The 288,358-nt window shown below is 43.2% G+C and overlaps 3 long non-coding RNA genes across 3 annotated transcripts; 1 reads left to right on the top strand and 2 right to left on the bottom strand.

The window, feature by feature from the left end:
* Window positions 1-48,099: 48,099 nt before the first annotated feature.
* Window positions 48,100-262,305, bottom strand: LOC309367750. Its single transcript, XR_014167318.1, has 3 exons — window positions 262,215-262,305; window positions 256,077-256,117; window positions 48,100-48,465 (listed from the first exon to the last, which is right to left on the bottom strand). It is a non-coding gene; the product is annotated as an uncharacterized lncRNA (long non-coding RNA).
* Window positions 131,874-132,439, bottom strand: LOC309368231. Its single transcript, XR_014167657.1, has 2 exons — window positions 132,109-132,439; window positions 131,874-131,950 (listed from the first exon to the last, which is right to left on the bottom strand). It is a non-coding gene; the product is annotated as an uncharacterized lncRNA (long non-coding RNA).
* LOC309367757 lies at window positions 217,431-221,963 on the top strand. Its single transcript, XR_014167326.1, has 2 exons — window positions 217,431-217,639; window positions 220,944-221,963. It is a non-coding gene; the product is annotated as an uncharacterized lncRNA (long non-coding RNA).
* Window positions 262,306-288,358: the final 26,053 nt, after the last annotated feature.

Here is a 288,358-nt window from a genome sequence, read left to right as displayed (position 1 = left end):
ATGCAAGAAAGCAAAGTGGCTGTCCAATGAGGCCTTACAAATAGCGGGGGAGAGAAGGCAAGCAAAATGCGAGGGAGATGGTGAAAGATACAGGAAATTGAATGCAGATTTCCAAAGAATAGCAAGGAGAGACAAGAAGACCTTCTTAAACGAGCAATGCAAAGAAATAGAGGAAAGCAATAGAATGGGAAGAACCAGAGATCTGTTCAAGAAAATTGGAGATATGAAAGGAACATTTCGTACAAAGATTTCCATAATAAAGGACAAAAGTGGAAAGGACCTAACAGAAGCAGAAGACATCAAGAAGAGGTGGCAAGAATACACAGAGGAATTATACCAGAAAGAAATGGATGTCTCATATACCCCAGGTAGTGTGGTTGCTGACCTTGAGCCAGACATCCTGGAAAGTGAAGTCAAATGGGCCTTAAAAAGCACTGCAAATAACAAGGCCAGTGGAAGTGATGGTATTCCAGCTGAACTATTTAAAATTTTAAAAGATGATGCTGTTAAGGTGCTACACTCAATATGCCAGCAAGTTTGGAAAACTCAGCAGTGGCCAGAAGATTGGAGAAGATCAGTCTACATCCCAATCCCAAAGAAGGGCAGTGCCAAAGAATGCTCCAACTACCGCACAATTGCACTCATTTCACACGCTAGCAAGGTTATGCTTAAAATTCTACAAGGAAGGCTCAAGCAGTATGTGGACCGAGAACTCCCAGAAGTGCAAGCTGGATTTAGAAGAGGCAGAGGAACCAGAGACCAAATTGCAAACATGCGCTGGATTATGGAGAAAGCTAGAGAGTTCCAGAAAGACATCTACTTCTGCTTCATTGACTATGCAAAAGCCTTTGACTGTGTCGACCACGGCAAACTATGGCAAGTTCTTAAAGAAATGGGAGTGCCAGATCACCTCATCTGTCTCCTGAGAAATCTCTATGTGGGACAAGAAGCTACAGTTAGAACTGGATATGGAACAACTGATTGGTTCAAAATTGGGAAAGGAGTACGACAAGGCTGTATTTTGTCTCCCTGCTTATTTAACTTATATGCAGAATTCATCATGCGAAAGGCTGGGCTGGATGAATCCCTAGTCGGAATTAAGATTGCCGGAAGAAATATCAACAACCTCAGATATGCAGATGACACAACCTTGATGGCAGAAAGTGAGGAGGAATTAAAGGACCTTTTAATGAGGGTGAAAGAGGAGAGCGCAAAATATGGTCTGAAGCTCAACATCAAAAAAACGAAGATCATGGCCACTGGTCCCATCACCTCCTGGCAAATAGAAGGGGAAGAAATGGAGGTAGTGAGAGATTTTACTTTCTTGGGCTCAATGATCACTGCAGATGGTGACAGCAGCCACGAAATTAAAAGACGCCTGCTTCTTGGGAGAAGGGCAATGACAGGCCTAGAGACATCACCTTGCCAACAAAGGTTCGTATAGTTAAAGCTATGGTTTTCCCAGTAGTGATGTATGGAAGTGAGAGCTGGACCATAAAGAAGGCTGATCGCCGAAGAATTGATGCTTTTGAATTATGGTGCTGGAGGAGACTCTTGAGAGTCCCATGGACTGCAAGAAGATCAAACCTCTCCATACTGAAGGAAATCAACCCTGAGTGCTCACTGGAAGGACAGATTGTGAAGCTGAGGCTCCAGTACTTTGGCCACCTCATGAGAAGAGAAGACTCCCTGGAAAAGACCCTGATGTTGGGAAAGATGGAGGGCAGAAGGAGAAGGGGACGGCAGAGGACGAGATGGTTGGATAGTGTTTTCGAGGTTACCAGCATGAGTTTGACCAAACTGCGGGAGGCAGTGGAGGACAGAGGTGCCTGGCGTTCTCTGGTCCATGGGGTCACGAAGAGTCGGACACGACTAAACGACTAAACAACAACAATCCTGTTTCTGTCACCTAGTTTGTTCTTCTGCTTCTTCTCCGCAGCATGATTTGTCTCATCTTGCAGAGGCAGGGAGATGCATGATGATTTAGGGGTACATTTTGCTTTTTAAGGAAGTGTGTGTGTGGGGGGGGTGATTTTGGAAGCATGTAATTCAGTTCTAAGAGGTGACAAATGTATGCCTGGCATTACTGTATCTTCACTGTGCGTTGATCTGATCTGAGCTAAATATTGCAAATATTAAAAATAATCTAATGTTCCTTCCTATTTTAAAAGATACAAAATTGAATGCAAGACAAAACTAAGATCACCAACAACTGTGCAACATCTGTTCTGCTATATGAGCAAAGATGTGACCCACATTTGGTGTTATGGTTTTGTTTTAAATTAATTATGACTTTTTAATTCTTCAGCAATAGAATCTGTACCCATCAGTGCCAGGCAATGTACTATAATTGATTTAATTGTCTACTACCATAATGCAAGCATTATTAATTATTATTGGTATTGTTTTTTACAAGAATTACGGGCTCTAGGAAATTTGACAGATCTCGGGAAAACTATTTGTTTCCAGATTGGATCTGAAGTGGTTGGGGAATATTAATATTTCATTCTTACATCGTACTGCAGTATTAGATTACAGAAGTAAATTCTGATAAATTTTCCATCCGATGGTCTCATAACAATAAGTTAGCTGCAAAGCTCGGTTCAGATATGTTAGTTATATCTGGGTTACAGATAAACAAGACAGAAGGACAAAAATAATAAAATATATTCCTCAAAACTGTACAGAAGATTAATGAATTTTTACAATGCTGAAAGCTGTGAAGGAAACTCATGGGCCAGGGGCCACTAGGAGTGCATCAGAAGATGGCTGACAATAACATCTCTCCGACCCACACGAGGTAATTTGGAGGCTGTGATGGGAGCAAATAGCCTCCCTACCCCACCCCCCCAGGATTGGGGGGGTGGGACTGCCCTTGCCTGCTGTGCCCTATACCACCCCTAAATTTGTGGGGATGGGGGCACTAGGCACAATGCCCTCCTGTGCACATATTTCAAGGAAGAAGGGGGAGTAAGGACTGCTAACAGAAGAGATCTCTGATAAAACAAGAAGAGTCAAAGGAGCAAGTATAACTCACGAGAAGATACGCCAAGACTCGGTATGGCAAAGGGACTGATGGGGGAGGGGGAAAAAACCTTCCTTTCTTTCTTTTATGTGATTAAACAAGACCCCCCCCCAAGTCAGAAATGTCATTTTAAGGACTTAAGCTGTGGATTTAAGGCTGTGTGGAGATAAACTTTCGAACCAAAGCATGTTTTGAGAAGAGCGTGGAATGTATAAGGGCTTTGGAATGACGCAGTTAAAAGTGCCGTCGCCATATTGGGAAGTTCTGTTGGAGGACTTAAGTCTGGGAGGAGAAATAGAGAAATAGAGCTGTTTTTATATTGTGGGTGAAACTCCTCAGAGGGACTTAAGAACGACAGTTCTGTAATTAAAGATGGAAAAAGTGATGTTATCTATGAAGGCGATGATATATGGAAACCATCTCGATTTGAGGATTGGAAGAACGGAAAAATTCACACAGGATTATTATTGGTGTTTATAGGTTTAAGGAGACTATCAGAAGAGATCATAAAGAAAAAAGAGAAAATATATGAACAAGAGGTATGTGGAAACAGCAAGATAAGACTGGATAGAATTATGAACTTTGTTTGGACTGATTTGGACATTAACGCAGTAGCAAGAAGATGATCAGAATCCCCCTTTGGATCTTGAAATATGGGTCCCCTCAACAAAATTTAAAATTCGGCTTTGTAATTCAGAATTTATGTGATTTGATTTGATTTGATTGGCTGGTTAATAAAAATTGTTTTGTTTTTTTAAAAGAAATTCATAGGCCACAGGATGGAGCCAAGAGCGGCACCAAAAAAGCAGAAACTTGTACAATCATTTTTTTCTTCAAATTGTACACTAAAACAGGAATGGTGTGGAACAGATATATAGGTAGGGATATCAGCACATTCCAAGGAAAATGGGAGTGGAGGTTGCCAGTGTTCACTTATTTGTCTGTCTGGAATGGAAATCAATCCAGCAAATCTGATCAGGTTTTGCTGTTCTTGCTGCTGTTTTCAGTCCACAAATGATAAGTAATTGATGACACCCCTGCTGCACTTTGCATTGAAATGCAGTTCCAGACTTTGGGCTTTCAAATTTGAGTGATGACCTGTGCGATGCCAAAATTCAGTGCCCAGCCTGCCTCTTGCTGTGGCACCACCTGCAGCGCTCTCTCGGTTTGGCAGCCAGCGCGGACGAACCAGTTGCGCTCCCCTAAATCCACCTCTGTTGAAATGAATGGTGTGTAATAACGTAACAACCGTGTAATTAGTTACATAGTTCATTATGTAAAATTTCCAGCAGGACAAATAACTTTAGCAGAACAGAAGAAGCACCACATGTGACAAACATGGAATGGAATTGATGCCTTCTTACTGTGGAGGTTTGTACCTTACGCCAATCAGGTGGAGCTTAGAACTCGCAGCGGCTACCTCCCACATTGTTTCTGCCACATTTGCGTGTCGAGGTCCCCAAGCCACCCCCTAAATAAATCACAATTCACACAGAAATATTTGTTTAATGTTTTTGGCATAATTTTGGCCACAACTTTATTAAAATACACAATGTGAGTGGTTGCTTAGGCATTGGTTATGACTATCTGTCCCCACACCCAGGGACAGAACTGACTTCCGGATTCCAGCAAAAGCCAATATTGGGGAGAGAATGGGGCTGGGCACCATACCGTCACCTTGAAATAACTTCTCGAGAGAAATATACAACAGTTTAAGATTTATACGTTGTTCTTGTATGGCATTGAGTTATGCTTGTTATTTTTTAAAGTAGGCATCTTTGTTCTTTCTTTCCATACAATGGCATTTTAAACAACAGATTGAGATCAGAATCTATGATTAAGATGTGTTTGCTTTTTCTTGGACTGAGAAGGGAAAACAAATAAATAGAACATTTCTGGAAGCTTCTTTGTTACTTTTTTTGTAGAAGATGAGGCAAAGGAGGATGACTACTTAGGGAGTAAGGCTGCAATCCTAACTCCACATACCTCCCCACAGAATTCAGCAGGACTTACTTCTGAGTTGACATAGTTGGAACTGCATTGGAAAAGTACAATTAATTCTGTTAAAATGATGCATAAAATGAATGAATGTGGTTTATATAAAGGCAGGTGAATAATTCCTGCTCCATTAACAAAGGGAGGTCCATAGAGCATATCACGTGTTTTAAGACCTTATTATTCAGCTATCATAGTCCCCCCCCAAAAAAATACTTATTTACATCACATTTTCCCTCCCCCATATTTTATGCCGACCAACAACCCTGTGAGGTAGGTTAGGCGGAGAGATCACCCCGTGAGCTTCATAGCTGAGTGGCTTCCCAAGTTCTAGTCCTTCTTTTGTAACAACTTTGCTGCCACCTCAACAACTTTCATGGGTGGCAGATTTTAGGGTGCTTTCACATTAGCCTACAAAAGGCATGGGCACCCTGTACAGGAATGCTGTAGGAATGTGATCTTTGCAAAATCTAGTTCAAACTGTTTTGATAAACCTCTCTCAGACTAATGTGCACATTGGATTGAAGCAATAATTGGATTTCAGACTTCTCCAAATGTTGCAACATACTTTTGGCTTTAAAATATATATTTAAAATAAATGTTTTTACAGAAAATACATTTAAATATGTGGATTTTCAGAGAAATGCATTTACCAATGTGAATATTAATATACTTTTAAATGCAAGTTTTTGCACAGTTTTTCTAAACTGAAGATTAATGCAGAAGGGAGCGAAAACAGTTATGTGTGAACATGATCTGGACTAGAAGAAGGAGCTCTCTCCATGCCTCACTTGCAGGAAGGCATCTCTTCTTATGTAACAAGGCACCAAATTACATTCCCCCAGCGCTCTCCACCCTTTGTTCTGTTTAACATATTTATCTGTTCTGTTAGGGTATTTACCTGCAGCTGTAAACAAATAATTGGGTGGGCCTGAAAATAAAACAAGAATGATCTTTTTTGTTCCTGCCTTGAGCCACTTTGTGAGTTAAGAGGTAAGAGGTAAGAGGTTGGATTTGGAGCACATAGCTTGGAAAGAAACTCTTTAAGAAGTCTCTTTCCTCTTACAAACTGCAATGGGTAAACCAATGCCAAGTCTCAACATGCAGAGTTAATGCCATTTTGAAATCAGCAGGCACTATCTGTATATAAATTCTCTTCCTCTGCTCATACCTATTTGCATATTTAGAAATACCAACTACTGTTGATATAAAAACCCATCAACTGACATTTCCACAGGACATTTCCTGAGTTTTGCATCCATTCCTTCCTAATCCTGATCTGCACTCCCTGCTTCAATGTCTGCCATAATCTCCTCTGGCTCTACCACATGCAGCCTTTAGAGTCAGACCCACTGGCACCTCTTGGAAGACTGCCCAGCCATTTATTTTTAGAGTCTACATCTTCCAGGTGCCATCTGTCCTCAACTATTAAAATGTCTATAGCACATTTTAGGATTAAAAAAAACCCTCACTTTACACTTTAAATGCCATTTTCCCTCACAACACTTGCTGTCACATCTTTTAGCTCCAATCAGTTGGTTTCTCTTCCAAAAAATAATAATCTGGAATCAAATGCAAAACTTGCATTTATGGTTACTGTCATTCTTTAACTGGTTTCCTTCAGTGATAAAATACAAAGCAATAGGGAAATCCAATGTATTCACTGGAGAGTAAGCAAGTTTCTCAGGTATGCACACAACTAAAGCTCTGGACTTGTGAGGTGTAGCTAATGCCACAGAAGACAAAATATGGATTCAAGATGACCTTGACAGATTGGAGAACTAGGCCAAAACTAACAGAATGAATTTCAATAGGGGAAAATGTAAGGTTCTGCACTTAGGAATAACCAGATGCACATATACAGTGTCAGTGGCGGAGCTTCATGCTCCGGCACCGGGGGGCGGAGAGCAGGCAGGCGTGCATCCTGAGGGTGTGGTGTGCGTCCTGGGGGTGTGGCGCCCCACATGCGGAGGCCAGCCGCGATGGCACCCCACTGGGATTATGCTGCTGGGGGCGGGGCACTCTCCACCCGTCCCCCTCTTCCTCTGCCAATGTACAGTGGTACCTTGGGTTACAAACACTTCAGGTTACAGTCTCTGCTAACACAGAAGTAGTACCTCGGGTTAAGAACATTGCCCCAGGATGAGAACAGAAATTGGGTGGTGGCAGCAATGGGAGGCCCCATTAGCTAAAGTGGTACCTCAGGTTAAGAACAGACCTCCAGAATGAATTAAATTCTTAACCAGCGGTACCACTGTATAAGATGAGGCTTGCTAAGTGTAAATGTGAAAAGGATCCAGGGGTCTCAGTAGATCACAAGCTGAACATGAGTCAACAGTGTGATGTAGCAGCAAAAATAAATAAATAATCAAATGCTCTTCTAGGCTGCCTCAACAGAAGTATAGTGTCCAGATCAAGGGCACTAATAGTTTATTCTATTCTGCCTTGGTTGGACCACACCTGGAGTCCTGTGTCCAGTTTTGGGCACCACAATTTAAGAAGGATGTTGACAGGCTGGAAGGTGTGTAGAGGAGAGAGACCAAGATGATCAAAGGTCTGCAAAACAAGCCTTGTGAGGAGCACTTGAAGGAGCTGGGTATGTTTAGCCTGGAAAAGAGGAGACTGAGTGGAGAGATGATCTCAAAGGCTGTCACATGAAAGATGGAACAAGTTTGTTTTCTCCTGTTCTGGAGGCTAGGACCCGAAGCAATGAATTCAAGTTACAAGAAAACCCTCTGACAGTAATTATCCTAAAGCAGTCTTCCTCTCAAGACATTTTGGAAAAATTGTCCGTTAGCAAAAGAGAAGTGGGTGTGTGGTGCTCTGCTTGAGATCTTACAGTCTGCAGTTTGCTGGATGTAAGAATTAGGGTCCTGTGTGTGAGTGCACGTACCATGATGAATTTTTGTTTTGTTTTTATATATGCTCCCTACACTCTCCCCTCTCTAGATAACAGTAATGCCCTTAACTGATTGGCATACTACACAGTGGGACCTTCATTTAAGGAGAATGCAAAAGACAAAATTAAAAGTCATTTACAGGAGAACTCCACTTAGAGGGCGGTGCCACCCTGCCTCACTGCCAGCCTCCATTTGTATTTAACTATTTGTTACTTACTCATTTGAGAGTGGCCTACATGCCTCACCCATCTTATCATCAAGATAGATTAGGTTTAGTGACTGAGAGGTGCTGCTTCACACTGTGAGCCACGTGCCAAGCACGGATTTGAGCCGTGGGCTTCTCCTCATTCTCGAATAGCAGCAAAAGCTGCCTCATGCCAGCCACGTAGCAACTTTGCTTGTAGAATAATGATGTAAGAATCACCCCTTATTGGAAATACAGTGTGTATTCCAGAATGTAGACCTTTTTCATTTACATGCTGGGAAACCTAAATGATTTCTTTCTGTCTCTCTGCCGGCCTCTTTATTAGCTGAATTGCTTGACAAATTAGTCAGGTTCTCTTCTGCTTTGGACTACAGCAACCCAATAAAATCACAGGTTTGAAATCATCAGACTAATAAGATTGGGTTGCACTGGCACTATTTCTTTCTTCTTTTTTAAGAATTTGTGTCGGGCTGATTTATGTTGTGCTGCTTTCTGCTCTCATTAAAATCTTTGTCACAAAATGAGTTATCGGAATTTTTTTTTTAATGGCTAGGGACATTCTGTTCAAATGGGGTGCTATGTTAAGGTGTTGTGTTACTGTGGCCATTCTGAATGTTAATTAGTTGGCCATTTCTTTTTCTCTCCAACAGTTAGAGCAGATTGCCATCAGAAAGTGTCAAGCTAATGAAAATGCAAGATGCCAACAAGGTCAGTCCGCACTGGTTTCAAGCCCACTCAAGTAGCATTAACATAATATATACAAACAAGGAAATCACAATATTGGGTTCAAGAGACAAAGCTTTTAATGAGAACCGATAACTGCCATATTATTTTCCTTTCAGCAGAAGGTCAAATTAACAGATAACAACAACAAGGTCTACAACTAATAGTATAATAGCAAGTCACAAACACTGTTCCTTGCTTATTGTTAGGAATGTAGTCAGGTGGTCTGCAGGAATGGGAATGCTAATGATCACCCCCTCCTGTGTCCCACCCCAACTGCATATTTGGCATCTGCAGCTTATATCAAAAGGCACTTGTCTGCACTGCAGGAAATACAGGGCACAGTGGGAATGATGCCTGTTAACCAGTTTCGAGAACTACTATGATGTTATAAATAGTTATCATATAGTTATTTGATCTCTGTAAACATACAGTCTTTAAAAAATCACACTGCCAATCTCATACTATGTTTACTTGGAAGGAACTCCTATTCATCTGAATTGAATTTACATCCCAATAAGTGCACCTTTTAGCCATTTCACACGACAACAAATATCATTCACTGATAGGTATGCCTATGATATACATTTACAAATGCATCTCTGTCATTTAAACACTGCTTTCTTAAGAATACAGTTAGAACACTTCATTTAAATAAAATGTGTAGATTGGCCCTAAGGCTGCAAGTTTTACTATTCAAAGTTTGCTACTTCTATAGACCACAAGGTGTTCTTACATGTATTGATGCTTATGTGCAGTTTCAAGACACTGACTCCTAAGAAGGGAGAGCAGGGCCTGCTGGGTCACGAATTTGAGCCCCACACTGGAAAAAAGATTCCTACATTGTAGGGGGTTGGACTAGATGATCCTCACAGTCCCTTCCAACTCCATGATTCATGAGAATTCAAGCTGCTCACGAACAGTACCTGCACAACTCTTCCAGCCTGATGTTCAGGCTTTGCAGCTGGAGCTGCTGGAACCCACCCAGAGTCCAGCTGGCTGCCATTAGCTGTTGTCAAAGAGAAGTCTCCTCAGAGGAGGGTCTCATTCATGAGGATATCTTGACTCCCAAGCAGCCCTTCCCTTATAGCTGGCTCTTCTCCTTGTGGAGCAAGTTTCTGTCTGACATTGAAGGCACAGGGCAAATTCCGACCTTTCTTTTTCTTTTTAAGTAGCTGGGCAGCGACAGAGTCAAGGTCACAGCCCTAGCCTAGCATAGCTGGTTACAAGAACAAAAGAAGAATATTATGGAGGAAACCAGTGGGTATTTGGGTTGTTGTTGTTTTTGTTTTTGCAAGAGTGACCTGAAAGTCCTTAAACAGCCCAATACTGTTCTGCTTCTAAATCTGGAAGTTTTAATTTAATTATATTAGATAGTAATAATTTAAAAGCCTATATTCCACAAATTTGTTTTATCTCCTCTTACCATCAGCAAAGCTAGTGGCCCTCCCAAACTATGTGAAGGAAGGAGTGCTTTCTTTCGTCTTTCTTGAATTTGCACATCTGATTCATGTTCTCAGGTGGCTCCAAGTTCTAGATGAGAACCTAGAATTATCAGGGGGGGACAAACCCCTTCCACATTGTGACCTTGTGATTGAAAGTGAGTGTGACAGAAACTGTTAATTTGGCATCTCCAGTGGAGACAGACATGCCAACACACTGCTATTAGCTTCCTGTGTTGAAACGGATTGCCTGCCCTATGTATTAATGCAGGCAAAATCTATTCCTGTGCAAACATTCCCTTATAGCATGCAGCTGTATTGCTCTTTGCTGTGCTGAAAGCGTCATGCTGCTTTTTTGACTTTGGGAAGGTTGGTTGGGGGACCCATTAGAGAGAGTGTGAGCACACAGCATGATTAAAAAGCATTGTTTTGATGCACATTAGATTCCTTTTATCTTATTCCTGTATGTTTCTCAGGGTTCTCTCCCCCCCCTTCAATTTCTTCATGCTGTGATGATAGCTCTGAATACTAATGTGGAAATATTTGCCTTATATAAGGCTGTCATTTTGGGTGACATTTTTGTTTATAAAGTATCTAATGTGTACTTTGCTATATTTTAGATTCCAAGTTATTGAGGTTTTTCAAAAACATCAGAGCTAACTTTCAAATGGCAGAAGAAGAATTTTGGTTAACTCTCAGTAGATCTCTATCAAATGAGTGGGGGGAGCAGGTTTCAGCTGACGTGTTGAATCGAGAACTGCCATGGGTTTAAATGGCATTAATTCTTCTGTGCTTAGGGCCCTATAAATGACTACAAAGTGCTATAGAATTTTGTAAAACGTTATCCATCCTCCAAACGGTGCCCCATACAGTCTCTTCCTACCAGAAAAGAGAGCCATCCCTTCCATTAAGTATGCAGAGATGTTTTAATTTGAGGACTTTATTAAAGTTGCATTGGGGACTGATAGAACAGAATTTTGGAGTAGTGGAAAAATCAGCCATCCAAATGGCTTAGCTTAAAACACTTATATGATCTGGGGGGCAGGGGGAGTTTGCTGAGAAACTGAAAGTAGTTTGGCCATTACTTCATCCGTGGGGAAGTTCATCTTGTTTTGACTGTGATCTTAAGGTGGAAATGTTAAGAGACTAATTTGTTAATAACATCCAAAATGTCCAGTATGGCAAATGTAGCTTTGGATCTCCCAGTGCCTGTTGGTAATGTTCAACAGCTGATGACTGAACAATTAAAAACAATCATTTGATGAAAGGTGGAAAGAAAATGAATAAGGGCGGATCTACACACAAGAAAAAATGCTATAAATAAGTCAGAAATTAAATTGTTATAACAAAAGAAAGAAAACACTCTGGAAAATTGCAATTTATTTATTTTTGCTCTTCAGCACCATCTGGTGTTGCATGTTTATAACGCATTCAAAACACTTTTTCTTTACTAATGTAGCTGAGTCCTAAGAGAAAATGAAAAACAGAACTGGAGATGAGATAGAAACTTCAGATGAAAAGCTGGCAGGACTGGATGGTGAAACAGCAAAATTGGACAAAGCAGATGGTGAGATGGAAATGCCTTACATGCAAGACCTTGTAGGAGAAGGGGGAGATAAAACCAGAAATGGAGAGATGCAGAGTCATTTTGATTTAGCATTGATGGTGCTGAGGATAAAAAGAAAAAACTTCCGCCCTGGCTCTTCTTCAGTTCTAGCAGAGAGAAAGCATTCTGCATATGATCTGGAGTGAATTCAGAGAACAGTGTCACCAAATTTATAGTACTCTTTCTGGAAAAAGATTGGAAGAAACTTAAGTGGAAGCGTCACTTTTAGAGGAGATTGGAATGCTATGGTAAACAAAACAGGAAATGGAAATACAGCAAGAAATAGAAGTTGAATATACTGAACTGGATGTAAATTAATGGAGACATAACCAGAAAAGATTTATGGAATATTTTTTTTTCAATATGTGATCATAGTGAAGAGTCATTAACACAGACATGGATGGAAGAATTTACTGATATTCAAAATGGAGGCATGCTTCTAGGAATTACTGAAGGCAAAGTTGATTTTAAAGAGAAAACATGGTTGCCTCTTTTCAAGTCCCAGAGTCCATCCGATTCACTTTGTTCCATCCATTCTCACCTTGGGATCCATTTCTTAATGTGAGCCCTGAGTGCAAATGAAACCCTGGAGATTGTTCTTCTTGTTGTTGTTTATAGGGGGCGTGTTGTAGCACCTCTATATAATGAGAAGGCAGAAAGGTCTTCATTTATAAAATGAATGAAGCAAAATACAACCTGAGCAAATGGGAATTAGGGGGAAATGAAAACTAGACAGGGAACAAATTGGGGAGGGAAAGTGAAAGGAAGAGAGAACAAGCCAACGTGGGGAGGTGATGGGGAAATGGAAGCAATAGCGAGGCAGAAAATCCATTTTGTTAGCAAATCAATACAGCAAAAGATGAGCGAGGAGTTTAATAAATAGGACTGACTTAGCAATTGGGGGGCATTAATTAGATTTAGAACTGTTTAACTGAGGAGAATGTAAGCCTAGGCTCTTAGATGCTGAGACAAGAAAACACTGAAACATCAGCTGCACTGGCTTTGATTAAAAAGAGAGATTCCTGAGATGAGGGGGCTGTTCTCTCAGAGAGGAGCAAGAGCGGGCAGGAAATAAAAAGAAGCAACAAGAACAACAGGGGCTATTTGGAAAACTGTAATTGTCTCAGCCTCCTATTCTTTCATGGCTTAAAGTGTATGGCGATGATTAGGCTGTTTACATAATACACCTTTAGAGCACATTTCCCGCTCTTGAAGAATTCTGGGCACTGTAGTTTACTACTACTACTGCTACTACTACTACTAATAATAATTTATTATTTATACCCCGCCCATCTGGCTGGGTTTCCCCAGCCACTCTGGGCGGCTTCCAACCGAATATTAAAAACAATACAGAATGCTTTGAGGGAATGTGTGCTTCATATGTACCTTAAAGGTTGAGTGTTTATGTAGAGCTTGTGGTTCTCCAAGCAGAAGGTATTGAAAGGGGAGACTGGTTCTGTCATTGGACTACATAGGATATAAAACCTGTATCCTATCCAGTCCAATGGCTTGTTCTTGCTTTTATTAGGACTATGTATTTTGTGTTTTTATATTGTGTTTTATTTTGTGAACCGCCCTGAGACCTATAGGGAAGTATACAAAGTCAATAAATAAATAAATGTAATATTTCCACTGACTAGCAAAACCACCATTTCATGAAACAATTGAAACAAATTAATGCCCAAATTTAGCAGACATGAGCATCACTGTATGCCAAATGAATCTACATGGAAAGCCTGGGCTGGATTTTCCTATCCCTCTCCCTCTGTCTCCTCTTCCCAGTTGCTGTTCTATGACAATTGTGGACTTTTTTTTTAACCAATAAAAATTAGTTACATGACAAATGCATACAAATCTGTTGAACAAGGCAGTTTCAGAATTGTAATTTGTCTTCTTAAGGTGACTGTCCCTTTACAGTAAACATAAATATGCATGCTAAAATTAGATCTTAACAGTTTTGAGTTTTTCATGTCCCACCTTAAAATTTAAGTAATGCTGTCCTATCTTTTTTTCAAAAATGCAAATGTTACAATGAAATACAGTTGTACCTCAGGTTAAGTACTTAATTCGTTCTGGAGGTCCGTTCTTAACCTGAAACCGTATCTTAACCTGAAGCACCACTTTAGCTAATGGGGCCTCCTGCTGCCGCTGCGCCGCCAGAGCACGATTTCTGTTCTCATCCTGAAGCAAAGTTCTTAACCTGAGGTAATATTTCTGGGTTAGTGGAGTCTGTAACCTGAAGTGTATGTAACCTGAAGCGTATGTAACCTGAAGCGTATGTAACCCAAGGTACCACTGTAAAGTAATTCCCACACAAGGCTTTGAATTTATCTGAATAAAACATTTAAACAATTTTAAAAAGAGCAATCCTATGGCAGTTTGGAGGGGATGGGGGGGGAGAAAGGGGAGAATCCACTGCAGAGGAGCCACCCCTGCAAAGCTCCCTGGGGCTTCTATTAGCCAAGGCAGAAGGTGAGCACCCACACCTTTTGGGGGGGCTTTCTGGTGTTCCAGCAAGGCAACCTCCAGTGATAGACCTCTTTCTTTGCCAATGGGCATCCATCTCTGCAGCCCCCAAGCTGGCCTGAGCTGCCAATGGACCTTCAGCAGACCTGCCCCAGTCAATTAGGATTGCTCTGAAAACACACCTTATTAATTTTCTTTCTCTTCATCAAGTACTGCACGTCAAATACGTTTAGTTATTGGAAATGTGACAGGCTTTTCAAATAATTTAGTTTACGAAGTAGAAGCCAAACATTCTAAATCACACCAGAGTCACCCAGAATGGAGTTGGTGGTTTTTTAAAAATTAAACATCCCAGGGGTGGGGGTGGGGTGAATGGAATAATCTCCCAAACAGCCCAAAAAGGACTGGGCATAATCATTGGATCCGTTTGGAGAGGAAAAACAGAAAGGAGCAGGAACTGAATCAATGGCTGGAGCCCTGAAGAGGAGCACTTCACATTGCAACAGGTGGTTGCAGGTCCTGCTTTTGTTACTGCAAACTGGATGCGCCTCCGAAATAGCAGGTTTGTTGTTGTTTTTTTCATTTGAAACCAGGATAGTTTTCCTTTACTGAAATGCTGACTCTGAACTTAGGAAAGCAAAACCACACTAAATAGAAAAAATATATATACAGGACTGTCAGAAGGTAGGTAACATTTTGGTGATGAATAAATTAACTCTCTTCCCCTTTTTAGCAGTTTCCTAAAATTGATAGTTTGGTATTTAGTCAACACATTTTAATGTTATAAATGCTTGTGTAGCAGTGACATTTTTGGTCACTAGTTGAAGCGATACAAGAAAGCAATATTTCATGAAATGAAGTTCACATTTAAATGTGGGCGTTTGAAGATCAGAGTCATTGGTCTTGCTGTCAAGGGGGGCTTGCTTCTTTGGTGTCTCAGGAACTTCTCAAGGACATGGACAAAGTGCTAAAGATTCTTTATTAAAACCTAGGTAGCAAAGTTGGGAGAAGAGAAGGGTCAAATTCTCAAAAGCACACCCACTTTTGATTATCCCTTCTCTGAGTTCTTGCTGGCTCATTTTTCAGGCCTTCCCATGTTTTTGTATTAATCTAAATTTAGCGACTTCTGGTTTTTTATCTTTTAAACTATTAAGTAGCTTTTATTCTCCACTTCCCAATACCAATGCAAGGCTTGCCAGTTTAAAAAGTGCTCTTACCAGTTGCAGCCACTCAAGATGATGGCAATAGCTTTCGGTTGGTCTGATTCCAGAGAGACAGTAATAATAATAATAATAATAATAATAATAATAATAATATCTGGGTGGCTTCCAACAATGTATTAAAATACAGTGGTCTGTGAAATATTAAAAGCTTCCCTAAACAGGGCTGCCTTCAGATGTCTTCTAAAAGTCTGTTAGTTGTTCTTCTCTTTGACATCTGGTGGGAGGGCGTTCCACAGGGCAGGTGCCACTACCAAGAAGGCCCTCTGTCTGGTTCCCTGTAACTTGGTTTCTCACAGTGAGGGAACCGCCAGAAGGCCCTCAGCGCTGGACCTCAGTGTCAGGCAGAACGATGGGGGTGGAGACACTCCTTCAGGTATACTGGACCAAGGCTGTTTAGGGCTTTAAAGGTCAGCGCCAACACTTTGAATTGTGCTCGGAAGCCAATGTAGATCTTTCAAGACTGGTGTTATGTGGTCTCGGTGGCCGCTCCCAGTCACCAGTCTAGCTGCCGCATTCTGGATTAGTTGTAGTTTCTGGGTCACCTTCAAAGAGCGCATAGAGTGCATTGCAGTAATCCAAGCAAGAGATAACTAGAGCATGCACCACTCTGGCGAGACAGTCTGCAGGCAGATAGGGTCTCATCCTGCGTACCAGATGGAGCTGGTAAACAGCTGTCCTGGACACAGAATTGACCTGCACCTCCATGGACAGCTGTGAGTCCAAAATGACTCCCAGGCTGCGCACCTGGTCCACCACTTTCTGAACACAGCCCAGGAGGAAGGAGTGGAACCGCTGTATAACAGTGCCCCGAGCTCCCAGCCCCTCAAGACGGTCCAGAAGGATGTTATGGTCTATGGTATCAAAAGTTGCTGAGAGATCCAGCAGAACTAGAAAACAGCTCTCACCTTTGTCCCTAGCCCGCCGGAGATCATCAACCAGCACAACCAAGTCAGTTTCAGACTTACGATGTGGCCTGAATCCCAATTGGAAGGGATCCAAATGGTCTGCTTCTTCCAGGCGTGCCTGGAGTTGTTCAGCAACCACTTGCTGGAGTTGTTCAGCAGCCACAGTAACACCAGATTCTTGGCAAACAGCTGCTTTGGGGGAAAGTGGGGGCCTGGTGTCCACCTATGTGCCTTTCCCCAAGGCAGTTGCCTCCACTCCCCACTTGCCATGGGCAACTGCTGTCAGTGGCTGGATCAGATGCCAGAGACTGCTCTGACTCTGAAGATGAAGGAATGCAGACACAGACAGAGCAGCCTCTGACAGAAGGGGAGAGTTCCCCCCATCACCACTTCCTTTAACTTTCCCAGCAGCCGATTCAGAGACGGCACAGTTGGGGGAAGAGCTAGATAACTCTGAGTCAGAAGCTAGGCAACCAGGAGGGAGCCACCACTTGGGAGACTCTTCCTTCGAGAGTGGCAGGGACCTCCCTCCCTCCACTTGTACTAGGAGGTCTGAAATGGTGAAGGCTCAACAGAAGCACTGGGGCAGGAGAGCAGGGCGGTGGCATGCTTCTTGCTGTGGAAGGGGTGGGGATTCAGCGTGAGCAACTGAGATCCTGAAGGAGGGTGGCTCCATGCCGCTCTCTCTGTGTTGCTGTAAATAAAATGGACTATAAACCTGTCAGAGGCTTGTTAATTATTATCAGAAGCTCCCAGAGAGAAGGGGAAACTCCCGTGCTGCCAGTGTGTCTCACAGCTGCACAGAATAGGGTAGATTGCACAATAATCTGGTCTTTGAGATATAGCCTAGGCCCAGCACATTGGCAACCAGTCAGCAGCAGCAAGATAGTGAGCAAGATATGCAAAAATAATAACCAGCAGCCTTCCAACATGCATAAGAACAAGACATTCAGAACGTCAAATGGGGAGGAATGCAGACCTGTGCAATCATGTGAACCAAAATGTAAAATTACATTTCAGAAATTCCAGTCTTGTGATTTGTGATCTGCATTTGTCACTTATAGTAAAGCAAAAACAACTGCAGAGTTTATTTTGAACTACAGTGGTGCCTCGGGTTAAGTACTTAATTCGTTCTGGAGATCTGTTCTTAACCTGAAGCACCACTTTAGCTAATGGGGCCTCCTGCTGCCGCTGCGCCGCCGGAGCCCAATTTCTGTTCTTATCCTGAAGCAAAGTTCTTATCCTGAAGCACTATTTCTGGGTTATCGGAGTGTGTAACCTGAAGCGTATGTAACTTGAAGCGTATGTAACCTGAGGTACCACTGTATTTATACACCCTCGTTTGTTACTGACTTGATATTATCTCTGTCAATGGTGATCACTTGCAAATTCATTCCAAGGTTTAAGGAATGTCCTTTGTCCTTAATACTGCTGTTCTCAAACAAAAATGTTTACAATAGTCTAAATAGGAGGACATTTGGGGAGAGGCTCAAAAGATTCACAACATTTTCATTCTTCCTTTTGCCATTCACTTGTCTCCTGTTTGCAGGGCTCAATGACAGATCTGCTTGGAACCATTTTATTATTATTTTGCAGTGAACACTTTCCAAAGCAAGAATACACACATTTCCTGTGTTTGTGTTCCCCTGCAGATACAACAGATGCACTGTGAATTCCTCATGTTACTGCCTCTTTAGGAAGGCTGATTATCAGATGCCTTTTTCACTTAAGAGAAAGAAGGAAAGTAGCTACTGTACATCTGCATTTTAGAAGTTGCCTACAGTCGGTCCCTACCACAAGTAAGGAGACTATAGAGATCATTAGCAGGGAGCAAATTTCTAATATGTTTGCAGGTTCCAGCTACAAGTTGATGTAAAAAGGTAAAGGTAAAGGTACCCCTGCCCGTACGGGCCAGTCTTGACAGACTCTGGGGTTGTGCGCCCATCTCACTCAAGAGGCCAGGGGCCAGCGCTGTCCGGAGACACTTCCGGGTCACGTGGCCAGCGTGACATCGCTGCTCTGGCGAGCCAGAGCCGCACACGGAAACGCCGTTTACCTTCCCGCTGGTAAGCGGTCCCTATTTATCTACTTGCACCCGGGGGTGCTTTCGAACTGCTAGGTTGGCAGGTGCTGGGACCGAGCAGCGGGAGCGCACCCCGCTGCAGGGATTCGAACCGCCGACCTTTCGATCAGCAAGTCCTAGGCGCTGAGGCTTTAACCCACAGCGCCACCTGCGTCCCCTACAAGTTGATGTACCCAGGGCCAAAAAGAAAGAAAGAGAAGGATCCATGCTTCTGAGGGAAGATGAGGATTTATAAGGTGGCTCAGGATTTGCTCTGTTACTTCATTAGACTACATATTTCTCAGCTGGATTGTCTTTGTGCCAGGTGCCCTCATTGGAAAGGAACTGAAAAAACGAAACTTTTCAGGCTGCCATGGTCCTAGCAGTATGCAGGATCTTTCTATGCTATATTTCTCTAAGGGAAAATGTTGCCAAATGGCAGATCTCATGGCTGCTCATAGGCAGGTGGTGCAGCCAGGCAAGTGAGCAGGGAGGGGGCAAGGGGGAGGCAAAGGGAGGCCAGCCGGCCAGTGTATTGGAGAGGGACGGGCTTTGCAACTTTTCACGCACTCTGTCTGTCACTGCTGCTGGTTGGTTTGGGAGATGACACCTGAGTCAGTAGGCCAACGGAGTGAGTGGAGCAGATGGGGGCCATGGCAGGCCTTCCACCCCCCTGCACCCTCCTCCTCATCTGTTGCCACCAACAGTGTGCATTTTAAAATGCATCCATCCTTTCTCCTCTTCATTCGCCTCCCCATCGCCCGTAGTGGCAGTGACAGGGGGATATTGGGATCAGGGTGAGGGGATGGGGCCTTTGAGCAAACTGTAGGGGGGGGAGGACTTGTGGGCCATCTGCAGGGGTGGGGCATTGAAGGAACTGTGACGTTTAGGGTGTTTGGTGAGGTGTACAGGGAAGCAGGGCTGGCGAGCAGTGCAGTTTATGATTTTTGAGTAGCAATCATTTACCCCTACAATTATGTCAAAGCACACCAGGTTTGAACATCTCTTGCAGGGGTGGCCCAAGTAACCTCCTCTGGGTTTAGTAGGGCTCTAACTCCCATCAGCCCCAGCCATGGTTCAGAAATGATGAGAGTTGCAGTACAATTATCTGGAGGGCTGCTGCTGCTGATAGATTGTCTCCTTGAGTTTGTTGGAGTGACTTGATTGCTCACTGTAGCTTACAAAAGGAAAGGTAGGTAGCCGTGTTGGTCTGACACAGTAGAAATATATATATATAATTAAAAAATTGTCCCGTAGCAGTTGGTCTCTAAGGTGCTACTGAACAATTTTTTATATATTTTTAAAATATTTTTACAAAAGAAAAGGTAAGACTGCCATCTGACATGAACCCACCCCATCCCTCTAGCCTAGTTGGGAGGGCAGAGTGCGGGTGCCACTGGTACACGGTTGCATTACGCTGAATGGGCATGGTGCAGATATAGGAAGCTCAGCTCACTTGTGCTTCAGTATTTGTGCATGTTATGGTCACTCAAGGCTGCTCTCAACCTTCTTCAGATAGTTTAAAAGTTCCTTCCAGCTTGAATCTGTGTCTACCAACATCCAATATTCTTGTGCTATTACGGTAATTCTGGGATCCTTATAGGATTGGCTATGACAGTGATAGGTGTTGTAGAGGCCCAGATACAACACTATGAAGTGTTGTAGAGGCCCAGATCGATTAGTTCATGATAACAAGCTGGAAAATATTGCCAATTAATGACATAGTTAAATCCTCCAACAGCCTCTGGAATATTGAGTATTCTCAAACTCAGACTGCAGAAAAAATCATTGTAAACTAAAATCAAGCAAAAATAGTTTTACTATTTTACTAGCCAGTTTCATTATATGACTAGTCATATACAGCAATCTTTAGCAAACTGTCTCGGGTACCACTGAGTACATTTGCAGTGATTTTTTCTATTGAGGCAGTGAGTTTTATTCAGTGTTAATCTAGCACGGCATGGCTTAAATCTCTTCTAGCTGTGTTTACCTCTTTGCCAAAGCCTTTGATTCAAATCCAAACACTCAGGCTGTATTCTTCAAACTACTTGTTCTAAATCTGAAGACTTCTTGTGAAATGGAGAAAAGCAAAATTTCCCAGACAATTCCCCACCCCCGCCTCAGGCATCTGACCAATTTCTGCCTGGAGATGCTGCTGACAAATGCAGTACAGTGGGTTGCGAATGTGTTCCATGCGGGATGCACGTTCACAACCCACAGCGTTCGCAACCCTCATCTGCGCACATGAGGGTTGTGATTTGGCACTTCTGCACATGCACAGAGCACGATTTAGCACTTCAGCGCATGCACAACCACCGAAACCCAGAAGTAACCCGTTCCGGTACTTCTGGGTTTCGGCAGTCCCCAAAAATGCAACCTGAAGCGTCTGTAACCCGAGGTATGACTGTATTCTGAATATGTCCAGGAAGTTCCAGACGTATGGCAACCCCACCTCAGAGCCTGTTTTGGCATAACTGTTGATACAAAAACCTTACAGGCAGACATTCCCAACCCACACAAGCGAGTCTTCCCTCTTTTGGTAGAATTGTTGGTTTTAAACCAGTCAGAGAAGTGTTATATTTTGGTGGACAATCAAGCATATATATTGTCACGGCCACCCAGGACGGGTCCCAGCTCACAAGAGACCTCACTCCGTTGCAGTTTATTTACAGGAAAAGTTTATTGAAGATTTCTGCTTCTCGTACAGTTCAGCATCGTGGCCGTACGTCTGTCACGTTAGACCGCTGAAGTCCCCTCTGACTCCTCCCCTCTTCCACACCAACTTAATAGCCTGGCTCTAGACCACCTCTTCCTCTCCTTTCTTTTCCGCAGGGTCTTCCTGCCCCCCTGGGTTCCCTCTCTCCGTGACTCGCCTGAGGCTGAATCCTCTGCCGCCTCTTCCCCCCTCCTTCTGGCTTTAGGGCCGGGCTCCTCCCCTGAGCTCTCTCCACTTCCGCGCGCCTCTACGTTTGAACTTGGCGCGCGTACGTTGCTGCTGACCTTTCTTTCGACCGCTACACCACCCCTTGTTCTGCTCTCCACCCTTTCCGGCTGAACACCTTGCTCCAACCCCCTTTCTCTGTTCTCTCCTAATCCTGCTCCCTCCGAGAGGCTGACGACTCCACCCCCTTTACTCCGTTCCGGCTGAGACGCCTCTTGCTGCGTCTGTCTTCCACTGGGCTCCTCTCCGCTTCTCCCTTCTCCTCCCTTTTGCTTGATTAAGGTAACCCCCTTTTGAGAATCCTCTGACTCGCTGCTCAGACTCGTGGATTCCCTCAGAATTCCGTCATCTTCTTCCTCATCCTTCTGCCCCTCCTCCCACTCGCTCTCCGTCTCCTCTGTCATCTCCTCCTCTCTCCCAGAAACCCTGACATCCAGCCCCCCCTCGAAGCCCCCCCTTCCCCCCTCCCGCTCGCCGGGTGCAGGTTGAGGAAAACGTGGTTCTTCCGGGGTCGGTTCAGGATACAAGTTGTCCACTTCAACGTTCTCCTCTGTCATCTCCGTATATGTGTGTTCGAACTCGGGTTCCCCACCCACAGACCTCACAGTCTCTTCCTCCATCACTGCTTCTCCTGGCGCTGCCTGCCAAGGACCTACCATCCATCTCTGACTCCATGCCTCCCTTGGCTGATCCACCCACCAACAAGGGCCTGTCTCCTCCCCCCCCAGTCTCGGATCCCTGGTCGGGCTTGTTTCGGGCGTATGGCCCTCGGGTGAGGAGAAACCCTCGAACGTGCTGTCTGACAAAGTGGGCGTGAAAAGCCAATCATCAAAATACTCCTCGGGCATGGGCTTGTGCGGAAAAAGTGCATGGAACTCCTCCTTCAACAGGGGTTCGTCCAACGCGTAACCCGGCACCCAGCTATTGGCAGAGGCCGGAGTGCCTTCCCTGGCTAGAAAATATTCAACTCCCTCCTCCCCCCATCTCGAGTCCAGTATCTCTGTGACCTCGTTAAGAGGTTCTGGTCTTGGCGATTCCCCCCCCTCAGGCGCCCTCCTACGTGGCTCTGGGAGTGCTCCTGACTCTTGAAACCTGTGTGGGGTTTTGTAGGGAGTGAGCACCGACCTATGAAAGACCGGGTGCACCCTGGAACCCTCCGGAAGGGCTAGACGAAAAGCCACCGGATTGATCTTAGCCTCAACTTGATATGGCCCTAGCTGCCTGTGTCCTAACTTCTTCTTGGCCAATGACCTGGCCGGCATCGCGTGGGCTGCTAACCACACCCAGTCCCCAATCTGGATGTCCTCTCCCGCCCTCCTGTGCTTATCGGCCTGCACCTTATACGCCTGTTTTGCCAGCTCCAAATGTCTCCGCAGCTCCTCGTGCACCTCTTGCAACTCCGCTGCAAACTGGTCGGCATCTTGAGGCCCCCCCCCTCCTGGTGCCGCAAATCTCGGGAAGGTTCTGGGATGACGGCCATTGTTCGCGAAGAAAGGCGTCACCCCGGTGGATGCGTGTTTCGTGTTGTTGTAGGCGAATTCAGCCATCGGCAGATAGTCCACCCACGCCGCAGGTCGCTGGTTGGCGTAGCACCGCAGGTACTGCTGCATGATCGCGTTGACCCTCTCCGCTTGACCGTTGGTTTGTGGATGTCTCGCCGATGTCAAGTTGATTTTGACGTGCAAGATGCCCAGAAGCTTTCGCCAGAAAGTGGAAACAAACTGGCGCCCCCTGTCGGACAAGACGGACTGCGGAAGTCCATGCACTCTGAAGACGTGATCGATGAAGAGCTTTGCGGTCTGTTCTGCCGTCGCCACCTTGGCACAAGGGATGAAATGCGCCATCTTGGTGAACAAGTCCACCACCACTAACACCGCCGTCTTACCTCTGGAGCTGGGCAGGTCCGTAACAAAGTCCAACGCTACCCTCTCCCACGGTTGCTGCGGTGTCTCCAGCGGTTCTAGCAATCCCGCCTGCTTCTGGTGCACTGGTTTGGACCTCTGGCAGATATCACACCTGGCGACGTAGTCCGCCACCTCTCCTCTCATCTGGGGCCACCAAAAGTCTCTAGCCACCAACTCCATCGTCTTCTCTTTGCCGAAATGGCCTGCACTAGGGGCGTCATGCAATTGTTGCAGAACCTTGGCTCGAAGATCGTCGGTGGGCACGTAAAGGGCACCCTTACGAGTCAAAAGTCCATCTTGCAATTGGAACTCATCGTCGTCTCGCGACCCTCCGCGTAGCTCCTCCATCTTGGACTGTGCAAACTGATCCCTTTGCAACGCGCGTCGCACCGCGTCCAGGTCGACTGCGATGGTAGCGCACGTCCACGCCTGCGGTGCGAAAATGTGCTTTGCTGCGATTGGAGCTGCTTCCTCCAAGTATTGCGGCTTTCGGGACAGCGCGTCTGCAATAACATTGGAGTCTCCTGGGATGTATTCTATTTTGAAGTCGAAATCCGCAAAGAACTCCGCCCAGCGCATGTGTCGCTGGGTCTGTAACTTAGCCGTCCGCCAATACTCTAAGTTCTTGTGATCCGTGCGGACTTGCACCGTGTGCTTGGCTCCTATTAAGAAGTGTCGCCACGCTTTGAAAGCTGCATGAATGGCCAACAACTCCCTGTCCCATATGGTATAATTGCGCTCCGTCTTGCTGAGCTTCCGGGAGTAGAACGCACCCGGTCTCCAGTTGCCTTGTGAATCCTCTTGCAAAAGAACGGCCCCAACCGCTCTGTCTGACGCATCGGTCTCTACCCGCATGGGTCTGCCGGGATTCACGTGGAGCAGCTGCTCTTCGGAGGCGAAAAGACCTTTAAGCGTCCGGAAGGACCGCTCCGCTTGTTCGGTCCAGACGAACTTCTTCTTCTTGGAACTGAGGGTGTCAGTGATAGCCGCCGTCGCGTTCGCAAAACCTTTAATAAACTTGCGGTAAAAATTGGCAAAGCCGATGAACCTCTGGACCTCTTTCCGATTTCGAGGGCTTTTCCAGTCCAACAGCGCTTGAACCTTAGCCCTGTCCATGGCCAGTCCCTCGTCGGACAACTTGTAGCCAAGGAAATCAACCTCTCTGACATCAAACTGGCATTTTTCCAACTTGGCGTACAGCCTGTGGTCCTTCAGCCTCTGCAGGACCTCCCTCACGTCCTTATCGTGATCCTCCGGCGATTCCGAGAAAATCAGGATATCGTCGAGAAAGCAGACACACTTCTTGTAGAGGAGACCTGCTAGCACGTGGTGCATAAATGCTTGAAAAACGTGGCTGCCATTTTGGAGACCGAAAGGCATGACTCTGTATTCGTATGTGCCCAGAGGGGTGAACATGGCGGTCTTCCACTCATCTCCTTTCCGGATGCGGATGAGATTGTAAGCTCCACGTAGGTCCAGCTTGGTGAAAATCTTGCCCCTCCTGACGGTCGCTAAAAGGTCGTCAATCTTGGGCATGGGGAAAGCTTTGGGCTTAGTCAAGCTGTTTATGAACCTGTAATCCACTATAAGCCTTTTTTGGGGCGTGTTTTTCTTCTTCACAAAGAACACAGGGCTGCCACCCGCTGCTTTAGATTCCTGGATGAAACCTCGCTTGAGGTTATGGTCTATGAACTCCCGAAGCTCTTGCATCTCGTCTTCCGACATGGAGTACAGCTTGGCAGCAGGCAGTTGCGCCCCTGGCACTAAATCGATCGCGCAGTCGTAAGGTCTGTGAGGCGGCAACTTGTCAGCTTCCTTCTCACAGAAAACCTCCAAGAAGTCCTGGTACTTGTGAGGCACTGTTTGCACCATACCCAGATGCAACTGCTGCTCGGCTTCTCCTCCCTGATCGGTCTGAAAGCAATGCTGAGCACAATACGATGAACAAAAGGTGATCTGCCGCTGGTACCACGCAACCGCGGGACTGTGCCTCTCCAGCCAACTCATGCCTAACACGATGGGTGTGTCCGATAAGTGGGTGACATTGAAACTAATAAGTTCTCGATGGTTGCCAATCTGCATCATCATGGGAGGGGTTTGCTGCACCACTTGCCCCCCCAGCAACTTCCTGCCGTCTACCGTGACCACGTTTAGAGGCGTCGTTGCAGGCAGGAGCGCCATGTTGTGCTGCTTAACGAACTGCAGTCCCACGAAGTCGGCGTTGCTTCCCGAATCGATCGTTATTGGAACCTCGAGGAGTCTCCCATCAGGCAACTGGAGTGTTGCTGTGAGCAGAACTGCCGGTCTGGGAGGCAAAGGGTCCACGCTCTGCAGTGATGCTGGGGGCTTGTCTACAGATCCGCCTGGCTGAGCCCCAGTAGCTCTGCTTCCAGCCAGGCACTGTCGTTTCCCTGAAGCTGCTCCCCTGGTTGCACCTCTGCTGTTACAGTTGCCAGTGCTGCAGTGTGCTTCTGGAGCCTCTGGGGGCACTCTTTCGCCATATGGTGCGCACTGTCACAGATGTAACACTTCCTGGTTCCTCTAGGAGGCTTCGCTTTGGCTGCACCAGGGACAGGGCTCTGGGATGGCTTCTGAGCCCTAGCACCACCAATCTCCATTGGCTCCTCGCTGTCCTTCCCCATTGGCGAGGGGTGCGCACGGCTGAAATCCCTGTGCACAAAAGGGAGAGTCCTCGCTTGCGCACGCGCTTGGGGCCCGTCCTCCTCGTGCCACGGACGTCCCTCATGTCGAATTCCAATAGCTAAAGCCCGTTGCACCACGTCTTCTAGGGTCTGGGGTCTGTCCCCCCTAGCGATCTCATCCTTGATGGGGGGGCTCAATCCCTCCCAAAAAAGATCTCTGACCGGCTTACTGTCCTTTGGCCAATCTAAGGCGGTGAGCAATGCAAAAAATTTAGAGTGGTATTGGCGCACAGTCGCTTTCCCCTGCCTCAGCCCGTGCATTTGACGGCGCGCAATGTCCACATCCACAGAGGATTGAAAACAAGAATCCATCGCTTTGATGAACGCAGTTGAATTGCGACGGGCCGGTCCATCTTCGCGCCACAGATTGCGTAGCCAAGCCCTGGCCTCCCCATGCAGGTGCGAAACAATGAACCCCACTTTCTCCTCCTCATCTTTAAAATCGTGACGGAGTAAATGCAGTGCATATACGACGTCCGCTCTGAAATTGGGATAGTCTTGCAAGTTGCCATTAAAATGCGGAACCAGGGCACCCCCCCTCCGTCCAAGCGCAATGCCCTCCGCTCTGGAACCTGGGGCCCCCGCCCTGTCCGCGTGTTCCCACCTTGCCTGCAAATCGTGGCACGTCTTCTCCAAGTCGTCATTCTTCTTCTGCGAAGCAATGACTGCCGATGTGAGAGCGGTAACCTGATCCCGCAGTGCAACCAGCTGCTCCTCAGCGCTCATGGCTGCTCCCGTTCGTGAGCTTCGCAAAAAAAAATTTTTTGCTTTCTGAGAGGGGACTTACTGTCACGGCCACCCAGGACGGGTCCCAGCTCACAAGAGACCTCACTCCGTTGCAGTTTATTTACAGGAAAAGTTTATTGAAGATTTCTGCTTCTCGTACAGTTCAGCATCGTGGCCGTACGTCTGTCACGTTAGACCGCTGAAGTCCCCTCTGACTCCTCCCCTCTTCCACACCAACTTAATAGCCTGGCTCTAGACCACCTCTTCCTCTCCTTTCTTTTCCGCAGGGTCTTCCTGCCCCCCTGGGTTCCCTCTCTCCGTGACTCGCCTGAGGCTGAATCCTCTGCCGCCTCTTCCCCCCTCCTTCTGGCTTTAGGGCCGGGCTCCTCCCCTGAGCTCTCTCCACTTCCGCGCGCCTCTACGTTTGAACTTGGCGCGCGTACGTTGCTGCTGACCTTTCTTTCGACCGCTACACCACCCCTTGTTCTGCTCTCCACCCTTTCCGGCTGAACACCTTGCTCCAACCCCCTTTCTCTGTTCTCTCCTAATCCTGCTCCCTCCGAGAGGCTGACGACTCCACCCCCTTTACTCCGTTCCGGCTGAGACGCCTCTTGCTGCGTCTGTCTTCCACTGGGCTCCTCTCCGCTTCTCCCTTCTCCTCCCTTTTGCTTGATTAAGGTAACCCCCTTTTGAGAATCCTCTGACTCGCTGCTCAGACTCGTGGATTCCCTCAGAATTCCGTCATCTTCTTCCTCATCCTTCTGCCCCTCCTCCCACTCGCTCTCCGTCTCCTCTGTCATCTCCTCCTCTCTCCCAGAAACCCTGACATATATGTTTTAAAATAGCTAAATATAATTATGGTGACATAAATCTCTTTTCCTGGAAAGATATTTACAGCATGCGAAATGTGTTTTTCTTATTATTGGCTATTAAGGAGGTATTGTAATTGCTTTAAGAAGGAATGGGTGAAACGTGTTGGTCGAGAAATCTTTGATCAAGAGTGGCATAAAAATTATAATTGGGGATAATAAAATCATTATAAACTGCTTTATCAGTGGTATATGACACCACACAGATAGAGTGAAATATATACTAGATATTCTAATAAATTTTGCAGGTGTGGATCCCAAAGGTGGAGAAGTGATTATGAAATAGCCCATTATGCTATATCTTTGGAACCTTTATTTAAGTGATAGAATCAAGCATAAAGATTCTTGTTAAGTGTATAAATCTTTCCTTCTTTGAAAGATACTGAAAACTGTGGGCCAAACGTTGTGACATTTACCGTAAATGGAATGTGTCCTACAAATCTCCGGATAAACATGGTTAAATGAGATAAAACTGAGATTCATGCCATGAAATCTGACAAATGTGAACTTTACTTGAATATATTCTTCAGTTGCATAAAAAATGAAGTACTATTAAGCCCAAAACAAGTAATGTTTGCTGTTGGAAGTCAACAGAACCAGCTTCTTCAGCCCAATCCACACCAGCCCTAGGAGGAGGGTAGGAGGACTTGGATTTTAGCCACATGCTTCACACAGTCTAATCATTTACACATTTTCAGAAACTCTCCAAGCTAAGGAAGAAATCTTTATGACAAATTATGCCAAAGCAGATTTATGTGCTGTCAAACTGTTCATGTAGAAAATTTAACGTTCATGATAGTCAAGTAACAAAATTATTGAGGATTAAATTGCATAAAGACTTCTTCACTTTACAATTGCATATAATCCATACCTGATGTAGAGAAATGATATTCCCCCCCCCTTATTGACATGACTTATTTTTCAGAAATCCATGCTGACTATTGGTGATCACAGCATTCCTTTCTAGGTGCTCACAGACTGTTTGCTTAATGATCTGCTCCAGAATCTTCCCTGGTATTGATGTCAGACTGACTGGGCGGTAATTATTTGGGTCCTCTCTTTTCCCCTTTTTGAAAATAGGGACAACATTTGCCCTCCTCCAGTCTGCCGGGACTTTGCCTGTTCTCCAGGAATTCTCAAAGATGACAGCCAGTGGTTCTGAGATCACATCTGCCAGTTCTTTTAATACTCTTGGATGCAGTTCATCTGGCCCTGGATACTTGAATACATCTAAACTAGCCAAGTATTCTTGTACTATATCCTTAGTTATTCTGGGCTGTGTTTCCTCTGCTGAATCATTTGCTCCAAATTCTTCAGGTCGGGCATTGTTTTCTTTATCGGAGAAGACTGAGGCAAAGAAGGCATTGAGGAGTTCAGCCGTTTCTGTGTCCCCTGTTTGCATTTCACCATCTAATTTGTGTCTATCTATATTAACTAAGGGACGCAGGTGGCGCTGTGGGTTAAACCACAGAGCCTAGGGCTTGCCAATCAGAAGTTCAGCGGTTCGAATCCCGGTGATGGGGTGAGCTCCCGTTGCTCGGTCCCTGCTCCTGCCAACCTAGCAGTTCGAAAGCGTGTCAAAGTGCAAGGAGATAAATAGGTACTGTTCCAGTGGGAAGCTAAATGGTGTTTCCATGCACTGCTCTGGTTTGCCATGCTGGCCACATGACCCAGAAGCTGTACGCCAGCTTCCTCAGCCAATGAAGTGAGATGAGTGCCACAACCCCAGAGTCGGTTACAACTGGACCTAATGGTCAGGGGTCCCCGTTACCCTTTTTATATTAACTATTTGCAGATAATAAATTGCAAAAATCAGAAAAGATGGAACAATCTTGATTCAGTTAGTGTCCTTTTCACATATGTTGGTTACCCTGAGGCTAATGAAAAACAAATTATTTGTTGTTCTGTAAATACAATATAAAAATCTATGTATATGAGGTTCCTGTGTAACATGAAAGTTCCATTAGGCCAGTGGTGTCCAAAACTTTTTCAAAGAGGGCCAGATTTGATGAAGTGAACATACGTGAGGGCCGATCATTTTGTCTGACATTTTTAGAACCATTAAAATTTAATGCAAATTAATGATTTTATGCAAAGTTTATTGCAAATGGCATACTTTACATTTCATTGCATGGATGACAAATCTATACAGGTGTTAAATCACTCCGCCTTTCATATCAGAAGGCCAGATGAAAAATAATTCCAGAAAGCTGAAATATATGTCAGGAACATTGTAAGGTACATTACACAGTAATAGAGGTTGTCTGTCAACTTTTAAGTTCACAACATATGATCAGGAACATAACACCACATATACTTGTTGTGTCCAAATATATTTATACCTGATTTAGACCAACTGACATTAACTGAGATTTCACAATGTATTCATCGCAATTGGAAAAAAAAAGCCTGCAAAGGGTGAAACTGAGATCTTCTGGACTGCAGCATATAGGCTAGGTCTGGTTCAAAGGCAGTGGTTTTGATTCGCAAAATGTCACACACGTGAGAGTCAGTTAGTCTTGTCCTTGTGCAGTTCTTGTTAAAGTTCATTACAGAGAACTCACAAGTTTGCAAGCAATGCAAATGTAGGCTTTCAGAAATGCATGGGGCTTCATGTTCAGGAAGATGGGGTTATGAAGCAAAGTCTGTTATCACAGCATTATCCATCCACCCATGTTTCCATTTTTGTCCCACCTGTCTCTAAGGAGTTGAAGGCAATCTATGTATGTAGTTCTTCTCCTCTGCCCTCACTTTAACTCTCACAACAGCCCTGTGAGATGGGTTAGGCTGGGGAAAAGTGACTTCTGGCCACAGCAGTGAGTTTTAAGTAATGGTGGCAGTTTGAAGCTGGTTGTCCCCCAGGCCTCTAACCACTACATCACAATGGCTTTCAAACTTCTGAAAGGAAGGAAGATATGAGTACAGGGTGGGAAAGAACATTTGAATACTATATGTACACGATTTGGCATTTCACAGCATAAAAACACAAAACACATAATGCAAATAGAAACAAAAAAAGAGCAACCCAATCATCTCCCGCCCCCCTCTTCTGCCACACATTTTAAAAGCACCCACTGCCGTGAGCCATGGAAGGGAGGGGGAGGAAGGGAGAACGTGATGCTGTCGCAAGCCATGGAAGGAAGGGAGACGGGTCCCGGGGCCAGGGGGGCTGCAACGAATGTCGCTCCCAGCGTGCGATCTTCCACCCACCAGCTGTTCCCTCCACCATGCACACATACCCACTCCCAGGAGCGTCCAGTGAGGGCTGATGCTGGAGAGCTGCAGCTCTCCGTTGATGCTAGAAAGAAAGCCGGCAGAAAGGGGCAAGTTCCCGCGGGCTCTGCTTAAATGGGGTTAGGCCATGTCCCCGGCTGACCAGATTTGTCCACCCAAGGAGTGATGCAGGGGAGAGCTCCGTGACGAGCCCACAACACCATTTCCCTGGTGAAGAGAAAAGGCTTTGGAGGAGCGTTGGCTCCTGGGCAGAACAAGCTGAGCAGCAAGTGCTCAGGGGCCGCAACAGATTCATTTCTCAGAATTGCTTGGGGGGCCTGATTTGGCCCCCAGGCCGGACTTTGGACATGCCTGCATTAGGCATTAATAAAGAGATATTATGGCTTCAAACATAGTGATATACCAATTAGGAATGATGGTCCTGGATATCGGATCCTCTTCAAGGGGGGTATGCCCCCAGGCATCTCCTACCTCCTGGTGTGGGCAGGACTATGCCCTGCACCACTCTGGTTGGACCTTTTGCGGTCACTTGGTCCCTAAAGCTAATGGCTTGGCTTGGGAGGTGGCCGTGAAACATTATTTAATCCTTGCATGATGTTTGCTGGACCTCTTTGCCATCGCGCAGCGGATCAGGACCTGTCTAGGGCTTCCTTCATCGGCTGAACGATCGTCTCTTAAACTGGTGGTTTTCTTCTGGTTATTATTATTATTCCCTTTGGCCAATTTTAACTTAATTCCTGTAATCCCCCCCCCCCCATTCCCTCAACCCTCCTACCATTAGCTTTCCACTTCCAATCCCTGCCCTTCCCCTGGGGCCCCCTCCCTCCTTGGTTAAACGTCCTTCAGTGTTTATGTTAGGAGTTCTTCTGTCCTCTAGGTCCTGTTTCGCTCAGCCTTAAGCTCTGTATTTCCTGCCTGTTTTTTGCCGCCCTTCATCTGGGTTTCGTTCAGGCATAGGTTAGTTTGATTCTTTACTCCCTCACAGTTTTCTGCAGGGGGGGGGGGAGTGCCTTACCAGGCTGTCACATCGCTAGACCTCTGAGCTGTGTTTGGTGACATTTATTGCCCCTTTTGGGGGCAAGGGCTGCTTTATTGTTTTTTCCTCTCCATTGCTGGTTGTGAGCCAAGCTTCCTTCCTTTCTCTTTTAGATGGGAACCGCATTTTAGAGCTCCTTCCCCATTTTGCGTGGGAATCCGCCATTTTCTGCCGCCATTTTAGAGGGAGCCACCATTTTAGATACCTTCTTCTCCGCTTTTGGGTGGGAACACCATTTTGTGGTGCCATTTCTCTTGGCTTTTAGGCTGTGGTCCACAGTTTTTTGAGCTTCCTTAACTGTTTTCTGGGTCCGAGACCCCAGTGGGAAGTTTTCCTGCCTCGTTGCTATTAGGGCTTGGGTTTCATGACCCCCTTCATCCTGATCTGGGTGGAACCCACCATTTTGTCCTTCTTCTTCCTCATTTGAACATGAGATACTATTTTGTCAGGCAAATTGTTATTCACCTATCCCCCCTTTTCCACAACTGAGAGCTATTTAGTAAAGAGGCTTCCAGGCAGGGATGGCTCCCAAGAATAGGCTGGCTGCCTCGGCCCCAGTGGTCACTTCCAAGTGGATTGTGAAAGGGCCTTCCCAAGCATTCTGCTCTAACCAGGGTACCGTGCTGTCCGGCCAGGCAGTGGGCCATTTGGAGTCAGTAATGACTGGCCTGGCTGGCAACCCACAGGCCTTGTCTTGCTTTTCTTCTGAATTTGATAGCCTTCTACAGTGCTTCGGCTCACAACGAAGGGCTGAGGCAGAATCAGCCTCATCATCCCCAAATATTATACCTGAAATTGGGGTCAGGATTTATAGTACTTCTGATTCTAGTGATGAGGCTTATGAGATTCCACCTTCTGGGGCCCTTTTAAAGGAATCACAATTGTCTAAAGGTAGTGAGGCTCTATCCGACCGAGGGCATCCTGGGAAAGGAGAGGTTAGTTCTCGCTGTAGAATATGTCTCAGCCTTCTTCTGTGGCAGTGAGTGTATCTAGGCTTTCTGAGCAGCGTGCTGCCTCTTTACATGATCAGCGGCATGATGAATGGTGAAGCTCATCAAATGTTTCTAGTTTTTTCCAGATGGCTGAAAGTGTCGTGTGACAAAGACAGATGAGAGCAGAAGCAGCAAAGCAGGCTGGGAAGTGCTGGGACTGCACAGTCATTTGGGCCTACTAAAGTTATTCAGGCCTAACTGCTAACTGTTGAGTCATTCTGACATGTGACTGAGCAGCCAGTTTCTCTTTGTGCTCTCTGTAAGATTTCAAAACAAAAAAAATTCCTTCCAGTAGCACCTTAAAGACCAACTAAATTAGTTCTTGGTATGAGCTTTCGTGTGCATGCACACTTCTTCAGATACCTTTAAGGTGCTACTGGAAGGAATATTTTTTTGTTTTGACTATGGCAGACCAACACGGCTACCTATCTGTAACTGTAAGATTTCAGTCAGAGTCTGTCTGCTTCAGTTGTGAGTCAGTATGTAATCTCAGTCAAACTGCTTGGAACCATGTTGTTTATGAAGAAGTTTATTTTAATTCAGTAAAGCTTTTGTTCTTTAAAACTCTTGCATTATTAATTTACACTGTGTGTCAGAAAGTTCCCTGGTGTATGGTACTGGGCCAGTGTCTTCAGGAGAATAAGAGATGCCCCTCCCCAGGGCAGTCCCTTCCCAAAAAAAGAAGCACCAGAGGAGGCGTTCCAAAAAGGCAAAGAAGGGCAGGAGAGACGATACTACTTCTGCTTCAGGTTCGTCCTCTTCTAGCTCCAGTGGGGATAGTGATGTGTCCGTTGTGCTCTGTTGGGGTCATGGTGAGGCTGTTCTGGGCCTTCCCAAGTGGGCATGGGACAGGAGAGCCAATTCCCGCAGGAAAAAATACGGTGCCAATCTTGAATGCAAGGATAGAGTATTGGTGGAGGATGTTAAAGTTTCCACAAACTCCACTAGGGACATTATACCAGGCAGTCATCCGTCTTCTAAAATTTGATCCAGGATCCAAAATGGGCACTATGTGAATATCTTTAACCTGATTCCACCCAACAAATGTCCAGGAAAACTTGGTAGGTCTGGTGTTTCAGGTAAAGGAAAACATACCCCCATAGTGGTAAAGACTTTTGAAAATTGGGTGGATGGATTCCAGATATTTTCTGGTGAGATCGCTGCTCCGTATCCCAAGAGGGGCGTGCAGCAAAAACGATTTAGATTCATTCTGCTGCAATTTCCTTCTTTAGTAAATCACTATTTGCACGTGACCCATGCGAGGCATTTGTTGTAAGGAAAACTCTGGAGGGATGGAACAGACTCCAGATGCCCGGTAGTCTGTGCTGAAGGCCAATTAGCTTCAATTTGCTTTGCAAAATATGTAGCAAATCGAGATCTGTGTGCTGGTCTAAATTCGAGGCATGTTTGTTCTAGGCAGCATATTCCATTGCATTTTTTGGCACCCTAATAGTTGGTGAAGTGGTTTATGAGCCAACTCCAAGACATGGTTCATGGGGGCTGCTCCTACAGGATATATTCCTGTCTAAAACAGAGCTAGTTATTATGTTTAGGAGTTCAAAAATGGATCAATTTGGCAGGGGTGCTATGGTGCGGTTGCCCGCTATGGGCAAGAAAGGGCCTTGCCCAGTTAAGGATCCCAGGCATTACATTTCACTCAGGCCTCCGGGCACTGGTTCTCTGCTGATTCATGAAAATGGATCCCCCTTAGCTAGACATCAGTTTACCAGGGTGATGTGGAAAGCTATTGCTGCCTGCAGTTTCCTAGCGTCTGAATACATGGCTCATTCTTTCCGGATAGGCGCAGCTACAACTGCAGCACATTGGGGGTCTGTCGGTGGAGAGAATTGAAATTTTGGAACGCTGGAAGTCTGATGCTTACATGGGTTACATCAGAAAGTGTTGGTGAGAAGGCAGTATTGTATTGACCCCTGTTGTTGTTTAATTTTCTTAGGACCCCCTGCAGTACATATTTGGATCATGGTCCACAGCATTGTTCATTGGGCCAAGTGACGGGCTGCGGTGTCTGGCTTGGTTAAGGCAGCTTAGCTTTCCTGGTGATGTCAAAGTTTCCTGGATGTCCAGACGCCGGATGAGCTGGCACGAGCTACTTCCAAGGGTGAAGTCCGAGGGGGCATTGCAGGGTCCACTGTTGGCACTGGTTGTGCAGCTGAGTGAGAATGACCTGCCCCTGAGTAAAGGCATGCATTTGAAGGTATGCATCATGAAGGACATGGCTGAGTTGGTATTATTTTGGTGCAACTCTTGGAAAGGCGTGCATGGCATGGCAGCCATTGCCCAGCTGCAACTAACAAGGCCAGGAAATGCATCGATGGTACTGTGGCCAAGATGGTGCTGTGTCGAGGTGGCAGAGTTATACATCACCCAGGCATTACATTTTGCCAGGAAGCCCTATATAGGGCAGATGGAGTACATCTTTCCGACAGCAGAAATGATGTCTGGTTGGCCGGAATTGTGGGTGGTCTGCGAGCCTGGCTGCAGGTGTGAGGGTATTGGTGGCGAGTTCGGTGGTTAGACATTGGACCAGCAATGCATGGGGAGGGCAGGTGCAGCCATCACCTGCTCCTCCAAGCTCAAGGGTATTCCATTAAAGGAATCAGGTGTTGGCCTGGATCTTTTCCAAAACCCTAGGGCCTAGGGCCATACCAGGACCCCAAGGGGGCACAGGGGGTGAGCTTGAGTCGGTTAGCATTGGTGGGGCTCCCTCTGGCAGTGTTTCACCCTTTTATCAGATTCCCAGCGATGCAGGTGGGAGTCTGATATAGTTTTGAGGATTCCAATGCCTAAGCCAATACCACTCACATTCTGTATTCAATAAAGTTGTGGCCTAAATTTTGCCCAATAACTTAAACTAAAATTCCATGTCACTGTGTCTTCATTTTTTGGGGGTGGTTGGGGGTCTCAAAGCACAATTATTTATTTTAAAAAATGTACCAGTGAAGTGTTTGCTAGTTACTTTATTTCCTCTTCTTTTTAAATTTTTATTCCCTCTGTATTGTTAAAGAGATATGTTGCTGTAAGGAGTGTTCGCTGCCAAGCTAGTAAACATAATGCTCCAGGCTCCCAGCTATTTTTGTCTTGTTGATTTATTACTAAAAGTTCAAAAGCAGTTACAAGAGTTCAAACAAACGCATCCATGCTTAACTCAATCAGATGCCTCCACTGAATCTTTGTGACGTCTTTTTCCCCAGCATGCCCATCGGTGGAGGGCACGCCTCCTATTTCCTTTGTTCTCTGAGTAGCTAGTTCCGGGGACTGGTTGCCCCTCCCTATTTCCCCCTCCGAGTCGGATGACAGACTGCTAATGAGCTCTTTGGGCTCTCTATAATTGCTTCTCTCCCCCCTCATCTCTCTAGCTGTCTCCCTTTCCCTGACAGTTGCTGAATACAGTGGTACCTCGCAAGACGAATGCCTCGCAAGACGAAAGAGTTTTTCGGTTTTTTGAGTTGCTTCGCAAGACGAATTTCCCTATGGGCTTGCTTCACAAGACGAAAACGTGTTGCGAGTTTGTTTCCTTTTTCTTAAAACCATTAATACCAGGGTGCATCCGTGCTTCGCAAGATGAAAAATTTGCAAGACGAAAAAACTCGCAGAACGAATTAATTTCGTCTTGCGAGGTACCACTGTACTTCATAATATCTGCACTGATTCAAAACTAATGAAACTCAGAAGTGGAGAGAAAGAGATGGTGTAGGAAAACAAGTCTCCCTTTTAGACTGAAGTAGCTATTATTTACTATATGGGAGCTCCCCATTTGTGCAGGGCTTGCATTCTGAGGCACATAAGTCACTCTGCCCCTGTCCTACCCCCTTCTGTGGTCAAAAACGGCACACGTCAGAAGTTGTGCGTATCGTGAATGTGCACAAAATGGGAGTTCCCTGTACAGTTAAAAAATTGGGGGGGGGGATGATATTTATGTTTCTGTGCTTCAGCTTCTCTTTCTTTGTAGCAACACTCGTCAATACACAGAAGAGGTATTTTCTGGAACCAAAACTCAGATACTTTTGCACGTTTTAAAGCATATTTCTCTCTCCCCCCCCCCTTGATTTTATTGTTTTACCTTTTTGTAAACCACTTTGTGGGTTTTTACAATCAAGAAGTGCAGAAATTGTACGTAATAAATAAATAACAACAACAAGTATTTATAATGGCAATTTAGCAGTAGCAGTGCTAAAATGAAACAGAATTTCTAACAGGAAATCAAATAGAGAACACTATTGGGAATGTTGCATTAAAACAAAATAAAAGGCATTTAACTCCAATTCAAACCCTGGCATTTTGTGGTAGGAAAACATTATATTCACCTGGCATAGAAGAAGCCCTTCTTGTGTTGATACAAGACTCAAGTAATTCATCAGCTTTGAGTGGGTGAGCCAGGTGCCAGTCACTCAGCTGCTTGGCCAGTCATCTTGCAAGCTTTCCAAATGCATGGCAGTTTCTAAAAGGAGAAATACTGGAGGCCCAAATGCAGACAAAACCAACAAGAAAGAAAAGTGGAAGGCATCTAAGGAAACCGGTGTGGCTGCATAAGGATGAGCTGGGATGTAAGAAGGGCATGTGTAAGAAATGGAAGAAAGGGGAAATCACAAAGGAAGAATAGACACAAGTAGTCAACAGATGCAGGGGGGGAGTCAAGCTGGCTAAAGCACAGAATGAGCTCAGGATTGCAAAAGAAGTTAAAATAATGTCTATGTATGAAGCAAGAAGAAAAACAAGCAAATGGTAGGTCCTCTGTGTGGGGAACACAGAGAAATGCTATAGGGTGCAGAGAAAAGGCGGATCTCCTCAACACCTACTTTGCATCTGTCTTCACCCAAAAGGAAACTGGTGCCCAGCCTGGTGATAACAGAATAAATGATGTAAGGAGGGAGCTGCAGCCCAAGATAAGAAAAGAGGCGGTAAGGGAACACCAGGCTACTTTAAATGAATTAAGTCTCCAGGGTCTGATGAGCTGCATCCAAGGGTACTAAAGGAGCTTGCGGGTGTAATCTCAGAGCCTTTGTCTATGATCTTGGACAACAGAATTCTTGGACAACAGGAGAGCAAACACCCTCTAAATCTCTTGAAACCCTTGAAAACCCCCTTTACAAACAGCAGCGCTTACCAGATGCCAGACCTTGTCAAACTCCACCACAATCGCTCCCTCCAAACCTCCCTCCACAGGTCTCAACAGTCAGTGCAAGGCTTCTGGGATTGCAGTTGCAAAGGCTTGTGCGGTTGCTAGACACTGTTTTTGAACCTTTCTGGGCTCTTCTAGGGCCCTATTTATAGTCACTTCCAAGTTTGGTGTGATGTTCAAGTGCACAGTTGCAGACCCTCCAAGTGTCCCTGTTTTCCAGGGTCAGTCCTGAATTTACAGAAACCATCCTGGTTTCTGATTTGTTCCCAGAATGTCCTGGTTTTCCTTAGGACGTCCCTATTTTCATCAGAGAAATGTTGGAGGGTATGGAATAGGCATCTCTCTGGTGGGCGCCATTGCCATTCTGAGAGAACAAGGATGAGTTCATGGTGAGTTCCAGCACCTCTTTTTCTAAAAAAAATAGCACTGGATGTCCCTATTTTCATCGGAGAAATGTTGGAGGGTATGTGGTTGCACATCAGTTGTATGTGCATAAATTGGTTATTGCCTGTAATGCAACACTATATTATTTCTGGTGGTATTTAATATCAACAGGAAGGTGTTGGGATAAGTCACTGGGAATTCTGGAGCAAGTTGTCATCAGTATATTAATGATACACAACTCTGTTTCTGTGAAATGTCTGAATCAGGAATGTCTGAGATGGGCCTGGACCAAAGTCTGAACAAAGTTGTGCTGGCAAGATGGAGGCTCTTTGGGCGAAATGAAATAAACAATAAAAGAGAAAGACTGGCTGTTCCATACTGACAATTACATAATGAGGCTTTCCACATTAGAAACCCAGGCCTCCTGGAAGAAAAAATAAAATTTGGATAACTGTGGAACAATCAGGATAATCTCTGAAATACCCACAGGGTCGTATTTGTGTGTGTGTGTGTGTGTGTGTGATCACTAACCCCTTTTAAAATAATCTTTTTTAAAAAGCGAGTGAAAAAAGAAAACCTATCATCTTTCTCACCCCAATTTCTCTCCTTAACTACCCTTCCTTTTATCAGAGATGTTTTATTATTGTTGTTGTTGAAAGGCTAGGCAGTGAATGAATTAATATCACTTTTAAATGGGCATTATACCAATGCCAAGAGACGAATTTAACATCAACTAGATAATTGTGGGCATAACTGGCTCCCGATATTTCAAGTGCAGCATTTTATCGCAAATTCTGACATCATAAATAGAGCAACATGGCCACTTAAAACAATAGAAGTTCTGATTAGCCCAACTACATACATGCATACATATATAGAACAACATGGTATATCACACTGACCTCACCAGCAATAGGAAGTACCATGCAGGCAATGGTAATATCATTCCTAGTTTAGGCATTTAGTCAGACCTAATTTCTCATGGCCTCCCTCATGTGTTCTACAGAATCATGTTCTGTAGTAACATGATTGTGAAAATAGATGGAGATGAAAAAGGGAAAAAAGAAATAACTAATGGAAAACAGTATTTATATATCTCAGTTAAGAAGCAGTACCTTGAGAAATCCAACTGTTCTTTCTCCTTTTCTGCCCCATCTCTCTCTCTCTCTCTCTCTCTCTCTCTCTCTCTCTCTCTCTCTCTCTCTCTCTCTCTCTCTCTTTCTCATATGTGTTTGTGTTCCAACAACAAGCTAGACATTAATAGCTTGCTTGATAAATGCCATCATTTTGTCATCTTTAATTCAGATTTAGATTTGTCTAGATATCAGTATCCAAAACCAAATCAAAACCAATATTTTGTTTCTAGCAGGATCCGAGGACTAATTGTAGCTGATTCCAAAAGCTTTGCTGAAAATTTTGCATGCCAGTCTTTATCATGGAATAAAGAGCTGGCTCTTTTTCATCTAAGGCAGGTACCCTAGCCTGTTGCTCAATTTCAATTGCTTTAAATTGATACAGATTGTACTTGAAATAAAATTAAAGAAGGCTGTTGCTCTCCTTTCTTGCTTGTCTCCCACTTTCACTTGTACAATGTGCCAATAATGAGAACCTAGCATTCTTTCTGCTTCGGGCAATAGAAACCTGTTGCTTAATTTGGAATTTGATTGCATGTCATTAATTCAGTTTGAATGCGACATTAATCCTGGGTGGGATGTTGGTGGAGGCTAGATGCATCTTTCTTTTCACTCAGATTTTTTATTTCTCCTTGCTGCCCCCCTCACCTTTTGCCAAAATCTGTCAGAGTGTGTTATGTGCTCAGAACAGGATATGAGCTACATTTTCTGACATCACAATAAAATAAAAGTAGCTGAAGGGTAAAAAAAGAGAAATATCTAGGATAGGCACTGGATTAGAGGTAGCAGTCTGCATGACTGAGGTGACACTTAAAGGTCCCTCTGGGAAGGTGCTCACTGAGCTGCAATAACGCTGCCTTTGTTGGCGAAGTCCCAGTGCAACAGGAGCTTGACACTAGCCAACAGCAAAGGCAATGAAGGGGATGGGAAACGGCTGGAGGAGACCCACAATATAATTGTAACTTGTTTGTAGAGAAAGGGCAAAAAGAGGGAGGGGGAGTGTGAGGGAGATGCAGAGAGATGTCAGCTGCCGTGTGTCAGAACAAGAACATTGCAGCAACATGGGGCTGCCATTAAAGATGGCGGTTGTGTTCAGCCTCTTCTCCCCCCTCCACTACCAGATGTGTTGTTGTTTTGAGTGAACCCATGGTCACACAACCAGCTTCGGCGGCTAACATGAGCTGGCAGAGCTTAGCGCCCAAAACCTTCATCCGCTTGGAACATTTCTGCACACAGGGACGTGTTCTCCGGCTTCCTGAGTGGGCATAGTCCTCCGGTTCTCAAGGAACAACACTGGCCATTCCACATTCAGGGTCTTGTTACCAACATATAAAATCCTGAACAACTTAGGACCAGGTTATCTGGATCAACTGGATCAACCTGTAAGATCACTTAGATAATCTTACCAATGGCACCACATGCTACAGAATATCACAGGGCAGAGCGACCCAAAGAGGCACTTTCTGCTTTTATTCCCACTTTGGGATGCCCTGTGCTCTGCAACGTGTGAGGCATTCTCATTTTGTTTTGCTTCCGACATCTTGTAATGGTGCATTTATTTTTACAGAGGCTTTTTGTGACCCTGTAGCACTGGATTTCTGTATGCATGTCTGTTTTTAAGCATACTGTATTATGTTGATTTTTTAGTCTGTATGTTGTTTAGATTTTTTTAAAAAAATAAATTAAGCAGATATCATCATCATCATCATAATCTATAACACTCCTTTTTACCTGACAGGGACTCAAAACACCATACAGATAAAATAGGAACAGCTAAAAATTTGTCGGAGATCAAGCCTATCTAGGGAGTAACTGGCAACACTCCCAGGCACCCGGCTTGGTCTCCCGTTGACCTCCCTGACTGCATTCCCCAGCAAGATCCAGGCTAGGTCGCGATAGGCGATTCTTCTCAGCGTGAGAAGAACACACCCCCTCCGTCCTGCTCTCCTGGCAGGGAAAAGGAGATAGACTCTAACCCATTTTGAACAAACTGTCCTAAATCAAGGACATGGAAGTAGAGACCTCATATCAGCTATTTACAATGATGACTGTTTGGATATTACAACAGGCTGTTTATCAGGTTTAAAATCCTTTCGGGAAAGGGATTTAAGTATTTATATAGCAGACATGGACTGGAAAGCATTTTGAAGTTATAAGTCATACAAATCAGCACCTGCACATTTGAGAGAATCTTCCTTAAAAATGATATATCAATGGCATCATACATCTGTTCAGTTAACTGTTAACACATATCACTTCCAACACACTCCCCACCAAACTGTGGGAATAAAGGAACTTTTTCCATCTCTGGTGGAAATGCCCAAGGGTATAATAATCTTATGGTATAAAAATCTCCAGAATTTAGTTTTGTGGGGGGGACGGGACCTAACTTATAAGTTACAGGTCTGTAAGCAAAAGGAAGACACAGATCATTTCTATTTGGTATTGTGAAGGCTTATTTCATATATTGTAGTTTAGTTTCAAATTTGCAGGTATCTCTCCCCATGCCATCTAGAGAAATATGGTCATGATTTTAGATTAGGTGTTATTATGTAATATGCTTAGGTTTTGTATGCCCTGCCTTTAGTTGGATATATTATTAATTTATTGTTGTTGTCTCTGTGGTCCCATAAGAATCTGAAAATTAATAAAAAATATTTTTAAAAAGCAAAGAAATACTTTTACATAAATAAATGCTCTGTACTGGTCCTACCCACTGAAGCTGGCCTTGGGGTTCTATCCAGACAAGAACAAATGTTTCAATAAATATGGAACAAGGTAAAGGCTGCGAGGCAAATCTTTTTGGAGGATATGAGAAGGAAAACTTTCCTCTTGCAATACTGGTTTGTGGCATCGCTGTAGCAAAAGTCTATCTTGGGGTTGGTGTCAAACTAACTTACTTCAACCCAGGCCTTTTTTGTTATCAATGAGATGTTAGTCAAGACTCAAGTTCTATCGATTTCATTTGGAAATAAGTTCAGCCAGCTTATTCTGGATCCAACCTTGGTGTGTATAGCTTCTAGATTATGGCTTCCCTCTCCACCCTATTTACTGAAAAAGTAGGAGTATCTGATTCTGGAAGAGTTACATTAATTTAAATGGTGTTATCTTGCAGTTCTGCCTCTGCACTCCTTTTTCTCTTTTCCAGACACTGTTGTTCATTTTTCCATGAGTATGCCATTGTCCTTTCACTAACATTCTTCTTTTCTTTTTTCCACCCATTTCTGAATGAACCTATGTTTCCTTTGCTGCCATTTTTGCATCTTTAACCCATCGCACCAGTTTTATGGTTCTGTCAGTAGCAAAGGGATATGGAAGGTTATAATTTACTTTTTTCTACAGTGAGACAAACTCATCCCCCCTGTACTTATCCTGTCATTGTCCCCATAGCTCATATATTTCCCTGTAGTGCCTTAATATCACTCTCTCCCACAAAAATGGGGAAAAAAATTACATATTAATTATATCTTGTCTGGTAAAAATGAAACAGACACCTGTAATTATGCAGAGGCACCACACACTTTCACAGTGCTAAATCAGTGATGAATGGGAAAGAGAGCTCATTAAAATGAATAACAAATTTGCTGCATAATACATCTAGAGTTACTGAACATGCTAATTCAATGTGGTTGAAACATGTGACATTAAGAAGCATGTGTGAAGAAGCCTTCTAGGGTAAAATTTAAATAATGGTGTCATCTCAGGGCTCTTCAGTCATTTTCATAATTTTCTCTTACTAAATAATTAAAATAGATATAAAAGGAATGGGGGGAACTATTTCAGTTTGTTGCTTGCTCTGTTATTGAGTGATAAACATTCATGTCCTCAAGAAAGATGGTATTATATTAATATAAATGGTACCACCACTGATGAAGCTTATGGCAACAACTTAATGGACAGCTGTGATTTCACGGAATGTTTATGAAAATTCCAGCTGCCACAGAAATGAAGCAGCATGTGCACAAACAGACCGTTCTGCAGGAGAACCAAAAGTACAAATTGCACGCATGCCCTGTGGACAAAATGAGTTCTGAGGCTGTCATAGCAGGAAATTGAGGGAAGCAGAGGCAGAGAACAACTGAGGAAAAGAAAACAGTAGCCTGTACGTTGAGAAAGAAGAAAACAATGAAAACTAACTTTTGAGAAGAATAACACTCTGCAGAGCTTAAGAACAGAAAGGAATTTGCATTATTGGTAGAAAAGAGTGGGTGGTCTTTGAAGGTTTAAAATTGTGCTAAAAGGTGTAAAAGTTTTGGGGGGCATAGACTTCCTAGGTCCAGCTCTTGTACCTTGTTTCATAGGGGCACCATTTTCCTTCTTTTTTTACATATAATAACAAGTGGTATTACTTATGATAAACGGAAATTTCTGTTGGTTTTGATCAGAATGGTCACAGTATTACCAGTATTACTGGTCACAGTAATACGCTGTTTTCTCTAAAAATCAGAATCTAGCTTGCATCTTTTTCACCCATTTCTGAAATTTGGATTGCTATCACACACTAACATCTCTGGAAGAACAATGTGTTCTGCATGCTTTACTCAAACCCTGCTCCCAAATCTTTAATGTCAGCTGTTAATGCTCAATGAAACTTGCATTGACTACTGAGAACAATGTTAACTTCCAAAATGAATATGTAATTTAGAAAGCAATACCATGTTTCATGAACACGTGAAATAGAGGAACTCAAGAACCATCATGTTGCTGCATCTATATTGACTGCCATATAGATTATGCCCATGTTACCTAACTTGAATTCCTAGGCATCTGGGGGTAAATTCTTAAAGTGGGGAAAGGGCAGGAGCATGCATGCAATCAGGTTTGATGCAAGTGTTAACAATATTTAGTAGAACAATTTTCTTCAGTTGAGAGGAAATAACGAACCAACCAGCAACTTATTGGACTGGACCATTACAGTTGTGCAACTCATTTTGATGTCAGATGTGTTGTGCTTCTTCAATGTTAGATGTGTCTTCCCTTGAACTCTGCTTAATTGAGGTGATGACAGTAGCCATTAACATTCACAGTTAGTTTTGCAATCCTGTCTCCTACCCTGCATAGCAGGGAGGGAAAGTAGTAATGGAACTAACTGGGCAGTTCATTCTTTTCAACAAAAGTCACTCACACTCACACAAACACAAGTAGACAGACACAGTTTACCAAGCAGCACAAGATGCCATTGACCTGGCACTGCCACTGCTTTTGCTAACAGCAGATAGTGAAAAGGTTGCCATTTATGTACTGTTATAAGAATTCTAAGAATATAAACCACGTGTCTGAAATAAAACGTACAGGAAAGCAACCCTGAAGCCATTTTGATTCTCCCAAATTGACCTCAAATATTTCTCTGCAAGGAGGAAGGAAATGGGAAAGCCTCTCCATTGTCTTTTGCTTACCTGTCTAAAGGTGTATTGGCGTATGAATAGGGTGAGCCTGTGACCTCGATTCCGGAACTAAAGTATTTACCATCACTAAAGAGTGGCCAGGCTGCCCAGGTAAAGCAATCAGTGACCATTAATAGGTATCCTGACAAACAGGATTTCTGCGGGAGACCACCTCCTTCTGTGATGTATGTATGATGCTTTGGGGGATGGTCCTGAGCTACAGGGTGGGCAATTTCAAAAGTCTATATAAGGGCTTGCACACCATTGTTCTGGGTTCCTCCCCCCTCCTGCATGTGGTGAGTGAGGACCCTATTGCAACATAAAGATCAAGCTTACTAACCGCTTTGCTTCTCAATATTCTCTAGTTGGCCTCTGTTATTTTCTCCTACTGAAAGGGAACCCACTAAGGACTCTATACGGGCTCTTGGATACCCCATAAGGGAAAAGAAGCATTTTTTTTTTCTTATAATAGGACAAATCCAGTCTACTCAGCAGTAGGTCCCATTTAAATCAATGGTACTTGCTTTTAGGTAAATCAAGTTAGGATTTCACCCTAACCGTGCATTTTTTAAAAAACTACCATTAAGTAAGCATCACAGGAAAATGCAGCCACCTCTGCTTTCCAATCATAGAATCATAGAGTTGGAAAAGACCACAAGGGCCATCGAGTCCAACCCCCTGCCAAGCAGGAAACACCATCAGAGCACTCCTGACATGTGGTTGTCAAGCCTCTGTTTAAAGACCTTCAAAGAGGGAGACTCCACCACACTCCTTGGCAGCAAATTCCACTGTCAAACAGCTCTTACTGTCAGGAAGTTCTTCTGAATGTTTAGGTGGAATCTTCTTTCTTGTAGTTTGGATCCATTGCTCCATGTCCGCTTCTCTGGAGCAGCAGAAAACAACCTTTCTCCTCCTCTATGTGACATCCTTTTATATATTTGAACATGGCTATCATATCACCCCTTAACCTCCTCTTCTCCAGGCTAAACATGCCCAGCTCCCTTAGCCGTTCCTCATAAGGCATCGTTTCCAGGCCTTTGACCATTTTGGTTGCCCTCCTCTGGACACGTTCCAGTTTGTCAGTGTCCTTCTTGAACTGTGGTGCCCAGAACTGGACACAGTACTCCAGGTGAGGTCTGACCAGAGCAGAATACAGTGGCACTATTACTTCCCTTGATCTAGATGCTATACTCCTATTGATGCAGCCCAGAATTGCATTGGCTTTTTTAGTTGCCGCGTCACACTGTTGGCTAATGTCAAGTTTGTGGTCAACCAAGACTCCTAGAACCTTTTCACATGTACTGCTCTCAAGCCTGTTAAAATCCATCTTGTTTGTTTTGGCCCAGTTCTCTAATCTGTCAAGGTCGTTTTAAAGTGTGATCCTGTCCTCTGGGGTGTTAGCCACCCCTCCCAGTTTGGTGTCATCTGCAAATTTGATCAGGATGCCCTTGAGTCCATCATCCAAGTCGTTGATAAAGATGTTGAATAAGACCGGGCCCAAGACAGAACCCTGTGGCACCCCACTAGTCATTCTTCTCCAGGATGAAGAGGAACCATTGATGAGCACCCTTTGGGTTCAGTCAGTCAGCCAGTTACAAATCCACTGAGTGGTAACATAGTCAAGACTTTGTGTTTTACCAGCTTCTTTACAAGAATATCATGGGGCACCTTGTCAAATGCCTTGTTGAAATCAAGGTAGGCTACATCCATCGCGTTCCCTTCATCTACCAGGGTTGTAATTCTGTCAAAAAACGAGATCAGGTTAGTCTGACATGACTTAATTTTCAGAAATCCATGCTGACTATTGGTGATCACAGCATTCCTTTCTAGGTGCTCACAGACTGTTTGCTTAATGATCTGCTCCAGAATCTTCCCTGTTATTGATGTCAGACTGACTGGGCGGTAATTATTTGGGTCCTCTCTTTTCCCCTTTTTGAAAATAGGGACAACATTTGCCCTCCTCCAGTCTGCCGGCACTTCGCCTGTTCTCCAGGAATTCTCAAAGATGACTGCCAGTGGTTCTGAGATCACATCTGCCAGTTCTTTTAATACTCTTGGATGCAGTTCATCTGGCCCTGGAGACTTGAATACATCTAAACTAGCCAAGTATTCTTGTACTATCTCCTTAGTTATTCTGGGCTGTGTTTCCTCTGCTGAATCATTTGCTCCAAATTCTTCAGGTCGGGCATTGTTTTCTTTATCGGAGAAGACTGAGGCAAAGAAGGCATTGAGGAGTTCAGCCCTTTCTGTGTCCCCTGTTTGCATTTCACCATCTTCTCCTCTGAGTGACCCCACTGTTTCTTTGTTCTTCCTTTTGCTACGAACATACCCATAAAAGCCTTTTTTGTTGCTTTTAACCTCTCTAGCAAGCCTGAGTTCATTCTGTGCTTTAGCTTTACTGACTTTATGTCTACACGTGCTGGCTATTTGTTTGAATTCCTCTTTGGTGGTTTCCCCCCTTTTCCATTTTTTGTACACATCCTTTTTTAATCTTAACTCAGTTAAAAGTTCTTTAGATAGCCACCCTGGCTTCTTTAGGCACCTTCCAAATCAATCATCTTTATTTAATTGCTTGCATGAAGACCAAATTAAGAAAAAATACATTTGTGGGTGTGATTTATAAGCGGAGGGGCTATTGTCCTGTTGGTATTGCATGAAGACAAGAACAAACACACCACCAGACAAACAAATTACAATCCCCCTGGGGACATGCAAATGGAAACTAGCAATGATTAACAGGAGCAGAACTGCAAATGACGAAATCTATTGTGCAAGGAGTTCTCACAACACAACCTGGAGAACTGAAGTAAATTAAGTCATTTTTGTAAAATGTGAGAGTGGGCTGAGCTGACATGCATTTTATGAGCTGTGGACCAAAACAAAACCAGTTTACACTGTGAGAAAAAAATAAACAGGTACATGACTGCAAACCCCATCCCTAGTCTAGAGAAATATCTAGTTCTATTAATTAGGATCCATGTCTGCTTCTGTGACCCGAGGACGTGGACAAGTTGCTTGAAGGTTTGTGGCCAACTTTATGCCACATGGCTTATGATACGGAGGGGGGGGCATGTCTTCTTCACCTTCTTCTTCGCCACAATATATCAATTTATTTCCAATTGTCAATGTCAAAAGGGACTAAAATCTATAAAATCCATAGAAAATCAACGTGCCAATTTGCTCAATTTCTCTAGGACTCCATCACCCCTCCCCTGTCCTCCATAATCCCTCAAGTAAGGTGTCAAGACCCTAATCCTGTCAAATCACTCTGCCAAGCCTTTCCTCCGGTCAATGCCAGGTGGCAGACTATGCATACATGGACCATTGTCTTCCCATCACCGGCACTCAGGAAGCGCTTATCTGCGCATATCTCCAGTTCTGCATATTCCCCCTCCCTCCTCCATATGTTAATCCGGTATAACCCAACCTCTCCTTAATGTATTCATGATGTAATCTGTGTAACCCAACCTTTCCTTAATATATTCATGATGTAACTGGGATGTATTTTGCACTGTATTCTGGGACATGGAGGGAGTTTCAAAAGTTCATGTCACCCCTTTCTCGCTGTTCAATCTCGTCTTGAACCTGTTGCGCAAATAATCTTCTGTTTGCTCCTGTGCCCGGTTGAGCTCATTTTCTTCCGCAGGGACCCGCGGACACTTAGTCTGACGAGCTGGGTGGCAGAGTAGCCCCACAGCCAGATTTTAGCCGTAACAGCTTATCATAAGTTGCCAGAAAGTGTTACCTTGGTGATCAATGCCCTGCTGAAGGCTGCAGGGGATGGTACTGCTATGCTGGGTGCAGAACCAGCAGAGGACCTTGGCTCTGAGATTTCATTTTTTTTAGAATGAAGCTTTCTAGCCCTCGTAGAACTAAAGTTATGAAGCAACTTTGTTACAGAAAAGTCTAGCTTAAAACAAAAACAGGCCAACAAAATAAAATTTTCAGAGGAAGCAGCTTTCCTGTCACAACCAAAAAGGTTTGTTCTCCTTTCATGTTTTCCCTTGGGAGTTGACCCATGGAGGACAGACTGTTGGTGGTGGCCTGCCACACAGCGTGAGCTGGATGATTTATGGCTCAATAGGCTCAGTCCTTGTAAGAGTCACAACTGCTTCCTCATCACCTTCCCAACAAGCTGGGCTTTGCTGCAAATGTTTCCCAGGCAAGCAGGGTTCCCAGCTGTTTGCTGGGCAGGTGGTTTTAAATAACAAATTGCCTCTCCCCCAATTCCCCTCTGCTTACTAGCCAGCCAGCAAGCATCATTCCTGGCCTCCTGATGGATTCTCCTGGAGCAGCTCTGGAGATGGGGCCACAGTACTGGACTGATTCTGATTCTACTTGCATGTATGTTTCAGAGAGTAGCTCTGGCTGACTTCTGCTTGGCCCCAGGGCAGTTGCGCTGCATGGTCCAATCTGTCTCCAATGCTATTTAACATGTGTGTAAATATGTTGGGTGCTGTCATCAGGAGTTTGGGGCTCAGTGTCATCAAAGTGCAGATGACACCCAGTTCTGTATATCACTATATACCATCTGAACCAGAAGTAGTCATTTGTGCTGCACCAATGCCAAGAGGATAAGAGCCAGATAAGGGTCAACAAACGGAATCTGTTATTCTGGAGGTGCTGCAGGTGGGAGGTTCTTGTGTGCAGAAATTGGGTGCCTGGACTGTTCTAGATGGAGTTGCACTCCCCCAGAAAGAAAAGGTAGGCAGCCCTGAAGACCAACATGACTTTTGTAGCAACAAATGTATTTTGCCAGTTACAACAGTTCACAATCAGAGGAGCTCTTGGATCAGGATAGCCTGGCCACAGTTGGGCGAGCTCTTGTCTTGAGTAGTGTAATGTGTTCTATGTAGGGCCACCCTTGAAACTGCAGTCCAGAAACTGCAGCTAGTGTAGAAAGCCACCACTAGACCAGTAGCCTGCCTCCCACATGGTCCATTAGTCCACCCCTCCTGCCAGAGACCCATGTGACCAATCCCCCCTCCACTGCTTTTTTGCCTGATAGGCCAGATGTGCAGAGTAGGATCCCAACAGACTTCCTTGTCCCTCTCCCTCTTTCTGAGTAAACCTGCACTGGATTGTGCTGCCTGCTTCCTATACTCCTGCAATAGAAGTTATAAAAATCATAAATTCCATGTCATGCATTTTCTTTTCTTTTCTTTTCTCCTTGCTGCTGGAATTCCTACTTGCATGGGAGTGGTGCAGTTTTCTGGAAGCCCTCAGTCCCTCATTGAACGCTGAGGTTGGGGTTGCCATGCCATATCACAAACCTGCTTGTGATGACCATGGGACAGCTGCTGTGGAAGAATCACAAGGCAAAAGTTATCTTGCACACTTGGGAACGAGTTCTGCCATTGTCTGCATCAAACATGCATATATTTGTTATTCAATCTAAAAATGTGGCTTGTTCCTGTTTTGGCAAAAATGCCAAACACCAACTGTATCTGAACATGGGCTTTTAAAATGCTCAGTTAGGAGATGCTCAGTATTGCTGGGAAAAATGATTTAGTAATGATCAGTACATGTAATCTGTAGCAAAGAAAGGAGAAAAAATGGATTTAGGAAGTAAGAGGTTTCATGGCAGGATCATACAGAGAGGGCTATGTTTGAAGAGAAGTGGGAATGTATTTGAAAGCATCAGAAAATGATGTTCCAGTTTCTGGTGTGGAGAAAAGCTAATTGGGAGAACTGCATTATCAGACATATGAGATGGCGTTTTAAGGGGACAATGGCTTATAGATTATGTTCACACAAAGCATATTTCTAAGAGTCATAGAACTGAGTGATCATGAGTACATGAGTACATCTGGAAAAGTGTGTTGGATTGATAATTACCTGCAAATTGTCTAAGGCCATTTTGACCAGAAGTGCCACACAAAGAAAAGCAACTGTGGCTTAAATATAAAGAAAAATAAATCAGCAACATGCCTTTAAACACGTGTTCTGCCCTTTACAATGTAGAAAAAGGTTCCCCGTTACATTAAAGGTTCCTGATATGTGCTGTTTGTTGATTTGCATCTGTCTGTCTTGAGAGGTGGAGTTTGCCTCCGGGAGTGTGGCCACGGTTGCATACTGACACACTAGCAGAGCAAGAGGGGGCGGGGGGAGTGCACCGCCCCCGGCAGCGCAATCCCAGTGGAGTTCCATCTCGGCTGCCCCCCTGCCCGCGCTGGGTGCTCCGCCCCTGCAGGCAGCGCGCCACACCCCCAGAATGCACATCATGCCCCTGAGGGCACCCTGCCCCCAAGACACGCCCCCACCCCTGAGGGCAGTGCTCCCCACTCCAGGAAACGCACCAGCCCCGCCCCGCCTGCTCTCCGCCCCCGGTGCTGGAGCATGAAGCTCCGCCACTAGTGCTGACAGCTGAGACAAACTACCACAGACGAGGTAACACCCGCCCCTAACACCCCATACACTACTTAACTGAGAAAGGTACTTAAACAAGAACATATAAGAGATACCTGGTGGGCCTTATAGAGGGTTCTGCTCTTGTTAGGTCACAGACATCCCAAAGGAGAAAATGCCTTAAGCTGAAGTCTTTTATTGTATTAGCTTTGAAATGAACAGGGTATTTTCAGCATTGAGATAGAATAATTCCCTAGATACTATCTGCTCCTCTCATCTTTTAAATATTCTAATTTTTACTGCATTTTCCACAATCACATCTGTGCTCAAAGCAATTCACATGAACAACAGTCTAAATACAGTAACACAATAGCAATTTACAAATATATCACTACAATACAACTATAAAAAAGTTTAATTTAATATACCGGTACATCAAAATGTTAGTGAGAAGCTGCTGTCGGTTGCCATTCTGAGTTCCTTGTGTCCCGGAGCTGAAGCCTGCCTACACTGTGCGAGGCAGCGGTGCGGCAGATGGCGGTGTGTGTGGCAGTCAGCTCAGCGGGATCCCATCCGCATCGCCAGTGAAATATACTCGGAGTTTAGAGTGGATTTCATGTTCTTTATTCAGCTCATAGTGGTGAGGAGGAATGGAAGTTCCCCCACAATATCTGCTTTATATACATTATTTACACAATGGGCTGCACGTGATTGGCTAATTTCGGGATTCTCCTGTAGGCCAATCAGGTTGTGGGTTCACTTCCACCTGGAGCTGGATTGGGTGGCTCCTGCGGACCAATCATACTGCTGCATTGTTCTAGGACCAATTAGACTGCTGCATTCTGAATCCTATTGTTCTAGGACCAATCAGACGGCTGCATTTTGGATCCTATTGTTCTAGGACCAATTAGATTGCTGCATTTTGGATCCTATTCAACTCAGTACATAACAGTTAGTGAGCATAATGCTCACCAATAAAGCTTAGCTAAAAAATATCCAGTAGCTTCATCTCATAAAGTAACCCTAAAGCTGATGATATTAGTGCCCAGAAATCTATTCCCTCCTCCCCACATTAAGCCTCCCCTCAGAATTATTCCTTAAGCAGCTTCATTAGGAGGGCTCTCAGGGTTGGAGGTGCAAATACAGATATAATGCACAACAAAGGGTCTAAGGCTGTAACCCTCTGCACGCTGAAGGAGAGTAAGTCACAATTAACCTTAAAAGAGAGAAAATCTTCAGAGGTGTTGCCTGAATAGCTGCCCCACATTCATTCCCATTTTTGCCTTTAGCAGTTACCTGGTGACAATCTGGGAACCATAGAATCATAGAGTTGGAAGGGACCCCAAGGGTCATCTAGTCCCACCCGCTGCAATGCAGGAATCTCAACTAAGGCATCCATGGCAGGTGATCACCCAACCCTTGCTTAAAAACCTCCAAAGAAGGAGAGTCCACCACCTTCCAAACTAAAATATAAATCTACAGAATCCTCCCGAAACATTTCGCTGATGTTATTGAAACGCTGTTGATTTGCCTTGACATTCTACAGATGCTTCACCTGAGGAGGAACCCCCAATTCACTTTTAATTCTATTTTACAGGAAAAAATGCCAACAGTCCCTCCCATCAAATTGCAGCCTAGATTAATATGGCATTGTGTTATGACATTAGGCTAAGAATATTTAGTTGGAATGAATGCATTTTCTTCCCGTGTAGCTTCACCTCTGTATTCCTTCCCAACCCTATCTAGGCTGAAGCTCCCTGGGGCAGGTACCTGTCTTTTTGTAGTGTGGAAAGTCATGCACATTAATGCTGGCTCATAAGTTGCTATATTGCTTTGATGAAATACATGAAAAAAAACCCAAATGTAGACTAGATCATCCTTTCATCCTTCCTTAGCAGTAAGTTACCAATGTTCTGAGATCACTAGACAGAACAAATGCCCCATAATCATTGCAGGGCACCACCAGTTTTCAGTACATTTAACTGAACATACTGAAATGCAAACTTACATTTGTCATAAATGATTGTCTGGTGTTGAGAATTCAAGTAAGCGCCTCATATCGTCACTTGCAGATATTTAGTAGACAAATAACTGTTCAGAAAAGTGAACTACACTCAGGCAAGATTTTAAATTGGATGTGAAATCCCCCCCCCCCACACACACCTCAAATCTCACAAATGGCATATGTTTAGTAACCTTCCTGCACATTAGACATGCATAGTTTTATCACACAAAACTACTTCTATATAAACAACAGATACTGAAGGGTTTTTTTAATATAAAAAACTGTCCTTTGTTTTGGAAACAAAGGCAATAAACAGGCAGATGGCAGCTAAGAGGCCGGCAAACAACAGTACATAAATAGCACTTCTCAGGAAAAACTGAAATTCAGAAGTAGATTGGTATCTTCAGCATACGTATGATTCAATATCTTTTTTAAAAAAAATACAAAATATGACAGGCCTATAGTACCTGTGCCATAATAAACATTTGTTAGTCTTTAAAGTGCAATAAGACTCTTTGCTGCTTCTGCAGTTAATTTAATGTACATAAAAATGTTATTAAGCATAATGCTGACCAATAAAGCTCAGTTAAAAATATCTGGTAGCTTCATATAATAAAGTAGCCCCAAAGCCGATGCTATTAGCACCCACAATACTATTTGCTGCTTCTGCAACTATAAAATAACAACTGCTACACGTTTGGAAACTGAGAAATGGAAGTAAGTTCTCCCTCCCACCCACTGATGTAGCATGTGTCATTAAATGTTAGGACATCTTAGCAGCAAAAAGATTGACAGTAATCCCTCAATTTATACATCAGTTCAGTTCCAAGGGGAAGATGCATGTTGCCAAACCTGTGGCACTTCCCCATGGGGGGGGGGGCAGGGAGAGCATCTTCAGCTTCTCCTGGGGCCAGTGCATCTGGCGGGCAAGGCCTGCTTGCTTTGGAGCTCTTTTCATGCCAGGTCTGCTGAGGTTATCCAGAACAAAAAGATCTTCTAAGCTCTCGGTCTGGGTTGGGAGGCAAGGCTCCCTCAGTGTGCTGCCTCTGGAAGACTAGGGATGCTCATGTAACATCTCCCAGGAAGTCAGATTGTCCCACGAGATCTCGCAAGTTTGCTAAGTAGGCCTTGCTCAGCATGCCAGCCGAAGATGACAGGTAACCCCAAGCAGATCCAGCATGAAAAGAGCTTTTAAGCTCTCTGGCTTGCATGGGGCTTCACTTGCAAAGTTTCAGCCAGACGCCTCAACCATGGTTGAAATCAAGCACATCAAATGCATATTCTCCAAGTGTCCCGTTTTAACTGGGGCATCACAGAAACAATGTTAGCAGCCACAGCTCTGTGATGTTGTCCTGGATGTCCCGAATCCCGCCCTTCCAACTCGCAAGTGGGATTCAAGCCCCAAGCTCTAAGGCAGAACTGTCATTGCTTTTGTTGAAACCAGTAAGTGACCTGACCTCCCTGATTGGTCCAAGGACCGCTTCTCACCCCGCCTCTGCCATTCTCCATTTTGACCCTCCTCCTCCCCTTGCTGCCACTCAAGCTGCAGACCCTGCCTTCCAATAGCTTTAGAAAGGTCAGGTGTTGAAGCTGCCTGTTTCCTTTTGTACCCAGTGGTCCCTTTGTTGCCTGGAGCCCATAAACAAGTGAGCCTTTGGAGGGAAGTGGGGGGGGGGCAATGGGCCATAGTCCTGCCTTGCATTCAAAGAAAGTGTGTGGAGATTCAGCAGGGGTGAGTGCAGGAAAGAGCTCAGAGATGGAATGGGGAGTGGAAAAAAGGAGGGCAGAGACTGTGTGGGGTGCGATAGGAGAAAGAGCAGGGAGATCGGGCAGATGGAATGGTGGGGCTCTCCCGCTTTGCCCTCCTAAATGTTTGGACGTTGTGCAAATGTGTGTAAGATGAGGCATTACTGTACCTGAAAACAAGTGTGGAATAATTATTGTTCTGTAATAATCTTACCAGCCCACCTTCCCATGTGTACTTATGTGTGGAAGGGTGAATCCCCCCCCTACAAGTGAAGGGAAGTATTTGGCACCAATGCCAGAGCAGCTGAGCCTTCAGAGAGGCCAGGCAGGAGGTGGCAGGTTGGTCGTTGTATGCCATTCCCTGCCACCCTCACCACTCAGGACGTAAAGAAACCTGGGGAACAGACACCCACCCCAACAGTGCAGCTTTGTGGATAGACGAACATGAGTTGGAAGCAGGAATTTACAAATTACAAATTACAAAAAATGATTAAAATAAACAATAGCAGGTCCACTTAAATCTGGCTCTAGGCCTGGTTTCAGGACTGAATTGCCTGGTCTCCCTGATGGATAACCTGTAACAGGAGAGGGATGTAACCTTGGCACTCTTACTTGATATCTCAGTGGCTTTAAGAACACTGACCATGCTCTCCTCCTGGATAAACAGACTGGGATGGGTATACAATACACTGTTCTGCAGTGGTTCCACTCCTAGCTGTGTGGTTTAACTCAGAGAGTCACATTGGGGGAATTGCTTTTTATTAGGGCTCTTCATTAGCCCCATTTAGGCATTTGCCTGAATTTCCAACATCTTGTGCCCTGTTCCCAACATCCCCAGGTGTGCTGGATCCACTTCTAACTAACTCACATTGAGAAGGAAGATCTGAAGAGGGCATCTAAGTGTGTTTGGCATTTAGTTCTGCACTTCAATGGGATTTGGGATTGCATGCGTGATTACTGCAGACATCTGTCTGAACTCTCTTCTGTTACAGTGCTGAGACAACACTACTATAGCAAAGCAAAATGAGAGCAAGGGAGAGATTAGAAACATTCAGGCAGATTCATTTTTAGGGTATGTGGCAGACAGTTGGTGGAGGGAATCCAGTGATTCCAATCAGCTTTGCATCAGGTTTATCTATAGTCAGTTGGCTATTGGTTTCAAATTCAAATACAACACTTTCAATATTTCTGCTTTTAGCAGATTTTAGATAAGAGCATTTGAGAAAACCTCCTACGTACTCATCCACTCCAAATATTATCTCTCTGTATTAGTTGCATACCCTAACATGACACTGCAGAAAAGCCACAGATGGGCAGCAATCAAAGACATCAATGCTGGCAACCAACAGGCTCAGAAGCAGGGCCAGGTGTAGATAAGGTCAACAGAAACACAGCAGGACCATAAAGATGGAAATGGTTCTCCTCAGCTGCTGCGGAAAATAACAACTTAGCAGGCAGGCAGGATCTGTGCTTTGGATGGCACTGAAACATGTGGCGGAGGAGGGCAGGTCAAGGCAAAGCCACTGAGATTAAAGAGTGTGAGAGAACTAATCTGCCCCATGGAAACTGAAACCACTGTTAGTTTATCTGGTGTAAAAAGAAGGGCTGCTTGGCAAGAGCTGCCTGCAGTTTACCTGGCAAAAACAAATGATCAAACATGCATGTTACAAATTTGGACACCTCTTGATAGAGACCAGAGGGGAAATGATACTAATTACTACAAACTTCGTTTCCTTTTCTTTCTTTCTAGCTGGTACAGTGTATTATGGCAGAATGCTGAATGCCCAGTTCTCTGCTTCAAATTCCAGACCAGTCACAAAATGGAGGGAACCATTGTCAATTTCTATCCTACTATATTTGGCTCCACAAGAGGCCTTGAGATGGACTACAATTAATAAACAATAAACCAGCATAAGCCATATTAAAAACTAAAATTAGTATAAAAATCAATCCCTAAAAAAGCAATACAAACAGCAGCTAATATGCTAAAACTGCAGCAAGATTTAAAGAATTTAAATACTTAATCATTTAAAGTATTTAAATGTGCTGCATAAATACCAAGTACTGTTTAAAAACCAAAAGAAATGCAAGTTTTTGTTAGGTGTATTTGAGCATTTTGTTGACATTGGAATAATAGAATCACAGTTGGAGGGGACCCAAGGATCATCTAGTCCACCCCCTGTAATGCAGGAATCTCAACTGGATCAACCGCAACAGAAGGCCAGTCAACCTTTCCTTAAAAACCTTCAAGGAAGGAGAGTCCACCCCTCCCAAGGGAGACCACTTCCACTGTGTAGTCGGAATCTCCTTTCTTATAACTTGAAGCCATTGCCTTTAGTTCTACCCTCAAGAGCAGGAGAAAACAAGCTTGTTCCCTCTTCCATGTGACAGCCCTTAAGATATTTGAAGATGGCTATCATATCTCCTCTCTCTCTCCTCTTTCCCAGGCTAAAAATACTTGGCTCCTTCAACCGTTCCTCATAAGGCTTGGTTTCCACACCCTTGATCATCCTGCTTGCCCTCCTCTGCACACCTTCCTTCTTAAATTGTGGTGCCTGCCCAGAATTGGACACAGGACTCCAGGTGTGGTCTGGCAAAGGCGGAATAGACTGGGACTATTAATTCTCTTGATCTGGACTCTATACAATCATCTGCAAAATAGGAATAAAAATGATTGCCTCACAAAGATATTTAGTGTGAATTAATTAAAGAGGTTCATCTCACTTGTACACTAAAATGCTATATTGTTAGAACTCCATCTAAGGATGGGAAAATCAATACATTTCCAGCCCTAGACAGTCACATCTATTGACCCATAATCTTCTTCCATGTCATTTCTACATAAATATGCAGTTTCAAAAGTAAACCTGCATGAATATTTGCATTTAAATATGCATTTCTAATTACATTTGCTCTTCAAATACACATTTCTCAACATATTTCCTCTTCATATATATTTTAATTTATTTTGATGCATTTTTGAGTCAAGAACTCTTATTTTATATTGTTACAAACGTCGGGTGCCTCCCACTGTCTGTCGATTGATAGCAAAATCCCAGGGGGTTCTAAGCACTCACTAAGGGTCCATGTTCCTTTGGAGAATTGAGACATGGCGGAGACTGTCCTAGCTTTAATAAATATGGATTATTCACCTATTTACACCTTCAGTCTGCATGTAGGGTGTCCAGATCTTGCAGCATGGTTCTTTCACGAGGGGCTTGTACCCCACAACAGTGCAGCCCTGAGGTTCAAGGTATATCTCCCAGCCAGCCTTCAGCCAGCCTGCCCATGATGGATCCCAGTTTTTCTTCTTCCTCCTTCTTCTTCCCAGAAACCCTTACTCAGGACTCTTTTCCTGTCACCTCACACCCTGTTACCCTGGCAACCTTCCAAACCTCTGTCTCTGTTCACATCTCAGGGCAGTGGGGAAGGAAACTCATCTTGCATTGCCAATGGCTCTCAATGGCCCTGTATTATTTCTTAATGGCACTAACTTAACTAGGTTATTTTACACAGCTCGTCTGCAGCTTTTATTTCTGCCTTCAAATTGCAAATAATCAAAATCTTACCATTTATTAATTTCTAGGGTTTGGGGGCGCCCCCCTCCCAAATCTATAACAATATTTGCTTGCTTGCTTGCTTGCTTGATTACTTACTTTATGGCATTTGTATCTTGCTTAATCATTAGCATTTCTAAGCAGTCTCTTTGTTAGAACATTCACAGTGAGAAACCAGGGGGTAACTAACTTCCAATCAGGAAGGTACAAATCAGATTGTGGAGTAATGAGGACTGCCTGGCACTGCATGGGATCTTTTTTTCTTTTCTTTTTTTTGGGAAACTGAACAATATACCAAAATACTGAAACCACATACTTAATTCCCCAAGCATCCCTACTCCTGCCCTAAGAAACCCTCAATTTTGCAAGCACATTAACAAAACAGAACCTGAATTCTCATTTAAATACAGCATATTACCTCCCCATAACTCTTCCTGCCGAAGATATCTTATACAATTTGTGACCCATGAAGCCGGATACAGCAACTGTGTATATCTAATACCCACGAAGGTATTAATGATCCTACTATTGCTGTCTGCCTGGGACTGCAAACAAAACATTGAGCTCTTTATCGCTGATCCTGCCAGGCCAGAATACAAGTGCGGTGGACTAGACTTTGCTTTGTGTTGTCACATATTATGTTAGTTTTGCTCTGTATCAAACTAGGTGCAGCGGATTTCTTGAGGAAATTGTCCTAGTTCTCTTTGACTATTCTTAAAAGGAAAAGGGAAATTATGAAAAACTGGAACTATCAGAACATCCATTAAAACAACAACTATAGAGTTTGCAATTACAAAAGGAAAAGTACAATTAAGAATTCCAAAATGAGAAAAGGAAGCAGGAAGAGGCAGGCTGTAGCTCTATTCATAATGGGGTGTAGAAATGTTAATTGTGGCAGGCAAGCAGTCTTAATTATATCTAGAATTAATAGAGTCTTCTGTTTTTTGGGAAATAACTACAATGCATGGTGCACAATGTGTGTGTTTATTAAATTGTGCTGCTTTTCACAGCATGCCTGAGTGTGTGCGCACACGCAATGATGTAACTATGGTAACTATGGGAACGATCCCTGTGCAATCGGAAGGGGAGAAAGAAGCTGTATGAGCCTGCAAAGACTCAACCCCCACGCAGTCCCAAATCATAACTCACAATCCACAATTGATTTCAGCCAAAATATTTGGGATTTAGCAGAGATATACCATTTGACACTGAATGCCAAATCATAGACTGGTTGTGCTTTAAATTACAGATTTCAACAGCCCAATCCACAACCTTATAGTAGAAATACCCCCATTTTACTATGCTATCTTTACTTGCATCTGTCATGTTGGATGACTAACTGCAATTTTTCAAACAGATTTTTTAAAACCAAACGTGTATAAAACACCTGATAGCACCAAAACCTGAAGCCTGAAGATTTATGGTCAAGCAAGACTCATTTTCCTGGGAGAAAATGTTATCCAGATATGTAAAATGTTGATTTATATTTTAATCTGTTTTTAGTTTATCAGTGATTTTTTTTAAAAAAATGTTTTAAATGCTGTTTTTAACTGTTTTTACTAATTTAAAAAAATTCTTTTTATGAACTGCTTTGAGGTTGTTGTTTTTACAGTCAGGCATCCACAGAGCTGAGCAGTTAGAAGAATTTTCCTTAACACATGGTGACTCATACAGTAATAAGTTACCAGAAGGGGTGAGAGTTATTGCTTTGCTGTTTTGTTTCAGTTTTTTGCTCGTTCTTATCCTGTATTTTATTCTGTGAGCAGCCCTGAGATCTCATGATGAAGGGAGGTATACAGGGCCAGATTTAGGTTTGATGAGGCCCTAAGGAGCTCCTGAAGGGAATGGGGCCCTTTCTATGTCCAGCTGCCCTTTGTCAACAACAAATTGTCACTGTTTTTTGTGTTGAATATATGCTATATGGTAATTAATAGACTTAATAGGTATCCAAAGCCACTTGCACATAACAAAATATGTATTTTATCAAAGTAATTGTTGAACTGAAATACAACTAAGAAGAAGTATATTAATAGTGAAACACAATTAAGAAGAAGTATATTTTTGGAGGGGGGGGGCAAGAGAGTGGGGTCCTAAGCTATAGCTTGTTTAGTTTATACGTAAATCCGGCACTGGTGGTATCTAAAGCTAGTAAATCTAAGAAACAAACAAGCAAACAAGTTCACCAGGGCTCTGATGATGCTCACCACTCAAGGGCACCCAAACCACATTTATTACATTTATATCTTACCCTTCCTCCCAAAGTTTCCAAGGATTGCAATCTCCAGCGCGGGGCCATCTCACCATGAGGTGACCCCCCCTCAGACAGCAGGATCCCCTGGGGTAGCAGATCCCAATGTAGATCTTTATTGCCCTCTCGTTCCTAATCTAGATCATCACTCACCCCTTTTCCCCTGGCAGAGTGGGGTCGGTAGGTGCCATTTTGTGGCTGGCCTCATGTGCCGAAATGTCTTGGGCCGGCCCTGGCAATCTCTTAAGTGATCCTAGATTATTTCAGAAGGTTTGATGGAGCCACTGACGTGACACATACTCATCGTGCAGAGTGTCAGGGGGCTGGTAGCCTAGAAGGCAGGAACCCAGTGAGCCCTGCAGAGGCCAGGGGAAGGGGGCAATGGCCAAAATGGCATGGCGTGGCTGGGGGGGGGGAGCTGCTGTGCCTGGTCACAAGTGTCGCCCACCCTTGGACCGAGTTAAGCAGCCATTTCTTCCTTCCCATGCAGCACCAATGTCTCTACCAACCCAATACTCCATGTTACTCTGTCATGTAATTGGCCTTCATGTCTTACCAACAGAGTGTGTGTGTGTGTGTGATAATTTTGCATCCTTTTATTTGCATGTGTGTGTGTTTCCATTGTAGCATGAAAAGTGTGCTTTTGATATTAACAGAAAAATGAAGCAACACATACATGCACACACACACACAGGAGAAAATGTAAAAGCAATGACAGGGCCAATATTTTATGCATTCCTTTCTCAGAAGACAAAAAAAAGAAAAGAAAACACATCATTTTGTGACAAAATCACAGCATTTGCCAAATATTATTCTTGCAGAAATGTTTCAAATCTCAAATGATCATTTTAAGTGCTTTCTATTGCAAATGTTTTCCCTTTCCTTCCAAACTGAGGCAGAAAGATTGTCAGATTGATACACCAGAAGGAGGAGGAGTGTGGGCTGTGCAGTTCTGATGCTAGTAAACAAGGCACACTCCTTTCCTGGTGTGCTAAGGAATGTTCAAAGATTTTATATTGCTATGAAGGCTTAAGACCAAGGCTTAACATGACTGCTTTAGATGTGTGCAAACAATTCATGTAGTGGTGATCCCTAAAGCCCTTTCTCAAGAGTAGCCTTAACTTGTATGAAACTAAAGAGTTTAATGCCTGGCGCTGCATCACTTTATCTGTCTAATTAATCTAATTAATAATATATAAATATTTTAGTTAAACCCCATCCATCTGGCTGGGTTTCCCCAGCCCTCTGGGTGGCTTACAGCATATATAAAACATAGTAAAATATAAAATGTCAGAGGCATGGCCTGCATAGAAGCTGAAATCAACCGAATATATTGTTTTAAGCTAAGTGCTTATTTAGAATAGCCCTACTAATAATGGAAATGTTTCTGCTGAAAATGAATACTCTGCTTTTCTTAAGATCATAGGAAGTGTCCTGTTGGATGAGGCCAGTTGCCCATCAAGTCCAGCCTCCTGCTCTCACAATGGCCAACCAGATGCCCCCATGGGAAAACCCCCCAAAGTAGCGCCCGGGCACAGGAGCAACACTCTCCTCTCCTCCTCTCTTAGTTGCTTTTGTATGAATGTGCAGACAAAAGTGTTTGTGTTTTTTACCTATTTTTAGGGCCAAACGAGTTAGAAATGAGGCAATTTTGTATGCTTAAACAAATTTTGGTCCTACACACAGAGTCCAAAATACTCCTGCAGCAACTATGGTGTGGATATCCAGCTATAGATAAAAACACTTTGAAGGAGGGACAATAGGCGAAAAGTAACTGTATGTCCCATTTTCTTTTGAGCCTTCCCCTCTTTCCATGAGACTAGGTCAGTTTGTGTTCAATTAAACACATACGTCTGCCTCCATCACCTCTCGTTCCGCCCTTTGAAAAGTACCACCAGAAGCAGCTCTTGGTGTAGGTCCTATGCCCCCCCCCCATGCATTTCTCAGAAATCCTTGGCACTTCAGAGGAGCAGAGCGGCTCATAACTCCCCGGCAGATCAGACTGTCTGAGTTCTAATTCCCAGGCACCTGCTTCAACTACCTCACTAAGTGCTATGCTGCGTTTCACAATATTAAACTTCCTTGCTTGGGCTTCGTGTAAGAATCACATTTGGATTCCTGGAGGAAATCAGCTGAAACATTCATAGGAAGAGATGCTTGTATGGAAATATCCTGTAAGCCAGTGTGGAAGACACAGGCTTAGAGGATATTCATAGGCTCTCTAATATGGCATTTGCAGCTTTGTCTGAGGCTTCTCATTTCCATTTTGTTTCCATCTAGTCTCCTTTTATTCACCCTTTGTTTTCCTGACTTGACCCTTTTAAAAAAAGATTTCCTCGTCTTCTGGCTCATTATGCCTGGGACCACCTTCACAATTCCTCTGTGGTTTCGCCTCTTTCTTTTCTGTAAACCTGAGAGTGGGGACAAACACCCCCCCCCTTTAGTGATTGGTAATCTGCTCTGGGGGCAGAGGTATAAAGAAAACCCTCTAAAAAGTTGAGCACAAGCTCTTCTAGCTTGTTAAGAGTTAGGGTTATTTAGACAAACAAATAGCAGAAATAGCACAGCCTGTCTAATGCAGCACCATCCTGTTCTCAGAGTGGTTAGCCAGTTGCCCAAAGGAGCAGCACAGCCCCCCTTGTGATTCCCAGCAGCTGCTTCGAACTGTGCAGGCAAAGCAGAGCCATCACGGCTGATACCTATCAATAGCCCTTTCCTCCATGAAAACTGAACTACAGAAGTTTAATGGGCCATAAAAGGTAAAGGTAAAGGGACTCCTGACCATTAGGTCCAGTCGTGGCCAACTCTGGGGTTGTGGCGCTCATCTCACTTTATTGGCCGAGGGAGCCAGCGTACAACTTCCAGGTCATGTGGCCAGCATGAGTAAGCCGCTTCTGGCAAACCAGAGCAGCGCACGGAAACGCCGTTTACCTTCCCGCCTATTTATCTACTTGCACTTTGACGTGCTTTCGAACTGCTAGGTTGGCAGAAGGGACCGAGCAACAGGAGTGTTAAGTTGTGGGTGAGCATATCAGACGACACAGCGATTCTTCAAACAGCTCTTGTTTATTCACAGACCAGAACAGAACTGAACTGAAGGGTTCAGCCAGCCTGCTTATATAGAGCTCCAGTACAACGTAACTGTAACAACTTTCTGTAACTATCCAATCACTGAACGTCACTTTCAATCCCTTATTTGTATATGTGGACCTGAACTATCTACAATATCCCCCTGCTGGCCCAGGGTGAGCACTTCAGTACATAACAGGGAGCTCACTCCGTCGCGAGGATTCGAACCACCAACCTTCTGATCGGCAAGTCCTACGCTCTGTGGTTTAACCCACAGCACCACCCGCGTCCCTTAATGGCCCATAGAACTCCTCAAATGGTGTCCTGCATGGCTGTCAAATGGGGATCCTTGACCTAGGATGGACCCTGATGAAGTAGTCAAACAGGAATCAGGACGATTCATTCAGGATACATACCCAGTGCCTCTGCCAAAGCCTTCTGACACCTGTAATCAATAAAGTTGTGGCCCTTTGATCCCAAAAGGTTGTCCTGTCACTTATCGCTTCCTATGCCCCCCCCCCCACGGTGATCCTGAGATTCATGTGACTGGGACCACAAAGAGCTTTTGAGCTCTCAGACAGGCCTCCTGGGCTGGGAGGCTCTTGCCAGATCTCCAACAGACCTGCAGGATCTTGTGAGAGTTCCCACGGCCAGCAAGAGAGTCGCCCAGAGCCCAGTAGGCAAAGTGGGAAGCTTAAAAGCTCTCTCTCTTGCCGGGGGGGGGGGGGCAGGGGAGGCCCACTTAATGTGCCAGGTTCAGAAAGGGTGGGAGGCTCACAGCCAGGGAGGGGCAGTTCTGGGGGTTTCCCAACTATACACGATTTCAGCTTTATGTGCAATCCCTGGAACGTAACTCCCATGCAAGTTGTGAGTTGACTGTAACCTTTTCTTCCTTCCTTTTTTTTTAAAAAAAAAATATATTAAAGTGAAGCCTCCATTGATCTAAAACCTTTTTGTTGTTGTTCTGAGCCTCCCACTAGCTAGATCTTTATTATGGGGAACACTATACTAGCTTTTCAAATCTAAAAGCCAAACCTTCCTTTTTGATTCAGAGCTCCTTCCTCCACTAGCTATGTCTGTACTGTGTGTGTGTTTAGCTCTCCAAACATGGGGTTTAATCCAGGTTTCTGGCTTACTATGCCCTTTCAAGTCTTCTCTGGAAGAGAAGAGGGAGCTTCCTTGCTAGGATAGAGCTGAAAACTGGCTTATTATTACCTACAGGCTTATTAGCTTCTGAAATGGAGGTTTTTACAGGCTTTTGCTCCCAGCACAAAGTGTCCTTATTGTGCCCTTACCAGTTTAAGGTAAGCTGATATTACTAAGCATTTTGGTCCCATTTGTGGGCTTCTCGCAGGCATCTGGTTGGCTTCTTGGAAAGAGGAAGCTGGCCCCGATGCCCCTTTGGCCTGATCCAGGAGGCCTTATGGATGGGTGGTACTTGCACAGGCGAGGAACTGCACGTTGATTTGAAACAAGCTGCCCAATATTTGTTTTGTTTTTTAAAAAATTATTTGTATTAAAGTATGTGAGGGCGATCTAGCTGTGAGATCTGTCACCCCATTGATCGCCAGGGTTGATTCGGCTGATCTGGCTGGCTAGGCGGGTGTCCCCTTCCTCCTTCACCGCTCCATGTGCGTCCCTCCCAAAGCTGCGCGCTCGGTGGAAGAGGACAACCATCCCAGATAGAAGGAGTGTACCGTTCTTCGGTCAAGGGTATACGATAGCTGCGCTCCCCTGCTAGAACCTCCAAACAAGCTGCCCAATATTTGGCTGCAAATCTCTAATACAGAAAAGATGGGATTGTGTTCCCATTCGCCTTTGCAAGCAGGAGCAATAAGAGGAAGCAACCCAGTATTTCTGAAAATAGATTGCAATGCAAACTGTGGTGGGACTAATCCAATTTGTCCCTCTCTAGGCTGGTACCATAGACATTACAATGGCAGAAAACTATAAAGGAAAAACTAATTAGTATAATAAACTGATTAATAGGAAATAATGTGGACCCTTCAAATTCTTTCAGAATTAATTTTTGGTACTTGAAAAATGGCCAATTAGGAAATGACAAAGAGAAATGAAATGCAAGAGGGAAGGCGGGGGGGGGGGGACCCAACTCCTGGCACCCGGTAGGATACAAGTACCTTCCACTTGGGTTGATGAGAGTTACATCTGCCATTTGGGACGACAACTGCTTTCCACTTTAGTAATTAGCTGCATGTTCAAGTCAGTCAACTATATATGAAAAAATCTATTTTTGCATCCTAGAAAATACGAGTACCATGAAAGTCCCTGTATTTTTCATACACAAAGGTGTTTCATCCCACTTTTAAAAGCTGTAATTTGTTTTATAATAATTGGAACAAGGTCAAGAGTTAGGAGACTATTTTGGAAATTAACTGCTAAATGGAAAGTGAATTGGAATTCATAGATCAATCTAGCATTTTAGACAATCTTGCCTAATGCAGTTTTACCCTTTGACAATTCCCTTCCCAAATTAATATCCCTTGAGAAGAAACACAGGAAGCCCAACCAAGTCACAGTCCTGCACATGTGTCCATGTGGCCTTCATGCTCTCCAGCCTCCGCATATCATGGCCATGTTCTCTTGAAGGGAGGCCATCTTCCCTGTCTCATATGGGAGCATTGAAGAGCTTGCCTGAATGCTGAGCCTTCTGCATGCCCTCTGCCACGGAGTGAAGACCCTTTCCCAGAAGGATTGCATCTGTGAGATGTAACTGGGAAGAAAGGGCAAAAACAGAAACGTATCATGGAGGGTTCTAGCAAAATATTTTGTTTCTCCTGACATCTCAGCCACGGTCTCCCAGCTACAGAAAAGGTATAACCTTGCAGAACATTGAAGCCTGTTGTTTGGCAACACAGGTTGCTGTGGCAACACAAACCGCTGTCCTCTCCCTGGTTTACTCATAGCTTTGTAACCAGAATACCAAATTTTAAATTGTAAGCATCCTACATTGACATGACAGCCATGGAGAAGGCATGGAAAATCACTAATTCATAATAGTATACAGTACAGAAGAAGGTAGACATTTTTAAAGGTTAAAATTTTCTTTGAAAACAAAAAAGAAATCTCTTACCACTTTCAAATTTACAACTAACTGATTCTTTAACAGCCATGACGCTTCAGTGGATTGTAAAGACTAGAACAGGATACAAAATTAATTGCTGTGCTTACATCTGTTTGTGCAAAACACAGCAAGATTCTCTTATAAACCATTGTTACATACCTGTTTTCTATTTCATTAGGAAAATAGCAACATGTTCATTCTTGTCTGTGTGAGGAAAATGTTGAGAGGATGTCAATACTCCAGTGAGCAGTAAGGCTAGTTCAGGCATGCATGTGCATGCTGCTTGATTTTCCAACATTTGATGGCTGGTAGTAGAGTGAGAATTGACTCCAGTGGAAGATAATTACAATGGAGGTAATATGAAAGCAATATGAAAGCGCTGCCTATAGATCTGTGATGGCTCATTCACACATGCAAGCTATCACATTATAATGAACATGTATGTGTAAACCAACCCATAACACAGCTCTGGCACCTTGCAGATGTTCTTCCAGAGTAGCGACTGCTTCAGGGAAAACTGCAGGAAGACAGAGGGGTGACCTAAATTTGCTCAGGCCTTCTTTTAGTCACAGGGATGGTCAGTTTATTTATATGCCACAATTTTTCATAAATAGATTGTACTCCAAGCTGTTCACAGAAAACAAAATGACAGCAATCTGAATGCATAACAGCACATTCCACAAAAGCCACATATTACCTTCATATAAAAATGCTAATGAGAGCTGGTGCCGCATAGTGGCAACGAGGGTAAGCTATGAAGCACAAAGTCCCCATTGCAATTCTGGACTCTGTAATAAGCTTACTAGGAGGCATTTGGCAACACAGACTCGTCAGCCATCCCTACCCACTACCTGGAAGAAAAAAACCATGGTTAACATTACAAGGTTGCAATGTTATAATACAACCATATAATGCGTGCATGGATCATTTGAAAGTGTTATACAATTGCAATTATTATTATTATGAATTGTAAGTAGGGGCACACAGGCAATTTGGCCAACTTGGTTTTCAAATGTTTCAAATATTTACAGAGAGAGATGGATGAAAACAAACCAAGTGAGGCTTGTGAAGAAATTTCAGGGGGAGTGGGATGGGGTTTGGGTGACATATATTCCATTTATTTACAAAAATATTTAGAACACACTCCTCACCCACAAAGCCCTCATGTTGTTTTGCAAAAGGCATGAAATAAAATTACTCATGCTGAAACAATACAGAAGGTGAGATAACAGAAACTGACTTCCTTCCCCTTCTGTGGTTGATGGTGATATCGATACTCAGTGTAAGAGAGCAATGGTCCCTGACCAGTTTGGCCAATCTTGTCTTGAACTGGGACGACAATGCTTGACTTGCACTTTCTAAGCTCTGGTGCTGCAGAGACAGCTCCCTCCAGCTCCCCATGCATTCCTTAACTTTATTAATGGACCAAAAAACCGAAGTTGGATCTTGACAAGATGGAGGTACTGCAGGTAAGTGGCTGCATCCAGGAATCAGATGTTCAGCCTATTGAGGTTTAACTCCCTGGGAAAAGCAGGTACATACGGTAGCTTGTGTTCCTGGATCCAGCATTTTCACTTGCTGCCCAGATGGCATAGAGTGCATTTTACCAGCTTGGGTAGTTTTCCAGCTTGTTATCTCAATCAACCACTAGGTTTCTAGTCTCTCTCTCTCTCTCTCTTCCCAGCTGAGTCTGAAGCAAGACTGGTCCCAGATTAAAAAAAAGAAAAGTTTTTTCCTCCCCCTCCTTTCCGTTTCATTCCAACGTACCAGTCTTTTAATGGTGATTCTTCACTTGATTTATTGTTCAGCCCATCACTCCGCTCACAGAGATCCATTAATCAGTAGTCTTTACTCCCGATCTTCACCTGATGTATGTGCATTAGCTTCTTTCCAATTATATATTTCCAATTATATATTTCAAGCTAATGCGAACCAGTGCGCGAATTAGAGACAGCGTCCGGGAGAGCCGGCCTCACTCGAGGGCTTCGTGCCAAGTGCCCACACCCCCTTCTTTCGAATCTGGGGGTGAATTATGGACACTGCTAGCAAGGCAGCCCCCCCCATTCCCTGGGGGGGGGGCAGGGAGGCTGCCTACTCCCATCACAGCCTCTTAATTACCTCGTGTGGGTCAGAGAGATGTTATTGTCGGCCATCTTCCAATGCGCCCCCTGGTGGCCCCGATGACATCCAACTCTCAGCTGGACCCCAACTGTTGAGGCCAAAGGAAAGATATACCATATTTTTCGCTCTATGAGATGCACCTGACCATAAGACGCACCTAGTTTTAGAGGAGGAGAACAAGAAAAAAAATGTTCTCACCCTCTCTGCTCAGCACCTCTTCAGCAAAGCAGGAGGAGAAATGGAAGGGGCTCTGTTTCTCTTGCTGTTTCGCTGAAGGGGCGCTGCGCAGCTCTCCCTCTCTGTGCAGTGCCCCTTTAGTGAAGCGGCAGGAGAAGCGGAGCCCCTTCCATTTCTCCTCCCACTTCACTGAAGGGGTGCTGTGCAGAGAGGGAAAGCTTCTCCAGCGAAGCGAAGCCTCCTGAGCACAGCGGGAGTGCTACCAATGCGCTCAGGAGGCTTTGGGCGGCTATCCCTGAAGCCAGGAGAGCAAGAGGGATCGGTGCGCACCAATCCCTCTTGCTCTCCTGGCTCCAGCGAAAGCTGCGCAGCCTGCATTCACTCCATTAGACACACACACATTTCCCCTTTTTAGGAGGGGAAAGGTGCATCTTATAGAGTGAAAAATACTGTAAATGTCTCTCTCTTAAGGTATTGTCCATTTCGGTTTCTATGGGAATAGGGATGGTGGCCTGGTTGCACCACACCTTCAAAGCTGTCCTGGAGCTTCACAGCCATTGTAGCAATTCCGGTGAGCAGTCCAACCTAACCTAATCTCCTGCTAAATCCTCATTGAACAGAGAGTGCAAGTCATGTTAATCTTTGGCAGTGCTGAGTCCCAAATCACTGCTGTGCTGTGAAAAGTGTCAGCTGAGATCTACTTTGTAACGTGAGACTCTGAAAGAGGCCAAGAGCTGCCATTTCAAATCCCACACTAGAAACTGCCCACAGAATGGAAATAAATAATAATAATAATAATAATAATAATAATAATAATAATAATAATAATGTATTACTTATACCCCGCCCATCTGGCTGGGTTTCCCCAGCCACTCTGGGCGGCTTCCAACAAAAGATTAAAAATACATTAAAACATCAGTCATTAAAAACTTTCCTAAACAGGTGTGACATGGTCCCAAGCTGTGCTGTTGTTCCATCATGCCAATGCAGATTATGTTATGCAGATTATGCTGATTATATTATTTCTGCCCTGAATTGAAAGATATAAATTGAGTTGTAGTCCCCTGGTTTAAACCATGCTGACCAGCAGTCCACCATAAATCATTCTCTTCTGGATGTACCTACTAAGTGTAGTCAAAAATGTTCATGGGGGGGGGGGTTTCTTTGGTAATGAGTTGCTCTACCAAGCTCTTTTACCCCAAGCTAATTAAAATGTGAAAGTTTTTAAAAAAGGGAGAAAGCCTTCTGTGCTTTAGGTATTCATTAGGAAAATTTCTTTCCACATTCTTTTATTTAGGAATATTTAAAAGCTTCAGGAAATTGTTTTGCAGACATTGACTAGAGCAATACATCTTATGAGTTAAATGCATTTCAAGTACAGTAAATTGGAAAATTATGCACGCATTTCACTAGACCTAAGCATAAATAGTAGCTTTGTTTAGTACAGGGGCTGAGCTTATTCCTCTGTAACTGTGGATATAATGCAGAGATGGCAAGAAAAAATAAAGAACAAGTGCTCACATTAATAATTGTTAACTGCAAGATAAATTTAATAGGAAAATGTGGAAGATTTAGAACTCCCAATATCTAATTATTCATTTTCTGGATATTAGAAATATTTTAATGGTTATACAGAAATATGGGATGCCAATTTAAAGCAGTTTCAGTCCTGCTCCTGCTATATTACTGGCAATAAATCTGAGATGGGTATGCTAATACATTATTCCCTGGCCTCCTGCAAAAAAAACCCCAAACCCCAAACCCAAAACCTGGCCGGCCAATCATGGGCATTCTGGAGAAGGAAAAGCTGTACAGCACATTACAGGAAATCTAATAGTCTGGGCATATAATTCCACCATTGAAGCACTATGCTATGCAACAGGCTACGTTTCAATTTGCATACTGTTTTCACAGTTCATTTGGGTGGCAATTTTTTCTTTCTTATTTATTTTGCTGAATGTCATTTTAAACTGTTACAAGTTTATAGCTGATGGGAAATTAATAAAAGCTGGTATCTTGGGGGCATTCAGGTGCCTAGCCTTTCACCCTGAAAGGGGAGCAATGTGTGGGTACTCTAAGCAGCCGTTTAAGAAAAGGAGTAGCATTTCCCATGTGCTCCATGAAGATGTGCACAAACACAGGGGGTCAAAGCACCAGGTCCTGCTTTTTATGGCAGCCTTTGAGGAGGGTCTTATGGGCCAACGGTGTTGTGTATTGAGTCAAAGGATTTTATGTCTGTATTATGATTGTCTGTATTTGCATTAGGGTAAAGTAACTGCCTTTTGGTTCCAGAGGGTACAGCTACTATTGGTTCATTTAAGCTGCTGTATTTGGATCCTCTGTCTTATTGGTTTCCTCCAAAAGGCAGGACTGTGATTGCCTGATATTGTTCCCTCCAAAATGTATCCCTTCTAGTTAGTTCCCTGTCCCTATAAATGTAGCTTTCCCCTCCTCAGTCTCAGTCTTGTTTGCTTGAATAAAGAAGTGTTACTAGAGAACTGTCTCCAGCATATTATGTCAAGAGAGCTGAAATCACAAACCCCACGTCACAACAAACCCCATAAGTGAAGGTACACACAGGCTCCTTCTCTCCTCCCCCCCCCCCGCCCACTTTTGCGAGCGTCCCTCTTCAGTATCTTGTGATGCCCCTTCATGGGGCAGTAGTTGGAAACTATTAAAAAGTTTGGGACCTGTGCAAACTGCCAGAGTCTTATCTTGGGTCATTTTAAAATTCTTCACATTTTACACATTCAAACAGCCCTTAGACACTTAATTATAATTTTCTGGGTGATGATTCAGGTTGTAATCAATGTTCAAATTAAGGGAAGAAATAAAGGGACCCCTGAATGAAATTCAAAAATCCCATCATCCAGCTCTCATGGTTTTGCTCTCAGTTTGCTTCAACGGTAGTTAAGGAAGCTGCCACAAAAAGTAGCCTCCAATTTGTACAGTATTGCTTACTATTTATATATCCATGTGCATGGCACTGTACAAGGTAACATACGCAAACAAGAAAAGATCCTTCTGTGAGGCTCGAGAGCAGGGATACAGATGATTTGAACAGAATCAAATGCAGTTGTCCATGTTGTCTAGGGAGGATAACGATGGGCTGCACCCAAAGGCTTAAAGGAGGAGATAATGAGGGCCCTGTGTAGGCTACACCTGCAGAAAGATACAAACACAGAACATGTTACTGAGTGCACTGTTCAGCTTGCTGAGAATATCAAGGTTTCTATCTTTTCTGTTTTAAAAATGAATGTTTCTCATGCTCATCCCTGTAAAGGAAGAGAGTCAGAAGGTTCCTTTGGAAATCTCAGAACTCAGAGAGATGACTGTGAATGTCAGGGCCTGGAGTCATTCCACGTCATTCCTCGGGGCTAAAAAACCTTTTCAGAATACACTACGTAACATAAGAATGATGCAATTTGCCTCAAATTTGCATAATATTACAAAGATTGCTGAATTCATGTTTTCTTGGCACATAGTCCTGTTTTTACAATTGTGTTCCTTATTCTCCACCAAAAGGTGAATTTCTGAGAGATAAACAGTATGTGCAACTGCATTTGTGTGCTTGAATCATGTATGTGAAACTGCACAACTTGGCTTCAAAGCTTTAGAATATTCTGCTAAATGGTAGAGATGACACAACAGGATTCAGGAATATTTTTCCCCATTTGCTCACAGAGGAAGCTTGAAATTAATGAACCCAAATTTGCTGTGAGCAGCAGAGATCTACATCCTGTGGAAGTAAGTTACATAAGATATACCGTATTTTTCCGCCCATAAGACGCCCCCGTGTATTTAAGGGGGGCCTCAGATTTAATAAAATGGCCCTGACACTATCCGTGTATAAGACGCCCCCTAATTGTGACATAATTTATTAGGGGGGAAACCTAGTCTTATACATGGAAAAATATGATACTTTGTGTGAATAATTACATCCTTTTGTCTGTTTTGAATCCTGCAATACTGCTTGACTCTGAATTATATAGTATTATGAGAGAGAGATTCTTTCTATCATCTTTCTCCACAGGCTCTCTGTAGGCGCTCCCTGGGCCACAATGGGGCAGTGGATCTGTCTGTTAACCAGCAGGTTGGTGGTTTGAGCCCAGGTGCAGATGGCTGTGAGGACATGGGAGGCGCTGTGGGTTAAACCACAGAGCCTAGGACTTGCCGATCAGAAGGTCGGCGGTTCGGACCCCCGCGATGGGGTGAGCTCCTGTTGCTCGGTCCCTGCTCCTGGCAACCTAACAGTTCGAAAGCACCTCAAAGTGCAAGTAGATAAATAAGTACTACTCCAGCGGGAAGGTAAATGGTGTTTCCGTGCGCTGCTCTAGTTTGCCAGAAGTGGCTTAGTCATGCTGGCTGTACATCAGCTCCCTCGGCCAATAAAGTGAGATGAGCGCCACAACCCCAGGGTCAGTCACAACTGGCCCTAATGGTCAGGGGTCCCTTGACTTTTACCAGTGTGGTGTAGTGGTTAAGAGTGGTAGTCTCGTAATCTGGGGAACCGGGTTCGCGTCTCCGCTCCTCCACATGCAGCTGCTGGGTGACCTTGGGCCAGTCACGCTTCTTTGAAGTCTCTCAGCCCCACTCACCTCAGAGTGTTTGTTGTGGGGGAGGAAGGGAAAGGAGATTGTTAGCCGCTTTGAGACTCCTTAAAGGGAGTGAAAGGTGGGATATTCAATCCAAACTACTACTACTACTACTACTACTATTCTTCTTCTTCTTCTTCTTCTTCTTCTTCTTCTTCTTCTTCTTCTTCTTCTTCTTCTTCTTCTTCTTCTTCTTCTTCTTCTTCTTCTTCTTCCAGATGGCTGTGGGCAGGATTCCTGCACTGCAGGGGGTTGGACTAAATGGCCCTTGGGGTCCCTTTCAACGCCCACAATTCTATTATTCTTTTCTGTATGATTGTACTAACCTCTGTCCAGGTTCCTTCCCTTACTCACATTTTTTGCAAACTAAAAATCTTACATTCTTGTAACCTTTCCTCACAGGGAAGTTGCTTCAAGCCTTTAATTGCTTTGGCTACACTTTTCCGATCCTTTTCCAGCTCTACAATTTCTTTTTTGAGACATGGCAATGTGAACTGAACACAGTATTCCAAGTGAGATCACCCCAAAGATTTTCATAACAGGTTTACAATATTGGTAGCTTTTTTTTGCAGATGACCTGGTTATAATTGTGGAAGAACCCATGGAAAATAGGCCAAGGGTCTTAGAAAAGATAGATGATTTTGGGCAAGTAGCAGGTTTCAAACTAAATAAAAACAAAACAAAAGTTTTACTGAAGAATATGTCAGAACATAAGAAAAATGAATTTAAGTCAATAACAGATGGTGATAGAAAAGAAAGTGAAGTATGTAGGGGTATGGTTAACAGCCAGAAATATAAGTATGGAATGATGTAAAAAGAGATATGGAGATATGGGGAAGGATGAATTTATCCATGTGGGGAAGGATCTCTGTGATAAAAATGAATGTATTGCCAAGAACGTTATTTCTATTCCAATCAATACATGTGGTCAGAGGAGTCGAACACTTTAAGCAATGGAAAAAGGATATTACAGAATTTGTCTTGCGGGGGGGGCGGAGTATAAATTGCTAACAGATGCTAAACAAAGAGGTGGATTCTTCATGCCAGATTTAAGATTATATTATGAAGTGTCCTGTCTCTGCTGGCTGCGGGAATGGATACAGTTAGACAATACTGGTGTATTAGATTTGGAAGGACATGACAATAGATTTGGTTGGCATACCTAATTATGGTATAGGAAAACAAAGGTTCACAAGGGATTTCAAAACCACATTATAAGGAAATCAATTTACCAAGTATGGGATAAATTTAAGAATTTGTTAGAATGTAAGACACCTTGGTGGCTTTCCCCATTGGAAGCGATATCTCTAAAAAAGGAAAACATGAAAGGAAATTGGGCAACATATTAACAGAATATGTTAACAGAATCAGAAAATCAGTTAAAGTTGAAGGAATATTCAATATTCAAAGGGCTTCTGGGAAATGATATACAATGAAATGGAAAAAAAAAGTTTAAAAATATGTTTGTTTAAAAAACAGAGGCCTTTTTCTTGGAATAATAGGAGATGAAGTGCCAAAGAACCAAAAGAGACTGTTTATGTACGCGACCACAGCTGCCAGAATGCTACTTGCCCAGAAGTGGAAAGAAGAGAATGTCCCAATGAAAGAAGAATAGAAGACTACGATGATAGACTATGGTAAAATGGCAAAATTAACCATGAAGATCAGGGACCAAGATGAAGGAAAATTTAATCAAGATTGGGAAAATTTTATAGATTACTTTAAAGAACACTGTAAATATGTGGAAACATTAGCAGGATTGTTGTAACATTTATGAATTGAAGGTAAAATTAGGATGTGAAAAAGAATTTGAAATTAAGTGAAGAAAAATAATTAGATGCAAGGAAAATAAAGGAGGGGGGATGGAAACCAGGGGCGTGGGGGGAGTCAATCAATGTAAATTTGGAAATGATATGTTAAGAAAAATTGTTGTTATTAGAAAAATAAAAAATAAAATATTAAAAATAAAATATAAAAATATAACATTTGCAGCTTTATGCACAGGCCTTTTCCTAATGATCTCCTTTTTCACAGCTGGAATACCTCCCACAGGGGTCAAGGGACCGGCCATCACCACCCCCAGACCAACTTGCTACTCAGACACCACCAGTTCAGGCCACATGGATCAAGTTCATCTGAAAGAAAGAGAAGTATTTATATCCATGAGTAATAGATTAGATATATCACTATCCAAGTTACATATACAGCTGCTAACTTGAAATAGCATACATTTTGCTTTTGAAATCTTTACAAGGTATGTTCAGTTTTGAAAATTGCCATGGGCTTTATGAGCATGGAGAGGATTAGGAGAAGCCGACACACAGAACCACAGTCCTTGGGAAGCTGTGCAGAAGTGCCACTACACTGGAAGCGAGTCTGGAAAACCCCGTTAGAGGTTTGAAGAAGGCAGAAAATGAATTTCCTAAATTCAGTTGGTGCTTTGTTCTAACACTATTTGCCTCAGTGGTATGAGTGTTGACATTTTAGTATATATAGTCTTTTATTATTTCTTTGGGGAAGTGTAATACTGGAAATATTATTAAGATTTCATTTCACAAAGCCACCTTGGAATAAGGTAAATATGAAGGTGTTGGCTCCTTTTTTGAAATTGAACTGGCTGTTAGCAGGCAACACACATAGCATTACGACCTTATATAAGCCAGACAGCTTCTTTCTTTTAAACTTAATGAATGTTACAGCCAGTAAATAATGCGTATAATTTCAGCTTGGGTAGATTGTTGTTACATCTCGTTATAATATGATAAAATAGTGTTTTATTGCTTTGTGTCAATGGACGGAGCTGACTTGGTTTGCTCTTCCCTTAATCCCAGTAGAAATAGCGACTGCAGTCCTGGGGATCCACACATGTCAGTATCAATGGTTGGACTGTGAATCATAAGCTAAATTAAATGTGCATTCAGATGCACATCCGAGTGAAAATCTCTTGATTTATTAGGATGGACTGACACTTTCATGGACGCACCAGCCTCTCGCCATTGTGTTTGCTCTGAACACATGAATAGGCCTTAAGGAAGCTGTCTGCTCCTGCTGCATTACTTTTAAAAGGAAAATCCAGCCTATATTCTCATGCGTTTAGTTACAAGTTGGCCATTTGCTTACCTGAGTCTGGGAGAAAGTGACTGGCCCAAAATCTCCAAAGGAGCTTCAGATACCCTCTGAGGGCATTCATGGGAATCTCTTGGTTGCACAAAGCCTTGATTATGCTTAGATTTTGACCCTGCCTTTCCATTGCTTCCAGACTGATGGGCACTCAGTGACTGGGGCTTGTGGGGCTGGGGCTGGGGCGACAGTCGAAGCCCCACTGGCGTTGCTGGACAAACTGATGTGGCTGCATGTCAGATCATAGGGTGCAGCACCTTCTGGGCAGCCATGTTGTAGCACAGAAGAAGGGCAGTGGAGGCAGCAGGGGGCAAAAGTGTTATTGCCAAATGAATCTGTACTCTTGCACAGGGCATTCAAATGATGACCTCACTTTGGTGCTTCCTCCTCCTCCTCCTCCTCCTTGGTTTTAACCATTATTTGTAAGCCATGCTGAGAACCATTTGATCACGGGCTGTATAAAAATGCTGTAAATAAAGAAGTGGTTTGGTTTCAAGGCCCTCTTCGTATGCCTGTTGCTCTTTGCTGCTTGCTCACAATGATCGTGGCAGACATTTAAATCATGGCAATACTTATTTTTGAATTAGTATGCCTTACTCTAAAAATATAAATCTGATACTGTGGGATTGGAATGACAGGAAATCTGTGCTGAATCATTTCTCAACAATGATGTACCTTATTGTTTAATTTCTGAATTGCCATCATAATGAGAGAGGGAGGGAGGGAGGGAGAGAGAGAGAGAGAGAGAGAGAGAGAGAGAGAGAGAGAGAGCGCACTGGGAGAGCCTTCTGTGACTCCTGCTACTACACTATTAATACGTACTTGTATGCTTCTTGTTTGATGTCTCCATGGCAACAGAAAGAGTATCCATGAGCTGGCAGTACACTTAAAAGCCAATGCCTATGATTTCTGACCCTTTAAAAGCCTCTCTACAATATTAAAAATATACCAGTGCAAGCCATTAAAAAAAAGAGGCTTCCGTGTATCACAGGATATATGGAGCAGCATTCCGGCTTCTTAATAAGTGGGCTAAGCGGAAATTACTGAGGTCTTAATCTTACTTTTCATTTGAGCAGATCAGAAAACAGTGTCTTGGATCTGATTCTATGAATTGCTGTAGAAGAAAAGCAGCAGCTTTGGACCCTGGGCTCTTGCTGGACCCTGACAGCAACCAGGGGAGGGTGCATGAGGCCACATTAAGTGGCACCTGAGAACAAAATGCTGCCTTCTTGAGCGCTCCCAGTCATTCCCCCAGCCCAGCCCATTATTCTGCATTCTTTCCTCTTGCTCTCCACTTTGTTTCAACTCTAGGTTGTTTTCTTTAGGGCAAACTGCTCATTCAAAATAAAGTGTATGTAAGGCAACATTATATGGAAAAAAATGTGCTTATTTGGAGAAATTGGCACTAAAGTACTGATGATTTCTGGTGTACTGACTTTTTTAAGCAAGCTAATGTGAAATTTGAGATTGGAAAAATGCAAAGCTCTGAGAAACTCAAATTGATGATGATGATGATAATTTATTTTTGTGTCCCACCTGTCTGGCTGGGTTGCCCCAGCCACTCTGGGCCGTTTCCAACATAATATAAAGAAACAAACAACAAGAAGTATGTACACCCATAGGACACATTGTGTGTCCTAAATCAAAAGATTCAATTACTCCATTAATGGGCAGCTCTCATTTCCATTGCTGAGAATATTTTTAAAAAAGAACTTCATAGCATGAGCTAGGAAATGACCTGTCCATGTTTCTCTTGCTTGATATGAAAAGACTTAAATCTGGAGCTAGAGTCCCATTTGTTAATGACAGCAAGGCTAGCTGGAGTCAGTGGGAGTGGTGGTCTGGGGGGCACCACGTTGGCAATAAAGTAAAGGGAATAACAGGCAAGGACTCAGGGCTTGAGAATTGGGAGGGATTTTTCAAGTCAAGCTGCTTCCCTTGACTTGAGTGGCAGAAGATGTGTTATGGACACCCCGCTGAGCTTGATTAGGATTTGATGGCAAAGTGACATTCCCTGCATGTCATTTCCCACAACCTCCCTGCAAGCCTTTCCATCTGCCTTCCCCAAGCTGCTGCTCTCCATATGGTTTTTGGACTACAATTCCCAACATCCCTGCCCACTGGCTTTGGCTGACAGGTTTTGTCCGACAACTCCAAACTCCGAGATCACAGGCAGCAAAACCAGTCTTCAGCACACACACACACACACACAAACACACACAATGTAGAATGGCTATAAAATGGCTACCTTTCTTGAATTTAAAATGGCATCGACAATACAAACCTCTCATCCAGCTGGAACACACAGCATAATGAAGATTCATAGAAGTGAATCTCAATGCAATTTGCTATGGGGATGAAACTGAAACTCCATTTCTTGTAATTTTCAGAGGAAGGAGGAAACAGCTCATAAAATCAAGTTTAATTTCTTAGAATGAGAGACTGGAGATTTCTCTGTTTACTCTGGAGCCTTTTAAAAAACCCAGCACATGTCTTAGTTTATTATGTACTCTCCAAATAACATGCTTTGCTCCTTCATTTGTAATCATTTTATTTAAAGCGTATGAGAACAGCATTATGAAACGATCAGTGCTAGTTCTTATACAAGTAGGTCTCTCTGTAAACCAAGTTTATTTCTTTTTCTGAACCTGAACTTTCACTGATAGATACATTTTGCTGCTGTTGCATGAATGTGCACTACAGATTTTTAAAAAACAAAAACAAGAAACTTCCATTTATGCTAGTTATTTTCTTTTTATTATGGACTAAAAAGTGTGATGGTTAATTTAGATTATTTTTCACAGAATATATGAGAATATACTCTACACATACCTAATATGGCTTTATCTGAAGATGTAGTTAATACTGCTGGTTGGGGCATATCTAGGTACTTAAAGGACACAGGAACAGGTTCATAACACTCCCCTCCCCTCTGGCAAGTTAATGAATTCTTACCAGCACTGTGCTTTGTAGTGCACTCAGCCACCCTATAAACAGAACTTTAAAGAAGTTTTAAAATAAAGAAAGGAGCAGAAATCCAGGGCCTCCCACCAAAGATCTGGGGTTCCTGGGAAAATCCCTAATAATGTCCCCTGATAGCTATTTAAATGAGGGACTGAGAAATCACATTTAGATTTGTGCGTAGTCCTGCTAAAATAGAAATCTAACTCTCCACTGTGCTGTCACAAATACCTCAGAGGCCGCTCACCAGCAGCAGTGGCAATTGTGCCCTGATATAACATTGCAGTAGCCATGCCAAGAGGCACCGGCCATAGGACAGGGCAAAGAGCTATGTAAAACCACTGAAACTCTCTTCCCATCCACCCAGAAACGTACTCAACTACTCCCTCACATTTCTACGTGAAGAGAGTGAAATTTTCTGTCCCTTTCTCATGATTCTAGAACTTCAGGCCACACAGTGAAGGAGAATGTAGGAAAATTTAGAAAGTCCTTCTTAGATTACATAGCAGGGGGAGCTCGGACTTTGGGCCCCAGGACAAAATGCAACCCCCTAAGTCTCTCTATATAGGGACACGGGTGGCGCTGTGGTCTAAAAGGTCAGCGGTTCGAATCCCTGCAACCGGTTGAGTTCCCATTGCTTGGTCCCTGCTCCTGCCAACCTAGCAGTTCGAAAGCACGTCAAAGTGCAAATAGATAAATAGGTACTGCTCTGGCGGGAAGGTAAATGGCATTCCCGTGCACTGCTGTGGTTTCGCCAGAAGCGGCTTAGTCATGCTGGCCTCATTAACCAGAAGCTGTCTGCGGATAAACGCCGGCTCCCTCAGCCAGTAAAGCAAGATGAGCGCCGCAACCCCAGAGTCGTACGTGACTGGACCTAACAGTCAGGGGTCCCTTTACCTTTACCTTTAAGTCTCTCTATCCGGTCTCTCACACTCTTCATGTCTAGTTTTCCTTGGCTGGAGGGTGCCCTGATGCTCTCCTAATGCCTCTTGGGTGTGCACAGAGGACGCTGGGGGGTAGAAACAAGCCTGCTGTACTTGAATTACACCCCCTCCATCTTTGCTTGTGGCCCTGTCCACTACTGGCATGTTTATTTATTTTATCTCTTTTAAGCTTTATATCCCACTGCTCACCATGCAAGACTCAATACAGTTTATAACAACGAAATGTGTTCCTGGAGGCTGGGGCTGCCAATGACTACTAGCCATGAATGCCCGTTGCTTGGGAACACAAGAGGGGAAAGTGCTGTTGCCCTCACACAGGTCCTGCTTGCAGCCTTCTCATGGGCATCTGGTTCAGTGAAGGAGAATGTAGGAAAATTTAGAAAGTCATTCTTAGATTACATAGCAGGGGGAGCACGGACTTCGGGCCCCAGGACAAAATGCAGCCCCCTAAGTCTCTCTATACAGGGACACGGGTGGTGCTGTGAGAGAGAAGAAATAGTGGAGGAGGCAGGTGTTGTCTTAACCCAACAGAGCTCTTTGCGTTCTTTTATTCTTACAAGGGGCTGTGTCTCTGCTCACTCAGTCCTCCTTTTTCCCTATTCCCCCTTCCCATGCCTCATTCTCTCTCCTATTCTGCAGCCCCCTTTGCATGCACACTTCATGATGGTATGTTAAAGGTAAAGGTAAAGGGACCCCTGACCATTAGGTCCAGTCATGACCGACTCTGGTGCTCATCTTGTTTTATTGGATGAGGGAGCCGGCATACAGCTTCCGGGTCATGTGGCCAGCATGACTAAGCCGCTTCTGGCGAACCAGAGCAGCACACGGAAACGCAGTTTACCTTCCCGCTGGAGCGGTACCTATTTATCTACTTGCACTTTGACGTGCTTTCGAACTGCTAGGTTGGCAGGAGCAGGGGCTGAGGAACAGGAGCTCACCCCGTCACAGGGATTCGAACCGCTGACCTTCTGGTCGGCAAATCCTAGGCTCTGTGGTTTAACCCACAGTGCCACCCACGTCCCACGATGGTATGTTACTATATCTTTATGATTAATGCCTGTCAATTATCTTTTTCAGGTACGGAAGTTTAAGTTCAGGTGGTGGATATCGTACATATATGAATGATTGATTGATTGATCTTTATTACGGCCATTGGCCCGTCACACCACCATAATGTACTTGAACCTCCAATTTTAAAACCGCCAAAACTTACAAAAAAACAGACAAGAACCAAAGCAAAACAAAAACAAAAGACCAACATCATACATTACAACAAATTTGTAGCATAAACATCGCCCTCTGCTCATAAATTAATAGAAGACATCAATGGTGATATCACCTAATTACATCCTAAACATAGATCATGGTTTAAAGGGATTATCCGAGCCACACAGGAGTCCATTTCTCTTCTTTAGGGATAGGACGCTGACCAAGAATCTGGCAACCATGAGTGATCTTAGGGGGTCATCATCATTTAATAGATACCTCAGTTTGGCTTCAGTCGTATCATCGGCAATTCCCTTAAGATACTGAGCAAGAAACTTGCTCCTGGCCGATAAGTGAAAAGCACAATCAAGAATTATGTGATGCAACGATTCCGGTGCCCCACAATTACAATCACATAAGAGCGATATCTGTCCATTGGAGAATCTATTTCTCAGCACGTTCGATGGGAAGGTGTTGAATCTTGCCTTTACAAAGGCATATCTATGAGCTGAGGAAGTTAAAGAATTCAAATAGTTTGGGAGCCTTAAGAGGGGTAATAAACCAAGATTTAGAGGTGAGCAGGTACCATTGCCCAAGATCATTTTCTGCTGCAAGTCCATCTCCTCTAGCTTACAGGTTACTGTTCTTTTAGCTGGAACTATGTCCTGCTCTAGTAATTTGGATGGGGAGATTCCCATTGCCGTTATTTTCAGCTGTAAATTTTTTACCCATGGGCTCTGGAAATCATCTCTCCACATACATTGTATCAAGTACAAGTTTGGGAGATTGTGCCATAGAGATAACCAGTGACAAAGAATGTGCTTCCACAGAGCATTTTCCAGGGATACAATATTAAGTTCCATGCGTAACGCTGTATTACTTACACAGTTGGGCAGTTTCAATATCCCTCTTAAAAACTGATTTTGAATGACCTCCAGGTGAGATAGGTTGGCAAAAGTCCCCCAAATTGAGATGGCATAAGCAATTGTCGGGATCACCTTGGCCTTGAAGACTTTCAACGCCGATGGGATATGAAGGGCCCCATCAGTGAAGAAGAATCGCAAGATCGCCAAGGAGATAGATTTGGCTCTATTTGTAACATAGGCTACATGGGCCTTCCATCTGAGGTTATGTTGTAACCAGACTCCCAAATATTGGAATCTATAGACTTGTTCGATGATTCTCCCATCAATTCTCCAATTATGGAGTTTCCGGCTCTTTGAGAAAATCAGGATCTTAGATTTTCCATAATTAATTGTAAGGGAATTTGCGTGACAGTATGATCCAAAAAATTTTAGGGCCCTCCTGAGACCTACTCTAGAAAAAGAAAGAATGATTGCGTCATCCGCATATAGTAACAAGGGGCAGCGATAAAGTGCTAGGCGGGGTGCATGAATCCTTTCTTGGGCCTCTATCAGGGGAGTCCTCATGTCACTTATGAACAAATTGAACAGGAGTGGAGCCAATATACAACCCTGTCGAACACCTCTGTTAATGGGAATTGAATTCGTGAGATCACCCTCCAGGGTGAATCTCACTCTGGCCGCTGAGTTCTCATGGAGTTTGATTATTAGCCAGAGAAGCCTTCTGTCAATGCCCCAGCGGGTGAGTTTTTCCCAGAGGATGCTCCTGGGGATACTATCGAATGCTGCCTTTAGGTCAATGAATGCCACACAGAGTTGGCCACCTTTTGGGGTGGAATATTTCCAGGCAAGATGCTGTAAAATTAGAATATGATTAATTGTTGAATGTTTTGGGCGGAATCCAGCTTGTTCGGGCCCAATTAATTTTCTCTCTTCGGCCCATTGGATTAGTCTGTTCAACAGGGAGCGGGCATACAGTTTCCCCACTATTGAGAGCAGGCTGATGTTCCTGTAGTTCCCCGGGTCATCTGGTGAGCCCTTTTTGTGGATTGGAATGATAACAGCGTCCTTCCATACGTCCGGAATCATTCCAGAGTTGTTAACTGCATCGAAGATGTTCGCCAGGACCTTGGCCCATCAGTCCGCGTGGTATTTTATAGCTTCTGCCGGGATCAGGTCTGGCCCAGGCGCTTTCCCTGTTTTAAGGTTGACGATCAAGTCATGGATGTCTTTCGGATCGGTAGGGGGCCAGAGGGGAAGCTGATCTTGAAATTCGTCTCTTGTGTTAACGATACAGTCAGTTGTGGCAAAGTAATTTTTTAAATAAGATTCCCAAACCGGGGCGGGAATAATAGTTAGAGGGTATCTTTTAGTTCTTTTATTTACCAGGAGCCAAAATTGTCTGGTGTTCCGTGATGATGAGGCTTCTATAATTGCCCGCCATTGATTCACTTGCCATTCCAGTCTGGCACCTTTTTGAATTTGCTTGTAGGCCAATTTTGCTTGGAAATATTCTTTTGGCAAGACCGTTGCCCCAGAGGCTTTATACTCTTTGTAGATGTTACCAAGAAGTTGTCTAGCCTGTTTACAAGCACTGTTGAACCACAATGCACCTGTCTTCCTTTGTGTTCGATTTATTATATGCGTCGGGACAGAGAAAAAAGACGTTAGATCTTCCGACAGATTCGAGAATAGTCTTAGGGTTTGGTCATAATCATGATAATCCTCAATTAAGCCTGAATATGCTTGTTTTAGTCCTTGTTGTAAATATGCTGAGAATTTTTGAGCCTGTAGTTCGGACCATTTTACACTTTTGACTTGCAGTACTGAGTTCGTAATCAAATGTGTTGGATGTCTGTCTCCATCTGGGGTCCAGTCTATAGTCATTGTGGCGACCAACAGTAGGTGGTCGCTCAGTTGAATATTTTCAACTTTAAAATGGGAAAATTTGGGGAATATATCATGAGATATGAATGATTGCATGTTAATAAAATACCTCTTCTGAATAATCACATTGAATCTGGAACTTCATGTCAAGAACAACACATGATACCAGGATAATACTGTTTTCCCTACTCATGGTACAATTGTTTTCTCCTTAGAGGACAGACCCTATTTTTGAAGAGTGAAGATAATGCCGGGGTGAATTGTAATCATTTCTTCCAGATTAGGTCTTATTTCAAAGAAATCCAAATGCAACTAGCCTTGAGAAAAGTTGTCTGAAAATTCCAGCCTAAGGTTGCAAACCAATGCATACTTATCTGGAAGGAAGTTCCATAGAACATGATGAACTTTTCTCTGAGAAAAAATGCAGAGGGGTTGGCTGTAAATCACTCTAAATGGGTCTGTGTTCTCAGTTCCCCACCTCTTTCTGCACTCCCATTGTGTTCTGCAAGAGAAACATTTTTAAAGAGTATCAATCATTTATATAATCAGCTTTCCATAACTGAGCAAATCCCAAATTAAGCAATTACTTTTACTTTAGAGCTTGTCACTACAGAAAACTTGGTGACCCAAGTTTCTTACACTTAAATGGCATAATTATGTCTGTCATGAATTAATTGTGAGACCAGAGTCAATGGTGGTTCTGCAATATGCATTGTTAGGTCTCTTGAGTGACTGCAGTCTTTTCCAAGGAGAGTCAGAAAACCATGATTTTCCTGTTTTCAGGGCATGTAGGAAATGAAATGTAAGTCTCAGTTTAAAAGCCTCTCTTTTATTCCAAAACTGTATATTTGTTTGTTTGTATCAGACAGGATTTGCCAGCACCTACTCAAAAACTCAACAAAAAATTAAGCAGTATTCAGAACTTTAAAAAGGGTATGAGTGTCATACATATAAGGACAAGGTAGTTCTCCCAAATATGGTTCAGAGTTGGCTGCTTTACAATTAGAACGATAGAATCACTGAATTGTAGAAGTGGAATAAACCCTGAAGGTCATCCACTCCCTACAATGCAGGAATCCCAACTAAAGCATCCCTGACAGGTGGCCCTCCGGTGTCTGCTTAAAAACCTCCAAGGAAGGTGAGTCTACCACCTTCTGAAGGAGTACAATCCTATTGTAAAACAGCTCTTACCGTCAGAAAGTTCTTCCTGATGGTGAGTCAGAATCTCCTTTTTTTGTAACGAATCTGGCAACAGGCTCAGAATCTATTGGGATCATCTTCAGCAGCTGCACCACATGGCACATTGTGGAGAGAAAGGTCTGGGGAATAGATTACTGCACATTTTGTGGTCAAAATGAATATGGTGCACTCTTGAAGGAATGTGTATGAACATATAATGTTGGACCAAGACAATTTATTGTTGTTGTTTAAAAAAACTCTTCTATTTACCACCATCATAAATTGACATCTTTGCATGAATCCCAATGAACATTAATGTCTCTTCATGGGCTGAGGAGTGTGAAGAAAACTCCCTGTTTCAGCACCATTTTATGGTGTATGCATGGAACAGGGGTCTGGATGTATAAACCTGCTCGATGTTCTTTGAATCAGTTTTTGTCAATAACTTTAATTAAATGCTGTATCAATTTTTTTTGCTGCAGTCAAACATAAGCCATAATTAGGTACAGAAGTAGGTTTATTTACTTTCAAGCATCTCTGACAGAAAGGTGAATAACAGTGATAGCCACCAACTTGGAGAGCATTAAATGTGGATTAGACAAATTCATAGAGGAAGAGAGGGCTGTCAGTGACTACCAGCCAGGATGGCTCTGCTTTATCTTCACAGCTGGAGGCAGCAATGCTTCTGAACACCAGTTTCTGGAAACCACAGGAGGGGACAGGGCTCTTGTGCTCAGATTCTGTGCCAAAACAATGCTGTGGAACAGAGTGCGAAAGGCGGGGAGACACCAAATGTTAGCGTTGCACAGGGTGCCGCTGAAATTTGAGAGCGCCAGATCCTGAACCAGAAAGCTCTTCTTGGCCTAATCTTGCAGGTTCTTCTTATGTTCTTGGGAGAGTCACATGGCAGCGGTGGGCAGAACTAGAGGCAAAAGTGAGTACGGCAAGTAATGCAGATGTCATCTTTTCCACTCTCACTCACCCCCCCCTCTATCTTCCAGCCAGACAAGCAAGAGGCATCATTATTATATTACTACCTGTTGATGAATTGCCTTCCTTGCATGCCCCAAGGCAATGGACTAACAATGACAGCTTAGAAACAGTTCCAAAACAGTGCAATAAATAACAGAAGATGCTTTTAAAACAATGCAAAATAGAAACCTGTGAGAAAGGGCTATTCATACATCTGGGAGAGCCTGTTGGCACAAGAATAGGTCCATCCACAAGTGAGCTTTACTTCACAGCAAAGCTCTTCTTCAGGCATGGCCAAAGCTGTTTTGGAACTACAACTCCCATCATCCCTAGGTAACAGGACCAGTGGTCAGGGATGATGGGAATTGTAGTCTCAAAACAGCTGGAGGGCCAAATTTGGCCATGCCTGCAGCTGATTTGATCAGACCACACATTGGACTCAATTCCAGCTGCAAATATGTTGTTTTCTGGCCAGCCAGTAGGCATTCCTCTATACAGGATCAATCACAACTTTTGCCAATAGCCTTGCCTTCTAATTTGATATTCTCACTCCTCCCCCCTTCGTCTTTTTAAAAATATGTATTTTTATTTACTTAAGCAAGTAAATTCAATGACATACCAAAATCAAGAAAGAAAGAAAAGGCAATGCAGCTCAGTTACAATTAGGTCCACCCACCCAAAATACAAATGTTGGTTGTTTCATTTACAACCCCTGGGGGGGAAATTAATATTATTGGTGGGGGCGGAGTATTAACATATTTTCTAAAGATTTATTTGTTTGTAAGTATCAGGATATTATTCTGGCAATCGTACAATATTCTTGCTTAATTTACTGTTCGCTTTTCTTTCATCTGGTACATTGTGTTTTATATACAATATTTTTTTCTTTTGTAAGACACTTTGAGTTTATTTTACTAAGAAAAGTGGGGTATAAATGCTTAAATAAACAGATACTATGAGAAAGTCATATTCTGAGGCACAACTAAACATTTCCTATGTATGTACAGTAACCCCCCCCCCCCCGATGATTTCCTTTGTAGAGAAAGGGATTTGAACAAGCAAAGCGAAAGGATTCCTAACCTGACTCCCCACCTGCCGCTTCTGGGCTGAAAAGAACCAGCCCTTCCAAAACAGATTTTCAGGAGCGCAGCAGAAAAGTAACTTCCCACATCTCTGTGCAACATTTAGTTGAGCCTTCCAATTAAGTGAAGTATTTTATATACCCGAATGTTGAGTCCATTCTGTCAAAAATCGAGCTAAATACGCTCCAGTTGATTGGGATTCTGGGAATTTTAAGTGTTCTTTCAGTCTAAAAGAATGACTAACAAGTAGAATGGAATGTCTCTTGTCTGCTGCTTGCAGGATGGCCTTTATTGATTTTTGGACGTGTTGTATCAAACTCTTAAGTGCCAGATCCCAGTTCAGCAAGGGCTTTTGACTTACATTAGAACTCCAAGGTCAGGATAGTTGAACTTCCTGCCTATATCTATTGTGTCTGAATACTAAGTTGGAAATGGATCTTTCTGGGTGGTGAAAGTGCATCAGTGCTTTTCACACTGCATTTAGAACCAAGGTGGTGAGCATTTGTGGCTCAGTTCAAAAGCTAATTCATTCCATTGGGAGAGTTCAACTCAGGCTTAATTCTCTTCTGTTAAAGTAAATGAAATGCTAACATATGAAAATCTGCCAGGGTCATGGCAATATTTCATTTGTGGAGGGGAAGACAGTTTTCATATATTGTGTGATGCTACCAACAAACAGGGAATTTATTCCTCTTTTAATCTCATGCTCTCTTTTCAGGAAACAATCTTCCAATCCATCTCTCAACATTCTTTTTGAAATTATTTAATGGCTTTGATGCTCACAGAACAAGCCCCCCTGAGAGTGACAAGAGTTGATGGTGGCCATGTTGTCTCCATACAATTCCCTCTGGGAGCAATGGGACATGAACACCTGTTAGTCCCAGAGGGATTGTTCTATCTTCATGATAGAAGCCCTGCATGCTCAGACTGAGGAGAGCTGGGTACAATATTTCAAAAGTTTTTATATAAAAACAAAATGGGGATGAATGAACACTGTTTACAACTAATGGTGTCACTAGGTCTCTCCCAGTTTGTTTTGGGCCCCACTCATCAAGCAGGCCACATGCTGGATTTGATCTTTGGTGCTGGCATAGATGTTATCATGCTCCCCCTGTGGAAGTGCCATGGTCTGATCACTATGCCCTGAAAGCCAAGATTGACTTCCCGCTCCTCCTCTGCTTGGGCGGTGAGCCTATTTGGGCTCGCCCGCGGAGGTTGATGGATCCTGGTAGATTCCATCAGGCCTTGTGGGACCCTGCTCTCCCTGGCGACTCATTAGATGACCTTGTTGAGGACTGGAATAACCGGTTCTTGGTGGCCATCAATGAGATCGCACTTAAGCGCCCTCTGCAACCCCACCGAAACTGGGCCCCTTGGTTCACCGAGGAGCTCCGGAAAATGAAGCGGGACCTCAGACAGCTAGAGTGAGTATGGCAACGGACTTGTGGTGGAGCTTCAAGAACATCTTATAGGACGCTTATTAAAGCGTATGAGATGGCTATTAAAGCTCCTAAGAAATCTTACTTCACAGTTTCCATTGCATCCGCTAGCTCTCGCTTGGCACAACTTTTTAGAATAATTAGGTCAATAATGTCCTTTAGGAGGACAACCAAATTTAAGCACAAATTCGACTCACAGCTCAGAAGCATTCGCGAGCTTTTTTGTGGAGAAAGTCCTGTTGCTCCTCCGTGACCCCCCTGCCAATTTAGATACAGTAACAGAACTGGAGGCCCCTTGACTGTCTTCGGGTGCAGTGTTGGACCATTTTGATCGGATACTCCCTGCTGATGTTGATAGATTCCTCCGAGCTGATAGGCCCACCATTTGCCTCCTCGACCTGTGCCTGTCTTGGCTCATTAGGGCATGCCCTGATGTCGCACGGATCCCCTTGGTTGAAATTATCAATTTGTCCCTTGGCCCAGGGACATTCCCAGGGAAGCTGAAGGAAGCAGTGGTGTGTCCACTCTTAACGAGAACTTCACTAGATCCTTTAAAGGTAAAGGTAAAGGTACCCCTGCCCGTACGGGCCAGTCTTGACAGACTCTGGGGTTGTGCACCCATCTCACTTAAGAGGCCAGGGGCCAGCGCTGTCCGGAGACACTTCCGGGTCACGTGGCCAGCGTGACATCGCTGCTCTGGCGAGCCAGAGCCGCACACGGATTACGGCTCAGTTTCAAATCTTCCGTATCTGGGTAAGGTAATTGAGAGAGTGGTTGCTGAACAGCCGGGTAGGTTTCTGGAGGAAACATTGGCTTTAGATCCATTTCATTCTGGGTTCTGTCCTGGTTTCAGGACCAAGACTGTGCTGGTCCAGGAGGGAGGTTACCGTGGGGCGAGGTCCAGGACCTCAATCGAGGGTCGGCAGACAGTCCTCCACGGGTGAAGCAGGATCCACAGCGAGGAGTCGGGCAGGGACAGGAATTCTGGGGGAACCGGAATGGATGCTGGCCGAAATAGCTCTTCAACGACGTTGCTCCCGCAACCTGGGACCGGGCTGACTGGCCTTTATCTTCTCTGGGGCCAGGGGCGGCCTCGGCCCCCAGGTGACCCGCCTCTCCTGGCCTTAAGGCGAGCACTCCTCCTGGGAGAAACCAGTTCCCTCCGCCTCTCTGCCCTGAGCCTCTGCAGCTCAGGAGAAGCCGATGGGTTACTGGGGCCAGGGGGAGACTCACTTTCCCCTGACAGGGCTGGGAGAGGCGTACCTGTAGGCAATGCGTCCTCAATCACCTCTGGAGCCAGAGTGGATTCACCTGGTGCCTGCTCCTGAGGATCCGGCACAGGTGCAGGCGCTTCAGAATCAAGGTCCTGCCCCAGATCAGCCGGCCCTGGAGGCGGGGACTCCTGTGCAGGCTGGGATTCCTCCGGTTCAGCCTCTGAATCGGATTCCCAGGCCATCACAAAGACAGCTCTGGTCGCCCTAACAGACGATCTCCATAGACAACTGAATTGAGGCAGGTCGGGACTGCTGATTCTCTTAGATTTGTCAGCAGCCTTTGACATGATCAGTCATGATTTTCTGAACTACTGCCTCACCGACGTGGGAATACAGGGCATAGTCCAAAAATTGCTGTGCTCCTTTATCCCTGGCCGGGGACAGAGGGTGGCACTAGGGAGGGATATGTCATTGCGCCATTCCTTGGTATGTGGAGTCCTGCAGGGCGCAATCCACTCCCTGATGCTTTTTAACACCTTTATGCGCCCCCTTGCCCAGATTGTCTGGAGATTTTGGCTGGGCTGTCACCAATATGCTGATGACACTCAGCTTTATCTGCTGATGGATGGCCACACCGACTCGGCCCCGGACACACTGACCAGATGCTTGGAAGCTGTGGCTGGATGGTTTCGTGGGAGCCGATTGAAACTAAATCCTTTGAAGACAGAGGTCCTATGGGTGGGTCGGGATGGCATGGGGATGAGGGACCAACTCCCTTCTCTTGCGGGGGCCCAATTAGTGCCATTGCCTTCCGTTAAGAGGTTGGGTGTAATCCTTGAAGCCTCCCTTTCTTTGGACACGGTAGGTTACAGCAACAGCTAAGGCGACATTTTTCCATCTTCGCCGCATCAAGCAGTTGATCCCTTACCTTACCTTTCCTGCCCCGATCTGGCCACAGTGATCCATGTGACAGTCACCTCCAGGCTTGACTACTGTAATTCGCTCTACGTGGGGCTGCCCTTGAAGCTGTCCCAGAAACTCCAGCAGGTGCAGAATGCTGCAGGAAGGCTCCTCACAGGGTCCCTGCCATGGGAGCATATTCACCCAGTGCTTTTCCAGCTGCACTGGTTTCCGGTGAAGTACAGGGTCAGATTTAAGGTGCTGGTTTTGACTTTTAAAGCCCTTCACGGCCTAGGACCCTTGTACTTACGGCACCGCCTCTCCCGGTATGCCTCATGGAGGACCTTTAAGGTCCATAAATAGTAACACCCTAGAGGTCCCAGGCCCTAAGGAAGTCAGATTAGCCTCAACCAGAGCCAGGGCTTTCTCAACACTGGCTCTGGCCTGGTGGAAAGCTCTGTCTCATGAGACCAGGGCCCTGCAGGATCTGATTTCTTTCCGCAGGGCCTGTAAGTTGTTCCACCTGGCCTTTGGCTTGGAATCAACTTGATCCCCTCCCCCTCTTTCCCTTTTCCTTTCTCCTTCTGTGATGGAACTCCTATTTGGGGACTTCCCTGGCTTTTTTCTGGCCCATGTAGGACCAGTCTGGATAGTTGGCCTTGGTGAAGATTTGACGTTTTCATCCCCAAAAAGTTTTAGATTTGAGTTCCTACTGAAATGAGGCTGCATGTTAATGTTGTGTTTTAATCTTGTTTTTAAATTGTATTTCAATCAAATTTCAATCAAATTTTTATATTTGCTGTTAGCCACCCTGAGCCTGGCCTTGGCTGGGGAGGTCAGGGTATAAATAAAATTTTATTATTATTATTATTATTATTATTATTATTATTATTATTATTATTATTATTATTATCTGTCTCATAGGTACTTCCAAACACATATTAAAAGTGTTTCCTTGTTGGTTGGTTGGTTGGTTGGTTGGTTGCTTGCTTGCTTGCTTTTAAAAAAAATCCATTTAAAATCCCCCTGGAAACAGGAAAGGATGGATTTAGTCCTATCCTCTCTGAGAACTGGGGTGGACTAGATGTCAATGGGTGTGTCAATCCCTAGCTGTGTATAAGTGCACACAACACTGAAATAATTTCCCTCTGTCTACAACCACTGTGTAAGTGAGAAGAAGCAGAACAAGTTGATCTCCGTGGCGCTTGGAACCAGTTGCCACAACAGTCTTTAGCTGCATCTTTCATTCCCACTCTGGCAAAGACTGCAGCCCACCTTTATTTTGACAGCTATCGGCCCATTCCTCTGCTGCCACATCCAGTGGCTCAGGCCCCACCAGTTTCCAGTTGGCAGGTAGCTAGCTGCTAGGCTACCACACATACCAATTATATAAGAAAAACCCAAACCACTGATTTTCAAAATACTTGTGTTCCCCTTCCTCTCCATGTCCACACTGCCGGACTCATTCTCTTAAGCCATAGCATCACAGTGCTTACTCAAAAATTAACCCAACTCCATTCAGCTATTGTTACTCTCTGGAAGTGTGTTTAGGATTGTAGCCTAAGGTTGTTGTTTTTCTTTCTGAAATGCTCTTCTGCTCTTGTTTTGTCTTCCAATACAAACCTTTTCTCAGGCTGGCAAGTGCAGCCTCCTGCTCTCCAATCCCTCCTCCATCCTCAAACTCCCAGCTTCCTTAAGGGATATTTTGCACAATTCCACTAAGTGGAATTTCTCCTGCAATCCATGGTGGTGTGCATTGCAAGGCATGCCTAGCCCACTCTTCATCATGAAAGATCCCAGAACAGGGTACATAACACAGTATAGAAAGCAAAAACGAGATCAATTTAAAACAGTTACAACCACAAATTAACATACAAGTAACAAGAACATGGGGAAAAAATACAACATTGAGTCTAAACCTCTTAGAAACTTCAGGGCAGGCTACTCACTCTACATCCAATAGGTACTGCAATAATCTACAAACGCCTGGGCAAATAGGTGAGTCTTTGCATCATGTTCTTGATAATGATACCATTCAAAAACTATTAAACCCTTAGTGCTGATTCAGAGATCTTCATTACCATGCAACCCTTCTTTAGGTGCATTAATATAATCACTTCATCCAAAAAAGAAAGAAAGAAAGAAAGAAAGAAAGAAAGAAAGAAAGAAAGAAAGAAAGAAAGAAAGAAACTAATTCAGTGATGACAAAAGGACAGCCATCCTTTCTTCTGTTTTGGAAAGCATTTCAATGCAATGCCAAAAGCATTTCCTGCTATCGCTCTCTTCCTATTATTTGAAGGCTACTGTTGTAGAACAGGATGGAAATGAATGCTTTTTTCCCAATCTCTAGTTGCCTAGAGACTGGATCCCCAAAGTACAAGATGTCTCTCCTGTTCAAATTGAAACTCTAGGTGCATTGCTCATCTGTCATTTCTAGTTCATACATTTGTTGTACAGCTACCCTTCTTCCCAGACATATAAACTGGGTTTGCTTGAAATATCAAAGGGTGGTTAAGTAACCCAGTTTATCATGCCAAAGTCAATGTTCCATATAAGTCACAAATTCTGCATTTTTTAAAATTCAGTGCACAGCAGAAAACTGAAAAACAAAACAAATGATTGTGATATGATATTGAAAGACAAATGCAGTGTAGCTGCTAAAATAGGAAACAATATCTAATGTGCCGGATGGTTGATTTACTTCTACGGCATTCTTAAAATAAAAAGAAATCACATTTGGAATTCTCTGCATTCTAACTTCTCTGTGATCCTCTTAACATTTCACAACTCAGTTATAATAATATGTTTGGGTTTCAGATTTGGTCATACCGCATCACTAGATATAAAAACAGCTTCTGCCTATTCTGAGTAATATCTAGAAAAGCTTTCTAAGGTACAGTCCAGAACATAAATGCATCCTTCTTAAACATCCACTTTGGAAGGTTGATGGGTGAAACTATTTGATAATGTGGGCACTTTCACTGAGAAGGCCAAGTCCCCTTTGAGCCTAGATTATCAGCTGTCTTCCTTCATAAACAGAACACTTCAATAGGTTAGCTACCTCCAGTTTATGTTTGTCAGCACTTACTTACATGGAAGAATGTGTGTGCCAGTGTTACATGTGCATTTATAAAATGTACACAACTACCAATGTTTTTCAGAATAAGAGCAGTGCAATTGGACTGATATTGTTTCCAGTTGTTATTGTTATGGCAGCATAAAGGGAGAAGTGATGCTTCCAAAATAAGTAGAATATGTTCTTTGGATGAGGATTTTGATACCAGAGGGGTCTGCTTTCATTGGTTTCTCTCATTTCCTGTCTCATTCCATTAAGGAACTTCACATCTGAAATTGCAGACATCATATTTTATGTGGCCATGATCCCACAGCCAGGAATCTTGTAAAGCTTTCTTTACCTATTGGCCTCCCTGACTTTCCTGAGTCATGAGAAGTGAATCAATCACAGTCAAATATATATATATTTCTTGTTTGTTAGCTTTTGACAAATGATATTCAGCAAAGTAAAATCGCAACCCAACAACTTGATTAAAGATAATAGTACTGTGAATGGTCTCAGGTGGGCAGCTGGCAGGGATACCGGAAGTTCAACTTAGTGAGATGTTTCTTTCGGTTTTCATAAACTAAACATTTGGCAGCTGGAGTTTTGGGAAGAGTATGGGGAAGTGGGAACATGAGGGGAGGGGGGTTAGACAAAGGAAAAAGCACCAGTACTCTTTAATGCTGCATTCTTTTCTTCTTCTTAAAAAAAAACAGAACCCAGAAAGTCATTTTGGTTCAGGAGACCATGACTGTGTGTTGAATTGTGTTGTGTGTTGAGTTTGTGAGAACAGTCTGCCACCTGTGTAACTTCTGGAAATTCAAGGCTTGCCTGTGGAACAGGTGGACTTAACCCTTTTATTGTTAACAACAACAACAACAACTCCCTAGGGGGAGGAACCAAGCTGGAATGTGTGAAAAGAACACTGAGAAAAACACAGAAAGAGCTCTGCAAACTCTTGGGATGATGACCAAATATTCTATGGCAGTGGTTTCCAATTGGTGATCTGCTGGGAGGGAGGTTCTTGGCATCATTCACATAACAAGAACTACCATGGAGGTGTCAAAAATTTCAAAAGTTGGGTGTCCATGGCATGGCTTGGCTTTTGAAAAATAGGGAATCCGCAGTGTATGGCTAATGTCAGGGAATGCTCTGAAGGGCAAAAGTTGGGAAATGCAGCCACAGATCAGCTCAGTTCAGAAGAGGAGGGGGAAGATTCACCCCCCTCGACTTCAACGTTCTCAGAAGCAGAGAGAGAGTCAGACTTACACACAGCAGCCAAACAGGTTAGTGAGGAGTTAGTGAGGAGGAGTTAGTGAGGAGCAGCCCAGTATTGAGATCAGGACGAGAGAAGCAGAAGGCAGCTGAGTGATACATCAATTGAGAGTGTGGGGGGAGCCCCCTCCCCTCGGACTCAATGGTCCGAACCATCAGAGAACAAAGGAGACTGAGAGGGGGAGGGACTTCCTTTTGGCACGCTCCTTGCTGCCGAAGTCACAAGGATGATTCCCAGCAGGCAACTGTTCCCTTTGAGGAGGGTTCTCTGTTTGTGTTGGCAATATGATGCTATAAAAAGGACTATAAAACTATCAAAGGCTCATTAATTCTTATCAGTGAGCTACCAAAGGGAGAGGGGGAACTCCCGTGCTTGAAAGGTAATTGGGAACCACTGTTCTATGGAAGTAGAAGAGTTTTGCTGTCTGTTGGAGTATTTAAACGTTGCCCGCATCTTTGCTTAGTTAGTATATTTGTAGAAAAAGACCAATATATTACAGTGTCAATGAGCCCTCAGGGACTTCCTTCCAAAGGGAACCAAGCCTGGGTCAGTGCTGAACCCAACACTAGCACTTGAAATATTTTATATGTAGGACGCGGGTGGCGCTGTGGTCTAAACCACAGAGCCCAGGACTTGCCGATCAGAAGGTTTGCAGTTCGAATCCCTGCAACAGGGTGAGCTCCTGTTGCTTGGTCCCTGCTCCTGCCAACCTAGCCATTCAAAAGTACAAAGTGCAAGTAGATAAATAGGTACCGCTCCGGCGGGAAGGTAAACGGCATTTCCGTGTGCTGCTCTAGTTTGCCAGAAGAGGCTTGGTCATGCTGGCCACATGACCTGGAAGCTTTACGCTGGCTCCCTTGGCCAATAAAGTGAGATGAGCGCCGCAGCCCCAGAGTTGGCCACGACTGGACCTAATGGTCAGGGGTCCCTTTACCTTTACCTTTATACTATTTCTATATATACCGTATTTTTCTTTGTGTAAGACAATGCTTTTTGCTATAAAAAAGGCAAAAATTGTGTGTCATCTTATACACAGATAGTGAAAGCAGGGGGGGGTGATTAATGGCAGCAGCAAGCAGGAGATTGGCAGCTGTGATTGGGCGGGTGATTGGTGGCTGCGGCAAGGCCTGCTGGCTATTGGCTGTGGCAATTGGGCAGGCAATTGGTGGCTGTGGCGAGATAGGCAAGCAATTGGTGACTGCAGCAAGTGGGCAGGAGGGCTGTTGGTGGCAGTGAGTGGGCAAACAATTGGTGGCTGCAGCGAGGTGTGTGATCAGCAGTGGCTGTGGCGAGCAGATGGGTGAGCGATTGGCAGAAGTGACCTCCCCCACTCCCCCCAAAAGCTAAACAAATTAATTTTGGGTTAAGAAAAAGGGGGCCACCTTATACATGGGGACGTCTTATACATGAAAAAAATACAGTATATTTTTGTATGTGGCCTAAACATTCCAAAATCATTAGGTCATTTTATTTTGATTCTGCAAGAGAAGAAATTGTGTTACATTCAGAATGCAAAAAGATTTCCGTTATAAAAGTAGCTCAAGCCATTTAATCTGTTGCAAAGCACAGCAAGTAATTTGGAAACCAGCATATCATAGAAAATACTGTGTGATTATTGCTAATGGTACTTCATCAAGCTTTCCATCACTGAGCTTTCAAATTAATGTTATTTCACAGGTTACTTTGATATATAGACACACACATTGAAAAACTACCCACTGCAGTTTGGGGAAAGCCTGTAATTTCTTGGCTTAAAATTATTAATGCTAGTAAATGGTTATGCAAAATAAAACTCAGATTCATGCATGTTAGATCCCACAGGCTTAACTTTGCCATCACAGCAAATCTTAAATACACTTACTAAGGAGTGGGTCTGACTGAGCGGAGCAAGTTTCACTTCTGTGAAAAACAAATACTCCCCTCCCTCTCTCACACACACAAATTAACAATTTTAAAACCAGAAATCATAGGTTTTGTCAGAGCTCCATGGTTTGCAGTTGGTTGGTTTGAAAAGTGGGCTTGCAATCTATTCCCACAGTATTTGCATTCTTGCAATTTTTCAGTTTTTTTACACCAAATCTGCTGTATAGTTCAGAGGATATTTTCAAATTTTTTCCAACCTTTTCAAAAACCTTCCCCCAAGTTTTGAATGCCTTCAAAAATTTCAGTACTTATTTCTATATGGAGGCATCTGGAGCACAGAGAATTGTTTCCATCATTGTAGCCTGAAAATGTAGACAAGCTGCTTCAAGACATCAGCCAACCACCAGTTCTCTTGATTATCTTGGGAGTGATTATTTATTGTTATTGTTGTTATTTTTTAACTTGGTATCCCACTCTTCATCTGAAGATCCCAATGTGGTTCACAACAGAAAAATACAAAATGAGAATTAATGCTTCCATGGAAGAAGGAGAGGTACCACCTTCTTTGAATGAGGTGGTTGGGTGTCACCTCCCTGGATCCAGAAGTGTTAAACTACTATCACACAGTGGCAAATATTCCCATTTTGGGGCAGGGTGCTGGAGAGGGTGGTAGCAGTTCAGCTCCAGGCATGTTTGGAGGAAATTGGATCCATTTCAGTCCAGCTTCAGTCCTGGCCATGGCACTGAAACTGCTCTGGTTGATAACATTTGTTGGGAGAGTTGGGAGCTTACAACTCTGCTCATTCTCCCTGACCTCTTGGCAGCTTGTATGCTATTAAACATCTTTCTGAAACTGTCATCCAGAGATTTGGAGTGGAGTGTCACCAGTATGCAGATGAGACTCTACATCTCTGCTCCATCTGAATCAGGAGAGGTGGCTGAGATACTAGACCAGTGCTTGGAGGTGGTGATGAACTGGTTGGGGCCAAGGAAGGTGCTCCTGGATGCAATCTTTGTCACTGGAGGACTGGGTGGATGTAGTAGACAGGAGTGCCTGTTTTCAGCTGCTTGAGACAAGCAATAGGCAAGAATGTTTGTGTTCTTTCTGTTTCCACAAAGTTCACCAAGGCATCTGATTAGTCACCATTGGAGACATGAAGATGGATCTGATGGACTGTTGGTCTGTTGGTCTGTTCTACCAGGATGCTACTTTTGTTCTTATCATAAAGAAATGTATGAAGAACTACTCAAAAAACAGAAATGCCACTCTGCCTAGTTCATATGGATATCCTGCTGCAGTTGCTGCTGTTGCGGCATAGCTGAAACAAATCCACCTCCATAAGAGCCAAAGTAACAAGGATGGGGACTCATCTCTTCATCAAAAGCCCTTGAAGTTGTGGTGAATTGTTGATGAATGGGTGCTGTGGAACAATGAGCACAGCACAGCAAAGGTGGTATGGGAGATTGCAATGGGAGCAACAGAATCGTAAGGACTCATGATGGGCTTTACAAGTGAGCAGAGATTCCAGCTCTGTTAAGGAAATGTAAATATAATACCAGATAGAAATGGGTTTTTTATCTGTGTGCTGTTTTTTGGCTTAGGAACTTTGTGAAATGTTAGCTCTTGAAAAATTCATTTCCTCAAGACAATGAATTCATTGCCCCTGTCTGGTCCTCATAGTTTAAAAATGCATTTCTGTTTGTGTTTGGCCAAGAACAAACCTGTGTGAGAATTTAACTGAAGAGTTTCCTAATAACGCCATTTTTTTATTCAACTCAAATAAATTTGTTTCAGCTGTAAGTCATAAACATTCTGGGGGATGTAATCCATTGGAACAGTCAAGTACAACATAAATTCCTTATTTCCCTAGAGTGGGCACAGGCAGAGGGATGCTACTCCAGGCAATGTAACTTCCTGTTCTACTGGTCTGGAGCTTCCTGCCCCTGCATGTGACCTGGGAGATGAGCGTGGCCCTGGCTGACTCCATAAAAGAGCCAAGTCACACAGCCATTTTCCCTCTCTTGATCTCTCTCTTTTGCTGCTCTCTTGCTTGCTGCTCTCTTGCTGCCCTCCTGCAGCCATTTTGTTCTGTCTGCTGGCTCTCTGCCAGCAGCACATGAGCTCAATCTCCATATGAGATGAACTCACAGTTTGTTATTTAACTACTAGCTAAAGCCTGCCTTTCAGGGATCAAATCATGAACTGAAATGTGAGTAAACTTCTTGTTAATTTTAAGGAAAGACTCTTGTAAGAGGGATAAAAGGGGACACCGTGAACAATCCATCTTGGCTAGCCAAATTGGATTACTCAACTAAAGAGATTCAAACAAATCTGCAAACCAGCTTCCTACTATATTAAGGGGAATTTGCTCTGCTACATCACTCACTGGTGTGAGTGAAGGAAGGATAATACTTATTCGATATATCCTTTCCTACTATCCTTAACATTCCCACAAATAATATTCCCACATATTCATATAAGTTGTTGATAATTATTAAAATTTCAAGATAACAAGATAAACAAGATAGAATTAATACAACCCTCTCCCCATAGAAATAATTTATCCAAATAGTCAGGCACATCAGTGATCACAAAACATTGTCTTTCTTGGGTTAGGGTTGGTGCCAAAGCAGCCACCAGCTGCTTTGAAATTAAATAGTGTATTACTATTCAGTTGGCATGTGTTAAGTCTATGGGCCACTTGCAGTTAGGCACGCAATTAGTTTGCTAGCTAGTTTTAACACCCAGCCATCTAGTCTGATCCCCTGTAATGCAGGAAACCCTGGCAGGCATCATCATCTCCCCAATCAGGGACACGCTCCCTTGGCCCTGTGGGGCTTCTTTCCTACCAGGTAGATGCCACATTAGCTCTACAAAGGCACCACTCAGGGCCCTTGCGACTCCTAGGGAGAGGATGCTGTGGGTGAGTGGGTGGCATCTATTTAAGACATGTCCTGGCCCCCAGACTGTGAGACCCATCAATATGAGATCCATGAGCAGGAGGAAAACTAGCCATGCGCCCTGACCTAGGAGGGTTTGAGCAGAGAATACTGAGGAAGAGGAAGAAAAAGCACCTATTTGCCATGTTTATTATGTAGAATGACAACCCGTTGCTGATCCCACTTAAAGTTAATAAAGGTAGTTGCCTGTGTAAACTCAAAATGTTAGATGCCTTGCCTCATCATTATGGGTGTATTGATGCAATTGGTAACCAATGCAAATGAACACAGGTTTTCTGCGGATGAGCAGTTAATAATATACAGATTAAAGTAGGTAGGCATTTAGCGATGAAGCTCAGCTGGCTGATTGTCTCAAAATGACTTGAAAATAGATTTCCATCACAAAAGTACATTGAATATGTACTGGAAATTGCTATCAGAAATAGAAATAAGAAACTTTTTCCTAGCAGAGTTCTGAGCATGATATTCGTAGTTGGAACCTAAACATTGCTGATTTCAGGCCAATCCCAGCAGACCTTGCTCATCCATTCCATGTTATGACCTGACAGTGCCAAACTGCAGTAATCACAGGTCATGCCACCTCAAGTTGCTTTTCAATGGAATCACAGGAACACAAAAAGCTGCATTATTCTCAGACTATTGATCCATTTAGCTCAGTATCATCCAGCAGCAGCTCTCCAGAGTTTCATAAAGAAATGTTTCCCAGCCTTGCCAGGGATTGGAACTGGGGCATTGTCGAGAGTGGATTTCATGTTCTTTATTCAGCTCATAGTGGTGAGGAGGAATGAATGTCCCCCCAAAGTATCTGCTTCATATATATTATTTACACAATGGGCTGCACGTGATTGGCTAATTCTGGAATTCTCCTGTAGGCCAATCAGGTTGTGGATTCACTTCCATCTGGAGCTGGATTGGGTGGCTCCTGCAGACCAATCATACTGCTGCATTGTTCTAGGACCAATCAGACTGCTGCATTCTGAATCCTATTGTTCTAGGACCAATCAGACTGCTGCATTTTGGATCATATTCAACTCAGCACATAACAGGCATTTTGCAAGCAAGGAGTGTAACAGGCTCTTCCCTATAACAGGAGGGTGGGTGGGTGTCTGCTGCTGCCACCAAAAAATTGAGAAGTGGTGGTGGCTTGTGGTGAGATCTCACAGAGCTTGCATGAGATCTTGCCAGAAGCAACCACCACACAAGCCCAGTAAACAATGCTCCGGTGGCAGGATGGCAGCGGGAGAGTGGTGTCAGGTGGTAAAATGCACCAGGCTGTCCCTGAACAGGAGTGATGAACAGGTAGGTGAGACCCAAGCCTTGATAACTAACAGATAATCCTTTGAGCTGGCTCCATGGAAAAACATGTGTTGCATGTACATGTGTTGGCTTAATTGTACACCATCTTCCCTCACAGTAAAGCACAGAAAGTAAGACCATGCTTTGCATTCCACTCCAGCATTTGACCACTGCTTGTTCATATAAACATGCAGCCTGTTTATTTTCAGTATCTTCAATAGTGAATGTGATTTTTATTTTTATTTTTTGCAAAATAAAAAGGGAAATTGCAGATATTTCTGGCAACCTACTGTGACTTTCCAAAAAAATATATATCATAGCCAAAAACTGTGTTGTGTTGAAAATTTTCAGTTTTAATTCTCTTTCTCCACCTGCATTTTGCTTATTCATTCTGGTTTTGGCTATGCATGTGGTGTTGTGAAAGTACTTTTCTAAAGCCTTTATGAAATAATTGCTGTTTGAATTAATCTTGAGCTGCTTCTATCAGGACTTATAAAAACATGCACATAAAAAAGCTTGCAGATTAATTAAACTATTTACCTACTGCAGGAACACAGCTTTCCAGTCTTATGCATGCACACATCATTTTAAAGTTTAGATAGGCAAAGTCTCTCAGGCAACAGCTGCAATTTACATTGTGAAACCCTGTTGTGAATGTTGATAACCATCAAATGCTGTAGCAAAATGCCCATGTAATGGAGAGAGCTGTTAACATTTCAAGATTTCCCATGAAAATGTATTCATCAAGCACCCAATCTACTTTTTTAATTGCAAGCTTCTTCTAAGAAACAGCACTATTTTACCGTTCGTTTAGAAGAAGCAATAACCCACTTTGGCACCTGCTCAGTTTTGCATGCCTTCCAACTGCCCATGTGCCCTCATTGTTCCTGCCCTGTCAGTTACTTGCAAACTGTTGCCGGCATGGTTGAAGGCTGATTTAGTGATGTGAGCTTGAGCATGAAGGCTGGAATATGTGCTCTCTCACTGCTGTCGACGCCATGTTGACAATTTTAACAAAATGAGTGTAGTCTGTCAACAGAAGAAGCCAAATGGCAGAATCAGGTTCCAGGTGCTACCAACAAGCCACCACCCTCATTTCTGGGAGACTGGTATTTGATGTAGAAAAACAATTCTGCCTTAAATTGCCAATAATAAGCAAACAACAGCTGGCTCCTTCAGATGGAGGATGAATGACACCTTATTTAGAGATGAAGAAGTGTATAAAAAGCCCCAAAAAACTTTGAGAGACTATTTTGAAATAAATATGAAGACCAATGTTGAAAAAAGAGTAATCTGGGACGCAAGTAAAGCTGTTATGCGAGGATTCTTGATACAACAAAATGCAATAAAGAAGAGAAGCCAAAATGAGAAAAAAGATAAGATTTTGGAGAAGATAAAAGAAGGGGAAAGGAAATTAAGATCAAAACCAAAGTCTCAAGAGATTTTGAGAAAAATTAAGTTATATCAAACACAATACATGGAACTGATGAATCAAGAAATAGAATGGAAAATTAAACAAATGAGACAAAAGACATTTGAATCAGCAGATAAATGTGGTAAACTATGGGCTTGGCAAATGAGGAAAAGACAAAAATTAAATACGGTTACAAATTTAGAAGTGGAAGGAAAGAACATTTATAATCCAATTGAGATCAGGAATTGCTTCCAGAGATACTTTAAACAACTATATTCACAGGGGCCGCAGAAAGAAATGGACATAGACCAATTTCTTGAGAAAAATGGATTAAAAAAAATCTCTCATGAAAGCAAAATAGTCTTGAATCAGAAAATAACTGAACAGGAAATAGAAGGTGCCATTCAAAACATGCAAGTGGGCAAATCTCTGGGACCGGATGGGCTGACTTCCAGATACTATAAAGCTTTGAAGGAGTGGATAATACAGCCTTTGAAGGAAGTCTGCAATGAAATTTTGGAGGCGAAAAGGGCACCAGAATCGTGGAAAGAGGCTTATATTACACTTATACCACAGACAGAAAAGACTCAACTTAAGAACTACCGCCCTATTTCGTTATTAAATGTGGATTACAAAATTTTTGCTGACATTTTGGCTAAGAGACTGAAAAAGTCTTGATGGAGGAGATTCACAGAGACCAAGTGGGCTTTCTCTCGAGAAGACATCTGTCAGATAACATAAGGAATATAATTGACATTTTGGAAAAGCTAGAAGTGAATATAAACACTAAAGCAGTTTTGATATTTGTGGACGCGGAGAAAGCCTTTGACAATATTTCTTGGAGCTTTATGAGGAAGAATCTCTAGGGGATGGGGGTAGGCCAAGGGTTTGAAAACGGTATAGGTGCAATATACTCTGAGCAAAAAGCAAAGTTAATTGTAAACAATGTGGTTACGGAAGAATTTAAGATAGTAAAAGGGACACGTCAGGGGTGCCCAATCTCCCCATTACTTTTTATATCAGTCCTGGAGGTCTTGCTGAACATGATTAGAAGGGATCAGCTGGTTAAAGGGGTACAGGTCGGAGTCAAACAGTACAAATTGAGAGCATTTGCAGATGATCTGGTACTTACATTACAAGAGCCAGAATCTAGTACTAAAAGGGTTTTAGAATTAATTCAAGAGTTTGGTCAAGTAGCAGGATTTAAATTGAACAAATTAAAAACTAAGGTATTAGAGAAAAATTTAACAGCTATGGAAAGGGAGAGGTTTCAGAATGAGACAGGTTTAACTGTGGTTAAGAAAGTGAAATATTTGGGGATTAACATAACAGCTAAAAATGTGAATTTATTTAAAGATAATTATGAGAAATGTTGGACAGAAATGAAAAAAGATTTAGAAATCTGGTCAAATTTGAAGCTTTCCTTGTCTGGTCGAATTGCAGCTATAAAGATGAATGTATTGCCTAGAATGTTGTTTTTGTTCCAAACATTGCAAATTGTGGACAAGATGGACTGTTTCAAGAAGTGGCAGAAAGACATTTCTAAATTTGTCTGGCAGGGCAAGAAACCCAGAATAAAATTTAAGATTTTAACTGATGCAAAGGAAAGGGGGGGATTTGCCCTGCCAGACTTTAAACTATATTATGAATCAGCAGCCTTCTGCTGGTTGAAAGACTGGCTGCTTCTTGAGAACACAGACATTTTGGATTTAGAAGGTTTTAACAACATTTTTGGGTGGCATGCATATCTGTGGTATGACAAGGTTAAAGCTCATAAAGCTTTTAAAAACCATATTGTCAGGAAAGCATTGTATAATGTCTGGATTAAATATAAAGACTTGTTGGAAAACAAAACCCCAAGGTGGTTGTCGCCAATGGAGGCAAAGGCTGGGAAAAGAATCAATATGGAGTCCAAATGGTCGAAATATTGGGAAATTCTGGAACAAGAAGGGGATAAATTGAAATTGCAGAGTTTTGAGAAATTAAAAGATAAAGTGCGAGACTGGCTTCATTATTATCAAATAATGGAGGCTTACAAGTTGGACAGGAAGATTGGCTTCCAGGTGGAAAAATCAAAATTGGAAACAGAATTGTTAGAACCCAAAACTAAGAATTTGTCAAAAATGTATAACTTGCTGTTGAAATGGAATACGCAGGATGAAACGGTTAAATCAGCTATGATCAAGTGGGCACAAGATATTGGTCATAACATTATGTTTGCTGACTGGGAACAGTTGTGGACCACCGGTATGAAATTTACGGCATGTAATGCCTTAAAAGAAAATATTATGAAAATGATTTATAGGTGGTACATGACCCCAGTCAAGCTTGCAAAAATTTATCACTTGCCTGATAATAAATGCTGAAATGTAAAGAGACTGAAGGTACATTCTTTCACCTTTGGTGGACATGCCCAAAGATTAAGGCTTTCTGGGAAATGATATATAATGAAATGAAAAAGGTATTTAAATATACCTTCCTGAAGAAACCAGAGGCCTTTCTCCTGGGTATGGTTGGCCAATTGGTGCCAAAAAAGGATAGAACCTTTTTTATGTATGCCACAGCAGCAGCAAGAATACTCATCGCAAAGCACTGGAAGACACAAGATCTACCCACCCTGGAAGAATGGCAGATGCAAGTAATAGACTATATGGAACTGGCAGAAATGACCGGCAGAATCCGAGATCAAGGAGAAGAGCAGGTGGAAGAAGACTGGAAGAAGTTCAAAGTTTACCTACAAAAATATTGTAAAATTTATGAATGCTAAGGGCATTGTAAATGAAATGAAGGGGTTCTAGTGATTAAGATAAATAAGAGTATAAAGGGAAGGATAAAGGATGAATTTGAATAATAAATGATCTTGCTGAATTAATTTTTAAAGTGGAATACAAGAAAGGAAGGCGGGTGGAAGTAAGGAAAATAAGATCTGGAAGGGCATTAACTTGAAAGAGGGTTTTTTTATGCTAAATTTTCTTTTTTATGTTTTTCTTTTTTCTGTTTTTCTGTTTGTATTTTTGATGTGTGTTGTTTGTTGTTTTTGTGATTTTAGTTAATTTTTTATTGGTTGTTAACTTTTGTAAAATTTAATAAAATATGATTTAAAAAAAGAAAAAGAAAATGATTCATAGATGGTATTTAACTCCAAGTAAGTTGGCTAAGATGTATAAATCAGTATCAGATATGTGTTGGAAATGGAAAGAAATGGCAGGTACTTTTTTCATATGTGGTGGACATGCAAAAAGGTAAAAGAATATTGGGAAATGATTTATAATGAGCTGAAAAAAATGTTTAAAATAACCCCTCTCCCCCCCACAAAATAACAACAACAGAGTCCTTTTTGTTAGGAATAATCCAGACAGAAATTCCCAGACGTCAGAAAAAAATATTTACTGTATATATGCCACAATGGTAGCTTGAGTCTTGTTAGCCCCAAACTGAGAGAGGTCCCAGGCAAAGAGGACTGGCCGCTTAAGATATTAGAATATAGATATATCTTTATTGTCATTGTCCCATGCAGGACAATGAAATTGCAAAACTACATAATACTACATAAAAACTACATAAAACTACCACAAAACTACATAAAACTACATAAAAACTACATAAAACATTCAAAACCCTCTGAAAACTCTAAAACCCTATTTTAAAATACACTATACTGTAGAATAGTGCAGAACTTGCAGGTTTAACACATAGACTAAGAGAGCAAGAAGAACTTATATTTAAAGAAGAGTGGAAAATATTCAGTGACTATATGGAAAATAAATGTACACAGCTGAAAACATTGGCAGCATTAAGAAAAAATCAACAGTGTAATTATTGTTTGAGGGGTGTAAAATGGAGAACTGACAAAAATGATTGTCGTAAAATATACAGGAAAATATTTAATATATTTGGATATTTAATGGTATGTAAAATGCCTGTTTTGTTGAGAAATAAAAATATTTTTTTAAAAAAAAAATGCCAATAATATTGCATTTTTAACAAAATGAGTGTAGTCTGTCAACAGAAGAAGCCAAATGGTGGTGGGAAATCAGTGACCAATGTGAGCAGTTCAGCTATCCAGTTCAAATACAGTGAAGTTCAAACACAGGCAGTATTGCAGCCACACATGATAAGTAGCATGATAAGGGCAAGGTGATTGAGCGAGTGGTTACTGAACAAGTCCAGGCACGCCTGGATCCCTTCCAGTTGGGATTCAGGCCTCACCGTGGGACTGAAACTGCGTTGATTGTGTTGGTCGATGATCTCCAGCGGGCTAGGGACAAAGGTGAGAGCTGTTTCCTAGTTTTGCTGGATCTCTCAGTGGCATTTGATGCCATCGACCATAACATCCTCCTGGACTGTCTTGAGGGGCTGGGAGCTGGGGGCACTGTCATACAGTGGTTCCGCTCCTTCCTCCTGGGCCGTCTTCAGAAAGTGGTGGGGGGGATAAGTGTTCAGACACCTCAACTCACACTTGTGGGGTGCCTTAGGGTTCTGTCCTCTCCCCCATTTGTGGTGTGGTGGGACTTGCAAAAAGACGAAGTAGACTCTTGGATAGAAAAGGCCTATAGATTTGGTCCTAAAAAGAGTCCAAAATTACCTATGATTGCATGGTGGTCTTTAAGACTAAAGAACAAAGGGATACTATTTTGGGCCTGCACTACAAAAAATGTTTAAAAATTCAAGACAAAGCAATTGTCCTTTTTAAGGAGATCCCTAAACACTTCTTGAATTTGAGAACCAATTTCAGATTTGGCAACCACCCTGAGAAGGAAAAATATCTTCTTTAGGTGGGAATTCCAAGAGGGCCTCTCCTTTAAATTTGAGGGAAGAAAACAAAGAATCAAGACTGTTGGAGAGAAGGATAAATTTTTGTAAAAGCACGCAGTTGAACTTGAGTTGGGAAGCCCACAGCCACCAGGGATAGGAGCAGCAGCCCCTTAATTTATCACGATGGCTTTGAGAATTTATTCTTGGAATGTGAACGGTTTAAATTCTCCACAAAAAAGAAGTCATATTTATCACATTTTGGCAAAGCAGAATTTGGATGTAATTTTTTTACAGGAAACACATATTATAAGACTACATAGAAAAATTCTATTGAATAAGAAACTTGGCCAATAATTTATTTCTTCAGACAAAGTGAAAAAAAGAGGAGCGGTCTCTTATGTTACATGAAAAATGGAATCCAAAATTGATTTTTAAAGATGAGGAGGAAAGATACATAGCAGTAGAAATTACAGCACAATGCAAAAAACACTTGCTATTGGGAATTTATGCACCTAATGATGGCAAGACGGAATTCTTTAAGAATTTGGAAACAAGACTTATGGACCATTTGGGTTACAAATCAATTTTAATGGGAGATTTGAATGGAGTTACATCTACTTTAATGGATAGGACCCAGAGACAAAAAATACTCAATGCTGGCAGACTACCTAAGACCTTTTTTTGACATAACTGACAAATTCGATCTGTCAGACATATGGAGAGTTAGAAATCCAACTGAAAAAGACTTCACATTTTATTCAGATGCAAATCAATCATTTTTGAGTATTAATTATTTATGGCTATCCAGAGACTTGGTTTCTAAACGGAAATTTGCCCTAAAACTTGCTCAGATCACAATGCAGTATTTACGGAAGTGAAATTATCTATACGGGGATCTTTCAGATGGAGAATGAATGACAATTTGTTGAGGAATGAGCAAATAACTAATAAGGTCCAAAAGACTCTAAAAGACTATTTTGAGATTAATATGAACTCTGGAATGGAAACAAGAGTCATTTGGGATGCAAGTAAAGCAGTAATGAGAGGATTCCTCATTCAACAAAATTCAATTAAGAGAAAGATACAGAATGAAAAGATAATGGCGTTAATGGCGGTCCTTGCCTCGAGCTCCGAGGCAGGACTGCTCCGTGAGTTCGGGTCTGACCCGCTACAGCGAGCGGGGGACCCCTAAAATCACAGGCGCTGAAGCCTGTGGACAAGGAGATTCGGTGGGCACCTTTGCGCCCCCCGGTATCGTGAAAGAGCCTTTTTAAAGGCTCCGGAGCGGCACCGGGTGTGAGTGCGGTGCTGAGGATCGCAACCCAGCTCACGGAGTGAAGCCGCGTCGCCATTGACGGAGAGCGCCGATTTCTTCCTGAAACTACCGATTGGCAACAACAACCTGTGAGTAAGAACGGCAAAATAAAGTTAAACGATTTACTAAAATAAGAAGATCTGGCTGAAAACGGGAAGGCGAAAATTAAGGAAGTCAGCCTCCCGGAACTGCACGAATGAAGGAGCAATGAAAGAATAAGCTATATTTAAAGGGAACTTCTTTTTGAAACCTGTCAAGCCTGACATCGGAGGGGGCCTCCCCCCCTTTAGAGCGGGAAAGGGGGGGAAGAAGATTGATTTAATTTAACCTGCTGAATGAAGAGACCTTAGAAAGGGAAACTCTCCGCTGCCGATACCTCTGGCCGGTCTGCCTGAGCGGTGAGCACCTGGAAGAGGACTGTCAAAAATAGTTGCTACAAAGTAAGACTTTATTTGAAACAAAGTAATGGGACTTTAGAGGGCAAAATTTGTAACTCCGTAACAGCAACAAAGTAAGACCTTTGGATAGACTTTTGTTTTTGGGACTTTGCATGGCTTTTGGCTCTCCTGTCTCTTTGTTATAGTTAACTGGATGTAACTTCTCCCTCTAGAGGATTAGAACAGAAACAGCTGAATCAAGGCAGGAAAGTGGGATTTTCCATTTACAACTTTCCTGTGTGAATGACCTTGAGTTATGAGCACTCCACTGGAGGAGATATCAACAAGAAGCAAAACAAAACAAGCTCAAAAGCAAGCTCAAAAAAGAGGCTCTTTAACAGGAGCCGCAGCTGCACAGGAAAAAGGCACAACAGCATCAATGGATTCTATGACACAGGCACTGCTCAGAATAAATCAATCTTTAGAAGCACTCACTAAGCAATCAACAGAGAATTCTAAGAAACTGACAGAGTTGAAAACAAGACTTGACCTGAACACAACGGCAATATCTTCTAACACTGACTCTATAAATCGTTTAATCCAGGAAAGCACTGAAACAAGCAAAATAGCTGAGATTGCTAGGAGCACTGCCGAGGAAACTAAGGGAAAATTTGCACCTATTGCAAAGAAAGTACATGAACATGATGCTACTTTGGCACTTATGGAATTGGAGAGAAAAAGCAAGAACCTGAAACTAAGACTGGTACCAGAGGAGGAAGAGGACAATCTTGGGGAATTTCTCACAGACAAATTTCAAGAATTTTGGACGGATGAGTTAGAAGGAGAGGAAGATGACTTTGCAATAACTACAGCCTTCCGGATTGGCAGGAAGCAAGGTAAGAAACCAAGGGACTGTTTAATTACGTTGAGATCCAAAGAAGAAAGGGATAAAATACTGAACCTCCATTTCCAGAAGGCCTTGATTATCAAAAATTCTCAAATACAGATCTTCAAAGATATTCCTAAACATTTTTTGGAAGTTAGGGCCCAATTTAAAGTTCTAGTGGACTTATTGAAACAAAATAACATTCGATTCAGGTGGGAATTCCCACAAGGGTTGTCCTTCAACTACAAAGGGAAAAAAATTAAAATTAAAACAATCCAAGAGAAAGAACAATTCTTGGAAAGAAATTTTGAGGATTTTCAAAAAGGAACTGTGACCGAGAGGGAGATACCGGACATAGCAAACCTTTCATTTGGACTGACCCCAGCACCGACAGACGAGGAACAAGCACTTGGAGCAGTCGGTGGAAAAGAAGCCCAGTAACAAAATGTCTCTGCAACTTCTGAGCTGGAACTGCAATGGTTTGAACCATCCCCGAAAAAGAAGCCAAGTGTTCCACATATTAAAAAAAGAACATCTAGATGTAATATGCTTGCAAGAAACTCACATTGCCAGGATAAATAGAAAACTGTTGATAAATAAGAGATTAGGATTGGAATTTATTTCCTCAGACAAAGTTAAGAAAAGAGGAGTAGTGATGTATGTTAAAGAAAAATTGGAACCAAAAATGATTTTTAAGGATGAACAAGGAAGATATCTGGCAGTGGAAATTCAAATACAGGGAGAAAAGATCTTGATCGTAGGAGTTTACGCACCTAATGAGGGGAAGGCAGAGTTCTTCAAGAAGTTGCATGAGACTTTAATGGACCACATGGACTCTAAAATTATAATGATGGGCGATATGAATGGAGTTGTCTCCACAAATATGGACAAAGCGCAAAGACAAGTAATTTCCAAGGATGGGAGATTACCAAAGACCTTTTTCGAACTGACTGACACCATGGACTTGATTGATATTTGGAGAACAAGGAACCCTCTGGAAAGGGAGGGGACCTTCTTCTCTGAAGCTAAAATGACGTGGACCAGGATTGACCAAATATGGATCTCTAGTAATCTGGCACCAAGGGTTAAAAGAACAGAAATCTGCCCAAAAACCTGCTCCGACCATAATGCAATAAGGATGGATATGAAATTGACAACAGCTGGAAACTTCAGATGGAAAATGAATGACACCCTATTTGGAGATGAAACAATTTATAAAAAGGCCCAAAAGACATTGAAGGACTATTTCGAGGTGAACTTAAGATCAGATGTGGAAAGAAGAATAGTATGGGATGCTAGCAAAGCCGTGATGTGTGGTTTCCTAATCCAGCAAAATTCTATAAAAAGGAAAAAACAAAATGAGAAGAAGGAAAAAATTTGGAAACAAATGAAAGAAGGAGAAAAGAAACTGAGATCTAAACCTAAGTCTCAAGAGATTTTAAGAGAAATAAAGTATTACCAGACTCAATTTATGGAACTGATAAACCAAGAAATAGAATGGAAAATAAAACAAATGAGGCAAAAGACTTTTGAGTCAGCAGACAAATGTGGGAAACTGCTGTCATGGCAATTGAAAAAGAGGCAAAAGTTGAATACGGTAACATCCCTCGAGGTAGATGGGAAACTTATTAGTAAACCAAATGAGATCAGCAATTGCTTTCAAAGTTTTTTCAAAAAACTGTATGCACAAGGGCCAAAGAATGAACAAGAGATTGAAGACTTTATTAAAAAATATGGACTTTCAAAAATTACGGAAAATAATAAAAGGATTTTGAATGAGAAAATTACAGAGCAAGAAATAGAGGGTGCCATCCAGGGTATGCAACTGGGAAAATCACCAGGACCAGATGGGCTGACCGCGAGATATTATAAAGCACTGAAGGAATGGCTAATACAACCATTGAAAGAAGTGTGCAATCAAATTTTGGAGGGGAAAAAGGCTCCCGAATCGTGGAAGGAAGCATTCATCTCACTTATACCGAAAACAGAAGCTGAGAAACATCAAGTTAAGAACTACCGCCCTATCTCACTTTTAAATGTGGATTATAAAATTTTTGCAGACATTCTAGCAAAAAGATTTAAAAAAGTGCTATTGGATGAGATCCATAAAGATCAAACAGGCTTTCTCCCAGGGAGACATATGTCAGACAATGTGAGGAACATTGTAGACATTTTGGAACTCCTAGAGACGAACATAAACAGAAAGGCAGTTTTGATTTTTGTGGACGCGGAGAAAGCCTTTGACAATATTTGTTGGAGTTTCATGAAGAAGAATCTCCAAGGGATGGGGGTAGGCCAAAAATTTGAAAACGGTATAGGTGCAATATATTTTGAGCAAAAGGCTAAATTAATTGTGAATGGTATGGTCATGGACGAGATTCCAATAGAAAAAGGGACACAACAGGGATGCCCAATATCCCCTCTATTGTTTATATCGGTCCTGGAGGTATTGTTAAATATGATCAGAAGAGACCAGCTGGTTGAAGGGATACAGCTCGGAGCTAAACAGTATAAATTAAGAGCATTTGCAGATGATTTAGTTTTGACTTTGCAAAAACCAGAAGCCAGTACAAAAAGGGTATTAGAACTTATTGAGAAATTTGGCCAAGTGGCAGGTTTTAAATTAAACAAACAGAAGACAAAGGTGCTGGGGAAAAATTTAACGATGGGGGAAAAAGATAGTTTTCAAAGGGAAACGGGTTTGGAAATATGGTCTAGGTTGAGACTCTCCTTGTTAGGCCGAATTGCTGTTATTAAGAGGAACGTACTGCCGAGATTGTTGTTTTTGTTCCAGACACTGCAAATTTTGGACAAGATGGACTGTTTCAAGAGGTGGCAGAAAGATATATCTAAGTTTGTCTGGCAGGGCAAAAAACCCAGAATAAAATTTAAGATTCTAACTGATGCAAAGGATAGAGGGGGCTTTGCCCTGCCGGACTTAAGACTTTATTATGAGGCAGCAGCTTTTTGCTGGCTGAAACAATGGCTACTTCTTGAGAATACAGACATTTTGGATTTGGAGGGATACGATAACAACTTCGGCTGGCATGCATATTTATGGTATGACAAGGTAAAGGTTCACAGAGGATTTAAAAACCATATTGTCAGAAAAGCACTATATAATGTTTGGAACCGTTACAAAGACTTGTTGGAAAATAAAACCCCTAGATGGCTGTCACCTATGGAAGCCAGGGCGGTAAAAAAACTCAATATGGACTCAGAATGGCCAAAATATAATGAAATTATAGAATATGATGGTGAAAAGCTCAAATTACAAAGTTTTGAGAAATTAAAATCTAAAGTCCGAGATTGGTTACACTACCGCCAGATTAATGAGACGTTTAAGCAGGACAGGAAACTAGGATTTCAGAAGGAGAGGTCAAAGTTAGAAACAGAGTTATTGGAACCCAATACTAAGAATCTGTCTAGAATGTATAATTTGCTGCTGAAATGGAACACTCAAGATGAAACAGTAAAGTCAGCAATGATTAAGTGGGCACAAGATATTGGACATGATATTATGTTTGCGGACTGGGAACGGTTGTGGACCACAGGTATTAAATTCACGGCATGTAGTGCCTTAAAAGAGAACATAATGAAAATGATCTACAGGTGGTACATGACCCCAGTCAAGCTTGCAAAGATATATCACTTGCCCAATAACAAGTGCTGGAAATGTAATGAATGTGATGGAACTTTCTATCATCTCTGGTGGACCTGCCCAAGAATTAAGGCCTACTGGGAAATGATCTATAATGAAATTAAGAAAGTCCTTAAGTGGACATTCGTAAAGAAGCCAGAGGCCTTTCTTCTGGGCATGGTCGACCAAATGATTCCAAAGAAAGACAGAACTTTTTTTATGTATGCAACCACGGCAGCAAGAATTCTTCTAGCAAAGTATTGGAAGACTCAAGAATTACCTACTCTGGAAGAATGGCAGACCAAGGTGATTGAATTCATGGGACTAGCAGAGATGACCGGCAGAATCCGTGACCAGAGGAGAGAGACGGTGGAAGAGGACTGGGAAAAATTTAAAGTTTATCTTAAGAATTTTTGCAAAATTTCGGAAAGTTAAGATGTCCAGGGTTATGAAATCAGAGATTTATAGTTTTAAAAGTTTTAATTCAGGAAAATTTAAAGAAAATTGTTTCAGTAAAATTGAAAGAAGGATTGCTGAAAGTTATTTCAAAAATTAGGGTGCAGTGAGGGGAAGGTTTGGGGAAGTCGTGTATGTTTCCTTGTATGTTTTTTCTATTGTTTTTTCTGTTTTCTATTGTTTTTTCTTTGTCTTTTCTTGGTTATGTTGTAACTCTTTATGTTGTTAAAACCAATAAAAATTTATTTTTAAAAAAAAGATAAAAATTTGTACCAATTAAAAGACAAAGAGAAGATCATTAGAAGTAATCCAAAGAATTTGCAGATACAAAAGGAAATTAAAGCTTTACAGACTCAGTATTCAAAGATTATAAACCAAGAAATAGAATGGAAATTAAGAATGTTGAGACAAAGGAATTTTGAATCTGCAAATAAATGTGGGAAACTCTTAGCTTAGCAGCTAAAAAAGAGGCAAAAACAAAGTACTATCGCAAATATTGTATCAGAAGGAAAGTCTGTAGAGAACCCTGTGGAGATAAGAAGATGTTTTCAGAAGTATTATAAACAACTGTATGAAAATGGTAAATAATATAAGGTTAAAACTGAGCATTTAATCTAAATTAATGGTTTGCAGAAGATTCCTTCTAAAAGGATCCTACTAAATGGATTAATTACATGACAGGAGGTTGAAAATGCAATAAACTCAATGCAACTTGGCAAAGCCCAGGGACCAGATGGTCTGTCAGCAAAATACTATAAGACTATGAAAGACTGGCTTATTCAGCCATTGGTAGTAGTTTGTGATAAGATAATAGGAGGGGACAAAGCACCCAAAACCTGGAAGGAAGCTTATAGAACCCTGATCCCAAAATAAGATCAAGACAGATCTAATGTTAAAACTATAGACCAATCTCATTACTTAACATGGGTTATAAAATTTTTGCCAATATTTTGGCCAATAGGTTGAAGAAGGTCTTATCAGATTATATCCATAAGGACCAGGCAGGATTTCTGCCTGAAAGACATATGAAAGATAATATTAGGAATATAGTTGACATTTTGGAAAAGTTGGAAGGAAGAAAACATTGTAAAGCGATGTTAATGTTTATTGATGTGGAGAAGGCCTTTGACAATGTGTCTTAGAGTTTTATGATACAAAATTTAGAAAGTATTGGGGTTGGGCAGGAGTTTTTTAATGGTATTAACATGATTTATCATGAACAAAAAGATAAAATTATAATAAACAATGTGGTATCAGAGGAAATTAGAATTGAGAAGGGTACCAGGCGAGGGTGCCCACTTTCCCCTCTGCTTTTTATTTTGGTCCTGGAGGTTTCGTTAAGTATGATAAAGGATGGACAGTAGGATCCAAACAATATAAATTAAAAGCCTTTACTGACGATTTGGTGTTAACACTTCAAGATCCAGTACTTAACCCAAGGTACCCCTGTACAAAGATCTCTTAGAAAGGAAAACACCCAGATGGCTTTCGCCAATGGAGGCCCAGGCCCAGAAAAAGTTAAATATGGAGACTAACTGGTTGAGATATTCAGATCTATTATTGGAAGACAAAGAAGGATTCAAATTAAGACCATTTGATCAAATCAAAGACAAAGTAAATTGGTTACATTACAACCAGATTCATGAATTGTATAAATTAGATAAGAAAAATGGCTTTGCATCGGAAAAAAACCAAATTAGAAACAGAGTTGTTAGATTCTAAAGTTAAAAATTTGTCTAAAATGTATAATTTATTGCTGGAGTGGCATACAAAGGATGAACAAGTTAAATCTGTGATGATAGATTAGGCAAGAGATGTTGGACATAACATAATATTTGAGGACTGGGAAAGGCTATGGAGGAAACGGGTCAAGTTTACTGCATGGACAGTGTTAAAGGAAAATGTTATGAAAATGATGTATAGATGGTAATTAGCCCCTGTAAAATTAGCAAAGCTCATAAAAGTGATAACCTATGTTGGAAATGTAAAGAAAAAGAAGGTATTTTTACCATATGTGGTGGATGTGTCCCAAGGTGAAAGACTTCTGGGGAAAGATTTATAATGAATTGAAAAAAATGTTGAAATATACATTTATTAAGAAACCAGAGGCCCTTCTACTTGAAATAAGTAGAATTGCCCAAGAAAGATGTTAGATTATTTTTGTATGCCACAACTGCAGCTAGAATTTTGTTGGCCAAAAATTGGAAACTACAAGAAGTACCAACAGTGGAGGAATGGCAGATGAAGATGATGGACTTTGGGAAGCTAGCCCAAAGAGTCCATGACCAGAAGAAGGAGGAATACCAAGAGGAATGGAATAAATTTAAAGATTATTTAGCTAAATATGTTAAGATAATTTAAATAGAATTGGTTGCGAGTATCAGATAGGCCTAGGATTTAAATATGTGATGTTGTAGAATGCTATGTTAAAAGTTAAAACGAAAAGAAAGAAAGATGCTAATTGACTAAGTAATTTTTTTGTGAAAATAGTTTTGGAAAACTGCTACAATGATTTATATGGAAACTCAGCCAGAGGGATTCAAGGAAGTCAATTAACAATGTTAACAAAAGTGGAATTATTACAGTTAAGATAAATGTTTGTCTGTCTGTTTGTTTGTTTTCTGGTGTTCTTTTTTATTTGTTTGTTATAAATTTGGAAAACTAATTAAAAAAATTGGGGGGGGGGAGAAAACTCACAATGGTACATTTTGGTTTTAGAAGGTTTTAACAATGTTTTTGGTACGACAAGCATATTTGTGGTACGACAAGGTTCAAGCACATAAAGCATTTAAAAACCATATTGTCAGGAAAGCATTGTTTAATGTTTGGATAAGATATAAAGATCTATTGGAAAATAAGACCCCAAGGTGGTTGTCCCCAATGGAAGCAAAAGCTCAGAAAAAGCTCAATATGGAGGCCAAATGGCCAAAATATTGGGAAATTTTGGAACAAGAAGGAGATAGACTGAAACTGCAGAGTTTTGAGAAACTAAAGAACAAAGTGCGAGATTGGCTTCATTATTATCAGATAATGGAGGCATATAATTTAGACAAGAAAATTGGCTTCCAGGTGGAAAAATCAAAATTAGAAACAGAACTGTTAGAACCCAAAACTAAGATTTTGTCAAAGATGTATAACTTGCTGTTGAAATGGAACACTCAGGATGAAACAGTGAAATCTGTTATGATTAAATGGGCACAAGATGTTGGACTGACATTATGTTTGCTGACTGGGAACAGTTATGGACCACAGGTAGGAAGTTTACGGCATGTAATGGCTTAAGAGAGAATATTATGAAAATGATTCACAGGTGGTACATGACCCCAGTCAAGCTTGCAAAAATCTATCATTTGCCCGATAATAAATGTTGGAAATGTAAAGAAAATGAAGGTACATTCTTTCACCTTTGGTGGATGTGCCCAAGGATTAAGGCTTTCTGGGAAATGATTTACAATGAAATGAAAAAGGTATTTAAATATACCTTCCTGAAGAAACCAGAGGCCTTTCTCCTGGGCATGGTCGGCCAGTTGGTGCCAAAGAAGGATAGAACTTTCTTTATGTACGCTACAACAGCAGCAAGAATACTTATTGCAAAGCACTGGAAGACACAAGATCTACCCACTCTGGAAGAATGGCAGATGAAGGTGATGGAATATATGGGATTGGCAGAAATGACTGGCAGAATCCGAGACCAGGGAGAAGAATCGGCGGAAGAAGATTGGAAGAAATTTAAAGACTACCTACAGAAATATTGCAAAATTAATGAATGTTAGAATGATGTTGGATAGAAATTAAGTGGTTTCCAGCTGTAATGCTTTAAGGGAATATGAGAGAGAGAAAAAAGGTTTAGAAACAGGTTAAAATGTAATGGTAAGGATTTGCTGAACTAACAATTTGAATTGGAATACAAAAAAGGGAGGTATGAGGAGGTCTGGGAAACATGTTAAAGGAAAATAAGCAATGGAAAATCTGCATTTTTAAAAAAACCCAATATATTTTATTTTTGTATTTTTGTTGCTATTTTTTATTTTTACCTTTATTGTATTATTATTAAAAACCTTAATAAATATTCTATAAAAAAAAGAAAACTCACAATGGACTGCCTAGAGGCAATTGGCATGGCCAAATGCTGGGGAAGGATGCTCTTATAGGAGGCTCTTAAGTTTCCCCTATTTAGGACTTTCGGGTCGGCGCCATCAGCTAATGGAGGATTTCCTCTGATCTCGGAGGGGATCGGCTGCGTGGAAACCGGGTCTGCACCACTGCGGCGAAGTGGGGACCTTATAGGAATCACAGGCGGGTAAAGCCTGTGAATGTGGACTCGGCGGGCACCTTTTGCGCCCCCCAACTCGCAAGGAAACCCATTTATGGGCTGCGGAGCGGGTGTGCGGCGTGGTGCTGTGAGTCAACTGCTTCTTTCACGGAGCGAAGCCGCGTAGCCATTGCTGGAGAGCGCTGACTTTTTCCTGGGACAATTTGAACACAAAAGCAACTACCCGTGAGTAGGGGAAATTGGATTTAATTGAAAAAGGAAGGGGAAAAAAGACTTAATTGGATGCCGAAGCGGGGAGGTCTAAACAGGAAGTCCACCTTCCGCTTTGTAGATAGGTCAAAGCAAAGAGACTTATAAGCTAAAGCTTTGGAACTAAGCTTGAAAAGGACTGTTTTCTAACTCGATAAACCTCTGAATCCCCTTCCCAGGAAGCAGGGAAGGAAGGGGGTTGTGTTTTTGCACTGTACAAACCTGCAAGAGAGAGGGAAAGAACTTAAAATCCACTGCTCAAACTTGGGAGTGGTCTGCCAGTGAAAAAAGACTGTTGCCTTTTAAACTGCGTGCTAGCTGTCAAGAGAAGGCTTTTTGACAGCAGGAGAGATACATTGTGACTAGTCTTTAGAGAAAGCAACTGGAAGGTAACAAAATTGGAACTATTTATCTCTCCCGGGTGGAGTTTTAAGAAAAATAAATAAAGAAGAAAGGTTTTGAAAACGGTATAGGTGCAATTTACTCAGAACGAAAAGCTAAATTAATTGTGAATAATGTAATTACAGAAGAATTTAGGATTGAGAAAGAAACACGACAGCGCTGCCCAATTTCCCCATTGCTTTTTATTTCAGTCCTGGAGGTTCTGCTTAATATGATAAGAAAGGACCAATTGGTTAAAGGTATACAAGTCAGAGCTAAACAGTATAAATTGAAAGCTTTTGCCGATGATTTAGTCTTGACATTGCAGGAGCCGGAATCCAGTACTAAAAGAGTATTGCAATTGATTCAAGAATTTGGTCAGGTTGCGGGATTTAAGTTGAATAAGTTGAAAACTAAGGTGTTAGAGAAGAACTTAACAGTGATTGAGAAAGAGAGGTTTTCAGAAGGAGACGATTAACATTGGTCAAGAAAGTGAAATACCTGGGGGTTAATATGACTGCTAAGAATGTGAATTTATTTAAATATAATTATGAAAAATGTTGGATGGAAGTGAAAAAGGATTTAGAAATATGGTCAAATTTGAAGTTATCATTGCTAGGTCGAATTGCTGCCATAAAGATGAATGTATTGCCAAGAATGTTGTATTTGTTTCAAACATTGCAAATTTTGGACAAGGTGGACTGTTTCAAGAAGTGGCAGAGAGATATTTCTAGATTTGTCTGGCAGGGCAAGAAGCCTCAAATTAAATTTAAGATTTTAACTGACGCTAAAGAAAGAGGGGGATTTGCCCTGCCAGACCTTAAACTTTATTATGAATCAGCCACATTTAGCTGGCTGAAAGAATGGCTGCTTCTGGAAAACACAGACATTTTGGATTTAGAAGGTTTCAATAATGTATTTGGGTGGCATGCATATCTGTGGTATGATAAGGTTAAAGCACACAAAGCGTTTAAAAACCATATTATTAAGAAAGTACTGTTTAATGTTTGGATAAGATACAAGGACTTGCTTGGAAATAAAACGCCAAGGTGGCTGTCACCAATGGAGGCCAAGGCTCTGAAAAAAACTTAACATGGAAGCAAATTGGCCGAAATATTGGGAAATTTTGGAACAAGAAGGAGATAGTTTAAAACTACAGAGTTTTGATAAATTAAAAAACAAAGTACAAGACTGGCTTCATTATTATCAAATTAGGGAGACTTATAATTTGGACAAGAAAATTGGCTTTCAGGTGGAAAAATCAAAATTGAAAACAGAATTGTTAGATCCTAAAACTAAGAATTTGTCAAGAATGTATAACTTGCTGTTGAAATGGAATACACAGGATGAAATGGTTAAATCTGTTATGATCAAATGGGCACAAGATGTTGGACATAATATTATGATGGCTGACTGGGAAAAGTTATGGACCACTTAAGAGAGAATATAATGAAAATGATCTACAGGTGGTCCTTGACACCAGTCAAGCTTGTAAAAATTTATCACTTACCCGATAATAAATGTTGGAAATGTAAAGAGGTTGAAGGTACATTCTTTCACCTTTGGTGGACATGCCCAAAGATTAAGACCTTTTGGGAGAAGATATATAATGAAATGAAAAAGGTATTTAAATATACCTTCCAGAAGAAACCAGAGGCCTTTATCTTGGGCATGGTCGGCCAATTGGTGTGAAAGGAGGATAGAACTTTTTTAATGTACGCCACAACAGCAGCAAGAATACTTATTGCAAAGTATTGGAAAACACAAGATTTACCCACCCGGGAAGAATGGCTGATGAAGCTGATGAACTATATGGAACTGGATGAGATGACTGGCAGAATCCGAGACCAAGGAGAAGAGTTGGTGGAAGAAGAGTGGAAGAAATTTAAAGTTTATCTTCAGAAATATTGCAAAATTGAGGAATGTTAGGAAGATGTTGGGGGGGGAAATTATGTGGTTTTAGCAGAAAGGATATAAAGGATTAAGTAAAAATGAATTGGTGAAAGAGATAAGGTAAAATTATAATATGTTAAGATAAATTATTAGGATAAAAACAAAGTTGGAAGGATTTGCTGGAATATTTAATTGAATTAGAATACAAAAATGGGAGGCATGAGGAGGTCATGGAAATAAGTAAATGAAAGACAGGACATGGAAAGATTGAAATGTTTTTAATTGTCTTTTTATTCCTTTTTGTATTTTCTATCCTTTTTGTATGTGTTTTTCTTTTCTTTTGTCTTTTTTCATATTTGTAATTTTGTGGAAAACTTAATAAATATTATTTTTTTAAAAAATTAAGTTTCCCCTATTTCAGGCTAAAAGCAGAGGTCTACAGCTTCTGGTTCGGCTTGCCATGGTGGCGGCTGCCCATTACATTGAAGCCATTTAGCATGGAATATTTTGAGGATGAGATGGGAGTAATCATCCTCCCAATCCCCCCAGGGCCCGGGGGGGGCAGATTCACCCGCAGATTACTCAACACCTGCCCCCAATCCGGAAGGAATGAGGGGGCAGGGGGAGCTGGATGAAAAGCACCGTGCATCTCTTTGGCAACTCTCCAAAGTCGCTGCCATGAGCAAACAAACACCTGCTTTTTAAGATGAAAATTCAGACTTAATTAACGGGCATGCTCTGAGTGAGGGGAGATAAACTACCCTGCTAATTGATTCAGCCACTGAGGTGCTAAAGAATTCAAGTGGAAGAGGGATTACCACCAGAACAGGACTGGTATGTCGGAACAGAAGGGGAGTGAGCCTCCTTTGCTTCTTTTTGATATATTTCATATTTGATATTTTACTGGGCAAATCTCCCTGGAAGGACTGACTACCGAATTGCTTATATACGCAAGTGGGACTGGGGAGTATTGTATTATTATTGTTATAATTTTTGCCTAATTACTAACTGTGTGGAAAAGATTTATAAATTTGCAATTTACCTTCAATGGATTGTTAAGGATAGAAGACGGAAATTAAGGCTTCTAGCTAAAGTACATGCTTATCTGTTTTGGGTTGAGATAAAACGAAGAAGTTTGGACATATGCCTAGTACAATTGGAAGCAGAAGTGAATGCCATGGACAGTCATATAAAGAATATAAAGAGAGTGAGAAAAAGAAAATGAACATCCACACAGAAGTATATTGTATTGATCTAACTCGCTGGCCTGACCAACTCAGAGGCTGTTAAAAATGAACGAAGGATTAACATCAGATTGATTTACAGTTCTAACCAGACTAATTAAGAGAAGCAGCATTAACATGAGATGATCATCACTCCCCAATCTCAGAACATGGGAAGCCAACCAAAGATTTATAATTTGGCATAATATTTGGACTGTTTGGTTATTTTGTGATTTGGAATGTTTTTAATGGGGCTTTTATTGGATTGTTAAAATGGAAAACTATATATATATTGAGAGAGAGGGAGAGCGCAGAGGTCTACATAACTTGAAAAACCGCCTACTGTATTGTGAGCATTGCTTTGCCTTAATCAGAGTATCATTTTACTGCATGCCAACAATGTTTGTGGCTGTCTCCAGTAATTGGAGCATGTTTTTTCAAAGAAGGTGAAGGAGAAGGGCTGTGTAAACAGGAATGTAAGCCACCGTACCCACTCTGTGTTGTGGCCCAACATAACAAACCCTCTGGTCATGGAAGGAGAGCTCTGCCACCTCCTCCTAAGCGACATGCCAAGAGGCAAAGCAATAAGAGCCAACAAGTCTGGCTGGGTGATGCACCATAACAACACTGTGCTCGACTTCATTTAAGAGCCACACAGTCCTTCCAAGTGGAGGTGGAAGTTAAGGAAGTCTAAAAATAAATAAGCAGCAGCATAAATAATTTATGCCAGCTGCGGCAGGAGCACAATTAAGGTGACATTACCTTTTCTCCAGCCAGAAGGCATCTTTCTGCAAAAGGTAAACAGAGAGGCTGGTGAATTTGTCCACTGACTAAACTCACACACTGGCACATAAATATTTGCAAAGGAGTTCACATGGTCGCTTGCACTCCTATTATGTTGATAGCCTAGAAGGAAATTGCCACGATTCTCACTGTACAATAATTCAGAGGTGCAGCAGCTCCCTAATCATGCAATCTGCTTCCCCCTTCCCTTTTGAGCGAGGCAAGCCATAGTCTCCTTTTTTGCCTTCTGAATCTTTCCGTAAGTGATTGCCTTTGTGCAGACCTTCCTTGTATTTATGACGGTTTGTCTCTCTTCAAATTAATTAACACAATAAATTTTGGAATTCACGTTAATTTCTTTTATTGCCTTTCAGCATCCCTCTACACTTGCACTGACCTTCCTGAACGAAGGAAGAAATGAAATAGATGAGCCCTTTTCAACATGCTCTTCTCCAGCGGGAGACGAAGAGTCCTTTGGGTGCCCCTTCACACAGCTCAGGGATGGTAACCACAACGAGGCAGCCAAGTGGTGCTGCCAAGAGCTTAAAGCAAACCCTCTGGCAGAATGTGTTCCGTTTCAATCAATATGCTCATTGCTCTGTGGCATCTGCTTTTCTATTTTGGATACTAGAGTTATTTTTATTCTGTCAGAATTTGGGGCAAGGAACCTGAAAAGTTATAGATAGGATTTTTCAAGGGAATTTATCTCTGTTGAATATGCACAAATTTTATTAGATAGTTTACAGCGGTGAATATTTCACTAACCACAGGAATCTAGAAGTGGCTACCCAGGGATCTGAATAATTCAAAATTCTTGATATCCATTTGCTAACCTATAGGGGCTTTAGCTAAGTGAAGTATATATTAAAGCAATGTTTCAGTTAACAACTGTCTTTTCTCTGGGCTAAAGCTTTAAATTCTTTGCACTGCAACTTTAGAAGAAGATATTTCAGGTGCATTAAAAACCTGTAGTAAGGCCTTAAATCCCATCTCTAGGTTTGGCAAACAGGGCATGTTAGGATGCGGGGATTTCCTGAGGTAATTAGGCTTAGAAACAGCAAAGAGGTTCAGAACAAAATTAAAATGGCATTTGTCCAGTCCAGAAACAATTTTGTCGGTTGACCTCTCCAATATTGGTCAAATAATACTGAAGTAATGAAAACACAACTTTGTTGAACCAGTTGGTACAGCAAGCAGACGACTCTGCTGATTCTAACTCTCTTATTTCCTTGCAGACTCAAGAGTCCCACAAGCACAAGACATGTGGTTAAATGCCTCTTTGCAATAAACATGCATGTTTTAAAAGTCCACATAGCATCTGCTTGTGGGGCAGGGGGTGATTATCAGGAACACAGTAGATATGTGGAAATTTGATCCCTTTTGACCCTATTATGGCCGTGAAGGAAAGACCCGCTCTCCTTGAAGCAGTTGAGAGGACACTCTCGCTCCCACCCGCTGGTGCCACTGGTGCCAGAGATCTTTCACGTGTTTCCACTCCCGTTGCTCTTCTCTTTACAGCAATTCATTTTAAGATTATTTTACCATTGCCTTAAATTGCTGTAACCTACTCTGGGACCTTGTTGTGAAGGGTAGGTAAGAAACAGAAATAACAACAATATGAATAGAATTATAAAACCAAGCATTGCCTTAAACCATGGGCGCAGGCTTTTCTTTGGTTGGGTAATAAGTTGTGCAAATGCCAATAGCAGGTTCTTTGCTATTTCAGGGAGAAAACAAAACCAAATACATTTGTTAACTATGATACCTAAGCATGGATTTGAAAATAAATGAGCATTAAAATACAGATTTCCTTCCTGAAAATATATGTGTGGGGTGAAAGGAGTTCGCTCCCAATGCCAATTCCTAGGTTGGGGGGGGGAGGGATTTCCCTCAGGACTGCAGCAAGGTAGGAAATTCCCTCTCCAAGGCTGCTGTGACCTCAGGAATCATCTCCCTCCCATTGTACTTTAAAGATGTGCGTGTTAAAGTTACAGATGCATTTACCATTGCACCTAGTTTGGCCCTAAGCCTAGTGCTCTCATTTGCTAAAACACTGCTTCTCATTTGTAAAGACCCAAGGTGAATGCTCGCACAGGTTTCTGAAGTGGTTGCTTTCCCTCTTATCTCCTGGTCTTATTACTTTGTAAAGGCTCTCAGCACATTCAGCTACAAAGGGAGCAGAATGTAATCTGAGCATGTCAAGCCAAATTGGGCAGCTCTTTTCTATCAGGGGCCACATTCCCTCGGGGTTCATCTCTGAAGGAGCGTCTCCACCCCCATTGTTCAGCCCAGACACTGAGTTCCAGCTCCAAGGGCCTTCTGGCAGTTCCCTCACTGTGAGAAGCAAAGCTACAGGGAACCAGGCAGAGGGCCTTCTCGGTGGTGGCGCCCTCCCTGTGGCACACCCTCCCATCAGATGTCAAAGATATAAACAACTACCTGACATTTAGAAGACATCTGAAGGCAACCCTGTTCAGGGAAATCTTAAATGTATGACCATTTAATGTATTTTAAATCTTTGTTGGAAGCCGCCCAGAGTGGCTGGGGAGGCCCAGCCAGATGGGCGGGGTACAAATAATAAATTATTATTATTATTATTATTATTATTATTATTATTATTATTCCTGCCAGCTGTGGGAGGTGGATGCAGCCGCCCCTTTTCTGCCTCCCTCTCTTCCCAGCGCTCTGTTCTCTCTTCCCCCCTGGATGCCTCTTCCTTCTCTGCAGGCTGCCAGCAGGCAGATGGCTCAGGCCAGATGTAGTAATGCTCGCCCCCAACCTCTTGCCCCTCCCTTCTCCGGTCTCTGCTCTCCGGCCAGACCAGGGCGCCCCGGACAGGGTTGGCGGACGAAATTACTTCTTTAGCAAAACAAGACAAACAAAACCCGGTAGGGCTGCCACCACTCCCTATGTTCCAGGGGACCCAAGATCACATCCCAGGGAGAAGGTTGTGACCCGTTAGCTTGGCCGTTCCCCTACTCCACAAGCTGCATCCACAGTCTTGCAGGCAGAAATTCTACGGTAGAGCGTAACCCAGCGTAAGGCAAGGACTTAGCTATTCCCTTTGGAAAGGCACACAACTAAAACAGTTTCATCTTTAAAATGTTTATTTTAAAATAACATAAGAAACATGCTAAAATAGCAGGCACATCTTTTGGAACGTTACAGGTAAGAAAACAAGAAAGCTACTAGGCTTACTAAGATCACATACTTACAACTCTAACACAAAGATAGGACAGTTGAAGTTCTTTCAAAACTCTGCAAGTAGACGACGAGTGAAGATTTCCATCTCAAAGGATGAGTAGCGGCCTATTAAGCTGGAACAATAGAGCCTGGCATCTTTGCAATTTGCAGAGCAAAGCAGAGAGCAAAGAGCAAGACAATTGCTTGATCTTTTATCCACAATTCGCAACCTGCGTCGTAACTTTCAAGCCAATCATAAGACTCAAATTATTTTTGAATGCGCCAATGATCGGCTTGCTGGTCAATCAATTTACCTCTTGACAGCTGGGCCAATTTAGGATTTAAACTTTAAATCAAAGGGTTTCCTCCCTTCCGCCAGAGACACATTCCCAGGCAATTCAAGGGCAGATAACAACGCTGGGGAGGAAGATGTTTACACCATCGAATTCAGGTGCTAGTTCTTTCATTAATCAAGACATCCTGGGTTCTAATAAACCTTTCAGCTGAGGAGTCAGTTGTCTGGAGCTTTAAAGATACACAACTCCTTTCCCAGGGTCCCTGTGGCTGATGAAACTCCCACAAGGCCTCACTCTCTTTTGCTTGGCCAAAGAATAATTTTCTAAATATTACTAACTTTACTACACCAGAGGTCTGACCTGATCCCCTGCAGAGAGCTTTTTAAAATTAAGCAGAGGGCCACCAATTGCTCTCTTGTAATGTTAACAATACTTAACACTTACATGGTGAAGTTGTAGGACATGAGCTAAAGCAACACAGGCACAGCCTACAAAGGATTCCTGACATCCATCATATGGAGGAGGAGGCCAACAGAGGAACATGGGCAGTGAGCACAATACTTCCCATTCCCTCTCACATGCTCTCATGTGCCCTGTGTTCCTACCCATGTGCACCTTTCTGCAGGGGGAATGAAAAACAGGTGCTGAACCCACAGTGGCTCCTGGGAACTGAGGCTCAGCCCTCAAAGAGCTATAATTCCCAGCACCCAACTACAGGTGTAGTGGTGAAGAGCGGTAGACTCGTAATCTGGGCAACCGGGTTCGATTCCTCGCTCCTTCACATGCAGCTGCTGGGTGACCTTGGGCCAGTCACACTTCTCTGAAGTCTCTCAGCCCCACTCGCCTCACAGAGTGTTTGTTGTGGGGGAGGAAGGGAAAGGAGACTGTTAGCCGCTTTGAGACTCCTTAGGTTAGTGATAAAGCGGGATATCAACTCCAAACTCTTCAAACCACAATTCCATAATAGATCCAAACTTGAACAACTGTGGTCAGTGAAAGCACACCAGGATTAGGCCATGGTTTCAGATGCCAGCACATTCCCAAGACATTGTTTAAACAAAGCGTGTTCTCCCTAACAGAGAGCACGTGTTGCGGTTGGGGGAACAAGCCACCCTACAGTGACTAGGCAAATTTGGTAAGGAACCCAAGCCTTTAAGTGGTTAACATTGGGTTGCTGGGGAGCTTTGATTGTTGCCAATTTGGAGGAGGGGTCAGAGTCTTTAAATACAGGGGCCAGACGTTGGACGTCCTCTTGGCCGTTTTGCACCGGATCACATGGAGCACTTGGACAATCTTCTCATTGTCTGGTTACATTTCTTTATTTCTTTATTTCCCCTTTCTTTTTATCCTCTCTAGTCCCTTAAATAATTTAATTCCCCCCTTTTCCAGTTCGATTTCCCACCCCACCCCTTTCCCTGCCCTGTGGGAAGATTCTCCCTGTATCCTTGCCATTCCCAATAGGGAAAGAGCCCCCGTTAGGGGCTTTCTTTTGCAAAAGGTTTCCCCCATTTCTCTCGTTGAAATTGTGGGGCTAGTCAGGGCTGTTCCCAGCTTAGCTGGAATCACTTTCGTTTATAGTATCCCCATAGGTTGGCTTTATTTGAGTGTGTGCAGCGCTGTTGGCCAATTTTTAAGCTAGCCTTGGGTGGGAGCACTAATTTGGCTTCCTTTAATATTGCTATGAGACTAAGATTCTCAAGAGCAGAAACAGGGAGGCCTATTCGACCTGCACATTAACTTCCAAGCCTAAGTCTGCTACAGGTAGCAGTTAATTGTTAAGTCTCTGACACGTGACTCATTCTCGCTATAGGAATGTATCTGCTTGCAGGCCCAGTTGCTCCTAATGTATATCTGAGGCAGACGGCCCCAGGGGCTCTCTGTGCCTCCAAGGACTATGAGCACTCTGCTTATGCTCTTGAACTATGCCATTTCTGAACAAGTTTATTTTCCTTAAGTTTGTTTTGCCCTGATAGTGGCAACTGCCATTTTAGAGACGAGCCATTGTGGCTTAGTGGCTAAAGTGTAAGACTAGGACCTGGGAGACAGGGTTCATATCCCCCTCTTAGCCATTGTTATAACAAAACAAAACTAACTGCTCCTTTTGGACTATTCTGTTGCTGGGTAGTTCTGCCCATTTGTGATAAAAGAACTTTGGGTTTCTTGAAGGGGTGCTTCCCTCTAAAAGGGCAAGCAGGGGTACCTGGACAAGCTGTGGGCTACCTCAACTCTGCTATTTCACTGGAAACATTTATGCCTGGCCTAGCAGGTGATCCTAGGGCTTTGCCCTAGAATTCGATGGCCTGGAAGCGTTTCCGGCCTGAATAGTGTCCCCATGTGGTCCATGAAGCATTGGTTTCACTGGGTCAGCGCATAGTGCCAGTAATGCCTAGGTTGCAGGATTGGTCCCTGTATGGGACAGCTGCATGCTCCCCCATTGCTCTACCTGGACACTTAGGTCCTTTTGGTGGTTACCTCACTGTGAGGGATGTAACGGGCGCCACGTTTGCAATATGCAAGTGGGAGAAAGCAACTTTGCGTGCCTGCATTGCAGTTTGCTCTGTGCGTTGCATGGCATGGCGCTGCATGGGCTGCAATTGTATTGCATTGCATTGCGTGAGAGATTTGCAGTTGCAATGCACGGAGGGTGTGTGCAGTGCACGGAGGGTGTGTGTGTATTGCACGGAGTGTGTTGTTGCATTGCATGGAAGGTGCGGTTGCATTGCACAGTGTGTGTGTGCATTGCACGGAATGTGTGTGCATTGCACAGAGTGTGTAGTTGCATTGCACAGAGTGTGTTTTTTGCATTGCACAGAGTGTGTAGTTGCATTGCACAGAGCGTGTGCATTGCATTGTAGGGAGTGTGTAGTTGCATTGCACAGAGCGTGTGCATTGCATTGTAGGGAGTGTGTAGTTGCATTGCACAGAGCGTGTGCATTGCATTGTAGGGAGTGTGTAGTTGCATTGCACAGAGCGTGTGCATTGCATTGTAGGGAGTGTGTAGTTGCATTGCACGGAATGTGTAGTTGCATTGCATGGAGGGTTTGTGTGTGCATTGCACGGAATGTGTGTGCATTGCACAGAGCGTGTGCATTGCATTGTAGGGAGTGTGTAGTTGCATTGCACGGAATGTGTAGTTGCATTGCATGGAGGGTTTGTGTGTGCATTGCACGGAGTGTGTAGTTGCATTGCACAGAGTGTGTGTCGGAAAAGGAAGCTGGCTCGGCAGCAGCTTTGTCAGGCCTTCTTTAGGGGTTCTGGCCAGCGTCGGCCCTGTAAATTTACATATCACGATGGCAGCACAAGATGCCCCCTGCCAAAGTGGGGGCTGGAAGCTGGCAAGCAATAGCTCAATACCTTTTGCCCATATTCCCATTTTATTTAGGGATCCAGTTGGATATCGTTGCTCAAACAAACCACTTGCCTATGGAGAAGCTGTCTGCCTTGAAGGAAGTTATTTTGTAATACTTCCTCTGTAGCAAGTGATGCTTCATCAGATCCGATCTTGCTGGGTCACTTAATTAATCTTCCCACTAGGCCAGGCTGCCTGCGGCCTGAGGTCCCCTTACCTTTGTGTACGCCTACCAAGTGTGGTGAAGGCAGATATCAAGCGATGGTAGCAATTCCTGAATGTATGCAATAGTAGTTCGCCATGGCAGGATACTTTGAACCCGCTCAAGGATTTTCAGGTTCATGCTGGTGCTGCTGGATCTTTGCCCTTTGGTTTTATTTCAAGGGCTGATGGTGTGCAAAGCTATGGCCGCAAGCCCGGTGTGGTGAGGCAATCATGTGACATAACTTTTCTTGAGTTTTTCCCCATTGTAGTAGCAGTTCACATGTGGCCGGAGGAGTTCAGTGACCATCGGATCTGCTTTTGGTCTGATAACCAGGTAGTGGTGAGCGCCTTGGCAAAACAGTCCTCACGCTCCAGCAGATTCTCCACCCCTCCGCTCACGTTTTCGAGCTGCGCCGCTTAAGGTTTAATATTGTGCTCTACTCTCCAAATTACAGGATCCTCTAATGATGTTGCTGACACTATCCCATTTTCAGATGAAGCGCTTCAGATCCTGGGCTTCAGACTTACCGTATTTTTCGCTCTATAACACGCACCTGACCATAGGGACACGCACATCGTTTTTAGAGGAGGAAAACAAGGGAAAAAACATTCTGAATGAAACAGTGGATGTATCATTTTTGTGCTTCATGCTGTGGCCACAGACATGTGATCTGACGGTGAATTTGGGGTGACCCAATGCAAAAATCCTGAGAATCCCTGTGGATCCATGCTTTGTAACCACGTTTTTGCACCATTGCAGCCCCAGGCAACAGTGGGTGTGTGATTTTTGGGGGGCAGGCTGTAGCCATGGACATGCTATGTGATCTGATGGTGAATTTGGGGTGACCCAATGCAAAGATCCTGAGGATCCATGTAGATCCATGCTTTTTAACCACTTTTTTGCACCATTGCAGCCCCAGGCAACAGTGGGTGTGTGATTTTTGGGGGGCAGGCTGTAGCCATGGACATGCTATGTGATCTGATGGTGAATTTGGGGTGACCCAATGCAAAGATCCTGAGGATCCATGTAGATCCATGCTTTTTAACCACTTTTTTGCACCATTGCAGCCCCAGGCAACAGTGGGTGTGTGATTTTTGGGGGGCAGGCTGTAGCCATGGACATGCTATGTGATCTGATGGTGAATTTGGGGTGATCCAATGCAAAGATCCTGTGTATCCATGCTTTTTAACCACTTTTTTGCACCATTGCAGCCCCAGACAACAGTGGGTGCGTGATTTTTGGGGGGCAGGCTGTAGCCATGGACATGCTATGTGATCTGATGGTGAATTTGGGGTGACCCAATGCAAAGATCCTGAGGATCCATGTGAATCCATGCTTTTTAACCACATTTTTGCACCATTGCAGCCCCAGGCAACAGTGGGTGCGTGATTTTTGGGGGGCAGGCTGTAGCCATGGACATGCTGTGTGATTTGTTGGTGAATTTGGGGTGACCCAATGCAAAGATCCTGAGGATCCATGTGGATCCATGCTTTTTAACCACATTTTAAGTGGGGAGGGAAGGAAAAACACAGAACGGACAAGGAGCACGAGAGGGGTGTGCAGAGAAGCAGCTGGCTAAGAATGCAGGAGAGGGGTATAACGGCAGGGAGGAAAGGAAGGCAAAGGTTTTCCCTTACCTACCCACCCAAGCCAGCCAGCTCGCAAGCTCTCTCTCTCTCTCTCTCCCTCCTGCATGTTTTCAGCAGCACCCTGCTTTCCCCTCTCCTTGCCTGGAGGGGAGGGGCTTTCCCTGCTCTTTGTTCCGTTTGAGCAAACACAGCAAGGAAACAGAGGAGGGTGGGCTGTAAGACCCTGAGGCAGAATGCAGGAAAGCAGCCGCTTCCTCTTTTCAGGTTTCCCTTCTCCGACGCGCGGTTTGATTTTTGCCTCATTTTTCGGCTCCAGGGACCACACATTCGCTCTATAACACACACAGACATTTCCCCTTCCCTTTTAGAAGAAAAAATCTGCGTGTTATAGAGGGAAAAATACGGTAGCTGTTGCCAGACTTTTCCAGACCACCTGTGGCATTTTGACAACAATTAGTAATTACAGAGAGCAGCAGCTTCCAATTCCCCTTCTGCTTTTACCTCTTATGGGAAGGCCTGGATGGATTTCTTAGCCTTAAGCTGGCAGTCCAGTCCTCGGCCATTCAGATGAATTGGCCCCCATCCTCTGAGCAGATCCTGCAGTATTTGGTCCACCTGCTGCAGATTGGGCGTGCTGTTATAACTATCAGAATTCAGTCCGCTGCAATGTCTGTTATACTGAAGCTTTAATTTTCAGAGACCCTTGTATAAAGTTTGTAGTGCGCAGGGCCTTGGAAGGTTGGAATAGGCTCCAACCTCATAGGACAGCGGGCAGGAATTTGGTCTATTTTCACCTATGCAGTATCTGCAACAAGTTAAAACTTATCTGCTGGTAAAAGATCAAGGCGAGACTCCTTTCAGTAGTCCATTGCATTTTCGCACTGAGGGTTGGGAAAATGGTTGTTGGTGCCAGCACGGGGCTGAGAGTCTGGAGGCTTATTGCTTCAGGACTTTTCCTTATCCTTTGGAGCTTGTCTTTAGAGTCGGGAACTCAAAAACAGACTTAGAGGGCAGGAGTGCCACAATCAGGCTTCCCGCCACAGGTGAGGAGGGCCCTTGCCCGGTTATGGATAACAGAATATTTGGTTACAGATAGGTAGCCGTGTTGGTCTGCCATAGTCAAAACAAAACAAAAAATTTCTTCCAGTAGCACCTTAAAGACCAACTAAGTTAGTTCTTGGTATGAGCTTTCGTGTGCATGCACACTTCTTCAGATACACTGAAACAGAAGTTTCCAGACCCTTTTCATTCCCTGGGGGCTGGCCCGCTCCTAGTGCATGAAAATGGGTTCCCGTTAGCCAGTCATCAATGTGCTTACGTCGTGCACCAGTTATTACGGCCTGCGGCTTGCTTACCGCTGAACACACCTCATTCCTTACGATTAGGTGCTGCTGCAAAGGCTGCACACTGGGGGCCTGTCAGTAGACAGGATTGTGAATACGGGTCATTGGAAGTCTGATGCTGACAAGGGTTATATCAAGAAGTGTCAAATGATGTCTGTGCTGATGCTTGTCTGTTATTTCCTTTTTTCATAGGAGCAGCTGTGCACATTTGGGTCACAGCATCGTACACTAGGCTGGCAAGCATGTTGACGAGTTTGGACTGGGGCGCCATCTCAGTCTTCCTGCCCATGTGAACATTTACTGGATGTCCAGATGGGGAATGCTTTGGGAGGAGATCCTTCCTTTGGTGTGGTTGAGTGTGACCTGTGCAGGTCCTCCCGCAGTGCTGGTGGTACAGCTGGGCGAGAATGATTTGCCGTCTTCCTCCAGCATATGTTTGCATTCCTGCATGCAAGAGGGCTTGGACTGAGTTGATGGCAGCTCTCCCTGGACTCAAAATAATTTAAGGCATTGGTTCAAGGTGGTCTGGAGGGGGGGTTGGAGCACCTGTCCCCTCCAATGCGCAAAGATATTCCATTAAGGGAATCCAAGGATTCACCATGCTTTTGTTGTCCCCTTTCGAGGGGTAGGGCCACGCAAGAGTCCCTGGGAGCATTTGGGGGTGAGCTTGAGTGCTCCCCCACGTTGTTTATTTGTACTGACGATATGGTGGGGCCCAGTCGTCAGTTCTGCCCTGCTAAGGTCAGGTGCAGCTAGTCGGGAACCAATGCCTAGACAAACTACCACCGAGAAGGCCGGAAAGCGTGTTAATAAGGCAGTGGAAATAAAATACAGGTTGTTGGAAATCGAATGCATTCAAAGGTTATGTTCGTTAACATTATTGGTGTCTTACAGTTGTTGCTTGTTTTATCTTAGGTTTAGCAGCTGTCCACATTTGGATGGTGGGGCACAGCATCATGCATTGGGCTGGCATCAGTGCACGGCAGTCCGGATTGGGACCGGGTCTCGGCCTTCCTCCACATGTGCAGTTGCCTTGGCTGTCCAGATGGGGAATGCGCCGGCCAGAATTCCTGCCACTGATTCGGAGGCAGGTGCTGCTGGAAGGGCCGCCCACTGCTGTTGGGGTGCAGCTGGGTGAGAACGACCTGGTTTCCATGGACTGTTTTTTCACTACGTGCTGCAATTTTGGGTGACCTGGAGGAGCTGCGGGCAGTGGTGCCGACAGCAAAAATATTTTGGTCAAAGCTTGCAACGACGTGTTTGGAAGGGTAGTCGTTGCCCAGCTGCCACTGAAAGGGCCAGGAAGCGCATCAATTCTGCTGTGTCTAAAAAGATTTTTGAGCTGGGTGGAGATGTGATTTCCCATCCTGAGATTCTTTTTCAGGCTGCATCCTTTTTCAGAGCTGATGGTGTGCATCTTTCTGCCTCAGGGAATGAGGCTTGGCTGGGTGCAGTGGTGGCTAAGCTGAGGGCTTGGTTGGGTCTGTGAGTGGTTTGGCGGTGAGCTGAGGGCTCCATGGCGGTTAGGCATTGGTTAAATTGGTGCTTGGAGGGGTAAGTGCCTATCCCTCCAAATGATGCGGAAAGGGAATTCCGTTAAAGGAATCCAGGGGCTTGCCATTCTTTTCGTCCTTGTCCCCGGAGTCAGACTTGGGCCATGCAACCCCACAGGAACATGAGGGTGAGAAGTGAGGGTCTGATTCCCAGCTTCATTTCTCACCCAATACTTTTTTCCCACGCTGGCTTCCGTTGGTGTCCAGAAGGGCCAGCTCTGTCCTTGAGGGCAAGGACAGATAGTCATAACCAATGCCTAAGCAACCACTCACATTTTTTGTTTTTGAATAAAGTTGTGGCCAAAATTATGCCAAAAACCTTAAACAAAAATTGATGTGTGAAGTGTGAATTTTTTGGGGGGTGGCATTGTGGGACTCAACACGCAAAACAATTTCCTGAGTTTGGCTGTCAGAGAGAACTATGCTTCATTTAAGGGCTCTTCCACATATCAATGCACACAATTTCCCCCCTTCTGTTTATGCATTGTTTGTGCACGGCAGCTTCTGTGGAACCAGACCAGGGATGTTTGTTAACTGATCTCACATTCTGTTGCAACAGGACCACATGCCCTGCTAATTTGTTTATTGGATCTGTTGTCCTTTTGCTCATATTGAAAGCGCATGTGATCTGCTTGCTTCTGTCTCTCCCCCACCCCTGCCACCACACATATTTTGGGGCATCATTAGATTGCTACAACTACCATGCCCTGCCCTCAGTTGTACCATGCAAGGGGTTTACTCTGAGTACATTCATAGATGGGAGGATCTGAGGGGTGGAGTGTCTCTTTCACAAGTGGTGGACCATCCTGAGATCTTCAGATGAAGGGCAGTATATGAATTTAAATAAATAAAATAAAAATAAAGGAAAATCCAGCTTGTGTTTCTTACAAACTAACACAACTAAGAACATGGAGGACTGCGTTATTTCTGCAATTTCCTTTGAGGCACATTGGCCTTGATGGGGGGGGGGCAGCAAGGTTTGTAGGAGAAAGAGGTGGCAAATGATGTCTGATGTTGTTCTGGTGCAAAGCCAAGAGCAAGGAAGGGAAAGGAAAGGAAATGATCCAATCCAGCTTTCGCTCCCTTGCTAAAGCTGAACTCCAAGCCCCACTTGCATGGAACCAGGGCTTTTTCTCCACCAGAATTCTTCAGAACTCAGTTCCAGCCCCTCTCAGGTGGGTGCCATTGTCATTCTAAGAGAACAAGGGAGGTGTTCTTGGGGAGTTCTGGCACCTCTTTTTCTAGAAAAATAGCACTGGGCAGAAGGAAGCCCTGCTGAACTCAATTTCAGCATCAGCTTTGTCTGGCACCTGACTCCCTCAGCTCTAGCAGGTAGCGTGAAGAGGTATGCTTTCTTCCTTTTTAGATGGCAGTGTCTTGGAGGAGACGACATTTGTGTTGTCCAGCTCATGTGCTGCTGTCTCCTACTCAGAATAAGCCTTGTCTTGGGTTTCCCTTGCTTGCACCCCTCTTGGATGTGGGTGCCCAGGCTGCTGGGGAATGTGAAGACTCCCGACACTCCTACTCAAAAGTAAGCTGCATTGAGTGCAAATAATTCCACAGCCCACGAGGGTGCATGGAGTCTGAGAGCACCAGAAATGAGCAGCGGAAGAAGCTATTGGACAATGAGGCAGAGAAGTGTGGAGCAGAAGCCTGGGAAGCAGGAGACAAGGCAAGAACCATAATATTCCAAATAGAGGTTAAAGGGGGAGCACCCTACCACCGTATCAGAAAACCTTTTCGTACTACCACTTAGGCCAAAAGCTCATTTAGCTTCAAGAGTTGTGTATTATGTGCTCCACAGGCAAAATGTCATGTGTCCCCTCGCTCAAAAATGCAAGAGCATTTCAGGTGGTACAGATGGGCCCTAACATTACAAACAGAAGCCATTAATCTCTTCCTCTAGGACAATGAAAAGTATTAGAAAGGAAAGAGGAGGGCATGGACCTGCTGCTTACCATAGCTGACTTATAGCAGGAAACCAGGATTGCTTGTTTATGTGTAAACTCAACCTGAGCCTGAGTCTGAGTGAAATAGGCCTCTCTAAGGGGGACGTCAAGCACCACACAGCCTCTTGGTCTAACAGTATTTCATGTCATTTGATACCAGAGACTTAACACCTAACCAATTGTTGCACTTAACAACAAAAGGGGTATTTTTTTTATTCCAGCTCATGTTTAACATTTGCAAATTGCTTCCCTCACTGCTATATTTATGGCTGATTTCACTTTCTGAGCTTCTTAGACTCAGTGGATTTTCTAAGCGACAGGCTATATTTCATATCTAATCTTTCATCTTTCCACTCCCGTTGCTGTAAACTGGATCAGTTCATATCGTTGCCATAACCTTCCTGTTGATTGGATGATAGAGCTGACAAGAAGAACTTTAGGGAACAAAAGGAATGTTACATTCATTTGCCATTACACAATACTGTAAAATTAAAAATGAAGAAGAATTAACATGTTGTCCCTTTCTGAAAATGCATGCTGAAAACAATTAAAGTGGTTTTCAGTGTTCTGCTTCTCAGCCTAATTTGGACAACTTATTATACATTACATTTATACCCTACCTTTCCTTCCTCATCCCCATTTCCGCTTCGCAACACCCCTGTGAGGTAGGCCAGGTAAAGAGACATTGCCTGCAGTGAGTTTCATGGCTGAGTGGGGCTTTGAAACCTGTTCTCCCAGGTCCTAGCCCAGCGTTCTAACCACTGTTCTAACCAGCGTTCTAACCAAATATGGGTTGCCATATTTTGAAGAACAAAAAAGAGAACACATTTGCCAACCTGCTTTTAACTATGGATCACTAGGACGACTCAACCTATGAAAAAGAGGATACAGTGGTGCCCCGCAAGACGAATGCCTCGCAAGACGAAAAACCCGCAAGACGAAAGGGTGTTTCATTTTTTGCGACGCTTCGCTAGACGATTTTCCCTATGGGCTTGCTTCGCAAGACGAAAGCTCATAGGGAAATCTCCAGGGACCTCTTTTAAATGCTGGCGGTGGGGAGCAAAGCCTTCCCCCCCCCTCCGGACTTCAGAAGAGGTCCAGGAAGGCTGGCGGGGGCGAAAGGCTTTGCTCCCCACCACCAGCATTTTAAAAGCGGTCCGGGATAGCAGGGAAGCACTTCCCGCTATCCTGGACGGCTTTTGAAGGCAGGCGGGTGGGGGGAGCAAAGACTTTTGCCCCCCGCCAGCCTTCAGAAGAGGTCCAGGACCTCTTCTGAAGGTGGGCGGGGGGCAAAAGTCTTTGTCCCCCCTGCCTGCCTTCCCGGGGGCTTTTAAATAGCCCCGGGACAGCGGAGAATTCCTTCGCTGTCCCAGGGTTTTTAAAATGCTGGCGGGCGGCATTTTAAAATCCTTCGCTGCCGCCCGCCAGCATTTTAAAATCGCCCCGGGACAGCGGAAAAGTCTCCGCTGTCCCGGGGGCTTTTAAAATGCTGGGGGACGGCAGCGAAGCGTTCGCTGCCGCCCGCCAGCATTTTAAGATCCCCCGGGACAGCGGAAAAGTCTCCGCTCTCCCGGGAAGGCAGGCGGGGGGGGGGAGCAAAGACTTTCGCCCCCCGCCAGCCTTCAGAAGAGGTCGGGGGCGGTTTCCATAGGAACGCATTAATTGATTTTTAATGCATTCCTATGGGAAACCGTGCTTCGCAAGACGAAAAACTCGCAAGACGAAAAGACTTGCGGAACGAATTAATTTCATCTTGTGAGGCACCACTGTATATGGCAACCCTACTTTTGCAGCTCAGGTTATTGCATGTCTACCTGGAAACAAATTATTTCCAGATGGGTGGCAATATTAGTCAGCTGCAACAAAAGCAAAGCATTGTGGCGTCTGATTTTAACATCATCATCTTTACTATTACTGTTTATTAAATTTCTATAGGACCCTCATCCAAAGATCTCAGGGCAGTTCACAGCATGATATCATTCAGACAACACCCATATTTCAGGGTCTAACATCAAGGGTTTATTAACCAGTTCATTTTTGACAGTGACTGTGATATCTGCTATTGTCTGGAGGCAATGCTGTTCTGCAAACAGGTCAGTCTCTATGAAAAAATAACAGACACAAATCTGGCATCTGAAGGATAATATGCACAAAGCCATATGGGAAGATATTTCAGCCACCCAGAACACTCTGCAGAGGACCTTCAAGTTCCCATTCTTGAACAAAGGAACTGCAAATGGAGATTCCAGAGTGAAACCACGGGAAGCTCAGTTCTCTCGGAGCCTGGATTGAGATGATGACTGTATAATCACACCACAAGTGCTAATTTACCCATCAATGCCAGGATGTCTGTGTTACCATCAACCCTGTTTTATGAATGATCACTGTCCTTATTTTAAATACATGTCTTATCTTTTGCATTACAGCCAAATCCCAAATTTCCTTATCTAAGTCTAGAAAGAAACAGTGCAGTATTATGCATATTTACTCAGGGGTAAGCTTGCAGCTTACAGTTTGCATACCTAAAAATAATGAGGAATGAATGCCTTCCCCACGAAAGTGTTGCTCCTGAAGTCTTTGCTATGAATAAATGCATTTGGCTTGTGTTGGTGTGGAAGGGGAGCAGAGAACTTGGCAAGAGAATCTCTCTCAGAGGAGGGCACAGAAAGGGAATGAAAATATTTGAGTCCATCTCTGGAATGTGATATAGTATTCTGAAGGACACAGCAAGTTCTTCTCCGACCACCAGGGCCCCCCCCCCTGCATTGTGCTTTGCCTGCACAATGACCCTGCGAGGTAAAGCACGATTTTATGATCCCTGTTGAGCAACTGAAAACCTAAGGAGAACAAGTACAGGTCAAAATATATTAGAGTTTATGGATTAGAGCCAACTAAGTCCTACTCAGAGTAGACCCATTGAGATTAATGTATGCATTGGTCATGGTGATTAATTACAATGAGTCTACTCTGAGCAGGACTAAGGTGATATACCACTGTATTACTAAGAAAGAGATCACAGAATGTCTGTGCACTTGGGGGGGCTGTGCAGTGAGAGCGGAAATTCAGTGGAGAAATTTGAAAAGTCCTGGGAAAGGGAAGAAAGGGGTACTTCCTTAACTAATATGCATTGGGTCTTGTTATTTAGGGGCAGTGGGGTAACAAAGATTTTGGCTATCATAAATCAGGATAGCATTTTATCTATTTGTTTTGATTACCTACTTGGCTTGGTTGACTTTATGCAGATTTTTAAAATGAAATTGTTACTATTATTATGGGTTCAATACAGAGGTTATTTGTGTGTTTTTTAAAAAATCAACATGGAGGCAAAAATAAGGCAAACTTGCCTACTAGCAGAGCTTTGTCAGTAGTGATCCTTCAGCTCCTTCAGCCGTGTAAGAATGCCATCCCTTATCCACTTCCATGGGAGTAAGCCCCATTGAATTCAACTGTACATCTGCATAGGATTGCACATTAAGGTTCCTTTAATCAGGTGACAGCCCTGCTACAAATCATTGCCCATGAACTATCATTAATGCCAACCACCATCTGTCATGTATTAAATATTTTAGAATTAAATATAATTGGCTGTCAAATATGGCTGGTTACCAAATATTATGTATGTATATTCAGCAAATATTTGAGCATTCAGAGGATGCTTAGAGAACATCTGGCATCAAAATTTGCAGAGAATAATTTCTAAGGAATGATTGGAAGAAATTCATTTCTTCGAGTAATCAAGGGATAGGAAGTCATGTTGTATACCCTACATATATGTGTTAATCGAACCCATGACATTGAAAAAAACATGCCATTTTTACTGAGGCTATAAGCTATAAGGTGAAGGGTGGTTTTCTTCATTATGATGGTACATATGTTGTTTACCTGTAAAACTTATAAAGTGATCTGAAAATAATTCACACATTAAAGACAGGCTTATTCAGAGCTTTGAATGGATTCTAGACTTGATGCTTTCACCCTTCTGATTCCCCACTCATTTATTACATGTACATATCTTGCCTTTCCTCCAAGGAGCTTAAGGTGGCATATATGGTTCTGCTGCTCTCCATCTTATCCTCCCAGAAACCTTGTGAGGTGGGTTGGGCTGAGAGACAGTGATGGGCTGCATGAACGGAGTGGGAATTTAAACCTTGTTCTCCCAGGTCCTAGTCTTACACTCCAACTGCTCACCACACAGGCACTCTTGCCAGACAAACAGAAGAAATAGAAATCTGACTTCTAATAGGAATGCCACCATTCAAAAATGCCAATGGGTAATTTCAGTCCAGGACTTTGATTATCTGACACAGAAAACTGGCAAACATGGTTTACCGGTGAGCATTCCAAACTTGATAGGGCAGCTGAATGTCAGGAATAGTTCGGTTCTTCCTGTAAAGAAAGGTGAATTACAGCATGGAAGGAGGAAATATGAATTGTAAATTTTAGTGGTTTCCCAAGAGGAAGGCTATGTCCAAAACATGTCTCAAAATAACATTTCTTGGCAGAAAGTTGCCGGTGTCACAGATTTTGTGTGGAGGAAAAATAAGAAAGCCCAAAAGTTGAATCCCTAGGGTGTTATTCTTTTTTATTATTTTTTGCTGCAATAGGCTTCAGCAATAATGCACAGACAGCTCTCAAGAGTTTGAAACATCACCATGGCTGCCATTACAGCTCTAAGGGCCCCCCATTTTATTCCCGACTGTACAGATATCTCCTTAATTTTGCATCTTTACTAGAGTAGCAAATATGAGGCATGCAATTACAGTAGCATCATGCTATTTTTTTAAAAGAGCAGGTGATTTGATATAAATTAACTGACCCAATTAGAATAGTAGAGGGGAAGAAATTTATTACATTCACATTCTACTTTATTTGAAGGTGGAGGAACAAGGTGGCAGACATGGTTCTCTCTGACCAGATTTAACCTTACAACAACCCTGTGAGCTCGGCTGGGCTGACTGATAGGGCTGACCCTGCTCTGCTAGGTCTCTCTGCAGCAGTCCACACCGGGTCATACAAGAAAGTATATATGATACAAGATAGATATCAGGTATACAGAAATGAACAGAATGCATCAGATTTCATCCAGAGGGGAAAGAACTAGATTGTGTGAGGTTCTCAGTGAGGTTGGCATATACATTTTGGGTACATAATTGTGTAGTATTGGGAAATCAAGCAGACAGCCATGTTCCACACATGCCCATCTTGCAATATGCTCAACAAGAGATCTGCTTTTCATGTATGTTATTGGAGGCATAGCATTGTATCCAACTGTGTTGCTCTGCTGACTATGTTTGCCAGAGGAATAAGATGGGAAGCAATTTTCAGTGATTCCTCCTTCCCCCTGAAGCATCCTAAATCTTCCCCAGATGGTATTCATCTGGAGCAGAGTGTCTAGGGGCTGCAGAAGGAGAGGGAATAGCAAAAAATGGCTTCCTTCCCTCCTTTTCCACTGATGGAAGCCTTCCTGTTAGCTGACCTATAGACATGAACCAGAAGGCAGAAGGCCAGGGCCAGCCCAGGACCTCTTGGTACTAGATGCAAAGCAGAAAATGCTGCCCCTGCTGTATGCCCACCTGCCTCCCCCCCTCTGCTTAGCACCCCCCATCTGCCCAGCCCTTGCATGCCCACTGGAGCAGAGTAAAAAGAGCCTGGAGAGGAGTGGGTGGCAGTGGGCACATGGTGCAGCGGAGGAGGGGGAGGCAGCAAGCAGCCCACTCCTTCAAGGCCAGACATGTGGACTCTCCTAGCTGTCCGGAGGCTGCTGCCCGGAGGCAAAGGTCTCAACTCCTCTCACTGCCAGGCTGGCGCTGCAGAAGGCAAAGGTCTAGAACTCATCTTTGTATATTAAATAAATATAGTGCTTATGAAAACCTGCACAGCTTGTGTCTAAGATTTGAGAAGTAGATGAATAACTTTCCAATTTCATACAAAAAATATGGTTCTACCACACACCAAATACATATCTTCTCTTCCCAGACTTGTTTTAGTAATATTTATTACAATGCTTTACAAAGACCTGCTCATAGGTTATCACACTGATGTGTGAACCACCTTTTTATGGGTTCTTCCCATTGCATTCTATTAAGACAGATTGGAGCTGAGCAGCATTTTTGTAAGAAGAATTCACACCACCTGCTCCACCTGCGAGGTCTCCTTAAATAAGGAGCACGGATGGGGCTCGCTGCTATGTCTCCATTCGTTGGTGCTTTCGGCCCTAACCGAAAGGTTGGTTAGTGCTGATATTTAGTCTGCTTTTGCACTATGGATTTAGCCTCTAGTTGGGACTATCGACCATGAGCTTGAGTCTGTTGTCAAGATTTAGCCCCGTGAGTCAAAAAAGTCAAGCTCTAGCTCAAAGGTGTCATGACCAATGCCGACTCTAATGCATACCATCTGCCCCAGAGCACCAAAGAATGTATTTTTAAGCTTATTTCTATATGGCATATTGTATATTTCCATGCACTGCTCTGGTTCACCAGAAGCGGCTTAGTCATGCTGGCCACATGACCCAGAAGCTGTCTGCGGAGAAATGCCGGTTCCCTCGGCCAGTAAAGCAAGATGAGCGCTGCAACTCCAGAGTCATCTGCAACTGGACCTAACGGTCAGGGGTCCCTTTAACTTTATATTTTATAATATGGTATGCAGTTGTTTTGAGGCTGTTAAAATTCCCTCCACAAAATAAAACAATATTGCTTTGCCATCTCCCTCTCTGAATTTGATATTCTACACTTTTATTTACCATCCTTCCCCCATGCCCCTGTGCCTCCACCAGCCACCAGATCCTTTCTTTGCCTGCAGGGCACAGACATGGAAACAAACAACTTTCCCCATTCTGCAACTTAGACCTTTCTTGTTTGATGGGCTTGCCTAAAGTACACACCTCAGCCAGCTTCATTAATGTGTGACCCCAACATTTTGGATCTCCTCCATGCCAATGCCAAAATTTTGTGCCATTTTCTGCCACAGACCTGCATTTTGTGTTGCCCCTCAACCTGAGTAACTGACACAGCAAGGTTATGTTCAAAATTCCTACCTTGTCCAATTGACTCCAAACTGGTGCAAAAGTTTTATGCTAGTTTTGTGCCATTTTGTGCCACAGACCCCCACCTCAGCCGCTGCCCCTAGCCCATCCCTCACAGCCCAGAGACTTAACCTTTTGATAGCCATTGAATTTTGCCTGAGTTACAATAATTTCAGTAAAAATAAATTATTGTCAAAAATTATATATTTGGCTGGTGACTGCAAGTTTTCTCAAGGTATTTAATTTTACCATAAAATTAAATTAGTATTTTTAATCAAATTAGGATTTTAAACAAATAGCATACTTGGGCTAAACAAGCAGAGTTGGGAGCTTAAGGTCAAGGACTGAGAATAAGGAAGAGAACTTTGGGCTGAAATATTATTAACAGATTGGTTGCTTGCAAGCTCTTGAACGTAAGGCAGGAGATCTGTTTGTGCAAAGGGGTGTGAGCTCCATCAAAACTTGCTCTTCTGCTCGCTTTTAACAAACGCAATCTCCATCCCCAAAAATGAGTGACTAAAGGTTGTCAGCCTGAGGGCCCTCTTGACAGGCAACTTTCCTAGGATTACCTGCCAGCAGTGGTTGTGGCTAATGTGTACATTCATGCACAAGCGCAGAGAGAGACCTTGCCACAGATGCATCCCGTTTGCCACACTTGAAGGATGATGCCTCTATGGCAAGATAGAGAGCTTCAGGCCCAGAGGGCAAGCATGGCCCTCCAAGTCTTTGGGTCTGGCCCTTGAGACTTTCCCCGGGTCATACCGCTCACCAACTTTTAAAAACTTCCTTAAGTACTTTGATTTGCTGGGCTGAAATGTGGCCTTGAATTCTAATACTGCATCTTGTTTCCCTGGATGGAGAAGTGTGTGTGTGTGTGTGTGTGTGTGTGTAGAAATCAGCCTACTACAGAAAGCTATAAATATATACTAGCTGACACACTCACATCTCACATATTAAGGAACGCTCCAGTTGGAGAACAGCCTCTGTGAAATATGTCATGGACTTTGAAGATGCTTGAACTCAGGACGAAAGGGAGAAACGTGCTGAGAGGAAGGCACATTTGGCAACTCCTGCCCGGGAACCAATATCCCCACTGTGGAAGGGCATGTGGGTCCAGAATTGGCCTCCACAGTCACTTACGTACTCATTGTTAAAACACCAGTGGGTTGCAATATCTGGAACATGGACCTTTCTTCAGAAATGCCTGGTTCTCCGGCCCAAAGATGTGCTTTATACAGTCTCTTGCTGCCTGCTTTGCTCTCCTTAAAGAACCACAGTTACAGCATTATTCCTGCCAGTGGAGAAACACTCAGAAGGATCCCCAGGCAATTACAGGGATTATAATGGCTTATGTGATGAAAAACATGGTGCCGGACACTGGGATCAGTTACAAATTTCCCAGCTTAACTGTCCAAGCTCTAAAAATATGGCCTATAATATTTTATAGAATGAAGGAAAAGAAAACTCAATTTTCTCATTTCATGTTCCTATTCTGTGGTCTCTCTCCGTACTGGTAACTTATAAATTAAGAAGTTACTCTGGAAACATCAGGTAATTTTCTTTAGCTCCAAAGGGGTGTCATTTTATTTTTTGTTAAATAAATATACTTTTGGATGGGATCATTTTGGTTTGTGGGAGCAGATTGTAGAATACTTAATAACACACACAACACATACACACACATATACTGAATTTTCAAAAGAAAATCCCAAAAAATGCAGTCTTCCTGCTAGAGAATACAGCAAAATAAGTGTTACTTATTTGAACCAAACTATCAATATAAGCAGAGTCAGAAGGGCCTGCACCAAACACCCCACTGAAGAAGAATCTAAGGCTGCCGTCCAAATAGGGTTGACACCCATCCCTAGAAAAACGTGGACACATTATGGAGCCTTGCTAATTTACTAACTCAGACTCATCCAACGTAACACCAACGATCACATTAGTGGCTTAAATCACAGCAAGGTTCCCCCCCCCCCACACACACACGAAACACAGTGTCAGATTGCAGTGTTGTTCACATCAGAGATGCGGTGGGGATGTCTTCACCCAAAACACATTTCCAGCAGTCCTCCCCCCCCCCATCTGAAGGACTCATCTGTGCAAATGCTGTCTCAAATGCACACACTGTTCTTAAGTACAAAGTGAATGAGGTTTACATTTTCCAGTTGGATTGAAGTTGCTTTGAGGGAAAAACCAAATACAATATGATTTGCAGCTATTGTGTTGGCCATCTCTAGATTTTGTCTTCCACAGCGAAATACCATAAATCTGAAAATAATGCAAGTTTTTCCTTAAAAAAAAAATTCATACATTAAGTCTATGATCTTAAACAACATTTGTAAGTAGGCTGCATAAAATCAAAGAAGCTTATGTCCACGTATATGCATTTAGGATTGCGGTATTAGCTATTTAACAACACATTAAAATGTAATACAATGTTATTTTTTAAAAAGACAGTAAGATCAACAAACAAGAGATTAATAACTGATCTGGAGAAGTTTAACAATTTGTGTTTTTAAACCATCATCCTTTGGGTACGAGAACAGAATGTCTACAATGGAGAATTAGCTACAAGAATATTGCCTAAAGCTTTAAAATTATGAGGAGCACTTTGACAAAATACCAAAGAATTAATCATTAGTCACACTTTTATCTGGGGGTTTACAATATCATTTTCTCTAATTATCCCTGATGTTTCACTATCATGTTAAGAGGCATTTTCAAATGAAAGAATTTGAAGAGACAAGCTCTTTTCAGACTGTGTCTCAAGTGGCTGGCAAAGCGCATTAGGAGGAGTAAACAAAACTTGGTATTCTTGGCATTTTGAGACGAAAGAGGCCTAGGACTGAGCTGGCATCAAAATGCCCTTGAGAAGGTGGCTCTGCCAGTTCGGCATTGTGAGGAGGCTTGCATTGTGAGAGATGTATGCACCCCACATCATGCATGAATAACAAGTACTTGGAATTCCAGCTTTGTTCCTCTCCCCATTTGTATGATATTGTGATGCATAACTAAAGGCGCCTCCAAAGACAATTGATGCAGAAGCCATAGGTTCCCCTCCCAGCTAGCCACTGGTGTCAAGGCAGACAAAACCAGCAGGGGTGGAGGAGAGCAGAGGGCAAACCAGCTGGCGGTTCTTTGTTCTTGGATTTAAAGGCAAGCAAACGTATTTTTAAAAATTATCCTGATCAACACACAAGTTAAGCTGGGGTAAGCTGCGTTCCCTGGGAAGCTGCTGGTCTGGGGCCACTTCCAAAGACCACCATAAAAGACTGCGCACACTGAACAGGTGTGTAGAACATGCCCGTGTTATCTCAGTGCACATCACTAACTCGCTTGTAACAGTCGCACCCCATGCTACTTACCTGGAAGGTGCTTTGTGGGTCATAAAGGGGAGGAGGAGGAAATGGCAAAGGTGGGGGGAGCAAGCGGAGGAGGCAAGATGGTGGTGGGGGGAAGGGGGCAATATGCTAAGGATACTGATCCACAAGTGAAGATATATGGTGGAGATCTCCAAGCCAGTGCCTTATTTGGTCCCTTGGAAGGCCTGAGATTCCCAGCTTTCTTCTCTTCTCTTCTCTTCTCTTCTCTTCTCTTCTCTTCTCTTCTCTTTCTTTTTTTAAGCATGTTAAGAACCTGTGATGTGGGAGAAAATGCCACCATTCTTCTCACAAAGAGGGAGATATGTATGAATATGTAGTCTGTGTGTATGTGTGGTCTGTGCATGAGACAGAGATGGCCTTGGGGAGAGAGAAGGAGAAGAAGAGGGAGAATTAAATGTGAAATGTGTTTGTGTGAGTCGGAGAGTGTGGGGGAGATGGGCATGTGTCTCTCACCTGCATGTGTGTGGAGAGTTTGTATGCATCCATAGAGAGTAAGCCAGGCTTTCTGTCACTCGGGTCAAAGACCCAGTTTGGCACCCCCCCCCCCCACATGACGCATGTTTGCATATGCACACGCACACTCACACAGTGTCGGATTTACGTATAAGCTAAACAAGCTATAGTTTAGGGCCCCACTCTCTTGCCCCCACTATACTTCTTCTTAATTGTATTTCACTATTAATATACTTCTTAATTTCAGTTCAACAATTACTTTGATAAAATACATATTTTGTTACGTGCAAATGGCTTTAGAAAGCTGTTAGGTCCATAAATTACCATATAGCATACCTGTATATTCAACACAAAAAACAGCAACAATTTGTTGACAAAGGACAAAGGACATATAAAGGGCCCCATTACCTTCAGTAGCTTAGGGCCTCATCAAACTTAAATCCGGCCCTGCACACACAGTTTTCTCTTTTTTCTTTCTGTAACCTTTAAAACGTTAATAAATATTATTTTTTTTAAAAAAAAGTCTGTAAAATGAATCAACTGCAGCTATTTAAACACATTCAAAGTTCTGAAGCGATCATAGAATTGTAGAGTTGGAAGGGACCCCAAGGATCATCTAGTCCAACTTATTTTCTTTGTTAGGGTTGCCATATGTCCTCCTTTCCCAGGACACATCCTCTTTTTCATGTGTATGTAAAATGAGAGTCATCATAGCAATTCCTAGTTCAAAGTAGAAGTCAGCAAATGTGTCCTCTTTTTTGCTCTTCAAAATATGGCAACCCTATCTTTGTCAGCTTCCTGCCCCTCCCTCTGCAACTCCAGAATTTCTTTCTCAGACAGTAGCAAACCCACAGGGAATCCAATCTTCTGCTTCACTGGGAACAGCCACACAGCCTCTCCAGATTTTCCAGCTCTCCCTCTCCCTGCATCCCTTCTTCAGCTTCATGGGGGAAATGGAAGGATGGAGCTTGCAGCTGCCCTTCACTTTTTCATCTTTCTCTCTGGCTGAAGCCCAGACATGCTGGGAGCCTCAATGGAGCCCCTCTGAAGGCTTCACTGGGAAATGCTCCCACAACATTAGTGTGTTTGTGTGTGTGAGAGAGAGAAACCAATATTGTGCAATCTATACAGTCAGAAGCAGATGATCCCAGCTGACTACCCTGGAAAGCCTGAGGTTGCCTGGGATGCAGTGGGGAGGGGTATTAGCAACGTCTGCCTAAATGTCCTCTATAATTTTGTGTCGTGCCACATCCCCATGGCAGACATGTCCCCATGACAAGAGCTATTTTGTGTCTGGTGCCCACATTTTTTCAAAATATGTTCACTGGTCCAAAAAGGTTGGCAATGCCTGGTATATATAGTTGGGTCCAAACAAACTGAATTCCTTTATTAGTGTTGTTCCACAAGTGCTAGTGGAAGACTTTATGCAACAAAATATCTGGAGCAGGACCATGGTATGCAAATGAGTTGTGGTGAATTCAGTTCCCCACCAGAAAAAACACACACTTAGAGCACAGAAGAGTTCCCTGCTGCAAACCACTTGCAGCAGCTGCTTACAAGCAGCTGAAAGCAAAAGCAGGACTTGACAGATGGAGCACAAATAATGTCCCAGCAGAAAACAAGGCTAGTCAGGGGTTCAAGACCACAGGGATTCAAAGTGTCCCAGCCAGTATGACTTGCTTCTGAATGTGCATTAAGTTGCATGTGTTTTTATCCATCTGTTGGTAAAAACTTGCGTACTGAGGTCAGGTGAGCAGTGACCTGGGAGCTGATCATCTCCTCATTTCAGAAATGACCTCCCTGTTTCAGTATTCCTGGAACCAGCACTAATTATTACTATATTTGGCACCAATGAAAACATTTTTGTTTACCCAGACATTTTATTCCTCTGTAGTTGAATTTTACTGCAGCTGATTTTGAAGTCTGTCGTGAATAGTTGTTTTTGAAACTTGGTTTGAACAGAGTTCTTGTTTTATATACAGTGGTACCTGTGGTTACGAATGCTTCTCGTTACTCACACTTTGGGTTATGAGCTCTGCTAACCCGGAAATAGTTGCTCCTGGTTGCGAACTTTGCCCCAGGATGCGAGCGGAAGTCGCACGCCAGGAGGCACCATTAGCAAAAGCGTGCCTCAGGATAAGAACGGACCTCCAGAACGAAATAAGTTAGTAACCACAGATACCACTGTATTGCTACATATACCTGTTGTCTGAGCAGAGTTCACACATGTGTGTGTGTGTATCACAGGTGCTCCTGGAGGAAACAAATTTCCTAGATTCATTCCAATCCGAGTTTATGCCTGGTTTTGGCACAGAAGCTGCTTTGGTTTCCCTGTATGATGACCTCTGTTGGGAGAGAGACCAGGGAAATGTGTCCCTGTTAATTCTCCTCAACCTCTCAGTGGCTTTCGATACCATCAACCATGGTATCCTTCTGGAACAGCTGTCCAAGTTAGGGGTAGGTGGCACTACTTTGCAGTGGTTCCAGTCCTACTTGGATGGTCATTTCCAGAGGGTGATGATTGGGGATTGTTATTTGGCCCTTGTTACATGTGGGTGGTGCTGTGGGTTAAACCACAGAGCCTAGGACTTGCCGATCAGAAGGTCGGCAGTTCGAATCCCCGCTACGGCATGAGCTCCCGTTGCTCGGTCCCTGCTCCTGCCAACCTAGCAGTTCGAAAGCACGTCAAAGTACAAGTAGATAAATAGGTACCTCTCCGGCGGGAAGGTAAATGGCGCTTCCGTGCGCTGCTCTGGTTCGCCAGAAGTGGCTTAGTCATGCTTGCCACATGACCCAGAAGCTGTACGCCGGCTCCCTCAGCCAATAAAGCGAGATGAGGGCCGCAACCCCAGAGTCGGCCACAACTGAACCTAATGGTCAGGGGTCCCTTTACCTTTACTATGCTATGCATTTTTGTGTTTCCATGATGTAAACCATGCAGTGATCCTTGAATGAAGGGTGGGATAGAAAATAAATAAATAAATCCATCCATCCATCCAACTACTGGTTGGATTTCCTGTTAGATCAAAGAGAGCTGCACCACACAAAGCTGTCTTGTTTTCACAGCATACGTACAATCACACTGTCCTTTTTCAACGCTTAAAGTAGGAAAAACCCTAAATTTTGTTTATGCCTGGGTAATTTCTGATTGAACTCCATGGCTTCAGTGCAATTATTCACTTGAGTGAAGTTAATAGTATTGCTCCCAAGACTAAAAGCTACTCATGGACATACACATTTAACTTCTGTCTTAGCAACTGGTCTAGATCTACCATTATGAGCACAAATGCTGTCTATTCACCGGTAAAAAAAATAATGCTGTATACCTGCAGCTGCCAGTAAGAGGAGGGGGAGCAGAAATAGGCCACATTTTCTGTTCTGGGGGGGGAAATAAGTCAGTTATGCACACACTAGAGCAAAGTGTACAGAAATGGGGGAAATGAATAATATGTGTATAAATACTGGTATGCCTGTAAACTGGAACATCCCACTCAAACCCATATGACTCAGAGGCAGATAAAAGGCAAATAGATATATATATGTTCAAATCTTAGGTCTTTATCTCTTCATGTTTATTTTCACAACAACTCCTCAGGATCTTGAAAGAGCCAGGAAGATCCTAGTGCAGCCTGCCAGCATCGCTTGCTGAGTGGCAAGAGAAGAACAGGGCTCTGGGGCAGAGGAATGTCCCCTCCTGGATTCACCTTCCTCCCCTTCATGCATTTCAGGGTGCCAGGCCATTACCCAGAACAGTGTGCCAGGACCTTCATGCATTTCAGTGTCCAGGCCATTACCCCCATTTTCCCTGGGGTCTGGGTGAGCTGCACATGGGGCGAAGGAGGGCTGGGTAGAAATAGGGTAAGCATACATGGTGCTTCTCTCTCTCTCTCTCTCCTATTTATTTATATTCCTCCTTTTTCCCTGACAGGGACTCCCAGCAACGAATTGCTCTGCTGCATTTTGCACACTTAATATCATCACCATCATCATTTTATTTGTATACCATCTTTTCACCGTTAAAACAATGCTTAAGGCAGTTTACAATATGAAAAGATTTATATAGTTACAAACATAGCAAAGTAGTCATAAAAATAAATAAAACACATCAAAAACTACATAACCAAACTGAACAATTTCCACATAAAATAAAGATACAAAAAATTAATATCAATAACAGCAAAAAACGCCCAGCAAAACTTTCCCCAGAATACCCCAGTCCTTGCTGGGCAGCAGCAGCGGTTCCTATGAAGCCTGTCAGGTGGAGAGAGGCAGGAACAGGTCCTCTGGCTCCCAGCAGGTGAGACTTCTGCATGTGGAGGGACCCTGTTCCCTCCCTCTGCCTATGGTGACTGTGTCTGCTATTGATTTATGGGTGCTGCACATGTTTACTTAGCAATTTTAAGAGCTGGTACTCTACTCACCCTGCTAAACATTCCCTCAATCGGCACAAACTGAGTCTCACTTTTTAAAAAAAGTAATTAACAGTAAATCTTCACAAAATCTGCAATATAATGATTCTAGTATATGCACTAAAGTAACATTCTGGAATTTATATGAGTGTATTTTCTCAAAAGCCTTTTGCTTCCTAACTTGTTAAAGACTTTACACATCTTTGCCCTATAACTCAATTACTCGCTTCCACTTGTGAAGCTGTTGACCTTAAGGGATAGACGAAGGCCTTCCCCCGAGATCTGTTTATAGCAGTTTTAAGTACGAGAAGCAGGCAAGTATAATCACAAATTGAAGATGATTTTCATCAAGCAAGTATATATGTTTATGCTTGTCATAACCATCACAATTCTGAATGCACAGCAGACTGAGAAGTGATCATAAATTAATAAATCAGAATAGAATACATAAATCTCAACACACTCAAAAAGTCCTGAAATTTATATTTCACTTGCTTTGGGGTTTCTTGGTAATTAACATGAATATCACTGATGACATTGATGGCAGATCCCATTTATTGAACTTATGGAGAGATCCTAACCACGCCTGCATGTCAAACTCAGAAGTAAGCCCTATTGAATTCAGAGGGGCTTACTTCCAGGTAATTATGATTAGGACTGAAGCTTTAGGTAGCAATCCTATAGCAAGATCTACTGGGATGAGCAGGTTGGGATTCAGCAGATCTCCAGCTGAGCTGGGATGTTCCCAGTGCAGCCAGGCTATTCCGGCTCAGAAATACACTGCCCTATCTTCCATCCCACCTCAGCTGGGCTGAGCTGACTGAGCCGAGTGCAGTGGATCCTGTGCCCTGAAAAGGGGGCATTCCAAAGGGGGGCCTTAGTCTGGATCCTAAGCCCCTTCAGCAGGGTCATGAAACCTGGCAACCCAGAGCAAGTTAAGCCATTGGAAAGGGTAGTGTAAATAATAGACTGTGTTCCCTCTGCCAGGCTTAGGCTGGCTCAGCCAGTCGTGTCCCTGTGGCTGAACAAAAATTGGATCTGGTTTAACCTTAGGCTACTAAATTTATACTGGCTTGCTTTTCATCAGCTTCTTATGATATAGAATTGTTCCAGTCAAATAATGGATACAGATTAAGAGGGAATACGACCTCAGAGGGGCAGAGATGGACCGAGGCATTTGTGGGATTTTCTGTCTCAGCTTCCAAAACAGCTGGACCAGTCTCGCAGCTCACCTAGTGACCCTTCTGTGATGCCAGTTTAAGGAAAGAACTGCCAAGGGAAAAATGGGGTGGGGGGATGGTCCATGAATTCACTCTGCAAGGCCTCACTGTCACCAATAGCATTTTCTCCTAGAGAAACGAGACATCGTCACTGTTGCCATTTGAGAGGGCCTTGCAGCTGCTTCCCTGCCCGGGTAGGGTAAGTGTAGTGCTAGGCGACCAACATGGCCCCGCCACAGATTATGTCATGGTCTTTTCCCAACTAATGCATTTTGGTGCCTCATGAGGCTGCAGAGTTTCACAACTGCCAGGGTGTGGGGAACAGACTGATTGTCAGAAAAAGGGTTTTACCTTGTGAGTTGAAATGGCTTGTCTTGTGTCTCAACTCATAAATAAACTTGGTCTGTTCTAAGCTCCTTAATTTTCCCTTTCTCTCAACCACAAACAAACCCTACTTTCCAGCAGAAACTATATGGGTGGGGCTCTTCAGAAAGATTTACAAAAGTTCCCCAGGTATTGTAGCTCTAGCAAGCCTCTGTGCCTTTACTATGAATTCTTGCAAACTACAATTCCCAGATATTTATAGGCTTTCAGGAATGAAAGGTTCTCTTTGTATACCCTTTGCCATTTCTGCAGGTAAAAAGGAGGAGATGAAGTCAGCTGCAGAGAAGGCTGGAGTCAGTGCAAAGCTAGTAGCATACCCTCCAACATTCCTCCAATGAAAAGAGAGACATTCTATTGCTTGATGATAATAATAATAATAATAATAATTTTTACTATTTATACACCACTGTTCTGGTTGGGTTGTCCCAGCCACTCTGGATAGCTTCCAACATATATAAAACATTAAACATTAAAAAACATCCCTTCAGATGGCTCAGGGGTCAGATAACTGTATACCCTCCAACATTTCTCTGATAAAAATAGGAACGTCCTAAGAAAAAGTGGGATATTCCCGGATCAAATCAGGAACCGGGATGGATTCTGTAAATCTGGGGCTGTCCCTGCAAAATAGGGACATTTGGAGGGTCTGTAGTAGGGAAACATCTGAAAAGTCTTCAGAGATTTCATAGACCTGAGTTGTTATTTTCCCAAGAACTTTCTCGGAAAAAGCAAGCTGATTCTCAATTGAAATGGGGTGGGGTGCCCACCGATTTCTATGTGGATGCTGTGCATGAAGGAGAAGCAACAAAAGAACACTTTACTTTGTTTGGCCCATCTAATATACTGTATAGCTCTTACTACCACTAGACCAACTAGTGACGTTAACTGGAAGTGTGCTTGCTTTTAGGACCAGCAGCTGCTGCAGCTGCTAAGGTGGACTGGCTCCCTTACAGTTTGGGAGAGGGGCTTCGTGTGTCAGGTACATTCACATGCATTAAAAGCATTTCAGTTACGATTCAAGTGAGAACAAAAGTTTTGGGGTGAGTCAATATGAGGAAACAAGGGCATTTGTCAGTTGGAGGTGATTAGGAAATAGCAAGAGAGGATGTCTAACTTAGGGTGCCTCTAGACAACAGGTTTATTCCGCATTCATCTTGATTTGCTTGTGGTTAGAGCATGGGTCGGCAAACTAAGGCCCACGGGCCGGATCTGGCCCAATTGCCTTCTAAATCTGGCCCATGGATGGTCCAGGAATCGTCGTGCGGATCGCCAGCATGTGGATCACCAGCGCGCCTGTTCTTTCCCTCTCCCTCCTTCTCCCTCACACAGCAGCAGTGGCAGCGCCTCCTCTCTCCCTCCTCCTGGCTTCTCCCTGCCCTGCCTAGAGGAGGAAGGGGGCTGGGCTTTGTTGGTGCCCACCCCTCTCTGGAGTACTTTTGTGTGCTGCTCACTGTCCCTCCACCGCCGCTGCCAGTCCCTGTCACTCGCAAGACACAGGAGCTGCATTTGGCTGAGTGCCCCTCTTGAGCAGCCACCATTTAAAGCAGCCCCTCTCTGGAGCCGTTTTGAGTTCCACTCATCGTCCCTTATTTTTCTTTTCCCTTTATTTTTCTTATTTTCCCTATATTTTTCTTTTCAAAATATAGTCCGGCCCCCCACAAGGTCTGAGGAACAGTGGACTGTCCCCCTGCTGAAAAAGTTTGAGGACCCCTGGGTTAGAGCATTCCTGGTCTGTGCTGAGCATTCATTCTGCCCATTCATTTATGGGCTGGTTAACTGTCCAGGGGTCCTTTACCTTTACCTGGTACTTATATGAGAATGAGCTTTCCTCCAGATTTTCTTGCGGGTTCTGTTTACAGAACTTCCTGTTAATCATTTATTTCACATTTTTCGATGCATTTCCCTGTTCCTTTCCTAACATGGGTGTTGTTGTTTTTAAGTGGATCTATTGGGCCCAGGTGCTTTTGTTGGCTTAAAAATGTGCAAGCCTAAAGTTCTGGTATGTGGTTGAAACCCCCCTGCAAAATACTGACAGTCTGGAGGTACCCTTAAATAGATGAGAAATCGATGCAAGACATATATAAAAGAAAATGAGATATCTTTGTCGGGGAGGCTGAATGATTAATCATTAAGTCTAGCTAGCATATAGAAAAACATATATAATTTCTCTGCCACTAGTATTTCAGTTAATGTTCTTGTATAAGAATTATTGGCAATCTTTCTTTCAAGGGAAAATTCAAGGCCAGGTGAAGAAGCCCAGTGAAAGCAAAAGGGGTTTGGGGCGCAGGGGAGAAGTAGCAGAAAAATAAAACCCTATTTCACATTGTCTTCACTGAGATTTATCTCAAGAGCTGCCTTGATTTGAAAGCAGAGCTGTATATAGAACAAACTCTGATTGCATGAAGGTCACAGATTAAAGTCTCATTGTCAGTCAACAAGTGTGATAAAAAGGACTGGAGCAAACATGCACTTAAAATAAATCCTCTCTTTTAGCAGTGATTATTTTTGGGAATGAGTATGCTGAGTGGGGGACAGAGTATACCTAATGTTGCTACATACTATGTTTTTCAAGAAGTTGGTTAGAACACTGCCTAAAACAAGGAAGGAATAGCAAATTGCAACTGTAACTTGCAAGTTCATGCACTTGGGTAGCACAATGCCTCTGTTCCCCAGAGCAGGAGTGGCTCACCTGCAGACCTCCAGGTGTTGCTAGACTACACATTCAACGCCATCTGGAGGGCAGAGGTTGGCTGCACCTGCTCTAAATGAAACATGTAAAGAAATAAATACTTGTCTTTATTAATCAAATTCTCTGGAAAAATAAATTACCGATGGCCTTAAATGCTCCAAGCATGTTAATTAGAGCAAAACTTTTAAATAATAGCTATCATTAAGGTTATTTTTCCTCAGTTCTCAAAGCTCTTCATATGTTACCATAGCAAACTAGAGCCCTGTAAGACAGATAGTAGCACACTGCAAACTAGAAACTGTGAGAGAGGGAGAAATTGCCTAAGGCCACTCTGATGAGCTTATAGCTGAGGTGAAATCTGAACCTTGTACTTCCTGACTCTCTTAATTCCTGTGCCAAATAGTTCTCATGTAAGTGGAAGTAATAATTTTCACAAAAAAGGGCATAATAATATTTGAGACATTTGGACTCGATTTTCTGAGGAATTCCTCCAGAAAGCGCCTTACTATATTTAAAAATGAATCTTGATTTCACAATAACCATTTGAAGCTGCTGAATATTATCCTTCTTTTACAAAGAGGAAATGAAGGCTAAAATGCCGGTTGATTCCAAAATACCCCCAGGCCACCCAATGAATTCATAGCTGAACCCAGGTTTTCAGTGTCCACATTCAGTGCCAACAGCTGCAACAATGGGCCAGTTTACATAGGTAGATGGCCAGCAACTCTGGACTTTAATTTTAAATGGTGCCTAGAACCTTGAATGAGATGGGTTATTGAACTGCTTGGGGAAAGTGCTATCCAATTCAGTGTGGATGTAAATGGACAACTGCTAAGAAAATCCAACAGAGTCACATTTGACTTCCCAAAAATGAGGGGATCAGTAAAAAGTAAGTTGAAAGGCAAAAGGGTCAAACCTCTTCAAAATGGTTGGCTGGTGGGAATGGTTATACTGTTTCTCTATTGAGGGGAAAGAGTACTAGAACAATATTGTTATTCATCCATTGTTATTAATTATGTTGGACCCACCTTCAAACTCTCTGATCACTTTTTTCCTGATGAACATTAACTTCTTATTACAATATGTGCAATTTAGTCAGTCAGTCAGTCAGATATGTGCAATTTAATATCTTCATAAAGATTCAGCTTCATGGAATAGTGAATTATAAATTGAGCAACATGTCACAGCCAAGCAGTATAAAAGTAGTTACTCAGTGATTTATTAGCAAAAATATTTTTCTTCTTCATGGTATGTACAAATTGCTTTGCTGTCAGTGCCATAAAATGCATTTGAGAATTGAAAAAGATTCTAGACAAGAGCATATCTATGCCAATTTGCTAAACATACACCCACCTTTGCCAGTATAAGAAAAACAGCATTGAGGAAAATCTGTATGAATGAATAACTTTGAACAATTTCCATTCTCTGTATGCTTATTCATATATAAGCCAGGTCTGAGTTCTGCCAAAATGAGGTATGAATAGTACAGTGTTTATCACATGCTGCTTTCTTAAGTTTTAGAGTGGCTTACAAAAGAAAATAGCAACAGCAAAAACCACCCATATGTCTTAAAGCACAAACTCAAATGAAAAGGTTCATGTTACCTGCCAAGGTATCCTGCATCTAGCCTTGCAAATCAGAAGTGCTATGACCTGGGCTTGGATGCAAACTAGCATCCGTGTCTCTGGTTGAGGGGGATTTTTTCAGTCCAAGAATCACATCCCTTTGGGGCAGCCTTGGAAGAGTTCTGAGGTCCAGACAGAGAAGCCTCTCCATCCTTCCAGAGGCCTTTCCCTCCTCCCATATAGCCTTTCCTCACCCAAGTTTCTGTTTTACCACTCACAGCTCTCCCCATGTCCCCTCCTGCATCTCTCTGGGCTTTCCTCCTCATTTAATGCTTCCTTTATCTTTTGGGCCACTTCCCCACTCCTTTCTCAAGCACTCAGCCTCTCTGCCTGCCAAATGCCTTGGTCTCGCTGCATCTTAGCAACGTTTTCACTCTCACACATTTATTTTTCAGTAAAATGGCAGGGCCCATATTGGTCTCTGACTTTTGCATAGTCATTCTTATTTTCATCTACAGTGTTTTAGTTTTAATTAAAATGTAATGTAACTTGTGTAATTGAAATGCCTCTGAATATAAGACCAAGTAAGAAACACCCCTTCCCCCTCCATTTTGCTTCTTGTATACAATGTGTGCTGTTCTGTGTCTTTTATTTAGGAAAAAGAAGTTTAAAATCTTTGCTGATTCTTCAGTAAATATGGAGAGAGGGGAAAGGGGAGTGCTTGAAATAAGTAAACAAAGCATGGTATTATCTTCATTTGAATAACACTAATCTTTCCCAAGACAGGGAAATTTCTTGTCTTCCATCTCCTAATATTCTTTTAAAATGGCTTTTTAAATAAAGAGGACATAATTAAAACCATATATTTATTTGATATTTCTTTGAAGATGTATTTCTAAATATTTAAATGCTCCAGGGCATATTGGCATATTAGTAACCTGTCTGAGTATAGTTTGTGGTTTGGATCCTATGTTAAGATACTTAAGCAAAAAACTATCCACATACATGTTGAGACCTGCTACAGCAACATATGCTTTTCTAACTGTATCTTTGATTCTAGTATTGAGTTGACGTGATCCCCTAGCCTAACAGTGAGGTCAACTGCATACATATTTAGTAAATACTCACCACCCTCTGGGGGACGCAGGTGGCACTGTGGGTTAAAGCCTCAGCGCCTAGGACTTGCCGATCGAAAGGTCAGCGGTTCGAATCCCTGCTGCGGGGTGCGCTCCCGCTGCTCGGTCCCAGCGCCTGCCAACCTAGCAGTTCGAAAGCACCTCCGGGTGCAAGTAGATAAATAGGGACCGCTTACCAGCGGGAAGGTAAACGGCGTTTCCGTGTGCGGCTCTGGCTCGCCAGAGCAGCGATGTCACGCTGGCCACGTGACCCGGAAGTGTCTTCGGACAGCGCTGGCCCCTGGCCTCTTGAGTGAGATGGGCGCACAACCCCAGAGTCTGTCAAGACTGGCCCGTACGGGCAGGGGTACCTTTACCTTTACCTTTACCACCACCCTCCACCGGGTACATTACAGTATAGAATTATAGGATTGCAGAGTTGGAAGGGACCCTGAGGACCATCTAGTCCAGCCATCTGCAATGCAGGAATCCATGGCAGATGGCCATCCATCCAAATACAGTGGTACCTCGCAAGATGAAATTAATTCGTTCCGCAAGTTTTTTCGTCTTGCGAGTTTTTCGTCTTGCGAAGCACGGTTTCCCATAGGAATGCATTGAAAATCAATTAATGCGTTCCTATGGAAACCGCTTGCCAGGCTGGCGGTGCGGAGAAGGGCTTTTCTCCCCACCGCAAGCCTTCAGCACAGGTACGGGAACAGACGGGAAGGCGCGCAGTGCTTCTCTCCTTTTTTCCGGGGCTTGCGGTGGGAGGAGGGTTTTTCCTCCCCACCGCCAACATTCAGAACAGCATTCTGAATGTTGGCGGTGGGAAGGAAAACCCTCCTCCCACCGCAAGTCTTCAGGACTGCCATCCAAAGGCTGGCGCGGGGAGAAGATCTCTCTGCCCCACCGCCAGCCTTCGGAGGAGCCTTCCCGCTGGCGGCGGGAGGAGGTCTCTCCGCCCCACCGCCAGCCTTCGGAGCAGCCTTCCGAAGGCTGCCGGTGGGGCGGAGAGACCTCCTCCCACCGCCAGCTTTGGGAGCAGCCTTCCGAAGGCTGGCGGCGGGAGGAGGTCTCTCCACCCCACCGCCAGCTTTTGGAGCAGCCATCCAAAGGCTGGCGGCGGGAGGAGGTCTCTCCGCCCCACCGCCAGCCTTCGGAGGAGGTCCAAGGACAGTGGGGAAGACGCGCTGCGCTTCCCCGCTGTCCTGGAGATTTCCCTATGGGCTTTCATCTTGCGAAGGAAGCCCATAGGGAAATTCATTTTGCGAAGCGCCTCCAAAACGGAAAACCCTTTCGTCTAGTGGGTTTTCCGTCTTGCGAGGCGTTTGTGTTGCGGGGCACCACTGTATGATATTGAAGCAAGTCATAGCCCCAAACTGGAAGTCAGAATAAAGAGGGATACTACAGGAATGGACTCTTGAGAGTCCCATGGACTGCAAGAAGATCAAACCTATCCATTCTTAAGGAAATCAGTCCTGAGTGCTCACTGGAAGGACAGATCGTGAAGCTGAGGCTCCAATACTTTGGCCACCTCATGAGAAGAGAAGACTCCCTGGAAAAGACCCTGATGTTGGTAAAGATGGAGGGCACAAGGAGAAGGGGATGACAGAGGACGAGATGGTTGGACAGTGTTCTCAAAGCTACTAACTGTTACGATATAGAAGCAATGCAGCTGCGAGCTGCTAGCTTGAAAACATCACATGATGGAATGTTGGGACTGTTCCGTAGGAAACAGAGGGACAGTCAATTCACAGTGCAAAGCACCGGAATTAGCTCAGAGTGTAAAATGAGCTCTTCCTATTGTTTCTGGACAGGAAGTACAGGAAGTGTTTGTGACTCGACTGCTGGAGCTTGAAGAGAGCAGTCACATTTTTTGTAACGCTGCAAAGAGAGAAATAAAGGCATGTAAATACGTTTCTGTCTATCTCTTTCCCCTGCCGGGGGGGCAAGAAAGAGGGGGGGTGAAGAATCGCCTATAGCGACCTTGCCTGCGTTTGCTGGGGAATGCAGCCAGGGAGGTCATCGGAACTCAAGCGGGGTGCCTGGGAGGGTTGCCAGCTTCTCCCGATAGAGGCTTGAATTCCAACACTAACATGAGTTTGACCAAACTGTGGGAGGCAGTGGAAGACAGGAGGGCCTGGCGTGCTCTGGTCCATGGGGTCACGAAGAGTCGGACACAACTAAACGACTAAACAACAACAACAACACAGGAATGGTTATCTATCTTTGGCAAGTAGCATTATTTTTTTGGGGGGGGAATCTAAACAAATTCTGTACTGAGGCACTGAGACAGTGAAATACAGTGGTACCTTGTTTTAAGATCAGTCCTGTTTGTGAACTATTTGGTTTACGAACTCCACAAAACCAGAAGTAGTGTCCTGCCTTGTGAACTTTACTTTGGTCTAAGAATGGAATCCGAATGGTGGAAGGGCACCGGCAATGGGATGCCTCAATAGGGAAAGCGTGCCTTGGTTTAAGAACAGATTTGGTTTAAGAACGGACTTCAGGAATGGATTAAGTTCTTAAACCGAGGTACCACTGTAAAGAAGAGGACTTGCAGGCCAGTGGCACACTTGTCTGCTAGATTTATTCTCCAAGAACTTGTCCAATCCTTTTTTAAAGCCATTGAAGTTGGTAGCCACCATTGTCTCCTGTAGGAGCATGAAGAAGTGGTTCCTTTCCTGTTCCACAAATCTTCCAGTGTTCAGCTTCATTGGATGTCCATGAGTTTCCCCTATTTATTTCAACACTCAAGGTGGGGGGGAATTCTTAGTATTTATAAGTCATTACATGTATTGCTGACATCAAAGAAAATGACATATTTCATCAGATATTCAAGTTACAACAGCCTTCAAAGTGGAGAATCCATAATATTGAAATGCTTGTGATATTGAAGTTCAGGGGCATCAAACACATTCTTGAAAAAATTCAAACAAATCCCTGTCTTTAACCACCTTAAAATTATCCTGAACCCTCACATGGCTTTTGCTTAGAAAGGTACTGAGTCAGATGATACGTCTATGTGGTGCCTTTATTTATTTTTTTGCCACATAGAAAATGGTGTCAACAGTGTGTGCCTCAGATATGACCTTGGATTGGCTGGTAGATTTACTACTTGTTTAATTTAATGTGTCATATTTACTATGGTAATAGCCTTAAGAAACTGTGTATCAATTAAGAAATTATTTCAATTAAGAAATTGTGTATCATGGTGATTGTCAGCCTCATTTTATAATCAGAGTAGCAGCAGCAAATAAGGAACCTTCACTTTTTGGCCTACATGCCAAGTGTTTGCCAGTATGCTGATATTTCACAGAGAACTTAACAGCTTCCTCAAAAGAGTATTTAGACTCCCCAGTTGGTCTCTGCTTATCTCTATTCATGTATTCAACTTGCTACATTCTATTCTTGTTCCAAAGGGAGGGGGAGCAAACTTCTATGTTCAACAGCTCATGATTCTTCTACGAGTGCCTTCTTCCACCTAGTCCTGAGAGCCACAGAGACTGCAGATTGTTTAGTTTCCATCAACTCTATGGACTTTAGAAATAAACTTCTTCAAATTAGTAATAAGAAGAAACTTAAAATTGAAGGAAACAATATTATTGTTCCCAAAATTACCCCAAACTGATTGATTAAAAAAGAGACAATTATAAACCTCTAGCCGAGGCCTTGAAAGCAAAGGCAGTGGATTATAGATGGGAGTACCCCGAAAGCATCTCCTTTTTCTTTAAAGGCAAACAAAGAATATGCCTGTCTGTGCTAGAAGCAAACTAGTTCTGGTGGAAATATTGGAGAGAGCTTGGAGGAAAGAGACAATTCGGCGGGGAGCCAGAGGAATCAGAGTTAACGGTCACAGCAAACAGAAGCTAATCAGGAAATCCAACTCAGAAATGAAGCACAAACCGCTCCATGTGTGTGCACAGAGTGGCACATTGTTGAGCATCACTTTCATCAAGCGTCCAGAGCTCCGGAACGGATCCTGGACTCAAAATAAGATACCACTGTAGTGATTGTTGAGGTAAAGATCAAAACTGAAAAAAATAATCATTATCGGAATTTATGCACCAAACAAAAGAAAAGTGGAATTCTATCAATTTTCAGAAGAAAAAGCGCTAGAATACCTTGGGGACAAAATCATTTTACTAGGTGAATTCAGTGGAGTAGTTAATCCAGGTATGGACAGAACAGCAAATGAAAAAGCAATGAGACAATATAAACTCAATATAAAACCTCTTTTTTTCACTTAATAGGCCGCCTGAATTTGAACGATACCTGGAAGTTTAAACATCCAATAGATAAAGAATTTACGCATTACTCAGATCCCCAAAAATCAGCCGGAAGAACAGGCGCAATTTGGGCCTCTAAAGAATTATTATGTAAAATTATAAAAATTGAAATTCACCCAAGAAGAATCTCAGACCACAACCCAGTATGGGTTTTATGAAATCACTTTGCGACTCTGAGTATATTTCAATGGGTTAAATTTAAAGAAGGGGAGGGGGAAAATAAAATATGGTGACTCAATGAGAGTATGCTGAATGATGAAAAGATAGTACAGAAGGCCAAGCAAACTTTAGAAGAATATTTTAAATTTAACTTAAATCAAGGAACGAATATAAAAATGGTTTGGGAAGTGAGTAAAGTGGTCCTAAGAGGTTTCTTTATTCAAGAAAGTGCTTACCAAAAGAAAATAAAGGTGTAGGAGAAAATGGAGATATGGGAGGAAATTGGAAAGAATGAAAAGAAACAATTTCAAAAGCCAGATGATCATGCAATCAAGCAAAATATAAAAATCTTACAGACACAATTCTTGATGATTATAAATGAAGAAATAGAATGTAAGATCAAATGGTTAAAACACAGACGTTTTGAATTTGCGAATAAACCAGGCAGACTCTTGGCCTGGCAATTTAAAAAGAAGCGGGACAAAAGAATTATTAATAAAATTAAAATTGATGAGAATCTGATTCAAGACCCATCGGCAATACTACATAGAAAATGTGTAAAGATATGAAAAATGGATGATTGAAGGAGGTACTGGTGGAAGTTCAAAAACTGTAAATTGGTAAAAAAAGAGAGAGAGAGAATCTGATTCAAGACCCAAAAGAAATCAGTAGGAACTTTGCCAATTTCTATAGAGAGTTGCATAAAGAAGGACCAGAGAAAATTGAAAAAAAAAAAGATTATTTAAATAAAAACAAACTACCCACAATCCCCAAGGAAATATCGCCACATTGAGCTCGACAATAACTGCTTTGGAGGTGCAACAAGCAATCCAAAGGTTGAAAGTAGGGAAGACACCAAGCCCTGTAGGTCTTCCGGCTATTTATTACAAAAAATAAAAGGAATCACTATTCTTACCTATGAAAGATATAATGAATGACATTTTCCAAAACGGAAAGCTACCAAACTCATGGAAAGAAAGTTTCATCACCCCCATTCACAAACAAGGAACAGATCCCTCAATCATTGCAAATTATAGACCCATTGCCCTGTTAAATAACAATTATAAGATTTTTGCTGACATCATTGCAAACAGGCTAAAAACAGTTTTGAAAGAAATAATTCATAAAGATCAAACCGAGTTTCTCCCAGGATGTCATATGCAAAGCAATCTCAGATGTGTGACCAATGCTTTAGAATACCTCGATTACAAAATGGACAAACCAGCTGCTATTATGCTGGTCGATGGCAAAAAGGCCATCGTATCATGTATCCTGGAAGTTTATGAAAAAAATAAGACAAGAAATTAGACTTGGCGAAAATCTTCGCAAAGGAATAAATGCCATCTATTCTGAACTATTCTGAATAACTGGCAAGTTTGGCCTTGGAGATCAATACGAAGCAGGGCAAAGGCTAATAGGATTCTGTCAAGAGAACAATCTGGTCATCGCAAACACGCTTTTCCAACAACACAAAAGACGACTCTACACATGGACATCACCAGATGGGCAGCATCAAAATCAGATTGATTATATTCTCTGCAGCCAAAGATGTAGAAGCTCTATACAGTCAGAAAAAACAAGACCTGGAGCTGACTGTGGCTCAGATCATCAGCTTCTTATAGCAAAATTCAAGCTTAAACTGAAGAAAGTAGGAAAAACCAATGGGCCGGTAAGATACAATCTAAATCAAATCCCTTATGAATACACAGTGGAAGTGAGGAATAGGTTTAAGGATTTAGATATGGTGGACAGAGTGCCTGAAGAACGATTGATGGAGGCTTGCAACATTATACAGGAGGCAGCAACTAAAACCATCCCAACGAAAAGGAAATGCAAGAAAGCAAAGTGGCTGTGCAACGAGGCCTTTCAAATAGTGGGGGAGAGGAGGCAAGCAAAATGTGAGGGAGATAGTGAAAGATACAGGAAATTGAATGCAGATTTCCAAAAAATAGCAAGGAGAGACAAGAAGGCCTTCTTAAACGAGCAATGCAAAGAAATAGAGGGAAACAATAGAATGGGAAAACCAGAGATCTGTTCAAGAAAATTGGAGATATGAAAGGAACATTTTGTACAAAGATTACCATAATAAAGGACAAAAGTGGTAAGGACCTAACAGAAGCAGAAGATATGAAGAAGAGGTGGCAAGAATACACAGAGAAACTATACCAGAAAGATATGGATGTCTCCTATACCCCAGGTAGTGTGGTTGCTTACCTTGAGCCAGACATCCTGGAGAGTGAAGTCAAATGGGCCTTAGAAAGCACTGCTAATAACAAGGCTTAGAAAGCACTGCTAATAATAATGATGCTGTTAAGGTGCTACACTCAATATGCCGGCAAGTTTGGAAAACTCAGCAGTGGCCAGAGGATTGGAGAAGATCAGTCTACATCCCAATCCCAAAGAAGGGCAGTGCCAAAGAATGCTCTAACTACCGCACAATTGCGCTCATTTCACACGCTAGCAAGGTTATGCTTAAAATTCTACAAGACAGGCTTAAGCAGTATCATAGAATCATAGAATCATAGAGTTAGAAGAGACCACAAGGGCCATCGAGTCCAACCCCCTGCCAAGCAGGAAACACCATCAGAGCACTCCTGACATATGGTTGTCAAGCCTCTGCTTAAAGACCTCCAAAGAAGGAGACTCCACCACAGCAAATTGGCAGCAAATTCCACTGTCGAACAGCTCTTACTGTCAGGAAGTTCTTCCTAATGTTTAGGTGGAATCTTCTTTCTTGTAGTTTGGATCCATTGCTCCGTGTCCGCTTCTCTGGAGCAGCAGAAAACAACCTTTCTCCCTCCTCTATGTGACATCCTTTTATATATTTGAACATGACTATCATATCACCCCTTAACCTCCTCTTCTCCAGGCTAAACATGCTCAACTCCCTTAGCCGTTCCTCATAGGGCATCGTTTCCAGGCCTTTGACCATTTTGGTTGCCCTCCTCTGGACACGTTCCAGTTTGTCAGTGTCCTTCTTGAACTATGTGGACCGAGAACTCCCAGAAGTGCAAGCTGGCCACCTCATGAGAAGAGAAGACTTCCTGGGAAAGACCCTGATTTTTGGAAAGATGGAGGGCACAAGGAGAAGGGGACGACAGAGGACGAGATGGTTGGATAATGTTCTCGAAGCTACCAGCATGAGTTTGACCAAACTGCGGGAGGCAGTGGAAGACAGGAGTGCCTGGCGTGCTCTGGTCCATGGGGTCACGAAGAGTCGGACACGACTAAACGACTAAACAACAGCAATTCTGAACGATTGGCTAAAATAATCATTAATGGTAAAATCACTGATGTATGTAAAATAAGCAAGGGAACCTGGCATGGGTGTCCACTGTCACCTCTGATATTTATCCTAGTGATGGAGGTCCTGAACATTCGCATACGAAAAGACAAGCTTGGCAAAGGAATTACACTGGGGAATAAAAAATACAAACTCAAGGCTTTCACTGATGATCTACTTATTATGTCTGAAAATCCTAAAGAAAGCTTGATGAGGGTGTTAGATTTGATAAAGAACTTTGGAGAAGTGGCAGGTTTTAAACTGAATACCCTTAAAACAAAATTATTGGTTAAAAATGTACCAACACAGGATAAGGATGATTTAGAAAAAACATTGGGCCTGAAGATATGTAATAAAGCAAAATATTTAGGTATATGGATTATCCCTAAAAATATAAATTTATTCCAGGACAATTATATGAAAATTTGGTTGGGATCAAAAGGCATCTGGAGATTTGTAGCAGGTTGAATTTGTCGTTTCTGGGCAGGATTTCCATTATAAAGATGAACATGCTCCCCAAACTAATATTTTTATTTCAAATGATTCCGATACTGGGTGGAGCGGGCTGTCTCAAGAACTGGCAAAGTTATTTCCAAATTTTTATGGCAAGGGAAAGACCCATAATTAAACATCTAATTTTAATTTATATGAAAGACAGAGGAGGCTTTCCCCTGCCTGATCTGAAATTATATTACGAGGCAGCTTGCTTCACCTGGTTAAAGGAGTGGTGTATGCTGCAAGACCCGGACCTCTTAGACTGGGAAGTCAAGGAGGAGGAGGTCACAGCAGCTATGGTTAAGTGGTCCCAAGACTTTGGGTACACAATAATTATGAACCAGTGAGAAAATCTGTGGAAAATAAATTGGAAATTCACAACCTGCTATTCCTTAAAATGCAACATTGGTGGTATCTAACCCCTTGGAAACTTTCTAGGATGTATAAAACTGCCCCAAGCAACTGCTGGAGTTGTAGAGAAAAGCTAGGTACTCTATTTCGTATGTGGTGGCAGTGCAAAGAAATTAAGGTGTTTGGGGAGAATATACATATAGAATTGGGGGGGCGGATGTTAAAAATATCCTTTAATGAAAAACCAGAAGCTTTCCTTTTGGAAATCACAGATTTGGACATTACAAAAAAGAAGGGGAATATATTTTTTATATCTTTTCATATGCTACGGTCACAGCAAGAGTTCTCATTGTGGCAAATTGAATTCAAAAACTGGCTGAATATGCTGAATTAGATAACTTGTCAGAAAAAATAAAAAATAAACCAAAATAGGTATCTGTCTCAAAATGGGAAGTCTTTAAAATGTTTGAAAAATAACAATTGTGGTTTAAAGTCTGTTGCAGCATTCGGATAATTTCAGTAACAGTTTCAAGTATGATGTAAGACCTAAAATAGATTAAAGATTATTAAACTCTAACCATAACTTGCTAACAAGTGATGAGAAATTGAAGTAAGGAGTAGACGGGAAGTCTGGTCTATAGAAAAAGACCATTTTTATTTTAAGGGTTTGAGATTACTATTTGATGTATTACAAGAGAGAGAGAGAGAGAGAGAGAGAGAGAGAGAGAGAGAGAGAGAGAGAGAGAGCGCAAGTTATTGTGAACTTAGTGGGAATAGGACACAATTCAGATTTACCGTCAGCAGCTAGGGAGTTGCTTTCCTGTGGCTTCTTATTGACATGCTGTATGGGATGGATAGAAAGACATGAGTAGAGCCAATGGCAGCACATCTTTGCATGGCAGGAATGGCTGGTTATTTGCTTTATGTGTGTGAAATATTTCTACCCTGCCTTTGATGGCATGGTCCCACAGCAGGTTTATAAGCATAGCAATCAGCATTTAAAATAAAACCACTAAGCAGATCGTAACAAAACCCGCCAGGGAAGCAGAACACAGAAAAGTTTCACATAAAACAGTAGGAATGAAATTATTTCCTACATCTCTGTAATAATATATAAAATAGTTCTTATTTCTGAATAAAGGTGCTTAAAGGTGCTGTTAACACTTCTTGGTCCTGCTTAGTCCTCACATATCATTTTACCTTAAGGATGAATAATTGGAAAATGCATTCTCATTGCTTGCTTTCCTGAGAAATTTGTTTTGGGTGACTTGCAGCAATATTCTCAACTATTTTTTGTTTGACTGGGCAGGATTATATCTTTGAGTCGCTAGTGTTAACATTATTTGAAATCTAAATATTCAATATTCTACCTTTTGACTCATATTCATCCTCTTAAAAGTGCTTTAGAGATAATTTAAGTATTGCAGGAGAAGGAATTGAGATTTAAACACACTACACAAACGCTCTCACACATTCCTTCCTCTGGCATCTCCTTTTTCTCTTATTTCTCCTTTGTTCACTGAAATCACTCTCCCTGCTGCTTCAGTGGTAAAGAAGCAGCTGCAGTTCCCATGCATTCATAAAACAGAAATCACATGATAGCTGTCCTTTCACTTAAATTTATGGTGGTATATAATGGAATATGAGATGGGGTTTAAAATGATTGGCTGTGTTACTTTGTCTGTAAATTTTTTTGGTTACACTGATATAAAAGGAAGTTCTTTGGGATCACGGTCAACATCTCTCTTGCTAACTCCTGGAGACCTTCTGGCTCGTTCTTATCTCCATGAAAATTATTTGCTATGCTTTTTCCATCCCATCCCACAAGCAAGGATATTTTGATGTTTTTTAAGGTAGGCATTCTAAGTAGCACTCAACAGAAGTTGATGCTACTAAAGTTTCTAATTCCTTGATTCAGAATATGAACTTCAATGATTCATAAGACAAGTTCTTTCTTGCTTAGATTTTAGCAATCACTTCTGTGATGACTGCTGTGGTGATGATGGCAGGGAAGTGACAGGCAGGGGGCTTCCTCTCTTCTTTCCCATATTTTTGCTGCTCCCTCTTTCCTCTTCTATTTCCTTGGTGCTCAAAATGCTGCTATGGAAGTATCCAAAACACCAGAATGTTAAGTACAATTGTTTAATTTACATGGAAATGGGGACTACCTGCATGTGGAGTTCCACCTCCTGGCTTACTCTCTCAATGACCTCTGGCCATACCACAGGTATGGACAATTTTGTCATCATGTGTCCGCTGTTCACACTGAATCTCTTCATTTTGGTTGCAAATTGCTGCCTTATCAAAAGGATTGTGCCCTGTGTCTATTGTAGCACATTTGAGAATTTCCATAGATTAGTTTTGTGTTCCCTTTGCTTTGGGAGGTGGGGAGAATCTGTAGTCAAACATGTAGTAAGCAATCATTCCCACCCATTAAATGAAATATCAGGAGTCACAGTTAGCTCTTAGAATATTTTCATGCTACACAACACTGACTTTTTTTTAGCAGTTGGAGTCCCTCACTGCTGGAGTTAGTGTTCAAGACACAAACCAATCATTTGTTCAGCTCTCTTCTCACTGAAGTATGACAGAACTGTACTAGCCCCATAGGGTGAGGCATCACAGAAGAGGTCAGACCTTTCCTCGCATCATAATGTGCAGGCAGATAGAATGAGTTTAACAGCTTTGAAGCAGAGCTGACAGACTTCTTCCTCAGACCAGAACAAGACTCCAGCTCCTGGTGACGCTGCATTATGACAAACAATGGGCAATGTAGCAATTCACCTTCAAACTTTACTCCCTACCCAATCCTTCTGTTTGTAAAGTGTATAAATTTATTTAAATATTACATTTTAATTTTGATGTACCCCCCGGCGGGGGCTATAGTGAAAAGCAGGTAAGGAATCTAGTAAAATATAAATAAATAAAAACATCATTGGCTCCTTGAAACATTATAATTGCGATCAAAAAATTTCTTAAAACAAAATACTGAAGTGATCCTACAGTATTTTGAAGGAAAGCAATAATCTGATAAGATTAGAAAGTTTTCTTTCAAATTCTGTGCATTACTACTGAAAATATTCTTGTTGTCCTGAAAATATGACATACTAAACAATGGGGGAAATAACTGAAATGGTTTAATGTATTCCAGTCACACTAGACATTTTCTCCAGTGATGACTGATGGAGAAAATGGATAGTTTAGTTCTGAAAATTATTTTGCTGAACCTTTTTCAATTTTTCAGTCCCTAGTCTATGTAGTGAATGCTTGTCTATTCTAGTAGACCATCAGATTATCAAATACCTATGTGTACACTGTGATAATCTGCCACTTGGCAAATGGTCATCTGTATTCACCCGCTCTTTTTTGAATATCCATCACATACAAAGTATACTTCTCCCCACACCACGATTTGGAGATTGAAGCTGCTTCAAAAATATGGAAACTGTTCTGTTTCTGTTGTAGATTAAGGAGGGAGGAAGATATAGCAGCTGAGAGACAAGAAGCTGAGATGAAGGGTAGTCCTGAATTGAATGTCTTAGTGTTTGGCCTCAATTCATTCTTGGTCATAGGCAGCTAGACATGTGCAACAACTGGTGACACCAGACAGAGATGCCCATCACAGGCATAACTTTGAAGGTTAAAAGAAAAATAATTGAGCAGTATATACATTTTATGAAACAGACAGCAAATAAATTTTTTTTTTTAAAAAAAAATGCATCTTGCCAGTTCAGTGAGGTCCAGAGAAGAATTGTGATGTGGATGACATACATGCATCCACATATAAAGCATATCACCACCTACATTGGTTAAAACACACCAAATCCTGCTTCTCTATATGAATTTCTCTTGCTGGATGAGAGCAAATGTGTGTGTAGTGTTGCATATGTGAAAATGTATATTACACACAGATATGGATTTTGATAATCCCACATGTTTTGTGTGTGATTGTCTCTGTGTGTTGACAGACAACTCAAGAGGATTTGTTAGCATTTACTAGTGGAAGCCCAAGAAGTGAAGATTATCTGCTTTGAGGCATTTATGAAATCCGTTTTGGATTATCAGTATTCACATATGAATGTAAACATGGTTCAAATGTTGGACACTGCACTTTAACATCAACTTTCTCCACCTCACATTAACTTGTATCTCTAATAAATCCATACAGCTGCATTCATTTTCAGATCAAGGCTATCAAAGAGAAGGCATCACGTGCATGTTTGATACCCAGGCAACAAATACATGACAAAATAAATAGGGTGGGATTCAACTAAATTTACTCAAAGTAAACCTATTGAAATTAAAGAAAATGACTAAGTTAGGTCCATTAATTTCAGTGGCTCTTCTCTGAGAAAAAATAGTTGAATGCCATTCTTGGGCAATAGATCTTGCATTTCTTGGAAGGAGAAAAATAATCTCAAAAGTGGAAAGAGGCTAGGAGACCTAAATGTTGCCTTATGGTGTAAGAAGGTATGGAAGATTGTGACTGTGGAAAACATTACACACCAAATAAAGACAGTAAAAGATCTAGGCAGTATTTTACACTGTTTGGCATACTACCGTATTTTTCCATGTATAAGACTAGGTTTTCCCCCTAAAAAATAATGTCCAAAATTGGGGGGCATCTTATACACGAATAGATCTCTCCCCATTTTCTTAAATCAGAGTCCCCCAAAACAGGTGGTGTCTTATAGATGGGGGCGTCTTATAGATGGAAAAATACGGTACCTCTGGTTAAGAACTTAATTCTTTCTGGAGGTCCATTCTTAACCTGAAGCACCACTTTAGCTAATGGGGCCTCCCACTGCTGCCGCGCCGCCAGAGCACGATTTCTTTTCTCATCCTGAAACAAAGTTCTTAACCTGAGGTAATATTTCTGGGTTAGCGGAGTCTTTATCCTGAAGCGTCTGTAACCTGAAGAGTCTGTAACCTGAGGTACCACTGTATACAATTCATTCCTACATGGACTGTCTCCATCACCAGCAGTACTTCATAAATGTGGAGTCATCTAAGAATTTTTGACTGTTTCTCCCTTGCAACCTGGATTGGTAACTTGTTCTTGTGCATATCCTTTTAAAATGTCTGTGTAATATATGGAATAAAGAATTGTACAATATTTAATAATTAATAATATGTGTGAGGGCAAAAAGGTGAGTGAATTAAGGAAGCAATCCTATACTCAAGAAGTTGGCATAAAGCAAGTCCACCATCAATTAAAGCTGGCATAAAGTTGTGCTAGAGCCAAACTCTTTTGAGCAGCAGTTGCTCCTGCTGGTGGAGCCAGCCTAAGCCTGGCAGGGGAAAACATGCCTTTAAGGCTTTAAGGTGTTTGAGGGACACCACCCTTTCCACCAGATTAATTTATGCCAAGTTGCCAGGTCACGCAACTGAGCTGAAGGGGAGTAGGACCCAGTCTAAGTCGCCACCACCCAGTTCCCAGCCCTGCCACATCCCTTTTCCAGGGCTTACACTGGTTCAAGATCTGCTAAGCTTGGCTCAGTCGTCTAAGCCTGGATGGGGAAGTCATGCCGGTTTATCTCCAACTGAGCTGGGGATGAGGGGATTAAGCCAGCATAGCCCAAGTGCACCAGGAACCTCATCCCAACAGCTATAGGATTGAACCCCTTTTTTTTTAACCTTCTGTAGTTTTTTATGCATTTTTATATTTATTTTTGTTTGTTTTGTTTTGTTTATGAAAATGATTTTTGAAATTGATTTTTAAAAAAGAAAAACAAAAGAGGTTGTATTCAAACTATATTGGAGATTGTTGTTTTGTGAAATTGCATTTTATCCTTTTAAGTTGTTAACTGCCAAGAGAACAATGTTAATGGGCAGCTTTATATGAATATAGTAAATACATAAATCTAACTACTGGGTTTGGAGGGGGATGAAAAGCACTAGAACAAAACAAAAAGCCTCTTCCTCCTCCACAACTTCAAGAAGACCCAGTATAGGTTCTGACCGTGTGAGAGCATAGATAATGCTCAAACTGTCAGATATACAGACCTTTTAAAATTCTCACTCAAATAATAGCACAGTCTCCTGGAAGCCATGTCAATCTATTTTATCCCTTTAGAAAACTATAACGTATTTGATATCAGTGTAGGAAGCAGTTTATTAAGAGCCGTGGCTCATGGCTGGTGAAGTTTTGCAGGCAGCCTTAATACATGTTGCTTCCAACACCACCTCCTAGGAAGAACAAAGTGTGCAGCAGAGCAGGGGTCACGGCTGAACCATCACTTGAGATATGGAAGGCAAACAATGGGGTTTTAGCTGCTACATTTCTTTAAAATTCCTGCAGTTTGTATTAATATATCATGCTATTGAAAGTACTTCGTTTATCTTTCCTCCAGTAATGGAACCCCTGTGCCAGGTTTCTGGAAAACAGTACAAAATGAATGCCCAGTTTCACTGTCTGGTCTCTTTGGGCTGTGTTATATTTCAGCTGCTTTAATGTGTTGTTAAGGTTTTATTTCCTTCTTGATTTCCATTTGTACTTGGAAGGAATGACAGTACACTTGTGGCTCTTAACTTGTTGCTTGGTTGAGAGAACATGTGTCTGGATAGTTGGGTTGTGGGGAGGAATGTGAGACGTGCTGCCATCCCAAGGACACTAGGGCAAGGAATATATGATGCTTGGGACAGGATGTGTTGTCAGAGCAGGTAGAATAGGTGCTTGCTCACTGTCCCCTTATTCTCACCAACCCCCCCAATTAGCTGCTTGTTCTACTAGTTATCTGACCTTATGTGCTGCTACTAAAGGCCCAGCTGGGTCATAATAAGGCAGCAGTCATTCATGATTTAACTGTGAATAATAAAGAAGACCTGGCATGCCCTGCCGAGACATGGGCCAGGCCTGACTCTGGTGTGCTCACCAGCATCCTCGGTGCAGCACTGTGCTAGGGTCACCAAGATGAAGTGGTACTCCACCTGCTTACCCTTTCCTGAAACCTCCTGAACTCAAAGCTGGCGTAGAGGGTCTGCATCTGGTGATTGGCAACAGTTTCTGCCGCTGCAAACTCTGCTAAACGACTTTGCAAAGAGAGCTGAGGGGAGCTCAAGTTTTTCTATCGGCACAGACGTCCGATCGGCGCAGCAGAAGCGTGCCAGACGCCATCTTATCTTCACAGCATAGTCCATTAATTTCATCCTCCATTCTTCCATCGTTGGTAATTCTTCTTGTTTCCATTTTTGGGCCAATAGTATTCTTGCTGCTGTTACTGTGTACAGAAAAAGCTTACATTCCTTTCTATTTCTATTGTTTCCAACAATGCCATATGTTATCCATTTCCCACTCATATTGACCTTTTTTACACTCATCACTTCTAATGGAGATAACTAATGAGGAATTTTTTGTTCCAATAGGTTTTTATACCTGCCCGAAACTTCTATGAGAGATCTTCGAAATATGTGGTTTCCAAATCCTTTATGGACTTTTTTCTTATCATACCATAAATATGCATGCCAACCAAATCTATTATAATAACCTTCCAGGTCCAGCAATTCAATCAATCAATCAATCAATCAATCAATCAATCAAACCTTTATTGCATTGGCATACAGCCATAGCAGGATAAGACAAAAATGCTAGAGACAAGCAACCAAACAAGATTCAAAGCGATATTACTGGCGTTATGACATTTAAATTACCCTAAGACAATAATGTAAAGATTTAGTTGCCGGCGCCGGGAATCTAAAATGCGGATGTATATAAAGCATATAATGGCCCCAAAATAGGCTCGGCAGATTAAGTTAAAAAGGTAATAAAAAGAATTAAAACAGGTCCAGGTCTAGGACACACTACCCAGTCAAAGTAGCCCTGAGTTTCAAAGCCTGCACTATAAAGATTGCCACCCCACGTGAAATTTGGGGATTTGCGTCCACAAGAAGCGATTTCAAACAGTCTTCCTTAGATGTGATGGTGGATGGGATCAAGAGGAGGAGCTTAGTTCTTATTAGCTCATAAATAGGGCAGTAGAAAAAGAAATGTATGAAGTCCTCTACTTCATTCATTGTGCATGGACATAGACGCTGAGTAATAGGGGTCTTAGAATAAATCCCCTGCAAGAAGGCCGTGGGTATAGAATGGAAACGGGCCATGGTAAACACTCTTCTCAAATTGGGCTCCGTCAGGTCTATCAAGTAGTTGGCAAGTGATCTTACCACTTTCACTTTAGGGAGCCACATGGAGAGGCGAGCTGTGGTGGACTGTGCCCGGTCCATGGCCTCGTCTCTTGTAAGAATCCAGGCCTGGATTTTATGTTGGTCCCAAGATGACAGCGTATCAAGATCTGGGAGGGAGTAGCGTGCAGTAATAGTCTCCATGGCATTGGACCATTTGTTGCTATGAGAACAAGTTAAAAAGGCTTGCCTGGCTAGTAAAGAATCTGGGGCTTTGATTAATTTACAATAAAAACTGATAATTCTAATGTGGGCTCTCGCAACAATGGAGGGGAGGCCCAGTTCTGTTCTTAACTGTGCAGCAACCGAGCCCTTGGGGAGACCCAGTAACTTCCGTGCAAAAGTGTTTTGTAGAATCTCGAGCCGTTGTAGTGTTTTTAAATTCCACCCCCAGATTTCAACCCCATACAGTAACATCGGGAGGACTTTGCTGATAAATGCTTTTCTGATTGGTGGAACCTACTGGCCGCCTTTTGCATAGAAGAATTTCTCCAAGGCTTTGATGGTTCTACGGGCAGCCAGGATGGTCATATTCAGGTGAGCTGACCAGCTAAGCCCATGATGAAAAGTGATACCCAAATACTTGAATGCTGTACAATATTCAATAGAGTGGCCCTCGAAATTCCAAAATCCCAGCAATTCAGTATTTTCTAATTTCATCCATTCCTTTAACCAACAGAGACACAACGCTTCATAATACAATTTCAAGTCTGGCAGGGCGAAGCCTCCTCTTTCTTTAGCATCTGTTAATAATTTAAATTGTATCCTCGGCTTCTTACCTCCTCCTCCTCCTCCTCCTTCTTTTTCTTCTTCTCCCTGCTTGGCTCCCTGCTCGGCTGTGAAGCCTTGCTTTTGATGCCAAAATAAACTTTATCTGTCCAGAGCGCCACTTTCCCTTGGCTGGCTCATTCACTGGCAGAATCCGTGAGTGGGCAGTCCTTAAACCTTTCCCAGCAAAGTAGTTTCTTGACGCCCAGTCTGTGCCTCCCCTGCTTACTGCGCAAGAAGGGTGTGGGTAATGGAGCCTGGGTAATGGTGCTCAGGCAAGGTGTCCTGGCACCGCCTCGCCTCCTCCGAGCCCCAAAGCTCCTCTCCACTGGAGACGTGGTTACTCTCCTCCGCTGAGAGGGAGCTGCTTCCCACGATCTTTGGGGGCTCTCTGTAATCCATCTGGCTTTTCCCCTCTCCCCCCTGAGCCGATGGCAGTTCCCTGACATCACCCATCTGGCTGGGTTTCCCCAGCCACTCTGGGAGGCTCCCAACAAAATATTAAACAGACTAAAAATCAAACATTAAAAACTTTGCTAAGCAGGGCTGCCTTCAGATGTCTTCTAAAAGTCAGATAGTTGTTTATTTCCTTGACATCTGATGGAAGGGCATTCCACAGGATGGAGAGATGTGCAAAACACTCCCAATAAATGTTGCTTGCCTGTTGATATTATTTTGGCTTCCTCACAAATCCTTCATGTTTTACCTGAGGGGAAACACCCAAATTTACTTTGCATTTTCCTATAAGCAAAATATGGATGGTACCTTTTGCCCAGGCCTTCCCTTTGGCTATGAAGGTAGAAATATTTAGACTCAATCTCATATTGTGAGAATCATTCCTTTGCTTACTGTACTGCTTAACATGTTGTACTCATTCAAAGCTATCCATGATATGAAAATAAAGAAAGACTAGAAACCATGGGCCAACATCCTGCGAATGCCTGTTGAGAAGGAAACTCCCCTCATTCATTTATTATTTCCCACAGAATACACCCACCTCTCCCCAAGCCTGACTGTTGTCCCTGGAGCATTAAGAGACATTCAGAAAGTCGGCTCTGCTTTGAAATGAAGTGTACAGCTACTAATGTTCCCATGGATTCGGTTACAACTATATAAATCTTGCAAAGTTATTAGAACAGTGACCTAAAGACTTAGCAAGCCATTTGGAGAAGAATATCAGCTCCTTAACATTTGACTGCAAGAAAGGTTCATGAAAATAGATACCCTACTCAGAATCTAAATTACTCATTAGGAAATCACATGGAGTATTTTATATGCCTGGCTATTTCTAATGAATGTATATGTTCCTGTTCTTGGTGATTATTTCTAGCATAATATGACACCATACTTCACATAATTGCACATTGCAAAATGCACACCATGCCAAAAGCTAATCAATCACTTTAGAACTGCCTTTAGATCCAGGATAGTTGCCTACCTTATTTCTGTAACAGCCTTCAACTGCTGTATCCCAGAGAAATGTACTCTGTTCTGTTTAATCCTTTATAAGTATTTGGGGGGAAATGGACCAGGGAGGAGGTGGGGAGCAGAGCTTGAAATTGTACACACAGCCCACATCAAACACAAGCAAAATCTGTGGGCAAAAAAAAATCTAATTTCCAGTTCTTTCAAAGCAGATTTTCTATGGCAAATCTATTATTATTAAATAGATAGTTTGGTTCGCACTAGTAGTCCTTCACTATTGACAATATTACTGTTGCCTGATTATTGACTGTATGTTATCTATACAAATGTGATTAAAAATGGTGGGATGAAATTCAGACTAGGATTCAGAACCTGAATTTTAAATTTTCTTTTCTGGCAGCAAATCTAGTATAAATTGATGAGATTCTATAGACAGAATGTGACACAAAGTTTGGTGTACCAAAACTGACCAATTAAATGTACTTAAGGGTTAAGGACACAAAGATACAAGTAGATGAGCAGGGTTAGGATCCAGTGGATCACCAGCTGATTCTTGAGGTTCCCGGAACAGCTGGGCTATGTTGTTGCCGCAAACCTCCACCTCCATATGACTCCTATATATATTTTTAACCACTACAGGTAATCTTTTTGTATTTTGTGTGAGGGAAATCTTAGATACTTGGAGACTTAAGCAAATGTTGAACAAATAAGAAACATTTATTATAGAACAAGGATATATCAGGAGGTAATGTTCTTTCTGGAAACAGTTAACTTGTTAATAATATAAATTGAATGGATCTTACAGGCTTCTAAACAAGGTAGTAAACTTCAGTTGCTTAATTCAGTTCTTATGCTTCAGTTACATGTTACAGGTTTCTAGCCTAGATGGTCAATGTTCAGTTTATTTCCAGTTATTTCACTTCAGCTCCTTAGCTTAGTTTTTGCATAGGTGTTACAGCTTAATACTTTGGTCCTTAAGCAAGGTGGAACTTTCTGTCAGATCCCCAACCTTCTGTCAATGACACTCCTGCGGTACTTCTGGCAGTGCAACAGACCCAGGGAATCACCTCACCCCTCTTAACAGGCTTGGGAGTCTTCTCTACCTAGAAGATCTCTCTCCTCCCGACTGGAAGGAGACCCAAGGAGACTTTATCCTCACAGCTCTAATTCTCCTGCTCAAACTCAGCCCTCCAGTTCACTCCTCTCTGAATACTCTCCCAAGACACCACACTGTCTTCCAGTCTAAGCTCAGGAGACTCCTTTCCCTCAGAGTGGATGTCACACACAGAGAGACCAGGACCAACGCTCTCTAAGTCTCCCTTTCTTCCTCCTGCTCTCTCTCCATCCATCTCCCTCTCCAACTCTCTCCCTCAGAAATGGCTCCATGCTGGTTCCACCCACCTCTGACTGTCTGTCTTGGGAGCCAATCAGAGAGAGGCGCCAGCCCCCTGGTGGAATTTCTGAGGGACTGCATCACCAGACTCTGGTCTGGCTCTGCTTATCCCCTGCATTCTTGGTTCAGTCAGAGATGCCCTGGTGCATCTCCCCTATCTGGGCTCAGCTGGGATGTCTTTGGAATTTGCGGGGAAACATTAAAAAATAAATAAAATGGAAATTAAATTTGACAGGACTGTGCCCTGGTTGCTCTAAGGCAACAAGATAGCAATGGAAACACAATGAATGAGACTTAGAAGGGTGCTGAGACATACAGCCTACCCACCCGAAAAAACTCACAACACAACAACAACACACACACACACGATTAATAGAAGTACAAACCTGTCTACCTTCTAAACATTTGAAGGACGATGACTAATAATACTACCAGTTGAGAATTGACACAGCAAGCTTAATAAATTATGGGGCTAACAGTATAATGGAAAATAACTCTACCATGTTCATTAAGTTTTACCTCAGCATCACAAACAGTGTGAAGCAAATAAATTACTAGTTCTAGTACTAAATCAAATCAAAATTATGTACTAAATTGATTGAGACATCTTTTGAAAGCTGGAACAATGTGCTGTTTTGTTGTTGCTGATAGGGGAAAATATGAAAGAGCATCATGATCACCCAGTTTGAACACAACCTGTTTAAGACAAGAGTTGCCACAAATGTTGAAACTGAAAATGCATCTGGAGATACCTTCTGAGGCACAACCTGTGAAGAAAGTTTGAGAGATCTCTGGGAATTTTGTGGGAAATTACTGGAAGGACTGAAGATTCAGATTTCCAAATTTTGATACCTGTTTGGGGTACAGATTGGCCCAGTCCAAATTAGGGGGGGGGGACTTGCATAGCCTTACTGGAAACTACTCCAAATCCCCACTAGAAAAAATAGTTTGCTGTAAGATGTTGTTTGGTTTACCATTCTTTTGCCCTAATTTTACTTCAGGTTTCCACTTTTATTTGGATGCATTTCATATTTAGCAATAAGGTTGAATTTCTCTCTCACTGAATGTGCTCAACATGCTCTGTCAGGGAAGAAGTGGGAAAGTGAAGATCTACAACACAGCCAAGGATGGAATAAAGCTCTGCATCAGGATTTGCTGCTCCTGTGGATCCTGCTGCCTCGGACGGTCACCTCCCCTGCTCTCATGAGGACCAGCCCTGGGGGCATGGGAAGGGAGAAGGGATGCCTATCCCCTCTCTCTTCAATGTGCTTTGGTGCATCCTCAGAGCACCAGTAGTTTGCAGAAGTGGTCTTGGAGAAGATCAATGTGGCTGGATTGTTCTGCTGGAACTGCGTACTGTCCTTCCTATTGCACCTAATGCCCAGGAGTGCTGTAAACATATCAGATGTATGAGACAGCTGCAGCGTGGTTATGAAGTGAATCAGATTTGCTATTCAGATGCAAATCCCCCAAGCACTGTTTACTGGAGTGGGGGGAGGGTTAGTGGGTTTTTAGCACACATGTTGCAATCTGTGCTTTTCTACTTCCCCCCCTTTGCAGTGTACTCTGAAAGCTTGTTAATTTTGTTTTTCAAAGTGTGCCTCAGCCTTAATTTTCATATAACTTACATCTAGCTTTTGTTGCTATTATTTCTTTACTCCTACTATTTAATGCTATTTTGAAATCACTGTTCGTCGAGATGCTATTTATAGAGAGCTGTTTTTAAATGTTCACTGCTAAATCATTGATAATTGGATTTTAGTGTGAACTCTCAATCTGGATGCTAATAATTGAACTCGTAGCCATGGCAATAGTTCAGCTTCCACTCTGTTTTCAAGCACTGCATCGCCTGACGTGAAAAGGCACCTCTATCCTCCCCAATGCAGTCATTTTGGGGTTTTTTGGCAACTTTATATGTGACAAGAAACATCTTTATTTCAAGGTACGTGAAGATAAGTAGTAGCTATAATTGAGATAATATTCCAGAAGCCTATCATATACCAAGGCTGACATTCACAACTGCCCTAAAAGATCTTTGCACTGATTGAGCCTGTGCCACACAAAGGATTCCTACAAGAGACTGCTGGGTGCACTACTAGCCTGGTCATATTAGCAGCAATTGGGATGATGGTCTGTTTTGCAGCGGGAGAGAAAGGAAGGAACTGATCATGCCTTCCCTTGAATGATGATCAGCATTATCACCAATGCAGGTGACTCTCCCCACAACCTCCAAATTTGTCAATTAATTTTTTTATGTCCACGCCCAGTTTTGCACTTTGGAAACATCTGCTTTCACATGCAGTCAGTGCGCTGCTCAGCCAGAAAAGGCTTGGCCAGTTTGCCATAGGCACTGCCAGTTAGGACCAACAGGGAAATTTGTAGCTTCGTCTCTCTCATCTATTTTATTGATACATATCCATAGATATACAAAAGCTCATACCCAATACAAAGTACAGCAGAATAAAGGAAATACTTTTAAAATATAATCTAAAAAGAAACTGAAGCAAAAAGAAGGAAAAAAGGAAAGGAATTGGGGGGTGGGCGGGCAGGGGGCGAATAGATAACCAGCTAGTCACTGAAATAGTAATCCTGCACTGCAATCCATTATGGGAGTTTAGGTTGCCTGAGGCTGATCCAAGATGCAAAAGTGGCCAGGATGTGGACCCTTGGCTATTCAAGTAATCCGAGTCACCCTCATTATTACAGCTGGCATGAGGTCTATAGAGGGCCACCTCCCCTGCCCAGTGAAACCTTGGTGTTCTCCATTGCCTGTGGCCTGCCTCGCTTTCCAGCCACAGGGAAGGACACCCTGCACCCTGCTTGGGAGAATGTTGGAACCAAGTGTCAGGAATCTGCCACTACCAAAGTACTAGCATTTTTTTGATGCTGCAGGCATTTTGGACAACACAGGACCAACTGCATTAGGATGGCTCAATGTGTTTCAGATTTAATAGCAATCTCCAAACAATTATAATTAGTAGTAATTGGCAGACCTGCCCAAGTCTGCTGCAGAAATAATTAGCTGGTAAAGGAGTGATTAGATAAGTGGAGTTGTTGATATTAATTGCATTTTATTGTTTTTATGATGTATTGTGAACCACGCTGAAATTAAGGGTAGTCTGTAAATGGAATGACTGAATAAACAGATACACAATGGAGGGAGGGAAACAATAGGAGATGTTGTTGAGTGAGTGTGTTTAAAGGAGGAAAGGTTTGCTACAAGATCAACAGTACCTGCAACTTATGCCACCTATCATAAAATGGCCTACAGAACAAATTTTATGCCCTACAGAACAATTTGAGTGAGATAATTTAAATCAAATAACTTTCAATCAAGATTCTTACAGTAGAAAAATCAATAAAGAGGAGGGGAGGGAGAAGCAGAGGTAGACTGTAAGAGAGGGTGGAATGAAATAAACAGGTAAATGTGAGTGACTACCTTGTCAACAAGCCTTACAAACTTTCAGAGGGTATGGAATTACCTTCCCTATTGTACTTTTCCAACCTGGCTTCTAGCCCCCACAAGCTAACACAGCATCGCCCCTGGGATCCTTCCAAACACCTTCCCCACAAATGAAAGTGGACTCCCCCCTGGACACTGGACATTTCATGCCACTTGACCCAGAGAGGCTCCAGAGGTAGTTCCTATGTGCTACAGCCTTCATAGCTATGCTCTCTTTATCCAACTCATCTACAGATACAGCTGTATGTTCCGTCTCTACCTTCCCATCATTATTTATTGTGCCCCATGAAAAGCTGTATAGTTGTAAAGGAAGGCGATGCAATGAAAAACTATTGCAGATATTAATATGGCACAGCACAAAGCAATTTGATGCATAAAATTATTCCTTTTGGAATAAAAATTGTCCAGATCCATAAGTATTTTTCAAAGCTTTACTAACTAGAACGTCTTCAAAAACAGGTACAAAACTTCAATGCTACACCCAGAAATTTGTATAAAGCATATGCATATTCAAGCACAGGTTCTACTTAAATATAAAGCATAATTATGATCAGAGCTGAAATCAAGTCTCTGTCTCTCCCATAGCTTGCATTAGTCTCCATCCAGCCTAAGGCTTTACAGCTCCTGGAGAATCATTGCCACATCCTTTTGTTCTCTGTGGTGCCCAGAGAAGGACTAACAGGCAACGCCCTTCAAGATGGTGAATTTGCAATTTAATATCTTAATTACATGATCTAAGGTTAAACACTTGTGTGAGGGCTAGTAGAGAACAACAGTTAATTATCAACTCAGCTAGAGGCTTAGAGAGCCCTTTCTAGCTTAGTATACTCAAATGGAATTTTCCAATGTTAAACTCTTACCAACTTAAATATAAGCATTCTTCATTTCAATGTGCAATTAAACAATTATACTTAACTAACATTACTATAGTGGAATGTGGGTGGCAATGTGGGTTAAACCACAGAGCCTAGGGCTTGCCAATCAGAAGGTTGGCGGTTCGAATCCCCACGTCGGGGTGAGCTCCCGTTGCTCGGTCCCTGCTCCTGCCAACCTAGCAGTTTGAAAGCATGAAGTGCAGCGGGAAGGTAAACGGCATTTCCGTGCACTGCTCTGGTTCACCAGAAGCGGCTTAGTCATGCTGGCCACATGACCCGGAAGCTGTACGCTGGCTCCCTCGGCCAATAAAGCAAGATGAGCGCCGCAACCCCAGAGTCGTCCGTGACTGGACCTAACGGTTAGGAGTCTCTTTACCTTTAAACATTACTATAAAAGGTATGCAAAAAAAAAAAAATGTTGTTCCTGAAGAATAAATACCCTAAAATGCTAATGTATTTTAGGGCATTAAAACTTTTGATATGTTGCACTTTTTATAGCCATTTCCCCAACAGAATTATGGCAGCCTACCAAAGCCACTGCCAATATTACAAGGTTCATGCCAAATCATAGCATTCAGAACAGCAGCAACCAGAGAAGGAGAGCAACCAAATAGCTGATAGCCAATCAGGGCAAGTGAATCCTTAACTGAGCTTGAGTTTGAAACCACATGTGAAACACTCACTTTTTCTTAAATCTGGGACACTGTGGTCTGTGGAGAGGTATCTGAAAGGCCTTTCACAAGTTGAGTGCTGAAGCTTCTCTGCCTGCCATGGACCGTATGCCAGAGGTTCATCTCACGATGCAATATGTCTTCTTTCTGCCCTTGATAGAAACTATGTCAAAAAAATGCCTCAGGACAAGAGTGATAACAGCAAAAATGTTTAAATTAATTTATGGAGAGGAGGACACTGTGAATGTTTCCTAAACCACTTTAAACTTTCTCAAAATAACATTGCAGCAGGGGACTGATAGTTGACTACTGTGTTCACAGATTGTAAACCTTGTTGTAAATTTCTGAAGAAAGATGTTCTTCTTCACTGGACCTGTCTCAGCTTTGTGGGGTTTTTTTTCCTTTTCTCCTTCAGAGCTCACACAGTTATTTTAACATTCACAAATATTTCTATCATGCTTTTTTTTTTTTGAAATAATTAAATTTTCTTTGCACGACTTGGCTGATAACATGTCATAATGTAAGTTGCCAAGTGCCAAATAACTCTGAGGCTCATTCAGGCATTCAAAGCAAGGAAAAACCATTCATCTAGATAAAATCTTGTCTGACAAGTCAAGCTGAAGGAATCTTGGTATAATTATATAGTGTTAATGAAGGCCATGTGTACAGGCGGTTCTCACTATTAACCTCTGTGTTCCTGTATCAAGAGTAATGCAGATCAGTCATTTTAAGTTAAAGCAAATAAGTAGCTTTTAAACAAAATATTTTTTGCATAAAAGGTGGTTTTGTTATAGGTTATCCTATGATTGCCTTAATTAACATGGCAGCGTTCTTCCTCTTATTGACCATATTCACCTGGCGGTTTCATTTTAAGTGAGGTTGTCTGCACCGACATGGATGTGGACCAGTCAGGGCTCGATAAGTTTCATGTTTGTGTTGCTGGGACTGCAAAAGCAGGGACTCCTGTGTACCTCTTAGGCATTTATAGAATACATAGCTGGTGAGGCCTGTTTGATTTGGTAGGATAATTGTTAAATATATTCTCAGTAGTCAAGAAACTTTAAATCAGCTTAACTTGAGCTGTTCTCATCTAGTTTTATTGATCATAATGCTATAAACTTTTCAGCTTATAAACTCAAGAAATACAAGTCCTCTCCCCAAGTGGGGTAGGGGAAATGGAAGGGAAAGACCTTTCTTTTAGCAATGCAGAAACTTGCACCATATCACTTACCTTCCCTAAATCACTGAATATCACTGTCCAGCTTCCACTACACAGAATCTACACAAGGTAAACATACTTTTGCCACTGCCACTGACCCTTCCTCCTAGGGCAACCACACTAATCATGGACATCCAAGGGGTGGGACTGGATAATCCACATTGGGGGTGGAGCCACCTGTATTTTCCTATGAATCACACAAGGAGGGCGATATGGAAGCACCTTTAGCAGCAATCCCTGTAGCAGGAATAATGTTTGACAGCTGCTTGCTGTCAGGCAGCCCACACTATCTGCCAGTGTGCAGATAGAATATATGATAGAACTTATGAACACGGTAAGGGACTTACAACCATGCTGACTAGCACATGAAGCATCGCAACATGGAAGCTGTTTTCTTTCAGCTGGTGCCCATGTGCCACTGCTTCACAGATTTATTCATTGTATTCAGCCCAACTTTATAAGATCAGCAGGTACAACTTACCCATTCCTAATGGACAAGTGACAGCTGTTTATCCTCCTTCTTTGACATTGTAGACAGTGCTGGAACACAGATACTTCCAGGGGCCCCACAGGCAACAAGACAACAGTAAAAAAAAAAAAAAAGGCTGCCTCCTTTATTCTGACACATTTCACAGGTAACTATGAAGGTTTATAAGCTTTACAAATAAACCAAGGCATTGGAATCCCATCACCATAAACATACAGACAAAAGCGAAGGATTGAAAATCACTTTCAAACCTCAGAACTTTCAGATTCCATACTCGTGTCACTTTTCTGGGGAAACTGTTTTTCTTTTCACAGTTGCTTGGTCCTTCTTGATGCCTCCCTATGACAGTTCCTTGCTGAGCATCACAATTCAGTGGTGCTCTATTGCAGAAACTGTACAATTCCATATCATCCACCAGAGCAGAATAAGGCATGGGCTTTCAAAATGACTTTCTACCCAGAAAAAGTAGCCCAATAAATCTGCTCAGATTCCTTCTTGAACTTCCACTATCCAAAAGTACCAAAGTCAGAATGCTTCAACCACATAAATATGACACCACCAACATGGTGCAATGATGACTACCATTCATAATCTGAATTTGACGCTCAGGCACATCCACATTATGGCCTACATCAGGAGGTCCAAAATTGTGGTCTGCAGACCACCAGTGGCCCACTAGCTTGATGGTCTTCAGTGTGTCCGTAAACATGCAATTACATTGCATGCAGCATCTAACACAATGCATTGCGATTGCAACAGCAGGCAGAAAAATAATTACGGTAAGTAGTCCACAAAGACCCTCAGCAATTTCCAAGTGGTCTGTTGGGGAAAACATTTGAGAAACACTGACCCACAACATTCTTGAAGCCTTTTGAAGTTGTTCCTTAATCTTCCACATTCTTGTACAGCTTGCGATGCACCAGGGTGAAAAAAGCCACCAGCAGGTACTGTGATCTGTCAGTGGATTGACAACCCCGTCACCCAAATAAGCAATGGTCAATGGAATGCAATCACCAACCACACACCATTTACAGATGGTAAATGTTTTGCAGAGATCAACCATTGCAAAACATATTTTTAAAAAATATGAAAAAGTTTTTAAAAGAAAAAATATTTATTTATTTATTTTATTTTTAAAAGTCCCCTGCAATTGTAAGCCCTTCTCGCAAATAAGCTTGCCTTTCCTTTTCATTATTGGCCTGAGATGCTCTTCAGATTCAGGCAAACTCCTGAAATTAAGCAGGAGATCACCCATACTTGGTGGGCAAAAAAGTTGTGGAGGACATTCTAGTAATTTCTCCAGCCGAGTATAACTTGTTTCTGCCAAGGGCAGGATAAGAATCTCACCAGCTAATTCTGTCAAAGCACGGCATAGTGGCATCCCTGTATGAGAGAATAAACAGCAAGTCTATCTCTAAATGTTACATTAAGCCCCCTAAATTGGCACTGAATGCATGTGCCCTTAAAGCTCAGTTATATGTACTCAAAATTATTTTCATACAAAAGATGAAATGAAATGAGTTCTGCAATGTTTTAGGATTTTCACCTGTAGCTTTATAGCTTTGCAGTTTACTGGAATTTATAAATTAATGGTGATCTAATTGTACAACAAAAACCAGTTATCAACAGATGATAAAGAAAAACCAATGGAAATATGCAAATGTTGTAAGCTACAAAACACCTGCATGATTGCAGCAAATGAATCTGGTGGCACCACAAAGACCTATACAATTTTTGCTATGACATATAAGCAGCAAATGAGCATGGCTACCTCTTTTCCACCACAAAAATACCATGTTTTTTTATTGAGGGGTCATGGGGTCTTGGTGGCCTGCAAGCTTAACATGAGAATGATGCAGCAGCAAAAGTTAATGCTATTCTAGGGTGCATCAACAGAAGTATAGTTTCCCGATCAAGGGAAGTAATAGTCCCACTCTATTCTTCCTTGGTCAGATCCCACCTGGAATACTGTGTCCATTTCTGGGCATTGCGATTTAAAAAGGATGTTGACAAGCTGGAACATGTGCAGAGGAAGGCAGCCAAGATGATCAAGGGTCTGGAAACCAAGCCTTTGTTGAAGGCAACCAAGAATGGTTGAAGGAGCTATGTATATTTAGCCTGGAAAAGAGGAGACTGAAAGGAGATATGATAGCCATCTTCAAATATCACATGGAGGAGGGGGCATGCTTGTTTTCTCCAACTCTGGAGGGTAGGAGACGAACCAATGCCTTCAAGTTACAAGAAAGTATATTCTGACCCAACATCAGGAATAACTTTCTGACAGTAAGAGCAGTTCAGCAGTGGAATGGTCTCCCTCAGGAGGTGGTGGACTCGCCTTCCTTGGAAGTTTTTAAGCAGAGGTTGGATGGCCATCTGTCCTGGATGCCTTAGCTGAGATTTCTGCATTGTGGAGGTTGGACTAGATGATCGTTGGGGTCCCTTCCAACTCTACACTTCTATGATTCTATGACTTTATGAAAAGATATTGAGAAAATAGTAGATTTTTTTTAGTATATTCATATGATAATTAGTCTACAAGGTACAGTGTCTTCAGGACATATGAATCATATCTTCTGGAAGATAAATTTAGCATATTGTCCAAGATAAGAGAGCACTGAGCTCATAAATATTGCCATAGCCTAATTTAGTCCTTGTCCAATTAAAGTAATATGAAGTTAAAGATGTAAATAGATATAATAAAACACATTAAGAGGAAAGAGCAGCACATTTATGACAAGAACAGATCCTCAAAGTCGTTTTTTTCCTTACGTTGATTTAAGTGCAAAAGGAAGAGAGCAATGAAGAAACCCCTGAGACGCAGCAGAAAACTCATTCCCTTTTAAGACCAATTGTCAGTTCTGATTGCTCAAAGCCTCTTATGATTTGGAAGATTTCATTTAATATAGTTTCTGTCCTGATTACACCAGTAGGGCGAAACTTTCTAAGCAGAAATTATCCCAGGACTTGATTGCGAAGACTATCATATACCAGCCAAGAGGCTGATCATGTCTGACAGGCATTTGTTGGAAAGGTGACGGCCCTGCCACCACTGGGCACCACCCCAAACGCAGAAATGGGCCATAATCCCAGCCCTTTTGCTGTCTACTATAGTGGCAACTATATTAAAAGTATATTCTGACTCAACATCAGGAATAACTTTCTGACAGCAAGAGCAGTTCAGCAGTGGAATGGTCTCCCTCAGGAGGTGGTGGACTCTGTGATAAAAAGGGCCCAAAGAGGTGTTTTCTCACACATCTCCAAGTCTCCTAATCCTTGTGGCCAGTGTCATGGAACCAGGGAACCGGCCATACCATGGTTCTGTTTTGGGTCACATGGGAGAATGATGGCAGGTGTCTTGTTTTTTTTTGTGACTGAGCCTATTGCTTTGGTCCTTAATCACCTAGATTTTCTAGGAAGTTGGTGTTAGTTTCTGTTTTGCCACTGAGCAGCTGCTTAGAGTTACAAGGCTCTGTTTACATTCCAGAGACATCCCATACTGTTGGAAGTCTCACGGGAGAAGGGAGACAGATGTGACGTTTGTGATTTCCTGTTCCTTTGTTCCTTTGTTGTTCAGTTGCTCTCTGCTTTCATAGAGAGAGGATGTCTTTTCTGTCTGCGTAGCTTAGAAATAAAACACTTTGCAATGTAGCCATAAATCTCATCACTTCCGCATGCTGCTGGAAACTCTGCTTAATGGGAACGTGCCTGAGGCCTCATCAAAGGCTCAGGTCGTTAATTATTCATCAGGAGGGTGATTCCGGAAGATGAGCTTTATCAGCTTGGCTGAGCAGAGATCCCGACATTTTTGACTTTGAGGGTGGGTCAGAGGAGAGAAATAGTAGTTTCAATTTTGACAAAGGAAGATTTAGAGAAATAAGAACATTTAAAGTGGAACTAGCCAAAACTGAACTTTTGGGGTGCAGTTGTTATTTGGCAAATCAATGCAGGATCAATAAATTGTGCTACCTACTTTAGGAGTCTATTAGCAAATAAACTGGCAATGCAGGTCTCATCCAAAGAAAATGAAACCTTGGAATTGACCCTAGAACTTCTCATCTCACAAAGACGTGAAAAGGATGCAGCAATAGCGATCTACCCTCCAGATTTTTTGAACTGCAACTCCCATCATCTCTAACCACTGGGCAAGGCTGCCTGGGGCTGATTTAAAAAGCAAGGATGGTAAAGGAACTGACATAGGAGAAAGCTGTTAATATCAATAGGTGCATATTGAGTAACAGACTAGTAATTTTAGAAGCTTCATTTTAACCTGGTCTTCCCTGATCTGCAGGGCCTGCTGAGAGCTTGAAAGGTCCTGCCTGACCTCTTTCCATCTGGCTTGGGGCGGGGCCTGGAGGGCTCCATAAGAACTGCTGCTGCTGCTGCTGCTCAGCAAGGTGGGTTTCCTCTTTTAAATTGTTTTTATATTCTTTTAAATTCCCCCTTTTTTCTTTTAGTGTTTTAATGGTTTTTAAATCGGGCTGCAAGGGTGTGATGTGCCTGGGAGAAGAGGAGTGGGGGAGAGCAGAGGGAGCCCCAACTGCAGTGGTTCTGGGTAGGGGGAGGTATGGCGTGGGAGGAGGGTCAGGCCAGGTAAGGGGCACACAGTCCAGGCAGTTAGCAACTGTGCCGTGTGCCAGCCCCTCCTCCAACCTAGGGAATTGGGAGTGTTGTATCAGCCAGCCCTCGGGTCTGCGACTGCTGCTGTTAAATGTCAGGTCAGCCCAGAATAAAATCACCCTTATCCACAATTTGATTAGGGATGAGAAGGCTGATCTGGCTTGCATCACAGAGATCTGGGTGGGTGAACAGGGTGGAGTTAGTCTCACCCAGTTGTGCCCACCTGGGTACTCAGTGCAGCATCAGGCCAGACTCTCTCTATCTCCAGGCTCCCTGTCCAGTTGTGGGGGGCGGGGGGATCTAGAGTGTGTGTTCCTGGCATTGGGCAATTGGGACAGATTAGGGATTCTGCTGGTTTACCATCTGCCTCGCTGCCCAGCAGTCTCCCTCCCTGAGCTGACAGAGCTAGACTCGGAAGTGGTATTGAGGACTCCCAAACTGATGGTTCTGGGAGACTTCAACATCCATGCCAAGGCAGCTAGCTCTGGGGTGGCTCAGGACTTCATGGCCACCATGACAACCATGGGGCTGTCTCAACATGTCACCGGTCCAATGCAAACAGCAGGTCACACTCTGGACCTTGTTTTCTCGACTGGGCAGGAAGAAGGTGATCTGAAAGTGGGGGACATTGACATGGTCACAACACTTCCTGTTGAGATTTAGGATATCAGCAGCTTTTGCCTCCGCAGAGGAAGGGCACCTATTAGGAAAGTCCGCCCTGAGAGACTGATGGATCCAGTGGGATTCCCAAAGCTCTGGGGGGTTTTCCGACTGATATGATTGGTGCTCCCATCGAAGCCCTGGTCAACCTCTGGAATGGTTCGAGCTATTCACATGATCACACTTGAGTGCCCTCTCCCACTTGGCAGAGCTTGATTGGCCCCCTGGTATACTCCAGAGCTTAGGGCGAGGAAACAAGCTGGGAGATGGCTTGAACGCAAGTGAAGGAAAGATCTAAATGAATGCAACCGGGCACTGGTAAGGGCTCATTATTGAGCCTACCTAGTAACAGTGAAGGCAGCAAAGAAGGCATACTATGCTGTCGTTTGCCACCGGACTCTAAGCACCAGGAGATCCTCATTTGAAGACTGGACACTGAGAACCTCCTTTGAAGGGGCTGGTTCAAACTGTGAGGAACTAAAAACATGTGAGGTGCTTGGCTGGGCAAGAACTTCCACTCCCACACTTGGTGCCAATTGTGACCCAGCAATCCCAGCCTCCATGGGTGCTGACTGTGAACGAGGCAGCCTAGGCCGAAAGGCCTGCTGGACAATTGTAACCAGACTCCTAGAATGACCCCTGGGACTAGCTAGCAATGGAATCCTGGAATGTTGGAATTGCAAAAGCAAGGTCCCCGAAGGGTCACAACCCTCACTCCCTTTGCACACATCAGAAGGACCATGAGCCTCAAAAATGGTGGATGACATGGAGGGGCCAGATTGTGACTCCGGCTGCCCCCAAAATTGCTGAATCAGCATCTCAAGTTCAGAATTAAACCCTGAAACAGCAGCAGGGTCTGATCCAATATTAGCCACAATCGCCCCCATGTGATCTAGAGTAAGCTGAGGCACCGCGGAGGCCTCCCCAAAAGGTAGGGATTGCGACAGACCCCTAATCACCCTCTTAGCAGGGAGAGCAGGACTGGGATTCCTTTTAGCAGGCATCTCAATCCCTTCTTTTCCAGGTGTGGGGGGGTATTAAATTAGCGTTCTCACTATACCAATCAGTGCTCCTGCCAAAACAAGATGCCGCTGGACTCCTCCCAAGGCAAGAGGAAGCTCCAAGATGGTGGCTGGGCAGAAATGGGGGGGGGGGCAATTCCAGCCCTCTAGAAAAAACTCCTACCAGCGTACACAAAAGTAATAGCCAGAAATCACCGCTTTAAGGGAGAGGGCACTCTCAATATATTATAAAGCAATGTGATCGGCTGGACGCAGCCCCACAAGGCAGCGACAATCCCCAGAATCCCAAGGCTAAAAAACCCAAAGTCGAAGCCGCTGCTAAAATAAGCAAAGGGGAAGCCACTGCAAATGGAGCCCAGTGGGCAGTAATAAACAAGAAGTGGCAAGCCCCACTAGAGGAAGGCGAATGCCAAATGGAGCTGCATGGGCAGCAATAACTAGAAGCGGCAAACTCCCTGAATAGGGACACTCAGGGGCTCACAGCCCCGGGGGGTGCAAGCCCCACTGGAGGAAGGCAAGAGCCCCACCAGAGGAAAGGGAAGGCGTAGGGGAAGGGAATAACTAAATTGGGGAGAATTAAAATTAAAATTAAATGGGGAAAAGGAAGGGGGTAACAAGAAAGATATCACCAAAGACAATCTTCAACGGCATGTCTCTCAGCTGCACAGGACAAGCTGTTCGCTGTTCCGTTTGCATGAGCTGAAAGAGAAAGCTCTGGACACCTGCAAGGGATTATATAGGTCCCTCGATCCATTTAGACTGCACCCATTGGCCAGATTACACCCAGCAACGAGGGACCTACCAAACGGGCATTGTGGCTTTCCAATAGACCCACCCACAACCAGAAGGTCAGTCTCCAGGTCTCACTGCAACACGTGCCCTCTTTTAGGGTGGACACAATTTATAGCAGATGAATCTCATGGGGTGTGCAGAGCACAGGATGTGGATATGGACATGGTGCTCAGATATGTCAGGGTGACCAGTTGTGCTCTAGAGCCTTGCCCCTCTTGGCTGATAAAATCCAGCAGGGAGGGAACAGCTGGCTCAGCCAGGGAGGTGATCAATGAGCGGGTGTGGTCCCTGCCTGTTTGAAGGAGGCAGTGGTAAAACCACTCCTTAAAAAAACTTTCCCTGGATTCAGAAAACCTAACAAACTACTGGCCAGTGGCTAATCTCCCTTTCTTGGGCAAGGTTCTGGAGCGAGTGGTCGCTGATCAGATCCACGTGCTCTTGGAATAAGCTGATTTTCTGGATCCATTTCGATCGGGGTTTAGGCCTGGTTTTGGCACAGAAACTTCCTTGGTTGCCCTGTACAATGACCTCTGTTGAGAGAAAGACAAGGGAAACATGTCCCTGTTAATTCTTCTCGACCTCTCAGCAGCTTTCGATAACATCGACCATGGTATCCTTCTGAATAGACTCTCTGAACTGGAAGTGGGTGACACCGCTTTGCGGTGGTTCCAGTCCTACTTGGATGGTCGCTCCCAGAGGGTGTTACTTGGGGAGTGCTTTTCAGCCCCTTGGATTGAGCAGGGCTCAATCCTATCCTCCTTGCTGTTTAATATCTACATGAAACCACTGGGTGGGGTTATCCGGAGTTTTGGAGTACATTGTCAGCAGTATGATGATGACAGTCAGCTCTATTTCTCCTTTACATTTACATGTGAGGCAGTGGAAGTGCTGGACCAATGTCTTGCCTCAGTAATGGACTGGATGAGAGCCAACAAACTGAGGCTCAATCGAAATAAGACTGAGGCACTGTTAGTGTCTGGTTCCTCAGACCAGATGGCTGGGAGGTTGCCTGCTCTGGAGGGGGTTGTACTCCTCGATCCTTTGCTGTCGCTTGAGGCTCAGGCTGCCTCAGTGGCCCGGAGTGCCTTCCGTCAGCTTTGGCTGGTGGCCCAACTACGCCCCTATTTGGACAGGGATATCCTAACTATTGTTGACTATGCTCTGGTAACCTCAAGGTTAGATTACTGCAATGCGTTATACAGTTTGGAAACTTCAGCTGGTGCAGAATTCAGCAGTCAGGTTGCTCACCGGAGCAAGACAGTTTGAGCATATTACACCAATCCTGGTCCAGCTGCCCTGGCTACCAATTAGTTTCCGGGCCCAAATCAAAGTACTGGTTTTGACCTTTAAAGCTTTAAATGGCTCAGGACCACAATACCTCCAGGACTGCCTCTTTCCATATGAACCTAACCGGACCCTGAGATCATCGTCTGAGGCCCTTCTGCGTGTGCCGCCTCCGCAAGAGGTCAGGAGGGTGGCAATATGAGCATAGGCCTTCTCTGCAGTGGAATGCAGTGGAATTCCCCCAGGGAAGTTCACCTGGCACCTTCACGACACACCTTTAGGCACCAGGCAAAAATGTTCCTTTTCAGCCAGGCCTTTACCCTTTTAAAAAATGCTGGCTCTTTGGGGGTTTTTTTATTGGGTTGTTGGTTTTGTTTCGGTTTTATGTATTAGATATTTTATGTGAACCGCCTTGAGACCTTTGGGTATTGGGCCGTATAGAAATCAAATAAATAATAATTAATAATAATCTATCCTTCAACACTGATGATGCTGTATCTTGTTCTGTAAAGGTAAATTTTGTATTTAACCTTTCATCTTTTCAGCTATCCCCCTCCCTTTTCCCAAAGAAGTCTAATTTTCAATTTATCTGTCATTTTCATGCACAGCAGAGTGGAAAATGAAAATATTCCCTGTGAGACAATTCTCAGATAAAAAAAAAATCATTATAAAAATTGTTTACTAAAAATTATGAGCCTTATTCCATGGAAATTATAAATTTTGTTTCTGACTTGGAAACTGAAAAGATGTTGGATCTGAAAGCAGTTCTATGGGTACCAACTTTCCCCACCAGCACAGATATGGTACAGATATGCTCCCTCGCTCTTTTCCACTCCTATTCTTTAACTCCTGTTTCCCACTGCTTTTTAAGTTGATGTGAACATATCAGGAGCTCCATGCTGGATTTCCATTAAAATGTATAAATAAATTGGGGTGGTTGGGAGAATTTCACCTGACACTAAATATGTTACATATTGTCAGTATTTAGGAGAGTAATAGGCTTAAAAGCTGTCTGCTGCTGGATTGCTGTGATGTCATGGAACATTCATAAATATTCTAATTTATCAGGGAGGATGTTGTGCTACTAGAACATTGATTGATTGTGTAGCTTACAGGAGAGAAGGAAAGGTCAGATATGATGATAGAAAATGCTTAGAAATAATAAGTGTTAACTTTTAAAGGTAAAGGTAAACAGGGAAGAAATGTTAAAGCTGGAAAATTGACCTAGAAAAAAGCCCTGGAAGTGGAGGTGAAAGCATCTGCAAAGGGGAAATCATAGGAAAAGAAAAGGGAGTCAGAGTAGCACGTAAAGTGAGATACAACTGCCTGGGGATGACTGGGTAGCATAGACGGAGGACCTAGAAAAAAAGAGTAGCAGGCAGAATACACTTCAACAATATTTTGAACCAAACACTTGGGTCACCCAATGACCATGGCTGACATTAAAGTCAGGACAGACAGAATAAAGTACTTATTTGCACAATGCATAATTAACATATGGAATTCGTTGCCGCAAGATATGGTGATAGCTACTAGATTAGATGGCCCTAACCTCTGCGGGTACAGTGGCACCTCGGGTTAAGTATTCAATTCGTTATGGAGGTCCATTCTTAACCTGAAACTGTTCTTAACCTGAAGCACCAATTTAGCTAATGGGGCCTCCAGCTGCTGCCGCGCGATTTCTGTTCTCATCCTGAAGCAAAGTTCTTAACCCGAGGTAATATTTCTGGGTTAGCGGAGTCTGTAACCTGAAGCGTATGTAACCTGAAGCGTATGTAACCAGAGGTACCACTGTACTCAGATCTGTTGTGTCCACCAAGCAGGTGTTGCCAGAAGAAAAGGCTTTAGGTCCTTTGCAACTGTAGAGCAAAATTACAGATTCATCCTAATCCAGAAATCTGATCGTTCATGCTGGGTTTATGATTATAATCTATGCACTGGCTATATGGACTCAGTGACTTAGTGTCAAATACTTTGTTGCAGAAGCAGCAGGTACCATAAACCCTTGAAAAGTCAGTAGTGCATCCTCTCCCTAAGACCACCCTTTTCTTAAGAGGGCATCATTGAACCCAGAAATATTAAGCAACTGTTACCTGTTGGCAATATTCCTTTCTTAGGCAAGGTGCTTGCGTGAGGGGTGGCAGTTTGGAAGAAGCAGATTATCTGGACTCTTTTCAATTTGGGATCAAGCCCAGGTATGGCATTCAAACTGCCTTGATGGCCATAGCAGGTGGTCTTTGTTGATTGGGACCCAGGTGGCGCTGTGGTTTAAACTACAGAGCCTAGGTGTGATGGCCTGGGAATCTGATTCAGAGGCTGAACCGGAGGAATCCCAGCCTGTACAGGAGTCCCTGCCTCCAGGGCCGGCTAAGCCAGGGGACGGGCTTGAATTGGAAGGGCCCTAACCTGTGCTGGCTCCTCAGGAGCAGACACCAGCTGAATCCGCTCTGGCGGTGATCGAGGACCCATTGCCTGCAGGTGCTCCTCTCCCAGCCCTGTCAGGGGAAGGTGAGGTTGCCTCTGGGTCCAGTAACCCTCCAGCCTCTCCTGAGCTGCAGAGGCTCAGGGCAGAGAGGCGGAGGGAACTAAGTTATCTCAGGAGGAGTGCTTGCCTTAAGGCCAGGGAAGGTGAGTCACCTGTGGGCCAGGACCGCCCTAAGCCTCAGAGGAGATAAAGGCCAGTCAGCCCAGACCCAGGTTGCGGGAGCAACATCGTTGGAAACCTGTTCATGCCAGCACCCTGACCTGCTCTTCTGGAGTTCCTGACCACACCCGGCTCCTTGCCTTGGACTCCACTTTGCCCTTGACGGACAGCCTCCAGACCCTTGACCCAGGACCGGACTCAGACCACACCGCACGGTAACCCCCCCCCCCCGGGACCAGCACACTATGGCTTGCCAATCAGAAGGTTGGTGGTTTCAATCGTTGATGGGGCAAGCTCCCGTTGCTTGGTCCCTGCTCCTGCCAGCAGTTCGAAAGCATGAACTGTAAGTAGATAAATAGGTACCGCTCTGGTGGGAAGGTAAACAGTGTTTCCGTGTGCTGCTCTGGTTCTCCAGAAGCAGCTTAGTCATGCTGGCCACATGACCCGGAAGCTCCCTCGGCCAGTAAAGCGAGATGAGCACCGCAAGCCCAGAGTCATCCGTGACTGGACCTGACGGTCTGTTGATTCTCCTTGACCTCTTGGTGGATTCTGCTACTGCAGACGTCTGTATCCTTCTGGGCTCGAAGAAGGAGCCATTACATTGCACTGGCTTCACTTCTGCCTTTGAGGGGGTTTCCAGAAAGTAGCTGGAGGAGCTACCATCGGAGAGCAAACCTGTGGTGTCTCAGTAATTACATCCAGTATTTATATGAATCCATAAGGTGGTGTCCTCAGGGGTTGGTGAATGACTTGTCATCAATCCATTGACCACCAACTTCTCTATCCCTCCATGCTAACCAAATTAGGAGAGGCTCCTTAGCTACTGGAGGGCTGGTTGTGGACCAATACATTTAAACTGAGTCCTGACAAGATGGAAGTGCTGGCTCTTTTGTCCGGAAACTGAGCAGGTCATCTGTTGTGAATGGGGTGGCACTCCCTTGGAGAGACCAAGTAGGTAGCTTTCAATGCTCCTTGACCTAGGACTGTTGGTTGAGCACCAGGTGACTTCAGGACCTAGGAGTTATTATTACCAGCTCTGGGTGCTTCACCAACTACAGCCCTTGCTGAAAAGAGATCACTTGTCTGCATAGATTTCTGCTTCAATAATGTAAAGACAGAACTATCGTAATGTGCTCTATGTGCAGCTGTCTTTGGAGATATCACACAGCAACTACTAGTGTGCTTCCAAGCCCAATTCAAGGTGCTTACATTGTTAAACAATGCCCTGAACAACATAGGGCCCCCAAATCTAAAAGAGCACCTTTCCCCCTATAGACCAGTCAGTTGTTGAGACCTCCAGGGGATGCCCTGCTGGCAGTTCTGTCATCGTGATGTTCATGGGGCACATGAAAGGGACTTTTCTGTAGTGGCCCCACTCCCACATGCATCTGTTCTCACCACTGTATACATTTGAATGTCAGATCAAGATGCATATTTGTGCACAGGCCTTTGGGGGTGGAATATGTTACCGGTAAATGCTTTCATTGTATTGAGCTGTATGTAACCTAACCGGAGACTGCCTGGTGAAGAGTAGATTTAAATGCCTATAAACAAACAAACATGCTAATAAATCCTATTTCAGACAAGCTTCATGGATCACAGCAGGTGGAAGACAGCTTTTCAGAATGTGTAATAATAACTGAAGACACTAAAGATCTGGACATTCAATGGCAAACATAATTCTAAGATCCTGGTTGTTGCCAAACTGCAGCAAAATTGGAAGTGGAAGGTACCATTTACAAAGGACAGCTGGGGACTACCTCAGCCACGCAGCCTCCCACACCACTTGCATATTCACCAGGTTCCTCAAGACATATTTACTGTATTTTGTTTAGTCATCATATTACCTGCCACTTGCCCTCTGCAAACTGCATCACACACACAACACGAGCAATTTCCAGCCGTTTCCAGAGACCCTGAATCTGCTGTCAAATGTCTAATTTCATCCTCAGGCAGTAAATTATTAGTGTATGGATAGGGGTATAAAGCTCACAAGTACTTAAGCATCCCTATTTTAATCTTTGAAATGTTGGAAGATGTGCAGCTTTTATTTTATTATTTATTTGATAGTCTAGCTTTCGTTTTATTGAAGTTAGTATCATAAGTATCAATCCCAAACCAGAATTAAGATTGCCGGAAGAAATATCAACAACCTCAAATATGCAGATGACACAACCTTGATGGCAGAAAGTGAGGAGGAATTAAAGAACCCTTTAATGAGGAGAGCGCAAAAGCCCAGAAAAAGCTCAATATGGAGGCCAAATGGCCGAAATATTGGGAAATTTTGGAACAAGAGGGAGATAGACTGAAACTGCAGAGTTTTGAGAAACTAAAAAACAAAGTGCGAGATTGGCTTCATTATTATCAGATAATGGAGGCATATAATTTGGACAAGAAAATTGGCTTCCAGGTGGAAAAATCAAAATTAGAAACAGAACTGTTAGAACCCAAAACTAAGATTTTGTCAAAGATGTATAGCTTGCTGCTGAAATGGAATACTCAGGATGAAACAGTGAAATCTGTTATGATTAAATGGGCACAAGATGTTGGACATAACATTATGTTTGCTGATTGGGAACAGTTGTGGACCACAGGTATGAAATTTACGGCATGTAATGCCTTAAGAGAAAATATTATGAAAATGATATACAGGTGGTACATGACCCCAGTCAAGCTTGCAAAAATCTATCATTTGCCTGATAATAAATGTTGGAAATGTAAAGAAACAAAAGGTACATTATTTCACCTTTGGTGGACATGCCCAAGGATCAAGGCTTTCTGGGAAATGATCTATAATGAAATGAAAAAGGTATTTAAATATACCTTTCTGAAGAAACCAGAGGCCTTCCTTCTGGGCATTGTCGGCCAATTGGTGTCAAAGAAGGATAGAACTTTTTTATGTACGCTACAACAGCAGCAAGAATACTTATTGCAAAGTATTGGAAGACACAAGACCTACCCACTTTGGAAGAATGGCAGACGAAGCTGATGGACTATATGGGATTGGCAGAAATGACTGGCAGAATCCGGGACCAGGGAGAAGAGTCGGTGGAAGAAGATTGGAAGAAATTTAAAGATTACCTACAGAAATATTATAAAATTAATGAATGTTAGAATCATGTTGGATAGAAATTAAGTGGTTTCCAGCTGTAATGCTTTAAGAGAATACGAAAAAAAGGGTTAGAAACGGGTAAAAATTTAATGGTAAGGATTTGCTGAACCAACAATCTGAAGTGGAATACAAAAAAGGGAGGTATGAGGAGGTCCGGGAAATAAGCTAAAGGAAAATAAGCAATGGAAAATTTGTGTGTTTTTAATTATTTTTATTTTGTATTTTTGTTACTTTTTCTTTTTTTCATTTTTATTGTATTACTATTAAAAATCTTAATAAATAGTCTATAAAAAAAAGAAAGAGGAGAGCGCAAAATATGGTCTGAAGCTCAACATCAAAAAAACGAAGATCATGGCCACTGGGCCCATCTCCTCCTGGCAAACAGAAGGGGAAGAAATGGAGGCAGTGAGAGATTTTACTTTCTTGGGCTCAATGATCACTGCAGATGGTGACAGCAGTCACGAAATTAAAAGACGCCTGATTCTTGGGAGGAAAGCAATGACAAACCTAGACAGCATCTTAAAAAGCAGAGACATCACCTTGCCAACAAAGGTCCGTGTAGTTAAAGCCATGGTTTTTCCAGTAGTGATGTATGGAAGTGAGAGCTGGACCATAAAGAAGGCTGATCGCCAAAGAATTGATGCTTTTGAATTATGGTGCTGGAGGAGACTCTTGAGAGTCCCATGGACTGCAAGAAGATCAAACGCATCCATTCTGAAGGAAATCAGCCCTGAGTGCTCACTGGAAGGACAGATTGTGAAGCTGAGGCTCCAGTACTTTGGCCACCTCATGAGAAGAGAAGACTCCCTGGAAAAGACCCTGATGTTGGGAAAGATGGAGGGCACAAGGAGAAGGGGACGACAGAGGACGAGATGGTTGGACAGTGTTCTCGAAGCTACAAACATGAGTCTGACCAAACTGTGGAAGGCAGTGGAAGACAGAAGTGCCTGGCGTGCTCTGGTCCATGGGGTCATGAAGAGTCAGACACAACTAAACAACTAAACAACAACAACATCATAAGTATCACTGACTGCACTTTTATCACATTTCACACACACAAACATACAAAGACACAACCATGGATATCTGTACTTGCAACTCAGCATAATGCTTAATGCATCTGATGAAGTTTATGGAAACTTTTGTCACAATAAATGTGTTAGCCTTTAAGATGTCACAAGATTCTTCTTTAATACGGCATTTTTCTGTTGTTAACCGCCTTGAGTGCTTATGCGGGAAGGCAAGAGACAAATTTAAATGATCAATTGGAACAATAAATGTGTGAGCACGCAAGTCATTTTCTGATTTCCTTTGGCGATTACAGCAGCAGCATTATTTTTTCTCAGTCACTGTTTTGAGTTTCTCTCTGTTTTTCAGGTGGCAAGTTTTGAAAGGTGCAATGTAAGAACCTTTTCCTTCGAGGTTCTTTGTTTTTAACACAAATTGTTTAAAATAAAACAAGTGAATCAAAAGAATCCTTCATTAAAAATGAATGGCTAATAGTTCATTATTAATGATGGGCTGGAGCGACAGTGCACCATTGCCTGGGGCTTGACAAGCTGTCAGGAAGGCTTGCCAGGGCTTCTGGGCTTATCCAACTCCTGTGCCACATTAAACAGGGAAAGTTAAATGACATTTGCAGTAACCTGGAGAATTGCATTTGGGCACAAAAGGAGCTCCCCCTCTTTGACATCTTTTTATGGTCTGTTTCAGTTGCTTTTGTTGTTGTTGCTGGCAAAACAAAGAAGATAATAGAAAATCTGTTAAGCAGACAGTGAGTAGCACATCAAGTTGTGGAAGAGCTAATAGAGCCTTGCAAAGAAAAGTTTTTGGAAAGAGAATGGGCACAAAAGGATAAAGTATATTTCATCATAAATATATATTATATAGATGTAAATGCTGAAGGCAGATAGCAGAGATGAATGTAGACTTGGCCTTCTTGCAGAAGAGTTGATATTGTGAGTGGGTGAGGTTCTAAATTTCTGTGCTAAGAAAACCCATATTCTGAACATTTTCCCAACTATGTGTGTTGCATCTCAGCACCCCAGTCCAAAAGACATTGATTGTAGGAGTGTTCAGTTGATAGTATTTGCAATTAAGTAAAACAATGAGTTATTTCAATCGAATATGATTGTGATTCAGTAAAATAAGATCACAGCCTTAGTACTGTTTTGTGATTTGGAGCAGAATGGTAACGAACTAGGATAGTGAGCCCCCTGGGTTGCCCAGAGTTGGCATCAAAGCTAATACAGTTATTTAAGTCATGATGAGAAGAATACTTTCCTTTTGCAAGGACTCTGGGGATCATTTCTGTTGCCCTTCCATAAAGAGAACAATTCAATACACTCATGTTTCTCAGAGAATTCTTGTCAGAGAATAGCAAACTACCAAATGTCTGAGGCAGATTTTACCTTCATTTTAACAGCATTCCAAACTTGAAAAAATATGCTGATTTATCTGAAAGAAACAATAAAGAACACAACCTTATATCGTAGGTCTTCTTATTACACATGTGTGGTTAACTTCCAATCTTTTAGGGAGCAGTCCTGCACACAAGAAGCTGGCAGAAAGCAAGCCTGTTGTGAATTAAGGCAGCCTGAAGAAGTGTGCCTGCACACGAAAGCTCTTACCAAGAACAAACTTAGTTGGTTTCTAAGGTGCTAGTGGACATTTTTTTTAATTTTTAAAATATATTTCTAAGGCAGCCTAAAGTTACACCAGACAACAAATTCCGTTTGGCAGTGAGGCTACTGACCAAAACCTGGCAGAAGGAAAAACAGACGCCATGTTTCAGTCTCACCACCCTTGTCGCTGGCTTCATTTTGTCCAGGTTGCCAGGTCACATGACTGAACTGAACAAGCTTAGGGTCCAACCTAAGCCCTCCCCTCCTGTCACTTCACAGCCCCAGAATGCTGCCTTTTCAGGGCTTATGCCAGCTTGAGATCCACCAACTTGGCTCAGGCATTTGGGTCCCAGCTGAGCAAAGCCTGGCTGTGCCAGGAAGTTCCTGGCCCAGCCACAGATTCCCTGGATCCCAAACTGCTCGTCCCTGTGGATTTTGCAATAGGCTTGCTCCCCAATTCTCTCCTATCTCCTGTCTTGCTGTGTGTTGCTCTTATTTTTTACAGTAAGTCTACTACTTCCACTACCCCAGCCTCTGATAGAGGTCTTCATTGTCGGAAATCTCAAGCCTTGGCAGAGGAATTTGCCACTTTCCAGGCACCCGGCTTGAGTTCCTTGTTGACCTCCCCGTCTGCGACTCCCGGCAGGATACAGGCGAGGTCTCTATCGGCGATCCTCCTCAAACGTGAGAAGAACACACCACTCTTCCCTCCTCCCTGCCTTCCCAAGGAAGGGGAAAGAGACAGACAGAAATGTATTTACATGCCTTTATTTCTGTCTTTGCAGCAGTACAGAGAAACACGTCTGCACTCTCCAAACATCAACAGCAGAGAGAGAGACTCCACCCCTGTACTTCCAGTACTGGTCAGATGACACTCTGAGCTAACATCTGGTGCTCAGTACGGTGAATAGACTGTCCCTTTGTTCCCACGCTAGAGTCCCAAACATCAACATCCTGTTTGGCTTTCCAGCCAGCTGCAGCTCGCTGCTGCATTGCTCCTTTTTCGTAACATTCATTGTGTCTCATAAAGTTGTCTGAGAGTGACTATTTATGTAGAACTATTTCTGATTTATGTGTCAGAGTTGTCAAGAATTTTTTGTTTTTTTAATAGCATGAGATGTCACTTTCTCTCATAGTTAGTAACCCTGAGGTATAATCAGAAATTCTGATGGATCTCTATGTTGCTGCTTTAAGATGGTTTTGGAGTTTATGCAAAAAATGGAAGACCCAGTTATAGAATTGTTCCTTGGCTTTAGCAAAGTCTCATCTGAATTAAGCTGCCATAGGAAACAGATGATACACTCATTTGCTTTAGAGTGGTATCTCAGTTTACGAACTTAATCCATTCCAGAAGTCCATCCTTAAACCGAAACTGTTCTTAAACCAAAGCGCACTTTCCCTAATCAGGCCTCTTGTCGCCGGTGCCCTTCCACCGTTCGGATTCCGTTCTTAGACCAAGGTAAAGTTCTCAAACCAAGATACTATTTCTGGTTTTGTGGAGTTCGTAAACCGAATCGTTAGTAAACAGGATTGTTCTTAAACCAAGGTACCACTGTATTGAACTGTTTGTGATAGGCATACTTGTTAACTAGCTTTAATAAAAATATCAATGGATAAATTCCAGATGCCCTGTGATAACCTGGGGCCTAATCCATGACTGCTGTTGTTAACCAAAATAAGCAGCAAAGTAAAGTGTGGAAATCTAGGCTGTTAGACCTTTAAAATATGGCCTTGTGAGCTCCTTCCAAAGTTTTTCTCTTCCCGTAGCATAGAAAATTATCACACGTTTGGGAAATTAAAAACTGGCTTTACTTACAAACTCTTCCAAAGGTTCATGAGGTTTTCCATACAGCATTCAGAAAACGTTTTACAGGCAGTAAAACTTGTCTTAAGTTACAATGGTGAAAGTTCCTAAATTATTGGTATCAGAACCCAAGAGATGCTTATAAGCAGGGACAGAGGAAGGGGAGTGGTGGGGGCGGCCACCCTGGGTGTCATCACTGGGGGGGGGGGTGACATTTGGCACACCTCCTGCCTGAGACTCCCAAGCCTACCCGACCCATCGGGGGAAGGGGGTGGAACTGCGCTGCCTTGCCGGTGGCCTTCCCCCCTTCCCCCTTTGTTTTGACAGCTTGGGGAGGCTTGGGGGTTGCGGGCAGGCGGCGTGCCATTGCCCCCCCCCCCGTTCCCAGGCTGCTTCCTGGGGGGGGCAATGGCAGAGCCTTCCCTGAGCTGTCCAAAGGAAGAGGGAATGGTGGAACATGCTGGCAAAGTGGCGCGGCTCCCCCCCCCCCAGGAAAAAGCCCCCCATGGGCGGCTCACTTCACCCCCCATGGGTGTCTCACCTCTGGGACGCTCACCCCACCCCCATGCCCCCACCCCTGGGTGCACAGCATGTCAGGTGATAGAGCAGCTAGCTCCGCCTCTGCTTATAAGAGCCTTTCAGTCTGAGCTGCAGTAACCAGCTTAGACCTCTTGACATCTTGAGCTCCTCTGGTAGATGGAAATACAATAGGCTGGATTACCTTCCTCCCAAAGTTAGTGGGAGTGACCTAGCTAAGCCTGGCAGGACAGCTTACTCTATGGCCTTAACCTTCTCATGCATTAATGAGAGTTAAGCATATGTTGGCTATATGAGGCTGTTCATCCCACACTTTGCTGGACCAAGGGCTCTTTCTCTATCCCATCATTCTCCCTGGCCCTTAACTTACTCTCACACCTGGCAGATAGTCACTGGCAATAGGTTCTCTCTCCTTCTCACTGTCTAGACAGGGTTCGGAAAGAGGTTGAGTGCTCCACCTACAGTTGGTCTTGTTGGCTCCTCCTGCACTTTCAGCTTCATCCTCTTTTGAGCCCAGTTGCACTAAATTTGCCAACCCATAGTCAACTCTGCTCCTCACTCCCACCCTGCCAAGTGCCAACCTATCTCTCTACTCACTTGCAGGTCAGCCTATGATCTGATGGTGCATCTGAATGATACTACTTCCAAGATTTAGAACCTCAAAGCCAAAGTGAGAGCATTTGGGTCAAAATTAAGGGAGAGAAGAATAACAGTGACCTCATTGTGGGAGTTTACTATAGATCCCCAAGCCAAACGGAGGACATAGATGATGCCTTCCTGGAACAGATGGCCAAGCATGCAAAAGGAAGGGAGATAGTAGTAATGGGGGACTTCAATTACCCGGATATTTGTTGGATGTCAGCACGTGTAGACACAAAGTCAGAAAAGCTAAAGCACAGAATGAACTCAGGCTTGCTAGAGAGGTTAAAAGCAACAAAAAAGGCTTTTTATGGGTATGTTCATAGCAAAAGGAAGAACAAAGAAACAGTGGGGTCACTCAGAGGAGAAGATGGTGAAATGCAAACAGGGGACACAGAAAGGGCTGAACTCCTCAATGCCTTCTTTGCCTCAGTCTTCTCCGATAAAGAAAACAATGCCCGACCTGAAGAATTTGGAGCAAATGATTCAGCAGAAGAAACACAGCCCTGAATAACAAAGGAGATAGTACAAGAATACTTGGCTAGTCTAGATGTATTCAAGTCTCCAGGGCCAGATGAACTGCATCCAAGAGTATTAAAAGAACTGGCAGATGTGATCTCAGAACCACTGGCAGTCATCTTTGAGAATTCCTGGAGAACAGGCGAAGTCCTGGCAGACTGGAGGGGGGCAAATGTTGTCCCTATTTTCAAAAAGGGGAAAAGAGAGGATCCAAATAATTACCGCCCAGTCAGTCTGACATCAATACCAGGGAAGATTCTGGAGCAGATCATTAAGCAAACAGTCTGTGAGCACCTAGAAAGGAATGCTGTGATCACCAATAGTCAGCATGGATTTCTGAAAAATAAGTCATGTCAGACTAACCTGATCTCGGTTTTTGACAGAATTACAAGCCTGGTAGATGAAGGGAATGCAGTGGAGGTAGCCTACCTTGATTTCAGCAAGGCATTTGACAAGGTGCCCCATGATATTCTTGTAAAGAAGCTGGTAAAATGCGGTCTTGACTATGCTAGCACTCAGTGGATTTGTAACTGTCTGACTGACCGAACCCAAAGTGTGCTCATCAATGGTTCCTCTTCATCCTGGAGAAGAGTGACTAGTGGGGTGCCACAGGGTTCTGTCTTTATCAACGACTTGGATGATGGACTCAAGGGCATCCTGATCAAATTTGCAGATGACACCAAACTGGGAGGGGTGGCTAACACCCCAGAGGACAGGATCACACTTCAAAATGACCTTGACAGATTAGAGAACTGGGCCAAAACAAACAAGATGAATTTTAACAGGGAGAAATGTAAAGTATTGCACTTGGGCAAAAAAAATGAGAGGCACAAATACAAGATGGGTGACACCTGGCTTGAGAGCAGTACATGTGAAAAGGATCTAGGAGTCTTGGTTGACCACAAACTTGACATGAGCCAACAGTGCGACGCGGCAGCTAAAAAAGCCAATGCAATTCTGGGCTGCATCAATAGGAGTATAGCATCTAGATCAAGGGAAGTAATAGTGCCAGTGTATTCTGCTCTGGTCAGACCTCACCTGGAGTACTGTGTCCAGTTCTGGGCATCACAGTTCAAGAAGGACACTGACAAACTGGAACGTGTCCAGAGGAAGGCAACCAAAATGGTCAAAGGCCTGGAAACGATGCCTTATGAGGAACGGCTAAGGGAGCTGGGCATGTTTAGCCTGGAGATGAGGAGGTTAAGGGGTGATATGATAAGGTAAAGGTAAAGGCACCCCTGCCCGTACGGGCCAGTCTTGACAGACTCTGGGGTTGTGCGCCCATCTCACTTAAGAGGCCAGGGGCCAGCGCTGTCCGCAGACACTTCCGGGTCACGTGGCCAGCGTGACATCGCTGCTCTGGCGAGCCAGAGCCGCACACGGAAACGCCGTTTACCTTCCCGCTGGTAAGCGGTCCCTATTTATCTACTTGCACCCGGAGGTGCTTTCGAAGTGCTAGGTTGGCAGGCGCTGGGACCGAGCAGCGGGAGCGCACCCCGCCGCAGGGATTCGAACCGCCGACCTTTCGATCAGCAAGTCCTAGGCGCTGAGGCTTTAACCCACAGCGCCACCTGCGCTGATAGCCATGTTCAAATATACAAAAGGCTGTCACATAGAGGAGGGAGAAAGGTTGTTTTCTGCTGCTCCAGAGAAGCTGACACGGAGCAATGGATCCAAACTACAAGAAAGAAGATTCCACCTAAACATTAGGAAGAACTTCCTGACAGTAAGAGCTGTTCGACAGTGGAATTTGCTGCCAAGGAGTGTGGTGGAGTCTCCTTCTTTGGAGGTCTTCAAGCAGAGGCTTGACAACCATATGTCAGGAGTGCTCTGATGGTGTTTCCTGCTTGGCAGGGGGTTGGACTCGATGGCCCTTGTGGTCTCTTCCAACTCTATGATTCTATGATTCTATTCTATGATTCTACATGCACCACTGAACACAGCTAAACCAAGTGAGATCCTCATCAATGCAAACAGGGGTGGCACTATGTATTTAAAAGATTAAGAGCACATCTCAGAAGAGCACTGTCTGGAATTTAACCTGGAGTTTCTTCCACACAGAGCAACTATGTGCACTGCCAAGGGAAACCAGAACATAATTTGGTTAAGGCTGTGCTGCTTCTGCTGCTGCTGCTGCAACCATCATTGGCTCTCTGATCTTCTCACTTACTACAGGCAGTGAAGTCACTCTGTGGGGTCTTCTTTCCTTGTTCTCTGCTGGAGTACTTTTGACTCAGGGAATAAGTGTGTAATGCAAGAACAGAAGCGCCAACAGCAGCTGGGAGGAAAAAGAGCAAAAGAAAGAGCTAGGCTCACACTCAGCACATCCCCACTTTGGCGTAGAGGAGAAAGCAGCAAAATGGGGATCCATCAGAATTTCTGATCATACCTCAGGGTTACTGACTATGAGAGATGGTGACATTTCATACTATTAAAAAACCAAATAATTATTGTCAACTCTGGCACAAACTCCAGAAATACTTTGCCACGTAACTTTGTGGGAGGCCGTGAAGACCTGTGTCATGGATGCTTTAGTTGAGAATCCTGCATTGCCGGGGGTTGGACTGGATGACCCTTGGGGCCCCTTCCAACTCTACCATTCTATGATTCCATTCTTCCTCCATGCCTACTGCTGCCAGCCACACACAGCAGTGAGGTCCCAGCTTTGCCCAGTCACCAAAGATACATGTCTGCTTCTCCCTGCCAAACAGAAGATGCTGCTTCCTTCCAGCCACAGAGTGGTGGCTGGCTGACTTAGGGCACTGAGAGAGGCATCAGAAACAGTTCCTTAGGAGGGATGGTAATGAACGTTGCTTAAAGCAAGCAAAAGAACAAGCTCCATCAAAATTCACCTGCTCACACAGAAACCAATCTCCTGCCTTGCAGGCAAGATCTCCGAAGTCACCTGCTATCTTTGATGCTGATCTTCTGATAACCTTTTCACCCCAAACTTCTCTTCACTGCTCTTGATTTCTGAGCCAGCTCCTAAGTCAGCTGCACTCACTCTCATTGCCTGTGGGCCCTGCACTGGCATCACACAGCAAACTTTCAGAGGACCTTTTTGAAAAAATGCAGATTCTCTCCACGGCTGTCAACATTCAGCAGCATGCATTGCCAAAAGAAGAAAAAAACAGAATAAATAAATCTTTACCTGCATTCAGGGAAAATGTAAATAGCTTAAGAAAAGCAATCCAGGCTTTTGGCCAATAGTTTTATGAAGCTACTGCACTGCTTGTTTTAACTGCTGTCTGCAATATCTTATATTGTTGTTTTTAAATTGCTCTTAGGTGTTTTTTTGTATTGTGAGACGTCCTGTTCTTCCTTGAGGGAGGGAAGATGGATTATGAATTTGAAATAATGAATAAGTAAGTCAGTATTTTTTATGGGGAAGTATTGTAGGATTTCACCCTAGAAAAGAAAAATGTGATCTTGAGTCAATGGGTCGGGAGAACATAGGCAAAAGCAGGGGGGGTTTCTGAGGGGCCGCAGGAGTACGCATACCCCTAAACATTTTGTGAATCTAAGTTTGGCCTCATTGAGGGGCAGCAGTAGGAAAATGAGTAGGAAAATGAGAGTACCCCTAAACATTTTTTAGAAAAAAAGCACTGGGCAAACCAACAACAATTAAAAGGTGAATTATCTGTCTCCAAACAGAGAGGGTCAGGTATTTACACTTGATAATCCTAACAAAGAAATGGTCAACCTGAAGAACAATGGATGCCATTCCTTTAGATGTTTGTGTCCTGCAGGCAAAGAAAAGATCCTGTGAGGTTGCTAGATGAGGCAAAGGGGACTGGAGAGTGTGTGCAAATACTATTAATGAAGGACATTGAATGGGGGATGGCAAAGCAATACTATTTAATTTGTAGAGTGGTCATTAACAGATTTCAAGGAACTGCATATCACATTACAGTGGCACCTCAGTTTACAAACTTAATTTGTTCCAGAAGTCTGTTCTTAAACTGAGGCATGCTTTCCCTAATGAGGCCTCCTGCTTCCAGTGCCCTTCCACTGTTCGGCTTCCGTTCGTAGACCGAGATAAATGGGACACTACTTCGTAAACTGAATAGCTCATTAAAAGGGCTGCTCTTAAACCGAGGTACCACTGTATTAATAGAATGCACATTTTAGATAGAAGTTAAAAAAAACCCAGAACCTTCTTCTCTGTGTCATTCTTGTGTGCCCTGGGGTCTGATGATTTGCATTAGGTTGAAATCCGGCACAACACTGTTGAGCTAGAGATCAACTTTTTGGCTAAACAGCAGAGCTGATTTTGATATATTTGCTCTGGGGCTGAGGCCATACTGCTGAAGGGACTAGGCAGGAACCAAACTTTTGCTAGGGCCTGGCCTTGTCCACACACCAGCTCATAAGAATACAGTCGTACCTTGGTACCTTGTCTTCTCGACTGGGCAGGAAGAGGGTGATTTGAAGGTGGGGGCCATTGACATCAGTCCCTTGTCATGGTCAGATCACTTCCTGTTGAGATTTAGTATCTCAGCACCTTCTCCCCTCCACAGAAGCGGGGGACCTATTAGGAAGGTCCATCCTCAGAGGCTGATGGATCCAGTGGGATTCCAAATGGCTCTGGGGAGTTTTCCAGCTGATATGATTGTGCTCCTGACGAAGCCCAGGCCAGCCTCTGGAACACCCAAATGGCTTGGGCTATTGACACGATTGCCCCTGAACTCACTTTCCCACTTTGTGGAGCCCGACTGGCATACTCCAGAGCTTAGGGTGAGGAAACAAGCTTGGAGATGGCTTGAACACAAATGAAGGAAAGAGCCGAATGAATGCAACCAAACACTGGTAAGGGCTCATGTCAGCAGCACTTAAAATCCATGATTCTGGATAAAGGATGATTTATTGCAAAGAACAAACAGAAAGTCTGGCAGCTCGTTCCCGAGCAGCCTCCACAACAGCCTAAGATGACTCAACTGAACTCTGGTTTCCCTTTCTCTTACTACGGAAGAAGCAATGGAAGTACGTCTTCTTCTTGTGCTGCTTCTCTCTCTCTCTGACTTGCAAGCCTCCCCTCCTCTGGTGAAGTCTGTAGCTGATTGCTGGAACGTGCCCTTCAGACAGTGGCAAATTCTTATATGAGGGTTCTACAATCCTGACATCATCCCCTCCTCTAGGGGTCTCCTCCGGCTCCCCCTGCTCTTCCTCCTCTTGGTGGCCTGGTAACTCCAGGCCTACTGGCATTGTGGCCTCTGAGACCCGTCCCGACAGTAAGGGTCCTCCGTCTATAGTCCTCACCTCCAAGGGGTCCAAGTTGGAACTTCTGCTTGGCCAATCCCAGCCGCTCGACTAAGATCATGTCAATGAAATCTGTGGAAGCTCTGGAATTTATGAGTATACACACTTGCTTGCTGCGCGCCCCTATGAGTTGTAGCATGGCGTTTATTATAATTCCTGAATGACTGGTCCTGGCGGAGGCCCATCTGTGGCTTTTCCTCCCAGCCTGTGGCCTCCTGGACGGGCTGGGGCAGGTCATTTCCCGGCAGGGCCTCTGCACACTCTGGCCCTGGTGCCAAGGTTGTCCCTGATAAGACTCTGCCGTTCTTCCTTGCTGATCACTGCCACACCTTGTGGTGCATACGCTCTGACGACGCCAGCCTCACTTGTCCACGACATACTCTGCCAGTGTGGTGTAGTGGTTAAGAGCGGTAGTCTCGTAATCTGGGGAACCGGGTTCGCGTCTCCGCTCCTTCACATGCAGCTGCTGGGTGACCTTGGGCCAGTCACACTTCTTTGAAGTCTCTCAGCCCCACTCACCTCACAGAGTGTTTGTTGTGGGGGAGGAAGGGAAAGGAGAATGTGAGACGCTTTGAGACTCCTTAAAGGGAGTGAAAGGTGGGATATCAAATCCAAACTACTACTACTACTACTACTACTCCTCCTCTTCTTCTTCTTCTTCTTCTTCTTCTTCTTCTTCTTCTTCTTCTTCTTCTTCTTCTTCTTCTTCTTCTTCTTCTTCTATCTCAAGCCTAGCTGGAGGGCCGCTCGCCCCACCTCCTCTAAGGTAGCCATTGCCAGCATTTTTGCTAGATCATCCAGAATTGAATAGGGCAATTAGGGCCTTTCCTTCCCATCCCAACTGTCGGGCATACATCTGGAAACTAGACGAATAATCCACCACGGTCCCTCTCCCTTGCTTGAAGGTCATGAGCTTCTACGTTAGCTCCTCCTCCAGCACTGGGTTCAAATAGATACTGTCCAGCTCATTATTGAGCCTACCTAGTGGTAGTGAGGGACGCAGGTGGCGCTGTGGGTTAAAGCCTCAGCGCCTAGGACTTGCCGATCGAAAGGTCGGCGGTTCGAATCCCTGTGGCGGGGTGCGCTCCCGCTGCTCGGTCCCAGCGCCTGCCAACCTAGCAGTTCGAAAGCACCTCCGGGTGCAAGTAGATAAATAGGGACCGCTTACCAGCGGGAAGGTAAACGGCGTTTCCGTGTGCGGCTCTGGCTCGCCAGAGCAGCGATGTCACACTGGCCACGTGACCCGGAAGTGTCTCCGGACAGCGCTGGCCCCTGGCCTCTTAAGTGAGATGGGCGCACAACCCCAGAGTCTGTCAAGACTGGCCCTTACGGGCAGGGGTACCTTTACCTTTACCTAGTGGTAGTGAAGGCAGCAATGAAGGCATACTTTGCTGCCTCTCTTGCATCATCTTCATGTCGTCCAGCAGAGCTTTTCCAGGTTGTATGGGGCCTTTTACAGGCTGGCCCAAAGGAGGTGATAGAACCAACTCAGCTAATTAGAAGCTGCACTTTGGTTTCCGAATGTTTTGGAAATCAAATGGACTTCCGGAAGGGATTCTGTTTGGCTTCCAAGGCATGACTTGTATTGTTATGTGATCCAGGCCAAACAGGCTCACTAGCAGAACACACGTGTCCATGTAATGTTGAAGAGCAGAACCAGGCACCAGTGGGGGAGGCTGGTGGTGTCATCTTATTGTAAGGAACCCATGATGCATCACTGTGAAGGATCCTGATCTGCAAAGGAGCTGCAAGATATGTTTAATTGCAATTGTTGTAATACATTCACCAACAAATGTTGCTGGGGGCCCTTTGTACTTCCTCCTCAGCCACTCTGCCCAAGAAAGAAGGCTAGAAGCCAGGCTTGTTCTCCCTGACTATACTGGGACCTCACAGCCAAGATAAAAATGAGCATCTAATCATGGACCACTGGACTTTGATCTAGAGAAGCAAACTGCACCATACTCTGTTCAAGATGAAAGGGCATGTTACAGAAACCACAGATTCAAAACTTATTTTCATCACAGTGTCATATATTATTGATTAGTGTTTTTGATGTATTAATCTGACCTGTAAGTGGCCAACACCTGGGAAGCCAATATCTCTAACTAAAACCCATCTTACCGTGCTCCTTTGTGCTGTGAAGAGATGCATTTCAAATGAGGCTTTACATAATTTTCTGGAAGCATACATATCATATGTATACTTTCATATATTAAAAAGCTAAAACTAAACTAAAATTAATTACAAGTCACAACAAACAAAAGCAGCCAAGTCCAATTTCCATTCAGCATGTGATGTGTGATGGAAATAGCACAATAAGAAAATAAGTCTTGAGTCAATCTATAAAATAGGGAACATGTGGAGAATGAAAAAAAGAAACTTAAATAGTTTGAGTGCTGTTGTTTTGAAGCCTCTATTTTATTATGAATAGTTTATTGACTAAAGGTGTTCTTTATGCAGAAAATAATTCACATTGAATTAGGTTTGGTGCTGCACTTCCACGCTTAGATGTTGACTTCTTTGCCTGATAAAATGGAATTTTGTCTGATGAGCTCAAGTGGCCGTAATCTGACCCATATGTCATGAACTACACATGCTCAGATTAATTCTTGTTGCCCCAATCTCTCCCTCGACTCTGCTGTGCCTCTGCCCCACTGTGACAGGTTTCCAGGCTCTGACACATCCTTAAACCGGAGGATGGGATCCCAGGAAAGGGAAGCAGGAACAAAGAAAACAAAAGGTTTGTTCAGTGCTTTTTGCAGATGTTGAGTGTGCATAACTGAATTTGTGTAAGTTAAATGCACGTAAGATGTAATCCCATTGTACAAGGCTCACCCTTCTGTCTGTACTTGCACCATGTGAGCTGAGGGCATATCTAGGAATGAGCAGTGCCAGTAGCTTTTGGTGGTGGCAATATGGGGTGTGTGTGTGTGTGTTGAGGCCTGAGGAGGTCTGTGGTAACTGGAATACTGGATTGCTTGAGCTCCCCACACCTCCCACCTCCCCTCTCAGGAGCCAGCAGTGACATCAGTGTTGCAAAGACAGGTCAGCAACGCTTTCTGCCCGCACCGCCATGCCAACCATGCCGGCTCTTTACCAGAATTGTCCCCCAAAGTGGAATTCCCTCCCTGATGAGACTTGAAGCTAATTTGCTCTTGTGACTTTTCAGAAAGGCTGCAAAACTGACCTTTTCGGAAGGCCCACAGCTGCTGTGGACCTGCTTCTGCTCTTGCTTATTTGGTATTTATTGATCAGGGCTCTATTTGTGAGGGCTTTTTAATTGCATGATTTTTTATGTTCTGTTTGAAGGCACCTTGGAGAGGTAAAGTACAAATATCTGAAAGAACTCTTGTTTATGTATATATGAATGACTTATCTTTTTCTCCTTTGTCCACAAGCTATTTTTGTTTTCATTTATTAACCCTCTTAATCTTCCTCCAATGTGCATTTAAAAAGCACACATGAGAAAAGCAGGGATTTAACAGCATGTGGATGAAGGATCACCAGAAACATCTTCTGTAGGTTAGAAAACAAACTCTTTTAAGATTGGTTGCGAGACTGCAGCCTTTTTTTAAAAAAAAGTAACTGAAAAGCAAATCATGGCTGCATATGTGCATAGACCCAGGACTCACTCATATGATCGCGAGACCCCTTTGATATTCTTGCAATCACCTGAATACCAAACATATGCAAGCTCGCTCTCAGAGTGGAGTGGAAACACAGGGACTAAAAGAAAGGAGACACAATAACAAATAAGAAAAGTCTCCCTCTAAACTTTCTTTACAGGTTCCAACTTGTGGAGTATCATTTTCTTTTTTCTTTTTTTAATATACATTTTTATTAGTTTTTACATATATTTTCCAAACAGAACATGCCATCTCATATCATCTTCTACAACATTTTGGCTATTTGGCATCAACCACATCTAATAATTTTCAAACCTCATCTCTTAATCTTACATTTGCTATCCTAACTATTACTTTTAATAATCCATAACTTAAAATCCATTCTCATAAAGCGTGTTCTCCAATAAATGAGAGCACGTGTTGCGGTGTGGGCCACCGGGCCAGACCTCTTGTTGCCAGGCAGGTTAATAGTTGTTGCCTGGCATTGTGATTGGATAACCGGGTTGCTGGGGCAAATTGTATGTTGCAAATTGGGTGGGTGGGACCATGGTCTTTAAATATTGGTGCACTCTGGTTTCTCTTTCTCTTTGCAGAGTGCATCGGATCAGGAGCAATCTTCTCATTGTCTGGTTACATTTCTTTATTTCCCCCCTTCTATTTAATCCTCTCTAGTCCCTTAATTAATTTAATCCCCCCCCCCTTTTTCCCCTGTTTCATTTCTCACCCCACCCCTTACCCTGCCCTTTGGGAAGATTCTCCCTGTATCTGTGGGCACTGCCTGTGCATAATCCTCCTGGGCTTGCCTTTCCCATAGGGAGAGAGCCCCCATTAGGGGCTTTCTTTTGCAAAAAGGTTTTCCCCATTTTCACCTGTTTAATTGTGGGGCTAGTCAGGGCTGTTCCCAGCTTAGCTGGAATCACTTCGTTTATAGTATCCCCAAAGGTTGGCTTTATTTTGGGTGCATGCAGAGCTGTTGGCTGAGTTTTAATTTAGCCTTGGGTGGGAGCACTATATTGAGTTCCTTTAATTTTGCAATGAGACAATAAAAGTCAGGGAGCAGAAGCAGGGAGGCCTTCACGGCCTGCTCAGCCTGCACATATCTTTCAAGCCTAAGCTTGCTACAGTTAGCAGTACAGTAAATTGTTAAAGTCTATGTGACATGTGACTCATTTTCTCTATAAGTATTTATCTGTTTGTTTGCAGGCTCACTTGTTGCTAATGTATATCTTAGGCAGACAGAGTGGAGCCAGAGGCTCTCTGTGCCTCCAATGAGCACTCTTTGTATGCTCTTTAACTATGCTGTTTCTGAACAAGTTTATTTTCTTCAAGTTTGTTTTTCCCTGATAGTGGCGACTGCCATTTTTGAGACAAGCCATTGTGGCTTAGTGGCTAGAGTACAGGACTAGGACCTGGGAGACAGGCTTCATATCCCCCACTTAGCCATTGTTATAACAAAGCAAAACAAGCTGCTCCTTTTGGACTATTCTGTTGCTGGGTAGTTTGGCCCATTTGTGATATTGCTCCCAAAAAGAACTTTGCGTTTCTTGAGGAGGTGCTTCCCTCTAAAGGGCAAGCAGGGGTACCTGGACAGGTGGTGGGCTGCCTCGAGTTTGTTATCTCATTGGAAACATTTATGTCTGGCCTAGCTTGGCCTGCTTGGCCCTAGAATTTGATGGCCTCTGGCAGCATTTCTGGCCTGAATAGTATCCCCATGTGGTGCACAAAGCATTGGTTCACCTGTCCCTCACATTGTTTAGGTTTTTTCTTTTGCAGACTATGACAGGGCCTTTGCAGATGCCTCCAGAGCTTGCCTCTCCTGCAGAGGATGACTTGCTGATGCCCCAGGTGCCTTCTTCCAGAAGGAAGCGTCTTCAGAGGCAGGAAAAAGTGGAGCAGGGATGATGCTTACACCTCCTTGCAGGTAAATCATCACTGGGCTCTGATGATGATTCAGACATCACCTTGGACCTCTCCAAGGGTCAGGGTGAGGCTGTTCCAGGTCTTTAGGGATCATCCTGGATAGCTCAGCTGGTCAGCGTATGGTGCCGGTAATGCCTAGGTTGCAGGATTGGTCCCTGTATGGGACAGCTGCACGCTCTCTCATCACTCTACCTGAACACTGAGGTCCAGCGCCGAGGGCCTTTCTGGTGGTTCCCTCTCTGTGAGAAGCCAAGTTACAGGGAACCAGGTGGAGGGCCTTCTCGGAAGTGGCACCTGCCCTGTGGTACACCCTCCCACCAGATGTCTACTACGAGACTTTTTAGAAGACATCTAAGGCAGCCCTGTTTAGGGAAGCCTTTAATGTTTGCTGCATTACTGTATTTTAATCTTTTGTTGGAAGCTGCCCAGAGTGGCTGGGGAAGCCCAGCCAGATGGATGGGGTACAAATAGATGATTATTATTATTATTATTATTATTATTATTATTATTATTATTATTATTAATATTGTGGGGGAGTGGACTAGATGATCCTCAGGGTCCCCTCCACCCCACTATTCTTTAAGTTGCTATTCACTATGGGAATGTTAGATGCAGGGCTGCCATCATCCCCTCAGCTTGCTAGGATCGCAGGGACGGGGACATGTGGACCACTTGCGCAGCTCCACATTTCAAATGGAAATCCCCTGAGCTATAGAATCTTAAGCTGGTATGCAGGAAGCTGGCCTGGCAGCAGCTTGGTTGGGACTTTTTAGGGTTTCTGGCCAGCGTTGGCCCTGTAAATTTACACATCATGGTGGCAACACTAGGCAGGGCATTTTGCCCAATGTGGGGGCTGGGGGCTAGCAAGCAATAACTCAATACCTCTCGCCCATATTTCCATAAAAATATCTTCCTTGAAAGCCTGGCCAAATGGTTATCTAGATAGGTCAGTGGTTTTGCACTTGTGGGAAGGGTTTTCCCATGGTTTGGGATTCCGCTGGCTCTTCAGCCAATGGCTCAGAATACAGCAACTCAAAGCCAGTCAGAGAGCTACCTGTGTTAGCAAGTAAGAAGGTTAGGAAGCAGCTTTCATTGGACGTATGGTGGTATCCCCTTGATTCTCCTGCGATTCCTATTTTCATTTATCCCTTTGGGGATCGTCCCTAGGAAAGCCCCATATAATCCCCCATATAATTTATCAGTGAATGACTCTCTGGAATTATTCTGCAAAATTTGCATCTTTGGATCAGGCAGTTGAGCTTACCAACATATTGGAAGAGGGCCTTGTTGGCATTATGCGATATTGAATTGGCTGTCAGGCTGCTGCCGGTTCACCCTCAAGATTATAAGTAGTTGGGCTTAATTGGATGGTCCTTACATTTATAAGGCGATGCCAATGGGTTGCGCTATAGGCTGTGCAGCACTTGAGTCCTTTAGCGTCTTTCTGGATTGAACATTGTGAGTCAATACTCGTTTAACTGGGGGTATCGTTATGTGGATTATTTTACTGGCTGGTTCATGTGACACCAGCTTCTGCTAAGGCTTACTGTACGCCCCTTTTATTCCCTGAGGAGCTGGGTGTTCCCAGTGGATAGGACAGTGGCTCCTACTGCCCCTTTTAACGTATTTGGGGGCTAGCTGGATACCGTTGCTCATACCTCTGCTTGCCTGTGGAAAAGCTGTTTGCCATGAAGGACGTTATTCTTGTAATACTTCCTCTGATAGCAAATGTTGCTTTGTCAGATTCTATCATTGCTAGGTCAGTTTAAAAAAATAAAATATGGAATGCAGGGTGGCTGTTCCAGGCTGCCCCTTCCATTCCTCCTTGGCCAGGTGGGGTCTCATGGCCCAGGGTCCCTTCATCATCCTGTACAGTGGCCTTGAGCCTGGTAGGGCAAGGCAATCACATGTGACCTAACTTTTCTTGAGTTTTTCCCCATTGTAGTGTCAGCGCACATCTGGACTGAGGAGTACAGGGACCGTCGGGTCTGTCTTGGTCTGATAACCAGGCAGTGTGAGGGTCCTGGCAAAATGGTCCTCATGCTTTGGCAGAGTCTCCGTCCCCCTTTTAAGTTCTTTCCAGCTGCACTGCTTAAGGTTTAATATTGCGTTTCTGCTCGTTTTATTACGGGATCATCTAATGTTTTATGCTGTCACTCTATCCCGTTTTCAGTTGGAGAGCTTCAGATCCTGGCCTCTGGACGCCCAGCTATAGCCGGATTTTCTGGAGCTCCTGTGGCGCTTTGGCAACAATTGATAATTAAGAGGAGTAGTAGCTTACATTTCCCCTTCTGCTTTCAGGCCTGGACTGATTTCTTAGCGTTTAGCTGGGAGTCCTCGGCCATTCAGAGGAACTTGCCTCCATCCTCTGAGCAGGACCTGCAGTAATTGGACTACCTGCTGCAGATTGGCTGCACTGTTAAAACTATCAGAATTCAGTCTGCTGCAATGTCTGCCAGAGTAAAGCTTTAATTTTTCAGAGACCCTTCTAAAAGTGTGTCGTGCTCAGGGTCTCGGATGGTTGTAAAAGGCTCCAGCCTTCACAGGACTGCAGGCAGGAAGCCGGTCAATCTTGACCTATGCAGTATCCGCAACAAGTTAAGACTTCTCTCCTGGTTCTAGATCTAGACGAGACTTCTTTCAGTATTCCATTGTAATTTTGGTGTACTGAGGGTTGGGGAAATTGTGTTGGAGCCAGCACAGGGCTGAGAGTTTGGAGGCTTATTGCCTCTGGATTTTTCCTCATCTGCTTTGGAGCTTGTCATAAGTGTCTGGAGCTCTAAGTCAGACCTAGTGGGCTGGGTTGCCATCATCAGGCTTCCAGTCACAGGTAAGGTGGGCCCTTGCCCTGTTATTGGATACCAGAAACATTTGGCTTTTCGTTCCCCTGGGGGCTGGCTCGATCCTAGAAGTTGCTGGTTCTCGTGGGTTGCTCCTTCGGGGGGAAGTTGTCCGCCTCCCAGCGACTGGGGAGGTGGGCCCATGCCCAGTCAAGGATGTAAGGAAGTACTTGGCCTTGAGCCTCCTGGGGACGGCCCCCTACTCATGCATGATAATGGTCACCCTTTGGCGAGACACCAGTTCACAAAAGTCATGCGTATGGCCATCTCTGCTTGTGGGATCTCAGCCTCTGGTTTCGCCCCTCATTCCTTTCGCATAGGTGCAGCGACTATGGCGGCCCATTGGGGCTTCTCAGCCGCCAGGATCAAGGATTTGGGGAGATGGAAATCGTATGCTTTCAAGGGTTAAGTGCGAAACAAAATGCTGAGTTTGGTACTTTTGCTTGTTTGTTTCAACCCTTGCAGATCTCACGCTGGTCCGCGTCTGGATAGTGGGACACAGCATCGTTCATTGGGCTGGCAGCAGAGCGAGGCAGTCTGCAAAGGGAGCGTGTCTCGGCCTCCCACAGCAGGTGCAAGTGTCATGGTTTTCCAGACGTGGAATGTCATGGGGAGAGTTTATGCCGCTGATTGGTCGCCGGCTGCTCTCGGACCTCCCCACCCTATGGTCATAGTGGTGCAGCTGGGAAAAAATGATGTGGCAACTATTGATTGCCTTGCTTTGCACACCTCAATCCAAAAGGGATTTGGAGGCATTGGCAGCCTTATTACCTTCAGTGAGAATAATTTGGTCTCACCTGTTGCAGAGGCAAACCTGGTGCGGTGTTTCCCGCCCGGAGGCCGCTGAAAGGGCCAGGAAGTGCATTAACTCTGCTGTTTGTGTGAAGGTATTGGAGCTGGGTGGTTTGGTATTTTGCACCCAGACATTAATTTTAAGGCTGAGGCCCTTTACCGGGCAGATGGAGTGCACCTCTCCGATTTGGGGAATGATGTTTGGCTGGATGTGGTGGCTACTAAATTGGGTTCATGGTTGGGTTTGTGAGTGGTTGGCGGCGAGCGTTAGAGCTCGTGTGGCGGTTAGGCATTGGTTATAATATGCTGGTGGTGGAGGGGTCAGGCTGGGCCTGCCCCTCCCATTGCGATGAAGGGAATTCCGTTAAAGGAATCCTGGGGCTTGCCATGATTTCGTCCAATCCCTGTCATGGGACCAGGGCCGCCCAATCCCTGTCATGGGAATCCTTGTCATAGGATCTGGGCCGGCAAGCTTTCGGGGAGCTGCTGGGGTGAGCGGCGTGGGTCCGACGCTTAGCTCAAATGACCCCCAGTTTGACTTTCTCTTCTACTGGCTACCGATCGGACCTCGGGATGTCAGTTCTGTCCCAGGCGGGGGGACAGATAGTCATAACCAATGTCTAAACAACCACTCACTGATTTTGTATTTTAATAAAGTTGTGGCCAAAATAGTGCCCAAAAACCAAAACTAAATTACGTGTTATGTGTGAAGTTATTTGAGGGGCGGCCTGGGGACCTACACACGCAAACCTTTTCTGCAATATTTCATATAGTTCTCCTTACAAAACTTCTTGTAGTCCTACAAGCATGGTCAGTTGGTTACAATTGGCTTTCAGATAACTCATAATTTACTCCAGTCTTTCAAGAATTTCTGGTCCCACTGGTTTCCAATTCTCCTTGTCATCTTATCCAATTCTGCGTAGTCCATCAATTTCATCTGCCATTCCTTTTTTGTCAGTACTTCTTCCTGCTTCCATTTCTGTGCCAATAATACTCTTGCTGCAGTTGTCACATATAAAAACAGTTTTTTATCTTGTCTTTTAATGTCAGTGCCTACAATACCAAGTAAAAATGCTTCTTTTTAAAAAATAAGTGCATATTTCAACAACTCTTTCATCTCATTATAAATAATTTCCCAGAAGCCTTTCACTTTCTTACATTCCCACCACAGATGATAAAAAGTGCCTTCCTTTTCCTTACATTTCCAACATTTATTACTTACTTTATACATTTTAGCTAATTTCACTGGTGTAATATACCATCTATACATCGTTTTCATTACATTTTCCCCCAAAAGCATTGCATGCAGTAAATTTTGTTCCTTCTTTCCATAATTTCTCCGAGTCTTTTAGCTGTATATTATAACCAAAGTCTTTGGCCCAATGTATCATAACCGACTTAACCTTTTCATCTTTCAAATGCCATTCCAACAGCAATTTATACATTTTTGACAATGTTTTAAATTTGTTATTTAATATTTACATTTCAAATTTTGACTTGGTATAACCAAATCCATTTTTCTTTAAACATTTCATTAATATGGCAATAGTGCATCCAGTCATTTACATATTCTTTTACAAGGTTTAATTTTCCAATGATTTCCTACTTCTCTTACTAACTTTTCATCTGTGGCCCAATTTTTACTCATATTTATCTTCTTTACATTTATTGCTTCCAAAGGTGACAACCACCATGGTGTTTTACATTCTAATAGGTTTTTAAAGCTATCCCATATTTGATATAGAGATCTTCTGAATATGTAGCTTCCAAATCGTTTATGCACTTTTGTTTTGTCATACCATAAATATGCGTGCCAACCAAACCTATGATTAAATCCTTCTAAGTCCAACAAATCTGTATTTTCTAACAATATCCATTCCTTCAACCAACAGAGGCAGGATGCTTCATGCTATAACTTCAAGACTGGCAAGGCGAAGCTCCCTCTTTCTCTAGTATCAGTTAACAATTTAAATTTAATTCTTGGTTTCTTCCCCCTGCCAAATAGATATTGATGTTATTTTCTGCCCCTCCTTAAATCATGTGGAGTATCATTTTCACTAGGGCCAGCCCACTCATGAGTCAAGCTGAAGCAACTGCTTCAGGCGGCAGGATCTACAGGGGCAGTAGACCCAGTCTCCAATGAATGCATTGCCCACTGCTACTGCAGCAACAGGCTGCTGTGCTTCTTGGAGGCTGGATCTGTGCCTCCTCAGCAACCCCACCCCTGATGCAGTCTCTGCAGTGGCCTCCTGGCAAATAGGAGGCACTGCTGGTCCCGCCCCACCCTTGTTCCTAAGGGAGATCTCTACTCTCTTATCCCTGATGTAGATCTTCACTCAACCCTTCTTCCCTGGCAAGGTGTGGGGAGTGCCATTTTGTGGTTCGCTCATGACCCAAAATGTCTTGGACCAACACTGATTTTCACTGTCTTCTAATCTCAGCTGCTTTGGTTACTTATTTGATTTTTGATACTGTCACTTTGCTCTGGAAACTGTTCACCTAGTCTCTAATTTTAAAGACTGTTGAAGCAGAACGACCTGTCTTGTCTCTTGCCATGGAATCGGTTAAAGTAACTACCACTGATGTGCAGAAATGTGCATCTCTGTTGTGTTTTGGAACTGTCTGTTACATTTGCTATTGCATATCAGGTTAACAGGAATACACAACAAAGTGTAAGCAGCTGTTCTGATGGAATTTACACACATTCCCCATTATGCACAAACACACACCTTCCAAAATAATACTACAGTGGTACCTTGGAAGTCAAACAGAATCTGTTCTGGAAGTCTGTTTGACTTCCAAAACGTTCATAAACCAAGGTGCAGCTTTAGATTGGCTGCCGCATTGGACTTTTGGGTTCCAAATAACGTTTGTAAACCGGAACAGTTTGCGGCGTTCAGGAGCCAAAACGTTTGAATCACAAAGCGTTTGTGATCCAAGGTACAAGTGCACTGCATTTCAAAATCAGATTGGGGTAGATATACTGATGGATTGGCTATCAATGACTTTTAATAGTTTGACAAATTCATTCGAATTTATTCCACTTCATTTTATTTTGTACCAGATATCCTTTCCTTAATGTACATCATTTGCACTTTTACAGTGCCCTTGATACAGGATTTTTCTAAAATAAGTTCAGCTCTAGATAAATGCTACTTTGTAGTGCCTGGAGTTTACACACACACACACAAAGAGAGAGTTTTTTGCCTGAATGAGGCCATCACCTTGCTGAAGCTAAGTAGGTCTGGGACTGGAGAGGGCCTGTAGGAGCAGCGGCTGCAAACCACCTGCACATGGACTGCCTTGGATTCCATGATGGAAGAAAGAATATGGATCACACAGACCGCCTTCCCATTCTCTGCTTATTTGAGAGCCAGTGTGGTGTTGTGGTTAAGAGCAGCAGTCTCGTAATCTGGGGAACCGGGTTCGCGTCTCTGCTCCTCCACATGCAGCTACTGGGTGACCTTGGGCTAGTGACACTTCTCTGAAGTTTCTCAGCCCCACGCACGTCACAGAGTGTTTGTTGTGGGGGAGGAAGGAAAAGGAGAATGTCAACCACTTTGAGACTCCTTAGGGTAGTGATAAAGCGGGATATCAAATCCAAACTCCTCCTCCTCCTCCTCTTCTTCTTCTTCTTCTTCTCCTGCCGGCCCCTGCCTCTCCACAAGTCTGCTCCAGAGAGTCTCCCTAACTCTCCTGAGCAATTTTGGGCTCACACGGGGCAGCAGAAGAAAAGGAAGACTGGTGTCCATTACGCTGGTGGACCGACAACACCAGATGTCAGACTTTGTTTCTATAGTTTGCTAAGACAAGAGGCGATCAAATGCATTGGGGAAAACTGTCATGAAACAGAAAGTCATGTTTTTCCTACTTATTACGTAGAAAGTTGATCTATAGACGTTACAAAACAATATAGACCTCTGCAAAATGTTACTTTACTGCATGTTTTAGTTAAATATACAACAATGTTCTGGCACTGAACATCGTTTTCTTTTTCAGTTGAGCAGTTATATTTGGGGGTAGAAGAGGGGGAGAAGAAAGATGAAGTGAGCCCTTATTTCACAATGCTCACACATAAGGAAGTAATAATCACATATTATAAGCACAATTTAATAATCCCATTTTTCCTTTCAAGTTAATGACTGTGGTGTTTCTAGCAAAACTATTCATTACTGTGCACAGTAAGCCCAAACTGTGCATAATGTTCATCCAGCTTCTTTATAGAAAGTGTACATTCTAAATAAAATAATTATGGTGTTCATCATCGTAGACATGTTGAACAACTGTACATAATATGCACTGACTTGACCTGAAAACAGCATATTAGTGAAGGCAAATTGGGAAATGTGCATATCTAGAGATGTGCATATCATTTAACATGATCTGATTATTTTTTAGAAGGCTGTTAAACACTTGAACACAAAAGCAAAAGAGTGTTTGCTCACATAGTTTCAGAAGAAGTCTGAGAAGGATGGAAGCTTGCAATCACTTACAGGCCCTGAGGCAAATTGGAAAAATATGGTTAGTAAATCAGTTTCATGCTAATGCCCCTGTGATCTTTTGCCTGCTTTTGGAGGCAATATCCCTCCCCAGCCTTGCGTGAAAGGTTCTTCAAAGGTTTTTTGCAATTCTTTGGTAGGACACATTTAAAAGAGCTCCTATGAGTTTGGGGTGTCATTTTCACTTTGGTTGTTTTAATTCAAACACTGGAAGAGTTACGTGATCCATTGAAATATTTTGTGGGAGAATCTGACATACAGAATGGATAGTGCATAATGCATATAATACTCATTGAACAAACCTTGGTGTTTAGATTTACAAAAAAGGCATATTTAAGTGGCACTGCCTGCATTGCAGGGAATTGGACTAGATGACCCTTGGGTTACCTTCCAAATATGTGATTCTATTATTCTTACAAGGCAGATGGAAGTTAAAACACAGTTCAGTTACAATAGGATAATGTGCAAAGGGAGAAGCTGTGCATTCCTCAGCATGTCAAGATGCTTGATTCTGACATTAATTTAAAACCAAATTCGGGACTAGTTTACTCTTGCATGCTCAGCTCTTGACTGCATGTGCATTTAATGAGCACATACCAAGTCCTGATATGCATAAGTGAATGATCTGTTGTGCATTAACGTCCCCAGAAAGAGCTTTCACATTATCCACTGTCACCTCAGGGCTATGAATGCCAAAGACCAATGCTTCTTTGGGCAAAACTAGGTGAGACACCATGCACACAGTTGGCAGTTGTGCTTGTAGCTTTAGAAAAGTGAATAATAGCCATTGGGGCCTGGATCCAGACTGAGGCATTAACATCTTTGTCCTGCATCAAGGGGCAAAGTGCCAGCTCTTTACATTGGAATTAAAGTACTTGTTGGTGCAAATGGGCACTTTTCCAAACACAAATAGCAGACATGGGCCTCCAATTTCAGCTAGAACCATAGTAAAGCTCCTTCCATAAAGGACTCAGTCCGGATTGTGGCCACTATGCCTGCAAATTTCTTTTCTTTTTAAAAAGCCATTCAAGCCATTCTTAATTTTGTACCTGGTATCTTATCTAGTTTGGTCCTCAGCAAAGAGAGTTTACACATTCACTGCAAGTGTCAATTGTCAAGTGATGCGACTTCACTTTCAAAGTGTGCAACTTCAATGTGTTTGGGAAGTGCTGAAAGAAGTTAGTGTAGAAGTGGCATAAACCTTCCTGCTTCGCTACTCAGATAATGCCACCCCGGACACTGTCTTCCCCTTCCTCACCCAAAACACTGGTTTGCCACATCTCAAGAGTGGTGCTTTAATCTAATAGCATCTGGGTTCAGAGCTGAGGAAGAGATGCTTAGAGGTTCTTTCCAAGCCCGTTCTTCCAGGACTGAAGTTGTAGAAAGAGCAAACATCTCAGATGGAGAGGATAAACAGAAAAGATGAGCACTGCTTTTGTGACTGAGCTCAAGAGTTGTTTGATGCCAACATTTCCTTCCTTCTTCTCTGGTCCATATACAGATGACACAGGATGCAATAATGTCAGAAGGAATTTGGAAGACTCGAAGGCTGCAAACCTCACAGATTTATTTTTTATTTTTTATTCCTTGTAGTGCTTGCATGCCTTTAATAAAAAAGAAAAGCAGAAAAAATTCAATTACAAGCAGAATAGATTTCTCCTTTTAAAAACCCACATCGACCTTGGATTCTCTTCGCTCTGAGAATATCTGACCATGAGATCTCAATCAGTAGCTCCTTAAGCTTTTTGAGACTGGCCTTCTTAAGGTCCAGAGTGCATTTCTGACTACGCTCAGCTTTCCCTTGCCTCTATCATGAAACCCAGGAGAACAGGATCACTTTCTCCCAAGGAATGTTGTGTGTTATACAGTGGTACCTTGGTTTTCAAACAGCTTAGTTCCCAAACAATTCGGAACATGAATGCTACAAACCCAGAAGTAGGTGTTCTGGTTTTCAAACTTTGCCTCAGAAGCCGAACATGCTCCTGAGCTTCCATTTTCACTGTTGCACAGCTCATTTGAGTCCCCCGCATAGTAATGAAGGTTTTTTCATCCCATGTTACCCTTGCACAACTAATTTAAGTCCCCTCCCCATCGTAATTAAAGCTTTCCATTTCTGATTCGAGTATTCTGAAGTGATATTTGGTGCTTTTGTTTTTGCTATTGTTTGCATTTTTGTTTGTGTGGCTTTTTCATTTTTGTGACTGTGGCTTGTTTTTTATTTTGCAATTGATTGATTGATTGATTGATTGTGTGACTGGAAATGCATAAAAGCCCCCCCCCCCCAACCAAACAATGACTATCATCAGTGCAGGTAAGAAAATAAAATAATTTTAATTTTTATCATTTACAATACATTCATTCATTCATTCATTCATTCATTCATTCATATTTATTTATTTATTTATTTATTTATTTATTTGTACAGTGGTACCTCGGGTTAAGTACTTAATTTGTTCCAGAGGTCCATTCTTAACCTGAAGTACCACTTTAGCTAATAGGGCCTCCCGCTGCTGCCACGCTGCCGGAGCACAATTTCTGTTCCCATCCTGAAGCATTATTTCAGGGTTAGCAGAGTCTGTAACCTGAAGCGTCTGTAGCCTGAAGCGTATGTAACCCGAGGCACCACTGTACAGAAGATTGAGTATTGCTTTCATTTTATGGATCAATGGTCTTGTTAGATAGTTTAATCAATGTTAAATTGCTGTTTTAGGGGTTGTTTTTAAAAGTCTGGAGCAGATTAATCCGTTTTGCATTACTTTGTATGGGAAAGTGTGCCTTGGTTTTGGAATGTTTTGGTTTTGGAACAGACTTCTGGAACCGATTAAGTTTGAGAACCAAGGTACCACTGTATATAGAAACTGTCAACAAAACACCTTGTGAGCAGCTATACCATGTGAGCAGCTATACCAATGAGAGGAACAGCATCATTTAGACCGACTTTTTAAAGAATGAGGACAACATGAATCATTTCCTGGTTTCCTATTATGATTCATTGGGCTGGATTCTTTTGCCTTGCTTTCTGGGCAGCTGCTTACTCTGCACCCCCCCCCCCAATTTAAATATACATTGGCATGACATTCCCAGGACGGAGTGCTGTGGCCCATCAGCAAACCTGGATAAAAAAAGACATTTACACCCTGTGTTATACCCTCTAATCCTCTAATCCAAACACAGTCCAGAGTATCAGAAGAGGGTGAACACATTGCTGGGGGAGAAAGAGCCTCCATGTCTCTCTTCTGGAAGCATCTGACTGGCTGTGTTTGGAAACAGGATGCTGAATGTTTGATCTCATCTAGAGAATTTAGGGGGTGGGATCCGTTAGACAAAATTTGGTGCAATCCCTCAAACCCACATGCTGTTTCACCTTTTGGGACTTTTTGCAAATATATATGTATTCTATATTCATACCTAGTCTCAGTAAATTATTGCTGGAGGCTGTTCACAGTTTTTGTGCTAAACTGTGCTAAATTAGCTTGGAGAGAGCACTAAATGAAGCTTTATGATTTTACATATTTGATGCTGTGCAGTTTATATATTATTCAGATTTCTTTTGCCATGAACTTACTTTTGAAAGAGACATTAGGGGATGATTTCGTGGTTTGGAATTTCTTATTTCTGTAGCCCCCATGGAGACACAGGACTAAACTAAGATTTTTATCTTCCTGGAAATAAGGCTCATGACTTTAAATAAAACACTTTTTTTTAACTCTTATGTGCTACTTGCACTCATGAAAAGAGTGTTCAGCAGCATATGGACAGGAATGCCCATGCATGCTTTTTATGTTAAGCCACTAGAATGTTCCATATTGCTTCAGCCATTTACAAATTAAAATAAGGCACGGAAGAATAAAAATGGGTTGGAAAAGTCACAACACTATGAAAGAGATTATAACTAATTTACTAGCACAATATGTGAAGTCCATTCGATGTGGCTGACTCAAGGGGTGTGAGTCACATCTGATTTCTCTCATTGTGTCTCCTAGTTGGATATCCCCTGGCACCAGCCTCTTCCTGTGTTCTGTGTTTTAGGAGCCCCATGAGAGTAGGTAAGGGGGGATGTGGAACTGGTGGAGGCAGGGAGATGGTTATATCAAAGTTCTTGCTCCCTCTCCTTCACCCAGTGTATTTCAGAATCTGGAAGTGCTGGTCAGCTGCCCCCCTGCTCTGGTGTTGTTAAATGCCACATCTGTTATTAACGGGACCGACTTGGCATTTACAGTGGTACCTCGGGTTACATACGCTTCAGGTTACACACTCCGCTAACCCAGAAATAGTACCTCGGGTTAAGAACTTTGTTTCAGGATGAGAACATAAATCGTGCTCCGGCGGCGTGGCAGCAGCAGGAGGCCCCATTAGCTAAAGTGGTGCTTCAGGTTAAGAACAGTTTCAGGTTAAGAACGGACTTCCGGAACGAATTAAGTACATAACCAGAGGTACCACTGTATAACTTGGACCTCGGCAGATGAACTTAAGGGTCTTATGCTGACCCATTTGTGTCCACCTGTGCACTCAGAGTAGTGCCATTCTAGGTCAAATGCAAAAGGTGGAAACTTTGCAAATAGGCTGAGGCGGGAAAACCTGTTCACCTCGCGTATTTTATAATGTGTGTCGCCACTGATTTCTTTTGAAGGGTTCCCATTCCTCCACCACCAAAAAAAGGAATGCAATCTGTGTCTTCTTTTGCAGGTGGGTTGGAGTGTACAGGGTCCGAAAAATCCTGTTGGCAACCCTGGCCAGGCTACCCTCAACCTGGTTTCTATCACAGAGTGAATGGGTAATACTCAGTTTCTTGGGGGTCTCATTGTCAGTCCATTATGGTGAACAAATCACTTCATGATGTGGTTTAGGCAGAACATAGATACTCCACCCTTTAGGGTAGGAGACCCATTCAGATGGTCCTCCCATAGAGACTAGTGGAATCTAATGGATCTAAGAAGACTCTGAGGGATTTTTTACTTGAGAAGGCCATGTCAAGGCTCTTGTCACACTGTGGAATGGTGAGCTGCATAGGGCCCCAACACACTTTCTCCTGAGTCCTTGTGGAGCATGTACCTTGGTACCCTGATGACCTGATCGTGATGAAACAGGAGGGTCAGTGGCCAGAGCATGGGTGCCATAAATCTCAGTCCGGACCAGGCTGAACATGGGTGAGGCTGCATCACTGAAACTCTACCAGGTGCTTGTGGTCCCAGTGAAGAAAGGTGTCGTCTTTGTCACCATTGTGTCCGCATGTAGCCACCTGACAGAGCTTTTCTGAGTGGTGAGTGGACTTTGTCATCTGGCCTGGTCTAGCAATTTTGTGAGGCACTTGAGGGACAAGATCACTCCTCTTTACACAGAATTAGATGCCATGGGGCAATGGAGGAATCCAGAGCACTGTCTCCTCAATCTATTGTGCCCTGAAGTGTGGTTCACCATCTGCCCCCTTGACCCTTGTCTATCCTGGCTTTCTAGAGCAAGCCAAAGAAGAGTCACTAGATGAGCCTAGGAAGTAATTAACACTTCTTGGGAGGAGCAGGGAGTAGAAAGTAGATGATGGCACATCTTCTCCTTAAGAGGATCTTCCCAAATCCAAAACAACTATCACCCAGCGGCATATATTCCCTTCCTAGGCAATGTGCTTGAGAGGGTGGTTGCAGTCCACTTTCAGGTGTGCTAGGAGGAAACTGATTGTTTTGATCCTTTCGAGTCTAGTTTCATCCTGCTGATTGTGTGTGTGTCCCTTGTTCCCCCGATCTCTCACCTGCTCCCTGGAGTATACTGGGAAGGTGGGGTTTGGGGACACCATACTTTAGTGGTTCTGCTTCTATCTCCAGAGCCATTTCTAGAAAGTAGTTCTGGGAGAGTTAGTGTTTGGCATCAGAAGAGCCGCTCTCCTGCAGAGCTCCGTATAGTGTTGGTATGAAACCACTGAGTGCTGCCATCAGATGATTTAGAGTGAGCTATGCATGTTCTGTATGGTGGAAACAATTATGCAGATCTCTTTTCCAGCTGGGGTCAGAAAGACACCCATCCCTGTTGAACATCTGATACAGGTTTTTTTTATAATTGTAACTCACATTTAGTCTTATTTTAATGGGTTCCCTGTACATGGCTTAGAGATGACAGTGATTAAGTAGTATACAAATGAATCATTGTTTGCATTGATGAGGATCTCACTGTTTGCATTGATGAGGATCTCACTTGGTTTAGCTGTGTTCAGTGGTGCATGTAGAATCATAGAATCAAAGAGTTGGAAGAGACCACAAGGGCCATCGAGTCCAACCCCCTGCCAAGCAGGAAACACCATCAGAGCACTCCTGACATATGGTTGTCAAGCCTCTGCTTAAAGACCTCCAAAGAAGGAGACTCCACCACACTCCTGGGCAGCAAATTCCACTGTCGAACAGCTCTTACTGTCAGGAAGTTCTTCCTAATGTTTAGGTGGAATCTTCTTTCTTGTAGTTTGGAACCATTGCTCCATGTCCGCTTCTCTGGAGCAGCAGAAAACAACCTTTCTCCCTCCTCTATGTGACATCCTTTTATATATTTGAACATGGCTATCATATCACCCCTTAACCTCCTCTTCTCCAGGCTAAACATGCCCAGCTCCCTTAGCCGTTCCTCATAAGGCATCGTTTCCAGGCCTTTGACCATTTTGGTTGCCCTCTCTGGACACATCCCAGTTTGTCAGTGTCCTTCTTGAACTGTGGTGCCCAGAACTGGACACAGTACTCCAGGTGAGGTCTGACCAGAGCAGAATACAGTGGTACTATTACTTCCCTTGATCTAGATGCTATACTCCTATTGATGTAGCCCAGAATTGCATTTGCTTTTTTAGCTGCCGCGTCACACTGTTGGCTCATGTCAAGTTTGTGGTCAAACAAAAGACTCCTAGATCCTTTTCACATGTACTGCTCTCAAGCCAGGTGTCACCCATCTTGTATTTGTGCCTCTCATTTTTTTTGCACAAGTGCAATACTTTACATTTCTCCCTGTTAAAATTCATCTTGTTTGTTTTGGGCCAGTTCTCTAATCTGTCAAGGTCATTTTGAAGTGTGATCCTGTCCTCTGGGGTGTTAGCCACCCCTCCCAGTTTGGTGTCATCTGCAAATTTGATCAGGATGCCCTTGAGTCCATCATCCAAGTCGTTGATAAAGATGGTGAATAAGACCGGGCCCAAGACAGAACCCTGTGGCACCCCACTAGTCACTCTTCTCCAGGATGAAGAGGAACCATTGATGAGCACACTTTGGGTTCGGTCAGTCAGACAGTTATAAATCCACTGAGTGGTAGCATAGTCAAGACCGCATTTTACCAGCTTCTTTACAAGAATATCATTGGGCACCTTGTCAAATGCCTTGCTGAAATCAAGGTAGGCTACCTCCACTGTGTTCCCTTCATCTACCAGGCTTGTAATTCTGTCAAAAAACGAGATCAGGTTCGTCTGACATGACTTATTTTTCAGAAATCCATGCTGACTATTTGTGATCACAGCATTCCTTTCTAGGTGCTCACAGACTGTTTGCTTAATGATCTGCTCCAGAATCTTCCCTGGTATTGATGTCAGACTGACTGGGCGGTAATTATTTGGGTCCTCTCTTTCCCCCTTTTTGAAAATAGGGACAACATTTGCCCTCCTCCAGTCTGCCGGGACTTCGCCTGTTCTCCAGGAATTCTCAAAGATGACTGCCAGTGGTTCTGAGATCACATCTGCCAGTTCTTTTAAATAAATAAATAAAATAAATAATATGCAGAGGATTCCCAGCTCTATCTGTTTTATGTGAATTGGGAGAGCTGTTTGACAGGTCCTTGAAGGCCAATAAATTGAAGATGAATCCTGAAAAGACAGTTGTGTCCCAAGTTCCCAAGTCTGGGAGGTGAGGAGACATGGTGTCCTGGATGGGGTTGCATTGCCCTGGAAGGAGCAGATTGGTAGCTTAGTGGTGCAAAACCCTCCCTGGAGGCTCAGGTGGCCTCAGAAACAGTTAAAATCAACTGTAACTAACAAGTGAGAAAATAAATGCAAATTGCATATATCTGTCTTTCCTAAACAAAAACATTTTAAGCAGGCACTAAAAAAATATGCAGCAATGTAAAACTGAAAGAAGGGAACACTGAAAAGATCAGTTCCCTGGCTATAATGGCAGCTGCCTAGTTTTCTTGACTCAAAACCATAAGATTAAGCCAAAGGGAGAGTCTAACCCTTCAAGGAATGAGAGCTAACCAAAGATGACCCTGAACTGTTTTAAAATCAGAAGTTAAATTTAAAATCCAATGGGAAAGATATATTCTGGTGGTTCTAGTCCTGCAGCATATTGATTTGTCAAATTCAGCAACAAAACTCAACAAAAGAGGAACACACATTTGCTGTATTTTTTTTACTGTTCTCATAACTCAGTGAACCACTAAAAGGAGACGAATCAATGAACTTGAGTGAGCTGAACCTGAAAAACAATGCAACCAACCAATCAATTCATTTTATTTTAGTTTCTAAATGGATTTTGTGTATTTTTCTTGTTCTCTTTATGTTTACTGACAAATCATCATTTTCCATTCATGATGAATAATTGCAGTCCCTGATCCCTACCACAAATGGGGTTCAGTGGGCTATCTGCACCTCAGTGTTTTAGCTGCAGAATCCATTGCATTTCAAAGGGAGATCGAGCCCATGAAATAGATGTTTTTGCCCATAGACTATTTGGGGCTGTTGTTGAAACAAGAGAATGCTGGGGTTTTCTTACTTTTAGCATGTTTCTTCTATATAATAGCATGTAAATTTTTACTAAGAAATACACATGTGTCAACTTTCTTTTATATTCAGTGCTGGTTTAGGAACAGTATTATCCATGTCTTTAACGTCTCCTTTGCTGTTTGGATGAGCAGCCTGTGGGTGTTTGAGGGTCTGATCTGTGCCTTGGAAGTCATTTAGCTGCCCAATCCCAACCCCAACTTCAGAAGTAGGGTAAATACTTAATGCACATTGTGCCCAGGACCAAACTGCACATCCATGCCTCCAAAGCCCTTCCAACTGGGGTGCAGCTAATAGCTCAGGAGTTTAAAGGGTAGCTTTGCTGTCAGTCAGAAATTTCTATTTAGAGTGATCATTTAAACTTTGAAAGCCCTGTCCCAGAGTGGCCTGATGCTGAGGGAACAGGCCCCATCCCTAGGGCAGAATGACAGACGGGCATGTGGAGCTGAGCACAATACATGCTCAGGAGTCCTAGGAACTCATGTAAGATGGAAAAGTAAAGTTTCTGCCTCCCCTAATTATGTTTGTTTATGAACAGCATTCAGCCATTTGAGTTCCACCTCTAGTCCCAACATCCAGGAGCCCCAGAATGTGTGATCAGGGGTAATGAAATTTTATTCCAACATTACCTCAGGGCACCTCTCCAGCTGCCCCTGTCAACTACGGCTAGCCCTTTTAGGGTTACCTGAATAGCGACAAAGGCTGGATGAGAGAACATGAGGCTGTGCAACCCCAACTGCATGAAATACAAAATAACAATATACAGTGGGAGGGAAGGGAAGGGAAGGAAGAAGGGAAGGGAAAGGAAGGGAAGGGAAACCAAGCTGTTTGGGGTTATTCCAAGACTGAACTAGATTGGAACCATCTAGGTGGCAAGAGAGTAGAGGACTGAACCCTTCTGCCAGGTGAGACCTGCTAGACCAGAGCAGCCCAAGCCATTTTGCTGCCTGAGGCGAAGAGCAAGATGGTGCATTCCCCATTCTGTGCACAAAATTGGATTAGACTGGTAGTTGACTCTTACATCAGCACCAGTGATGGAACAGAGTCCTCCACTGTACCCTTGGGCTAGAAGCTAGCTTAGGGGCTGCAGGGCGGACCACAAGGCAGACCACAAGGCACACGTTTCCAGTCACTTTCCACCCTTCAGAATTTGCTGCCTGAGGCAATTGCCTCATTCTGCCTCATGACAGGGTCAGCCCTGCTGCTAGTTGTTATAAGCTTAACGAGTGCCACTATTTTTATTGGGGGTGGCCATGCCTCACACATAGAGCTTCCTTGTTGCTTTTGTTTTTAAAAAGCAAACACACAAATAAATTGGGAGCCCTTAAGTGGGGCAAATCAAGAAGTTCCTGGGATTGTGTCAGGTGGGAGAGAAAGAGAGATGTACGCTCTGCAGGTCTCACATTGGTGTGTATATGTAGCTAGTGAGAGTTTCTCACGGATCCCTTTGAAATGAGGCAAGCGAATGCAGATTTCTCCAGGAAAATTCGAGCTCTTGCTTGATGTAGACGTTCAGGCTCCATGAGGATTTTATGGGGTCGGAAGTGCTAGGGTTATGCATCCCTCATAACATACTTACTCAATATGCTCTTTTTCTACAGAAATAAGCTTTCAAACAAGAGCCCAGTGTTCTAAAGGGTTTTTGTCAACCATCTCCAGGAGCTTCTGCATCGCTTTTGTGACATAGTTTGTCAAAATGAAAAAACTGTTACCCAAACAAACCAAAAGAGCAAATGTAATTACTTTCAAAACTGCAAAAATTGCTTTTTTTTCTTTTTAAAGAGACAGTTTACTTAGCTGTAAATTGAATGGATGGAATGGAAAAAGTCAACATTTCTTCAAGAAATGTTCCTTTTGTGATCATGATAAATAGAAAAATCATATTCCATCTATGCTGAAATCTTTGTTTTCAAGAGGAAGTTGATGTAGATCTAATACTAGTTTGCTACTATTACAGTTTACATGTCCTTGACAATTATGTGTCGCTAGGCCTCTGTGTAAAGCCAGCATGTTTTTTTTTGTCTCAATCACTAGTGCAGAAGGTATTTGAAAAACAGCTGGATGATTTCCAGATACAAGACGCCATTGATTTTTCAAAAATTCCATAAATACAACATGCTGTTTACTGACAAAACCAGTGTACAGCGCTGAAAGAAATCACAATAAGAAAATGAAACGCCCTTTTGAAATCTAAGCTGTCATATTCCTCTTTATAAGCAGTTTATGAGCACCTTCAGGGCATGAAAAAACCTATGGTATACAGTGGTATCTCAGGTTGCATACACTTCAGGTTAAATACGCTTCAGGTTACAGACTCCGCTAACCCAGAAATAGTGCTTCAGGTTAAGAACTTTGCTTCAGGATGAGAACAGAAATCGTACTCTGGCAGCGAGAGGCCCCATTAGCTAAAGTGGTGCTTCAGGTTAAGAACAGTTTCAGGTTAAGTACGGACCTCTGGAACGAATTAAGTACTTAACCTGTATTTACAATTTTATTTTGACTAAAACCTAGTATTTTGGGGTAGGGTGGGGAGAGAACAAGTACAGTAGTACCTCGGGTTAAGAACTTAATTCCTTCTGGAGGTCTCTTCTTAACCTGAAACTGTTCTTAACCTGAAGCACCACTTTAGCTAATGGGGCCTCCTGCTGCTGCCGTGCCGCCGGAGCACGATTTCTGTTCTCATCCTGAAGTAAAGTTCATAATCCGAGGTACTATTTCTGGGTTAGCAGAGTCTGTAACCGGAAGTGTATGTAACCTGAAGTGTATTTAACCCGAGGTACCACTGTAATGTGTTTTACCACTCTAAAAATAAACATTTCCTATTCACTGCCCAGCTACATTTGCTCTATGTGATAGCATTCTCTTTTTGTCAGATTACAGCATGATGGTTCCTAATTATTTTCACCTCATTTTTTAATATGAAATTATAGTAATCAGGAGCAAATGTTCTGGATCCTACTTAGAATCCAAAGGTATAGAAAGCTTCCCTGGGAATGTTTTATGATAGCGGATACTATTAGTTTTTACCAAAACAGACACCAGCAAGGATAGAGATTTGAGAAGACTTCAGCTGTTGAAAAGGCAATGGAGGAAGTGCCTATTTGGTATGTGGTAGGAGGCAATTGTACTGGGATGCAATCTCAAAAATGATAGAATGATCTCGATACGAATCCAAGGCAGACCTTTTAACATCACAGTAATCCAAGTTTATGCACCAACTACTGGTGCTGAAGAAACTGAAATTGACCAATTCTATGAAGACTTACAACACCTTATAGAAGTGACACCAAAGAAGGATGTTCTTCTCATCATAGGGGATTGGAATGCTAAAGTAGGGAGTCAAGAGATAAAAGGAACAACTGGCAAGTTTGGCCTTGGAGATCAAAACGAAGCAGGGCAAAGGCTAATAGAGTTCTGTCAAGAGAACAAGCTGGTCATCACAAACACGCTTTTCCAACAACACAAGAGACGACTCTACACATGGACATCACCAGATGGGCAGCATCGAAATCAGATTGATTATATTCTCTGCAGCCAAAGATGGAGAAGCTCTATACAGTCAGCAAAAACGACCTGGAGCTGACTGTGGCTCAGATCATCAGCTTCTTATAGCAAAATTCAAGCTTAAACTGAAGAAAGTAGGAAAAACCACTGGGCCGGTAAGATACAATCTAAGTCAAATCCCTTATGAATACACAGTGGAAGTGAGGAACAGGTTTAAGGATTTAGATTTGGTGGACAGAGTGCCTGAAGAACTATGGATGGAGGCTCGTAACATTATACAGGAGGCAGCAACGAAAACCATCCCAATGAAAAGGAAATGCAAGAAAGCAAAGTGGCTGTCCAATGAGGCCTTACAAATAGCGGGGGAGAGAAGGCAAGCAAAATGTGAGGGAGATGGTGAAAGATACAGGAAATTGTAGAGACATCACCTTGCCAACAAAGGTTCGTATAGTTAAAGCTATGGTTTTCCCAGTAGTGATGTATGGAAGTGAGAGCTGGACCATAAAGAAGGCTGATCGCCGAAGAATTGATGCTTTTGAATTATGGTGCTGGAGGAGACTCTTGAGAGTCCCATGGACTGCAAGAAGATCAAACCTCTCCATACTGAAGGAAATCAACCCTGAGTGCTCACTGGAAGGACAGATTGTGAAGCTGAGGCTCCAGTACTTTGGCCACCTCATGAGAAGAGAAGACTCCCTGGAGAAGACCCTGATGTTGGGAAAGATGGAGGGCACAAGGAGAAGGGGGCGACAAAGGACGAGATGGTTGGATAGTGTTTTCGAGGCTACCAGCATGAGTTTGACCAAACTGCGGGAGGCAGTAGAGGACAGAGGTGCCTGGCGTTCTCTGGTCCATGGGGTCACGAAGAGTCGGACACGACTAAACGACTAAACAACAACAAAGGAGGCAATTCAAAGGGATATGCACCACCAAACTGAAGGCCCAGAAAGGAGTTCCCAGTAGGATGGGATCTGCAGGATGCCTTCTCTGGCAGAACGCAGGGGTCACTGGGATCCATTGGAGACAAGGCCTCCATTCAGGCACCCTGCTCTCAAGCTCTGTAGGGCTTTGTATACCAATACCAGCCCCTTGAAGTAAAATGGCAGCCAGTGACATTCTTTGAGCAGCAGGATGGCAAGAAAAAATCCTTAAATAAGAGACACGGAGGAATGAGTAATGGACTTCAATGTCTGTACACTAATGCGCAAAGCATGGGAAATAAACAAGATGAGCTTGAGCTCTTGGTACAGCAAACTAAATATTACATAATAGGCATCACTGAAACCTGGTGGGATAAGTCCCACGATTGGAATGTAATAATGGAGGGATACAATCTATTTCAGAGAAACAGACCAGACAAGAAAGGAGGAGGAGTGGCGTTATATGTCAGGGATGTGTATACCTGTGAAGAGATCCAAGGTTTAGAACCTCAAAGCCAAAGTGAGAGCATTTGGGTCAAAATTAAGGGAGAGAAGAATAACAGGGACTTCATTGTGGGAGTTTACTATAGATCCCCAAGCCAAACGGAGGACATAGATGATGCCTTCCTGGAACAGATGGCCAAGCATGCAAAAGGAAGGGAGATAGTAGTAATAGGGGACTTCAATTACCCGGCTATTTGTTGGATGTCAAACTCAGCCAAGAGCATAAGGTCAAACAGATTCCTCACTGGCCTTGCAGACAACTTCATTGTCCAGAAAGTGGGAGTAGCAACAAGAGGAACAGCCATTTTAGATCTGGTCCTAACCAATGTTGAGGACCTGGTGAGTGGGGTAGAAGTGGAAGGATCATTAGGCGCGAGCGATCATGCTCTTCTGAAGTTTACTATACAGTGGAAAGGAGTAGCCAAGCATACTAGGACTCAATTTCTTGACTTTAAGAAAGCCGACTTCATAAAACTTGGGGAAGTGCTGGGTGAGATCCCATGGACAGTAATACTAAAAGGAAAGGGAGTTCATGATGGCTGGGAGTTTGTTAAGAGGGAGATAGTAAAAGCACAACTTCAGGCAATACCAATGAGACGGAAACATGGAAGGTGCCTAAAGAAGCCAGGGTGGCTATCTAAAGAACTTTTAACTGATTTAAGATTAAAAAAGGATGTGTACAAAAAATGGAAAAGGGGGGAAACCACCAAAGAGGAATTCAAACAAATAGCCAGCGCGTGTAGACACAAAGTCAGAAAAGCTAAAGCACAGAATGAACTCAGGCTTGCTAGAGAGGTTAAAAGCAACAAAAAAGGCTTTTATGGGTATGTTCATAGCAAAAAGAAGAACAAAGAAACAGTGGGGGTCACTCAGAGGAGAAGATGGTGAAATGCAAACAGGGGACACAGAAAGGGCTGAACTCCTCAATGCCTTCTTTGCCTTAGTCTACTCGGATAAAGAAAACAATGCCCGACCTGAAGAATTTGGAGCAAATGATTCAGCAGAGGAAACACAGCCCAGAATAACTAAGGAGATAGTACAAGAATACGTGGCTAGTCTAGATGTATTCAAGTCTCCGGGGCCAGATGAACTGCATCCAGGAGTATTAAAAGAACTGGCAGGTGTGATCTCAGAACCACTGGCAGTCATCTTTGAGAATTCCTGGAGAATTCCTGGCGAAGTCCCGGCAGACTGGAGGAGGGCAAATGTTGTCCCTATTTTCAAAAAGGGGAAAAGAGAGGACCCAAATAATTACCACCCAGTCAGTCTGACATCAATACCAGGGAAGATTCTGGAGCAGATCATTAAGCAAACAGTCTGTAAGCACCTAGAAAGGAATGCTGTGATCACCAATAGTCAGCATGGATTTCTGAAAAATAAGTCATGTAAGACTAACCTAATCTCGTTTTTTGACAGAATTACAAGCCTGGTAGATGAAGGGAACGCAGTGGATGTAGCCTACCTTGATTTCAGCAAGGCATTTGACAAGGTGCCCCATGATATTCTTGTAACGAAGCTGGTAAAATGCGGTCTTGACTATGTTACCACTCAGTGGATCTGTAACTGGCTGACTGACCGAACCCAAAGGGTGCTCATCAATGATTCCTCTTCATCCTGGAGAAGAGTGACTAGTGGGGTGCCACAGGGTTCTGTCTTGAGCCCGGTCTTATTCAACATCTTTATCAACGACTTGGATGATGGACTCAAGGGCATCCTGATCAAATTTGCAGATGACACCAAACTGGGAGGGGTGGCTAACACCCCAGAGGACAGGATCACACTTCAAAATGACCTTGACAGATTAGAGAACTGGGCCAAAACAAACAAGATGAATTTTAACAGGGAGAAATGTAAAGTATTGCACTTGGGCAAAAAAAATGAGAGGCACAAATACAAGATGGGTAACACCTGGCTTGAGAGCAGTACATGTGAAAAGGATCTAGGAGTCTTGGTTGACCACAAACTTGACATGACCCAACAGTGTGATGCGGCAGCTAAAAAAGCCAATGCAATTCTGGGCTGCATCAATAGGAGTATAGCATCTAGATCAAGGGAAGTAATATTGCCACTGTATTCTGCTCTGGTCAGACCTCACCTGGAGTACTGTATGGGAGTCATAAAGCCATGGCAGAGGCTTGTAAATACTGCAGGGTACCGCCTGACCTCATGACCAGCACTCTGTGCTTTACAATGTATTGGAATGCACAGTGGTGCCTCGCAAGACAAAATTAATTCGTTCCGCAAGTCTCTTCGTCTTGCGAGTTTTTCGTCTTGCGATGCACGGTTTTCCATAGAAATGCATTGAAAATCAATTAATGCGTTCCTATGCGATGCCCCGAAGCCGGGCGGCGGGGGGAGGCTTCAAAAGCCGTCCGAGGGCTTTTAAATCGCCCCGCGGGCGGGGGGCAAAAGTCTTTGCTCCCCCCTGCCTGCCTTTCCGGGAGAGCGGAAAGGCCTTTTCCCCTCTCCCGGAAAGGCAGGCAGGGGGGAGCAAAGACTTTTGCCCCCCGCCCGCCTTCGGAAGAGGTCCAGGACCTCTTCCCAAGGCGGGCGGGGGGCAAAAGTCTTTGCCCCCCCTGCCTGCCTTCAAAAGCCGTCCGGGATAGCGGGAAGCGCTTCCCTGCTATCCCGGTCCGCTTTTAAAATGCTGGCGGTGGGGAGCAAAGCCTTTCGCCCCCGCCAGCCTTCCTGGACCTCTTCTGAAGTCCGGAGGGGGGGGAAAGGCTTTGCTCCCCACCGCCAGCATTTCAAAAAAGGTCCCCGAGATTTCCCTATGGGCTTTCGTCTTGCGATGCAAGCCCATAGGGAAAATCGTCTAGCGAAGCGTCGCAAAAACCGAAAAACCCTTTCGTCTTGCGGGTTTTTCGTCTTGCGAGGCATTCGTCTTGCGGGGCACCACTGTAATGACCTTATATGGCGATGTGTGTAATAAAAGCCTTGGCCAGATGAGGTAACGTGAGACATTGGCAAACGGCCATGCAGCTGGTGAGAACAAAGGAGAATAAATCGGGGGAGAGCAGAGAGAGGATCTGCTCTTACCATCATGAAAATATAGCTGGCTTTCTTTGTCATTTTTCTATGCTAATCACCGTCTCATGACGGCTGGATTTCCGTCAAGTCGTGCCCTCTCTGAGGCTAACTTAAAAGAAGAGGCTAACTTAAAAGAAGAGGCTAACTTAAAAGAAGAGGCTAACTTAAAAGAAGAGGCTAGCTTAAAAGAAGAGGCTAACTAAAGAAGACAGTGTGAGGCTGACTTCAAATGAAACCATGTGAGGCTTCTTGATCATCGACTCACTACGCCCGGCAAGGGTTACACAGTGCTGAATCATCTTCGGATCCCGGTGAGTCGATCCCTTTTATTTTGATTTTAGAAAAATGGGCAGCTCTTTGTCTATTCCCCAACAGAAATTTTTAAAAGACTTACAATTTCTCCTCTCCTCCAACAAATTGGAAGTTCCTGAGGGTGATTTGATACAGCTCATTCTGGCCATCGATGAGCATTGCCCCTGGTTTCCTGCAGATGGAACTTGGGAATTAAAACATTGGGATAAGATTGGAGCACATTTTCACGGACACCCCACCATTGGTGTTCAGATCCTAAATGCATGGTGCAAGGTTCGTTACACCATGGGCTCTTTAACTCCAAAAAATATCTCCATGGCTGTATTGCCAACATCACCCCTGGCTTCTTTAGTCCAGCCTGCTGTGATGCCGCCTGTTCCAGCACTCGCCTTGCCAGCACCCCCAGACCCCAAGCCTCCGGACTACAGTTCCTCAACAGAGGACCCAATCCTGCAAAAATACTGTGGTCTGGCTGGCAATGATCCTACTCTCTCATCAACAGAACCAGCCACCCCTTTTCAACGTGCAGTACTTGCCTGTTCCTTAATTCAGGATACTGTGGCATTTCCCGTCATTGTGCCCCCTGCTGGGGCTCCAGCAGGAACTCAAGCCCAGCACCAACCTTTTGGTTTTAAAATCTTGAAAGAGCTGCAATTGTCAGTAAGGACAAATGGACTCCAAGCCCCATTTACACAGGCTCTTTTGGAAGCCACATTAGCCCAGCTTTTGGTTCCAGATGACATCAAGCTTTTGGCACGTACAGTTTTACCCCCATCAGCTGGTGTATTGTTTGCCCATGAATGGGAAACTGCCTGTCGTGTTTATGCTCCAGCTTTGTTACAACAAATCAGAGGGAATAATCAAAATATTACCCTCGCAGACGTCCTAGATGCCATGATGGGGTGTGGTCCCTTCGCTCAGGCCTCAGTGCAAGCCACACTGCTGCAAATCTTATTGAGGGACACCGCTCTTGCTGCTAAACAAGCAATGAGAAAAATCCCAGAGCCCACCAGTTTTCAGTCTAGATGGGGGTCGATCAGGCAAGAGGCAAGAGAATCATATTCCTCCTTCATGGACAGGCTGCTTACAGCAGTGAGTCGCCAAATTGAAAATCCTGAAGCCAAACAAATAATTATCAAACAATTGGCCTTTGAAAATGCCAATGAGGATTGTAAACTTGCATTGCGACCGATAATACACAATCCTACCACAGACACAGTAGCTATGCTTCACATTTGTCAGTCTGTTGGTACAGCCACTCATAAAGCACAACTGTTAGCAACAGTGCTAAATAAAAACCAGCCTGTAGCCACCGATACAACATGTTTCCAGTGTGGCAAACCAGGATCACCGATACCCCAGTGTAGGTAGAACAGCGGCTCTACCAAAAGAAAAATCCGCAGCAACGGCACCAACTTGTTTCTGAACAGCTTATTTCTGAACAATTGACTTTTGGCCACATTGAACCGTCTTCATCCCACTGGCCCCAGCAGACAGGAACGGTTTGCCTTTACATTGCCAGTATATAACAATTCGCAGCCCACCCAGCGATATCAGTGGGTTGTCCTGCCTCAGAGCATGCGGAACTCCCCTACACTTTGTCAACATTTTGTGGATGAAGCATTGAAACCTTTCCGCATGTGCCACCTAGAGGTGCTGCAGACAAGCTGCATCTGGCAGTGTCTGCCTTCCTCACCATTGCCTTGCCATCCTTTGTTGCACCGTTATACAAGGAAGAGAAGCAGACGACCCAGTCCAGTTGAAACCACCATATTTCACCTTATCAGCTGGCAAGCCGCTGTCATCAGAATCCTACTCTGGCTGGCAGCATCCACGGCTCAGCCACTCTTGAACTATAAGAACAGCGTTGTTGAATAAGACTTTTAGGGGAGAAAGTTATCATAAGATATGGAGGGATAATACTTTTGTACAAGATATGATTATGTTTACCAGTTTATTGCATGCTTCTAGATGCTGGCTGTGTATGCACATGCCCCCTTTTGCCCGTCATTCAGGCATAATGCTTCATGGTGTGCCTGTCAATGGATCCTTTCGATTTACAAATATTATATCCCCTAAGCAATCTTTTTGGCCTCCAGTACACTTGACCCTCCATGAGCCTGCCCCCATTTGTTTTCAAATTAGAGAGGGGAAAGAATCATGGGCCATATATCCAAACTGTCAATATACATTGAAATTCACTTTTAATAGCTCTTGTTCTCTTACAGGAACATACAGTGACCAATCTCAGTGCTATAGGAGCGATACCAGTGCATGGCTAAAAACTAGGAAAGAAACCTACCATGCAAATTGGAGTCTGAATTCTTCTATCCCTGGCTTAGCAAATGCCGCAGATGAGCAATTTCATATCAGTTCTTTATTTACTGCAGCCTTTAATTGGTCCCAACAGAGTAGTAATATCAGCTATTTCCTCCAAAGAGAGTTATGGTTGCTTTGTGGCGAAAAAGCATACAAAGCCATTCCTCGAAACCTCACAGGCACATGTACCTTGGGTATCGTGGTTCCGTTGTTGTATAAGGTTGATAAGTTACCATCTTCTCTTAGACTAAGAAATCGTCGGGAGGTTAATTCACCCATAAATCAATATATCGGTACCCAGATCTCTCGGGCCTTGCTGCCCTCAGTGGGCGTAGCAATGAACTATAGGGACCTCCATCGGCTAGCAAATTGGACTGAAGGATTATTCAATGATACCATAAAAGCCTTAAAGAATCTCAACCAAGAGGTGTCTGCAATGAGAGAGGTGGTCTTACAGAATCGTTATTCTTTAGATGTAATTTTAGCCTCAAAAGGAGGAGTTTGTGCACTTGTTCATTCTCATTGTTGTATGTTTATTCCTGATAATAATATTAGCATATCTGCGACGATCCACCATATGGAAACCATGGTAGCCCACAATCCGTTTGCCCCCCCTCCTTCCACTGATCCATGGGCATGGTTATATTCTTGGCTTCCGGATGGAAGTTGGCTTCGACATTTATTGATTTTAGTGATCCTTATAGTAGTTATTTGCGTTATTTTGTGTTGCCGTATACAATGTATTCCTTCTTTAATCTCTGTATGTACTGCATGGTTCTCCAGTCCGCGGCCCGCTTCCGGTCTCACAAGAGTCGCTTATCGCACTCAATATAACCGTATTGGTACTGACATTTATGACTCTGATTAATAAAATAAAGAAAGAGGGCATGTGGGAGTCATAAAGCCATGGCAGAGGCTTGTAAATACTGCAGGGTACCTCCTGACCTCGTGACCAGCACTCTGTGCTTTACAATGTATTGGAATGTAATGACCTTATATGGCGATGTGTGTAATAAAAGCCTTGGCCGGATGAGGTAACGTGAGACATTGGCAAACGGCCATGCGGCTGGTGAGAACAAAGGAGAATAAATCGGGGGAGAGCAAAGAGAGGATCTGCTCTTACCATCATGAAAATATAGCTGGCTTTCTTTGTCATTTTTCTATGCTAATCACCATCTCATGACGGCTGGATTTCCGTCAGTACTGTGTCCAGTTCTGGGCACCACAGTTCAAGAAGGACACTGACAAACTGGAACGTGTCCAGAGGAGGGCAACCAAAATGGTCAAAGGCCTGGAAACAATGCCTTATGAGGAACGGCTAAGGGAGCTGGGCATGTTTAGTCTGGAGAAGAGGAGGTTAAGGGGTGATATGATAGCCATGTTCAAATATACAAAAGGATGTCACATGGAGGAGGGAGAAAGGTTGTTTTCTGCTGCTCCAGAGAAGCTGACACGGAGCAATGGATCCAAACTACAAGAAAGAAGATTCCACCTAAACATTAGGAAGAACTTCCTGACAGTAAGAGCTGTTCGACAGTGGAATTTGCTGCCAAGGAGTGTGGTGGCTTGACAACCATATGTCAGGAGTGCAGAGGCTTGACAACCATATGTCAGGAGTGCTCTGATGGTGTTTCTTGCTTGGCGGGGGGTTGGACCCTTGTGGTCTCTTCCAACTCTATGATTCTATAAGATTCTATGAGGTTCTGGATATAACCAGGTATACACTGGCTTAACTCCCTCATCCTTGACTTAACCACTGATACACTGGCATATTTTCCCCTTATCGATCCAGTTGTCTGATCTGAATCCAGCAGGTCTTAAGCTGGCATAAGCCCAGAAAAGGGGGCAGGTGTGGGACCAGAGAGGGGGGACTTAGGTTAGATCCTCATCCCATCCAAGTTGGGACATGACTGGTGTCACTTAAATTGACAAAAAAGGGTGTGGTAACCCAAACTATATTTTAAAGGCTTGTTTTCCTTCTGGCTCTGCACCAGTAGCCCTGCTCTCGATCTGGTGCAACTTCATGCTGCCTTAATTTAGACCGGCTTGTTTTGCACCTGCTTCTTGTGTTTGTTCCCTTAAATAAGCATCCTACCATTTTAATCAGCCATGGCTTCCCTCAAAGAATCCTGGTAACTGTCGTTGGATGAAGGTGCTGAGAGTTGCTAGGAGACGCCTGTTGCCCTCCAAGCTACCACTCTCAGCGCCCTTCAGTTACTGCAGCACTCTTTGGGGAGCCCATGACAGTTTAAAGTGGCAAGGGACTGCTTCAGAATGTAAAGTGCAGACAGGACTGGACACACCAAAGGCATGGAAGCCAGCCAAGGGAAGGCAGATATTCCCCATTTATCCTCCTCAGTCGTTTCCTCACCATTTTCTGCAAACCAGTAAAAAAAAGCACAATTTCTGTATGTATGTCTGTATGGCTGTTGTTCTATACAATGCTCAATTGCTATGGAAAAACACAGTATCTTCACAAATTCAAAACACATGTTATTACATTGCATATGAAAGAAATTGATAGTGACTAGGATATTATATCAATGTGCTGCTGAAACCCAATGAACAGGTTTCCTATTTTCGTATAGTTTGGTTTATCTTTTAAGGTAGTGCATTCTAAGTGATATAATTATTTCCCTCATTATGTGGGTTAAGCTGGAGCTGTGAATATGACAGAATTCTAATGAATTTTGATTTTCAGGACAGAGCACAGCAATTGGACCCTTTTCTCTCTGTGCGTTTTCCGACTTGTTTTCTTTCAATCCTTAGTTCTTCTCCTTTGTATACATGGTATTGTGTGACAAAAATTAGCCACCTTTCTACTGAAAGAACAGCAGCATTTTAAAAATCTTAACCCTAATATTACTGAAATGAGTATTATGCTCTTGCCATGATTTCCTCTTGTTGAATGCCTAAAATAGATCCTATAGGGAGTTCTTTAAACCTTACACATTTGCGACAAGTAGGGTGGGGATGCGGGTGGCGCTGTGGTCTAAACCACAGAGCCTAGGGCTTGCTGATCAGAAGGTCGGTGGTTTGAATCCCCGCGATGGGGTGAGCTCCCGTTGCTCGGTCCCTGCTCCTGCCAACCTAGCAGATCAAAGCTCATCCAAGTGCAAGTAGATAAGTAGGTACCGCTCCAGTGGGAAAGTAAACGGTGTTTCCATGCGTTGCTCTGGTTCGCCAGAAGCGGCTTAGTCATGCTGGCCACATGACACGGAAACTGTATGTCGGCTCCCTCTGCAAATAAAGCGAGATGAGTGCCACAGCCTCAGAGTCAGCCACGACTGGACCTAATGGGCAGGGGTCCCTTTACCTTTTACCTTTTTGCAAATAGGGTAGACAACTGCAGATTATTATTTTTAAGTCTGGTATCTTGGTGTGACCAAGAGCAAATGTGTCAGGACCATACAGGGTAGCAGGAGTAACAGCTGACACATCTGGCACTCTTAGGCTGCTCTGCCCCTCCATCACCACACACACTGTTAACTTTCCAAATACTAGCATAGTCTGAGAGTCTTTTTAAGCTTGGGAATTTTGAACTAAGGTTTCCAGTCTTGACTAGGATGGCACAAGAGCTGTGGCCATGTGGAATGCATCTAATATGCTCAGCCATCATGGTCTCATGGTGCTCGTCTAAACATCACCTCTAAACTTTTGTTTCCAAATGCTTTTGCTCTAGATTTATTATGAAAAATTAAATTGTGCTTCTACCTGAAATTAACATTTAAAAAACATTTTAAACATTCTTTTTACCATGGGGTTTTGGGGCGGGGCAGGATGAAGTTGTTTCAAATTGCATCTAATTGTGGGGGCAGCCAACTTCCTCACCACCAGAGGTGCATAGACAATTAGAAGTATGTATGTCTCAGTCCCATGAACTTTTTATAATGTCAAAACCAAATCCTTTAAACCACACAGGAAGAGAGGCAGCTGACATGAACCAGGCTGAATATGCTCATGTTTCCCAATATTTGTTGGAAAGAATGCAGCAGCCTTCTTCATTAACTGCAACTTCTGCATAATCTTCAAGAGCAACCTGAATCGTAATAGCAAGGATGAATCTGTGTGTTAGGGTGATGTCTTCATAATCTGGTGACATAGTCCTTTGCTTCCCAGTTACCAATTTCCCAAAATGCAGATTTTGACTGAGCATTAGTATGTCTCAGGATTTTAAAATATATATTATTGCAACTCAACTATATATTTTCATTATTAACAATATATATCTACAGGAGCTAAAGAATTTTAAAATAAAATAAATTACACCAAAGCTCATTTCAAATGTGAGACCATGGTTGGTGTTCTATGCAATGTTCTGTTGTGCACCATTTGCCTTCAGTTCTCGCATGTAATCCTGGCAACCTTTTTCAGATCTTTTCACATTCCAGAATTTGACACCCCAAGTGCAACAGATTGAGCAACAGTAAAAATGATTCTATCAAGAAGGGAATTAGTAAAGACCAGAACCTATTAACAGTACACTCATAAAAGAGTTAAAAGATTTTTTTATTATTCTAAAAGCATGCATGAGAACACATGGAAAAGCTAGTATGCAGCAAAGTTGGTTAGGCAAAAAGAGGCAGGCGCATGTCTGAATGAGGGGAAGCGGGAGAGTAAAGAGAGTGAATTTGGTATCAGAACAAAAATGGATGCGACAAGAGTTGGGGGGGGTGCTTGTGTTTGTTTTCCTTACACTTATTATTCATGTTTTACTTCCAGTTAATTTATGAACATTTTCCATGTCTGCAGAGTCAGCTAATTACTGATGCACGCCACCCCTTTCTCCAGGCCGTGGGAGACTTATGCAGGATTTGTGTTTCCATTGGAAATGAGGCACAGCAGAGACTGTGGCGTCTTTATGCTTCCTTTATATACAACCTGAGCTGACTGTGGAGGGGCCCAAAGCAATACACCCCAGAGAGTCTCTTGCTTCTCTTGCAAAACTCCACCCACCTGGCTTTTCATCTTACTCGAAAACCCAGGGCTCAGTGAGGGGCGTCCCCCATCCGGCTGCCTGGCACTTTTGTCAGGTTAGGGCCTTGGCTGACCTCAGGCTTTGTTCCCCAAAAGACCCACACTCACCAGGCTGCCCTGGCTTGCATTTTAACATAGGCTGCATCCAGGGCTTCACTGTTGGGCACAGCTTAGCTCTCTAAACCTTGATTAATTCAAACTTTTATTGGACTGAGAAATTTAGGGTGTCTCTCACCCCACAGACTCATGACATAACTAAGGGGAGCCATTCTATGCACAAGGAGCTGGCATAAAGCAAGATGGTGTAAGCTGAGCTGAGGTGATGTTATACCAGATCCAGTTATACGGCAGTGTGGCATAACGGTTAGAGTGTTGGACTATGGCCTGGGAGAGACCAGGGTTTGGATCCCCACTCAGCCATGAAGCCCACCGGGTAACCTTGAGCCAGACACCATCTCTTAGCCTATCCGACCTCACAGGGTTGTTGTGAGGATGAAATGGGGAGGGAGAGAACCATGTGCAGCACCTTGAGCTCCTTGGAGTTTATTTAAAGGTTGTATTTAGCCATGGGGCTGACATGAGCAGGGTATGGCAGCATATCCTTCGCCAAGCCAGGTTTGGGGACTTAATGCCGACTGAGTCAGAGATCTGTGGCATCCTAAACTGCTCATCCTGGCAGATTTTACCAAAGGATTGCCCTCTTATTCCCCCTTGTATTGTCTTTTAATAAAAGCAATTTCCTACAAGCCATTATTTTCAATTGCTGCTTTCATACCACAACATCTAGCACATCATATGTTATACTCATGTCAAAATACTGTTTGTGTTTCATCCAACTTATGACAGAAACTTTTTCTCTTCAAAAGAAGTTGGTTCACTTTCCATGCAAAAGTTGTACGTTGCCTTTCACTCAGTTCATACACGATGGACACTGCTGAGCTGGGACAGTAATAAGCTCAATCACTGCTTCCTTAAGCAAGAAATAAAAATTGGAATCAGGCCCAGCACAGGGGTCATCTTCTCTGAATATTATGTAAACCTCTCCTGTTTGTTTTCCCCTCTCCATATGTCTATCAAATCTGCTTCCTCTATTAAATCCTTAAATATGAAACAGAGAGGTGCTTCTTAGACCTCCCTTTCCTATCCACTTTGTTGTCCATATAAATGTTGAGATCCCCTCCTAGGATCAAAATTCATTTTTTAAAATGTCTCGTTTTCTCAAAGCAATATCTATATAAGAATTATTCTCTTGGTGAAGTTTTTCCACTAATGAAAATATAACAACCACCTGAGGCTTTTTTCAATAGCCTCCAGTCCACCTTTTCCATTAAAAAAATAGCCTGCCCCACTCCCAAATTTAAAGCTACCCTCTACCAAATATGTGTGCTCAGTCCATGTGTCCATATATAGTTGTTTTGCCATAGTTATTTTCCTTTAAAAATAAATATACCAGCTTATCTATTTTGCAAACATTCAAGACGTGGTTTCTAAAATGGGTTACACAGCCCTCTAATGTTACAGTAAGTGATTTGACTTTAAGTGCACTCATTTCCACTAGTTCACATTTCAAACTGTCTTTTACTCATTGTCACACAAGCCTGATGTCTTTGCAGAGCCTGATACCTGCTTTTACAAACAAAACCTATGAAATCAGAGCTCTAGTTTGCATCATGTAAACCTGCCTCTTCCTGGTTCAGGGGCATTATTTAAGCCCCGCCCCCTGGCTTAGCAGAGACAAAGGGGAGTTGGCTGTTAAACAAAGTGTGAGTCTGTTAAACTCAGTAAACTGACCAGAAGGGCAAAAAATAATAATTTAAAAAATTGATTTCTTTTTGGATGCAAGGCTGCACCAATGGGAGAAACAGGACCCTCTTGGAGTGTAATCCATCAGGTTGCATACTGTATATTTGTAAATAAGCCGTATATCATAAAGACACCACAGTCTCTGCTGTGCCTTATTTCCAAAGGAAACAAGAACCTTGGAATCTTGCACAACTCAGAGATTGGGGGGACATCAAACAAAGTTATATGAAAACACACAAACAGACACACACGTTTGCCTATGGTATGCCTAGCAGTGAAACATGTTGGAAAAAGAAATAACATTGTTTAACCTTGCCTTTTAAAAATGCAGAATCTTGTTGGCCAAGCCTCCTGTATGCGTGCAAAACTGTGTTTTTGTTCCAGACAAAGGGAGAGAGTCAAGTGGCTTCTTTCAGTCTTCATTTAAAAAGCACATTTCCAAACTGCTTAAAACATGTTGGAGGAAAGGGGGCAAAATAGATTCTTCAATAAACTTGACTTTACACATCTGTGATATTAGATGAAAGGAACTAGTAAAAAGGTACAGCAACAAATCTTCTTAAAGGTAGATAGAGGGACAACATGCAATCATTCTTTTTTATTACCGTTCAAAGAAAGATAATGAAAAACCATCCATTTTTGGACTACCAGACAACCTTGTGAAACTTGTGTAAATAAAAGAGAATTGTCAGTGTTACAATAAATCCAAGTGTCACCAATATAACAATGATAATTAAGCCCACAGTGAGTTATGACCCTCACTTGCCTCAGGCTTCATAAGCCAGCCAGGAAGTCTGTAAAATACACTTTAAACAAATCTCCAAGGTTTGTAAGATTAGCTAGGGCTGCTTAGGAAACAAAGCAATTAAACAAACCTCAGCACTTGAAAGACTCTCATGGCTTCCTTCTGACAGTATGACACTTAAAGTAAGGCATGCGTCTAGTTCTTTTGCAGTGGTAGCTGCTGATATTATCTGCACCTTCCAGTTCCAGTTGAGCCAAGCTAGAGTCACAGTTTCCTGGTACTGTATGTGTTGTTTGGGACAAACATAAGTCTTCCTGCTTCATGGACCCTTCTGTGAAGCCAGGAAGCAGATGTGTACGAGAGAGAGTTTACTTTGCTAACCCAGATTTGGCCTAGACAATAGAAACAAATATAGAATCATAGAATTGTAGAGCTGGCAGCGACCATGAGGGTCATCTAAACCAGCCCCCTGCAATGTAGTAATATTTGTGCCCAACATGGGGCTCAAACCCCTGACCCTCAGAGTATGAGTGCCATGCTCTACTGACTGAGCTATTGCCGCACCTTGTAAAATCTGTTTCAGATAGGTGCAGCTGGTACCTAGTCATTACGACAGACCGTTTTAAAAATATCATTGGACATACTTAAAATAGATTTTTGTATTTCAGCTGGCACATGTACCTTGAGGCAGATCCCACCCCCTTTCTAAATTGCTTAGAAACTGGAGTGAAACTCTTGTCAGCAGGGAATGCAAATTTACCTGATGCATCAACAAGGTAAAGTAATTGCTAAAATCGACCTAGCCTTTCCCTCAGAGTGGATTGGTCATATTTTGTGGGCTCCCTGTGAGCCTGTGGTCATAGAAGGGCCATTTTGGATGAGGTTTGGGTGAATGCTACTCTGCTCTGCAAGAGTGGGGCACCCTTTGAGTTGGCCCTTTCTTGGAGATGGAAGGAATCAGTCTGGAGGATTTTCCAGCTGACTGGACTGGTGGTCCAGTGGAGGCTTTTGCCTCACTGTGGAATGGGGAGATGCACAGGCTCATTGGCACAGTCATTCCTGGGCACCCCCACCTTTGTCATGGATCCCCTTGGTATTCTAGAGACCTGTGTGGGATGAGACAGATGGGTCATGACTGAAACAGGTGAGGGTGCACCAGCATGGCTACCAGATGATGGTGGCAGCAACGAGAAAGCTCACTTCCCTGTCCCCATTGTACCCACAAGTAGCCATCCCACAGAGCTTTTCTGAGTGGTGAATGGACTTTTGCCAGCTAGTCAAGAGAGCATTGCTCTGACACCATCAGAGAGAGGCCTGCTATAACAACTTTGCAAGGGATAAAATCATTCAACCTGTGACTCGGATGTCACAGTTAGAGCAAGTCCAGTGGTGGGGTCTAGAGCTCCTTCTCCTCTTTAGGTCTGCCCCATCTATACCAGATCAGTTTAGATTATTGCTGCCTGAGGATGTGAACGAGCTGCTTGGAGAAGTGCGGCCAACCCCTTACCTGCCTCCTGGATCCTTGCCCATCTTTGCTCCTTAGCCCTGGCCATACAGAATTGAATGGGTAGGTCCAGGGAGAGATGGAGGCTTCACTGGAGTAGGGGAGTTACACTTGTCTTGAAGAGGCTGGTGGTGTGTCCCCCTCTTAGGAGGATCTTCACTGCAACTGAGAAATCATATGCTTAGCACTCATGGAAATCCACTATTCATTTTACTTTTAGAATCAGATTAATGATAATGTAGAAATATATTAATGAGCCTTTCACACAGAAGACAAATTAAGAAACGCTGTAGGTCGACAGTGGTAACCTACACCAAACATTATCTGGTATGAAAGGCAGATTCACAAAATGAAGACATAAGAGAATGCTGTTCAGATCAGGCAGACAGACTAAGGCAAAGAATAGGTGAGAAATCAAAGACTTGCAATTGGCTACAGTGCATAGAATAAAACAACTATGTTCCGTAAAATCTCAGACAGTAAATTGGTTCACATGAGCTCTCTCTTTATATAATGCTAACCTGCCTCTGAAATAAGGATTTCCTGAGTGCAGGTAAAGCAGAATCTCAGACAATGACATTATGGAACACAATGAGGACATATAACAGTACAACCAGCAAAAGATAGCCAGAGCTTCTAGGGTGGTGGAGCACTGAACAGCAAAGGGGCTTTTATCCGGGCTCAGCTCATTTAACCCAGCAAAAGAGGCTTCGATAGTGATCTAATCCCATTAATTTCCATATAGCAGATTGCAGACTGTTATTTAACACACATAAAAGGTGAAAAATGGAAAGCAAGGAAGGAACCCTTTTAACACTATGATTTCTCAGTACTAGAATATTAAAGAAAGCTAGTTTTAAAAGTGCCTGTACATTTCATGGGTTTTCCTCCCACTATCACAAACTCCTGATTTCCTCAAGCTGTAGGAACTTCCAGGATGCTGTTTTTTGGTCTGTTTCCTTCGTAGGAGAAAATAGCAGAAATTTGTGGTGGGTTTTTGTTTTTTGCCTGAAAGATTGACCCAGGGAGAAGATAGGGAGCCGTGTTGGTGTAGAGCAGAGTGTTGGCAGCACAATCTTCTCCTCTCCCTACTCTTTTGGTTGTGGGACTGGAGGGTGTGAGCATTTTTATGGCTTTAGCAGCATGTGGACCGAGAAGGGACAGAGGAACCAGAGACCAAATTGCAAACATGCGCTGGATTATGGAGAAAGCTAGAGAGTTCCAGAAAGACATCTATTTCTGCTTCATTGACTATGCAAAAGCCTTTGACTGTGTCGACCACAGCAAACTATGGCAAGTTCTTAAAGAAATGGGAGTGCCTGATCACCTCATCTGTTTCCTGAGAAATCTCTATGTGGGACAAGGAGCTACAGTTAGAACTGGAAAAGGAACAACTGATTGGTTCAAAATTGGGAAAGGAGTACAACAAGGTTGTATATTGTCTCCCTGCTTATTTAACTTATATGCAGAATTCATCATGCGAAAGGCTGGGTTGGATGAATCCCAAACTGGAATTAAGATTGCCGGAAGAAATATCAGCAACCTCAGATATGCAGATGACACAACCTTGATGGCAGAAAGTGAGGAGGAATTAAAGAACCTTTTAATGAGGGCGAAAGAGGAGAAAGCAAAATATGATCTGAAACTCAACGTAAAAAAAACCTAAGATCATGGCCACTGGTCCCATCACCTTGTTACGGAAGAGGGGGGGCATGTCTTCTTCACTACAATATATTTGCTTAATTTCTCTAGGATTCCATCACCCCTCCCCTGTCCTCCCTAATTCCTCAAGTAAGGTGTCAAGACCCTAATCCTGTCAAATCACTCTGCCAAACCTTTCCTCCGGGCAATGCCAGGTGACAGACTATGCATACACTCAGGAAGCGCTTATCTGCGCATATCTCCAGCTCTGCATATTCCCCCCCCCTCCTCCTTATGTTAATCCGGTGCAACCCAACCTCTCCTTAATGTATTCATGATGTAATCTGTGTAACCCAACCTTTCCTTAATGTATTCATGATGTAACTGGGATGTATTTTGCACTGTATTCTGGGACATGGAGGGAGTTTCAAAAGTTCATGTCACCCCTTTCTCGCTGTTCAATCTCATCTTGAACCTGTTGCGCAATAAACCTTGGATCTCCGCATTTTGCTCCTGTCCGGCTGAGCTCATTTTCTTCCGCAAGGACCCGCGGACACTTAGTCCGACGAGCTGGGTGGCAGTGTAGCCCCGCACCCAGATTTTAGCCATAACAGTTGGTGCCCCAACGTGGGGCATGCGGTTCTCCCGCGTTGCTGACCGGGGGCCCCGAAATCTTCAGCCGGCACCAGGCCATTTTGCCTGGGAAGATCCTTTGGACCCCCCGGCCATCTTCCGGGCGGTAATCGAAAGCCCCAGGAGTTCAGCCGGGGAGCAAAGAGGGATCCAGCCGGCTTATTCATCGATCCCGGGATCATCATAGAAGACGCGTGAGTATAAGGAAAAATCCAGTGCACTGGTGGGAAGGGGGTGGAAATCTCCTGGCAACTGAATTCTCTGCCCTCCTCTCTATCGATCCTTCTTACCTTTCTCTTGGTCCGGTTAGTGAGAGAGACCGTGGACCGCTGCTTGACCCAAAAGGGGGGTTCTGAGCTCTATCTCTTTCTCTAACACCCTCCAGCCAGCCGCACCAACTGGGAGCTCGAAAGTAAGACGGAGAGACCCAACTTGAAAGATAGCCGACTCTCCGCAACGGGCATCCCAGTTGAAAGCAAGGGGTTGGAGTTCTCTTTCCGAACTTCCCGAGCGTCCTTGCTAGGGGGCAGGAAGTGGTCTTGCTTTCTATCCCAATCCCAGCCGCATTGGTCGGTGCCACGTAACACGTGTATCGTGCGTGAGCCCGCTTCCAAAAGCAAGGGGGATTTTCGGTTCAAAACTCTATCCAGGGATCACCCGATCTGGCACCGCACGGCGCGGGCGTCCAGTAGGGCCCCTTTTCCTGAGATTGTGACGATAGGTAGGAGGTTGCCAGGAGGGATAGCCCATGAGGAATTGGGTGGGATCGGCAGAGTGGAAAAGGACCCCAGGTTATTAAATAGGAAATAGGAAAGGAATAGAAAAAGGAACCGAGTGGGTGAAGCTCGTTAAATTGTTAGGAAGTTGCCAAGCAACAAGGAAAAGAAAAAAAACCCTAAATAGCCCCCTGTACAAGTTACCCAAATCCAAATCAACCCCTCTCTTTCTCCCTTCTCTATCCCCCGCCCCCCAAAAAGAAAAACAACAACAAAAAAGCAACAACAACGCATGCATATATAAAGGGGTACCCAGTCAACTAAGCATTGTGAGCCCTGCCAGTTTGGTTAACTGGTTGTGTTTGAAGAGGCAAGGAGGCTCTTAAAACCATGTGGGACCTTCCTACTAATTTCACTTAATGAAGCCAAAGGGAGCGGCCCAACTCCTTGCAATAACCAACTAAAGAATGAGAATATATATGTTTACATGTTGTCTGTTATGTGTGTTGTCTGTTAATACATATATGAAAATATGTATGTTTACATGTTGTCTGTTATGTGTGTTGTCTGTTCCTTCTGTCTCTGACAGACTGGCTTTCTTAAGTGTGCATAGTTTAAACTGCAAGCTTGCTTCAAAATTTAAATCTAGGGAAGCCATGCTGGACCTTATCAATCTTAAAAACAGAAAAAACAAAACAAAATGAGAATGAAGGGTGCAAATGTTTGTTATTTGAGAGAGGCTCTGAAGAGTCTTTTTCTGAGTAGCTTAAGTGAGGAGTATGATTTTAAGTTGATGGTAGATAATGTTATGTTGCAACCTTTGAGTTTGTGATTCTACATCCGTGCTCCAGTCTTTTTTCCAGTATTTTGAAATATGCTGTAAAGAAACTAATGTTTCTGCTGCAAAAGCCTAGTTGAGCCAACTGCTCTCTCAAGCTAAAATGCAGTGTATGTATTTCATGAAGCACATGCCTATGAAAATAGGTGTTCCTTCTAAGAAAATTGTTAATAAAAGGTAGAAGCTTTGATAGACAACAATTGTCTATCTATAGAGTCCAGTCCTGATACCAGTCTCTAAGATCAACCAGGGTTTCCTGGCTTCTTATTGGAAAATACCTCCCCACTTGTTTCAGTCTCTTTCAGGTTCCCCCCTTCTTACTTCTGTGCCAAGTGAATTTACTCCTGAGTAAGCTTCCTTCAACAAGGGAGGGGGGCACATTCTTTGGTAAAAGTACCCGACATCTCACTTTCCTATGTATCGTTATTTAAAAATCGTAGTTAGGTGTACTATTCCTATGCAAGTTCAGAGACATTATTAACTTTTGTATCCCGTTTAAATCAAATCCAGGACTGGTTTTATTATTTGAGTGGGTATATCAACTGAAATAACCCTATGCTTATAAAATATTCTCTCCCAGATTCTCTTCCTATCTTATCTTAGGAAAACTGTTCTTCCTTTAGAGGGTTCTGTATAAAGCTGGGTACTTTTATTTTCCTCTTCCTTAGTACATGATAGGAGCATTGATTGTGCTCTATTCCCCAGTAGTGCCTGTGTACATAAGTATGTGTGTGTCTCTTTGGTAGTACAAATCTTGCTGTGAAATCTTGCTGTGAACCCTTTATTTTGGAGGGTTGGACTAGATGACCCCAGGGTCCCTTTCAACTCTCCCAATTTGTGGCTGTGTGGAAGGACATGTGTCTGCAAACATTGGAGGGTAATTCTTAAATTCTGGTGTGGTGATGGAGTTGAAATTCAGCCTAGCTTTGCTCTTTAGTTTTAAAAGATGAGAGGTGAAGCTGTGATGTTTTGAAGCACAACTGGTAATATCAAGCATTTGAGTGATTACAGTGTTTATCATTTTGTCTACTATTTAAAATCAGACTTCAAAGTCAATTCAAAGTTTAAGCACATACAAATACATATGGGCCTTGACCAATCCTGTATACATATGGGCCTTGACCAATCCAGTAAATAAAGGGCAGGAAAATTTTTGTCTGCAAATGGTAAGGCTGGAATGACTTAGAATGTTAAAAATCCTATGAATTCTGACTCTCAGGCCATTTTTTCCGTATATAAGGGCGTGGCATTCTTCCGGGAATGGCCAGAGGGATATTAGCCCTTTCCTGTACATAAAGGAAGCAGTCCTTTTGCTTGGGCTGAAATTGCTAGCTTTGGTTGGTGAATACTTCAATTGCTGAGTTTCTCTTTTTTGTTTTAAAATCTAACCCTATTTTTAAAATCTACTCCTTACCCTTCCCTTATTCAAATTCTAATTTAGCCAAAAGATGCAACATTTTCAATAGTATAAAAGGTTTGCTGAGACATGAACTCCGCACATGCACAGAGGCTAGATCAGCAAAAAAAAAAAGATAGGAAAAGAAAAGAGAGAGGAAGGAGGGGGAACTGTAAGGGGGGGGAGAGGAGGTTTATGTAAAACTTGGAACCATTGAGAGAAATCACCCTTAATGTGTCCCAAGTTTGAAATCTTATCATGCCAAATTCTTTTCACAGGTAAATATCAAAGCATTCCACCCCTCAATGGGATTAAAATCACAGACTTTGTTTGTGTGCATTTTAACAGGATATGTGAACCCCGATAACAAAGTGTTTGTCCCCTTTTCCTCCCACAGCAACTTTCTTTCTGTTCTGTGAAACAAGTCTGAATCCCTACTATATTAGTGACTTCCATCTCTTTGTGGCTTTGACACTTTTAGAGTTACAAATAATCTGTTTTCACTTATTTAATCCGTTTTTCCATGATGTCTATGAAGTTAATCGAAGCACAACCAAACATTGTTTGTGGAATGGTATTTGTTTACCTTTTGCCTGAGCATTTCTTATTAATTCTGTCATTTTGGCTAGTTCAAGGTACTTGCACAACTTTAAATTGCCATTAAGTCATTTCCCAGTATTTTGCTATTAACATTCTAGCCGATGTTGTCACATCAAGAAACACTCTTTTATTTTCATTGTTACTTCAGATTTCTTAAAACTGTGTGTCTTAGCATTTATTTACTTTTGGTTCCTCATAGGTCATTGTGTGTGTGTGTGTTATTATTATTTTAACCTTGTATTTTCTTACAGATCTTTTTCTCTACATATGGAGTAATTTTTTATTTAATAATATGGGAGGGAGAAGAAAAACCAAAGTGAAGGAAAGCAAACGAACTTAGCAGATAATAACAGTAATTATATGGAAATGTGATAATAATATTGAAATGAAAAAAAAGCTTAATCCACTAAGATTTTTATTATTTGCAGCTTCCCACGGAAACTGAAGGACATTCTTTTGCCTTTCGCCCCTTTCCTTTTTTTAACTCTGTCTTTAAGCCCACCCTGCCCCTTACAGGATATCACTTCTACAAAGGTGTTACTACAGATCCAATGAAAAGCTTCGCCACCACAAGACCTGCAACAACAACAGACACCCAAGTTTTCAAAGTGGCCACAGCTATCTCTTTCAAAGGATATAGACTGCCGGGGGAGTGGGGCTGACAAAGGGGGGGAGGAGTTGAATTGCAAGGACATTTTCTTACTTTTGAACCTCAAGACTGTGCTCCGGCATTGAGAAGATACATGCGTAAAAATATCACAATTGTCTCAAGATATGCAACTGATACTTAATTAGTTTGATTAGTATTATGTGTTATTACGTAGGAATGTTAAAATGTGTCCGACAGTGTGTTATTTCCACAAATGGGGGGGCTATTTCGTGGCTATTTTGTGTGTAATTGTTTTTATGTTTAATGTCTTATTCCTTACACCCCAGTGGAGGATCCTCATACATTTTATGCCTTTTAACAGACCAGGCTACTATGTAGCCCAATGTTTAGAATTGGATAAATTTATAACCACATTTAGTTGTTTCACCTGGCACTCTGCCAACTTCCCTACCCATTTTAAAATGTGCTAAAACTCACTTTACCAAGGAGAAGCTTCAGGAAGGTGTATATGCTTTGGTTTAGCAGGAATGATCCCTTATAGAGTTAAATTGACTTATTTGGACAAGTGCCCCTTAAGAATGGTTTTGCTTTAACAGATTGGTTTGAAAGTTGAGAACCATGGGGCAAGATAAATTCAAATTGGACTCAGTTTGAATTGGGCAAGTGTATCCAGGCTGCAATTAGCTTTTGGTCCTTAAAGTGCAAGTGAGCAACTTCCCATGACTGCAAGACCAGAGCCTATAATAATAAAATCCCATAGAATGGCCAAGGCAAAGACATTTCTTTCAAGACGTGTCCGAAACCTGTGCCAGCTTTGGTGGGTGCCAGGCAACATGGTTAATATGAAAGCCCTAAGTGGATTCACCAGGGATTGCCACTACTGTGACACCATGCTGGTGTGAGACCACAGAAGAGCTACCTTCGCACCTGAGAACACAAAAACGGTGGAGCTAAAAAAAAAACCAAAAAAACAAAAAACTGCATTTTCTTTTCCAGTCAGTAGTGGACCTTCCTGCTAAACGTAAAGCATTTCTTTACATGTTCTTTTATGTGATATCCTATATCCTATATCCTATATCCAGCTATCTGCACTACTATATTTGCAAATGACCTTAAGAGGCATGGCTTGCAAGCCCCCTTCAGGTTTGCATAAACCCACACATCTGGTACGGTAGATACCAAGTTATTATTTAGTGCACATCTATATAACACGTGTGTACATTGTATTGGTCCATGTTGCTCCCTCCTTTGCTGCCCTGCTCAACCCACCTCCTTTTCCATTAGATCCTATTCCCATTCACAGGGCACCCATACCTTCATCGAGATTTAGGGTGCGGAGAAAAGATTTGCAAGTTCTTACAGAACTTTAATGCAAATGTATCTCCGAATGGGGGACTGTTACGGAAGGGGGGGGCATGTCTTCTTCACTACAATATATTTGCTCAATTTCTCTAGGATTCCATCACCCCTCCCCTGTCCTCCCTAATTCCTCAAGTAAGGTGTCAAGACCCTAATCCTGTCAAATCACTCTGCCAAACCTTTCCTCCGGGCAATGCCAGGTGACAGACTATGCATACACTCAGGAAGCGCTTATCTGCGCATATCTCCAGCTCTGCATATTCCCCCCTCCCTCCTCCTTATGTTAATCTGGTGTAACCCAACCTCTCCTTAATGTATTCATGATGTAATCTGTGTAACCCAACCTTTCCTTAATGTATTCATGATGTATTTTGCACTGTATTCTGGGACATGGAGGGAGTTTCAAAAGTTCATGTCACCCCTTTCTCGCTGTTCAATCTCATCTTGAACCTGTTGCGCAATAAACCTTGGATCTCCGCATTTTGCTCCTGTCCGGCTGAGCTCATTTTCTTCCGCAGGGACCCGCGGACACTTAGTCCGACGAGCTGGGTGGCAGTGTAGCCCCGCACCCAGATTTTAGCCGTAACAACCTCCTGGCAAATAGAAGAGGAAGAAATGGAGGCAGTGAGAGATTTTGCTTTCTTGGGCTCCATGATCACTGTAGATGGTGACAGCAGTCGCGGAATTAAAAGACGCCTGCTTCTTGGGAGAAAAGCAATGACAAACATAGACAGCATCTTAAAAAGCAGAGACATCACCTTGCCGACAAAGGTCCGTATAGTTAAAGCTACGGTGTAGTGAAGTTGGGAAACATTGGTATATCAAACGCTGGTTCACACAGAAGTGAGGTATTGTGGGAGAGACAAAACTGTGGCCTTCTGGGGAAGCGGTATCTGGTCTTTGTAAACTTAATACTTTTCATCTCTGGAAGTGTGAATTAATTACCTCCTGACTCTAGGCAGGATGAGATTTGGGGGCTTCAGTGTGGATAGGGTTGTAAAAAGGTGGAGGAGACGATCAAGTGATTTACAGTTTATGAGCCTGGTATGTGGAAGCGAGGCCTGGGAAGGAAGCAGGACCTTTTGATCTCAAGGTCTATGAGCCTAAACAAAGTTCAGCTGTGCTGGTCTCCTGACAATCAGGAAATATATACTCATCATGCAGCCATTGGTAAATTGGTAATTAACCTAAAGAAATGATTGGTCCCTAAACTGTTCTCCACCTGGGTTTTCAAGGAGAAAGGGTTTGGGAATTCAGATGCAAATTGCAGAACATCTTGCCCTGGTACTTTGCCTGGGGGCGTTTGACCAGTGAAAGGACTCTTGATGACTAACTGTGTTTTGAACTATTGATGCTGTGTGAGTACGGTTTTTATTTAGCTGTATTTTACAACGTTTTTATTTTCTGTTTGTAACCTTCTAAGAAATGTGCAACTTTTGAGTAGCTTTTTTCAATAAATTTGGAAAAGGACTTTTTGTCTTTTGTATTCTGTGTCTTTGCTCGGAGAAGCTAAACTGGTGTCTGACCATTTGGGACACCTACCTGTTGAATTTCTGTCTGTGTCACAGTAAAGTAACTCAGGGCTGCCAAACCCAGTAAATATCAAGGGGGGGTTCTCCTCCTTAAACCCCATTTGAGGGTTGCCTGGGAAAAGGAGGTGGCGGCAGCTTTACCGTTTGGCTTGAGATTTGCAAACCTAGAGAACTCTCCCTCTTCCTGGCCAAGTCTAGGAGGAGAGGTTGGGGTGGGGGGTGGATAGCCAAGCTTACTACCTATGGTTTTCCCAGTAGTGATGTATGGAAGTGAGAGCTGGATCATAAAGAAGGCCGATGGCTGAAAAATTGATGCTTTTGAATTATGGTGCTAGAGGAGACTCTTGAGAGTCCCATGGACTGCAAGAAGATCAAACCTCTCCATTCTGAAGGAACTCAGCCCTGAGTGCTCACTGGAAGGACAGATCCTGAAGCTGAGGCTCCAATACTTTGGCCACCTCATGAGAAGAGAAGCCTTCCTGGAAAAGACCCTGATGTTGGGAAAGATGGAGGGCACAAGGAGAAGGGGACAACAGAGGACGAGATGGATGGACAGTGTTCTCAAAGCTAAAAAACTTAACATCAACAAAGATATAGTAAGATTTTTTTATTGAGATTTTCCCATCATACAGTAAAATGACAACTACAAAAGAAGAAAGAGAAAGAGAAAAGAAAGAAAGGAAAAGAAACATTAGCAAAAAATACAAAAGAGGAACTTTCTATTTCAATTCTTAGATTATCCTTTTTTTCTCCCCCCACTCATAGTACAAAAACCGAAGAATGTGTCTGTATTTTGGCATGTTTCTTTTGTAGGCACACCATTCTCACATGAGGAATTTCAGACTGATTGCCTGCAAAGCACCAGGGGAGGTTAAGTAATTGCTATTTGAGTTAACCCTCCCCCAAATGTAAAGGCTGCTCATTTGGGAGAACAACTTCTGAATTTGGCATGGTTCATAGCATCAGAGGGGATGATGATCATGGCTGAAAACGTCATCTAATTCACATTGTTGCAATGCAGCCCCCCCCCAGCCTCCCAGCAGTCCAAGATTCCAGGGGCTTCTTCAAGGGTTTGTGCTGCTTTTGGCGAATGAGGCACAGCAGAGACTGTGGTGTCTTTAGGATATACAGTTTATTCACATGTACATATACAACCTGAGCCTGCAATGGACAGGTTCACCGCATTAAAAGCCCCAAAGGGTCTTGCTTCTCCCATAGCTGCAGCCTTGGATTCAAACTTTGCTTCTAGCTTACATCATGGCAAACTCTCAGCTCTGGCTTTGCCTTTCTAGACACCTGAAAGTTGCGTAAGGGCCATTCACCCATTTGCCATCTCACACAGAGCCCCTTTCTTCATTTAATGGCCCATCACCCAGGCTATCACCCCACCATGAACTATTGGCTATTCCAAGAATTAGAAGGGGGCCCAGGCATTCAGCTTAACCCCCCACCAAAAAACCCCACTCCAACCTTCAAAACTCCCCCTCTCTTTCATTCATATATATATATATATATATATATATGAATATATATGTTTGACAAGTAAAATATCACCTAAGTTTGTCCTGTGATGCTCACATCGTGACATCACTAGGAAGGGACACGCTCCACCTTGTGTGCTGCTGGAGTAAAGGCTGGCTGGGCTCTGCATGCCAAAGAGAGAGGCAAGCAAAGCTCTCGCAGTCCTCCACACGTGGGCATCTAGGAATGGGATGCGTTGGAAAGCTAAGGGTTTTCTATACATTAAATACTATGTTGATGTTTTAATATAAGTAAACATTCAAAACAAATTTGTGTGTATAGTTGCACATGCACTCATAAACCAGGAATACCTTACTTTCTTTCTTTTTGCATCAAATTGATGAACGAGGTCATCTCATCCACTAGTGGTACTTCCCTTTTTACTTTATTATTTACTTTAAATTCTTTATAGTTACCTTAATGGAGGAGGATCCTTTTCTCAAAATAGGGCATTTGGGATTAAGATTAGATAGGGAATAGTTCGTATGTTTGACACCTACACAAAACAAATGCATGTGCTAAGTCCATGTGAGTGTTAATTAGTATTTTATAATTAGAAACCTCTGCACTGTGTCTTGCACTATAAAGTACTGATAAAAAAACACACACTGGCATCAACAGAATAGAGCCCAAGAGACAGACCTTCATTTAATGCTCTTTGAATGTTCTGATGCCATTAAGAAAACCAAGATATTGAGAACGGAGGATTAGGAAAGCTTAAAAACTAACGTGAGAAAACATTATCAGACCCCAGCAATCTGTTTCATAGAATCATAGAATTGTGGAGTTGGAAGAGACTCCGAGGGTCATCTAGTCCAACGCCCTGCAATGCAGGAATCGATTTATTAAATTTACATCTTGCCCTGCCTCCATGGTACTCAGGGAGTACCTCTCCTGCCCTTATTTTATCTTCACTAGAACACTGAGATGTAGCTTAGGCTGAAATTGCCCCAATGTGGCCCAGTGACCTTTATGGGCAAGTAGAAATTTGGCCAGTTCACAAAAACATTGCCAGATTAAAGGAACCTCAGAGCTGCACACACATCTTGGTGGGGATCTGAATTGGTCCTCTACAGGCAGCGGTCTATTTCCAGGTAAAGTAAAAACTGCAAGTTTTCACCTATAAACCTTCAACCCTCTGGAACCAGGATATCCGAAGCCTCACCTCCTGCACTTTTCAGTTTAATAAGATACCTAGCTAAGGCTCTGCTTTGAAACCTCCCATCTCTAGAAGTCACTACCAGGACAGATACTTCTCAGTAGTGGCACCTTCTTTGTAGAATATTTGCCAGATGCTTACATTATTAAAACTTTATTTTTTTCTCTTATTTTGGTACCATTTAATTTTAAGGATTTATAATTAAACTGCAGTTTAATCTGTTGCTGTTTCAATATTCTTGTTTAATCTCACTACTGTATAGTGTGCTTGTTTGCTTATAAAATTTTAATGCTTAATATGATAAAATATAGAAGAGGCTTACATAGTTTAAAAAAACCAATAATAGTACAAACTGTAGCGTGTAGTATTACCTAGCAGTTGGGAAGATGTAATCATCAAACTTCAAAGTGCATCTTTTCTCCTTCCACTTGTAAGGCTCAAGTGTTGAGTGTTTTCATATTTTCAAATACATATTAGGACAATACCTTCATTATTTCATTTCATTTCATTTTTAATTTGTATACCATCTTTCTATATATACCCAAGGCAGTTTACAAGCTAAATAAACAACAAAATAGACAAGAAAGATCACACACATAATATCAATATGATCTAATACAAAAAGTCACAATAATTTTTAAATAAACAACCTATATCAAAGAAAACAACATTCAATAATCCATTTGAATATAATAGTATGCAGTAACATTAAATATCAACAAAAGTGCCACAAAATAGTGGGAACCATCCCCAGGCCTCGGCAGGCTCATTGCTAGAAGGTTCAGGCTCAGCCAAGCATACCTGCAATCCCAATCTCACCATACTACTCAAGAATAAAAGGGATTGCCTGCACTCCTCAGCAGAGAAGGGTTCCGGGGGAGCATCTGAACATGGCTTTGAATGGGGCCTGGGATGCTATATAACCCTTCAGTTAAGGTGGTTGTAAAATAACATGGACCACATAAAAACAAATGTAGCCAAAACCAAATTGTTGTGTTTGAGACTGCCACTCCATGCACGCTATCCTGGGAGTCACTCTCATTGATCTCATTTGACAAGAAACGCATAGAATTTCTCTGGAATGGATGGCACCAACCTAAGGAATAATGAGTTCTATGCCTTTTATTGGACCTAGAAACTTGGGAATGCCTTGAACAACAACAATCAAGGAATGCCTTGATTTGCCATCACAGGCACTGGATTGTGCAGATTAAAAGAACAAAAGTTGTGAGTTTGCTTCCTCAAATTCTGTTTATTTAGTGCAAATGACATCTTCAGAATTTCCTAATTTTTATTTAAGAAAGATTTCCAGAGATCAGAGAGTGACCTCTGTTGCTGCTCAATTTTGAGATATTGATATCTGTTTATTGTTCATCTCAGGCATTTATAAGCAACTAGGACTTGCAGCCTAATGTTCAGAATCCTCAAATAAATGCAGTGGAGACAAACATGGATGAATTAACCTGTCCTCTTTGCACTTCACAGCTATGACTGCACATAGCAATAAAGCAGATCCTGTTGATTTTAAACCCTCTCATTACATGGTACTATAAATCCATACAAAACATACACTGTTTTCATCCACAGTATCTGGGATATATATATGTCCCTTCTGGATTATGGCCACTGGTACAAAAAGAGAAGAAAGTGTTTGTTAATTTAGTTAAAAGGAAAAATAGATATGGTAAAATAAAAGACAAATTTATCGAATGCCTAAATCCAGGTTTGGGGCAAATACTATTTGGTGAGTGAGCCCCAGCAGACAATTAAAATCACAAAATATGCAGCGAAGCCAAACATGGAAAGATAGGCTGTTAGACATTTAAAATATCTTCTAAGTTTCTTCCAAAGTTCCCCACTTTCCTTAGCATAGAGAGGTCACAAGTTGGGTAAGTTAAAAATGGTTTACTTACAAACTTCCCAAAGGTCTGGTTCATGTGCTTTTCCATACAGCAGCAAGAAAAGGTTGTACATTGTAAATGTTTCTAAATTATTTGTGAAGAGACACATTCCAAGGGGTTTCCATATCGACAGAGAATAGGCAGAGAGAGACTTTCCAAAAAATGCAGTAGATGAGGTATTGGTCTAAGTCTCCTGCTGTGTAGAGAGTGACTGAACTGAACCAGGGCATTTGCAGAAAAGGAGGTCATGGAGCCACAGTGATTCATAGCTGTATTCTAGAAAAGAGTTTCTGTTTGATCCAGAACCTTCCCCATCCTAGGGCTCATCCACACTTCTCTTTGCCCCATTTCTAGAAAGCAGAGGCCCAAGCAGTCTTCCCCTTGTCCCAACCCTTTCCCAGGGAAAACCTGCTCTTTAGCTCTACATCAGGGCAAACTTCAACCCAGAGAAAACCCCAAATGCCATTTGCTCTGATGGAGCGTCCAAGAGTGGTTTTCCCTGGGCAAAAGCAGCAGTATAAGAAGAAGAGGAGAAAAGCCCCCTGTTGAGTATCTGGCAATAGACTGCATAGGAACAGAAGCAGGAAACAGCTTTCTGTTTGTATCTTGGCTTGCATCGTTTAAGGATGGAGCAGGGTCTCTTTGGGATCCAGGGCAGCTCTGACAGCCACGTTGAGCTTCCAGGCTGTCAGTTGCCTGTACCTAATCTAAATAATTAACAGCTTTGCATTTGCACATGAAACTGATGAAAAGGGAGTGCAAATATTTTTGTTCTCCATTTCAGAGTGTACATGATATTTCCATGTATTATTATTTCTCTCTGAAGAAGGTAAATAATGAATAGTTATTAAATCTTGACTATTTATAGAAACCTCCCTAATTAATTTGGAGGTTTTTGAAAATGCGAACTTCATAAATATTGAATTGAGTTTTTACCTCAGTGGGGAGCAGTTTTCTATATCTGCAGCATTAACAATCTGATAATTCATGCTTCATTTTTCTGTGTCCTTTCATTTGTATGTGATCTGCAGAATAGATAATAAATGCTTTAACATCCATCCTATTAGAATTCTTTTTTGTCCCAAATGTGCAACCTTTCAAAGAATGCGGAAAATTAGAATCACACAAACTGTAGAATCAAAAGGTAAAGGTAAAGGACCGCTGGATGGTTAAGTCCAGTCACAGGTGACTCTGGGGTGCAGCGCTCATCTCGCTTCAGGCTGAGGGAGCAGGCAGACAGCTTTCCGGGTCATGTGGCCAGCAGGACTAGGCCACTTCTGGGCATTTCCCAGAGGTCGCATGTGGCTGGCTACTGTGGAAAAGAGGCTAGTGGGTTTGATACGCCTTGGTCTGATCCAGCAGGATCCCTCCTGCATTTCAGGCAGAAGTTTGGCGTAACTCTGGATAGAGCCTTAGGAAAGGAGATGAAGTGAAGCAAGTGGAACTGGAAATGCCCTTGAAGCACAGCAACTTCTGTGCAGAGGAAGTCCCTAGAACAAGGGAAATGCAGCTCTCCAAACGTGTGGGGTGGATTGTTAACGTTCATAAAGTCCGTTAAGCAGGTGAAAGAAGACAAAGAAGAAAGTAGAAGCTGCCTAGAAAAGATATATAACTCCATGTTATTTCTGATTTGCTTCTGTTTTAATTTTTCCTTGCTGTCAGTCCAACAGGAATAAGTACTTGCCTATTTTGTATAGTAGGATCCAATTCTACCCCCCACTCTGGTGGGATGTGTGAATTAAAAATAAGCAAGCCTCACCCAATGGCAAGTGATTCACCTCTTTATTGCAAGTGTGGGTTAAAAAGCATTTTAAAAAAAACATCCCTCAAGTTTCACTTAATGAGAAACCTCAAACTTCAGTTAGTATTTTATTTTAGGCAATGGTACTTTGGCATGTTAGGGACACAGGTGGCGCTGTGGGTTAAAGCCTCAGCGCCTAGGACTTGCTGATCGAAAGGTCGGCGGTTTGAATCCCTGCGGCGGGGTGCGCTCCCGCTGCTCGGTCCCAGCGCCTGCCAACCTAGCAGTTCGAAAGCACCTCCGGGTGCAAGTAGATAAATAGGGACCGCTTACCAGCGGGAAGGTAAACGGCGTTTCCATGTGCAGCTCTGGCTCGCCAGAGCAGCGATGTCACACTGGCCATGTGACCTGGAAGTGTCTCCGGACAGCGCTGGCCCCTGGCCTCTTAAGTGAGATGGGCGCACAACCCCAGAGTCTGTCAAGACTGGCCCGTACGGGCAGGGGTACCTTTACCTTTACCTTTTTACTTTGGCATGTGCATGTCTGATTTAAGCCATTGTGAAACAGTAGTTATTTGTTGACTGGAAGCGTATCTTTCCATGGCCTTCCTCACTTTCACCAGTTTTTCTTTTCCTATTTCTGTTCTAGCAAATAATACCCATACACATGTCAATACCATAAACCAAAGCAGAGAAGAAATTGACCCGCATGATGCATTTCTATTCAGTGATTGCTCTCCAGGTCAGAGGGCTAAATTGTCTAGCGGTTCAGACTGAAACAAACTGCTTGAGCTGAAGCCTCTATTTTCATAAGACATTTTGAAAGGATGCCGCCCACCTCATCTGTATTCCTGTTCAAGGAAACACAGTGAGGAAGAAAAAGTAACATGTGGAGGATTAGACTGGAAAATGGTCATTTTTTGAAAAAGCTTGGATAGTTTTAAAAAAGTGGATACTTAATTTGAGAAATACTTAGTTATTCATCTTATAGAAAGGGTCAGAAAGAGAAATGTTTCATGGAAAAGGGGGAAATAAATGTTCAAGGACTGTCATGTGACAGACCTTAAAGATAGTTTCATACGGGTAAGATTCACACAAAAAAGGAGTGATCAAAACATGCTTCGGGTCATGAATGGAGGGAGGGGCAACAGTTCCTTCAAGTTCCTTCCCACACAACTCAAGTAGTCCTGGGGAGTGGCTCCAACTCTTGAGGTTGGACTTTTTGCTGTTGCTCTTTTTATTTTTTCAATATACTTTATTACTTAATATTATCAATATCATAAAATACCAGCTGTGAGTGCTGAAGGCCCTTTCCACCTGGCCCTGGGGGGGGGGGAGGCTCATCCTGCTCAGGGATGCAGGGCAGCAGCTGAAGAAGGAGCAAAAAAGGGTTTTCTGGTGTGTGTGTTTCTTTGTGGCTGATTAGCTGCTCTCCCTGTGCAAAGGTCAGAGGGGGCAGGGTTTCTGTTGAGGCAGGTGATTAGCTGTGGGAGGAGCTTATCAGAGCTTGCAGGGCAGCAGCGCGCACCTAGCGGCGTGCGCAGTTTGATCCATCTTTTAGATTTAGGGGAGCTAGTCTCAAACGTTTGTTGGGGGAGACCTAGGGTTTTTTTTGGGGGGAAGTTATTTGTCCTGTCTTCACGCTTTTTATGATGGATGACCGCTGTAGCCACCCCCAATGACACGTTCTCAAGATGGAGGGTGAGGGAACAGCTGCAGTCGCCTGCGGTTCCTGCGCAATGTTTGCCATCTTGCCAAAGGTTGCAGGCAGCTTTACCTGCAGCAATTGCATGTTGACTGCCCTCTTAGAAGACAAAGTCCAGCGACTGGAGGAACGTGTAGCTACACTCCAAAGAATTAGAGAGCTGGACCTCTTCTTGGAAGCAACAGAGCACACCGTCTCCACCAAGGAGAAGACAGGGGACTCCCCTGAGAAGGAGGCTAGTTCACCAAGACAGGAGCCAGATTTATGGAGAAATGTGACTCAAAGAAGTAGGAGGCCCAGGGTTCGCTCTGATTGTTTAGAAATACACAATTGCTTTGAGGTCCTCTCCCCTAGCATGGAAGGCGAAGAGCAGACTCCATTTGAGGATCTCTCCCTCATTACAGTCAATCAGGTATATGAAGACGAGCAGCAAAGTCAGTCCTCAGGGAACGTGCAGACGACCTTGGAACGGACAGCTCACGGAAGAACCCTGACCAGACCTAAGAGGAGGCGTGTAGTGGTGATAGGGGATTCCCTACTGAGGGGAACAGAAGCAGTGATCTGTGGGCCTGACAAGATGTCTTGGGAAGTGTGCTGTCTCCCCAGGGCTAAGATCCAAGATGTAACTGAACGACTGCAAGGAATCATAAAACCCACTGACAAATACCTCTTCCTCTTGGTTCATGTGGGAACCAATGACACTGCAAGCAATAGCCTCCAGAAGATCAAAAGAGACTACAAGGCTCTGGGTAGGAAATCGAAGCAATTGAATGCACAAATTGTCATCTTATCTGTCCTCCCTGTTGAATGACATGGCCCAGGGAGAGAGGATAAAATAGTGGAAGTGAACAGCTGGCTTCGCAAATGGTGTAAACAGGAACGGTTTGGATTCTTAGATCACGGACTGCAGTTTCTTGAAGATGGACCTCTGGCAAGCGATGGGCTGCACCTCACAACGGTTGGGAAGAATGTTTTTGCCAAAAATCTCAGAAACCTCATCAGGAGGGCTTTAAGCTGACTAATGTGGGGGAGGGAGACAGTGTTCCAGAAGGTAGGAGTCGTATCAATTGATGAAGATGATCATCCAAATGTCATAGACCAAATGGAGCAAACAGCACGCAGACCTAGTGGTGGGAGGAAAAAATCCTTAAATAAGAGACACAGGGTCATGATTAATGGATTTCAATGTCTGTACACTAATGTGCAAAGCATGGGAAATAAACAAGATGAGCTTGAGCTCTTGGTACAGCAAACTAAATATGACATAATAGGCATCACTGAAACCTGGTGGGATAAGTCCCACGATTGGAATGTAATAATGGGGGGATACAATCTATTTCAGAGAAACAGACCAGACACGAAAGGAGGAGGAGTGGCGTTATATGTCAGGGATGTGTATACCTGTGAAGAGATCCAAGATTTAGAACCTCAAAGCCAAAGTGAGGGCATTTAGGTCAAAATTAAGGGAGAGAAGAATAACAGTGACCTCATTGTATGAGTTTACTATAGATCCCCAAGCCAAACGGAGGACATAGATGATGCCTTCCTGGAACAGATGGCCAAGCATGCAAAAGGAAGGGAGATAGTAGTAATGGGGGACTTCAATTACCCGGATATTTGTTGGATGTCAAACTCAGCCAACAGCATAAGGTCAAACAGATTCCTCACTGGCCTTGCAGACAACTTCATTGTCCAGAAAGTGGGAGAAGCAACAAGAGGAACAGCCATTTTAGATCTGGTCCTAACCAATGTTGATGACCTGGTTAGTGGGGTAGAAGTGGAAGGATCATTAGGCGCGAGTGATCATGCTATTCTGAAGTTTACTATACAGTGGAAAGGAGCAGCCAAGCATACTAGGACTCAATTTCTTGACTTTAAGAAAGCCGACTTCATAAAACTTGTGGAAGTGCTGGGTGAGATCCCTTAGACAGTAATACTAAAAGGAAAGGGAGTTCATGATGGCTGGGAGTTTGTTAAGAGGGAGATAGTAAAAGCACAACTTCAGGCAATACCAATGAGACGGAAACATGGAAGTTGCCTAAAGAAGCCAGGGTGGCTATCTAAAGAACTTTTAACTGATTTAAGATTAAAAAAGGATGTGTACAAAAAATGGAAATGGGGGGGAAACCACCAAAGAGGAATTCAAACAAATAGCCAGCACGTGTAGACACAAAGTCAGAAAAGCTAAAGCACAGGATGAACTCAGGCTTGCTAGAGAGGTTAAAAGCAACAAAAAAGGCTTTTATGGGTATGTTCGTAGCAAATGGAAGAACAAAGAAACAGTGGGGTCACTCAGAGGAGAAGATGGTGAAATGCAAACAGGGGACACAGAAAGGGCTGAACTCCTCAATGCCTTCTTTGCCTCAGTCTTCTCCGATAAAGAAAACAATGCCCGACCTGAAGAATTTGGAGCAAATGATTCAGCAGAGGAAACAAAGCCCAGAATAACTAAGGAGATAGTCCAAGAATACCTGGCTAGTCTTGATGTATTCAAGTCTCTAAGGCCAGATGAACTGCATCCAAGAGTATTAAAAGAACGGGCAGATGTGATCTCAGAACCAGTGGCAGTCATCTTTGATACCTTGATTTCAGCAAGGCATTTGACAAGGTGCCCCATGATATTCTTGTAAAGAAGCTGGTAAAATGCGGTCTTGACTATGCTACCACTCAGTGGATTTGTAACTGGCTGACTGACCGAACCCAAAGGGTGCTCATCAATGGTTCCTCTTCATCCTGGAGAAGAGTGACTAGTGGGGTGCCACAGGATTCTGTCTTGGCACCCATCTTTTTCAACAACTTGGATGATGGACTCAAGGGCATCCTGATCAAATTTGCAGATGACACCAAACTGGGAGGACAGGATCACACTTCAAAACAACCTTGACATATTAGAGAACTGGGCTAAAACAAACAAGATGAATTTTAACAGGGAGAAATGTAAAGTATTGCACTTGGGCAAAAAAAATAAAAAATGAGAGGCACAAATACAAGATGGGTGACACCTGGCTTGAGAGCAGTACATGTGAAAAGCATCTAGGAGTCTTGGTTGACCACAAACTTGACATGAGCCAACAGTGTGACGCGGCGGCTAAAAAAGCCAATGCAATTCTGGGCTGCATCAATAGGCGTATAGCATCTAGATCAAGGGAAGTAATAGTGCCACTGTATTCTGCTCTGGTCAGACCTCACCTGGATTACTGTGTCCAGTTCTGGGCACCACAGTTCAAGAAGGACACTGACAAACTGGAACGTGTCCAGAGGATGGCTACCAAAATGGTCAAAGGCCTGGAAACGATGTCTTATGAGGAACGGCTAAGGGAGATGGGCATGTTTAGTCTGGAGAAGAGGAGGTTAAGGGGTGATGTGATAGCCATGTTCAAATATACAAAAGGATGTCACATAGAGGAGGCAGAAAGGTTGTTTTCTGTTGCTCCAGAGAAGTGGACACGGAGCAATGGATCCAAACTACAAGAAAGAAGATTCCACCTAAACATTAGAAAGAACTTCCTGACAGTAAGAGCTGTTCGACAGGGGAATTTGCTGCCAAGGAGTGTGGTGGAGTCTCCTTCTTTGGAGGTCTTTAAGCAGAGGCTTGACAACCATATGTCAGGAGTGCTCTGATGGTGTTTCCTGCTTGGCAGGGAGTTGGACTCGATGGCCCTTGTAGTCTCTTCCAACTCTATGATTCTATGATCTGCATGACCATGAATATGCAGACAATCTCACAAAGTCAACCGTCATCTTCATAACTACGGGGGAGTATTTTCACCATATTTTCATCCATGAATGTTTACCGCTGCCTTTCTCCCAGTGCAGCTCCATTATCCACTGAACCTTCGTGAACTTTTATTTGAGCTGCTGTATAATTCTTTTTAAAATGATCTTCTTCATCAATGTGCACACATCTGTTCCCATGCTTTGCAGCCTCAAACGAGTCTAATTCCAGCAATCTTTTACAAGATATATAACATCAAGCTCTTGATAAAAACTCATTCCTTTTTCAGGGGTCCTTGGTTCATCCCCCTTCTGCTGGCCGGCTTTTGGTATAAGGTTGTGTCATCTGCATATCTGAGGTTGTTGATATTTCTTCCGGCAATCTTAATTCCGGCTATGGATTCATCCAGCCCAGCCTTTCGCCTGATGAATTCTGCATATAAGTTATATAAGCAGGGAGACAATATACAGCCTTGTTGTATTCCTTTCCCAATTTTGAACCAATCAGTTGTTGCATATCCAGTTCTAACTGTAGCTTCTTGTCCCACATAGAGATTTCTCAGGAGACAGATGAGGTGATCAGGCACTCCCATTTCTTTAAGAACTTGCCATAGTTTGCTGTGGTCGACACAGTCAAAGGCTTTTGCATAGTCAATGAAGCAGAAGTAGATGTCTTTCTGGGACTCTAGCTTTCTCCATAATCCAGCGCATGTTTGCAATTTGCCCATTTGACTTCACTCTCCAGGATGTCTGGCTCAAGGTCAGCAACCACACTACCTGGGGTGTACGAGACATCCATATCTTTCTGGTATAATTCCTCTGTGTATTCTTGCCACCTCTTCTTGATGTCTTCTGCTTCTGTTAGGTCCTTACCACTTTTGTCCTTTATTATGGTAATCTTTGTACGAAATGTTCATTTCATAGCTCCATAGCTATGTTTGTGCGAATCTGGGGCCATACTAGGTCACTGTCACCCACAGATGATCACTTCACATTGAGTCTGCAGAACTTTGTAACCTTGTTTTCTGAGGTTACTATCTGGGGCTAGATGTTAACACCCTTGGTTTCTGTCATCCCTTTCTACAATAAGCACATTAATTCTGCCTCAAATTATGTACAATTTGTGTTACTTCTAAAACACACACACAGAGAGAGAGAGAGAGCGCTAAAAATAAGTCAATCCTTGCTGACCTCCCATTCTCAATTAATAGTTAAAATCTGACTAAAAGCTATCATGGTACTCGCAAACTGTCAGTCTGCTGTCTCTTTGTGAATGATGAGTGTCTTCAACTGAATGGACGAAAGTTGTGATCACACATGATGCTGAGGCACACAAGAAGGCATGTTGAGAAGCAAGAGATTACCAGAGCATGTTCAATGAATTATTGCAAATATATCTAAAGGTGCAGCTCATGCTCATTGTATTACTGGAAATATCTAAAGGCATAAATCATGCTGAGGTTTTTGAATGGCACAGTAACATGATCCATGTTCCCTAAAGACATTTATTCTTAGATCACTCTCTTTTCTCCTTAGTTTCCCCCTAAATATCAATCTCTTTTTTCTCTTTCTTTCCCTTCCAGCTGAACACATCAGTTTATCATAAAAAATGGAGTAGTTAATGAACACATTTTGCCTGTATACACATTACCCACTTAGAATGACCTAGCTGCATTTCCCCCCCTCAATTTAGATCAAAGCTGGGGGGGGGGACGCATTAACCTAAGGAACTACAGGATAGATCCATGATCAATGTAGGTTGTGGCTAACATTGTGTATACACCACTTCCTGGGAGTGCACTGGAGGCAGAGTAATGTGAGCGTGTACACAGCCTTAAAATCAGAAAACCATTAACATTTAGTTTTCAGTGGTATAGTAAATCTGCCATAGAACTGTATCACTTCAGGTGGCAGGTGAGGACTTACATGACAAATAGAAACAGAAATAGAAATTTATCAACCCAACTCTGTAAAGACTACATGCATTTAACTTTTCACACAAAGCTCCAAGCAGCTCCCTTCATCAGGAGTATGGGGAATTCCCAAAATAGAACTATACTACATCGCCAACCATGTGTGCCACATAATCCCATACATCCCAGAAGACAAAACCACCCTTTATATTCATCTCAGCTAAAAGAAGCTCGAAAGTTATCTATAGATGGTATCTAACACCATGGAAGCTGGCACTGATACACACAGGAACCTCACCAAAGTGCTGGAGAGGCAGCACCACCACAGGCACAAACGTCCACATGTGGTGGGAATGCCATAAAATTCAACACTTTTGGACATCAGTCCTACAAGAAATCCACAAAATAACAAAACAGGGATTAGAAGCAATTCCAGAACTGGCCCAGAACTTTTCCAAGACAACAATGCACGCCCACACTACAAAGAATTTATAAGCCACCTACTAGAAGCCACATAACTAGACACTGGAGTCAACCTGTCAGGAGTCAACATGGACCACTGGTACCAAAGTGTATGGGAACCAGCCTTACTAGAAAAGCTAACCAACAAATTGAAATTAGCATGAGGACAAACAAAAAAGGATGCCTTCACCCTGGTATGGCTTCCCCTTATTACATATACAGCCCAGCAACACAAAAACATAGACAACCTCCCCAACAGCATACCAATCAATATGTCTAATTTGACCCAAGAAACCCGTCCCCCTCACATACAACAAAATTCACTGCAACCAATCAAATGCAACCAACCATGCTCTGAGATCCCCAATCTCCCATACTACCAACAAAAACAAAGAAATGAATAGATAATGAACCTATCCAGGCAATGCTGACACAAAGCTCCACACGTACCCTGTGCAAAAGAAGGAAAGAACACAGCCCCCTTCTCTCCCTGCCTTTTTCTCCCCACCAAATTCACAATGCCTATGATATCAGGTGTGTCACACCAAATGCAACTGACCTGCAAAAAAGACTCTGTGAACTGAAAACAGAGACACTACATGTAGAATTGTTATCCATGAATATGTTTCAATAAAAGCATTTTAAAAAAAATAAATAGAAATTTCTATTTGAAATAAGGCTTGGACCTGTCTTTCTGATATTTAAGTTGCAATCCTATCCCAACGAGGTCTACCTACTCAGGTAGAGATAGGGATACACAAATCATTACTATGTATCAATTGAATATTATTTCAGTTTGCCCCAAGTGTAAAAGTTAGATTTTGTTTTTCTTGTTTACTCCCCACACTGTGAATTGCTCAATTTTGATCATACTTCAATATCAGTATGTTATGAAATAAAGTTTCATAATGTGAAAGTGTAATGTGAAATACTACAAACATTTAGCAAGCCACTGTAGAGCCTGTATTTTATCTTTGGTTTCATGCTGCACATCAAGACCTTATGTCTCATTCCCTTCTCTAAATGGCTGCTGGAGGGTATGTATTAGTCTCAGAGGTGCACCATATTCTTCCCATGGATCCCACAGCCCTGAGCTGCAATCCAAATGTGACCAACTTAATGGGAATTAGTAAGAGGATATGTTGATTATATTTAATCCTCTACAGAACCCACATATGTAGGATAAGGAAAGGAAAAATGGCTGGTACCTGTTTTTCAAATTGCAGAGCTAGCACATAAAGAGCCCCAGTAAAGGTGAAGAAGAAGAAGAGTTTGGATTTGATATCCCGCTTTATCTCTACCCGAAGGAGTCTCAAAGCGGCTAACATTCTCCTTTCCCTTCCTCCCCCACAACAAACACTCTGTGAAGTGAGTGAGGCTGAGAGACTTCAGAGAAGTGTGACTGGCCCAAGGTCACCCAGCAGCTGCATGTGGAGGAGCGGAGACGCGAACCCGGTTCCCCAGATTATGAGTCTATCACTCTTAACCACTACACCACACTGGCTCCCCTGACCGTTAGGTCCAGTCGCGGACGATTCTGGGGTTGTGGCGCTCATCTCGCCGAGGGAGCTGGCGTACAGCTTCCGGGTCATGTGGCCAGCATGACTAAGCCGCTTCTGGCGAACCAGAGCAGCACACGGAAACACCGTTTACCTTCCTGCCGGAGTGGTACCTATTTATCTACTTGCACTTTGACGTGCTTTTCGAGCTGCTAGGTTGGCAGGATCAGGGAGCGAGCAACGGGAGCTCACCCCGTTGCGGGGATTCGAACCACAGACCTTTTGATCGGCAAGTCCTAGGCTTGCCAACCACGCCACCTGCGTCCCAAGGAGCCCCAGTAGCAGAATTTAAATCTCATTGTTAGGCAGATTAATGAAACCTAGTAATGGGTTTCAAAACTTCTTTTATCCCATTCCATCTGCTTGATGCAGCTGTCCCTCTCCCATCCTGCAGTGAAACAGACCACATTCTGAAGTAAGTTTAATTTACTTACTTAATAGGGGTCAGAGTCATGCATTGTACTTCATGCAACAGCAATAAGATAATGCAGGTAATCAATGTACTGTACTTGAAATTCAGCAAAAGCAGCCTCAGACACGCATCTGACACTGGGAGCTAGGTTGAGGCATGCCTCCCCCCTTGCTTGCAGCATGGAGAGGGAGGAAGGGAGGGAGAGAATGAAGAGAAAGAAGCTTTGCTTCCTTCCTCTCAGGAGAAGAGGGTATGTGATATCACTGTACTTACTCTAGAAATTTGGAAATCTATGGTTCTTAACCCCTTCATATACTAACTAGCATTGTTATGTATGACTGCAAATCTCTCACACAATTTACATAATTAACAGCACCCCTGAGAACCTAACCCTCAAATACATTGCAATCACCCTGCTGTTTGTGCTTTCCTCCCCTCTGGTCTATGGTACAGAGTAGGAGAGGGGGTGGGGACCTGCCAAAATGCAGTCAGCCCAAAATTTCTACTCAGCTCCAAAGCAACTACAGGGTTTACATTCCTGGGGGTTTTGCAGGAAATCAGAACCACCCAAGATCTTGCAGGATCTCATCTGGTGCCACAAGACCTCAGAGAGGCTCACACCCCTGAGCTCTGTGAGCAAGACAGGGGACTTACAAAGCTCTTCTGCAAAGGGAAAACCTTGTGAGAGCCTTCAGAGCCTGGTAAGCGAGGTCTCCAACCCTGAATGATTGACTGGCAATTCGTGTAAAGCTGCAGTCATGCAAAGTAAAATCAGTGTAAGTTGCAATCGACCTGTAGTTTGGATCTGCACTATACTAGAGGAGAGATGGGTGCCATAAATGGAAAAAAGGCCAAAGAGGGGCAGCTATAGGTTTAACCTTGTGGTCACAATCCTCTGTAGGGATGATCACCATGCCAACCCTGCCCCTCCCCTCCCTCTCCACAAAATCTGCTGCAGGTAGAAGCTATGATCTAGGCTTTGAGGCAGCATTCTTTTCTGTTACACCCAGGGGAAAAGACTATACATGAAGTGAGTGAGTTTCCACAATGTAGATACTACTGCTGCTGCTGCTGCTATTTAAAAAATAAATAAATAATCTCTTCTTAATGCACCCTAAAGTTCTGGCTAAGGGTAGCTTTAAAGAGAAGTAATTATATTTTACTTATTCTTATCTACACAGCAGTTTGATTGCTAACTGGCTGTGTAGTCAACAGCAAGGTAGATAGTTATCTCATTTCTGGAAATGCTAGTTCGGGATAACTTGAATGGTTGCAAACGTAACAAAGAACATGTAGGGTTGTAGCATAATTAAGCAAAATTAATTTGGCTAGCAAATGCAGACAGTTCTTCTCTCAGGCTATTTACCAATTGATTTTAACTAGATTTGTTTCAGAAGGGAAATGTGAACAACTGCTCTGCTATTAATACATTCTTCTCAACACTGAATAATAGGATTTTAGGCTTAAACCCACCAGATGATCATGAACTATGTATGGGATAACAAAAAATATCTGATATTAAATTAAAAGAATGCCTTTTCAGATAGATACAGTTTGGAACCTTGGAACTGAGATTACTTTAGAAACACTTTAAAAAGTTTGATTGACGATATTAAGAGTATTAAGAGCACACAGCTCAAATCACTTGAAAGGTCTACCAAGAAGTGCTCTTGCATATCTACCTTTCAATTCAATGGGAGCATTTCCTGGTAGATTGTCCACAGAGTCTTTCAAGGGAGAACTGTAAGGGAACCCAAGAGGCATCTAGTCCAAGCCCCTGCAATGCAGGAATCCACACGAGATCATCCATTACAGATGGCCACCCGTCCTCTGCTTTAAAACCTCCAAGGAAGGAGAGTCCACCATCTTCCAAGGAGACAGTTTCACTGTCAAACAGTTCACATCTTCACAAAGTTCTTCCTGATGCTTAGTCAGAATCTCCTTTCTTGTAACTTGAAGCCATTGATTCAGGCCCTACCCTCTGAAGCAGGAGAAAACAAGCTTGCTCCCTCTTCCACGTGACAGCCCATCAGATATTTGAAGATGGTTGTTCTATCTCCTCCCAGTCTCCTCTTTTCCAGGCTAAACATACCCAACTCCTTCAACCACTCCTCATGAGGTTTGTTTTCCAGACCCTTGATCATCTTGGTCGCCCTCCTCTGAACATGTTCCAACTTTTGCCATAACTTTTAAGATACCACAGGAAACATTAATAGTTTTGCCATGGGCACCTGTCAGAGCCACATTAACTGATGGAAGACCTATAACATAACATTCTGGTTTCCTTCTTGAAAGCCAGTGCTGAGAATAAAAGTAAAGGGACTTCTGACCATTAGGTCCAGTCACAGACGATTTTGGGGTTGCGTGCTCATCTCACTCTATAGGCCAAGGGAGCCGGCGTTTGTCCGCAGACAGCTTCCGGGTCATGTGGCCAGCATGACTAAGCCGCTTCTGGCAAACCAGAGCAGTTTACCTTCCCACCGGAGCGGTGCTGAGAATATCTGAGGGTTTAATATATAAAATTTAGATTGTATAAATTTTAATACAAATATGTCAATTAATAAAAGGTTGCTTGAAACCATTTCATATGCATATTGTTCATCTCCCAATCTCCCATTCCTCTTCAGCACTGACCTTTTGAAGTTTGTTAGATAATACTTTTTTCTCATTTTGGTAAACAAACATGATTTTAAAGTATTGCTAAATTTTATTTTATTTATTTTACAATCTTTCTATACTGCTTGATTGTAAGAAAATCTCTAAGTGGTGTTTAAAATAATACTAATACTAATGCTGGTTCATTTTGTTTAACATATTTAATGAGGATAACATTTGGTTAATGGGTGAACCAGTAGATGCCTTGGCAGTCTGTGGCATATTAGAGATACCTAACATCTACTGACCTTGGTAAAGAAACTCTTAATTTTATTGAATTAGTTTTATTTTGATCATTTATGATTCATGTCTTTCAAAATGCTTGGAGCTATGTGCAAGGGTAATCAAAAGAGAAATGAAAACCAATAACTGTAAAACCAGTCAACACTAAAATCAATTATATCAAAACATATAAAAGTTATAGCAACATGTCAGCACAAAATTCAATAGCAGGAGCATTTGCATTTTGTATCTTTGTTAATCCCAAGGCCCAATAATAATCCTTTCAGGGTTAAAGGTTGGGAGGGATAGACGCTTTAACTATCCTCCTCAAAGGTAGTGCCGTTTGCAGGAGAGGAAGAGGGTCTAGAAGCTCTCCTCTTCCCTTGGATGAGAGTGCCCTTTGTTATGCCTGAGGTCTAGATTAACTTCCACCCAGAAGACCTTCAGCATGCCAGCTGCCTTCCTTTGAAATGCCCCTGAAGCATTTCAACCCCATCACTGGCAGTCTGCATCTTTCCCTGAAAAGCAGCAACATACCTGGATGGAGAACATTACCCTATTTACTCTCTGCCCTGGTTTTCTTCCCTTATGTCAAATTTAAGCAGCATGACAGTGGGAGCGATGTATCATGCATGGTGGGTTGGTGGGTCACAAGTTGTGTAGATCAGTACTAGGATACATGTGCTATTTGTAGGAAGGCCGGCGAGAGAACCGTTGAAGGATTTTGTAGGAGGCTGAAGAGACTTGGAATCAAAGAAGTAGGAGCAGAAGGAGAAAATGTATTAATTACATATTGTATTCATTTGTAACAGATACAGTTCTGTATTGTGCCTAAGGCAATGAACAGCAATACAGATTCACAACAACAACAACACAATAGAAATGATTAAAAACCAGCAAAATAAGTTCAGAAAGAAAGCCAGTAACAAGTGGGCTCAAAACATGACAAATGGACTGATAAAATATTTAACTATAGAGAGAGAACTGAAAACATCAAGCTAACACAAATTCCAGTCAACGTGGGCTCGACATCTGAGGGACCCAAAGGGTGCTCATCAATGGTTCCTCTTCATCCTGGAGAAGAGTGACTAGTGGGGTGCCACAGGGTTCTGTCTTGGGCTGGTCTTATTCAACATCAACGACTTGGATGATGGACTCAAGGGCATCCTGATCAAATTTGCAGATGACACCAAACTGGGAGGGGTGGCTAACACCCCAGAGGACAGGATTACACTTCAAAACGACCTTGACAGGTTAGAGAACTGGGCCAAAACAAACAAGATGAATTTTAACAGGGAGAAATGTAAAGTATTGCACTTGGGCCAAAAATAATAATAATGAGAGGCACAAATACAAGATGGGTGACACCTGACTTGAGAGCAGTACATGTGAAAAGGATCTAGGAGTCTTGGTTGACCACAAACGTGACATGAGCCAACAGTGTGACACGGCAGCTAAAAAAGCCAATGCAATTCTGGGCTGCAGCAATAGGAGTATAGCATCTAGATCAAGGGAAGTAATAGTGCCACTGTATTCTGCTCTGGTCAGACCTCACCTGGAGTACTGTGTCCAGTTCTGGGCACCACAGTTCAAGAAGGACACTGACAAACTGGAACGTGTCCAGAGGAGGGCAACCAAAATGGTCAAAGGCCTGGAAATGATGCCTTATGAGGAACGGCTAAGGGAGCTGGGCATGTTTAGCCTGGAGAAGAGGAGGTTAAGGGGTGATATGATAGCCATGTTCAAATATATAAAAGGATGTCACATAGAGGAGGGAGAAAGGTTGTTTTCTGCTGCTCCAGAGAAGCGGACACGGAGCAATGGATCCAAACTACAAGAAAGAAGATTCCACCTAAACATTAGGAAGAACTTCCTGACAGTAAGAGCTGGTTGACAGTGGAATTTGCTGCCAAGGAGTGTGGTGGAGTCTCCTTCTTTGGAGGTCTTTAAGCAGAGGCTTGACAACCATATGTCAGGAGTGCTCTGATGGTGTTTCCTGCTTGGCAGGGGGTTGGACTCAATGGCCCTTGTGGTCTCTTCCAACTCTATGATTCTATGATTCTATGAAAGTGTCCTCTGAAGGTCCAGCCCCCATGCCACCCTGATGCCTCCCGGCTTACCAGATGGGGGGGCACCCTTCGAGGGGGAGGCTGCTGCTGCCGCCCCCTTAATGGCCCCATGTCTCTGGGGCCTTGGGATCGGACAGCGGCATTAGATGTCAGTGATGTTGTGTTTGCTGCTGACAGGCAGATTCAATTTTCTTTGAAATGTCATGGTTTGGATTTTTAATGTTTATTACATTTTTTGGTTTTAAACCCCCCTGAGACCTTATAAAGAAAGCAGTGTTTTTTTCATAATGACCAAATATAAATAAATAGATACAGCCCTGGAAAAAAGGGGGCATCCTGTTTTTTCTTGTGAGAAGGCCAAAGTGGCTGCCGCGATCATGCATGATTTTGGGCTGGATTTTTTTCAGGCACAGTGCCCAAACCACACGCTTTAGGGCACTGTGCAAGAGTGCTGCCCTGAAAAAGCACTTTTTTGGGGAGTAGAGATCTTGCATGGCACCCCAAAACACACATTTGGGAGGCCCATGATCTTGTGCAGGTCATGTGACTCATTGCGTCTCCCTTTTATTTTGAATGAAGGATAATTATTATCCAAGGCTTCTTTAAAGATGACTAAAATGTAGATTCAAAACCCAGGCATTTTATTTTCAGTGTTAAAAAACCTATTTGTGTTGCAAAATATGATATGATGAGGGATATGATGAGGGAACAATGATTAGTCTTATTAGTTCAAAATGTGCTATATATTAAATTAAATCTTGATAAGCCATGTTTTCTGTCTGTTCACAGAAGCTATCTAGACAACTGCACACATCAAGTTATTTTTTAATACCACATTAATATCAATAACCATTTATTTTGTTCAGTGCTAGCCTTCTCATATACTGTGCACAAAACTCATTAAGATTTATGTATTGTATATTTAAAAAGTGAAGAAGATGCCTACTGTTCTATTTATGTCCCTTCCTGGCAAGGATTGAAACCTTTTAGCTTGCAAGCCGCACAGAACACAGCAGGACTTACTCCTGAATAAATGTGCAAAGGATTGTGCTGTTCAGACTCATTGCAACTTCTCTTTTGTTTTGAATGAAGGATAATTAATATCCAAGGCTTCTTTAAAGATGGCTAAAGTTTCTGACCACTGTGTTATCAGTGAACGAACATGCTTAGCTATCAGGGAATGCTAGAAATAATTATTGCAGCCATTGTTCATGTCATACGCTGGTGGAGTTAGAAGAACTTTGAAATTGTCAGTCTCTTTAAATACTTGTATAGGAAGTCTGGAAGGAAAGCCTTGTTGGTCTGTGGCAGCAAAAGCATCAAAGAATCCTATAATGCTACAGTGGTGCCTCGCAAGACGAAATTAATTCGTTCCGCAAGTCTTTTCGTCTTGCGAGTTTTTCGTCTTGCGAAGCACGGTTTCCCATAGGAATGCATTGAAAATCAATCAATGCGTTCCTATGGAAACCGCCTTCAGACCAGGTCCGGGGACAGTCTGTCCCCCGACCTCTTCTGAAGGCCGGCGGGGGGCGAAGGTCTTTGCTTCCACCCCGCCTGCCTTCCTGGGACAGCGGAGATTTCTCCGCTGTCCCAGGGTGATTTTAAAGCCCCCGGGAAGGCAGGCGGGGGGGGGGAGCAAAGACTTCAAAAGCCGTCCGGGAGAGCGGAGAATCGCAGCACATTTCTCCGCTCTCCCGGGAAGGCAGGCAGGGGGGAGCAAAGACTTTCGCCCCCCCTGGCCTTCAGAAGAGGTCCAGGACCTCTTCTGAAGGCCGGCGGGGGGCAAAAGTTTTTGCTCCCCCCCATCTGCCTTCAAAAGCCGTCCGGGATAGAGGGAAGCGCTTCCCTGCTATCCCGGACCGCTTTTAAAATGCTGGCGGTGGGGAGCAAAGCCTTTCGGACCCCGCCGGCCTTCCTGGACCTCTTCTGAAGGCCGGAGGGGGGGGGGAAAGGCTTTGCTCCCCACCGCCAGCATTTAAAAGAGGTCCCCGGAGATTTCCCTATGGGCTTTCTTCTTGTGAAGCAAGCCCATAGGGAAAATCGTCTAGCGAAGCGACGCAAAAAACGAAAAACCCTTTCGTCTTGCGGGTTTTTCATCTTGTGAGGCATTCGTCTTGCGGGGCACCACTGTATTTGATAATAAATAAGATTTATTAATAAAACTGTTAAATATGGGAGGCTGCAATATTATATTTGCTTCCTTGGGAATAAGCCCACAGAATTCAATGGCACTACTGAGTTTAAGGGACGCGGGTGGCACTGTGGGTTAAACCACAGAGCCTAGGACTTGCCGATCAGAAGGTCGGCGGTTCGAATCCCCATGATGGGGTGAGCTCCCGTTGCTCAGTCCTTGCTCCTGCCAACCTAGCAGTTCAAAAGCACGTCAGAGTGCAAGTAGATAAATAGGTGCCACTCCGGCAGGAAGGTAAACGGTGTTTCCGTGCGCTGCTCTGGTTCACCAGAAGCAGCTTAGTCATGCTGGCCACATGACCCGGAAGCTGTACGCTGGCTCCCTCAGCCAATAAAGCGAGATGAGCGCTGCAACCCCAGAGTCGGCCATGACTGGACCTAATGGTCACGGATCTCTTTACCTTTTTTACTGAGTTTATATTAATGGGCCTGCACTGTAAATATTAATTATTCAAAAGTGCAGGAAGCTTGCTCAGCCTTCCTTATACCTACCTTCTTGTACCAGTTTAAGTCCCACTTGACAGACCTTATATCAGTGTTTTTCAACCTTTTTGGGGCAAAGGCACACTTGTTTCATGAAAAAATTCACGAGGCACACCACCATTAGAAAATGTTAAAAAAAATTAACTCTGTGCCTATATTGACTATATATAAAGTAATTCTCTTGAATAGGAATCAAATAAACACAAAGAAAGTATTTTATAATTACTTTATTATGAAATAGTAAGTAAACAGAAATATGAAAAATTATAAAATACTTTTTTTAAAAATCTTTTGAATTTTTCAATTTTTCCCGCGGCACACCAGGCAACATCTCATGGCACACTAGTGTGCCATGGAACAGTGGTTGAAAAACACTGCCTTATATACATCGGGTGGAATACGACATACAGCTATTACGAATATTCAGTCGGCTTGCCAGAGGAAACAATGCCCTTTCTCCTCTCCTCACAGGCTCTGCTGGAGGTTCTTCTGAGGGGAGAAGAGGGGAAAGTCCTGTTGCACAAGGGGGTGGCTTTGTGAAGGGCTTCCACTGACAAGGCACAGGACGCGAATCCCAGAATTTAGTATTATTATTGATAATTTACCTGTGCTTCACCCTAAGGTTCTAGAGCTGGTTACAACAATTTAAAGGACAACATTAAAAATGTGCAATTACGAAAATATACATGCATACCAAAATAAAGTATATAACGATCAGCAGTTATATCATTGCAATAAAATTTTGCCTCCTAAAAAATAGGGTTGCTCCATATAGTCCCTTGATACATTGGGCTGCTCAGCTGCTCAGAGATGATCAGTGCTACTGAGGAATGATGCTGCATACTCTGAACTCTGGTGGGCAGCTGCCTTTCTGGTCCCCTTAAATGATACCCCTACGTCCCAACAGATTAGTGAGCCGAATAAGCATTGTGTCGTGTGGCTAAAGATATCTGCTTATAAGAATGTAGGCAACTCAAATAATTCACCAACAACAAATCTGCATTCTGGCACAAATATTTTTTTTAAAAGAGTTACTATAATACTATTGGGACTTACTGGAAAAAAGCCCAAATGAATAATCATTTATAACTTACAAAGATAGTCCTTAATTTATTCTATGCAAGTATCACTTTATAAATACAAAGGCATAAAAGGGAAAAAGCCCTGAAGGTTAAAATCATTGCACATCCTGGCAGTGAGAGACCCTGAA

Source organism: Podarcis melisellensis (assembly GCF_964234715.1).
Source record: "Podarcis melisellensis genome assembly, chromosome: 4".
Lineage (NCBI taxonomy): Eukaryota > Metazoa > Chordata > Lepidosauria > Squamata > Lacertidae > Podarcis > Podarcis melisellensis.
The sequence above is the reverse complement of the archived record's forward strand: the minus strand, read 5'-3'. Positions and strand labels throughout refer to the sequence as shown.